Source organism: Xyrauchen texanus, chromosome 32, assembly GCF_025860055.1.
Source record: "Xyrauchen texanus isolate HMW12.3.18 chromosome 32, RBS_HiC_50CHRs, whole genome shotgun sequence".
Taxonomy (NCBI): domain Eukaryota; kingdom Metazoa; phylum Chordata; class Actinopteri; order Cypriniformes; family Catostomidae; genus Xyrauchen; species Xyrauchen texanus.
In genome coordinates this window covers 18,677,396-18,932,138 of record NC_068307.1, presented here as the reverse complement: position 1 = coordinate 18,932,138, position 254,743 = coordinate 18,677,396, and the positions used below count along the sequence as shown (strand labels likewise).

Below are 254,743 nucleotides of genomic sequence, written 5' to 3'. Positions count from 1 at the left end.
TTACATGTACAACACGTTTTTGTTAGTAATAAGAATCAAGTACTTTATAATATGCACATTGGGGTGTTTTATATTATATTTTATTTTGTTTATATAATGTCATTCTGAGATCCTATTTTTCTCACCACAATTGTACAGAGCGGTTATCTGAGTTACTGTAGACTTTGTCAGTTCGAAACAGTCTGGCCATTCTCTGTTGACCTCTCTCATCAACAAGGCGTTTCCATCCACGGAACTACTACTCACTGGATGTTTTATTTATTTTTTTGGCACCTTTCAGAGTCAGATGGGCTGGTTTGAGTATTTCTCTGACTGCTGATGTCCAGGGATTTTCATGCACAACAGTCTCTAGAATTTACTCAGAATGGGCCAAAAACAAAAAACATCCAGTGAACAGCAGTTCTGTGAACATAAATGCCTTGTTGATGAAAGAGGTCAACAGAGAATGGCCAGACTGGTTCGAACTGACAAATTTTACGGATAACCGCTCCATACTATTGTAGTGAGAAGAATATCATCTAAGAATTTTTGGCAGCATGATGGGGCCTACACAATATTAGGCAGGTGGTTTTAATGTTGTGGGTGATCACTGTATGCCTGTCTCACTGGAAATCAGTTGTGTTCATCTGTGATTTTAAAAGAAATTAAGAGCTTTTCAGATAATTAGCATTTTCAAGCCATGGGTTCCCTCAGGACTTTTCTATGGTTTAGGGGTTATGTTAGGGTATTTGCCCATTTTGGATTTGTCAGTAAAAAAAAAAAAAAAGGTCTGTAGTAAACATTACTTGGACGTTTTGTTCTACAACATAAATTACACACAATCATACCCCAACCGTGAATTTTGAGGCCGATATGTTTTTAAAAAAGTATTGCTAACAAGTTGCTAGATAAAAACTATGGTTTTCCGTTTCATAGTGTTTTTTCTTCGCTTCCTTTACACTAATTAGATCCTGTTGATACTCCAGTTGACAGATCTGTTTAACGCAAGGTATTCAGACCATTTTTCAGAAAGATATATCGCCTCTAGTCCAGCTGTGTTAAACTTGTGGAATAGTCAAGTTGATGGTCTTATTCAGAAGAACATTTGGAATTTACCCCAGAAATATCCAAATTAGTATAGCTGCAAGATCTCCGAATGGAGAGGAATCTCCAAAAGAGAGCAGGGTTACTCTTGAAAGGGGCGGGGTTAATCCAAAAGGGGGTTGCGTCAACTCCAAAAGGTCGTGTCACTTCCACATACGGTTAGGGTAAGGGTTAGGTATGGGACTCCCGCCTCTTTTTGGAGCTCTGCCTGCAGCTATATCCTTCTCTAAATATCAAATTACAAACAAAAGTTAAAGAAATTTCCTTTAAGATTATTAATAAATATTATCCCTGTGATTATTACCTAATATCTGTGATATTCATTTATCTTGTACATTTTGTGGATTGCATTTGGATTGTGTTTTAGTCAAAATTCTGCTCATTAGTTATGGATTATATTATGTCTAATTTGCAATTTTGCTTTGAAAACATTTTGTTTGGTTTCTTTAATTATGATATATCATATTGTAAAGAATATTATTTGATTAATCTGTTAATCCTTTTAGGTAAATTTTGAGTACATAAATCTAAGTATGCACAACAAATCGCTATTCTTAATTTTTCAAACAGAAGTCCAAAAAAGCTCGTAAACAATATTGAACTTGCTATGTATTGAAAATGCGTCAGTGTATGTAACTATTTTAATATCTTTAATTTATCCCCTGTCTGTATCATGTTTAATTGTTTCTTTTTTTATGCTTTATTTTTGTCTGTTTTGTTTTTATCATATGTTGTTTTGTTTATACAGCAAAATAAAGAAATAGTATGTATTTTGAAAGCACCAAATCTAGGTTTGGTGCAATAAAATAAATCTTGTTCAATCATTAGTAGATGCGCTCAGCACTGAAAACGGCACTGTTTTCAATTATGCTCAACATATAGCCTACATATTGTAATGTTCTTACATTAATACACCACTAGATGGCAATCAGTTCCTGGTGGTAGTTATGTAATGAGGGAGGAGAAGAGAAGAGAAGAGTGAGAGTGCTGCACATGTGCATGTTTAGTTGTCCTGTTGGTTCTGAGCATTTTTGATCAAATTTCCTGAAGGAATATCTTTTTAGTCTTTCTTGTCTACATAAGACATAACACATATCTGTTAAATGGATCTAATAATTTACTCATCCTCAAGCCATGCAAGATGTGTGCAACTTACTTTCTTCAACAGAACACATGCAAAGATTTTTTGAATAATATTTCAGCTCTGAAAGTCATGCAATGCAAGTGAATGGCTCCAAAATGCATATAAAGGCTGCATTAAGGTAATCCATACAACTCCAGTGTTTTAATCCACATCTTCAAAAGTGATATGTGAGAAACAGATAATCATTTAAGTCCTTTTTTACTATAAAGCTCCACTTTCAAAATTTTCTTACGTTTTTGACGATTCGCATTCTTCGTGCATATTGCCACCTACTGGGCAGGGAGGTGAATTGATGGTAAAAAAAAAGGATTTAATATTGATCTTTTTCACACCCACAGCCATCATTTAGCTTTTGAAGGTATACATCGATCAGTCTTTTTCAGGGGTATTTTGGCGACCATCTTTGGAATGCTCTTGGGCAGACTTGGCAGCTATTTTTCTATATACATGCGGCATACAAGAGCAGCTCTATCAACTTGAATGGGGAAAGATTGAAATCTCCAAAACGATTGGTCAAGATTACGATCAAAGATCATATTTCAAATCAGCAGTAAAATCTGACAACACTTGTATCATAAACGTCTGTACGATGTCTGTATCTAAAAGGTGATTCAATTGCTCTTTTACCTAAGGCGGGACTTCCTTTCTACATCCGTGTGACTATTGGTCGTTACAATTTCTCCCTATCATTTTAATAGAAGTGGCCCCTTTTTTGCCAAATTGTCTCTGGATTAACCACTGGATTGCTCTTATGCTTACTTTATGCACTTTTTGGAGCTTCAAAGTTTTGATCACTATTCACTTGAATTGTTTTGACCCTCAGAGCTCAAATATTCTTATATAAATCTTTGTGTTCAGCAAATGAGACCAGACATGAAGGTGAGTAAATAAAAAGAGAATTTTCATGTTTGGGTGAATTCCCTTGCGTTGGGGGTTTCATTACCCTTTTCATTACCCAAAAGTTGCCTGTAAAATTAATCTGACAAAAAGCAAACTTATTTTGTAAAAACTTTTGATTTGTAGGGTGTTTTCCCATACTTCCGCAGCGTCCCGGAAGGCAGGACTGTTGATGCGGAACTAATGAAGAGAGTAAATATAACAACATTTGCAACTTGCGTCTCTCAACGCGGGATATAGAAGCTCTGAACATGACAAACGGTGTGTTGAAAAAATAGCGTGTTGTGAGATAAACTGTTAGAAAGAGGAATCGCGTTAAATAATTAAGAAATGTTGACAGTCCGCTGGGCTTGTGTGTGTGGACGTGGCTCTTGAAGGGCCGCGGCTGGTTTCACCTTCTCAACATCAGCAAGCTTTCATTAGGATAAACGAGCCGGATATCCTAATTTAATCTAAGTAAACGTGCTGATTTCAGTTACCTTTATAGTTCAAAAGGTTTAGCATAGGCAGCAATGAGTCAGGGGGGTATAAAAGTGACAGGAGACAGCACTCATTCTGTTTTAAATTGTGTACTGCTATTTCAGGTTAAATTCTAAGATGCCAAACTGGTTTTACATCTATTTCTCTAAGAAGATAGCCATAAGGGGACTCAAATCATTAAGGGATCTGCAGATATGCCCATATCACTTTAAATGTGTTGTGTTTGTTTACAGTATACTCTTTCGACGGCATTCTTGTATTTGGTATACTTTTCATTTGCACATGTGCATACCTGAAGAAGGTCCCTCGCCTTAATAACTGGCTATTGTCTGAGAAAAAAGGTGTTTGGGGAGTATTTTACAAAGGTAAGTAATCCGTTCATTCATCAGACTATGTCTGTAATGATTCGTAATATTAGAAGATAACAGGATCAGTTTTATTCCCTGCAGTGATGTTATTGCATGTTTAGAATGTACTTGTTTTGATGCATTTTGTGTCTGCATGTTCTTGATGTCCCTGTAGCTGCAGTAATAGGCACACGGCTCCATATTGCGGTGGCAGCTTCCTGTGTGTTTATGGCATTTTACCTGATTTTTCTGAAATGACCAGGAAGGAACGGATCAGTCTTATGGACACTGGACTATGGAATGCCAATAGAAATGTAGTACTGGCAAGTTTTGCCAACTTCATGTGAAGATGCACAGAGACCCTATTCCACCTGGGCCAATGTTGGTAATAAGCTGCAGTTTAGCACTTATGTAAGACCTGATTTTGTTAAATGTAGTTTGAAGTTAAAATTAGATTGAGGGGAATTCAGTCATAGATCAGGGCTAAATGGTAATTGCTGCTGTGAATGGTTAAATGATGAGGAAAATACTTTCCAAGTTAAGGACCTCCTAGTTTGCGATTCAGACTTCGCTTGTGTACAAATTACTATCTTTTTGTTATGTTTTTCTCTCAAACATGCAAAATTGGGCTAATAGGTGTGTAGTGAAGAAGGTAGAAACAATGTTATCTGTACAAGTTGTTTTCTAATTTTTTACCTAAATTTGCCATATTTACAAAAATCATAATTTTTGTACAGAAGGGTTACCATTGGTTGCAACATGGAAAATTGACAAAAACATTTGACAGTTTCACGGACATAAACACTTGCGAATTGAAAATGAAGCTCAAAAGTGATTCAGCCTGGTAATGCTAATGTTCTAACACAACATTCTTTTGATAGCACAAATGTACCTATGTACTTACATTTTATAAAGCACACCATCTTGACATTCACCGAATGATATCATTGTGAAGGCATGCTTTTACTTTGTTTGATTTAATAATCATTATGAAAATACACCACTCTGTCACAGACCCAGCTGGACTTAGAGATAAACCACAATAAACATAGACATAGATGTCAGCTCTCTCAATGGATATGCATTTATAGTAAATATGGAATATATGATATTATTGACCAGTAAATTACACTACATTTTCTTTAAACCTTCACCATCATTATCTGAGGGTTTCAGTTTCAGAATGTTTATTTTTTCTTGTTTTGGTGCAGTTTTATCCATTACATAAAACAAAGATGTATATGCCGAGATGTTCTTTTGTAAAATAAAATCAACAATTGATCTATTCTCTATGCTCTTACCATTAAAACTTTCTTTTCACTGTGTAAATGTACAAAGCCTTACTCTAAAACTGCTCATACTGTATACGGGATGATAGATCATAATAAATATTTGATAGAAAACCCCATGCACCTTCATACTGATTTTGGGGAAGAGGGTTATTTATTTATTTTAAAGCAATAGTTTTTAAGAACTGAGCTTAAAATGTACATTCCTCATACAGAGTCTTGTGTCATGAAAAAGATACTGTCCTTAATATTCTAAAATTGGTATGATATAACTTGAAATGGTTGAAATGTTTTAAGGATTGACGAGGCTAATAAAAGCGCAAGGAAAAAGAATTACATTAAATATACTTTGTTCGCAACATATGTTTATTTAAAAAATAAGTAAATAATCTTGGGGTTTTATAAACTGAACTGGGGCCAAATTGTTTTTCTGTATCTTGCTTAACACTTTTATTGTAACTAACATAAACTGTTAATAATGTGTCTATAAAAAAAAAAGTATTTAACTGCATTAAAAGAGGTATTTAACTTACATTTTCAAGGTCTAGCTGTAAATTTCTTCTTACGATCTGGCTGAAGAACAAATATGACCTCACCCTCAACTAACAAATAATTTATTAACTTTACTTTGAAAATAAAAACCTACAATGTAGGGTTATTGTTTATGATAACTGAGAAACAATATTTAGACCTGCTAAATTCTGTATCTTTTTTCAATATCAACACACATAAAAGAACATTGGCAATCTAATGTAGAACTGCCTTTTTACACAAAATAAATGTAGACAAACTAAATAAAATAGCATTATGTCTGTTTTTCCTTTTTCAAAGTTTTAGGGAAACATCTGCCTTCCTTGTCCTGCACACATTCATTTGCACACAGGAGCCATATCATTGTGCAGGTCAAAAATAAACATAAGAAACGATGAACAAACCGGTTTGAGGATGTTCAGGATTGAGAAATGTATGTAGAACCAAACACTCAGGATTTATGCATAGGCACGTTCAGTGAAAATTCACATCATCTTTTTACAAGCACTTCAGAAAATAATGGAGAATAAAAAGCTCATTTTCCAATGATCCATCCTTAATTTGACTTTTGTGAAAAAAGGTTGCGCATGTGAGCTGACATCGCTTCTGTAACAGTTTTTTTTTTTTTTTGTAGTTTAGACCCATCAGCCAAGCAATTTGCATAAATACATTTGGGTGAATAAGACGCAATATGATGTGCTCACCCAAAAGTACCTGGTTCATGTTTTGGAAAAGAGTGTAACTGAACTAAACTCAGCAAAAAAAAGGAAAAAAATAAAAGAAATGCCCTCTCACTGTCAACTGCTTTTATTTTCAGCAAACTTAACATGTGTAAATATTTGTATGACCATAAAAACTTTCAACAACTAAGACAAACTGAACAAGTTTCACAGACATGTGACTAACAGAAATGGAAAAAACGCATCCTTGAACAAGGGGGGGCACAGCTGCAGTAATTACTGCTGTGCATCTTCTACTTATGGATTGCACTAGATTTGCTCGTTCTTGCTGCAAGATGTTACCTCACTCACCGAGGCACTTGCAAGTTCCCAGACATTTCTGGGGGGAATGGCACTAGCCTTCACCCTCTGATCAAACAGGTCCCAGACGTCCTCAATGGGATTGAGATCTGGGCTCTTCACTGGCCATGGCAGAACACTGACATTCCTTTTTAGCAGGAAATCAAGCACTGAACGAGCAGTGTGGCTGGTGCCATTGTCATGCTGCAGGGTCATGTCAGGATGAGCCTGCAGGAAGGGTACCGCATGAAGGAGGAGGATGTCTTCCTTGTTATGCACAGCATTGAGATTGCCTGCTGTGACAACAAGTTCAATCCGATGATGCTGTGACACACCGCCCCAGACCATGACGGACCTTGCACCTCCAAACTGATCCCGCTCCAGAGTACAGGCCACGATGTAATGCTCATTCCCTCGACGAGAGTCTGACCATCACCTCTGGTGAGACAAAACCGTGACTTGTCAGTGAAGAGCACTTTTTGCCAGTCCTGTCTGGTCCAGCGAAGGTGGGTTTGTTGTGATGTCTAGTACGGACCTGCCTTACAACAGGCCTACAAGCCCTCAGTCCAGCCTCTCTTAGTCTATTGCAGACAGTCTGAGCGCTGTTGGAGGGATTGTGCATTCCTGGTGTAACTCGGGCAGTTGTTGTTTCCATCCTGTACCCGTCCCGCAGGTGTAATATTCGGATGTACCGATAGTGTGCAGTTGTTGTTACACATGATCTTCCACTGCGAGGATGATCAGCTGTCCTTCCTGTCTCCCTGTAGAGCTGTCTTAGGCGTCTCACTGTACAGAAATGGCAATTTCTTGCCCTGGCCACATGCCTAAGGCACGTACACGCAGATGAGCAGGGACCCTAGGCATCTTTCTTTTGGTGTTTTTCAGAGTCAGTAGAAAGGTCTCTTTATGGGGCTTTTCCACTGCATGGTACAACTCTACTCAGCTCACTATTTTGGGGTTTTCCACTGTGGCTAGTACCTGGTACCTGCTACTTTATTTAGTACCATCTCGGTCGAGGATTCCAGCGAGCCGAGCCGATACTAAATGTGATGTCAAAATCCTGCAGATCACTGATTGGACAGGGAGAATCGACACTACCAGCGTCACTGGATTTCCAACACGTGACATAAACCTGCTAGTTTTAAAGTTAGTAACAGCGATAGCAGCATGTTCACGTGACTTTCGAAATGTGAAAAAATAAATGGCTGTACACAAAACCACGCCGTGGTCAATAAACGAGGTGCAGACCGTCCACTTGTTAGCGATGAGCAAAACGATTAAGTCTCTCATCTGTTGGCCACACACGGCTACCACCGAACCTACCAACAGTGTAGGGAAAAGCTAAACATTTTTTTAAAGTGACTACAGAACCATCAAGGAAAAGTGGATTAGTGTTAGAGGACGCTATCAAAACCGGCGAGCAATGGGAAGGAGAGTTCTCTGGATGCAGCCATGATGGCAGGATGGTAACGTTTTGTTACATTAACGCTATACTCTGCTTGAAAGTTTCACTTTATTTAGTTGACCAGCTACTGAAAGCTTGCATCTAAAACAACCAGGCCAATTTAACTGTTACATTTTTGTAAAAAAAAAAACATCACCATGCAACAATGGCTTTATGCAGCACAATGAGCTAGTAGCTAACAGCTAGCGGATGTGTTCTTGTTTTGGTCAGTTTGTGTCGTTTAAGATGATTTCACGGCAGTAGAGGCGGTGCAACTATGACGACCAGACTATAATCCTACCCACGTTGTAGCGGCACTAAACTGCAGTGAAAATGCAAGCACTGAAAAGTAAAGCGAGTATAGTTGAGGCGAGTTGAACGGTAACATGCAGTGGAAGTGCCTGAATTGTGTTTTTCAGAGTCAATAGAAAGGTATCTTTAGTGTCCTAAGTTTTTATAACTGTGACCTTAATTGCCTACTGTCTCTAAGCTGTTAGTGTCTTAACGACCTTTCCACGGGTGCATGTTCATTAATTGTTTATGGTTCATTGAACAAGCATGGAAAACTTTAAACCTTTACAATAAAGAACTGTAAAGTTATTTGGATTTTTACGAAATTATCTTTAAAATACAGTGTCCTGAAAAAGAGACGTTTCATTTTTGCTGAGTTTATGTCCAGACAAGCTTAAACACAGGCTCCTCCGGAACTGAACCACGGATAGCTTGATGAGCGCCGATGCTGTTGCATGTGTTGAGTGTTGTTAAACTCACCGGTGAGTTTTGTTCAGAAAGCATTCGGATATTTACCATTTACCATTTCAAAACCATTTGAAAGTTCAGATAAAAGTGTGATTGGTGGGCCGCATCAAATCACTGACTTACATTAAATAAAGACATTACATCGTACCAGGACACTAAGAAGTGGTGGTACGCAAGAAAAACTGTATTCTGTAGAATAAATTTGAGCGCATGTACTGCGTACCCGCCCACTTCAACTATGCTGTATGTCTGCTGCCTTCTGGTGAAAGTTTAAATGCTCTTCTGGAAGTACACGCCTTCTTATTGATGCACATGTCTTTTTGCTGCGAAATCTGTGCTAATTTTATTAAAAACAACATTGTTTAAATTGTTTCTTGATTGAACTTGTGCTTTCCTAATATTTTGTCTATTATTGTATAGAAAAAAATGCATGTATCAACTTTGCTACAGCAGTTGCTCTCCATCATTGCATTCAGTTCCATTTACATTATGCCTGCCACACACACAAAAATATCTTTCTCACAATAACCTCCAGAGACTCAGAAAATAAGTGTTTATAATTTCGCTTTTTTTTGTTGTCTAAATACTATTTGGTGCAAAATATATAACACATTATTTGTTTGACATTCTGAATTGTAATGTCATACATTTCTGAAGACCAAGGAGAGGAAATTTGTTGTATATACAACTATACTGTTATGGCACACCTTGGTCTAGAGAAGGTGGTAACAAATGATTTGGAGAAAGTGCAAGAATGATCCTGTCTCCAGGATCACATGACTGAGCAAAAATATAAAAAAATGTATTAAAGAATTTAGTGGGATAAACAGATAAACTTCAAGAGTGGAACTGGCCAAAATAACAAAACAAAAGACATTCTTCCTAAAGGGGTTTTGAGAGTGACTTATCTATCGAAAAGGAAAACACAAATCAACTTCCCCAACTCCCTCTATAAATAACCAAGAGAAAACAGAATCGTTCAAAGTAAATGGCATCCACCTCCCTACTAAAGGATCACACAACACAAACAACTTAGATTCAATAGATTCACAAAGTAAAGTTGGGGTAATATCGTAGAAGTTGCACATTCAACAATAAGGTATTACCACAAGAGTATAAACCACAAATGACAATTTTGTTAATCTACTCACTCTTAAAGACATCTGTCAAGACTGTTATCCTACTCACATTATCACATCAACAATTGTAAAGCTGGGACCAAGCGATAGACCAACGACTGCAGGAAGAAAATAATCTCTGTGTATCTCTCTCCCTGGTAGTGGAAGATAGTTGTGGGCCTCTTGTACTCTCCATTCCTGGGCTGAGATAACCACATTTAAATATCAGTATCACAATGATATAATATACGTCCCTTGGGACGTAACAATATATATATATAAAAATGCCAAACATTAACTTGACAGCACAAGTGAATTATGGAAAGAGAATGACCGATACATGTATACATATAAATGAAAAAAAATCAATAATAATAATTCCAGGGGAATGCTCCCAGATCCCTTTAATAATAGGCCTGTTCTCTGCCACAAGGCTATTGCAGGCCGAAAACAAAATTTTTATATCTGTATTTACATTTTTATTTGTAATAATTCACATATCTGCAATGCAATTTTTAGTAATAATTATATTTTATCTATTCTATTCTTTTATCTAATCTATTTTATTCTATAGACTTACATTGGTTTTTAATTTTAGAGATCTACAATTGAGGTTTTACTAGTAATAATTGTAATTAAAGAGCTCTACAGCTAAATGTTTCTAGTAAAAAGTATAATTCAGTAGCTATCTGGAGTTTTTACTCTTGATAGTTGTAATTAAAGAGCTTTACAATTGAGTTCTTAAAACTCTAACTCGAGAGCTCTTTAGTGGAATTATGACTAGTAAAATGTTTAATTCAAGATATGTTTAATTTGAGATATCTAAAATTAACTTTTAGATAACTGTAATTAAATTATGACTAGTCAAAATTAGATTGTTGATCTATGTAATTAGAATTTACTGTAAAAATAAATAAATACAACAATAAAAATTAAAAACTTAAGTATAACAGGTCCCTTAAAGTTTTATGTAAAATCTAGTTTGCTTTACAAATCATTTTAACACAACTTCAACTTTACATCTAGTCTTGTTTAAATGGCCCTCTATAAGTTGATATAACTTGCTGTTTTAACATAGCATAGCAAGTACAAAAAAATAAATGAATTACTAACATGCATGCTGTTCACTTGTCCTGATAAGTGAAATGTATAACTTACTTATTTTTCATAGTTAAAATAACAATAAACATTGTCTCAATTTTCTTATTCTTCTTGAAAAGTTACATACAATTCTGTGAGTGCCAGTCTGAGCATTTCTTCTAATTTAATATTAACTATTCCATGCATGTAGTCTAACTCATCATTGTATACAGTTGAATTCAGAAGTTTACATACACCTTAGCCAAATACATTTAAATTAAAAGTTTTTCACAATTCCTGACATTTAATTGTAGAAAACATTCCCTTTCTTAGGTCAGTTAGGATCACTACTTTATTTTAAGAATGTGAAATGACAGAATAATAGTAGAGAGAATTATTTATTTCAGCTTTTATTTATTTAATCACTTTCCCAGTGGGTCAGAAGTTTACATACACTTTATTAGTATTTGGTATCATTACATTTAAATTGTTTAACTTGGGTCAAACGTTTTAGAGTAATGAAGGGTAGCTTTCCACAAGCTTCTCACAATAAGTTGCTGGAATTTTGGCCCATTTCTCCAGACAAAACTGGTGTAACTGGGTCATGTTTGTTGCTCCCAAGGATGAACCAGACTTGTGGTGGACCACAATTTTTTTCTGAGGTCTTGGTTGATTTCTTGTGATTTTCCCATGATGTCAAGCAAAGAGTTACTGAGTTTGAAGGTAGGCCTTAAAATTCATCCACAGGTACACCGCCAATTCAGGACACCTCCTATCAGAAGCAAATTGGCTAATTGTCTAAAGGCTTGACATCATTTTCTGGAATAGAAAAGGCACAGTTAACTTAGTGTATGTAAATTTCTAACCCACTGGAATTGTGATAGTCAAACAATCTGTCTGTAAATAATTGTTGAAAAATTACTTGTGTCATGCACAAAGTAGATGTCATAAACGACTTTATAGTTTGCTAATATGAAATCTGTGGAGTGGTTCAAAAATTATTTTTATTTACTTCAACAGTGTGTGTGTGTGTGTGTGCGTGTAAATTTATTCTATAAGGCCAATTGAAAGCCCTCATAATAGTAGACTGTAATTAGATCTCCAATCTATTCTCCAATGAGTTAATTGGAAAGGCCAACTAACTTATTTCCTGTACATAATGATGCTGACTTTGTAGAAAACAAAATTTCAAAAGGTTCGAATTCTCTCATGTTACACAGGTCACATATGACAAAACGTTTAAGTTTAATAAATAGTTATGTGGATTGAGCAAGTAAGGAATTAAGAAAGGAAAAAGTGCCAACTTCAGTGGTGAATGGGCTTTCGTTGATGATAAAGAGATCCATGTGCCGTCTGCTGTGATAGAATTTCTTATTAGATTTGTTGGTCTAAAAATACATTTCATTTGTAAGATACCCATCGTGTGTTACAATTTAAAGTCTACATTATAGTCACTTTTGTGTTAAGTCTTTCTTTTCTTTCAATCCTAGAGAAAATCTATAAAATAATTGCGGATTAGGTTTCATTCAGGAAACGCATGTATGTTCATCAGATGCTGATGCAACACTTTGGAAGAATCAGTGGGGAAAGATTTGGTTTTCGTTTGGTTGCAACTAGTCAGCAGGGGTCGCTATTTTGCTAGATACATTTATGAGACAGATGATTGTTGAAGAGAGTATTATTACTGGTAATACTGTGAAAAAAAGATAATAAACAAGTTGTATTAGCCAATATATATATATATATATATATATATATATATATATATATATATATATATATATTTATGCTACCAATAAAAACAACAACAAAGTACTTTTTCCACATACTGAATCCAGATATCAGAGGATTCGGATCTCTCAGCCATCAAGCGCTCTTTGCAGAAACGTCTCAAAGGAAACAGTGAAAGCTAAATGTGAAAGTGAAAGTGGAGATTTATAGTAAAAAGGACTTAAATATTGATCTGTTTCTCACCCACACCTATCGTATCACTTCTGAAAATATCAATTTAACCACTGGAGTCATATGGATTAATTTTATGCTGCTTTTATGTGCATTTTGGACCTTCAAAGTTTTGGTCCCTGTTTACTTGCATTGTATGGACCTACAGAGCTAAGATATTCTGCTAAATATCTTTGTGACATTTAAAAACAACTTCAAACTTATAAGAAACAAGTTACATTTATTAGTAAGCAAAATTTGCCACCTCACATATATATTTTTATATTTACTTTAATCTTTTCTGCTTTGGGGTTGTGTTGGTCTACCTATCATTATGAGGACTTTCCATAGACATAATTATTTTTATACTGTACAAACTATATATTCTATCCCCTAAACCTAACACAACCCCTAAACCTAACCCTCACAGAAAACTTTCTGCATTTTTATATTTTCAATAAAACATTGTTTAAAATGTTTTTTAAGCTATTTAAATTATGGGGACACTAGAAATGTCCTCATAAACCACATTTATAGCACAATACCCTTGTAATTACCAGTTTATAACCTAAACAATTGTCCTCGTAAAACACACACACACACACACACACACACACACACACACACACACACACACACACACAGGAATAGTCATACTTGCATGTGATAGTTTCGCCTTGTCTACTGTTAACCAATTAAAATTTGCATTGCACTTAGAACTTGGTGGGTGTTTGTTGTTCTGCAACTTATCCAATATGATGTCCCTCTGTTTACTATGGTTACTAAGGCCAGATGAACGACTTCTCAACTGGCTAATCGCAAACCGCTTGTAAGTAGCTCTTAGTAGCCAATCCGAACGCAGGAGGCGGGACCTAACAGAATACGGGTGGAGGGAAAAATCACGCGAGTAGAACCTGTTAAAGGAAAAAAACCAACCGAACAAAAACGAAAAATCCGCACAAGATATATCACGCTTCCTCACCCAGCGACTCCACAAGGATCAGAGTTTGACCGTGTGCATGATCTTCAGCCATTGCACCTATGCATTTTTTCACCGATGTTGTTTGAAGGGGATAAGTTTGTGAACCTGGAGGCTACGCTTTTGTTTTGCGAGTTTGTTTAGTTCATATCAAAGCACTGTGATCAAGAACAGCGCAGAAGTTTTCACTCTTCTACAGGAATGTCCCAGAAGGAAAGACCCACTTTTTACCGACAGGAGCTCAATAAGACCATATGGGAGGTGCCGGATCGGTACCAGAATTTATCACCAGTGGGTTCTGGAGCTTATGGATCCGTATGGTAAATATCTGTGCTGGTTTCCATGTCTTGCATAACATGATCTGGCTTCTTAAACGTTCGGGCCTCTCGCGTTTGCTCAGCAATTGGTTTCTAGATCTATTTGTAGAGAGTCATGTTGCAGCCCTGCTTGCAAAAGATTTGACCCTAAATATATTATTAGCGAAGCGCGATTGGTTTTGTACCAGAGGCAGAAAACGTCAAATAATGTATGTTTAGGTCACTGATATGCTCGAGACCTAGTGAGCTGCCTAGTAGACAGCATTTTGTGCGTGCACCACTGTACATGCATAAGCACAATGAACTGAAACTGTAATTAATACATGCATTGGCACAATTGACTGAAACTTTATTTAATCTGAAAATGAAAGGGGATTTCTCACTAGAACACCGCGTGGACCACGCACGCAGTAGCCTAATAAAAAGTCCACGTTATGTTTCAGATTCAAGTTTCAATGCCTGGGGACTCGTGTATGTAGAGTAATCTCATCTGAAATGCACAGAATGAAGGCCATACACATTGTGTATGCTACAGTAGTCTAACCATGAGGACAAAATGATGTCATTCTCTGCTCCTGACTCATAATTCCATGATTAGGTGTTTGTCTCACCACTGAGCTGGTTAGTCATGTTTGTCCGGATTCAAATTTGTTGTAAATATTACATAAACTACTCAAAAAGATCTTTTAAGATATTGTGCGTGCAGATTTTCTTTGTTGATGGTTGGGTAATATTGCACAGAACTATACAAAAACCTTTGGCATGTGGCTTGGGGATTTTCATGGAGGAAAAACCCACATTGCTTTGAATGTTGACATCAGGGATGAACCATGAAGAACAAGCTTGGTTGTAATTGTCTGGAGAGTTTATACCATAATTTCCCCAGACAGTTTCTAACAGTGTCCTCTGGTTGGGATATAAATAGAAAGTCCTTTTGTGTTTGTTCCTAGGGCATATCAGCTTGGTAAATCAAGTGCTTCAAGTGTGTTCACTGTCAAACATTCCCACTCCTGATATGCCATGCTAGGCATGCATGGTGCACTTTGTCTATCAAGCTAAATAAAATAAAAAACATGCTACCTATAACCCTGCACATAGCATTGCCAAATTACAGTCCTCCTACAGTGCATTGGCATATTGCAGTGTTTTATGTTCAGATCAATTCAATATATAATGTAGCCACTTGCACCACAGTAATGTTGTTCAGTTGACATGTTTAAACTGGTTTGGACTGTTAGAGATGTTTTCTGTTGGAGCAGTTGAGGGATTTCTCTGTGAGACGCCCAGAAACTTCATGAAACTCCAGACTGAATGTGTGCAAACATCCCATATGTCATGCTGTTGATTTCACACAGGTCCTGTTGTTGGAAAGAATAGATCTGAACTCTGCTGGAAGGCTCTAACTCTAGCACCACTGGCTTTTCAAGGGTCAAAGAGAAAACCTGTATGTAAAACACATAATTAGACCGTGCATAAACTTAATTTTATTTAGTTAGGTGAAAAAAGAAACGTGTTTATCATTCAGTACATCTGTCAAGAATATGAAGTACAATCAAAACAGCACATCCAAAGAACATTGTTTACTGTAGTCAGGTTTTTTTTCATTGTTTTTTTTACTGATTTAATCCAAGCTATTTGTGATCTGACACAGGGTACAGGGTGTGCAGTGATTGACTGATTGGAAACTCCTTTGGCCTACTTTGGTCTTGTTGCTGGGGTTTATTTTGCTTTCTTGGGTACAGGTTGTTTATGATCTAGCCAAGGTTGAACTAAAGCCACAACTGTGCCTCCCTTGCCCATTGTCTTATAGATAAAGGAATGTTCTGGGTTAAAAACAAGGTAAGCTCTATGGACAGCATCTGTGACATTCTGCTGATTATTTTGGCAGAATTTCTGACTCACCTCTCAGTTTGTAAAAACAAGCAAAAAAATGTATTAACAGTAATGTATTTACAATAGAAGTCTATGGAGAAATGCATTCTTGAGGGTTTAAAAATATATATATGCTAAATGGAAAATATAACAGAAATTATAAAGAGTTTGTGAATGGAAATCTGAGTTGGGAAATCTGTATCAATACCCAGCCCTACTTTCTGGTATCCTTGTTCTTATCATGCAAATAGTTTCCGGGTTTACATGGTCATGTCAGGAGTTGAATGTAACTTTGCCCAGATAAGGTTAGTAAGTGATTTTAGCACACTTGTCTTATGCTAACGCATAGTCTTATGGCTTTACTATTGAAACAGTATGTATTTCAATTTTTATTGTGCTGTAATAACTTGCCCCACAGACTTCCATTGTAAGTGTGCTACTGTTCAAATTATTTTTGCTTATTTTTACAGACTGAGAGGTGAATCAATATTATTTTCTATAAACGGCATACTTTCACTGAGCACTTTATTAGAAATACCTGTACACCTACTTATTCATGCAATTATCTAATCAGCCAATCGTGTGGCAGCAATGCATAAAATAATTCAGATACGGGTTAGGAGCTTCATTAAATGTTCACATCAACCTTCAGAATGGTGAAAAATGTTATCTCAGTGATTTAGACATTTGCATGATTCTTGGTTCCAGACAGGCTGGTTTGAGTATTTCTGTAACTGTTGATTTAACATTGTGTGTTGAACACCGGTCAGTCTATTATTGTAGTAACATGATGGCTTGTAACAAAACGAACTGTGCCTGGTCGTTTACATTTCTCAGTCGCTTGACATGCAAGCAGGCGATTATTGGCGCCCTTAAGAAATAAATTGGCCAAACGGGAAAATTTTATTCTGAATATCGGTCGATTTATCTACCTCTGCAATGTATCAGTCGACCACTAGTAACCACTCCGATAACCCCTCTGTACAATTGTGGTGAGCAAAATAGAATCTTAGAATGCACAACACATCGAACCTTGAGACTGATGGGCTACAACAGCAGAAGACCACGTCAGGTTCCACTTGTGTAAGCCAAGAACAGAAAGCTGCAGTGGGCACAGGGTCACCAAACTTGACTGATGAAGACTAGAAATACGTAGCCAGGTCTGATGACTCTCGATTTCTGTTGAGGCACACAGATGGTAGGGTTAATTTGACAACAACAGCATGATTCCGTGGACCTAACCACCTTGTTGCGGTGGTGTAATGGTGTGGGGAATGTTTTATTGGCACACTTTGGGCCCGTTAATACCAATCCAATCATCGCTTGAATGCCACAGCTATTTGAGGATCAGCAACAATAATGTACATTCCTTCATGGCCACAATTTACCCATCTTCTAATGGCTACTTACAGTGTGATAATGCACCATTTCACAAAGCAAAAGTCCCAGTGTGCAGACTGACTTACTATTGGTGAGATTTATCAATCTATCCACTGGGAACTTACTACAACCTTTGGAATGCAAAATAACATTTTGGTGATTTTGTTTTTTTCTCTTTTGAAAATAATCGAATACTGTATTCATTATTCGATTTACTGTAAATATCTCATCTGAAGTATGTCAATCTATCCACTGGAAACTTACTACAACATTTGTAATGTGAAAATGACATTTTGGTGAATTATTTATTTATTTTAAATAATCTAATGCTATATTAATATTATTGGACTTACTGTTAAAATCTCACGTGTAATAGCTCAGTCTTTTAACTGGCAATCTACTACAACATTTGGAACGTAAAATGTACTTTTTTGTGATTAACATTTTTTATTACATTAAACAAAGAAAAACAAAACATGTATACACAGGGTCAATATGTAACCTCCCCCACTATTAACCCTCCAAATCCTCAACCCCACCCTGACCCTCAACAAACATCATGTGGTCACATATGTGTAACACACAAACACACAAAAAAAGAAATATATATATATATATATATATATATATATATTGAGTCCAAGATGGACTCAAGATGGCTCCGAGTGTGGCTGCTGCGTTGTGAGCTCCGACACAACGCGGATCTCTTTCCAATGAGAGACGAGGGACTGCTGCGTTATCTGCCTTACGGAAACTTGGATGTCTGCGGAGATTCCAGACTCGGCCAAAACGTGCACCGAGCGGACAGAGTGAAAGACCTCTCAGGTAAAAGCAGAGGTGGTGGTGTATGTTTTACGATCAACAAATCATGGTGTGATCAGAGGAATGTACATTTTATCAAGTCTTTCTGCTCTCCTGATCTGAAATTTCTCATGTTTCTGTGACGATTATTCTGGCTACCGAGGGAATTCACAGCGGTCACTATCACAGCTGTGTACACCCCCCCCCCCCCCCACAAGCCAACACAGACCGGGCTCTCAAGAAACTGTATGGGAATATAAGTGAGCAGGAAACCGTGCACCCTGAGGCCTCATTCATTGTTACCGGGGACTTTAACAAAGCCAATTTTTAAAACAATCGCACCAAAATACCACCAACACATCAGCTTCAACACATGAGGGGACCGGGATTTGGACCATTGCTATTCTCCTTTCCGGGATAGCTACAAATCCCTCCCCCGCTCACCATTTGGCAAATCAGACCACTCTTCCATTCTGATTCGGCCCATTTACAGGCAGAAACTGAAACAGGAAGCACCCACCCTCAGAACGATCCAGTGCTGGTCAGACCAATCAGACTCTATGCTACAAGACGTTTTGATCACGCGACTGGGAGATGTTCCGGTCCACCTCTGATGACAACATCAAGGTTTACGCTGATAGCGTAATGTGTCCATAGTGCCCTCCAAGCTTGATGTGAAACTCCGGGCTCTGGGCTTAAACAGCTTGCTGTGCAGCTGGATCCTGGATTCCTGTCAGACAGACGTCAGGTGATTAGAATTGGCAGCAACATCTCCTCATCACTGACCCTCAACACTGGAGCTTCTGGTGTGGCAACACATAGCTCCAATGCCATCATTAAATTTGCTGACGATACGACGGTGGTATGTCTGACCACTGACAATGATGAAACAGCCTACAGTGAGGAGGTGCACACTCTGACACGCTGGTATCAGAAGCACAACCTCTCCCTCAACGTCAGTAAGACCAATGAGCTTGAGAATGAGCAGAGAACACAGCCCCATCACCATTAATGGAGCACCGGTGGAGAGAGTCAGCAGCTTCAAGTTCCTCGGTGTCCACATCACTGAGGAACTCACATGGTCCATCCACACTGAGGCCGTTGTGAAGAAGGCTCACGAGAGCCTCTTCTTCCTGAGACGGCTGATGAAGTTTGGAATGAAACACCACATCCTCACACAGTTCTACACCAGCACTGTAGAGAGCATCCTGACTGGCTGCATCACCGCCTGGTACGGCAATAGCACCGCCCACAACCGGAAAGCCCGGCGAAGGGTTGTGCGAACTGCCAGACACATCATCGGAGGTGAGCTTCCCTCCCTCCAGGACATATATAACAGGCGGTGTGAAAAAAGCTTGGAGGATCATCGGAGACTCCAGCTACTCGAGTCATGGGCTGCTCTCCCTGCTACCATCAGTCAGGCGATATCGCAGCATCAAGACACGCACCAGCCGACTACATGACAGCTTCTTCCCCCAAGCAATCAGACTTTTGATCACTTGATCTCTCACGATCGACATACATCAGCACTGCACTTTATTAATCTTATATCTCACACTGGACTGTCATAATTATATTCTCCACAATACAACAACTATTTATTGTATGTGTATTCTATATTTTGTGTATTGTTTACTGTACATTGTATATTATTATTGTGTTGTGTAATAGGTGTACATTTGTATGTAAATTGTGTTGTGTAAATATGTTGTTTATTGTAATTGGTATGTCTCGTCACTGTCATGACTGCTATGTTGCTCGGAACTGCACACAAGACTTTTACTGCTGCGCTTGTGCATATGGTCGTGTGACAATAAAGTGATTTGATTTGATTTGAGAGTCCTCCAAAAACGCCAAATAGTTGCCCCATTTCCCCACAAACAAGTCCAAATTCCCCAGTCTTCTAGATGACTCTTCTTAGAAAGCCACCACCTCCCCATCTCCAAGCACCACTCCTGAAATGGGGGTGCTCCTGCTGACTTCCATCCCCTTAAAACAATTAGCCTGGCTGTTGTGACACTGGTTAGGACCCAATTTTTACGTGTTTATACCCTATATTAATGACTGCCCCATTGCCTAAAATACAGAGTCTGAGGCAAAATAAAATTTGTATGCCCAAGACCTCATACATAAAACTCTGAACCTTCAACCAAAATTCTTGGGTCTTAACACACCACCAAAACACATCAATAGCAGAACCACCAGCAGGTGGTTGTGTCTTTAAGACCAAGCCTATACAATCTAGAGGGAGTCCAACAGAATTACTGTAAAATCTTGAATTGCATAAGGCGCACCCTTGAATCTCTAGATACAAACTTGATGTTTTTTAGATTCCAAGACCACACTCCCTACTCCAATACCAAGTTTAAATCTTTGTCCCATAATGTCTTGTTAGAAGTTAAAGCTCCGTCCCCCGACTCTGAATTAGCTGGAAGTAATACACTGATGACTCAAGACCTTTTCAGAAAGCAATCACCACTCCCAGAGTGTCTGCCGCTTTGGGGGGGTAAAATAATCTGAAATTAATCCATTCCTTTGTACCACCGCTACCGGGTGTCTATAAAATTCATTAATCCAACCAATAAAAGTATTCCCGTACATATCCAAAATCGTAAAATTATAATCCCATTCTATCATATCAAGTGCCTTTTCGCCATCAAGTGAGATGTCAGCGACTGGATTCTGATCATTCATCACTGAATACATGATATTGATGAAACGCCTAATGTTATCAGAAGAGCTACAGCCCTGAATAAACACCACCTGATCTATATGTATAAAATATATCATAACTTAATCAGTCAGCCAAAGTTTTTGACAATATTTTTACGTCTAGCTGGATCAGGGAAATTGGACAGTAACTCTTACACTCGCTTGGATCTTTGTTTACTTTTAAGAATGAGACTGATCCGGGCTTGCGTCATGGTTGGCGGAAGCTTTCCATTCTTTAATGATTCTGTATAAACATCTAGCAAATGTGGAGCCAATTCTGTAGATGGTAAAGCCATCTGGCCCCGGAGCCTTGCCTGTTGGCAAGGCCTTAATTACCTCGCCAAGCTCCTCCAAGGCTATCTCAGAATCAAGAGATTTTTTTTGCTCCGTGAACCCAGTGAGCTCGCTCAATATCTATCTTATGGCCTGTTATGTTGAGCAGACTCGGAAAGAACCCTTCCAGGAATTTCACCATATCCTGACTGCTCCCTCAGGAATTCCAACAATATAGATGCTATTCCACCGGCTACAGTTCTCCATATCTTCCAACTTCTCCCAGACATGCTCCAAATCCACCTTGGTTGTCAGCGGATTAGCAAATAATTCAGTCTCCGATGACTCCAGATAATCAATCCATTTCTCGACATCCCCCACTCTTGTAACCACCTTAGTAAATTTCGTCTCCATGGCAGTGGTCGATCGACGTATTACAACAAGATCCTCCAAGTCGTTAATGACCTTCATCAGCAGTGCCTTTTCTCTCATTGCAGTAGAGGGTTGCACATAAAGTAAAATATTGATCTTTGGATTTAAGAATCGATATTGAATGAAGATGCTGATGCATCGGATTTAGAAAATCCATATTTTTTCCCAGCCATGATATACAGTATATTATATATACTCACCGGCAACTTTATTAGGTACACCTGTTCATCTTCTGTGATTATCTAATTAACCAATCATGTGGCAGCAGTCTAATGTATAAAATCATCAGCAGATGGGTTGTTTGAGGATTTCTGTAACTGCTGATCTCCTGGGATTTTCACACACAACAGTCTTTAGAGTGTAAAGAGAATGGTGCGAAAAAACTGAAAATATCCAACAAGTTGCAGTTCTGTGTGCAAAAATGGCTTAAGGAGAATGGTCAGACTGGTCCAAGCTGACAGGAAGGTGACAGTAAACACCCATTACAAAAGTGCTTTGCTGAAAAGCATTTCTGTACAACACGTCGAACAATGAGGCAGAAATACAGAAATACTCAAACCAGCCTGTCTGGCACCAACAATCATGCAACGGTCTAAATCACTGCGATCACATTTTCTCCCCATTCTGATGGTTGTTGTGAACATTAACAAAAGCTCCTGACCCATATTTGCATGATTTTATACATTCCACTGCTGCCACACAGTTGGCTGATTAGATAATCCCGAGATGTACAGGTGCACCTAATAAAGTGGCCTGTGAGCGAGTAAGTGTGTGTATTTTTATTAATTTAATTCCGTTAAAGATTAAACAATTAATTTTGATGTAAAGTTAATGGTGCCCAGTCACTGTGTTTAAATGCCGAGTGCAGCTCTTAACAGACCGGTTTCTTCCCCATTTCCTGCACAATGGTGTCTTCGCTGGTCCATGAATGAAGCGAGTAATTGCGCACGTCAAATGTCACACTTATGTCTTCATGCCATTGATTCAAAAATTGGTTGTGAAATTAAATTACACCTTCACATGTAATCACCATTTCTTCAAAGATTATATAGTATTTATCATAGTTATGCCTGGTTTCATCTGATTATTGGCACATAAAGAGTGTGAGAACAGTGCTATTTACACTTGGGGTAAATGGTCAATCAGCAATACTGAATCTGTTGTAGGGGGCCATCAGGTGGTTGCGGGCCCCTATGCATCCACTTATGTTGCTTATTATTTAAGGCCAGCACTGGTTTAGCTTAGGTTTGAAGCTTTACCTTACACTAACCTCTGTATCCAGTGCAAGCTACAACACTGTGTCCTGGTTTGATAGAGAAATGGAACTTTTACTGGTGGTTTCCCATGTTTCACAATCAGCACAGCGTCACTGGCTTGGCTCTCCCTACTACATCTCTTTTCACTGTTCTTTTCCAACAAGTGTTTATATAACAGAAAACATCTACCATCTATCTGTTCTGTCTGTAATGTCTTCTGTTTAAACAATGCACAGCCATCGTATATCACCCTACTGAACGTAAAGCTCAGTTTGTAGCCATCTGCGCACAGTGCTTGTAAGCAGATATCTAAACACCACACCCATAAGAGACTGCAGCATAGAGACTTCAACTATGCCTTCCCCCTGTCGGGCTGCTTTGAGTCACGCACGTGTTGTTATATAAGGCGAAGGGCAACATTTCTGCAAGACTCAACAATAAACACTTAAATTCAACAGTTTGCACAACTGTTGACCCCACTGTTGGCATTGTGTCTCTATCAAAACTGTGTATGTGTGAGCGTGATTTATCTAAATAAGTCTTATCAAGCGTCAGGAAAAGCTAAAATTTGCATATGTTCAAATGTGGCTCCACATTTTCTTTTCAAGAGAGCAATGATACAATACGTTCAGGAAATTACATGTGACATCATTTAAAAAGATGATGCATGTCTGGATTTGTCGTGGCACTAGGTTGAATTTACACATTTGAATGTAGTTTCATGTTATCCAATTATGTTAGTTGTTATTTCAGTTAAGGGAAAAAAAATGTCTTCACTTTTTAGATTCTATTAACATTAACGCTGGTATAGTACAGATCTAGTGTTTCAAGATCCAGGTAGAAAGTACTGTCTGTTATCAAAGTTGATTATTTTAGTGGCTTGTGTTTTTGTCTGCGGTAGTGTGTTATTTGTCTGGGACTGCAGATGCTTTGGCTAGGTGTGTTCTTGGGAGAATGCTAATAGTGCACAAAACTTTGTCTCCCTTCATGAACGAGACTGGCCTACTTGCACTTCCTGGAAAGCCAATTATCTTTTGACCACACCAGTCCAGGCTGCTATGCACTTCTGTTGTTCCAAAGATCATTTGGAAAATAAAATTGGGGATGGGAAATATGGGTAGGAACGTTTTCTTGTTAATGGAGCAGAACTTTGCATTGTGAGTGCCTTTAAATTTTTAAGAATTATTGGTGGTGTTTGCTAAGGCAAGCAGCATTTACTATTGTTGATACTTATGTTAGAGTTATTTCCACACTGTTTGGAGAGGTCACTTTTTTTTTTTTTTTTAAACAATTACACTACTGATTTTTGCTCTGTGGATGATAAAACGAGCAAAGAAATGCCATTGCCTTACATTAAAGGAGGCACCAGAGCCATGTCTGTGGACCAAGAACATCCCAACAACTGCATATCAATGCGCTAAAACCCTTTCAGAACACCTGAGCAACCATTTAGCAACGCTCTGACAACCGCCAAACACCCTACAGGGCTGTACTATTGCTTCGTTAAAGGGGTCATGACTTGAGGAATAAAAGTTTCCATGATCCTTTGACATATAAGAGGTATCTTTACTATAAAAACATATTGTAAGTTTCAGAACACAAAACATTCTTCTCACTGCAAAAAGACCATTTGTTGAAACCAAACTGCCAAACTACTCATTCTTCACTTCCTCACCATTGTGTAGTCACACTGTGGTAGACATTTCCATATGACCACCTTCACAACGAAACATCAAAGCTTGATTTACCTTATTACTACTTCTGTCTCCTGCCAAGTATTGGTGTGCTGTGAGATGACATATAGAGAGCTGGCCAGTCAAATGCAGAGAGCCAATCATAACAGTGAGCGTTTACGTTCAAGTCTTAGAGAAGCACCACCAAAACCGTTTTTGACAGGCTAAGAATAAGGGTGGAGAATGATCATGTTTTACAAATATAGTGTATATATATATATATGTGTGTGTGTGTGTGTGTGTGTGTGTGTGTGTGTGTATATACACACACACACACACACACACACACACAGTGCATCCGGAAAGTATTCACATCGCTTCACTTTTTCCACATTTTGTTATGTTACAGCCTTATTCCAAAATTGATTAAATTAATTATTTTCCTCAAAATTCTACAAACAATACCCCCATGATCTTTGCAAATTTATTAAAAATAAAAAACGAGAGAGCAAAAAAAAAAAAAAATCACATGTACATAAGTATTTACAGCATTTGCTCAATACTTTGTCGAAGCACCTTTGGTACCAATTACAGCCTCAAGTCTTTTTGTGTAGGATGCTATAAGCTTGGCACACCTATTTTTGGGCAGTTTCTCTTTCCATTCTTCTTTGCAGGACCTCTCAAGCTCCATCAGGTTGGATGGGGAGTGTCGGTGCACAGCTATTTTCAGATCTCTCCAGAGATGTTCAATCAGGTTCAAGTCTGGGTTCTGGCTGGGCCACTCAAGGACATTGACAGAGTTGTCCCGTAGCCACTCCTTTGTTATCTTGGCTGTGTGCTTAGGGTCGTTGTCCTGTTGGAAGATGAACCTTCGCCCCAATCAGAGCGCTCTGGAGCAGGTTTTCATCAAGGATGTCTCTGTACATTGCTGCATTCATCATTCCCTCGATCCTGACTTGTCTCCCAGTTCCTGCTGCTGAAAAACATCCCCACAGCATGATGCTGCCACCACTATGCTTCACTATACGGATGGTATTGGCCAGGTGATGAGGTTTCCTCCAGAAATGACACTTGCCATTCAGGTCAAAGAGATCAATCTTTGTTTCATCAGACCAGATCATTTTCTTTCTCATGGTCTGAGAGTCCTTCAGGTGCCTTTTGAAAAACTTCAGGTGGGCTGTCATGTTCCTTTTACTGAGGAGTGGCTTCTGTCTGGCCACTCTACCTTACAGGCCTGATTGGTGGAGTGCTGCAGAGATGGTTGTTCTTCTAGAAGTTTCTTCTCTCTCAACAGAGAAACGCTGGAGCTCTGTCAGAGTGACCATCGGGTTCTTGGTCACCTCCCTGACTAAGGCCTTTCTCCCCCGATCACGGTGGTTCCAAACTTCCATTTACGGATGATGGAGTCACTGTGCTCATTGGGACCTTCAATGCTGCAGACATTTTTCTGTACCCTTCCCCAGATCTGTGCCTCGATACAATCCTGTCTCGTAGGTCTACAGACAATTCCTTGGACATCATGGCTTGGTTTGTGCTCTGACATGCACTGTTAACTGTGGGACCTTATATAGACAGGTGTGTGCCTTTCCAAATCATGTCCAACCAACTGAATTTACCACAGGTGGACTCAAAACAAGTTGTAGAAACATCTCAAGGATGATCAGTGGAAACAGGATGCACCTGAGCTCAATTTTGAGTGTCATGGCAAAGGCTGTGAATACTTATGTACATGTGATTTATTTTACATTTTTAATAAATTTGCAAAGATTTCAAATAAACTACTTTCAAGTTGTCATTATGGGTTATTGTTTGTAGAATTTTGAGGAAAATAATGAATTTAATCCATTTTGGAATAAGGATGAAACATAACAAAATGTGGAAAAAGTGAAGCGCTGTGAATACTTTCCGGATGCACTGTATATATGTGCACAAAACTTTACTAATGTTGTAAGTTAACCTCAAGGAACATCAAGATAAAAAAGGCATGCCATGACCCCTTTTAGTGTTCGAAATTTTTTAGCACACAGAAGAGTCTAAAAACAGTTAGATTGTTATTTTTTTAATTAGTCTATTTATTTGGCTTACTATTTTTTTTATATACCACTACAATTTACTACTAGGCCAACTTCAAGTTTGATATGATTTCGACAATACAATTTTAACAACATATTTGATAAAATGATACAATAAATATGAATCAAAACATAAGTCATGATACAACACCATCGTAATTTCCATTATTGGACATTTTCCCCAATAATACAATTATTGTACAAAAAATATTTTTTTATGAACATATTAATTGTGGTAGACCACTGAAAATCTCATATCCATTGAATACTACTCTAAACAGCGTCAGGGGATTACATCCCACTATGATATTTCCCTGAATTTCAGAAACATGCTGAATTCAGAGTTTCTGAGTCAAAAGTAGGGATGGTACTGATCCGATACCTGGATCAGGTCCTATACTGACCACATGTTGGTCATTGACAATGACAAAAGTAACCTTTAAATCACCATTAAAGTAGTCCATGTAACTCATGCATTGTATTCAGGCACTTACAGTCATCCAAAAGCTTTGTGATTTGCAAAAGGCTGTGTTTAGTAATAAATATACAGTCCATGCTTTACTGAATGAACACCGCACTGCCAACACAAACACGCGCAGAGGTTTGTGCTGCTCAGCGCAATATTTGGTCGCTCCACACAAACGTCATCTCAGATGTAGATGATCAATAGTTTAGTAGCAATCCGCTATTAAAAATGCATCGAGAACAGCACTGGCCAAACATTTTACCAGATGTTGAATGAGAAGCGTATTACACTACTGTGAATAAGCCTGCAAACAAACACTCGAACAAAGACTTCCTGGAGCGCTCAGCACCAGACGTTCAAAATAAAAGAATTAAGATTTTACAACTGAAATTTATTACCAATGTATAATAATAATATAATTATTATTAGAAATTACAATAAAAACGAATTGGGTTCCAAAAATTACTGTGTGATTGAAAAGAGGATTGATATACTAATAAAACTAAAATTAAATATATAAATGAGAGAGAGAGAGAGAGAGAGAGAGAGAGATCTGAAACCATGTGCAAGTCCAGATACAAGTAAAAATGTGTAAAGAGAACTGGCTTCTTTTCTACTGAAGACTTTCACTGGAATTACTGTTATTTTTGCTGCTGCATCCTGCAGACTAGTTAAACATAAAGTATGCACATGCTCTTATATAATTAATTTTTGTTTTCCTATTTTATAATGAAATAATGTATTGTTACATTTTAGAGGCTTTAGTTTCTTTACACCAAGAGTACTCCTAATCAGTTCTAAACTGATTAAGAGCAACACTGGGATCAGATCTGTATCCGCCAATACTGATAGTTCAGGTATCAGAATTGGATCAGAAGAGAATTTATTTATTGTTACATCCCTAGTCAAAAGCACCATTGTTTAAGCTCATCCTCAACTAAATACTCACAGAGGGCAAACAGAATAATATCTTGAATTTTCTGACACTCTTTTTTTCATGTACACTATAGCAATGAACCACAGATTTTAATCTGTAGCACTTCCATCCATCCATCCATCCATCGTCAACCGCTTATCCTGTGTACAGGGTCGCGGGGGGCTGGAGCCTATCCCAGCTAACATTGGGCGAAAGGCGGGGGACACCCTGGACAGGTCGCCAGTCCATCGCAGGGCCACACATAGACAGACATACACTCACACTCACCTCCACATCCACATCCACACCTAGGGCAATTTTTTGGAGACACCAATTAACCTAGCCTGCATGTCTTTTGGATGGTGGGAGGAAGCCGGAGTACCCGGAGAGAACCCACACAGACACGGGGAGAACATGCAAACTCCACACAGAAAGGCCGGGGCAACCAGGGTTTGAACCCACGACCTTCTTGCTGTGAGGCGACAGTGCTAACCGAATTTCTAACATTGCTTTTTAAAACAGAAATGTTCTTGTTTCTTTTAACCAAATGATTCTTCCCATTTCACCCTGGCATGCTCATGGAACTTGCAGCTTAACCTGAAAATCTCCAGCAATCTTGTGGCCTGCGGTATTGATCAAATCCGTAACATGCTGTTCTTTTTCCACAGCTCGGCGTATGACGCAAAGTCAGGCCTGAAGATCGCGGTGAAGAAGCTGTCACGGCCGTTCCAGTCCATCATACACGCCAAACGCACGTACAGAGAACTGCGTCTGCTCAAACACATGAAACACGAGAATGTAAGGAAAAGTACCTGCACAATTGCTGCAATTGCTCCCCCACACTCCTATATGATTTAAACATGGTAAAATATGTTCAATGGAGCTGACTGTATTGCACTCTTATTGGTAACTGGACACATCAAATTAGCCAAAATGATTAATAAATAAAAAGGGTCTGGGAAATAGAATTTAAAAAATGACAGATGTTCCAATTCTTCGAGCGAATATTTGACCCTGCTTTCTATTAAACCAGTAAACTGTCTGAGCCATGCCACAATTTTTAGCTTACTTTCTCCTGATGCATTTATATGTGGACCTCATATGGGTAACACAGGTTCGAGTCTAGCCTGCAACATATCCCATCCCTCTTCTCTTTCCCCACTAATTTCTTGTTCCCTTTCAATTATATCTAGTAAATAAAAAAGTGGTTACTTCACCAAGTCAAAACTGACCCTTCCAATAGAACCTGCATGATGCCCTTTTCTATTTCTCATGATCTGATACTTCCTCTCCTTCCTCTTTCATAACTAATATAGAACACACACATCCTCTACCAGCACAAATGCCATTAGGGGATTTGTCTGAGCCTTATGAAGCTCTATTGATCGCTGTCTGTGAGCTAATGAGAGTGTGGGGAAAGATGGTGCATGGTTATTTCATAATGTGTTCCTTGTTTTTTTTTAAATATTTATTTCTCTTTTTGAGTAGCTCTATGATAGATGATATGAGATAATTATCTGGCCCTTTTTTTAAATGGTCTGCATAGGTTTGGATAACACTGACATGACCTTTTTTTACAAGGTCAAAACAGAATGAAAGGGCTGGCTGTTATTTTTGAGGCTGGCATACGGCAGATGATCTTAATTGCCTGTTGTTGTTGTCAAGACACTCAATGTGTTTTTGCATAGAAGAAAAGAAGCCCCTATATTTTTTGCCTCATGGCCAGAGTCCACCCATCTGTGCAGCCTCTGTTTGAGTGTGGGACGTGGTGAAACTCTAAGCTGGATTAGAGCCACCCACTCCTCACTCTCTCTCTCTCTCACCCACACAGAATTCTTTCCTGGATGCTTGCACACTCACAGTCCCTGGCATTTTGCATTTCTTACAGATGATAGCATTTAAAAACCTCAAATCTTAGAACAGATTGGCTGGTCAGAAATTGATCGTCCCTATTCATTTTACAAACTGAGGGACAAGTCAAAATTATTAGTTTTGCTCATTGGCAGAATTCCACCGATGCTTTCCTTAGAGCTCATGTTGTATTGGACCCAGAAGATTCCCATAACCATAGGTTGCCACAGGTCAACTCTACCTGCAGTGTGTATACATCATGTCACTTTGAATAAATCTTTGTTAACCATGGTTAAACATGTAGAACAATGTTACTCATAGCACTAGTGCATTGACAGTAGAACTAATACAAAATCCACCTAGTTTAATTGCAGAGCAAGCGATAAAGGTGATACCCACACAAAATCGTATGAGAGTTTCACAGAGGATGTACACCAGTGGAAGCATCAAATTTCACATTGTGTGATCAGTTTCCTCCGAGAGGAACCACATTGGGCCACATAGTTACCAACATCAAGAAAACACTGATAGTCATCACAAATGAAGCTTATTTCCTTGCACTGTAGCCTGCATTGATAGTAGCTGAGCTTTAGTTTAATGCATAATATGTAATAATGACTGTTTTGTTTCAGGTAATTGGCCTCCTCGATGCTTTCACAACTGCCACCAGCCTAGAAGAATTCAATGACGTGTGAGTATTTGCCATTACGATGCTTTTGTAACAAATATAGTGATGCACATTTATACTGAATATAGTGAACTAAACACACACTTAGCACTTTATTAGGAACACCTGTACACCTACTTATTCATGCAAATATCTAATCAGCCAATCGTGTGGCAGCAGTGCAATGCCTAAAATCATGTAGATACAGGTCAGGAGCATCAGTTAATTTTCATATCAACTATCAGAATAGGGAAAATATGTATCTATGTGATTTTTAACACAACATGATTGTTGGTGCCAGATGAGCTGATTTGAGTATTTCTGTTACTGCTGATCTCCTGGAATTTTAATGCAAATCAGTTTCTAGAGAATTCTCAGAATAGTGCCAGAAACAAAAGATATCTAGTGAGCGGCAGTTCTGCGGATGGAAACGCCTTGTTGATGAAAGAGGTCAACAGAGAATGGCCAGGCTGGTTTGAGCTGACAGAAAGGCTACGGCAACTCAGATTACCACTCTGTACAATTGTAGTGAGCAGAATAACGTCTCAGAATACACAACACGTCGAACCTTGAGGCGGATTGGCTACAACAGCATAAGACCACGTCAGGCACTTTATTTAGAACATTGCTCCTAATAAAGTGCTCAGTTAGTGTATATAGTTCATATAGTATACATGTTTATTGTTTTTATTCATAGTTTGTACTGTTTACATTGCTATGTAGAACAAGTCCTAAAACTTTACTGTCACTTTAAGAATGGCGGCAGTTCAGCAAGAATCACAGAAGTGTTTTGGTTGAGCGCATGTTAAAGAGAGTGAGGTTGCACAGCTTATTTTCTGCATTCGTACTCTGTGTGATTTTTTTTTGTTTTGTTTTGTTTTTGATCAACAACTGACTAAAGAACAGAAAGGATATTAAGAGGCATTATTCAGTGACAAATGGATTGTGAGGATCTTTGGACACAGATTAGAAATACACATTCTAACCAAACCTTTACTCTCATGACACAGTGAAAGGATCTCTTTTCTTTACTTAATCATTTGCCAGTGACATCTGAAAATTCACCAGCTAGTGGCTATTCACAGAAATCTTTTGTTTCATAAAGTGATTTACTCGCATTGCAGAGGGTTGTGCAGAGTAAAATATTGATCTTGGGATTTTAGAATTGACATAGGGATCATTCAAATGAAGACCATGATTAATCAGAAAATCAATATTTTTACCCAGCCCCATCTGACAAATTTCTTACAGTGTCAGAAATTTTTATTTGCAGTCCTGCAGTGTGACTGCTCCTTTGACAGCCTTCTGAAGAGAACCTATACGAGCATATCTGGTCAAATCATGCAATCTGACATGCAGTAAAAAACACTGATTGGAAAAACAAAAAGCTATATGTGCAGTTGCCACACCTAAGTGAGTGTTCCCATCTAACTGAGTGTTTTCGTGTCTCAATTGACCTAGCCTGCATTGCTCAGCTTAAAGCATAAAGGAAAAGTTCATGCAAAAATTAAAATTGTGTCATAATGTACTCGCCCTAACGTCATTTCAAACCCGTTCCAAACCTGTTTTGAAGGCATATGGTAGGTTTTGGTAAGAAACAACCTGGAATTGAAGTCAGTTTCAAGTGAAAATCTTGACGTGAATGGCATCTTGAAAAATTTTTATATCACATTGACATAAATGTTGAGACCCTTTGCTATGACACTTGCAATTTAGCTCATGTGCATCCCATTTCTCTGGATCATCTTTGAGATGTTTCTACACTTTGATTGGATTCCACTTGTGGCAAATTCAATTGATTGGACATGATTTGGAAAGGCACACATGTGTCTATATAAGGTCTCACAGCTAAACATGCATATCAGAGCAAAAACTAAGCCATGAGGTCAAAGGAACTGCCTGCAGAGCTCAGAGACAGGATTGTGTTGAGGCACAGATCTGGGGAAGGCTACAAAAAATTTTTGGCTGCTTTGATGGTTCCCAAGAGCACAGTGTCCTCCATAATTCTTAAATGGAAGAAGTTTGGAACAACTAGGACTCTTCCTAGAGCTGGACACACAGCCAAACTGAGCAATCAGGGAAGAAGGGCCTTGGTAAGAGAGGTGACCAAGAACCTGATGGTCACTTTGGTTGAGCTCCAGAGATCATATGTGGAGATGGGAGAAACTTGCAGAAGGACAACCATCAGGACAGAACATCCACCGATCTGGGGCTGGATTCACGAAACTTTCTTAAGAAGAAATTTCTTCTTAACTACCATTTTCTTAATTTTTAACTTAAGAAAAAAGTTAAGAATATTCTGTATTCCTGAATAAACTTCGGAAGAACTTATGATTGTTCTTAAGAAAAAAAACATAAGAAGCCTTCAAATTCTCAAAAAAAGTTTTTCTTAAAAATTGTCATAAATAGCATCTTAAAAGTTAGGATAACCTCACAGTTATCTTAAATTATAAAAGGTAAGATGTTTAATGAATTTACTGGGATTTTCATGTTTCAATTATAACATTAGAAAGCTGAGACTTTCTTCCACAAATCCACATCTTTATCGAAGTTGGGTACAGCAGAGACTACTTTTGCCACCTTTTCCCATTTACCCGCCTCATATTTTCTGAAGCGATATTAATGTCAAGCTTCCCAAGGAGAACTTTTTGCTGTAATGTCCTCAGCTCTTGTCTGCTGAAGTTTTTGTTTCTTTTCTATTCTTCCATGTCATATTAAAAGTTATCAAATGGTTAGCAGCAAGTAAAATCTCCTTTGATGGTTAATGTTATTAAACTGACATTAAAATGTCATCCCAAACAGATCTCACGCACTTGACATTCATACATAAAAAAAAGGTTAATAGATACATTTATAGTTACAAATTACCAATGTATTGAATTTTTTGTAGGCTATTAGACAAGGCAACTCCGTTAGCAGGCTGATCAGACAACATCAAAGCCTATTTATTCTTAAGAAAAAAAAGGTGTTCTTAAGAATATATTTGAGAACTTAAAGGGGTCATGACATGGGTTTTTTTATTGTATTATTATGTTCCCTTAGGTGCAATTATAGTATTAATATAATTTTTTTTAAGAAAAACTTTTAAAATCTAGTGATTTGTGACCTTTTCCCACCCTGTTTCTCATCCTCTGATTCAAACAGTCTGTTTTGGGGGCGTTTTCCATTTAAGACTTCAGTGTTAACGCCCACTGTTATGATTGGCTAACGTCAGTGCCTATGTATCAATTATTGACGCCCCCAGCCAGAACAATATGCAAGTAAACTACGTAAAAACACTGTGATTATTCATAATGAATGAAATTGCGCTTTAAAAAGTAGTTTAAAGTTTAAAATAGATTACTTACAGTTTGCGTCGTCGTTGTTCCCAGAATAGTCGGCACGGACTTATCTTTGAGCAACAGTTTTCTGGCAAAGCCAGCATCATATTGAGATTTGTTCTCAAAACAGTCATCCTTAAAATGTACAGAACAAACGCTTAAGTTAACACTGCCGTGACTGGGACGTCCGCAAAAAATAAACTGCATCCATTTTTCCCTGACGTCTGGATCTTTCGGCAGCTTATTCAGAGGTTTTGTTTGACCACAGCCAGGAACAGCACATCTGTGTGGCATCGTAATTTTCCTGTGCACAAGTAGTCTCTGTCAGAGCTCGCTGTCCATCGACTGAACACTTGTGAGGCGCACGGCGATACTGAAATGAGCGTAGTTGTCTTGCGCTTAAAGCGTAGTTATCTTGTGCTGGAGGCGGTCATATGCAAACGCTGGTACGTCACTTCTAACCGTCACGTCACTTCTAACCATGAATCCAGAACGAGCTGTATTTTGAGCTTGATTAAATAAATGATTCGTTTAGAATGGGGAGGACGTCTTAAAATATTAAACATGCAGGACGTTTTAATGATACAAAGACCTCTTATATGCCAAAAGATCAAGGCAAATTTGGTTTCTCATGTCATGACCCCTTTAAGAATTTTTCAAGAATTGCACTTAGGAACGCTCTTATGAACTTCTTATAATTTATCTTAAGAAACTTTTATGGATCCGGCCCCTGGGTTTTAAGGCAGAGTGGCCAGGCGGAAGCCTCTCCTCAGTTGCAAGACACATAAAAAAGCACCTAAAGGACTCTCTGACTGTGAGAAACAAGATTCTCTGGTCTGATGAAACAAAGATGGAACAGTTTGGCCTCAGTTCCAAGCACCATGTATGGAGGAAACCAGACACCTCTCATCACCTGTGCAATACCATTCTAATGGTGAAGCATGGTGGTGGTAGCATCATGCCTGGGGGTGTTTTTCAGTGGCAGGGACAGGGGGACTGGTCAGGGTTCAAGGAAAGCAAATGCAGCAATATACAGAGATACAGTATCCTTAATGAAAACCTGGTCCAGAGTGCTCAGGACCTCAGACTGGGCCGAAGGCTCACCTTCCAACAGGACAATGACTCTAAGCACACAGCCAAGACAACACGTGGCTTAGTGACAACTCTGTGAATGTCCTTGAGTGGCCCAGCCAGAGCCCGGACTTAAACCCAATCGAACATCTCTGGAGAGACCTGAATATGGCTGTCCACCGATGGTACCCATCCAACCTAACAGAGCTTGAGAACATCTGAAGTTCTGCAGAGAATAATGGCAGAAAATACCCAAATCCAGGTGTGCAAAGCTTGTCGTTTAATACCCAAAAAGACTTGAGGGTGTAATCGCTGCCAAAGGTTAAGGGTCTGAATACTTATGTCAATGTGATATTTCCGTATAAATATATCCCGTATAATATCTAATAAATAAATTAGCAAAGTTATCAAAAATCCGTTTTTTGCTTTGTTATTATGGGGTATGGAGTGTAGATTGATAAATATTAAAAAATAAATATTAAAAAATATTTAAAGCATTTTAGCATAAGGCTGCAACATAACAAAATGTGAAAAAAAATGAAGGGGTCTGAATACTTTCTGAATGCACTGTGCATCATAGTTTTTGGTCCATTACTTGAATAAATGTAATGGCAAATCAGATGTGTTTCAATTATTCTAAAGGCATTATCATTAATGCTCACTTTCTGTGTATAATTTATAAAAAAGTTGAAAAACATGCATTAAAATAATAAAGCAATTAGGGAACACCGTTCACAACTTTTTGGATGTGTAGCCTACATAAAGAATATGGAATGCAGTTGCCCCACACAAGAGAAGTATTTTAATGTAAACTCTATTCATCAAAATGAATAATCGCAATTATAGAATCAAGGGAAATGATCAACAATTGTGATCGTTTTTCATTATTATCATGCATAATCTCATGGACTGCTTTAAAGAGATAGTTCACCCCAAAATTAAAATTCTTTCATCATTTACTCACCCTCATGCCATCCCAGATGTGTATGACTTTCTTTTGCTGAACACAAGCAAATATTTTTAGAAGAATACGACTCCAGTGTTTAAATCCATATCTTTAGCGGCAATATGAGAGGTGTGGGTGAGAAACAGATCAATATTTAAGTAAATTTTTCCCATAATTTGTCCTTTCTGACCAATAGGTGGCGATATTCACAACGAATGTGAATCGGCAAAAACAAAAGGAGACATGGAGATTTATAGTAAATAAATGACTTTGATATTGGTCTGTTCTCACTCACACCTGTCATATAACTTCAGAAGATATGAATTTAACCACTGTATTTCATGGGTTACTTTTATGCTGCTTGATTTGCTTTTTCAACCTTCAAAATTCTGGCCGCCATTCACTTGCATTGTATGGACCTACAGAGCTGAGATATTCTTCTAAAAATGTTTGTTAGTGTTTTGTATAAGAAAAGACATGTTTGGAACGACAAAAGATGAGTCAAATCTAACAGAATGTTCATTTTGGGGTGAACTAGTCCTTTAACACAGATGATTTGCCCACTGTGTGTTGAAGGACATGTTAAATCTGGTAGCATTCAAATGCCTTGTATCCAGTTGTCAGAGCGATAGTTGAAAAGCAGCCATGGTTACTTCCAGGCACATTTCTTTTGCTACAGAAGGGGGAGAAAGAACATCGTGGTCATGCACGTGTTGGGAATATCCATAGTTACCATGGCAACAGGGCTTTATCCACTCAGCATAATTTCCTTATATTGCATGTGCAGTAATCTACAAACTATTATTGTCTCATAAAACCAACTCTTAAAACATTCAACACATTAAAAAAGAGTGAATTATAGATCATTATTGATATGTTTGCCTTTTTAAGGCTTTTGACACTAAACTTAACCCCTGGTCTAGCATCGCTTTTAACTGCCTTTTGAAGCCATTCCCTACTCTTCCTATATATTTAGTTGTTGGCATCAAAGAATGTGTGTCAAATCAAACTCTATGGTATTTTTGTGCAAATTCATCACTTAGTCACTATGGAGGAGCTAGCCAATTGGGCAGGCATGGACAACAGTCCAATTTAGACAATGTAGAATCAGGGTCCTGAAGCAAATCTAGTTGAGACCCACTGATCTAAGCACGTAGTCATGCCCTTAGGGGCTGCTGTTATTTGCTGCTGTCTCGTATACTGCCTAAATGTTGAGCCCAGTCTCAGTATAGCTCATTTCAGTTGGGTGAGAGAGCCGTCTGAGGTCACAACTGCAGGGAGAGAGAGGAAGAGAGACAGAGAGCGAGTTTCCCTCGAACAACAGCCCCAGTGTGGAATTGGGTTTGGCGTATGGAGAGTGGAAATGGGAGCTGGTAGTTTTACATACATGCACACTCACACACACACACACATACACAGGATGAAGGGCAGCACTATTATGCATGTCTGTGTCAACCTCTTGCAAAAGCACTGCAAGATGCATGGAAACTAGAGCTAAAAATACTATAATACTCCTATAAATACCCCAGGCTCCAAAATCGCTTAAAGAATAAGAGGAGGGGCACATTTGGCAAGAGATATTTCTGAACAGCATATATCCATATAGTTGCACAGTACACACTAAGTGTCTACTATGCAAACCTTTATGACCTCTGCACAAGTGCTCACATTTATTGGAAAGCATTTTCACCATCATTAAGTTGTTGTACCCAGAGTGTTTGCCTCAAGTGTTACGAGAGTGCAGCGCAACAAGGCGTTCATGCTTGTTAAGGTTAATGATCGTGCTCATGGCTGGTTCAAAGGGGAGCTGTTTGGATTCCTTTCACAGTTCAGAAAAGCTTTCAGCAGGCAACATTGTACCCAGTTGGCCCCACACCACACACATTCCAGTGTTCCCATTTGTGGGGCTTCAGGCTGATTGGTTGTGCTGGATGCTACTCGGGACTAATAGCTGCCCCTTTTTCCATTTTGATTGGTTGTTCTGAGTTAGTGCACTATGCATGTATTATCCAGTGGTCTGCTAGAGTGATGGTTTAAGTGTGAAAAATAAGAATTATTTCAGCACCAAAACTATATTAAAGGCCTATTTGAAATTTAACTGCTGTTTACTTTACAAAGCTGAATGAGTTGATTTGCACTCCCATTAACTGAAGCTGCTGTGTCATAATGACTTGCTTTGTTGAACAGGTACCTGGTGACTCACTTGATGGGTGCAGACCTCAACAATATCGTGAAGTGTCAGAAGTTGACAGATGATCACGTCCAGTTCCTCATTTACCAGATCCTACGGGGATTGAAGGTTAGGCCCCGCCCACTGTTACCTTATTTACTGGCTTGATTTAATTTGATTTAAAGGATAGTTAATCCAAAAATGAAAATTCTGCCATCATTTACGCACCCTCATGTAGTTTCTAACCCATATGACTCTTTCGTCTGCGGATCAAAAAAAGGAGATGTATTAAAGAATGTTGTGATTTCCTGATTTCCATACAAGGGCAGTTGATAGTGACTCACTTTTAAGCTTCCTTTCAGGCTGATGTTTATCATTCTGCTATACAAATACACTGTAAACCCGAATAAGTTAGCAGAACTAAAAAATATTTTTTAAAATGTATAAGTAAGCAGAACTGTCAGATTTTTATTTAGTACTACTCATGCGAGTTAATTAAAGGAATGCTCCGGGCTCTATACAAGTTAAGGTCAATCAAAAGCATTTGTGGCATAATGTTGATTACCACAAAAATTTATTTTGACTCACTCCTCCTCTTTTTTCTTTTTTTCTTTAAAAAAAAAAAAAAAAAAAAACTGGGTTCCAATGATGCACTTACATTGGAAGTGAATTTTTTTACGGTAAAATACTTACTTTTCAAAAGTATAACCACAAGACATAAAGGATATGTGTGTAAACATGATTTTAGTACATTTTATAAAATGTATAAGATTAATCTTTTATAATTGTAAAGTTATAGCCAATTTTACAACTTTGTTACCATAATGATGTAATGTCAACAAAATTATAACCCTAAAATGACTGTAAAAATGACCATTTAAACAACGTTAAAGCTCAAATAATACACATTAATTGTATTAATTAACAAGAATTAATGCAAATGCTTTTATAAAATTATAAGCGTCACATTTCTGTGTTTAAACCCCCAAAAATTGTCCACATTCACTTTTATTGTCCCCATTCACTCCTGTTGTAAGGGCCTCACTGTAACCTCGATTTTTGCTATTTTTAAGAGGAGGGATGAGTCAAAATAATCTTCGTGGAAATCAACATTATGCCACTAATGCTGTCGATTTAGCTTAACTTGTATTAAACCCGGAACATTCCTTTAACTTGAAGTATTGAGTAAGATAACACATACATTTTGATGGCACCTAACTTAAAGTTGATCTCTTTGGCTGAACTTAAAATGAACAAGTAATCTCTTAGAATTAGCTAGTATAGTAAATGCTAGCATATAACACTGTTAAGTACCATACAAAGAATGCCGGGGAAAAGAAATCCCCTGCCCAGTTTAAGTTAAATCTAGTGCATTTAACTAAAAAAAGTGCATTTAACTAACAAAAAAATATAAAAAATTTAGGTTACGTAAATGGTGTCAGTGTCATGAACTCAAAATAAAGAGAAAGTTCTAAATACTCATCAAGGTTAATTTATTTTAAATATTTGGGTGATAAAATGCTTCCCTCCTCAAAATAATTAATTATTTTAAGTATTAGGGTTTACAGTGTACAGTAATTCAGTCTTTCTGATGTATTTTAAGAGATAACCTTCTATTCTTAATACTGCTTTATAAAGTAGTTCAGTTCTTCTGTTTAGTGTGGTTCATTTAGATGTTCTTTTTCATTGATCTTTGTGTTTGATTAAATTGAGTTCATCCTTTTTTCTCTTCCCACAGTACATTCACTCAGCAGACATCATCCACAGGGTGAGTGCATCATGCTTTCTCTCCATTAGATTTAGATTTTATCATTAATGTGGTGTATTACTTGTAAATATTCTCTTGTGCTGTTTCAAGGCAGGCAGTTTTATGATTTGGAAGCTAACAATAATTTTTTTTTAAATTGCGATGTTGTTGTTAATGCCTCAGTTATTGTGTCTGGGGTAATATTCAAGGGTAAAGAGTCACTGGGAAGACTTGCCTTTATCGTCATTACAAACTACAGAGCTCCTAGTTTAGTCATTAAGTTTAAAGGAGATTTATTTATTTCCTTATCAAGATTAGTCTGGGGATGCGAAAACAGCACACCACCGATGTTGGAAAAACTAATTTGATTCAGACTTACAGAGCTATTCGTCAGTGCGGAAATTAGTTTTCTCATTAGTAAGGAGCGTGAGTTTTATTGCTGGTTTGACACAGGTAAACATATTTGGTTGAAGGATTTCATCTGCACCACTGCTTGTGTAAACAGGCCTATACTCTTTCTAATCAAGTTTATTTCAGTGGTGACCTCAATTTGGCTGTCTGGATGACTTTTTGTTAGTGCTTCCAAAAGGGATTTGTTGTCAAATGTGATGCATACTTAATGCGTACCACTCATTTTGTCTGTCTTTTCATCTTTTCCTATTGTGTAGGATCTTAAACCCAGTAACTTGGCTGTAAATGAAGACTGTGAACTTAAGGTGAGGACATGTTTATCAGCGTGCACTGTTTACCAAGATCATCTGATGCTTTTTCCACTGTCACATCTGTTATAATTATCCTCTGTTGACCAACACTTGGTTTATAGTCGGGAAAACACTAAGGCACACACAAGGTAATAGGAGTGCTGATAAGTCTCATCTATTTTATGACTAATTGTTGGCTCTGAATCTATAAATGTGCAGATTTTGGACTTCGGGCTGGCACGACTTACAGACGATGAGATGACGGGATACGTAGCCACCAGATGGTACCGTGCCCCAGAGATCATGCTCAACTGGATGCACTACAACATGACAGGTCAGGATTACCCAGAATCCTCACTTGGCAATTCATAAATAAACTAGCTTTTGCATTCCATTACTGCCTTTAGTTGAACCTTAAAGCTACACTGTTATTTTTGGCTCTTGAGAGGTTGAAACATAAAACTGCAAGCTACTTGCGGAGGAACACTTTGTGTCAGTTGTAATTAGGCACTGCTCTTCTGAGGGATGAATCTCATGGTTTGAGGACTCTGAGATGACCTGCAGAGCGGAGTCATGACGAGCTATTTTCATGTTGATATGTTATTCGCTAAAAAATGAAACAATATATTGAAAAGGATAAACAACACTCTTAATTATATCTTAATATGATTATTAAAGCATTTTATTCTCTACGCAATACACATTAATGTTTGTATTGTATTACTCATATCATTTTAAGAGGTGAATCTTGTGAAATGCAAAACGAGGATTTAATGATGAAATACTTTATTGTACGTGAAAATAATATGGAGAAATATGCTAAATAATGATTGCAATAATACATTTTTAGTCCTCTATTTGGAAGTAAAGTTACAACAGAGAGATGGTTACACACTGAACAAATTAATAAACATTACTGTGCTATGAAATATGAAAACTTGAGATAGGCATAAATTCATGGGGAACCACCTTGTACCTATAGTGGCTTTTAGATCTGTTTAAACATCTGCTAAAAGGATAAAATGGCAAGTGTCCATACACAGATTTATTGCTCCAAATATTTATTGGCCTACACTTGCTTGCATTTAAAAATGTTCTGCTACAAGGACAGTAAAGTGACTACAACTTTCAGTGAATTTCTGTGACTGAGGTAAAAAAAGATTTAGCCTAAGACAACAGCGGCACAAACATTTAGTGTCTCACAATTTAGGAATTTTGAAACTGCGGCAATGTTATAAAATACTCAGAAGTCATGAATATTAGTAAGATTGTAACAGCAACTTCACTGAAAGAAACGAAACTTACAAACACATTGCAATCGGTACACATAAGTAATGTTCGATTCATTAAAACATGACAAACAATATAAGCTTCAACAGCAGTGGTGGTTCTAAATGGGGGGCCTGGGGGGGACAATGTTGTGGCCGCATTACCACCATATTCAATTATCTATCGCCAGTTCCTTACTTCAATATTTATGAATTTTTATTTAGAATAATCTGCACTGATTAAAAGAAAGTAAATGCCATTTTTTTTTATTTAGTTTCCATGAATCAGAACATGTTTTTTGTTTTGTGTTGTAGTGGACATCTGGTCGGTGGGCTGCATAATGGCTGAGCTCCTCACAGGACGGACCCTGTTTCCCGGCACTGATCGTATCCTTTGCCCCCTCCATTCAAACGGTGCCCAAAATCTCTCTTTCTGGAAATACCCTTTGGTGATCTGACATTGTGGCATGTATTGCCCAATCGTGAAAAAAGACACCTACGCTTGTCAACCAGATCGAATGCATATAGCGGCAGTGATCCCGAGGGGAGTGAGTCAGTTAGTGTCAGGCCCGCAGCCTTCCTATGAGTCACCCAGCCTTCTGGTGCTATAGGCAAAAACATGAACTTTGCTCAGTCTTAGAGCACAAAGATTGAGGCCCTTGTGTGCACTGCTCTTGGAATCTTAATGTATTGCTGCTTCTGTTCTAATGGACGGGGACGTTGAATAAAACCCCCTATGAAAAAAAAACACTCGCACCACATTAAATAGGGTGAAGGCCGTTTGAGAGAGGGAATAAGACATGTGGTCCAAAGGAAGCCTCTGCAGAAGAATAGATTAGGATGAATTAGCTGTTTTGCTTCCAAAATGTGCAGATTAATCTGCTTTTTGTTTGCTTTTTGTCTTATCTGCTTATCTGTGCATGCGTATAGCATGGCCTCAAACTCAATTTGGGAGTTTGACATGTTAAGGATGAAATATTTGTTAAAGCTGTGAGTGTGGTAGGTGGCACATTCTCAAATGCTCAGTGTGTTCCCACTACACATCTGTTAAAGCAATAGTCACCCAAAAATAGAAATGGTCAAAATTAGGGATGTGCGATGTGGGTCAAAAATATGATCACAATTTTTTTCGTTCAATATCAGTATTTATCGTGATATACATAAGGAAATGCATTCCACATATTTGTTAGACCTCAAGAATGAATGGAAACAACTTGCTTGTTTACACGTTATCTCCACAGAGTAAGCTACCTTTTAATTTGAAGTTCAAGAAATATACTCCGTTTGGGTTTTAATACTACATAAGGTGTGTGGCCTCTTTTCGATAAAATTTCGCCAATTTCATCGTCTTCAGCTGACGTTTGACTCCACTGAAAGAGTTTCTTGTGAAGCTCCACACTTCAGCTCAGTAGGTGGTGGTAATGCACCATATACTGGATTGCCAACCGCCTATAAGCATCATTAGAAGAATAAATACTTTGGAAGAGCTATGGAAAAAACATTTGTCTAAATAGTAATTAAATAAACAGATATGGTGTTGATGTCGGATTTGTTGTTGTGTTCTGTCAATAGCTATATTGCCTTGTCATTGCTGGCTTGTTTGATACACAACGATATAGTATTAGCCGGGTTGCTAGCTAGTGGCTACCAAGCCTCAATACTGGTTTATATGACAACAGGACGAGGTAGCCGCTAGTCTGCTAATAATTCCCAAATGGCTAATTTCATGATTTCAGCCGGCGTTGCTAGGAAGACGTACCCGATTTGATCGTTTAGATGTACAAAATGACAAAATTTAAAAAAAGTTTATTATCGAGGAATTATTTTGTTGTCGTTTTATCGCCCAGCCCCAGTCAAAATAATACATGAATACAAAAGAGTTTGACATGAGGATGGGTAAACTTTTTTATGTATGTATTTTTTGCTTTCAAGTTTGAATATGTCGAAAGGCCAATGAGATTTGAGGGCATAATTTTCAATAAATTACTTACATTTTGGTCTGTTCTTCACAAAAAGCTAGCATAAGACTTCAAAAGACACAAAGGTAGTCATATGGACTACTTTATGATGCTTTTTTGGAGCTTGATAAAGTCCCCATTCACTTTCACAGCGTAAAATTGTTCACAATTACGCCTTTTGTGTTCCATGGAAGAAAGAAAATTATTTAACTTTTGGGTGTACTATTCCTTTAAATGCACAAACTCTTCAGTTTCTCTGATTTTAAAGCATACGACACTGAAAGACATTCAGACATACCTTATGTCATGTTCTGTGCTTCTGTTCTGTGGCTTGCTCCACTGAAGCTTGCCTGTTAATTTTATATGTTGGCTTGCCACATTTTTGGATGTTTCTAAAGGGACTGCATGTCTGAATTTCTGTCGTCTCACCTTTGAATCTTCTAATAGTGATGCACCTGTACCATCCTCAATCCACTTCTAACCTTGACTTGATTATTTGTACTTGTTAACAACACACACATGTGCCAGATCTAGATAGAACTTATTTGAGTATCTGGCCTGAAAAAAAAAATCACTCACTGACTATATTGCTGATCGCACCTGCCATTTACATGCGCTTGTTAAACGTAATTGCAAGTAGTTTCACTGCTAGGGTTTTGTGTAATGGTCCATAAGGCTTCTTGATTGCATCCTTGACTGATTACAGTCACATTTGTATGTCCTAGTGTGCAGGGTGACTGTGCCCGTGTCACAAATCTTATCTGCCTGACACACTATTGTATTCACTTACTTTTTGTGTGCTGATCCATGCTAGTGTACTCCAGTCAGGTAAGTCTGTTAACTTTAGACTGCTGTACTAACCTGTTGCCTGTTTTCCTCAATATGACAATATACAGCTCTCCAAGTCTTATTAGCCAGAAATAATTCATAAATCTGTGATCTTTTGTGGCCATTTTCTCTATACAAGACCCCCTGAAATGGCTTGATGCATTCAAGTTTTTTTTCCTGTGTTGACTTATTGTCTTTTGAAGCAGCAAGTTTGGGAGGGAAAAATCATACCTAATCATTGTACAAAGTGATGTCACTTTATACAGAATCTGTGAATGGCTTGTTCTGAGACAGTTCTTATGATTAATGAAGATTAAAAAAAAAGAACTGGGTGGATTTTTATCATTATAGGGTGGTTGTGTCACACACGGCCAACACACATTTATGTTCAAACACAATGTAAAAGTACATTTTGCATAATAGTTCCCCTTTAAAGGGATAGTTCACCCAAACAATTAATTTCTCTCATAATTTACTCACCCTCATGCCATCCCAGATGTGTATGACTTTCTTTTTGTTCTTCAGAACACAAACAAAGATTTTAAGGATATCTCAGCTCTGTAGGTCCATACTATTCAAGTGAATGGTGACCAGACCTTTGAAGCTCCAAAAATCACAAAGATGGCATATAAGTAATCCATATGACTCCAGTGGTTAAATCCATGTCTTCAGAATATAATATAATATAATATGGGTGTGAGAAACAGATAAATATTTAATTCCTTTTTTTTTTTACTATAAATCTAATGAGATTTATTGGAACAAATATGGAAATATTGATCTGTTTCTCACCCAAAATGATTGCATCGCTTCAGAAGACATATATTTAACCACTGGAGTCATCCCGAACTTCAAAGGTCTGGTCACCATTCACTTGCATAGTATGTACCTACAGAGCTGAGGTGTTTTTCTAAGATCTTCATTGTGTTCTGAAGAACAAAAATAAAGTCATACACATGTGGGATGGCATTATGGTGAGTAAATGATGAGATAAATGTCATTTTTGTTTGAACTATCCCTTTAACGTTACAGTTTGCATGTATTTTGGCTTTGTTCCATCTCATGTCTTCCTTGATTACATTTTGCCATGCTGTTTTTCTTTTGTGCAATAGAGGAACTTTATCATTGGTTCTGTTTTTCCCCTCTCCAGCCCCTGCTTTCATAGTCACCCCATTTTTTGCATTTTCCTTTATTTTGGACCTAAAGATATTGATCAGTTGAAGCTTATCATGATGCTCGTCGGAACCCCAGGTCCAGAGCTCTTGATGAAAATATCTTCTGAGTCTGTGAGTCTTCTGTTTTGCCTGAGTTTGACTTCCTCAACGACGGCCTGGTGATCTGTTCTGCTTGCTTTAGTCATTCCGATCACGTATCATATTCATGTTGCATCTTTTTTTCCTTTTTCACTGGCATGAACTACTTGTGTTTGCTAGTTATGCAATCAGCATTTTAATGTAGTCAAATAGCTGGCAGATGGTTTTGCCAGGTTGTGCTGAAGATCGACCCACGCATATTGAGTGCAGAACGAATGGCTTTCACAATCCTTTTGCCTTCCAAAGGTCTCCTGTGTCTTCCTACACTTCCTGTTGCATTTCCTGTTGTTTCTGTCCTAAAGGTATAGTTTACCCAAAAATTTAAATTCATTTTCCCCATCATTATTGGGGACCAGGGACAGCCAGGAATGTTTCATTTTTGGTTGAACTGTCACTTTAACCCTTGATTGATTAACCTGGCTCTTGTCTGATCTAGCATTTGGTGCATCTTTGTCCCCTTCCTTGCCCCCCCCCCCTCCTTTTTTTTCCTTCTCAAATGGTTGGTGCATTCTCTGCACCAAGCCACAGCGTTAAACTAAAGCAATTCCGAAGATGTTACAGCAGCTGTATGGTAAAGTGTCTTTTGTTGATACACTCAATGCCAGTGTATTATTTTGATTGTAAGGCCCTTGACCTGGGTTCCCCAAGATATAAACCAGCTTCAGCAGATAATGAGACTCACAGGGACCCCACCAGCCTCTCTAATAAGCAGGATGCCAAGCCACGAGGTGAGCAAGGATCTGTCCAAAACCATCCACGCATGGCCGTCTGGGGCACTCTGGAATAAGGCGGCCAAATTTCCCAAAATGGTTATTTGTCCTGGGACGTTCCTAATTTTCCAATCCCTCCCACCCCCTCTCCGAAGTATTGCCTGCTTTTTGTTTGCGACATATCTTTGACATAATTTCTTCCAACCACAATTTCTTAGTACACTGCAAGGCTTTTAGAAGAATGCCACCACTCATTTTAAGCACAGGCATGGACTGTTTAATCTCTAACATAAAATATAAAATTTGTTTGTTTAACATGCAGTAGTGCTTGTCAGAGGTCCACTAGTAAACACACAATACTGATTGCAGAACATGAACTATGAATAAACATCAGGTATTATTGACCTTTATAGATGTAAGGAACAGAAGTTTACTGTATCCCTAAAAAGTATTTTGACACTATAGCCACACTTAAAATGTATGAATGTCATTGCATTACAGAATTTTAAACCAAATGTCATTTGCAAAGGAGTTATGCTAGATCTTTTCACATAACTATCTTAATTTGTTTAGCCATATTTGCAATACAATTTAACCAAGGTCAATGTTAATAAGATTTATGAAGTCGGTTCCTCTCAAGTTCACTCAGGTGTCTTAAAAGAGTGATATCTTAAGTTCCTCACATTAACTATGGGTATGTTCCACTAAGTAATGTGGAAAGAAAAAGTATTTGAACCCTTTGGAATTAGCTGGTTTTCTGCATTAATTGGTCATAAAATGTGATCTCATCAAAGTCACAAGTATAGACAAACGCAATGTGCTTAAGCTAACAACTCACATACAATTATAATCTTTCATGTCTTTATTGAACACTTCCAATTAAACATTCACAGTGCTGTGGAAGAAATTAACCCTTGGATTTAATAACTGGTCGATCCTCCTTTGGCAGCAATAACCTCAACCAAGAATTTCTGGTTGCTGCAGGTTAGACCTGTACAACGTTCAGAAGGAATTTTGCACAATTCTTCCTCACAGAACTGCTTCAGCTCCGCCATATTGTTAGCATGTCTGGTGTGAACGGCTCTCCTGTGGTAATCCCACAGCATCTCTATTCGGTTAAGGTCTGGGTAGCTCCAAATGTGGATTTTCTTTTTTAGAAGACATTCTGTAGTGTATTTACTTCAATGTTTAAGGTCATTGTCCTGCTGCATCACCCAATTACCATTACCCTGTTGGAAATCTTGATAAACTTGTGGTCCAGGACCTGAAACAGCAATGCAGCCCCAAATCATGATGCTCTCTCCACCGTACTTCAGCATTGGGATGATGTTTTCATGTTGGTATGCAGTGCCCTTTTTATGCCACATGTAGTTCAACCTTAGTTTCATCAATCCACAAAAGATTTTCCCAATAGCATTGTTGAGTGTTAAGGTGGTATTTGGCAAATTTGAGGCACACATCATTGTTTTTGTTTGTAAGCAGCTGGTTCATTCATGGTGTCCTGCAATGGATACCATACCTGTTTAATGTTTTCCGTATAGTAGACTCATGAACAGAGATATTAACCAGTTCCAGTGATTCCTTCAATTCTTCAGCTGTCACTCTAGGGTTCTGGTTTTACCTCATTGAGCATTCTGCGTTGTGCCCTTTGAGTCATGGCTGGACAGCCACTTCTAGGGAGAGTAGCCAGAGTACTAAATCGTCTCCATTTATAGGCAATTTGTTTAAATGTGGACAGATGAATATCTATGCTCTTAGAGATAACTTTGTAACCCTTTCGAGCTTTATTCAAAGCAACAATTCTTGATCGTAGGTGCTCCACATCAGTGGATGCTTCTTGTGAATAGCAGACTCAAAATGTTTGAGCTTTTTATAAGTCATAGTAGCTCTAACCTGCACATGCAATCTCGTTTCATTAATTGGATGCCAACTCCTGACTCTAATTAGCTATTTAGCTTATTAACCTAGGGGTTCACATACTTTTTCAAACCTAAATTGTAAATGTTTGAATGATGTATTTTACAATACAATAATGTGTGTTATTAGTTAAAAAAGATTGTGTTGGTACGTATTGTAACATAGATGATCAAAAACGATTTTAAGATAAATGTATACATACACCAATCGGCCACAACATTCACTGACAGGTGAAGTGAATAACATTGATTATATTATTACAATGGCAACTGACAAGGGGTAGGATATATTAGGCAGCAAGTGAACAGTCAGTTGTGTTGGAAGCAAGAAAAATAGACTTTGAAATGTGCCAAATTGTGATGGCTAGACAACTGGGTCAGAGTATCTCCAAAACAGCAGGTCTTGTGGGGAGTTCCTCATATGCAGTGGTTATTACCTACCAAATGTGGTCCAAGGAAGGACAACCGGTGAACTGGCAACAGGGTCATGGGCGCCCAAGGCTCATTGATGTGCATGGGAAGCGAAAGCTAGCCCGTCTGGTCCGATCCCACAGAAGAGCTGCTGTTGCACAAATTGCTGAAAAACGTAATGCTGGCCATGATAGAAAGGTGTATCGCAGCTGGCTGTGTAGCCGCAGACCGTTAGTGCCCATGCTGACCCCTGTCCACCGCCTACAATGGGCATGTGAGTGTCAGAACAGGACCATGGAGCAATAGAAGAAGGTGGCCTAGTCTGATGAATCACATTTTCTTGTAGATCATGTGGACAGCCGGGTTTGTGTGCATCCTGGCAATGTTCTGCTGGGAAAACTTGGGTCCTGGCATTCATGTTAATGTTACTTTGACATGTACCAACTTCCTAAAGATTGTTGCAGACCACGTACACCACTTCATGGCAATGGTATTCCCTGATGGCAGTGGCCACTTTCAGCAGGATAATGCGCCCATCCACACTGCAAAAACTTTTCAGGAATGGTTTTAAGAACATGACAAAGAGTTCAAGTTGTTGACTTGGCCTCAAAATTCCCCAGATCTCAATATGATTGAACATCTATGGGATGTGCTGGACCAACAATGGAGGCCCCACCTCACAACTTACAGGACTTAAAGGATCTGCTGCTAACACCTTGGTGCCAGATACCACAGGACACTTTCAGAGGCCTTGTGGAGTCAATGCCTCGACGGGTCAGAGCCGTTTTGGCTGCACAAGGGGGACCTACACGATATTAGGCAGGAGGTTTTAATGTTGTGGCTGATCAGTGTAAATGGAGGTAATTCCAAAGGGGTTTCTTGCCATTGTGTATATACTTCATTTTGAACAGTATATCTATTGTTTTTATAATGTAAGTGTTGTTTAAAGTTTTCTTGTGCTGTCAGTCCTAAAATATTTTGTTATATAATGCCATGACATGCATCCAAATAATTTTTGGTGCCACTCTATCCATATATTTTCTTTACCTCAATGATTTGGTGCTTTTGCCATTTCATTTTACTAGATTCTGTCCCAGGGTTGATGTGCAGTCAGAGAAATTAAAGCTCATCTCTTTAATCATATATGCAAACCTTCAATATTGTTTTTCTTTTAAAAGGCAAGGAACTACATCAACTCCCTGGCACATATGCCCAAGAGGAACTTTGCAGATGTGTTTATTGGTGCAAACCCATTAGGTAACAATATTGTCTGTTTCTGATGAAACCTACTGCCACTGATGTCAACTTTTTATGTGACTTTTTAAAAGTGCTTGCTTTTAAAAATGTACCTCATTGATTGTGGATCTGTGTGATCTCTTCAGCTGTGGACCTGCTGGAGAAGATGCTGGTTCTGGACACAGATAAACGGATCACTGCGTCAGAGGCCCTTGCACACCCGTACTTCGCCCAGTATCACGACCCAGATGACGAGCCAGAGGCAGAACCCTACGATCAGAGCTTTGAGAGTCGTGATCTAGAGATAGAAGAATGGAAACGTAAGCCTACACATTGAAGCATGCATAGAGAAATCAATGCATTTACTTGCCACTCATGTGATCTGCTTGAGAACTTTGAGATAGACTTGTAGACTTTTAGTTCACCTAAATCTGAAAATAACCCCATATTACTTTTTTCTTTTTCTTAACACAAAGGGATAAATTGTGGAAAAAAATTTCTCAGTGATGTCAAGTTATGGTGACCAATTCATCAACCTTGGATGCAAATGTATAATTCAAAAAGTATTGTATGCGAGTGACTCATGCCTTGTTCTGAAGGAATACGATAAGGTTTGGTGAGAAACAAACAGACATCTAATGTATTAAGTGAAACTCTTGCGCAACCGTTGCTATCCTGTGCAAGTTTATGAGTGAACGAGAGCAGCAGTTACACTGCTCACTCTCAAGAGCTGTGCATCTCGTTGAGAAATGCATCTATTCTTGGACTACAAGAGAGGGTGCAGCATAACTGCTGCTCTTGTGCACTCTCATGAATGCGCATAGGACAGCAACGGTCGGTCAAGTGTTTCACATAATAATAATTGAAAAAAATCACCAAACCTTATCAAAGTATTTATTAGGCTTCCGAATTATAAGTTTGTGTCCTTTATGAAGCTTAAAAAGGTGTTCACCATAATCGGCGACTTTATCATCACTGAACACAACTTTTTTTCACAACTTCTCCATAAGTCATATTAGGTTATAACAACACAGGGGTGAGGATTCAGTGACTACATTTTAATCGATTTTCGAGTGAAATATCCCTTTAAGACCACTACAGACTGTACAAATTTGGCAAAGAATTTTCCTTTATCTTCAGGAATTGAAAAAGATTTATTTTTAATAGCGCAAAATCAGCAGTCTTATATTGAGTCTGATCGCTTAGTGTGACATGCTCGCAGATGACTGATAAATTGCCTCTGATGAAGTTCTAACAATGTCAGAAAAGCACAGCAATTGATGACGTGTCTTTATGAGAGGTTTCATTTTCGAGAGACGTTCATTTAAAAAATATTTTATTCGCTGTATAATTTGCTATTTAAATATCATGTTATTTAGCGTTCCTTCTACATTATGAGCATACTATCGAAATGACCAAGTTTGCTCTGAAACATTTGCCAGGTTCAGGAACTCCAACGTGATTTTTTCCTTTTCCGGGGAAAATATTTAATGCATTAGCGCAAGTGTTTGCTTTGCTTTGTATGGTACCATTTAAATGTTTTGTTTCTTTAAGAATATCAGAACATGACACGATTGCCCACTTAAAGCTGTCATTCGTGAGAATGTAGTGCCCTTTGCAAGTTGCATGTGTTGTTCATTGGAATATTTCCTGACAACTTTCATAATGCTGTCTCTAAATTCCTTCTATTACATAAACTACAAAATAATCACAGGTAACTCACAAGGCAGGTCTCGTTTGATAATTAAGTTTGCTTTTAACAATGAGTGTCTGTGTCAGCAGAGCTCACATACGAGGAGGTGATCAGCTTCGAGCCTCCCGTGTTTGATGGAAACGAGATGGAGTCATGAGGAGCCACTCTTCCTGGTCGACCAGCTGGATCTTCATTAATACAGGAAAATGACATTCAAGTGCCTGCCATTATGAAGTGCTGGCTTCAATGTGTTCTCTGAGACAGCTTATTCACTCTGCCTTTATATACTCTGTTAAATGAGGAAAACAAACTTGCAAAGTTCTCCATTTGAATTTCGAAAAGGACACTGAATATATTGTTCTTTATATCATTGCTTTCTTCCCCAAAATTAACTACTCTTATGGCCAGACCACTTTTAAATAAAATTTAAATATGTATTCTCACATATCAGTCAGATGAATATCTGCATTTTAAGCTTGCAGTTCCAGTTTTTATATTCTTTTTGGGGAAGTAAAACATGTACCTCGATTCCAAACTCTGCTTGTAGCCTATAATGCAAATGGACCGACAAGCTCAAATGCTGTCAAAATGCTACGATTAAGACATGTAAATAAAATGGCACTGCTGTAAATAAAGAATGATGTGTGCCAACAGTTTTATTTAGGATTTGCTGTAAAGTGCACCATTAACATCTAGTCTCAGAATTTGACCTGAAATTTTAGTAGCAAAAATTATCTAAAAAGTGAATCCAATCAGCTAAAGAGAATGTTATTTCTATGAAGTGCTCTGTGTAGAATGTAAACAGAAGAGTATGTCAGTGCAGTGTTCTTTTCCCAGCTGAGTCTCTGTCCTAGACAATGGTAGATGATAGGATCAGTAATAAATGCTGATTGTATGACTGCAGCCATGCTTGCTTTTGACATGAAAATGATATGAGTGAATCTCAGAAAATTGTTGAGGTCAGATTTCACCCTAAAATCACAAATTATATCTTAAATAGTGAAAATAAATCTATTTTTAGGAGTATTAATATTTGGACTTTATATATTATGGAGGTATTTATACGTCATTGTAGTACTTGATGCACAGCCTTTAATGTATTTATAATTGTATAAAGGTATTACAATAATGAGAATTATCATTGGGAATATTGGGACATCCGTATACATTAGGGTAACAAGAATTTTTTAAGGGGAATTTGTGCTTGATTGTAATGAGATTATAATTTAAATATAATGTGGGGTGAAATGTGGCCTGGCCAGACATGTTCCTGGCCAGTTTCGTGAGATTCACACTTTTGTCTTTCTGAAATACAGAGTTATTGGCCTGTATTTCTAATGAGTTCACCCCTTGTTATGAGCAGCTGGTAATCTAGCTAGACCGAAGTGTGGTTTCTTTCTTTTCACATTTTTCCCCTTAATTTATTATTTATGAAAATTTTGAGAAATTGGGTTAAAATGGAGATCAAGGTTTTAACAGGAAGCTTGTGTCATCAGGACAAATCTTTGAGCATGACCGCACAATAGTCCACAATACAACAGTCCTCCGAACTGAAAGTTTATGCATGTAAAAATAAAAGTAACTGAGCAAGTGCTCTGTTATTCAATAATCTTAAAGGGATAGTTCACCCAAAAAGAAAATTCTGTCATCTTTTACTCCCCCTCATGCCATCCCAGATGTGTATGACTTTCTTCTGCTGAACACAACTGATTTTCACAAACTAATATTTCAGCTTTGAAGGGTCTCAGTAAGTGAATGTGTACCAAAACTTTGAAGCTCCAAAATGCATATAAAGGCTGTATTTAAAGTAATCCATATGGCTCCAGTGTTAAATCCGTATCTTCAGAAGCGATTTGATAGGTGTGTGTGAGAAACGGATCAATATTTAAGTCCTTTTTTACTCTTAAAATTTTCTCCCTGCCCAGTAGGTGGCGATATGCACAAAGAATGCGAATAGCTAAAAACAAAAGAAGAACGTGAAAGTGGAGATTGTTAAAAAAATAACTTAAATATTGATCCATTTCTCACCCACACTTATATCAATTTTGAAGATATGGATTTAACCACTGGAGTCTTATGGATTACTTTTAAGATCACTTTATGCCACTGGAGCTTCAAAGTTCTGGTCACCATTCACTTCCAATGTGAAGAGCTGTACAGAGATGAAATATTCTTCAAAAAATCTTTGTTTTTGTTTAGCAGAAGAAAGTGCTACACATCTGGGATAGCATGTGGGTGAGTAAATGATGAGAGAATTTTCATTTTTAAATGAACTGTCACTTTAATTGAACATCCCAGCCTAAAAGACTTGCAAGGAATTTGTTTTCTCAATTGGAATCAGCATCTAACTTTCTGTATCGGTTCAGTTATTTTAAGAATTGTTAGTTTAAGTGTTCACTTTTCTGCTGTATATAATCACTTAATTTTATTCAGAAATATTTGTGCATGTATTTTACGTAAGGCACTGTGTTTCTGTTTGTTTGCACATTTACAGGGAAACCGTGTCAGTCTGCAGAAAGATAATGTAGTGCATCCAGCAGTAAAATCCATTTGTGGTTTTTGTTTTATTTTTAATGGAAAAGAGGTTGTCTCTCTTTTATGCAAAACAGGTTTTTCTCAGTCATCCATGATAAGCAGCTACAGTAGGCCTATGTGGTCTGTAAACAACTCCTATACAGGAATAAATGCAGTTACTTTCGCAACATTCACTCTATGATATAACTCCAGTATTTGGATGCATGTCATGGCAAAACAAATGAATAACTGTTTTTTATTCCATTCTGAACAATAAAATGTTTGAAAGACGAAGACGTGATGCATTATTTCATACTACATCTTAAATAATGCTGCCCTCAAGTGGTTATTCTTCTCAAACATTGAAAGATTTGTGAAACGTATTTCGTAATGGTTGTGAAAATAAATTCACTGTATGTTATTACAACTCACTATTATTCTTTATTGAAATTTCTGAATTATGGCTTGTTGCCAAATTTTACTACAGCAAAACGTTATCAGGGTATGTTTATTTTTGAATGTCAATTTATGTAGAGGCACTGTGAAGTCCTGGCTACAAAGAAGCAACATCTTTACCTTTATTGCCCAATAGCAGTAATATACAAAAATTGTATATTGATTTGGCCAAGAAATGCTATAGTGAATTTATTGACCCATGTGACAACTTGCCCCCACCTCAGATGAAAAATTCCCTTGTCCTGAAAACAGAGATTAGTTCAAACATTCCATTAAAATCTTGCATCATTATATAGTTGACCCTTGCCTGAATGTAACGCCAGTGTGGTTTTAGTGTGATCACTTGTTTACCAAATATCAACTTTATCCACTGCTCTGCTCTGAGAGTCATCATCAGAATATGGTGACAAACATGTACATTTCAGTGATGGAAAAATTATTAAAACAGTCAAGAACCCCCATTTAAAAGGCATCACTCTGTAACCCTAAACTTTTATTTAATAATTTTGAAATGGTTTGACTATATTGTTTTAAACTTTTTTTTATTTTTTAGAAAATATATTTTAATTTGTCAATTGCCTGAAAAAACACTTGTCCTCTTTTTCTGGGATACCACTTATATGACATTAACAGTTATTTATGTGTTATTTTTTTTTTAATAACAAGTGTGCAAAAAACAAAACAAAAATGATTTAACAAAAAATAAGTAATTAATAATTGAAATAATTTTAAAATATTTTTTAAACCTTGATTACATATGGGTGTTATCAATGTCAAAAACTTATATTTTTGAAAATGCAGAAAGTTGTGGAAAATAACTTTTTTTTTCAGAGGAAGAAGAGGCTTAATCAAATGTTTATACTGTGATTTTTCCCACTTTGTTGAAAAAGTTATTAATTTACATTTTAACTGTAATTTTTCAAATGGTCATTGGTGTTACATTGTTTAATGCTCACGTGAAAGATTTGGATTTTTTTTATTTTTTTTTTTATTGGTTGATTTTAGTCTGATAAGTACGTTTTGTGATTCTATTGACACCGGCTTAGAAATGTTATCTTTTAAGATAATTTGTCACTGGTGTTATTTGCGTCACTGGTCTTACAACCCTTTTTTGAACAATATAATAAAGAACAGCAGGCAAGTTTTCTTTTATGGATAAAAAATTAAGTCGATATGTTTAAAATAAATGTTTACCCTGAGCTTTTATGGACAAAAACTGAACTGAATAAAAAAAACTAATATATATTTTTTAAATTACTCGACTGAGAATGATTCAGGGAACGTGCGTCAGGATGAATCACACTGAATCACGAATCAATTCAGTTTTGCCAACCCAATTAACTAATTCACTGAAAAGAACCGCTTCAAACGAATGATTAATTCGCGAAACGGGCTGCGTCCGAAAACTGGAAAAAATGCCTTCGGTGCATGTATACCGAGGAACGATGAAAATAATTTGCTTTTCAAACTGTTCGGAGACCAGTTTCCTTAAGCGTTCCAGTCATTCAAAAACGCTGTCGGTTAAGACAATAACTGGTAAGACAGCAAGTGAGCTACCTTCGTTTTCGGATGCAAAAGCCGATAGCCGAAAGAAACATGGGACAGACGTCACGATTGCTAAAATGTCTGCGGTAAAACGTTTCTCAGGTCAGTCGAGCACTAATGATAGCCGCACAGCTGTGCAGGCGCCACCGTTCAGTTATGGGAAGTTTTGTGCGCAGTTCTGCTCATGCGCGGAACGTTGCGCGCATGTGAGTGAATGTGATCGCTTAGCCGGTGCAGCATGGAAAGGAAAGGTGAGCATCAAAACGACATAATTACAGTCCTCCACAACAACATATTAAAAAGCACTCATATAGATACTAATAAGCATTCCAGCTAGCTTACATCTCATCCTTAATGTCAGACGTAGGCGTTTTAAGATGCGCCAGTGTTTGAAAAAAGAAACAAAGCGCATGTGTTTAGCTGCTGCTAATATATCGCGGTACAGAAGCTTTACTCGAACATTTACTCATATTGCACTTTGTTTTATATACACGGAACTTTTCTTGCCTATGACGCTTTTGGCGTGTTTCTGGTTGTAATTTTAGTTTGTTGTGGTCATTATTGTTTATTTTTTCCCTTAGTTTTGTATGAGTTTCTGCTAGCTAAACTTCCATTTAATTTGGTACATCTTTAACAGTAAAGTTGATAGGAATGAAGGTAAATCTGTGCTCTAGTTAAATCGTTCTCCTTTTAATGTTGTCTGTGCAAAATGTGTAAGCTGCCAAGAAATTACCACGAAGGGAAATTAATCAAATGTATATTTCACGTTCCTTACAAAAATGTACCGTTGTTACCATCATTTATGCTGAAATGTTGTTACTTCTGCAGTTATATTATAACGGTAAACTCGTTAAATTAATATGGAATATCCGTTTTACATAAGACACCCTTTGCAGTATCGGATCCTGGCATAGGCGTTATATGCAGGCGCCTATGGCGGCAACGCTCTCTGGGGCGGCACAACAGAGCGCGCAAGATCGCGATGGAAGAAAGGTTCCCCAAATTGTGCCGCCCCGAGCTCGCAAGAGCGCGATGGGAGAGTGGTGCCCCAAATCATGCCACCCCGCCTCCCACACAGTTATCGCAGGATCGCTTTGGGGGAAAGGTGCCCCGAGTTGTTCCTGACAGGTTCTAAATGGTTAGGATCAGTGGTGTAGTGGTACCTGGAGAAGTGGCTATACTCTTAATTTATGCCCCCATTTTTTTAAAGTGGCCCAGCAAAGGATGAACGCCCTGTTTTATAAACAGTGACATGTAAGACTAGTCTTGCATAATTAGTTCACCCCAAAATGGGCCAATAGTATTTGCACACTGTCACTTAACTTCTGCTGGTTGACTTCGTGGAGTAAGGATCGTTATGAAATTAATATTAGCCACTGAAGAGGTGCAGATTTTGCAATCAATACTGGCCCAAAGACTATAGGAAGAGACAACTACATAATTACGAATTTTGCATGAACTATTCCTTATTCCTTAGTCCAGCCACACATGAAAATTGGACAACTATTCTCTAACCTACGGCAGTCTTTATAGGGTGTTTTTAGGGTATATTTACATTTATTCACATGCGATTGCAATGTTTCCCACTGGATTTTGTGAGACTATGGGGGTGGACCTCCGACCCTCTAGGGGGGTTGGGGGTAGGGCTGCACAATTAATCGAAATAAAATCGTACCACGATATTTTATTATATTATGCGATTATTAAACTGGAAGGGCTGCGATTAAATAGATATTCTGCTCTCTTCAAAGTTTATTTGCGCTGCAGTCTATATATTAAATTAGAGCATTGTTGGTGTTTTCAGAGCGGCTCCGTGCTCCACAACTCCCTCTCATGCTTAGAGTAACAGAAGTGCTCTGAGTTTGGTTCTGTTTGCTTACGTGCGCTAAACGCTTTATTTACACTAATTATTATCTGCGGTAGCAGCATCTCAGTCTCCGCAAGGCACGTGTATCATAATAATATCGCAGAATACAAGATGGGGTATAATTCAAACATCTTTATTAAATGATTGCTGAGCAAACACATTAACAGTAACACATGCAGAGTCCAGCAACATCTCTTTCTCCATTCTCCGGTCATTTGTTTACTTCACGAGAGCGCGTGTCGCCCTTATTACACTCCCCATGGAAACAAGTGAAAGCGGAACTAATATTACCAACATCCAACAAAATAAAAAAGGAAGGAACGTACATATAATAAATCTATATTAAATATTTAGTTACTGTACTATAATGCATTACTAAATTAAATATAATAAAATAAAATAATGAATAAAATAATTAAATTAAATGGTGACAAACTAACCAAAATTTTAACTTCTAATTTAATTACACCATTGAGATATCAGTTCAACTTCAGTTTGACATTAAGCCTCATTCTTTAGGACTATCTTGTATACAGTAAAGAATAATTTATATAAGCCAACTAGTTTTTAAGGCCTAGAATAAAGAGTAACTTTTATTGTTAAAAAATTATATTTTGTTTATTGCATTATTCATTCAACCAGCATTATTTCTGACAGCAAAAACTAGGCAACAACTATGGTTTTACAAACAGGGAAATTTAGTTAACAGTGACATTGAGCAGAAAGCTTACATATAACCAGTTTTGACAGAGCTGCGGATAAAAAGTTAAATGATCAGCATCGATTGATGAGATGAAAAGAAAATTGGAGATCGTACCGGATGTTAAAATCCTGATTGGAGCATCCCTAATATTCAAGTTGACTGTGTTTCAAAAACTAATGTTGATGATTAGTGGGCTGAGATCCTGTCACAAAATGGACAAAAACAGGTACATGGTGGATGGTAACATTTGAATATGAAGAAGAATTCGTTTCACTGTTTATATATTTATTTGTTTGTGGTTGAACTGAAAAAATGTCTCAGTTTGGTTCTTTTTAAGAGGGTTCATGTGTGAAAACCCCCGCAGCCTTTTTCCAGTTGAACATGTGGAAAACATTACCATCATAATCGCAGTTCAAATCGCAATATTTTTCAAAATAATCGCAATATGACTTTTTGTCCAAATCTTGCATCCCTAGTTGGGGGGCATGCTCCCCCGTATGTTGTTCATTTTAAAGTTAAATAATTCCATCTGGTGCACTTTGAGAGCAAAATAAAGAGGCTAGTGTTGTGCTCTTGTAAAACTGTGTTGTGCTCTTAAAGCTGCAGTAGGCAACTTTTAAATAAATAGAATTGAGAAACAGCACCCCCCCAATTCTTCCCCATATACATGATGCTCTTCACCCCCAGACAGGGTTTAATTGACAGCTGTTCACAAACAGAGCCAAGGCCTGCCTTGCCAAAAGCGATTGGCTAAAATTTGCTGGATTGACACTACAACCCACATTTTTCACTCAGGGCTAGAGTCTGTGGTGCTAACTAATCTCTCACAGGGCCTCATTTAACAAACACCATGTTTATATAGAAAACAATTTTTTCAATGAATAAATACTACCTACTGTAACTTTAACAATTTCATGCTCTAACCATTCTGAAAAGCAGGGTACAAACTAGGGATGTCAGTTTCAGGTCTTTACCTTTTAACGTTACCTGAGACGGCTAACGATATCTAGCTAGTGAAGGTGTAAGCAGTGTAACCCAATTAACCTAGTAACGCTAACGTTAATTTATGATTGTAACTTCCGCAGTATTCGGCTGTTTGATCTTGTAAACTGATAATAATAAATTGTGTGTCAAGTAGTGTATAAATGCAGTGGATACATTTACTGTTAGTTAACAACCCTCTATGATCATGTTGGAGAAAAAAATCGTCATTGGATAGTACATTTTTGTTTTTACTCGCCAGACATTTGACCTCTTGTAAGAACAATGTAACTAAAAAATATATTAAGCAAACCGAGAGAGGGATCCTCTTCATATATATTCACACAATTAGGGCTGGGCGATAAAACAATATCAATATCGCGATATTGTGTTCTACATCTAGACATGCATGTTGCTAAAAACACTAGCAGTTTGGCTTTCTTGTCGTATGTTTCCACTGGTGCGTAGTGAGCGAATGTGAGCGAGCGCTTTCAATTCCTACCTATGGAAGCCGAGCGTCAAGCTTGCAAGGTGGATTGTAAAATTGACAGCAGCATGGGTCAAGTGCTCCTTAGCGTTGGGAGTGGCTTTGTGAGGATTTCTTCCACTTCAGTGGAAACGCAGCCTCAGACTGTATGAAGTTGCTATTGCCCCTGGTCACCGTGTTCCGGATCCGGACCCCAGATTGATTCCATCTTGACTGCAAGACATCATGACGACGGTTACGCCCTCTCATCATCTCTAGTGAGCAGCGCGAAAAAATAACAGTACCGGTTACATCATATCTGATCTTTCTGCACTGTATTCTTGAATATTCTTTATTCTTGAATAAATATATATATATTAGGGCTGTCAATCGATTACAATTTTTAATCAAATTAATTACATGGTGTTAATTAATCGCATATACAAATATATGCTGAGAAAGCCCCTCATATAACAACAATTCAATGTATAATGAGGAAATAATTATAGAAAGTTATCTTTAAATATATATATATATTTAAAAAATATTCAGATAATTCAAATGCATTACATTCTTGTGGAAGAAGAGTTAATTATAAGACAATACAAAAAGCGACTTTAGAATACAATGTATTGTTTACTACCATATTATTGAACATAAGCCAATCATTGGCATACAGTTCACAGAAATCCATTTCGCAAGTGAATTTGTCAATCGGTTTGAGATTTATTATGAGGGCTTGTTTAAGGACCCCTCAATGTACACCTGCATCAGACATGCTTGTGTAGCGTCTCGGGTCTGTTGCATCATAAACATGAAATATTTAGGTCACTGTGTAGAGTTAAATATAGTTTAATACTTAGAACACATCTTGAGATCCCTTAGTTCGAATTTGCGCTCCAAGTGTTTTGAACGCAAGAATGTAACGAATGTCTGTTTTGTGTGTCTGCTGAAGGTTGTTTTCTTCACTGTATAAACTGCACGTTACCACACAGTTGAAGTTTCACTTTCTGCCTTCTGGAGTAAACAGGTGGTACTACAAACTTGCATTTCTCAGGAGTCTTATTATGGTCCTGGGGGGCATTGCGATTAATTGCGTAAATTTTTTAACGCATTATTTTTTATAAAATTAATTGAACTGAATTAATGTGTTAAATCGACAGCCCTAATATATTATGCGCGCGACAGAGAGAGAGAGAGAGCACGCAAAACACAGCCTTTTATTTGATGTTATTGTAAGAGAAGTTCAAAAATATTTTAGATAAGTGTAAAAATGTTTTCGGTTAATTATGAGACCGTGGCGGGGCAAATTAGACTAGTCAATTAATGGGAAACACTGCGATTGGATTAGCTACTCATGTGCTGTACTGTCATGTTTTTGGCTAATGCAGGACACTACTGAATGATGCACATCAGAGGGGATTTAGAAGTGGGTATACGCAATGCAGACTTATAAAGAAGTGGGTATACGCTGCACTACATCACTGGTTAGGATTATAGATGTTCATAATGCATTCTTATATTCTGAACAAACAAGATAAGCATAATCAACATTATAGGTACATCGTAACACAGGATTTTCTCTGTGGTCTTGAAGTATCAATCATGTGATTGCTGGGCTGATTTGACAGTCATTGATGATTTTGCATCAATGAAAACTAGCAGTGGAGGGTTTAATTTGAAATCAGGAATTATGTGTAATGGCTCAAGCAGCAATCTTTTATTCTTTATTTATATATTTATTTATTAGTTACTTAATTTCAATATTCATTGTCTAGTTGGGGGGGTGCCATGTCGGATCTCTGATGTGGCACCAAGTAAGCCAGAACCGCCTCTGACCCTTTAAATCTTTTTCATGACTGTTTTTAAAGCTTTTATTGCAGAATGAACGAATTAATTTGACACTTATATCGCTTTTACTTACACTACACGCAACACGCTTTCCATACAGAAATAAAAATGAAAATGTGGTTCTGATTCTAGTTTACAAGTAAAAGGTTACAGAAATATAGTAATAATTAGGTAAATAATTAGTGGAAAACGTGCCAAAATTAAACACATTTGTTGTTCTCTGACAGTACTTGCGCTTCAGGCGAGGAAGAAAAGGACCAAACCCAAGAAACCTGGCAAAAAGTGAGTATTTTTTAAGTTTAAGCTTGAACTCAAGGTATGTTGACAGAGGAGAGATGTGATTAACTGTTTCTATTACATGCATTTAGAGTTTTATCAGACTGGATTTTATCATCAGATATAATTTTGTTTTATACTATTTCAGTATCTAAATCTCCAGACAGTTTATCTTCTGAAGACAGGACAGGAGTTATTATAACATGAATTGTAATTTGATAACAATTCATTTGTACTTCGCTCCTCACCTAATAAGGTGAGTCACACAGATATTGAATGATGTGTGTAAAATGATTTTTAGAGTCCTCTTTTCAGACCTATCAACACCGAGCCTCACACCTTACACAGAAGTGCATGCAGGCTGCTCCAGTTATCCTTCGTGTAACAGTAAACATGGGGAGGGCAAGAGCATTTGCCCTAGAAATTAACTGGCATTTGGGTCTTTGGAAATTCTGGGCACACTAAAAGTGAACTTGGGGGGGAGGGGGGGTTCTGTGTGTCTGATCTCACCCTGCAGTTGAGGTTTATTTATTTAGCAGTGACCATTTGGTGTGTAACATACTTTGCTCAAAATGTGATGTAATATTGTAGGTCAGGGTATGACAATTCAGTGTACAATATTATTAGAAAAACACTCTTCACTGAATGCATAGCTGTCTGAAATGCTTGATATTGAATGATTAATCATTCAGCAATATTAATTATTTCGGAATATTAAAAGTTGTCCTTTGCAACACGGTATAAACGCCTGCTTAAACCTATTGTACCTAGCTCAGTGTGTGTTGAGTGACTTCAGCCTGGCTCTCAAAGCAACCAATTGGCCCGGTGTCTAGGAAGGGTTTTTTGGATACAGTAAACACCACTAATCATGGAGAAAACATTGGCTATGCAACTTTGTTGTGAAGTTAGCTGAGCTGAATTTTTGGGAAGTTTTTGCTAGTTCTCGGTTCATGAATGAGGTGTGCATTAGTACAGGAGTTTTTAACCTGTGGGTGCCTGTCAAGGGAGGCGCAACATAAAAATAAATGGACAAAATAATTGGAAGAACTGCTGTGAATTAAATAGGTCCATTTCAAGACATTGTACAGTTGAACCTTATCCAAATTCATTTAAATTCAGTTTTTCACAATTCCTGACATTTAATCATAGAAAAAATTCCCTGTCATAAGTCAGTAAGGATCACTATTTTAAGAATGTGAAATGTCAGAATAATAGTAGAGAGAGAATTATTTATTTTAGCTCTTATTTCTTTCATCACATTCCCAGTGGGTTAGTATTTGGTAGCATTCCCTTTAAATTGTTTAACTTTGGTCAAATGTTTTGGATAGACTTTCACAAGCTTCTCACAATAAGTTTCTGGAATTTTGACCCATTCCACCAGACAGAACTGGTGGAACTGATTCAGGTTTGTAGGCCTCCTTGCTTGCACATGCTTTTTCAGTTCAGACTGAGGTCAGGGCGTTGTGATGGCCACTCCAATACCTTGACTTTGTTGTCCTTAAGCCATTTTCCACAACTTTGGAGGTATGCTTGGGGTCATTGTCCATTTGGAAGACCCATTTGTGACTATATTTAACTTTCTGGCTGATGCATTGAGATGTTGCTTCAATATATCCAGATAATTTTCCTTACCCCCACAACATGATGCTGCCACCCCCATGCTTCATGGTTGGGATGGTGTTTTTCGGCTCGCAAGCCTCACTCTTTTTCCTCCAAAAATAATGATGGTTTTTATAGCCAAACAGTTTGAATTTTATTTCATCAGACCAGAGGAAATTTCTCCAAAATGTAAGATCTTTGTCCCATGTGCATTTGCACACTGTAGTCTGGATTTTTATGGTGGTTTTGGAGCAGTGGCTTCTTCCTCGCTGAGCAACCTTTCAGGTTTATGTCGATATAGGACTTGTTTTGTGACAAGTCCTATATTGTTTTAGACCACTAGACTAGTGGTCTAAGCACATAACTGGTAATCTGGTAATCAGAAAGACGCTGGTTCGAGCCCCACAGCCACCATCATTGTGTCGTTGAGCAAGACACTTAACTCCAGGTTGCTCCGGGGGGATTGTCCCTGTAATAAGGGCTCTGTAAGTCGCTTTGGATAAAAGCGTCTGCAAATGCATAAATGTAAATGTTTTACTGTGGATATAGATACTTGTCTACCTATTTTCTACAGCATCACACCAAAAGCGTGTGGCAGAGGACTCAATGCGTTGAAGCAATGCATTCTGCGCATTCTTTCAGAGTTGGGCAGCAAATCTTCATATAATGACAAAATATGATGCGTTATATTTTGATTATGCAAATTTTTTACATTTTGTAACATTTTATAACAGCCTATAATAATGAATAGATGATACACTGAAACAACAAGACACAATTCAGTAGCTATAGACGTTTGCCAGACATGTTATTAGATACAGTATACAATCATGAACATGTAATTGCCCCGGAGTACTCGAGTAGACAAAATTGATCTCTATCCCCTTTATCTTGCTATCCTGCTGATCAGCTGATTCAGCACCGGCCGTGGATCATCGCGGTCCAGCCACGCCACGCCCTCCTCCTTGTCACATAGGTCATCCGGCTTACTGTTTTATGAACACAGAGGTTTTGGACATACTACTCAAATTATATACTGTTTTTGGTGTACTGTAATGTAGGGAACTATGCATATTCCTACTCTGCTATAGTTATGCATGTCACATCTATTGCTGTTATTTTGTCTTGTGGACATATTTGATATGTTAAACAAACCATCGTAGTTAGCAGATATGCTCCAGACACACTGAGCTGTGGTGCTTATGTCGGTTATGCAGATTTGAGTCCGGCCTGCCATGTGTCTCGATTCCATTCTTCCCTGTCGTCTTCGGATATTTTCTTGTCTCACCTTTACAATGTCTTATAAAGAAGCAAAAACTAAAAAATTACATCCCTTTTATAAAAATAGTCCTTAGAATTAGGGTTGTTCCGATACAATATTTGTATTTTTTTAACTCAATATCGGGTATTTATTTCAATTTAATCAAAAATGTTTAAATAAATACATGAATTAAAACTTTAAACAAATGAAAGTATAACAATTAATTTTCAACATAATATTGTGTTCTTTTTTTATCAATTGAAGTGCTTGGATACAGAACCTCACAGCAAAATCCAAAATACAACATTGGAGTTATTTTTGTCAAATAAAGTGCTGCATAATAGAGCATCACAGATGTGAGAGATTGCTTAAAAATAATAGTTACTATTAATTTATTATTATTATTATTATTATTTATTGTAGTAGTAGTAGTACTATTTAGTAGTGATCTATTTCTGTCATTTTTCTTTTAATTGAGCTTTTATTTTGGCAGTGCTTTTATTTTGAGCTCTGTCATCTGCTACAAACAGAGCATGCAACACTCATAATAGTGTTGTCCGTGTATGAGCCAAGAATCTCCAAAGGTGTGAGTAGTTTGTGTCTCTATGCCTGCACAACACAGGCTCCACATATTCACAAGCACTCACATTTAAAACGCTGCACGTGCAAACAATTTATATCTCATTATATCGCAGCTTTTGCTTTTGAGTAATCTGACTAGGACATGTGATTTTAATCTGTGCGCTGAATGATTCTGTAATGACATTCGTACGTTAGATGGTATCGGTTTTTGGTGTCTGAACATTTGTACAAATACATGAGCACTGTATCGGACCCAATTCCGATACCAGTATCGGTGCATCCCTACTTAGAATCAAAAGCAGAAAATTTGTGACCAATGGCAAAAATACAAAATCGTCAGTCATTATCAAAGTACGAAATCCATTATAAAAACCTCACTATTATAGCTTCTAGGATCTGTGTGTGTGCGGCGTGCTTGTTTCCCTGGGTCTTTTTTGAAAACTAGACGACTGATTGTCTGCCCTGAAGAGAGTTGTTATGAAAGAGTGCTTTGTGACAGCCATCAAGCCTGATGCATTTTATTCTCTCATGCACACACACATTTTTATGTACAGAATGTTCAAGTGAAAGGCTTCCATAAGGGAACATGCCCTATGGATTCTGCCTGTGTCCTTGAAATGTGACATGACAGGCCTGAATCTTTACCTCTGCCCCCTCTGCAGGAGATATGGGGGGTAATATCCATCAGATAAGTTTTATTCTCTCTAAACATCTTCATAGGCAGTCAGCCACTTCCCCTCCCGCGATCCATTTATGTCACACCGTATTTGGCATAAGTGAGTGCTAACTCACTTATCAGCCTCCTACAATGCTATTGTTTCTCTTGCCCTTCCCTTCCCTCTTGTGCTGCCTTGTTTTCCGACTCACTAGTGTTCCTTCAGTTGTGTTGGGGCGACCAGTGAGAGGAGAGCAGGCAGACGCTCTTTGGGAGATATAGAGAGAAAAAAGTCTGCGCTGCGGTTGAACTCTGGCTCGTACTGTGCCATTCTGCCCCTTATCTCCTCCTCTGCCATGTGGCTACTGGACTGGATTGCCTCGCTCAACACAGCCGTGGTTAAACTCGCCAGTGGTCTAAGGTGCAAGTGAGTGCCTCTGGGGGGTGTGTGTGTGTGTGTGTGTGTGTGTGTGTGTGTGTGTGTGTGTGTGTGTGTGTGTGCGCTCGCGCGCGCAAACAGCAATTTGAAGCTGAGGTGGGACTACTGACTTATTGATGTTTGATTAATTTTGAATCGGGCCACTGATGCGTTTGTTCAGGGTGCATGTTAGATTGTCCTTTGGGAGGTTTTGTAGTGTGTGAATCCAATGAGAGATATGTGTTTGCCCTGAGGAGTTTCTTCTGCAGGACAAAAAGAGATGATTTGTCCTGTATAGACCCCACACTGTTAGTGTATTGATGCAAGAAAAGAAGTGCATGCATGCAACTTTGTTGACTATGCGTTTCTGTCATGCACACTGCAGAGTTGGGGGAGTCCTTTACCCAGGTGCATACGCCTTGTCCATCACTGCATGCAACTCCAAGTGCAGTGCTGAAAACTAAAGGGCTCCTCGCTGTTATCGCAGTTCTGGGTGCAGTGTTTTTGTCTAGTTGTGAGGGTGCTTGTTATGTAAGCTGCATTTTACATGATTCCAGCACTGAGTGTGTGGCTCTGCACCTGCTGCATGAAACCAAATCAGGTCACAGAGTTTTGGGCAGCTGAACACCATGCAGATGCTGCACTAGCCTGTTTAGTAGTGGCGGGGTGGTTCCCGTCTTGAGTTACTTGGTCAATAAACTACAGATTTGTAAGATTTTCTATAGTTTTTGAAGGCATTTCTGACAAGATCGGAGTAATTATTATTCAGTGTAATTATCATAAAAGCTTTGGGGTGGGCTCTTTTTACTTGGATCATTAAGCAACCACTGGGAACACCCAGCAACTCACCACCATCCACTCAGAACACCTTAGCAACCACATATCAATCACATTGTTATTGTGGGTTTTGTACTACAAGCACCACTCACAATTTCTTAACTGAATGTAAAAATGTAGCCTAGTTGTTTTAGAGCTGTTATCTTTGGCAGGACTTTTACAATAGTGATGTAAACTTAAAGAGCTGTTCACCCACGATGTGTTCTATCTTTCAACAATTGCTAGACACAGCACAGTGGAATGGACAGAACACAGGGGTCTCAAAGATTAACTATCTTGACAGCGTCTTAAAGCAATGTTCACGTTTCAAAACACTGATGAAAAGAGTGAGACGTGATGCAAAATACAACACATTTCACGAATGTTTTAATAGAACAACAATTAAAAAATAACTTTGAATATTCTGGCCATTTGAGTTATGAAATGCATGCGCTCCTGTGAAACCCTCACATATATGCACATAATCAACAGAGACTGATGTGCTGTCATCATGCCCTCGGATTTCCTCTCTTTTCTCTCTCGCTGGTTGGCACACATTGCATAATGGAGCAAGTTTAATCTAGTGGGCCCCATGATACTTGCAGTAAATGCCAGCTCTCAGTCAGCAAGCTAATTCAGCAGCATCAGTCTTAATGTCACCCTCACATTCATATTCACAAAAAGAGGCTTTACTAGTTAAGCATACAGCAGAGTAGCACAGACAGAGTGCAGTAGAGTAAGCTGTTCTGTATTGGGTTATGCATTGCAGTAAGAATTTATACTGTTTGAGCAGAGCTCAACAGCAAGGATTTTTCCTGCTGGCTCGATCGGTGCTTTATTTTTAGTAATATAATTTTATGTGTGCCAGAATTTTTATATTACACCTTTTTTTTAATTAAATGTTTTCTTAACCAAAAAAAAATAATATATATATATATATATATAATATTGTATTATTATTTTCAAATTAAGTGCTTTTATACAGAACCTCAGCACAAATCAAAACAGAACATTGGAATTTGTTTTTAGTCAAATGAAATGCTGCATTACAGAGATATTGCTTAAGTATAATTACAATTGATTTATTCCTCTGTCATATTCTAGTATTAAAGTGAATTTTACATAACTATACAGTAGTGATCTATTTCTGTCACACTTTTTTTTCCATTTATATTTAGCTTTTATTTTGGCTGAACCTTTATTTTGAAGTGTGTGTGTGTTATGACGCTAGCTTCACAATCTGGAAAAAAGCTGATCATTACATGGTTCCGTGATTATTAAACCGCACAAGGCATTGAACAAGCACTACAGAGATGCCTTTAACGGTTGCGCACTGTCGCCATTTCAACAACCGCGTGTCCCACCAAAGTGTTTAAGCACGCTCCTCCTGCTGGGCCCCATTGGAGTTGTAGGCCTCTGGGCTTCAGCCCGTATAAGACTGTGCGTTAATGCGGCCCTGCATGCAAACAATATATTTATCATTAAATTGCAGCTAGGGCTGCACAATTTGGGGAAAATGTCACATTGCAATTATTGAGGTTAATATTGCAATTTGCGATATAATAAACAAATGGTATCATGAGTCAACTTGCTTGGTTATCAAGGAAAATGTACAAATAGATTAGATACTGATAGATACTGATAATGCTGAAATGTGTATTTCTCAACTCAAACATACAAACTAGCAACAACAACAACTATAAATGCAGTGTTTTCAAATGAAAATATTTTTACAAAATTAAATAATATCTTTGCATTACTGCAAACTTGTTATTTTCTCAATATTACACCTAAATAAATTGGAACAATAAATCAGAACATACACATTTTCACGAAAATAAGATTGTCCAAACAAACAGGAACATTTAAGCAGGATGTAACATGTATTTTGTAGAAAATCTTTTGAAAAGGAAACTGGATATAAAAGTGTGGTTCACTCAATCAAACCACTAAAACTTGGTGTGTGTGTCTGTGTATGTATGTATGTGTATATATATATATATATATATATATATTTCACACACATTTTATTGTTGTTGTAATTTTAATGTTATATTTTACATAAGATTGATCTTATCATGATGATCTCATCAATGATGCTACACGTTCCAAGCTGCAGACAGCGGGCGTGAGAGACGAGCGTATCGGTGTTAGAGTGCGCATCACCCAGCGGAACTTATATCTCTCCCGTCTCGACTCCCGCTCAGATTTGGTCTCTTCCGCGACTTGTTGAAGCAGCTCTGACTGCACAGAGAATGACAATTTTGGAGTTTGTGCTTATTTACATGTCACGCTCCCGTATTCAATTCAATTCAATTTTATTTGTATAGCGCCTTTCACAACACACATCGTTTCAAAGCAGCTTTACAGAATATCAGCATTAACAGACGATAAAACTGTAATGTCTATAAAGTCGATTAATCATCATTGTGTAATTTAGATAAAATACGATTTTTAATAGTGTTTAAAAATAATTAAATGATAATTGTATTAATAATCCCAGTGAGCAAGCTGTAGGCGACTGTGGCAAGGAACACAAAACTCCATAAGATGTAGATTAATGGAGAAAAATAACCTTGGGAGAACCAGACTCACTGTGGGGGCCAGTTCCCCTCTGGCTAACATTATGAATGTAATGTAAATATTAATTATGTATAGGTAAAATCATGGTTTAAAATTATTAAACTAAGTGTTAAGGGTCAGTGATTAAACGTCGATTGTGTTTGAACTGTAAGATTAATGACCAAAGTCTTTGAAGTCCATCTTGATTAATTGCAGAAGTTCACATAGATGCAATTGTCCTTGTTAATTGGCTGATGAAGTCTATGCATTCCATTTCAAGATCGTAGTCCATCAATAGACCGAGGTGATGCAGGTTGGAGTTGGCATCATTTCATCCTCTGAAGTCCGTCATAATAGATTAAAGTGATGTTTGGCTGGCACCGGCTGCATTTAGTCATCATCATTCTGCGACATGTAGCAGTGGAGTCCAACATGAAGCAGGAATGGCGCTGGATCCAGCCGGTTTTGGTGACCTCAGGATAGGAGTCCTGAGGTTGATACAGGGAAACAAATAAAAAGATGTAAGCATAGATGCCATTAAATTTATTGCAGAGTTAGAGATCATGCTCAATATTTCTGGTTTCTGGTTCCGGCAGACCCAACTAAAGCAGCCTAATTGTGGGTTGGAGGATAAATTAGGTGTATGCCTGGCTAAATAGATGAGTCTTTAGTCTAGACTTAAACTGAGAGAGTGTGTCTGCATCTCGAACAGGGTTTGGGAGACTATTCCATAGTTTAGGAGCCAAATATGAAAAGGATCTTCCTCCTTTAGTGGATTTTGATATTCTAGGAACTATTAATAGGCCAGAATTTTGCGATCTTAATGAACATGTTGGAATATAGCGTGGTAGAAGATCACTTAAGTACTGCGGAGCTAGACCATTCAAAGCTTTGTACGTAGTTAACAGAATTTTAAAATCAATAGGGAATTTAACAGGTAACCAATGTAACGATGATAAAATGGGGCTAATATGATCATATTTCTTGGTTCTCGTCAGCACTCTGGCTGCTGCAATTTGAACCAATTGAAGTTTATTTATTGATCTTGCTGGACATCCTCCCAGTAATGCATTACAATAATCTAGTCTTGAGGTCATGAACGCATGAATTAGTCTTTCGGCATCAGCAACCGATAGCATATGCCTTAATTTAGCAATATTTCTTAGGTGGATGAATGCTGTTCTACAAACATTTGTAATTTGATTTTCAAAGGACAGATTGGTATCAAATATAACACCTAAGTTCTTCGCTGTTGAAGATGATGTAACAGTACATCCATCTAGAGTCAAATTATATTTTAGTGGCTTATTTTTAGAGTTTTTTGGTCCAATAAAACTGATCCCTGTGGCACTCCATATTTTACTTTTGTTTGGTTTGACAATTCCTCATTTACATAGACAAAGTGGTAGCGGTCTGCTAAATATGACCTAAACCATGCTAATGCCACTCCATAAATTCCAACATAATTCTCTAGCCTATTCAAGAGAATGTCGTGATCTATCATGTCGAATGCAGCACTAAGATCTAAAAGCACTAGAAGAGAAATGCAGCCGCGATCAGATGATAAGAGCAAGTCATTTGTAACTCTGATAAGTGCAGTCTCTGTACTGTGATGAGGCCTAAATCCTGATTGAAATTCTACATATATACTATTTCTCTGTAGAAATGAACATATTTGGGAGGATACTACCTTTTCTAGTATTTTTGACATAAACGGGAGATTTGAAATCTGTCTGTAATTAGCAAGTTCTCCAGGATCAAGTTGTGGCTTCATAATTAGCGGTTTGATAATTGCCATTTTAAAGTTTCTTGGGACATGTCCTAAGCATAGCGAGGAGTTAATGATATTAAGAAGAGGTTCTGATATTACAGGAGATACCTCTTTTAAGAGCTTAGTTGGTATAGGATCTAACAAACAAGTTGTGGCTTTTGATGTTTCGATAAGTTTTGTTAGCTCTTCATGACCTATGATAGCGAAGGATTGAAGTTGCACATGAGGGAAATTATTCGACACTGTTTTCTGAGGTGCTATGACAGATGATTGCATAATTCCAATTTTATTTCTGATTATTTCAATTTTATCTGTGAAGAAATTCATGAAGTCATTACTCTTGAGCTGTGACGTAATATCTGGTTCGGTTGAGGCTTTATTCCTAACCAATTTAGCCACAGTACTGAATAAACATCTAGGATTGTTGTGGTTATTTTCTATGAGTTTACTAAAATATGCTGACCTGGCAGCTTTGAGTGCGTGTTTGTAGCTACAGACACTATCCTTCCATGCACCCTGAAATATTTCTAATTTTGTATTTTTCCACATGCGCTCCATTTTCCGAGCTGCTCTCTTGAGAGCATGAGTGTGATCATTGTACCATGGTGCAGGGCTTATTTCTTTAATTTTCTTTAATCGAAGTGGGGCGACAACAATAAGGGTGCTAGAGAAGACTGCATTAAAATTTTTTGTTATTTCATCAAGTTCTTCTGGGCTTTGGGGTTTATTGAGTATATGAGATGGATCTGGAAGAGTATTAGTGAAGCTATCTTTAGTGGTCGAAAGAATAGTTCTACCTGAACGATAGCGTGGTGTAGATTGAGTAACATTAGCTGATTGCAGCATGCAAGAGACGAGGTAATGATCCGAGATGTCATCGCTCTGCTGCAGAATTTCTATATTATCAACATCAACTCCATATGAAAGAATTAAATCTAGCGTATGATTATGGCGATGAGTTGGTCCTGTTACGTTTTGTCTGACTCCCAAGAGAGTTGAGAATATCGATAAATGCTAATCCCAATGTATCATTTTCATTATCTATGTGAATGTTGAAGTCACCAACAATTAAGGCTCTATCTACAGTAACTACAAGATCTGATAAAAAATTAGCAAATTCACTAAGGAAATCTGAATAAGGCCCGGGTGATCTATACACTGTAGCAAGGGTAAAGGACGACAGAGTATTTTTATTTATGTTTGTATTTGACGGTGTCACCTTAAGCATTATTAGTTCAAAAGACTTACATTTATATCCTGTCCTCTGAGTAACACCAAAAACTTCACTGTAAATTATAGCAACACCTCCTCCTCGACCCTTCAGACGAGGCTCATGTTTATAACAATAACCTGGGGGAGTAGATTCATTTAAACTAATATATTCATCCAGTTTAAGCCAGGTTTCAGTCAAACAGAGCGCATCCAATCTATGATCTGTAATCATTTCATTGACAATTAGTGCTTTGGTAGAAAGAGATCTAATGTTTAGTAGCCCTATTTTTATATGATGTACATTTTTAATTTGTTTGTTTTGTTCAAGTTTGACCTTAATCAAATTTTTTCTAAATTATTTAGTGAGGGTATTGTGTTTCGTAGTTCGTAGAACAGACACAGTCTCTATGAGATATATAGGTGATACAGTCTCTATGTGTTGTAGTTTATGTGACCTGTGTGACGTCTCAAGGCAGCTAGCAGACATTCGGATTAACCAGTTTGTCTGCTTCCTGACCTGGGCCCCATTTAGTCAATTAATGACTATATATTAACTTTAATTTTTGATTAAATAAATACATATCGCCAAGCTATGATCTGTGTTATTTTTGTCTGGCCACCAGTTCAGTGACGGTCTGCTCGGCATCCATCTTCACCTGATTTCCACGCTGAACACCGGAAACTCACCTGACATGACTACACGTGCCACTCCCTAAACTGAGACTGACTGGTCATCTTTATTAGCAATGTAGAAAATGGGCAAACAGCTCTCAGAGAGAATGGGCTGTCACGTCCACACATCACATGCACTTATTTAATAAAATCGCAGCATTTGCCGTCATATAATCGCACAGGCTGACATTGCGATATGATTAATCGTGGAGCACTAACGGAATGTGGCTGTTATACATGGTTGAATATAGCCCATTCAAATAAGGTTGATACGAATCAGATTTTTTTTTTTTTTAGTTCACCGAACTTGAGCTTTAATATGCACCAGAAAACAAAATATTTTCTTGTGCTTGTTTTTTCCACATGTTTATGAAGTAACAGTTTGTGCTCCATGACCGGACCGCTCCTTTAGGCATGATGCACTGCTGTTCTTCTGTTAAAATATATATTCCCAGACATTCAATAGGCTTTTAAAATGTTAATAGTTGGCCTCAATGGGTGTAACAGTAATTAGGTGAGATTAACAGATGTTTCATGTCATGGCTGTTTATATATTGTGTGTTTTTGCACGGGTAGGATTCGGTATTGGCTAATTAGCATTCAGGACCGTAACTATCTGTTGTATTCACCTTATGCACCAGAGGAACTAGCATGTAGCCATCTTGAAAATTTTGTCTCGGAACTTCTGTTCTATCAGTTCTAATATAGATATATCTGTGGTGTTGCTGTCAAAGTGTAATTAGCTAGCGAAGTGGATTTACAGGATATAGTGTTGTCAAACGCTATTATGAGTATTTTAAATTGTTCAGGGGATGTCATAAGTTGAAGCAGAGTGGGGAGATTTTAAAACAAGTGTAGCTTCATTTATAAATGCACAAGATCCTACCTTCAAGCTGTGGATGTACTGATGTGCCTCAGTGCTAATTAAACTCCAAGATACAACACAAAGTCATTAAATGTATCTCTGTTCAACACCTCTGACCATCTTCTCATGTCATTCACCCATCACATTATAGTTAATGTAAGCAGATTCTTTTAAGCTTTAAACTGGGACGTGGGGAGGGGTGCAACCATGTTTATATACACTCACACACGTGAAAGTGTATGTTTTAATTTATATTCTGTTTATAACTATTTTAATCACATTTAAGCCTCTTAAAAATTTATGTTGAAAACTTTAATTTAAAAAAATAAATATTCTTCAATGTTGAACTTGCATGTGTAATAAAACGAGCTGTCACTGTTGGAAATTTCATATTAAATACACATTTTAACACAAATTATTAACAATTTGAAACCTAAAAATGAAGGTGAATTATGCACATAACAATTAAATGCTTATATTATGAACAAGTGCAGTGTGTCATAGCTGTCTGAATGTGATCTGAGGGTCCAATTTACCTTGAAAAAACCAAACATTTAGAGTGACAAAAAACGCATCATTAGCATTTTCACGTAGTAATGTAGTAAAGGGGTAGACACTTCACCTCAATGTTATACATTGAATTTGCCAGATGTAATGTGACAACCAGAAACATTTTGGAAGAGAAATGTTTCTCATGAGAATAAGAACAGCTAGAATAGTTGGGCTTTTGGGTCTGAAAGCAAACTTGGCAAATTGAGATGTTTAGCACAAACTAAATCCAGCATTACAATATTATTTTCAACAAAATTAAAATCTGTTTCATTTGCTGTGTTAATTTTAGTTTAGAGAAATATTTTGTCTAAAAAATTTGGTAAACATAATTCCAATTCAAATCCATGCCCTGTGGACAATTGTGGACAATTTCATTAAAATTTCAACTCACGAGTTGAAAGGAATCAAATTCTGAATTGTGCACAACCCTACTGAGCAGCAACACTGCTCAATGTATCAGAGCTTCTAAACTAACCACTAGGCCACAGTTCCATTTTGCCACTATTTGAAGTAAGAAATGTTGGTCTTATGCTTTGATTTTGAAGTAATTGAAGCTTTTGCTTTATAAATATGTTGTTTGATTGACATGTTTTCCTGCTCAAATTGTACGATTTTGATGTAACGGGAACAAAATGTGAAATTCAAGGGAGCAAACACTTCCTGAAGTATTAAACATGCAAATGCTTATAAAAATTCATAAATTCATAAATCAACAGTATGAAAGGCTTATTAATTACATAATAATAAATTATGCAAGACATGTGGTTAAGTGTTTTCTAGTCTTGTGTTTTCAGTCTACTATTGCCAAATTTTTCATGGTTGCTAAGAAACTGGTAGACCATTGAATGCTTGGTATTTTACTGTAGGACTAGGGGCATATTTTATTAAAGGGTAAAACATGCTGTTAAGTTTTTTCTGCCTTTTTTGTTTGTGTGTTTGCATGAGGCATTTTCCTCTTTCTCATCTCTTGTTTGTAACTAATAGCTTCAGATCAGTCTGAGGTTGTGTCTCAAGTGATTTGTGATTAATTTAGAGTCCAGGATTTTTTCCTTCTCATTTCGACTCTTCTGTTTCTCTTTAGCTGCATTCTCCCACATATCTCCATTTTCTAGAAAGCCCTTGACAACTTTGTTTCAAATTAATAAGTGGAGAGAGAAAGTATATCATGCTCTCTAGTTTAGTACCAGTCTAGACCTCTTCATATGGCGATAACACTTTTACACTGAAATGCTGGTGCTAAATTACTACAAACATATAACATATTTTCTTGAAGGTGAAGTGTTTAATTTCTGCACCACTAGCATCACCAAACAAAATTGAAAAATTATGCTTCCTCGTCTTCCATTGGTCAAAGTAATGTATACTACTCCAGTGGTTAAATCCATATGTTCATAAGTGATGTTGACATGCAGGGAAGATTGGTGGTTTAGTAGTTTAATATCACCACTTTCCCATTTAATTACAAAACATTTGACATTTAACACACATTTTACTTTGTTTATTAGAGACTTCTTTGTCTTTTTCTTTTTTTTTTCTTTTTGTAGCATTGGTAAGCATGTGGGTTGTTCCAGAAATTTCCCTCTTGCTGTTATCTCCTTTTGTATGTGTGTTTGTGTGTATGAACAAGAGTTCACTGCTGCAAGTTTCCATGAATTGTTAAAGGGATAGATCACACAATAATGAAAATTCTCTTATCATTTACTCACCCTAATGCCATCCCAAATGTGTAACACTTTCTTCTGCTGTACACAAACATAGGTTTTTAGAAAGAAATCTCAGCTCTGTTGGTCCTTACAATGCAAATGAATGGTGATCAGATATTTGTATCCCCAGAAATCACATAAAGGAAAAAATAATCAATATGACTCCAGCATTTAAGTCCATATCTTCAGAAGCCATATAATTGGTCTGGGTGAGAAACGGAACAATATTTAAGTTTTTTTTTTCCTCCAAATCTCCACCTTCAAATGTGAAAGTGAAACTAAACATGCACCACATGTGACTCGGATGTAAAAGTGTAAGTGGATATTTATAGTAAAAAAAGGACTTAAATATTTATGTTTCTCACACACACCTATCATATCGCTTCTGTAGATATGGATATAACCACTGGAGACATATTCAGGGATGTAAAAAAATATATTGTATCTTACAATATGATGCGCAATATACAATACCATGTGTATTGTACGATATATAAACGAACGAATTATAGTGTTCGAAAAATTATAAACCAAGCAGCACAATATTGAGAGCTGCGGAACGGTCTCCTCCCCGTAAAGGCGGCGCAGAGCACTCACAAGAAAACAGAGCAACAAACTTTCAGTACATAAGCAAGAAGATCGATGCAAAAAGCAAGAAGATTGTACTGTAGCGGTACAGCTTGTCGAATTTTCCATACAATGGTGTCATCTTCTGGTGCTACATCCAACATGTCATTTTATTTACGCTGTCATCACTGCTCAAATCGGTGGATTTGTAAGGCAGAAACGGCAGCAGTAATTTTAACAGCCGACATGGAGCATGATGCGCACAACAAGACACTCATAAGTTATGAGTCATAACTATCAAAAAACAGCTTATTCAAAAAACCAACAACATAGGAAACCTGCGATTACACGAGACTTCTAATTATCTGCTTTTGACTTCAAATTATAAACCGCTTTGCGAACAACACTTGCGCACATGTTATAAGCCGGTAGTAACGGCGGTAAAGTTTACATGCAAAATGAAATGGGGAAGAGGGCATATAAAAATTACATGTACCGATCGGTTTTTGCTCAAGGCACTAAATAATATGGGATTATGTACATATATCATAAAACCAGAGGTTAGGTTCAAGTTTTTTTTTTTTTTTCCCCCACCTCTAAATAACATTGAAGGATGTTTTTTCCTTGCTACAGTCACTTCAGCTTGTTCACAGGGGGCTTTCAGACAACAAGGCATGATTTCCTATAAAATTGCTAAGTACTGAAACTATGTGTATTGTGAAAAGTGCTATACAAATATAAATGTACAGTAGACAAACTTATTTTCTCAAGAAAAACATGCAGTGCTGTTGTTACCTAGAGGTCTGTTTTTTTTGTTCCCACTGGCAGACACTTTTGTGGCATTTATGATTTAAAAGACATTTATGTCAAATCCTTGAATAAGATAAAACATTTGTTGGTGCTCGTGTCGCATTGTATTGTATTGTGAGGCTATGCATTGTATCTTGAAATTTGTGTATCGTTCCATGCCTAGTCTTATGAATTAATTTTGCCTTTGTGATTTTTGGAGCTTCAATGGTCTGGTCACCATTCAATTGCATTATTAAGACCAACAGATCTGATATATTCTTCTAAAAATCTTAGTTTGTGTTCTGCCAAAGAAAGGAAGTAAAAAATTAGGGTGAGTAATTAAATGTGAGAATAAATTTTTTTGGTGAACTATCCCTTTAAAGGTGCAATATGTAAGATTCAGAAACCCTTGTAATGATGATACCTGTGACCATTAAGTGAACAGCAGCCAACTACCTGTTGCTCGTGCACACACCCCATTGGGACGAGAGCAAGCATCGACCAAAACAATGACGTAACGTACAAGGAGACTGAATGTGATTCACCGACATCATGCTGACAGATGAGGTAGCATAATTAAAATTACACAGTTAAGATTGTTTTACTACAAACTTTGAGATTGTATGTTATATTTGACTCTCCAGTGCTGGAACAGGGCTAAAACGAAGTGTGGATATAGGTCTGACTATGCAAAACTGTAGTTTGAAGTAATCACTTTTCTTTGCATGATACATTTACTGCATTTATACTATAGCATATGTTGGCGTTAGCTAGCTAGCCAGCTTTATCAATAGCTGTTATCTAAATTTGGTTGATGATGACGGTATCTGTTTATAAAATAGACCGTTCATTATAACTATGTTGACACAGTTTAGTATTGATGTGATTCCATCACAACTAACATTTTGATATATTGATGCACTATTGTTTTATAATAATAGAATGTATATATTTTCTGTATTACCAAGTTATGTTACACTAATGAATGGGTCTTTTTGAATTATGTTGAATATTGTCTAGCATTCATTTCATGTGCTATTGTAATTTACCTTGCTGAATAATTACAGATTAACATTGCTGTCAGTTACTGTGAATCAGCATACCTGACTTGTAGTGTAAAGAGAAGATTGTTACGAAGTTATGAAGCAAGGTAGCTTGCAATTCGTCAGCGTTAGCAGGCATGATCAAGTTAGCTAAAATTACTTGTGGCACTATGTTTCACATGTTTTGCAATTATGTCAGCTTACTTGTCCAATAAGAAGAATACCAAGTCAGGGTCTGTTTTGATCCCCAAAACCGAAAGAAGATCCCTCCAGGAATCAGATTCCCTGACTATGTTCACTCTAGTTTTCGCTCGACCACGATCATGTTCCCGCTTAGCAAGACGGGATTCAGTAAATACATTTTTGCTCAGAGTCTGTGTAGGAGTCAGTGTTGTGCTGGGAGCCAGCAGTTTGCTGGATTCCATCTCAAAAATAACATTACCTAGTGTTGTAGACCATTGTCGCTGTTGAATAGCGGAAGAGAAGCACTAAGGCAAGGCTCTTGGGAGCACGCATAAACATCACATCCTTTGGATTTTCCCGGCAAAAGCGACCTGCTCTCTTCACGTGAAAATCAGTCTACAGGCTTTAATAGGTAACTTAGGAAGTCCGGGAAGGGCTCTTTGTTTTAAGTTGCGTTACAAGCCGTTCGCACATTGGTGAATAGTACATGAAAAGTGTTTCATATTGCACCTTTAAAGTTGTCTCTGCATATGAAGCTGGAATAGGAGCAGGTACTTGAACACTAAAAAATTCACACTCTTCTGCTTCAACTCGACCTTGAGTCTCCTTATATTTCAGCTTAATTATTCTTGAGCTTCCCTCAAGTTTATTCCCTCTTCTGAAAGCTGTTTGTGCTCAAGTTTCAGGAGAGAGTGTAAAACCACTGACATGTCAAATTGAGTGCTTTCATTTTAGATTTTGCTCAGTCAAGTACAGTTGATGTCAAAAGTTTGCGTATAATTTAGCCAAATATATTTAAACTCAGTTTTCACAATTGCTGACATTTAATCGTGGAAAACATTCCCTGTCTTGTGTCAGTTAGGATCAATACTTTTAATTTATTATTTGAATTATAGTAGAAAGAATGATTTATTTCAGATTTTATTTGTTTCATCACATTCCTATTTGGTCAGAAGTTTACAGACACCTTGTTAGTATTTAGCAGCATTGCCTTTAAATTGTTAACTTAAGTCAAACGTTTTGGATAGCCTTCCACAAGCTTCTCACAATAAGTTGCTGGAATTTTGGCCCATTCCAATAGACAGAACTGGTGTAACTGAATCAGGTTTGTAGGTCTGCTTGCTTGCACACACCTTTTGAGTTCTGCCCACACATTTTCTAGTGGATTGAGGTCAGGGCTTTGTGATGGCCGCTCAATACCTTGACTTTGTTGTCCTTAAGCCATTTTGCAACAACTTTGGAGGTATGCTTGTGGTCATTGTCCATTTGGAAGACCCATTTGCGACCAAGCTTTAACTTCCTGGCTGATGTCTTGATGTTGCTTCAATATATCCACACAATTTTCCTTCCTTATGATGCAATCTATTTTGTGAAGCGCACCAGTCCCTCCTGCAGCAAAGCACCCCCACAAAATGATGCTGCCACCCCCATGCTTCACGGTTGGGATGGTGATCTTTGGCTGTCAAGCCTTAACCTTTTTCCTCCAAACATAACAATGGTTACATTTTTGTTTCATCAGACAAGAGGACATTTCTCAAAGTTAAATCTTTGTCCCCATGTGCACTTGAACTGTAGTCTGGCTTTTTTATTGAGCATTGGCTTCTTCCTTGCTGAGCAGCCTTTCAGGTTACGTCAATATAGGACTCATTTTTACTGTGGATATAGATACTTGTCTATCTGTTTCCTCCAGAATCTTGGATTGATTTGCACTTTTCACAACTTAGTTTTGTTAAAAATTAGTTTTAATTACTTCAACCTAAGTGTATATAAACTTCTGATTTCAACTGTAGCTCTTATGTAGCAATGTTTGTCTTAGAGGGATGTTAGAGATAAGAGTAATTGATTTAGCTGAGTACTCTCTTACACAGACTCTCCTTGCCGTGACTCCGTGCTGCTTACCTGCCATCACTAATAAGGTTGAAAAGATGCTTGATTTGAGTGCAGAAACACAGATCTGATGAGCAAGACAGCGTCAACTTGCCTTGTGAACTGGCTGCCTTTTCCTTTTGTAATTAGAGAAAGGAATAGTGGATGGGATTCGAGAGAGTGTGGCGGCAGAATGTAGTGTGATGGTGAAATGAGGAGGCGGCAGTGTTTTTCACCTGCAATGCAGTGTTGGCTTTCCCTAGCCAATCGGAGCGCTTGGCTCTGAGGAAAAGGGCGGGCTGTTGTTGCTGACGGCAGCAGAGGGAGAGAGACACAGAGAGAGTGAGTGAGTGAGTGGACCGCTCCAGCTTCTCAGCATTCAGCATCGGTGTGCATGTGTGTGCGCACTGATGTGGCCTTCCTGTGCCTCTGGTACATGGCTCTGTCTCTGGCCTGCCAGCCCCTGTTGCCTTCATTAGCACTGTCTCTCATGGGCATCCGAGCATCCTGTAGGTAAGAGACAAACTTATACCACTGTGTGTGTGCATTGTATATCTTTGCTGTGTGTTTATAAGCATGTGCCATGCCATGAGAAGAGATTGATTTGGGTATGATCGTTAGGTTGAACTTGTTCATGTAGATCAGATTTGTTGTATTTTCTTTTTGTTCTCTCTCTCTCTCTCTTTTTTTTTTTTTTTTTTTGCAACTCTGGTTTATAAACTACGTTAGTGTTCCCTAATCGGTGCACCCTGAAAGCGACGTACAATATATTTACAGAATGCAAACCAAATTTGAGCCATTGCACCCATAGTGTTAGATTTATTGTGCAAATATCAGTGTTGCAGGTATGCATGCAACTCACTGAGCTGATCAAACCCATCTCATGCCAGCAACACCAAGGTCATTGTTTAGTTTTTAAGCAAACATACTGATTAAAATGTCTTGCCTACCTTGAATACACTCAAGTTGCTTTGGATAAAAGCATCTGCAAAATGCACAAATTTAAATGTTGACGTAAATCTTAGTGCAGTTGAGAGGAGACATTCTAGTTGAAGTTTTCAGATTAATAACAGCCTTTTCCAAAGCTTAAATTATAAGGGGCGATGAAAGAGAGCAAGATGTGTTGAATGCATGCAGTGCTGCAGGCTTCTGGGTGGGAGCCCTGAGATGTTGACGGCACTCAGCCCCTTTTTTGCACCTTTCCCTTCATCTAGGTTTGTAAGCGGTCAAGATGGGCTTTTCCTCACAAGCACAATTTAATCAGTGCTGGATTGGTTAGCGTGTAGTTCTTCTGCACTTTAATTGAAAGCCTCTGCAATGGTAGTGTTTGAAGGTGGCTAGTTCCTCTACTGTGCACATGCACAACCTCCATGCCATCAGGACATTGTTATCCAAACCACAGGTGGGAGAGGCCACACAGTTAATGAAATAGGTACTAAATGAAATCGATGTAAACAACCTTACTCCGCATTGCTGTCTGCATGCCAGTGAAATTTTGCATTTGCATTTGATTTTCACACATTTCTTGGTGTTACTGGAAGAGGACATTGTTTTGATGCATGCGTGAGTACTCTGACACAAGAGTGAAGAGAATGTCAGCCGTGTTGTGGTTGGTTTGTGTGGGTTGAAGAAGTTCTAAAGGCTAAGCTCTGTATTAAGATTGAATTTAACCCTCTGTGTGCCAAATTTTTCTCCCTACTCACAACGCTCATGCAGATTTACACTCATGCACAGATGCACACATCCCCCTTGTTTTCTCTCGCTGAATGTTTTAAATGATGTCTTGCGTCAAGGGTTTGGGGAGGGGAATTTCTGGTTTAGTTAATAGACCAGGCTGGATGCTATGGATTGATGCTTTTATTAGAATCCTCCTTCACTGAAAAATAATGTAAAATATTAGAGGGAATTATGGAAATGCGATTCATAGTCTGGATGGCATGATAAGGAAGAGTCTTTTCTGCAACCTTTCTGTTCATCGATCACGAGAAGCCTTATTTTATAGTATTTAAAACAGATTAAAAAATTGTGTACGAGAAATCTTGCAAACTTTTGACTGGTTCTTCTATGGAACTGTTACCAGCCTGATACCTTATAAAACACAACATTGTTTCCTTGAAGAATAATAAAATTCTCTGCACTCTAAATGCCCAAAATTTCATAAAGCCAGCCAGTCAGATAACAGGTCATATACAGTATATATACACCAATCAGCCATAACATTAAAACCACCTGACTAGGGTTGCAACGGTATGAGATTTTCACGGTATGATAACAGTCTCGGAAAATATCACCGTATCACGGTATTACACAATTACTATTATTAGTGAAAACAGAAGGGTTATTTTATTAATTTATTTATTTTTGAGCAAACACTTTTATTATAATTGAAACTTGAAACCATTTATTTTATTGAAGTATGTGTAAAAAAACGTTCTCCCTTTTGAAAATAAATAAATAAATAGAAAAAACAAGAAAGCTAACAGAATTATAATAAACAGAATTATAAACATGATCAAAAATAGCATGTAACTATAACATGTTATAATACTAAAGCATGTAAGTTTACATGTTAGCATAGTATGTTAAATTAACTACTAAATGAAAAATAACATCAGCTGTGTGAGCTTTTGAGGTAATGTCCTATGATTATTAACAGTTAACATATACTGTAGGTGCGTGACAGTGAGACCAGACTGCTCCTGTCTGTACCTTTAACTCAGTGCTTCTCAACTGGTTTTGCTTCAGGACGCAGATTTTACATTGGAAATCAAGTGTCGACCTGTCATAGATTAAATATAACCTGTATTTAATGTATCCTGGGTTGCATTTCCTTTTATGTTGTATAGTTTTGTTTGTGGTTTTCCAGTACAAGGACATGCATCAAGTGACATTATTTTTGTTGTTGATGTCAAAATCTACAGGAAGTTTTCTCTCCCCCTTTTAAAAATTGAAGAGCATATTTACTTATATGGGCCCATTATTATCCCATTTGTTACCTTATATTAAATATTTATATGCATATTACACAGAAGGAAAGGCTCCTCATTACCATGGTTAGGTCAGTGTGCTAGTCTTAAATAATAGTAATAATAATAATAAATTAATGTATTTATGAAAAATAAATACTAGCTGAAACACATCTTGAAACTTTAATTACAACTGCCACTGTTGATATAAAATGAGGTCTAATAGATTCTACCTTTTTAGATTATTTGATATTAAACTATAACATTTTGTCAAAATATAACATATATTACTATATTATAATATATTACTCATGTAAAATCCTGAAACAAATTTGTAAAGGTGATGGTGTGTAATATTTTTATTTTTTTGGGCGCATTGCATAGTGTTGCTCACAGTGCTGTTTGGCATGTCAGGGCTGCTACTGTCTGAGAGGTTTGAATTGACAATCTACATAACACTTTAAACTAGAATTGAAATTGGTCACAGTTTTGATGTCTGTGCTCCGCATTATCGAGGGAAGCCCAGTTGTTGAACGCGCACGCCAGAGAGAAGAGCAGATCATTAGCGTGAGCTCGTTTCACTCGCGAAAGTGCAGATGAGTAGTCTTTAGCTGTTTGCGAGATTATCATTAAATCTGCATCAGCAGTCCGAAATAGTAGATCACTTGGGCGGCCGTCGAAATTTCTTCAATGGGAGAAGTTACCATGGCATTGATATTTCCCTGCTGTCCGCAACCCAGTCCGAATATACCAGTTGAGAAACACTGCTTTAACTCACACACTCAAGTCAGACCCCCTCGCTTCACTCTGACATCTGCTGCATGTGTGTGTTTGTGGCACAAGTTGACGAGTCTGACAGACAGTCGAGAAGGAAAGGAGATGCGCACGCGCATGTGAGAATCTCTGACCGGTTGCATTTCTTCCTCAATACCGTAGATAAGCAAATGTACATGGAGTGATAACCGTTAATTTTCAAACCGTGGTATACCGTGAAACCGGTATACCTCTGCAACCCTACACCTGACTAATATTGTGTAGGTCCCCCTTCGTCCCAATCTGCATCTCAGAATCGCATTCTGAGGTTCTATTCTTCCAACCACAATTGTACAGAGTGATTATCTGAGTTAACGTAGACTTCAATTCGAGTCTGGAAATTCTCTGTTGGTCTCTCTTATCAACAAGGCATTTCTGTCCACAGAACTGCCACTCACTGGATGTTTTTGTCACCATTCAGAGTAATTTCTAGAAAATTATTACATTCCTGTGGATCTCCCAGGAGATCAGCAGTAATACTCAACAGAAATACTCAAACCAGCCCATCTGGCACCAATGATCATGCCACGGTCCAAATCACTGAGATCACATTTGTTCCCCATTCTGATGGTTGCTGTGTACATTAACTGAAGCTCCTGACCCATAACAGCATGATTTTATGTACAACTGCCACACGATTGGCTGATTAGATAATCGTATGAATGATTGTTGGTGCCAGATGGGCTGGTTTGATTATTTCTGTAACTGCTGGTCTCCTGGGATTTTCACGCACAACAGTCTCTAACATTTACTCAGAATGGTGCCAAAAACAAACAAAAAAAAACATCCTGTATTCTGCGGATGGAAACGCCCTGTTGATGAGAGTTTAATAGAGAAAGGCCAGACTGGTTCGAACTGACAAAGTCTATGGGAACATGGATAAGCAGACAAGTCTGACAAATAAATAAACGGTGGCCCACCCTAAAGTCCAAAATGCCCTCCAAAGATCACTTCGTACCGCCCCTGGTATTCATACAGAAAAATTGTATATTTTACACATACAAATCAAAAGTATATGTACAGTTGAAGTCAGAAGTTTACACACACTTGGGTCTAATTTTTTAACAACAACACAGATTTCATATTAGCAAACTATAGTTTTGGCAAGTCGTTTAGGATATCTACTTGGTGCATGACACAAGTAATATTTCCAACAATTGTTTACAGACAGATTGTTTAATATATCACAATTCCAGTGGGTCAGAAGTTTACATAGCAGCTTGGAAAATTCCAGAAAATGGTCAAGCCTTTAGGCAATTAGCTTCTGATAGGCTAATTGGAGTCAACTGGAGGTGTACTTGTGGATGTGTTTTAAGGCCTACCTTCAAACTCAGTGCATCTTTGCCTGACATCATGGGAAAATCAAAAGAAATCAGCCAAAACCTCAGAAATCATACCGCTCAGGAAGATATGCATTCTGTCTCCTAGAGATGAACGTAGTTTGGTGCAAAAAGTGCAAATTAATCCCAGAACAACAGCAAAGGACCTTGTGAAGATGCTGGAGGAAACAGGTAGACAAGTATCTATATCCACAGTTAAACAAGTCCTATATCGACATAACCTGAAAGGCTGCTGAGCAAGGAAGAAGCCACTGCCCCAAAACTGCCATAAAAAAGCCAGACAACAGTTTGCAAGTGCACATCAGGACAAAGATCTTACTATTTGGAGAAATGTCCTCTGGTCTGATGAAACAAAAAATTGAACTGTTTGGCCATAATGACCATCGTTATATTGGGAGGAAAAATGGTGAGGCTTGCAAGCCGAAGAACACCATCCCAACCGTAAAGCATAGGCATGGCAGCATCATGTTGTGGGGGTGCTTTGCTGCAGGAGGGACTGGTGCACTTCACAAAATGGATGGCATCATGAGGAAGGAAAATTATATGGATATATTTTAGCAACATTTAAGACATCAGCCAGGAAGTTAAAGCTTGGTTGCAAATGTGTCTTCCAAATGGACATTGACCACAAGCATACCTCCCAAAGTTGTGGCAAAATAGCTTAAGGACAACAAAGTCAAGGTATTGGAGTGACCATTAAAAGCCCTGACTTTTAAGCCAATAGAACATTTGTGGTATTAACTGAAAAAGCACGTGTGAGTAAGGTGGCCTGCAAACCTGTCTCAGTAACACCAGTTCTGTCTGAGGGAATGGGCCAAAATTCCAGAAACTTATTGTGAGAAGCTTTTGGAAGGCTACCCAAAATATTTGACCCAAGTTAAACAAAATAAAGGCAATGCTACCAAATACTAACAAGGTGTATGTAAACTTCTGTCCAACTGGGAATGTGATGAAATGAATAAAAGCTGAAATATGTAATTCTTTCTATTATTATTCTGACATTTTACATTCTTAAAATGTAGTGATCCTAACTGACCTAAGACAGGGAATGTTTTCTATGATTAAATGTCAGGAATTGTGAAAAACTGAGTTTAAATGTATTTGGCTAAGGTATGTAAACTTCTAAACTGTAAATGTATATGTACAAAGCCTACTGTAGGAATAGGAAATATGCTGCTTGAATATCCAAACAGGAGCTGCCACAGGCTGAACAAACCTTGACATGGCTTGGGGTTTGCAATCTACATTCAAGACCACAGACACTGCAGAGATTTCTGCAACCTCTATGACCATCCATCATGAAGAGACTCTGCAGTTCAATGAGGCTTTTACCAAGTTATAAATGGTCTGCTGGTGACTGACCTTGTTTATTGATACTTTTAGAAAGCTGTTCCATCAGGATTTGAAATCTATGAGAATTAATCAGAGAGAAGTTAGAGAGTTGCCCAATGGGGTTGTTTTGTGATTCATCTGGGTGCCTTCATCAGTTCTTCATCATTGAGAGTTTTCAGAGCATAACTTTGGATTGATTAACTATAATGCTGACATGTGCATGAGCATCCATGTTCAGCAAATGCATGTGTGATAAATGAATACATCTTATATTATATTATATATAATATATATTATACCTTCATTATGATTCAAAATGAACAGATCATCTTATAACATTCATATCCAACTACACTCAATTGATATAAACTATAAAATATTGTAATATTTTCATAGAAGAAACCTCAGACACGACTGCATTGGCTGTGTCTGGGCCCCAAATGCGGTTTGTAAAGACTGTTTAGACTATTTATTTTTTTTTTTTTTTTTTTGGGGAAATTCAAAAAAATGTGCAATGTGATTGAATATCATGATAAATATCAAATGATACGAAAAAGAATATCGTGATAATATTTTTTGCCATATCGCCCAGCCCTGGTAAACATCTGTGGTTTTGTGTCGAAGAAGTGCTTGAGCCTTACTGATGGTGCTGTGGGATTACTTTAAGGCAGTTTTCCCAACCTTTTTTCCCGTTAAGGATCAGGGCTGGCAGCCCAAAGGTTGTTTGAGAGTTGCAGAGAGCTTGAGTAGGACCTTGAGTAAGTCATCTGTTAAATTATGAAATAACCAAAACCCTATCCACATAGAATTAAAAGGGCTATTGACCTATTAGACTGACACAACAGAAATGCTAGCAATTCTGGTATGTTGACTGGTTTGTGCTGTCTGAGTTGGCAACTGTAGAAAGTAGGAGCTCCCACAATCTCTCCAGACTTGGATTTCACAACATTTTATCAGGCAGAGTTTTGTCATTTTGTCAATCCTTCCCACAGCAGAGTGTTGTAATCTAAAGAGAAAATGTGCTGTCCTCTTCTGTTAATACTGAACTGCACATCTTCCCAAAGTTTTCAGGAAAAAAGATAAATCATCACAATGTTTTTTACATCTGGTTGTTCTTAATACATTACCATAGTGCATATTTGGGGAGAACAGATTTGGGTGTTGTAATATCTGGGCAATAAAGAAGTTGCATACTCGAATATTTCGTTGGGCCCCATTTAGCTTTGATTATATGGAGCCAGAAATATGCCAAAACAATTTTAATTATAGACTTTTGAATTATAAGTGTGATTTTTGCCAAATGTAATATTACGTTGTATTTTAATATGGTATGAATTTGAATTTTTTTAAACTCCAAATACCAGAGAACACTTAGACAAATGTCTCATGTGCTGAGAATGTGCTAACCATAAAAATATAAATCATTCAAGTTTAAGAACTTGTGCCAGAGAATTATGCTCGTGCCAGAGAATTATTGCACCTCGAGCTGTAATTGGCCAAAATGCTCAGTTCGACTTTTCCGAGACTTGGGCAAGCTATTTTCCGAGACTTTTTCTGTAGATCTGAATTTCTGTGGTTTGAATTGTAGAATATTGAATTTGGTGTTCTGAATTTGTTCTTCATCTTAAACTTGAAGCTGTATTTTTTTAAAACGGGATATTTACAGTGTAAGAATTCAGAACCAAAAATTTGCTGTTTGAAAATATTTATAAAATTGTGCCATTTAAAAAAATTAAATCAATTTGGTTAAATATGAAATGTCCTGGATTGGAGTTTAAAAAAATTATAATTCAAACCTATTTAAAATACAACGTAATATTACATTTGGCAAAAATCACACTTATAATTCAAATTCAAAAGTCTATAATTCAAATTTACACAATTCAAATTGTTTTGGCATATTTCTGGCTCCATATGATTACAGCATGCATTTGATGTGGCATGTTTTTCGACAACCTTATGCAACGGCACAACATTTGTTTCCATCCAGATTTGCATTCATTTTTGGCCGTGATCTTTGATGATGGTAAAATGTAACCACTCCGTAAAGTCTTCCTGCACATCCCAAACACTTCCAATGGGGTTAAGGTCAGGACTCTGGTGGCCAATTCATGTGTGAAAATTATTTCTCATGCTCCCTGAACCACTCTTTCACAATTTTAGCCTGACAAATCTTGGCATTGTCATCCTGGAATATGCCTGTGCCATCATGGAAGAAAAAATCAATTTGATGGGATATTCTGGTCATTCAGTATGTTCAGGTAGTCAGCTAACTTTATTTTATTGCTGCATAACATTGCTGAGCCTAGACATGACCAATTAAAGCAACCCCAGATCATAACACTGCCTGCTTGTACCTTGGGCACTATGCACGACGAGTGCATCGCTTCATGCGCTTCCCTTCTTACCCTGACATGCCCATTGTTTGGAATGGGGGGAAATCTGGACTCATCAGACCACATTACCATTTTCCATTGCTCCACAGTCCAATCTTTATGCTCCATAGCAATTTTAAGTAATTTTTTCTGATTAGCCTTGCTAGCAAGTGGCTTTCTTGTGGCCACACAGCTGTTTAGTCCCAATCCTGAAAATTTGTGTTGCATTGCGCACGTGGAAATGTTTACTTTCACTATTAAACATAGCTGTGAGTTCACTGTCAATTTGTGATGTGACTTCAAGCATTTAGTGATCTCAGATCATGATCATTCCAAAAAAAAAATCCGACCACATTCTTCCGTGAAGTTGATGGTTCACCACTATCCTTCCAGGTTTTGATAATGCGTTGAACAGTTCTTAGCCCAATTCCAGTGATTTCAGCAATCTCCTTAGTTGTTTTCTTGATGCAGGCCAGTAATTTCCCCCTTCTGAAACACAGTAACATCTTTTCCACGACCGTGGGTTATGACTTCCGTTGTGGTCATTTAAGAAATGAGAAGCTACACACCGCATCAGTTAGGGTTAAAAGAATTGTTACCAGCTGAAACATATTAAACACTGCAATAATGCTCCAATCATAGGCTCTTAAGTATCTGCTTGTTTAAATCCAAATGGTGAATTTCTTTTGGCCAGGCAGTGTAGTGTGGCATGAGTGAAGGTTAATGGGATAGATCACCCAAATTTTTAATTCTGTTGTGATTAACTCACACTCATGTTGTTCCAAACCCATAAGACTTTCTACAGTGGAACACAAAATGAGATGGTAGGCAAAATGTTGGCCTCAGTCACCATTCACTATCATTGTATGGGGAAAAAATTATGCCATGCAAGGGAATGGTGATGAGGCTGCAAGTCCCTCTCTAAAATTCTGCCTTAAAGAAAGTCATATGGGTTTGGAACAACATGAGGGTGAGAAAATTATTACAGAATTTTTATTTTTGATGAAAGCCATCCCTTCAAGTTTTTTTTTTTCCATTACCAATTGGATTTTGCAAAAATAATGGTTTTCAAACAGGTTTCCCTAATCCTTTTTGCAGTGCCCTTTCCGCTCTCCCTTGAAGAAAACAGGTTGTCCAGCCCCGAACTTGCACCATTGGTTGAGCCAGAAGTTAACATGTCTGACTGCCCAACCAAACAGAGCAATGTTTAAAGGAATCACAGTCAAAATGGCTACATTCACAATCTTTAGGTCCATACAAAGCAAGTGAAGGATGGCTAGAACTTAGAAGGTCCATAAACCATATAAAGGCTGCATAAAAGTAATGCATAAGACTCCAGTGCTTAAAGCCATATCTTCAGGAGCAATATGATGTGTGTGAGAAACAGAATATTATTCAAATAATTTTTCACTATAAATCTCCACTTTAACATTCACATTCTTTAGTTTTTGGCGATTTGCTTTGTGCATATCGCCACCTACTAGGCAGGGAGGCGAATTTATAAATTGCAGGTTTGGGTGCATATGAATGGAGTGTGAAATTTAGTGTGTCCATGGTGTTAGTAGAGGTTTGATTACTGTTGATTAGAGACAGTGAAGTAAAGACAGTGACTTTCATTGCTTTTTAGCATAGAGCGTGTCTATTAAACTGATGGAAGCAGCTCCGGCTGAAGACAGCGACTGGATCTGTACATCTGGACACACATCTTCGTGAGATAACCGAAAACACGAGACGCTCATGTGAAAAGAGCTGTGTAGCTGTCTCATTATGTAACATGACTGACAACTAGTTGTCGGGTCCGGTCCCATTCACACAGCACAGGTTTACCAAAAATATCGTTATAAGTCCTGAATATTTAAGGGTGTCAGTTCAGTTACAGAATGCAATTGTCACACACTTTTTCAAACAGAACTGATAACTGTATTCTGCTTCTGTGTGAATGTGGCCAATGATTACACTGTTCTGTAAATTACTTTTTAGGGGTTCAAGCCCGAAGACTGAAACCCTGTTGTAATTGTAATGATTTTTATTTTTATTATTCTGCCCTTGAACTGATTGTGCAGACTAAAAAGTAAGTCGTAGAGAGCTGAAACTTTCAGGAAAGGTAGTCTCCTACTACAGCGTATCACATTTTTGGCCCTTATGTCCGATTCGCACGTAAATTGCCATGTGTCTACTATGATAACTTTTTGTCAGGAGTTTTCAAAGGAATTTTGATTTGTCAAAGTATTGCAAAGATATAAGACAAAAAATTGGTCAGGTGTCATCCATTTTGGTATGTATTGACCAATATCTTCCAAACGAAAAAGCTAAATGTTACGAAACTTGCCATCTGACAACAGGACATTCTGAGGAAGCACGCAAATTCACGAAAAACTTCGCCTATAGGGGGCACTACAACTAAAAAAATGCCCATAACTCTGCAAATGTAGTATTAATGAAGTTGAAAGTTGGTATGCTTCTTTTAGGGTCCAAATGCTTACATATTCTACAATATGACTCAGACAATTAAATGGCTGCCAGCAGCGAATCATATTTCAGCAAAATGGCTGTATAAATGGTGTGTAAATTATTGTATATTATCCAATGTTACCTGCTATTGTGAATTACATGTAGGACTCCCTAGGACCTAGGTCAATAATTATCAAAGAAAAGTTTAACTTTATTTATTTATTTATTTAGGGGTTGCATTTATCATGTGGGTTTGACTAAGTGTATCCAAAAGCCTATATTCCTAAAATAAATATTCAAACTTCTAAAATCTTTTCGGGTGCTTTGTGGTTTTATAACAGTTAAAAAGTAAAAATAAAAATGACCACCATAACAATTATCCTGTTTCAAGATCGTTGAACACAGTCATATTTAATACCAGTTTGCAAATTCAGCAACTTACAAAGTAAATATACATATACAAATACATTACTTTTTTGCATACTTTGAAAGCTCTTAAAAGGCTTGAACCCTGTTAATTTCTGCTTGTGGCTATATTTTATAGTTGTTATTCATGTTATTTAGCATGTCTCTGCAGCTGACCCTAACATGTACCCATTTATTACATGGCAGCTTACCAGAGATTTAAATAAATGGACAAAATATTAAGTTGAAATTATTTTATTATATTAGAAGAGATTGTGATAGTGGAGTGATACTAGATACCAAATAAACACAGAAATGCTGGAAATCGGTTTCTAGGACAACGGTCGATTTATACAGTTTGGCTGTCATCTGTCATGTTACAAAAATATTTCACTGCAGAAACATGCGTTTGACCAGTCAGAATCAAGTATTCTAGAAAGCCATGAAATACACTGGGATGGAAGAAAGTGTTTTTACATATTGAACTGCCTGTGTGCTCTTTGAAAAGCTGAAAATGTAAAACCACGATGTTGTTGTGGTTAAGTCTTAAACTTGCACTTTAGTTCAGTGCCTTGTCTCTTTAATTATGTCTTTGAGGTTGAATCTCCTGAGTTATATACCATCTACTTTCAGATTGCATTTCTCATAGTTATCTTTTAATAAATGTTTCCATTTTTTTAATTGTACTAAAACTTATTTTATGGTAATATAGGAACTTTATATAAGAAGTTAATCTTGTTGTCCTTTTCAACCAAAGAAGATGTTCAAGGCACAGACTCAAAGGAATAGTTCACACAAAAAGGACAGTTCTGTCATCTACTCACCTTCATGTTGCTCCAAACCTGCATGATTTTGTATCTTCTTTTGGAACACAAAAGTAGCCCTTTTCCACCGACACTGTACAGGTGGAGGTTCCTGGGCTGGTGTGAATTCTCGAACTGTTCCTCGGATTTGCACTGCAGAAAAAACTGTTCTGGACCCAATTTGCTTGTCTCCACGCAGGAACCAATTACGTCGGGGGGTGGAGGGCATGATAATGTTTCATCACCAGGAAAAGTTTTCAAAAACAAAAACTCTAGTTTCCAACTGCAGTAAGGTGTACTTCATTATAACAACAATAAAAAAAAAAAAAAAAAAAAAGGTAGACATCAAAAGCTTTTGCCGAAAAAGCTTGTCTTCTACGGAGATCCAAGATAAATAGAGAAACCGCAAAGGGGAAAAATGTCTACGAGGATATACTGCAAGAAATAATGCTTGCCGGTATTTAGTGTCCTCTGCAGCTGACCTCAGTAAGTTATTAGATTTGCCAACCTTGTTAGCTTTCCGTAAACTCTTCTCATCTTATTTTTTGCATGGTTTTGTTTAGTAAGGGGATTTTTGACCAGCTAGTCACTTATTTAGGAAGATCACGCTATCTGTTAAGTAAACCGTTGGGATTATCAATCAAGACGCATATTATATATGACATAATATTATATGCTATGACAAAAATCCAAATTATAACCATCTGCTACACCAATTTTAATAACGATTACACTTTATAGTACTTCGCAAGTTAAGCCCCATTAAAAAGTTCGTATAAAATGTAATTTCGTTACCTGTCTTGCAATGTAATAATGTTGGATTGCATTTATCTGTATGTTTAAAGCTGTCCACAAAGACAGAAGGAAAAGCTGTACATAAACACTGTGAAATGCCATGTTTGTTTATGTTTGAGGTATCGTAGAACTACCAAGTAGCCACTTAACCCATGACGTCACAGTTCGGATTTCAAGTCAGTGGAAATGTGCTGCCAATTTTCGATAGGCTCCAGATTCCCCAGCCATTAACCAGCCGAGCACAAGCTCGAACCATCGTAATTTCGGTAGAAAAGGGCTAAAGTAGATCTTGGCTGCCATTTCAATTTCATTTTATTTCTTTCATTTGTTTTTTTTAAGCAATGAAAATTAATGGTGACTGAGGCTAACATTCTGTCTAACATATTATTTTGTGTTCCATGGAAAAAAGAAAGAAATACGAGTTTGGAGCAAGATGATTGTACATGAGATTTTTATTAGGTTCTAGTATTATAGAGAGGACTGTTGGAAGAGTTGTTCAACATCTGCTCTGCTCTGAGCCGTGGGTGTGTGTGTGTGGGTGTGTGTGTGTGTGTGTGTGTGAGTGAGTGAGTGAGTGAGTGCATGTACAGTACATACAGCTCTCTCTCCCAAACCCCCCAGACCAGTGTAGCGTTCAGGCGTACCTTCGCTAATTATCTCCCATTTGCACGGCCTCTTATTATCTGGGATCTAGCTAAATTAATTATTCTCTGGTGTAACAACCACAATGTTCATCCCTTAGTACACATACAATCATTTTAGACAGGCAGACTCACTAATTACATTTTAGATAAAAATACACATCCTGTATTGGTGGCATAGTTGATTTGCTTCAAATAAAAAATGAATCAACTTATGATAGCAGAATTTGTAAATCCCAGGGATGTGAAGTAGATGTTTGCCATGTGGCTATATTTATCACTGATGGCACCTTCTTTATTGAAATGCTCACTGATGCACAAAATTGAAACAAAGATAATAGTTCTGCAATTAAAAGGTTTAATATTAATGAGAACTGTCTGTCTTATGTGATGTTGCCACTGTAAGTTGGTGTAATATTCACCTGAGAGCTCTGATTTGTGGGAAATAACTGGGCATTTTTCTGCTGCAGTGTTCTTTGCAAAGTGCCAGACTGTTCTGTTTAACAGCATTTATTATTCATAATTCTTGCAGATGCACAATATAACTTTCCCCTCAGTCTATTTAGTTTGGTCAGATCTTGTCATGTGATCCTAAATAAAAAATGAAGACTGGTTGGATGTTGTGAGACACTTAACTGTAAACAAGCCCAGAAGACACAAGGAACTTGAAATTACAGAGACTATTATTCAGAAGATATGAAGTTGATGGCACGATGTAGGCTATGTGCCGATGGGAGCGGTTTCATATACAGTAGTCACATATTTCTTTGCCTGCCCTCGCTTCAATTTAGAAGACATGATTAATCAAAATGATAAAATATGCATTGAAGTGAAGATAAAAATATGAATATTGTCAATGATGAAAGATTTAGATACAGCAAATCCCCACATGATTTTTAAAAACAAATAATAATAAAAACTATCTGTAACTATCATACCGATTAATCGGTAAAACCGATAATATCGGTCTACCTCTACTAAATGATACTGATTATGCATTCATGTAACATTGTTAAAGTCATATTCATGCTGTGTTCTGGTAATGCGGTATCTTATGATAAGCTCATCATCCACATCTGGAGTCCACGATGGAGGATGGTACATTATCTCTATATTCTGATTGAAAGCTTCACTTTATTTAGTTGACCAGCTATTGGAAAACTTGCTTCTAAAACAAACAGGCCAATATAACTGTTACACTTGTGTAAAATTACCATGCAACAACTGCTTTATGCAGCACAATGAGCTAGAAGCTAACAGATAGTTGTCGTGTTATTGTTGTGTTTAAGATGTCACGGCAGTAGAGGTGGCGCAACTATGATGATCAACCTATAATCTCACCCACGTTGAGGCGGCACTAAACACCAGTGGAAAAGCAAGCTGAGAAAAGTGAAGCGAGTAGAGTCGAGTCGAACTGTAATGTGCAGTGGAAAATTGCAATCTCCAACTCTGCAACATCACTGCATTCCCTTTAGATTAGCATCTGCACTAATGTATGTGTTTCATAAATATCTGATCCTACATTATTGGAGCCCAGTGGATATCCATTGAGTTATGATGCAATCTCAAGATAATGATGGTAATGGTATACATAGCAAACCTTCCAAAGGATTTTCAATTATCGACGTAGGTTGTTATGCAGCTGCTGTTTCATCTGTTTTCTAAAGATAAGCTTTCTTCCTCCAGGCCTGAGCCCCACCCGAGGGGAGCCACACAGCAGCCTGATTCCTCTCTACAGGAGCAAGATGAGGAGATCTTGGGCTCTGATGATGAGGAGCAGGAGGACCCTAATGATTACTGCAAGGGTAGGAGTCCTGTGCTAATAACAATTTCAGTCAGACACAGATATGATTCATGGGTGCAATAAAAGCTAGTCTCTCTCTATGTGAAACTGTACCTGTTAAAAACCGTCCTTTTCCACCATCGTGCCAGTTGATTTTGAGCACGGTGAGTAACAGTTCCAGTACCATTTCCACTTGAGCACGATTCGATATGGTAAGATCACAAACCGTTCCTGCCCCGGATTTATCAGCACAGTTAAACCGGTGTCACACTAGCCGATTTTCCCTGTGATTTTCAGGTGAGCTTCATTAACATAATTGCCGGCCAGTAGGTGAGAGATGGGATGCACATTAGCGTTTGCCAGTGGGAGGTTATTTTTTCCATGGCTGTTTGTGATTTAATGGTTCCAGCAATAGAAAAAAAGGATCCAACTTGTTAGAAAAAAATGTATGTCCTTGGGCGAGCTCTAGTGTTCTCTTCAATTGACCAATGAGCTTCTTTTACTGAAGAGCTGACAAGACATCAAGCTGATCTGTACGTCTTCATCACATTCAGCTTCATTTCATCACAAACGCTGATTGCAATCCATAGTGATTCTCTCTCCAACAGTTTTCCCTGTGCTTTTTTTACACAAAAAATTACCAATGAAACCAGAAGGTGGAGGCACAACTGTCTGTTTTTATAAAACGTAATTTCTTTACTCTGTGAAAACTGCATATGGAAATATGTGTTCTATGGCAAGCCTTGAGGGGATAAATACACACGCACTTACACAAGGTAGAATCACATCCTTGTCCAGTCTTTTATCATTGTTTATGCTCATGTGGCACTCCTGTTATTTCAGCGTGCTTCGTGTGACAGGGAATCTGAGAGAGAGTGTTTTGGTGAGTTGGTATGTTTGTTACCTCCACCATTTTTAATTGGCATGTGTGTCATACCTATGACTGAAGAGAGCAAGATCTCGGCAAAACAGTCTGCATGTGTGACACTCTTTGCCAAAATCGAGTTGCCAAAATTGAGATGGAGTCTGCTAGTGTGTCGCCAGCTTTAGCTAACTGTGCTCCGGAGGCCAAAGAACTGTGCTGTGGAACACCCTTAGTGAAGTGGCGACTCGAGATTGGCCACTTGCTTAGTCAGGCCATTTTAATGTTGATACCGCAGTGGACACCAAAACCAACAGGGTCAACGAGCCCGGATTGTTATGGAACAGCACAATTTGATGGTGGAAAAGTGCCTATAAATTTGTCACTGAAGAGCCATTGTGATTTTGTATCTCATAGTTTTGTTTTGATGATTTAATGTGAGAAATAACCCAGATACGTGCTGTCACATGGAGATTCGGAGAACAAAAAACTTTAGGAATTCTAGGTAAACTGATGGTAAAATTTTCCACCAAGGAAAACAGACATATGGATTTGACTTCAATCAATTACATGACTTATTTCTGCAGGGGTCAGCTCATCAGTCTTAAAATTCATTTTTATTTAATTCCATTATTTACCTCAGCCAATTTCTACTCTCATATGGTGCTTGTCGAATGTTTATTTTGGACCCCTTTTATCAGGTCTTTTTGCTGAGTTTTCTAATGACCAAAACATTTTTTGTAGGGGGTTATCACCACGTGAAAATAGGCGACCTGTTCAATGGACGTTACCACGTAATCCGCAAGCTGGGATGGGGTCATTTTTCCACGGTTTGGCTTGCTTGGGATACACAGTATGTTTACCATGTTCACCTTGTTTTACCAAGATCATCTTTCTACAGTATCATTGTTGTTTTAAATGTGTTTTAAGAATGTGAACAGAGCTTATGTATTGTTTTGCTTGCAGGGGGAAACGCTTTGTGGCAATGAAAGTGGTTAAGAGTGCAGAGCACTACACTGAAACAGCACTTGACGAGATCAAGCTCTTGAGAGCGGTGAGCTACCCCAGACCAGCGCTGCCATAGATACCATTATGATAAATTATTCGCAAAACAATTTAGTGTCACATGAATTTGAGAACATGAAACTCAGGTTTACCACATGGCCGGGGGAAAGCAATTTCCTCGAATTAGAGTGCTGTCAAGGTTTATTTTGTAATAAACCAAAGAAAATAGTTTTAAAGTGTTGATTGTCTCGTCTGTAAAACTGTCCAAGTTCTGAGAGTTATTTTTTTTTTTGTTATCCCCATCTGGTCTATTCAGGTCAGAAACACAGACCAGAATGATCCCAGCAGGGAGAAAGTGGTGCAGTTATTGGACGACTTCAAGATCTCTGGAGTCAACGGAACTCGTATCCTTGTCATCGCAAACATGCCTGTTTTTTTCTACTACTGTACAGTGTATCGTAGTGTTTCCTGGGAGTTTAGGGTATTTATAGGATGGGATATTTCACAGAGTTGTGATGAATTTAAAGGGCCAGGTAACTCAAAATAATACAGACAAAAGCATCTTTCCATTAGATTGCCTGTGCTGGCTTCACATATTGAACAAACAGAGTGAGGCCAGTGCAGTCCTTTTCATGAACGGTTTCTTTTAAGACTCATACTCACAGGTTTGAGCTTCTAATGAATTTACCACAGAATCCGCCTGTGAGGTTACTGCTTTAACATATGACTCACTCACTGAACTGCAGTCATAAGAATTTTCTTTAATGTCGGACTCAAAATGAACTGAGAACTGTATTATGCATACATAAGGTTCGTGAGACAAAGGAATAGTTCACCTAAACATTTTAATTTTGTCATTATTTACTCACCCTAATGTTGCTCCAAGCGCATATGACTTGTTTTCACAAAAATTAAGTAAAACCATTCATTTGCACTTAAACCGAATTATGGTGGTGACATAGTTAACAGGAAACCTTATGGGTTCTTGTCGCATCTTGTGACCAAACGTCATGATGTCATGTTGCATGTTTGGTAACAGAATTCGATGAAAACCAATGAGATTTCATTTGAGTGTAAAACAGACTCTCTGTTCATCACACAACACAATGATTAGATTCTTTCAGAAGACTGGGAATATAGTGCATGAGTGGTTTTGAAGACATTTACTATGTTTTTATGGTGTTTTTGTGCTTTTTTGAGCTTGACGGACTGGAGTCGCTATTCATTTGCATCATAGCAAATAAACCCTAGCTTTGTCCCAATAGACACACTATACACTATGCATTATAAAAATACTATGCACTCAGCCATGTAGTGTATAAATTTTCAAAATATAGTATAATCCCAAATGGAACACTTAAGATTTTTTTACTACACAGAAGCATTTGTAGTTTAACAGCTGACGGATGTTTTGCCGCTAGTTTTCTCGCTTGCCAACCTCAGTTTAACACTTGTATCTTAAACAGTGTACATATTCACACAGCTTGGGTTGATGTGAAAGCATTCAACTCACATTTGTAAAGTGCTGTATTCACTGAAGTTTCACCAGCTGCTACATTCTTCATTATTTACAATTGTTTTGTCAGATCAGCAGCACAGCCAGGTAACTCCACCCTTACGCTATGTATGCCGAGTGCATGAAGTGTCCAATATTCCACACTCCGTTTTGACTGTTGAAAAAGTGCATCGTCCAGATACTTAAAGGATTAGTTCACCATTATTTACTCACTTTTATACCCAGAGGTCTTTCCTTCTTCAGTAGAACCAAAATGAAGATTTTTATAAGCAAATTTCAGCTCTGTTTGTCCATACAATGAAAGCGAATGGGTGCCATGACACTGCTGGCTGTTTGACACTCCAAAAGGCATATTTAGGCAGCATAAAAGTACTCCACATGACTCCAGTCATACACTTTAAAAAAAAAAAAAATGCTTCCTGCTACCAGTCGATGCATCACAGAGCTGAGTTAGATGATTTCAAACAGAAATACGGCGGTGGGCGGAAGCAACATTTAAAGTTTAAAACGTTTTAATTAGCGATTTATTTTTAACACAAACCTATCGATTTGCTTCAGAAGAAATTCATTGATCAACTGGAGTCATGTGGAGTACTTTTATGCTGCCTAAATATGCCTTTTGGAGTGTCAAACTGCCAGCAGTGTCATGGCACCCATTCGCTTTTTATGGTTCGTAAAACCCGTTTGCTTTCATTGTATGGACAAACCGATGTGAAATGTGCTCATAAAAATCATCATTTTGGTTCTGCTGAAGAACGAAAGACATACACATCTGGGATGGCTTTAAGGTGAGAGAATCATGAGAATTATTATTTTTGGGTGAATTAACCTTTAAAGTACACACTTTTTTTTGCTACATTTTCAGTGTAAACATACTACTCGCACTACTTGCACTATAAAGTGATGTAGAATAGTGCAGAAGTATGTGGTTTCGGGGGGGACCTCCTGTGAAGACTTTTTAAAAATTAATCTTCTGTGTCACACAGAAGAATGAAAGTCATATAGGTTTGGGTAAGTAGATAATGACAGAATTTCCATTTTTGGTCAATAATCCCTTTAAATCAGTATAGTTACTGACTAGTTCTTCATAACAACTTAATTCAAAGTAACATGTATCTAGTTAAAATTACAAATTCACTTTTTGACATACACTGATGAGCCAAAACATTTTGTCCACTCAGGTGAAGTGAATAACATTGATCATCGCCTTACAAAGGCCACATGTAAAGGTCTGGTTAGTTTAGCTGGTAAGTGAACAATCAGTTCTTGTTGTCATTGTGTTGAATGCAGAAGTTAAAGACCTGAGCAACTTTGACAAGGGCCAAATTGTTATGGCCATGCGACTGGGTTAGAGCATCTCTGAAAAGGCTAGGCTTGTGGGTTGCTCCCAGTCGGAAGTGGTGAATACCTACCCACAGTGGTCCAAGAAGGGACAAACCACAAACCGGCGACAGGGTATAGGGCGCCCAAAGCTCATAGATGCGTGTGTGCAACGAATGCTATCCTGTCTGGTCCAAACCGATAGAAGGTGGCAAAAGTCTCAAATTATAATGATAGTTACGGTAGGAATGTGTCACAACACAGTGTATCGCACCCTGCTATTTACGAGGCTGCGTAGCCACTGACGGGTCAGTGTGCCCATGACAACTTCTGTCCACCGTCAAAAGCACCTACAATGGGCACGCGAGCAATGGAACTGGACCTTGGAGCAGTGGAAGAATGTCGCCTGGTCCGATGATTCCGTTTTCTTTTACCTCACGTGGACGGCTGTTTATGTGTGCACCTATTACCCTGGGTAAGTGATGACACCAGGATGCGCTGTGGGAAGACTGCAAGTTGGTGGAGGGAGTGTGATGCTCTAGACATTGTTCTGCTGGGAAAACATGGGTCTAGCCATTCATGTGGATGTCAATTTGACACATGCCACCTACCTAAACATTGTTGCAGACCAGGTATACCCCTTTATGAAAATGGTTTACACTGATGGCAGTGGCCTCTTTCAGCAGGATAATGTGCCCTGGCACACTGCATACATTGTTCGGGAAAGGTTTGAGGAACATGATGAGTTCATGGTATTGCCCTGGCCTTCAAATTCCCCAGAGCTCAATCCGATTGAGCATCTGTGGGATATGTTGGCCAGCAAATCTGATCCACAGCGGCTCCACCTTGCAACTTACAGGACTTGAAAGATTTGCTGCAAATGTCTTTGTGCCAGATACCACAGGACACCTTCAGGGGTCTTGTAGAGTCCATGTCTCGGTGGTTCTGCACTGTTTTGGTGGCACACGGAGGACCAATGTCAAATTAGGAAGGTGGTGATAATGTTATGGCACATCGGTGTAAATGGAGAAAAAAATGACATACATTTTTTTTCTGATGTATTGAACAGATGGCCTTTTGCAAATAATGCCTCCATACTTGTCTACGTAGATTATTTTACTAGACATCCACAGGTGTTCTAGTAAATTCAACATCCGCTTCTGTGCAGACACAAATCTCAGCTTTGCCACTCAATCTTTCAATGCACAGTTGTGGGTCTAGTCTCTTTGCCCAGATTCAGCCCAACTCTTTTATTTGAAGAGAACTGTTCATAATGAGCAGGAGTTCTTGGCTCATGTTCCTGAAGGATCTGGACGTTTATTCTTCTGGGACCAAATGTTTCCTTTACTCTGTTCTGTCAGATGTGTGCATGGTGTTTGAAGTTCTTGGTCACCATCTGCTGAAGTGGATTATTAAATCTAACTACCAGGGCTTACCGTTGCCATGTGTCAAGAGCATTATTCGACAGGTAAGCTTCTATATACAGAGGATAGGATTTATTTATCTCTATAGTTTGGTTACTTTCTTTTGTTTATATTACCTTAAATTGCTTACTTTAATACTACACACAGATACACTACCAGTCAAAAGTTTGGAAACGCCTACTTATACTTTCTTATTCCTATTTTCTACATTTAGGAATATTAAGTTAAGTCATCTAAGCTATGATGTAACACACAATTACATATTTGAATTATGCAGTGACAAAAGGTTCAACAAGATTACAGCTCCACCTGGGATGCTTTTTAAACAGTATTGAAGGAGTTCCCATGTATGCTGGTCAGTTGTTGGCTGCTGCTTTTCCTTCACAATCTGGTCCAACAAAGGCATAAATTAATTCAAGTGTGTACAAATGTTTGACTGGCACTGTATTTTTCAATATTTAGGTGTATGGTCAAATCTACTTCCCATCAAATTTTTTTCTCTACACAGGTCTTGCAAGGCCTGGACTACCTGCACACCAAGTGTAAAATCATCCACACAGATATAAAGCCAGAAAATATCCTGATGGATGTGAATGAGGCATATGTTAAGAGACTGGCCGCGGAGGCCACAGAGTGGCAGAAATCTGGAGCCCCGCCCCCTTCTGGCTCTGCAGGTGATATAATATGGAAACTCCCATGTTCTCATGGTCATGGAAATATCAGGGAATTTTAAAAATGTGATTTCCAAGCAAAGTATTGCACATTAATTAAATCTTAGTCGCTGAAATTTCTATTTGTACTCTTAAAATATTTAATCTAGAAGATCCTTTTTGTTAGTGCAGTCTCTATAAAATACAATACTATTTAACAGTCTGTGGATTTGTTTTGTATTTAAACATGCATTAAGGCTGGGTTCAGAAAGATAATGAATATTCTAAAATGTACAGTATCTCATATTTGTTGTTTTACTTGGTTTGAAAATAAACTATGAACAAGAAGAGTGGTAAATAGTATGTCTATATTTTACATAAAACATTACGATACTGTTATTAATGACTATGTGCTATATCTAGGCTGACAAGCGTATAAAACTGTAACTTAGTGACTTGATGAATTTGCCATTATAAGTAGAGCCATTCACATCCACTGACAGCTCAGCATAGAACTTATCCATTGATGCATTATGTAGGGTGACAAGTCTGCAGGATGTTTCTAAATGGAGAGCAATGACTCATAGTCTTCTAAACAAGTGAAGGATGATAAATTCCCACAGTTTGAATCTCTCTAGAGAACCTCATGTGCACTGCCTATGAACTCTCTCTGCTCCTGTGATGTTGATATTGCATAAGAGGATACTGACTTTGTTATTCTTTTTTCTTTTTATCTTTCCCTCATTGCAGTGAGTACTGCTCCAGCCCCAAAACAAGTAAGTTTTCTTTTAATATTTTTGAAATATATTTAGTTAAATTAGCTTTTTAACAATGATTTTTTCCTTTTTTTTTTTTTTTTTTGTAAATGTGTGACCGTACTTAGTGAGGTGTTTTCTTTGTGTGAATCTGCATTTTGTGAGCAGCATTTTTCATTCATGCCAATGTTTAAAATGCTGGATGTTTGTTATTGTCACACTGGATGGTCCTTAAAGGGATTGTTCACCCAAAAATAAAAATTCTCTCATAATTTACTCAACATCATGCCATCCTAGATGTATCTGACTTATTCTTCTGCTGAACACAAACAGATTTTTAGAAGAATATTTGAGCTCTGTGGGTCCATACGATGCAAGTGAATAGTGGCCATAACTTTGAAGGTCCAAAAATCACAAAGGCAGCATAAAAGTATTCCACATGACTCCAGTGGTTAAAATCCATACCTTCATAAGCAATATGATAGTTGCGGGTGACAAACAGATCAATATTTGAGTCTACACATTTTTTACTACAAATTCTCATCCCTGCCCAGTAGGTGGCGATTTACGCAAATAATGCGAATTGCCTAAAACAAAAGAAGAATGTAGAAGATAGACTGGGGATTAATAGTTAAAAAAAAAAAAAAAAAAAAGGACTTAAATATTTATCTGTTTCTCTCCCACACCTATCATATGGCTTCTGAAGATATGGATTTAACCACTGGAGGTTACTTTTATGCTGCCTTTCTGTTTTTTTTGTTTTTGTTTTGTTTCAATGTTCTGGCCACCATTCACTTGCTTTTTATAGACCTATTGTACAGAGTTGAGATATTCTTCTAAAAATCTTCATACGTGTTCAGCAGAAGAAAGTAAGTCATACACATCTGGGATGGCGTGATGTAAGTAATGGCGTGATTAATTTTTTGGATGAAATATCCTTGGCCATAAGACAGAAAGAGAATAGTCAATAGATTGGTACTTCTATCTCCTTCAGATGGCAAAAATGTCAAAGAACAAGAAGAAAAAGATGAAGAAGAAACAGAAGCGTCAAGCTCTACTCCTGGAGAAGAGGATCCTGGAGATAGAGGGACTGGAGAATGGCCCAGAGGCAGGAGGAGGAGAAGAGGAGGATGATGACGAAACAGAGACCCCAGACAGCACCCCTTCAATCCCCACCACCGAGACAATTCATGACATCACAGCTGAGGCCACACTGGGTGAGCAGTGATTTAATGATTACTTTATATTAAACCCAAACACTTGATTATTAGTGGTGTTTGCTAAGGCAAGATTCACTAGGACGTTGCTTATCCATTGGTGTTAGGGATTTGAATAAACCACCTAACCCAAAGTACAACATTTCTGCATGTACATTTTTTTTGTGCAACGGGCATCAATGGTGCCTCACATTGTGTGGCTTGTTGAGAGGAGGTATGCTATTATTATTCGACTACTGGATGAAACTGGTGAAGAAAATCCCAAAGACCTTAAAGGATGGACCTGAACCCTATGTAGGGGCCAGGGCCCAGTTGCGAGAAACGGCTTGTAATGGGTAAACACCATTCACATGTCAGTCTAGTTGAGTAATCGGTTGTAAATGGTATTTTTATTGTTGCTTAATTAGATTATTCTGCCAGTTCTTTTTATTAACAAAAGATATCTTGAATATTGCAGTATCCCTGCTGTTCTGCACTGGGCATAATGTGCACCCAAATCTCATTTGTTTAAAAAAAAAAAAAAAACATGCTTCAAGCTACTGTCTTCATCAATTATGACTGGTGTGGCAGTGCCTACAGAGTCTACGACGTCACTATATATTATCAAGTGTTTTAACTCCGAGAATGAATCGAAGTCAAAACTTTTTCACTGACCCTGTTTCAACCACAGATGGCATCGCAGACAGTTGGTCTCAGCTTAGAGGCGGCATCAATGGTCACAGCCAGGACCCTGAGGATGAGCAGACTCCAGATCTTCAGCTGCAGTTGAAGGACGAAACCCCAGTGAACCCATACGACAGTAGCACCGAGGGGTCCGAGCCTCCTAACCCTTACCCAGCATGCAATGGCACAGAAGAAAAAGACTCCAGTCCTCCATCTCCTGCCGCCACAGACGGTAATGGACCTTTGAATTGTGGCATGATTCAGTCACAGTGTCCTAGAGTGCAGGATCCAGAAGGCCCCACGGCAGAGCTGAACGGTTCTAGCTCTGCTGAGGGCCCCAGAGTGGAGCTGGGCCTCACCATGGAGGTGGACCCCAGCGCACAGGCAGCCACAGTGGAGGAGAGCCTGAAGGACGGTCAGTGTGGAGCCCTTGCGATAGGAGTGAACCCTCACTCTGATCTTCTGTGTGATCCTTATTAACCTCCACCCACCTCTGTCCGGCTCTTTCTCTCTCTTTCTTTGTGTTATCACTACAGAGTCACTATTGGTGAAACAGTAATCTCTAACACAAATGGCACAGCTTGATTTTGTGATGTTGAATAATGTACCAGAAAGGGATAGTTCAAATAAAAGTGTCTAACAAATAATAATAATACTGTTGGAATTGACAGGGTTCATACAGATTTTTTGGCTTGGAAACTTTCGGCATGGAGATTTCAATATTAAATATGCCTTTCTCTAGTTTTTCTCAGCTGCAAAATATTTCATTGGCTAGAAATTGTTCTTTGTGAGCGCAATCTCTATAAAATGATCCTTATTCAGTTATATCAATATATTCCTTCATTTATATTTAATGATCTTGAACGACTGGATAATTTCATAATAAAAATCATGGAATTTCATTGTTCTAAAGATGTTTGAACCCTGAATTAAAAAAAACAACAACAGGAAACTGTCCCTTTCTGTGTAATGGTGACATCCATTAAAATCTAATTAAATAGTTTCCTGTCACACAATGTCCTAATCAGCCGAAACATGATAAAAGCTGTCTTGTAAATTAGAGATTTTGTAGTAAATAGCTGTGATGAGCGACCTGAAATGTTTGGTTTTGTATTTCGGTGTCATTGCACTTTTTAGCCCCACCCACTATGAAATCTCATTGGTCTTGAATCCCATCCACATAGCTGTATATTAAACGTCATATATGTTTTGAATGGTTTGGACATGGTGTAATAAGTTACTAATACTTACGGATCTAGTAATTGTTGGTTCCTGAAATAACCGTTCTGTTGGTCTGGATACGTTTCTTTATTCCTGGAAAGCGTAATTCCCAAGGGTTTGAACGCCTTGTCGTGGGATTAATTTTTCTTATGTTAATTCAATAAGACTGTTTTTTCAAGTACTAATGCCCAAAGTATACTTTGGTAAGACAAGAACGTGTGACAGAAATCTCGTCATCGGCAGAGTACTGCAGCACTGAACGTGCACAGCCCTATTTTTGAACACGCAGAATGCGCATGCGCTTCTAATTATTTGCACTAATTAGTGGGCCCACAATTGGCAATTTATATTTGAGCCATTGCTGTCACTTAAGAAACGCTAGAAGATACAATCGCTACTAAACATCAGGTGAGGATGTGCAAGTGTGTGTGTCTGTGTGTGTGTGTGGGTGTGTGTGTGGGTGTGTGTGGAGGTCAGGAGAAACCTGCATTTGTATGTCTAGTCTAAAGCAATATAAAATACTTATTTATAAATCTTATCTCCTGAAGAGAAATCGTCCGATGTCATAGCATGCATGCGCCCAACCACCTGTATATGCGTGCACAGTAATATGGAGTATACTTTGACGGGCTCATGTGTGACTGTAAAGCAGACGCTGAGCATTCACATCAAAATCAAAGTATACTTCGGACAGGGGTGTTTATCTGATGTCAGTGTTCTGGCATCCTTGTTCTAATAGGCGCATTTGTCATGGCAGATATTGATTATTAGAGAGCTTCTGCATGAAACACAATGCCCTACAACGCTTTAGAAGTCAGAAGAATCAACACCAGCACACACTTTGTACTTTACAAGAGCCAATCCAGGATTTGAGTTGTGTTATTGATTTAAAAACCCATCTCTCTCTTCTTCAACATTGACCTGTTGTACTGCAGCTAAGATTGCAGCGGGGAATCTGCTGGTGAATCCCCTGGAGCCTCTAAACGCTGACAAGATCCAGGTGAAAATCGCTGACCTGGGCAACGCCTGCTGGGTGGTGAGTGTGACATTGCCTTGCACTTCCAACATACATAAATCAACACCTAGAAGTGTTTGCTTCTGCACATTTTAGGCTAATTGTACATTAGACATTCAGTACAATGACGTGTGGTTAGATTCAGATGAGGAACTACATTTAGGAAATCAATGCATTTAAGATATGAGTAGATTTATTAGTGGTGATCAGTTTAATACCTACAATATGAGGATATTGTCAGCATGTGTCAATCTTTTATCAGCATTTGTTTCTGCTTTATGTAACTCTTGTTCATTCTGCTCAGCACAAACACTTCACAGATGATATTCAGACACGGCAGTATCGCTCTCTGGAGGTGTTGATTGGGGCAGGATACGGCACCCCAGCAGACATCTGGAGCACAGCATGCATGGTGCGTTTAAAGACTGGAACTGTATTTTCTTTTTTTTTTTTTTAGTAATGGTAGCGATTTTACATTATTTTGGTGGAAGAAAGCACCCCACCAATTAAGTGTGCAGTCCCAAAATATCACAGTTTCGAGTCAGTATCTCGGTTCCAAAACCTGCGTAGGCAGCTGCATTCTGAAGAATATAGGGATTACTTTATTTTTCAATGTGCCTTTCCTTCTCACGCACCGTCTAGCGCTCAGCCTTTTAACCGAAACACTTTTTTTTACGGATACTGATCAACAGTTCTCTCGCCTTTGTAACCATTTGGATTTATTTTTTCACTGAGCTCGGCACAATGCATTCTGGGATTACATTCACTGCATAGAAAATGTGATGCAGCCTTCCAATTTGGCCAAAAGAAGTCTATTTGACCTTTTCGAACACCCTTCGCATTGAGAGTGCACCTCTAATGTTGTCTAGGTATGCAGCTCACTAGGTTTTGTAACAGAGCTTATGTTTTCAGACAGAAGTCACATGTCTTAGATTATTTCACATGGATAAGACTCATCTACTGGCAGCTTTCCTCAAACATTTAACTGCAAGTTTGGCTGACACTGGTCCCTTGGTCCATGTCCTACTCTGCAATGCACAGACTTTGCACTTTTCTTTAACAGTGGGTCCTGACCCACAGAAAGAGTTTAAACTGTCTGTATCAGCATTTCAAGCTCACTACATAACAAAAGAGTCTTGCCAGCTGCGCTCTGTCCCCTAAAGCAGGCTTTAGTTTGGTTAATGGTAAGAAGGTTGGTTTGGCCTTTCAGATCGATGCCTGTCACCTAGGGAATTTTAATGATATTAGGATTGTTTAACACACACACACAAACATCCATTTTCTGAGTCAAAGTTTGTCTTTCCGCAGGTATTTGAGCTGGCGACGGGAGATTACCTGTTTGAGCCTCACACTGGAGAGGATTATTCCAGAGATGAAGGTAATTATTCTTCCACAGGCTGTGATTCTGGCTTTGTCTGAAACCTAAGGCAGCTGCCCAGTCACTTGATGACTTTGCTGGCAGCGTTTTCCCTTTGTGGGATGCATTTTAAGTAAACTGGCAGGCTGCTGTCCAAGGTTAGCATAGCTTGATCTCTAATGATCTAAAACAAATTACAAGGTAACACTGTAATGTGATGATCTATAACAAACTCCATTTAGTTTCTTAGTGCTGTTGATAGCCCTAAAACAAATATCCTCTAGAAAGGACAAAAATGAATTGGTGGATCCCAGGAGGCTAGATATAATGATTTTAGTTGGCCAGTTGAAGTCAATGGTTTCAATGTTTCCATCTTGTTGCTCAAGCAAGTGACAGAAGTTTTCTTGATATTTCTCTGTTTTTTCCTTTCGTGAACAGATCACATTGCGTTGATTATTGAGCTGCTGGGGAAGATTCCTCGTAAACTCATCCTGAACGGCAAATATTCAAAGGAATTCTTCACCAAGAAAGGTACAGCATGAGTAATTGCTCAGCTAATGTTCATTTCACTTACTTGATAAACTTGCTTGCAGTCTTCAATAGGCTTGTGTGAATGTTATAGTTTGATTAATGAGGTATGTCAGCCGCTCCCATGGTTGGTATGGCTATTACACTTTTCAGCGCGTGTGCCTGTAACACATATAGCCTCTCCCCTTTTTTCGCTGGCTGTCCATTTTAACCTCCTGAAGCCCGAGTGTTACTGCTGTGTGCATTTCCCCATTTCTCTTTTTGATTTGTAGCACCTAATAAACAAGCAAAAAACGTTACAGACCATTTATAAGAAATTGGCATAATTCATTTTAATTTAAAATAATGGCCAGTATCATCCAATCAATGCCAACCATGTTACAATACAATTTTGCATTATACATTCTGAATCTATGTACTGATTACCATTGTCCCATGTCTGCCGAACATGTTGAGTGGTTTCAAACATCATCTGCAGCTTGAATCTGAACTTGTGTTCTGATTTTAGGAGTGAGTGCACTTAGCTGCATAGATAGCTCTAGGATGCTCCCTTGCTTCCTATTTAGTGATTGACTTAACCTCCAGTGTGCTGTCTGTCTGTGAAATACACCTCATTTCCATCATAACTCCATAGGATTGTAGGATGCACCTATTGATTTTTAATGTGAAAGTGCAGTGAATATAGGAATGCAGTTACTAATGTTAATGAATAGAACAATATTGTACAGGGATAACAAAATAAAATATAACAAAAATAAAGCAAAATAACCTACAGATGTGTTAATGTTTAAAGTTATTCAAAATAAAGTTTTTTTTTTTTTTTTTTCACTTTTGATGGAATAATGTCCCAAAATCCACGGATGTAGCGTCCATCTAGAGATGCTACTCTTTACACCCAGAGAGGTTTCCTACCAGAGGCACTTTTGTCATGGAAATCGACATCATGTTGTTGTGTCACTTAACTGTGTCCCAGAATTCTAACACTTAAACAACAGTCTTGAGTGTTGTGAACAGTATTCAGTCGGTTTAATTTATACATTACATAGTGAAGTCAAAATACAATGTAATTCATGTGTATGTGGGGTTACACAAGGTTAAAATGGATCTATCTGCCTCTAAAATCACTGTAACATTCAGCCTTGTGCATCTGACTGTTTTTTTTAGAAGTGAAATGTGTCATTTCAGCGGTACCAAATAGAAATTTAAACATTGACATGTTACCCAAACACACCCCATTACAAACAGCTGCACATTAAACTGGGATCTTGTGTATTTTTTGTGTATTAGGTGACCTGAGGCACATCACTAAGCTTAAACCGTGGGGTTTGATCGATGTTCTGGTAGAGAAATACGAATGGGCACAAGAGGAGGCCCAGAATTTCACTGACTTCCTCCTTCCAATGTTGGACCTCATCCCAGAGAAAAGAGCCACCGCTGCCGAGTGCCTCCGTCATTCCTGGATCACCTCCTAGTGGCCAAACACCTCTAACACACACACTCACACACAATGTTCTTTGGAACTCATGAATGCTCACAGATCCTGTCTTAAAGAGCCATGCCTGGTATCATGGCAAATGTTAGCTGCAAGTTGCGAGAAGGTCCAGTCAAGCAGATCTAATCTGAATCCAGTTCTTATATTGTTGTTCTTTATGTAATTTGTATAATTTCTGTGTGGTGTTCTCAATGGTTTAATTATCTAATTATCACTTTTGCATAAATTCCAGCATATCATGATTGTTTGAAACCATTTCAGGATTGCTTTCAAAATCTTCCCAAATATCTATGATTCCACTATCCATTTTCATAGAGCAACAGTGTTCAGTTTGAAATAATAAGGACTCAACAGCTGATTGTAGTGTTTCTTCACCGTATTAAGAAACCATAAAAACGATTGTTGATCTTTCATATTGCCACAAGATGGTTATAGATCAGATGTCTAAATGAAACGGGGATCATGAAGTATTCCCACACATGATTGGACATTATTGGAGTTCTTAATCTGTTTTTATTTTCAGAATTCTACTTATTGAATGTGCGTTACTATACAAGAGAAACATATCCATGCATTTTTACCACGAAAGACTAAAGTAAATAAAAGGAAAGAAATGCTAATTTTACATCAATGTTTCCATACAGTATATTTTGCAAAATATCTATTAAGGACTATTAAAGGTTGAATAACCCATTTTGTAACATTAATCAGTATGTTTAATAGAGGAAAAATGAATGCCAGGGAGGATTCATTTTGGTATCATTGTTTCCTTTACAAAATCTAAAATGGTGAGAGCATTTCAAATATTGTACATACTCATACCAAAGAGTTGGTTCTTCACTGGATCTTTGTTGTACAGTCTTAAGTACCAGTATTTGTGTACAGTTTTGCCAAGGCTTTCTGAATGAATCTGCAATGATATTGGGCATCTTTTTGAGCTTTCACAGTGTTGCTTTAGGCAAAATCATATGATTTGTTTTTATTTTCACAGACATTTGAGCAAAAACCATTCTAGTTTCATTTTGACGGGCCTCTTCTCTGTTTTAGATAAGGTAGCTTAATTTGACCTTTTATGGTAGCCTAATACAAACACATCCTCTGCTTCTCTGCTCTTTATCTCTCTCTCTCACTCCTTTTTCAAGATTTTTCTCTTGATTGTTCAGCACTGAACTAAAATGTTTTCTGTAGTAACTTAAATAAAGGTTTGAAAATGGCATCTGGCTTGTGTATCTCATATTTATACTTGCCTTCATCTTAACACTCTAACCATTTGCAAGATATTTCTACAGTTATACATTATCTAGCTCGGTTTTAACATATGTAATTGGTTAGATATTGCCCCTTGTAAGTATATGTGTAGAGTAAGACTTGACCACTAGCTAGTGTGATGGCATCAGTCAGTCCATTAAAGGTCTTATTGGAGACATTTCTACACTGTTAACAGAGCAACACGTTGTCCTACTGCCACGTGAATCGGCTTGCAGTTTATTCTTGCTCTATTAATTTCGGGTAACAAGAACACCGTAAAACCCTTAAGTTAGCAGAACGCAAAAATTTGAGGAAATCGGTTACATAAGTTAATAAAACTTTTAAGATTCTGATTTTGTACATTTATATGCATGTTAATTGCTCATTTATGAAATACTGAGTAAGCAAACTCATATTTTATGGCACCTAACTTTATATTTAAATCTTTGGATGAATTTAAAATGACCATGTAAGCTAAATTTAAATATCTCCAGTAGAGGGAACCTTACTAGCCAGTGAATGCTAACATACGGAATGCACGCTAATTTGAAGATTAGCATAGCAATTACTCAATGAGTAAAGCAATATACTTTACTATAAAACAAACTAAATTTGTACCTGTCCTCAACCTCCACTATTCACAATAATGGTAACCCCCAAAAACTTTAGCACAACGGAAACTCTTCTAAATAACACAACAAACATAAGTTCCCCCTTTATATTCATCTTGCACTTATGTTCCTGTAATTTAAAATGACAAGTTAATGAATCTCAAAACAATAAAACAATTCAGGTTACTTCAAAGGTGTCCGTTTTGTGAATGTAAAAGAAAGAGTTATCATACTCATTAATATTAATTCATTTGGATTATTTATTTTTTCTGCACTCAAAACAATTATTTTAAGCATTAGGGCTTACAGTGAATGCATTGTACACAAAGGTGATTCCTCAAATTACATTAATTTGGCCACAATTTCACAAAGTATAAAATTATCAGATGTATGCACTTTGCTAGAGTAATCTCTTAGGTGGCAATTACTTTTACAGGTGTTGTGGTGAATTTAAATGATTATTTTCCTGCATATTTCAGTTGGTCTGAAAGTGGCCTGTATCCCATAGGGTCCATTGTGTTGTTCATGTGTCTTCATGCTTCCTCTAAAGAGAAAGAGATCCATCAATCCATATTCGTTTTTTAACATTGCATTTTTTTTGGCATTGCATTAGGAATATAAGAACAAGAATAACATGATTAATACGGTTTTCACATTTGTTGTGAATAAGCATGCTAAAGAAAGACTCAAATACTAGTGTTATCCCTGATGTTGTTTTAACCCAAATAAATTAGGTACAATTAATACAAGTCCCAGTATTTTCGGCTAGGTGGATGATTTGAAAGATTTCTATCATTCAACTGGATTTTTTTTTTGTTAAATTTGTCCCAACACCCTTTGCTCGTGATAAATATCACTTGTGAGCCGAATATTTCATTAGGCGTCATTTCCAATCAAACTGTAAATGTTCGAAATTATGCAAAATATTTAAGAAATCATGAGCACTCACATTAAAATAAAGACTCCAGTCATATCAGTAACATTATAAAAGTTGTTGTATTCTACATGGAGAGGGTCCGCACATGGGGGCTGCCATGTTAGATTCACATGACTAGCCAAATACTACTCGCTTAATCTCAGTAATCATCCTGTAATTTGACTCTTTCACTCATTGATTAAAGTAAGCATGGCTGACTGTGAATGCTAAATTTCTACAATGGCATCTGAAACTGAAAACTGTAAACTATTGATTTTAAATGATGCTGCATCCAAGCCACTAGGTGTCAGTGTAAGTTCAAGATGACACTAAAAAAAACAAGTTACTGAGTGCACCTTTAAAGATTTAAAGAATTCATTTCAATCTCCCTCATTTCCATCACAGAATTACATTAAATACAATACAGAATTTTAGATGTGATATAAATTACTTTTATAGAAACAATTGACACAAATCTCATGTAATGCATATACATATAAATGGACATCTCTCACCTTTCTTGTTCTCCGTCTGGAAGTCCTCTGGCAGCAGTTTGTCTTGCCGGTTGCCCAGCACAAAGGCCAGGAAAGAGAGGATGAGGGAGTCCATTATGCTGATGATGGCCAAGATGTATGCCCAGCGTACTGTGCAGTTACCCAGTGTGTACTTATCCGTCCGCTGGCCACACATCCGCTTCACCTCTTCTGAGTCCCAGCCATCTGGATAGATCATGCATCCTATGACCATGCAAGTTGCTGAGGATAGAAAATAAATATGGTATACTGGAATGTAAAGAAGACCTTTGTCAGCTAAATATAACAAGAAACATTGCAGCCTATAAAATAGTGCAAAATGAACTATATCTTGCAAGCAGACTCATATATGCTCAACTAAGGGAGTTTAGTTTTGTTGCATTAATCATACATTACTATAGTGGTGAGCTTTACTTTTTGTGAATTCTATCCCACAAAATAATTCCATATATCATCATATTTTTGTAATAGATGTTGGGTAAACAAGGGAACATAATAAGTCACCAGTACAATTTTAGAAATGTCAGGCTGGTGTAAGTCTTTATTATATGTATTTTATATTTTATTTATTGTGGTACAGTGTGACAACTAGCCCAACTCTATCCTACATCATTGTCAAAATGGTCTTCGACTACCAGAAATACTTTGCATTGGGACTGTTGCCTGTCAATGCCAGCCACACTTATCTCATCATTTATTATTCATATGATAATATACTCTGTGCAGGGCAGCTGTGCGGGTATAGCTTTACACGCACACACTCTCACTTTCATCCTCTCTTTCTTTTAATGAATAAGTGTAATTATTTAAATGCACTGTTATGTAAGACAGTGTGATGACCGATGGTTATCTGTGTCATCATTGATAAATGCAATAGATCAGGTAACACTAAAAGGCATTAGGCCTATATATTTTTTTATGTAATTCATTTTAATTACTAATTCAGAAAACAAACATAGTTCATGTACTTTACATTGAAATAAGTAGCCCACAAAAGTATTTGTAATCTTCAGTCACATTTTAAAATGTATGAAGGTTGTTGCATTAGCTAATGAAACATCAAACAATGTCGCATTTACTTGAAAGAAAGATAGCAAAAGCGCACTTTTCATGCTAAATATTTCACAATTATATAGACAATAAATATACATTTAAAGTTAAGGTTAAAATATAATTCAGCACTTTTAGACTTGTCAAACATTAGTGAAACATGTCCATAGTTAATGTGATGACTCTGTTAGGAACATCAGGGAAACTGACTTTATAAATCTAAATGACCTTGAAGACCAGTTGGTTACATGTAATGGCAAAAATGGCTCAGAAAAGTGAAGTTTGGAGTAAAGGTCTGTTAGGTTTATAATCTTTGTTATAGCAATAATATGGCTTCAATTCAAGTTAAGCTCAATCGAGAGCATTTGTAGAATAATATTAATTACCACAAAAATGAACTGACTTGTCACTCCTTTTCTTTAAAAAAGCAAAAATCTGGGTTTCAATGAGGCACTTAAAATGAAAGTGAATGGGCCCAATCAGTAAACATTAAAATACTGATTCAAATGTACAGCCACAAGACATACATGATTTAGTATGAGAAAATTGCTTAGTAATCTTTTCTGTGTAAATTAATCTCCAATGTTACACATTTGATGCCATGACGACACAACGCCATAAACCCTAAAGTCCTAAACCGACCAGTTTAAACTACTTTACAGCTCAAATAATACACATGTTTTAACAGAGTAATTAATTTAAGTGCTTTTATCGAATTATAAGCTTCATATTTCTGCCTTTAAACCCTCCCGTAAATGGCCCCAATCATTTCAATTTTAAGTGCCTCATTGCAACCTCGATTTTTGCTTTTTTTTTAAAGAAGAAATGAATCGAAAAGTAATCAACATTATGCCACCAATGCTGTCCATTGATCTTAACTTGTATTGAACCCAGAATATTCCTTTAAGGTTTAAGTGGCATTAGTATGGTGTCACTTACCAGCTGCCAGCTGCATCCACGCACAGATCTTATACACGCTGCCTGAATTGCAGAAGAAGAATAAACTAAAGCAAACAATAGTTCCCACGATCAACAGCAAAGAAATCCCAACGAAGAACATGGCAGTTTTGAAAGCACCAGAAGGAATGGATCCAAAGTCCAGCGCACTGCCCTTACACACCAGCTCCCCTGTGATGGGATTCCCAATGCAGTAGTGAAAAAGCCCAAAGTAACCAGACTGAGGTGTATCGACACTGTCTCCAATCCAGTAGGGCTGAATAAAAACCACCACACAGATGATGGCGAAGCAAATAGTGAAGATTGTCCACAGCACACCAACGGCCCTCGAGTTTCTCACATAGTTTGTGTGATAGATCTTGGAGGCTTCTTGGGCAGATAACATTTTAGTCATGTTTGCTGGAGATGATGGTCCACCCGAGGGTGAGTATTCAAGAAATTAATGATCAGAAAGAAGCCAACTGACAACTATTGGGAGAAACGTAGTAAACTTCAAACCCTATTTAGTCAAAACATGCCAAATTGGTTATCAAACTGCCAAATGTCTTCCATGAATCTAACCACTACTCAAAACAAAGATCAGATTATGTCTGTTTGTTCATAAAAGAAAAAAGTAGGCACCCAGATAGCAATCTTCTCCTTATTTCTTCAGGATCTGTACTCCGAATGGTCAGATCTGTATCCCGAGTAAAATAATCGAAGCCAGAATTAATGTAACTTGTGTCTCACACATTATATCCGACCAATGAGAAAGTTTGAAAGCTAATGAAAGTGGTAACTTCATTCTTACAGACATGCACTAGTGCTGTGAGATCATGGGATTATTTATTAATGTGGGTGCACAGTTACTCCCTGGCAGTGCCTCAAAACTTAGAGAGCTAACTTGCCTGAAAAAGGATCTATCTTCTGTTGTGTTAATGGTTTGTGCTACAAATAGGGGAGACTATCCATCTATCTATCTATCTATCTATCTATCTATCTATCTATCTATCTATCTATCTATCTATCTATCTATCTATCTATCTATCTATCTGTCTGTCTGTCTGTCTGTCTATCTGTCTGTCTGTCAGTTTATCTTACAGTGCCTATAGAATGTCATCATACCTTGTTAAAATCCTCAACATTATTATTTAAATAAATTCTATCTAATCTTTTCCAGCTGTATTTACACATTATAACCTTCAAAATCAAAGGGAAAATAACATGTAACAAAATTATCTGAAAAAATATTCAAAATGAATTACTAAAATACCTGGTTTAGACACAGTAAGTGATCATCCCCCTAAGAATAATCATTACAAACTTGCTCAGGTGTAACCAATCAGCTTTCAGATCACATACCTGGCTAATTGGCCCCCACCTGACATCAATTGTAGTAGTTTTGATTACTTTAAATAAATACTTAAAGTTCCATGAGGATTCCATTACTAGTAGTGGATGGTAATGAATTGAAATATTCACCACAGTTGGAAAGGCACTTTTAAAGGGCTCTGTGGTAAAAACTGTGTGTGGCACAGGTTAGGAAAAGGGTACAAAAAATTTCAAAGGATTTAACTGTCCCTCTGAGTACCGTTCAGAGCATTATAAAGAAGTGGAAAGTGCATGGCACCACCAAAACCTTTCCTAGATTGGGCTGTCCCTCCAAACTGATTATTTCTTTCTGTTATTTTGTTTATTCAGTAATGCTGTTGACCGTGTTTGTCAACTGCAATTTCGTGTGAGACTGACGATGAACTGCAAATAAACACCACCTGTGTAATGCCAGCCATGTTATGAGTCTCTGTCTAACCCTGCTCTGCTTCCATTGTCAGACATTGTATCATTGTGTTATGCTCTGGCTATATATATATATATATATATATATATATATATATATATATATATATATATATATACTTGCCACTTGATGGTTCATGAGATGCACCTTCATTAGAGAAAGTCAAGATTCACCTGGGAGCAATTTACCAATTCAGGACAGATTTAGAAAAAAAGTCCAATGGAAATGTATAGAAATATGCTTGACATATTATGACAACTTGTTCAACCATTTTTGCATGTAAAGACTTATGCTATGAACTAATGCCTAAATGTTGTGGGGGGTGAGACTATTCAACAGAGATCCATTATAATACATTTTGATCAACATGACATAAGCAATTGATAATGTAGGAAACAGCAGAGAATTGTACATAATCATTTGCCTGGATGTACCAAAGCATTTGCAACTTGTTCAAAGAAATGAGAAACTGCTTTTTTGATGTGCACAAGTGACACAATGATGTGAAGATTGAACAGGTAGTTTTGAGAATTTCAATTCTGATCTGAGAAATGTACCAAAGCGACTGAGAAAAACTGTAATCACAAAAAATTCATTTAATAGAAGTATCGGTATTGGTATCGACGATATTGAACTTTAAATGATTGGTCTCGGATCGAAAAGAACCCACCCCTAATCTACAGCTGCTGTTCAAGAAATTACATGTGATTTGATTTGATGGATCACAGATTCTCCCTAGCCAATCATGTTGATAGATAAAAATAAAATCAGGAGAGGGAAGTAGGGAAACACAGACGGTGGGAAAATAGCGCATTAAAAGTACTGTTACAGCACTTAAAATGTACTCAAGGAAAAGTTTATAAACATTAAGCTACTTAAAAAAGTAAAATTTCTGGGGGAAACTACTTAATTACAGTAATGTGCGTATTTATAATTTGTTACTTTCCTTTGAGTCTCTACAAACTGAAGTTACAGTGATGCGAAACGCATAAGGGAAATTCAAAGGAAGGATGTTTCACAGAGGCAATCTCCCTCCAGAAGATAAATATGCCACAACCTCCTCTTGTCCTCCTCAGGCTCACACCTGAGCCACTTGACCTGGGTCATGTGGGGAATCCAACGTCTCCATCATTTTGGAACACACCATTAATCATCAAAGTCAAACTTTACAACGGTTCAAACAAATATGATTTTGGAAGTCCTGGAACACTAAGAAAAAGTTCAGCCTTGGACATCACCCCCAATTCAAATAGCCAACAATGCAGCTTGCAGTCCAACTGGCATTATCTGACAGAATATTGGATTTCAAGGAAAACGCTTCTACCACCGGTTTGTCATTATTCCTGATCTTTCTTCACCACTCATCTTAGGGATGGATTTCATGTTTAGAGCATCAGTTAGTTTTCATATTCCATCCAGGACTGTAACAATCAGTGAAACAACCCCCTTCTATGTGAGTTAGAGAGTGAGTGGATAGAGGAGCCAGAGGATGGAAGCTTAATGTTTCTGGATGTCCATCCATCTACTTTGTGTGAAAAAGTCAGGGAGGCACACCTGAAAAAGGAGCAAAAAGCACAATTACTAGATCTTCTTGAGGACTTTGGGAGCTTGTTATCCTATCAACCTCCCACCCTATACCGTACGTTCCCAGCTGAGAAACAAGTCAAAGAAGACCAGATTCAAAAGATGTTGGAGGAGAACATTACTGAACCATCTTCAGGACCATGGGCTGCCCCAGTCATGATAGTTAAAGCCAGGTTTTGCATCTACTACAGGGGTCAAGTCAACTCGCACTGAAAGATTTGTACCCTCTACCTCGAGTTGACGAATCTTTGGACTTCTTAGTTCGTGGGAAATTCCCTACAACTCTGGATCTAGCTCGAGGGTACTGGCAAGTGTCCGTTGAGGAGACGTCAAGACCAAAAACAGCTTTTATATCACATTGTGGCCTCTTTCAGTTCAAAGTTATTTCCTTTGGGCTTAGCAATGCCCCCCGCTACATTTCAAAAGGGTCATGAACACTTTACTCGCTGGCCTGATCTATGAATGCTGCACAGTCTACTTGGATGACATTGTCATCGCCTTGCCGACCTTTGAACAACACCTGGAAGACCTTCAGGAAGTCCTGCTAAGACTGCAGTCAGTGGGTCTATCTCTGAAGCTGGACAAGTATCATTTCTAAATATTCCTTGGCTATCGTGTCACACAAGAGTGAATATCACCAGACCCGGTGAAAGTGAAAGCAGTGACTGAGTTCAAAACACCAATAGATGTGAAACAAGTCAGAGGATTCCTTGGCCTCAAAGGCTAGAAATATTTAGCTCTCACCAGGAGAGAGATTCCGTTCAGCTGGACTGAGAGTCAAGCTTCCATGGATTTTTTTGAAAGAGTGCCTCACATCAGCATCAATCTTGTGCTTCCCGGACTTCAACCAACCATTCCTCATTCACACAGATGCCTGCAACTTAGGTCTTGAGGCAGCCTTAATATAAAAACATTACTTATTATTGCTTATTTGAGTGGCATGTCAATGCTGTTATTATAGCAAAAGGAAGCTCTAGGGGTATTATCACTTTTTAAACCCTGTTATTTTGGAACTGTTGCCTTTTTTGTTACATGAATGTTGTAAGGGACATATTATTGAATGGGTTTTGTTTTCAGGCTGTAAGTCAAAAAATCAAAAGTGACTATTCCAAAGGGGTATGATTATTTTCTATAGGAAACTTAGGAGACAGACAGACAGACAGACAGACAGACAGACAGAGAGACAGACAGACATCTTTCTGTCTGTCTGTCTATCTCAAATCTTTACAAGCACTGCCAGCAAGGGCATTATTTATCCAATAGGAGGCGCTGTGACATAATGAAAACAGCAACTCTGCAAGCGACATGAAGAAATGAGAGGACATTTACGTGGACATAGTCCTATATATCATGCATTTTCGGTTTAATCACCGATGTAATAATTAGCCCTATTATTCTATTACAGTCATCTCCTGTGTTCAGAGCTCAGAAATATTTTTTATGAATGCCAATCTTTTAACAGCCTAATCTGACGCAAATCAGATTAGGGCTACTTCAATGAAATGATAGATGCAAGGTACTAAATAATCACCCTGTCAGTTTTAACAATTGTTGGCGTACAATTTATTTAAAACGACAGAAGGGGACAAATAACATTGACATTTAAGAGGGAATAATGTCACTATCCCCATCACCTGTCCCTGTGGTGCATAATTGCACAATAATTCATGATTAAAATATGTGAATCAAAGGTGCTGGGACAATAGCACAATACAGTGGCCCCCTGGGGTTGAATGAGAAAATCAATTAAATGTTCAACTGCCCAATTCAGCCGTCCCCTGCCTTTGTCATGAATAGCCACCAGACACACATCAAGTGCTGGATGGAACGTGCCATCTGCTGCTCTTGATAGCATTTTTATTTTTTTTAGAACAGAGAAAGGTCACTTATTTGATTATATTTTTCTGCTGAGTGTCAGACCAGCGGAAGGATTGATTAATCATTTTGAAAAACACAACAAAATTAGTAAAGTTAGCATCCTAATGAGAAGTGACTGCTGTAATAAAAATGTAATTTTAATGGAATGGTGGCCAGAAATGTGAAGGTCCAAAAAGCATATAAAGGCAGCATAAAAAAAATCCATAAGACTCCAGGGGTTTAATCCATGTCTTCAGAAGATAGGTGTGGGTGAGAAACAGATCTTTATTTAAGATATTTTTTGCTATAAATAAACAGGCAGGGAAAAAAAATGGTATACTTGCATTGAAGAAGGAACCTGAGTCATTTCTAAAAGGGACCAGAATATCATAGACCTGGGGGTGAGCTCTTTCTGACTTAAGCTAATAATTAACCGTCATGCAACCACCCAGAACACTCATAGAAACCATATAGCAACATGCTAAAAGCACTCAGAACACCTTTGCAACTGCACAGCAATGCCTTGGCAACCACCCAGAAAACCTCTAGCATTGTAAAAATCTACTTCATAGATTGCACTGCAACCCTATGGGCATTAAAGCCCACATCAGCCAATCAGGAGGTTTTAAATCACCCTGTGGTCATTCCTGGTGTAGCCTTTATACAATGTGGCCCAACAGCTGGTGACCACGAGTGAGATGTACTTACAGTACTGGGCCCTGCACTTCACCAGCAGTGTTCTATAATGATTTGGTTGCTTTGAGGTCCCTAAGAGCTTTGTCAGTGTGTCCTTAAATAAGCCAAATTAAGTCTATTAATAAATCTTAGTTTTTTCTTTAAGAATCAGGTATGTGAGAGAAGAGATCACAGGCAGTTATTCAGAGTGTTTTACCCGTGGCTAAAAGCAGATTCTCATCCCATGATGTTGTTCGCCTAAGGTGGAAGTGAGGCTGGTCTATTCACACTACACCACTTTGTGGCCAACATGAATGATAGACTATAAAAAGTATTTTTGTTGTTGTGAGGACATGGGCTCCACTTATCTATTTGTTGCCGGGCTAACAGCTTGCTGTCAGAGGAATGAAAGGTCCAAAACACAGGCAAACTTAACTCAGGGTCTTTTATTTCCGACTGTGACCGTAGAGGCACAGCATTAAGAAAATAGCTTTGGCTTTTCGGGGTTGAAAATGTTTTAGGAAACATAAAATCCAGGAATTTACAAAAGTACAAAACAAAACCTAAATGTGGCTTTTCTGTAACTATAACACCAAAAGATAACGGCAGTGGCCTTTACACTCTTTTCGGTATTGACGAACACAATCTGGGTCTCACAGAGGGCCTATTCAGCACTATTTCTCCCCTGCTCTTCGATGGATCAATGAACAGTATTTTTGGACACAAAGAGAAACACTTCACATGGCTCACGATCAGTTGTCATCACCTCAGTTTACTTCCCACTGATTCAATATCGAGCTAATACAAGTGGATATCGTTCACCCTTTTGGTTTTTTTATCGAGTTATCGCTTGTACATCTCAACACACGGATAAAGCAACATATACTCTGCTGATCGCGCTGCTCACACTCTGCTACCCGCGCAGCTTCGACACTAACTCTCGCAATACTGACTTCCAGACGAGAGCTCAGCAACCAAAGTTTTAAAGGGCCAGCGTCATAATTTAACAGAATTGAATCAGTATCTGTATACATCATTCATGCATTACTAGTACTATATGACATCAGTTCCAATTACACATTTATATGTAAGATCTTTTCACTTCCACTGGTTACATATTTAACAACATTTCCATAGAAACATGGCACAAGATACATGTAAAAATAAGCTGTTATGTATCTGTTGCAAATAGGGATGGAACGATACAATTTTTTCTCTTCGATTCCGATACCTGAAATATAAGTAATCCCAATCTGATACCAGTGATGTTTTTTCTTAATGAGTTTAGAACATCTATAATTCACTGTGTGGAACTGATTGGGAGTACTCTTTGTGTAAAGAAACAAAAACATCTAACAATACATTATTTCATTGTAAAATAGGAGAAAAGAAAAACAATGATATAAGAGCATGTGCATACTTTATGTTTAACTAGTCTGCAGGATGCAGCATCAAAAATAACAGTAATTCCAGTGAAAGTCTTCAGTAGAAAAGAAGCCAGTTCTCTTTACACATTTGTACCTGTATCTGGACTTGCACATGGTTGCACATGGTCTCTCTCTCTCTCTCTCTCTCTCTCTCTCTCTCTCTCTCTCTCTCTCTCTCTCTCATTAATTTTAGTTTATTTTTAAGAGTTTATCAATCCACTTTTTAATCACACAGTCATTTTTGGAACCCGATTTGTTTTATTGTAATCCCTAATAATAATAGTAATAATAATAATGATAATTATTATTATTATGTTAAAGGGGGACCGAACTATTAGGATTGGGCTCATCAGACTGATACCCGATCAGGGTAAAAACGTCAGTATCGGACCCAATCCAGGAATCGGATCGGTGCCATCCCTATTTGCAAAACGGTTGATCAATAGGCCCAAGCTCAATAATGTATTTTACAGTGACACTTGTAAATTGTGTGTTAAATATACAACTGTATGGAGCCTGCGTAGCTCAGTGGGGCTGGACTGGTAATCTGGCATACCAGCATTTTCCCGGTGGGCCGACGCTCTTTGGGGCTGATCAGGGCAGGACTGGCCATCGGGAAAACCGAGGGGTCCGGTGGGTTGGCCGCGAAATGGACCGAATGAAGCTAAAATGAGCCGCTGCATTATGCAGAACGGACCTCAAAACGGCGCCGCGATATGCAGAATAGGATAAGGAGAATGTATATAATATATATATAGTACTGTACACCTTTAAAATTAGTTTTATGTCTTGTGGATTTACTTTTGAAACAGTGAGTATTTTAACCTTTACGGATTGGCCCCATTCACATCCATAATGTGTATCTCACTGTAACCCAGATTTGTGTTTTTTATTTTTTATTTGGAATGCCCAATTCCCAATGCGTTCTAAGTCCTCGTGGTGGAGTAGTGACTCACCTCAATCCGGGTGGCGGAGGACGAATCTCAATTTCCTCCGCTTCTGAGACCGTCAATCCACGCATCTTATCACATGGCTTGTTGAGCGTTACCGCGGAGACCAAGCGTGTGTGGAGGCTTCACGCTATTCTCCACGGCATCCATGCACAACTCACTGAGAGCGAGAACCACATTATAGCGACCACAAGGAGGTTACCCCATGTGACTCTATGCACCCTAGCAACCGGGCCAATTTGGTTGCTCAGGAGATCTGGCTGGAGTCACTCAGCATGCCCTGGATTTGAACTTGCGACTAGGGGAGATTTGTGCTTTTTTTTAAAGAAAAGTCAAAATAAAGTTTTGTTGTAATCAACATTATGCCCCAAATGGAGTTGATTGAACTTAATTTGTACTGAAACTGGATTATTCGTATACAGTATATAAATTCAGACAGGGTGATCAGGGTCTCGTATTACTTATTACATGGCCACTTACCAAATAAAAAAATAAATGCCTTATTATTCTTTAATAAAATAAATAATTATAATAATAAACGGAAATACTGATACGAGTCAAATCATTTTAATGAGAAGAATGAGAAGCGTGGAGTGATACAACAAAGATAAAACTAGTACAGTATGAAATGGGTTCCCTGGGACAACGGTCGCAGAAGGTCACGATTTACCAATCAGAATGAAGTATTCCAGAGAGCCATGTAATGTTAATGATTATTATATGATCTAACCACAGTTATAATTACCATTATAGGGTTACCATAAACATTAAAGTGATTATAAAGCATTATGAATGCATAGAAAGGATAGTAAATATTAAAATAATGAAAATCATTTACTCACCCTCACTGTACCTTGTGTACAAAGCATTATAAAAATAGAAGTTGGGTTAGGGAGTCCATTAGGAATATACTTGTAGGTAAATATATGTGCAAATAAATATGCAACAGCGCTCTTTACTCATCTCACTCGCATAAAACACAGAATATATACTCCTCAAAAATGCATCAACAACATGGAAATAACAGTTATGCCAAATTAGGTAAATAAATGCTTTAACAGTGTTCATTAATCTCTAGCATTGACAGCTGATTGCTAGAAACAAGTATAAATATGTTTGTAGAACAGCAACAGGGGTGAAATAATTTTTCGTTTAATTTTTATGGCCTCAGTGTGAAAATAATTTTTGTCTGAAGTCCGTCTTGCAAAATCGTCACAGACTTGGTGTGAATAGGCCTTTATGTTGTTAGACTCATGTCACTATTCACTTTCATTGCATTTTTTTTTTTTCCATAAAATGAAAGTAAATGGTGACTAAGGTTAAAATTCTGCCTTACATTTCCTGTTGTGTTACACAGAAGAAAGAAAATCATACAGGTTTAGAACAACAAGAGTGAGAGAGCACATTAATACAGATATTTCTATTTGATCCTGTTAAGAATACTTTTGTAATGCTTCATACATACTGGTTTCACAGAAAGTGTTACTGAATATGCCCAAAAATGTTTCTTGTCATGTGCACTCATGTGGTTCCAAATGATCCAGTTTAGGCTTGTCTGCTCTTTTAACCCCTCCAAGACAAAATAACCCCCCCACACACACACTGTGACCTCACTGTCATCCCTTCTGCACATCAGGTCTCTCTGCCCATCATGTGGCACTAACACTATCAATAAACGTGTCACTGGGGCAAGTCCCACAGGCGACGCTCAACCCCATTACCTCGGCCCAAAGCAGGCCCAGTGTGAAATTCACAAGCCTGCGTGGAAAGAGGTGGGGTGAAACAGCACAAGACACAGAATGGAGGCCCCCCTAAGAGGCACGCTTTTGACCGCCCCGGCCATTGAGTTCTTCTTCACCCAACTGTGCACTCATCAAACTCTTTGCTTTAGTGACAGTCTTTGCCTTTGTCAATGTAAGATGGGGTAATTATTTGCCTCCTTTATAAAATCCTGACACCATTTGTCTCCTTCACAAACCAGTGATTAGCAGTGCTAGCAAATAAAAATACAGCTAATTCTTACATGTTACAATAATCCTGAAGGTTTTGAAAATCCCCCTAAAGGGTGACCAGTAGTAAAATTGATGCTTGCTTTAGATAACACCACTAATTACTGTAGAAATGCACACAATCAGCATGTCAAGTGTTGCAAGCACTTTTCACACAACACCAGATCAAGCACGCATTAGTATTAGACTCTAACCTGGGCTGTTTGGTAAGCCCCTTTCCACACAGATGGTGATGTTGCTAGGGGGAGGATGGATATAATTTGGGGATGGATGAGGGAGTCTGTATGTTAACGTGTGTGGGTGGATGTCTGTGTTCTGTAGCCTAAAGGCACAGACACACACACACACACACACATAGCAGACTGACCTAGATGAAGTCAGAGCTGTCAGCTGACCCTGTGCCTCGCCGTTCCTTCTTTCTACCCAAATTTGTGGCTGCTGTATATACTAACCCCCCCACCCATACACAGACTCAACCAAACCCCTCCTGGTTATTGTATGGAGGCTTTTGTTTGGCGGTTCAGACTATGGTGTGGGTTGACCATTAGAGTGAAGTGTGACAGGACACCTCTAACTAGTGCTAATGTAAACACACTGCAACCTTGTAACAATCTGTCTGGAAAATTAACAAAATAACAGCTAAAAATGAGGGAAAATACATAATTGTTTTAGCCCATGGGCAAATATGAGTTAGCAAAAGACTGCATAATGATATTCAATTGCAGATAATGAAAACGTTTTATTAAAGAATGTGAAATTGAAATTGAAAGTATAGCAAACTGTGCAAAGGGGATTATAGAAACATCAAAAAAATTAAAATGTGTTTCACGCTCTCTGTCACACAGCTGTATGCCTATCAACTTCTCCTTCTTGCTAAGCTGAAATGCTCTGATTGTATATTATTTAAATGTTGTCTTATTGTCTTTGATCTGTTATGTCATTTTAGAGAATTTCCCAATGGTTTGGTGTACATGTAGGTTTGGCTTATGAACTGAATAATTATGCCATTTTTAAAGGTTTCAAAATCTAAAAGGCTGTGCTGAGGGTTCTCATTTTTTCAAATACATAAGCTTACCCAAGCCGAGATTAACACAAAAACAATCACGTCGTTTCAAAAATAGCATCATGTGATGTTCCATTCCTCAAAGCATTTACATACCCCAAATAACTCTTACGTGAGCAAATAATCGTTTTGATGTCAAATTGAGGATATTCTTAAACATTCATCACTTTCAAGATGTTATTTATCATGGAACAGTATGTGAATGATCTAATATGTTTTTTCTGCAATCCTATAAAACTGTTTAGACATCTGTTTTTAATAGGGCTTACAATGCATCTTATATACTTTGGACTGGGGGTGGCTGCCATGCATTATGCAACACGCTTTAACTTATATGACACAGCTCCTTTATTCTTTAAGTGTTATTTGTACAGGACTGCAACTGATCCTTCCACAGTCAAACTAATCCTCATGGGAATCTGGCGGTCTTGTGAAATTATTTAGTGGTGATGTACAAAGTGCAGTCCCCTCATCTTAGAAAAAGTTCTAAATGTGCTCCCATGACAGCTCTTTCATTGCTCTGAGCTCTTGTGAAGTGAAGATTGAAGGACAAAGGCATACAATGCTTTTTACGTTTCTAGTCTTATAAAAAAAGTCAAAATATAAATCACACTCTCTATTTTCCTGACAATGTTCACAGTTCCACTTAAAATGCGGAAGTCAAGTTAGGAAAGTTTTCTCTGTGTTTCCCAATATTTCATCAACATTCTGCTTAAAAGGATAGTTCACCCAAATATAAAAATTATCTCAGCATTTACTCACCTTCATGCCACCCCAGATGTGTATGGCTTTCTTTTTTTCTGCAAAATATCTCAGCTCTGTGGGTCCATACAATGCAAGTGAATGGTGAACAAAATTTTAGATAATGTCAGCATAAAATAAATCCATAAGAATCCAGTGGTTGAATCCATGTCTTCTGAAGTGATCCAATCGTTTTTGGGTCGTTTACACTTCCTAGTGCTTGTCACATTAAACCACTGGATTCTTATGAATTACGGTACTTTTATGCTGCCTTTATGTTCTTTTTGGAGCTCCAACTTTTTAGTCAACATTCACTTGCATTGTGTGGACCTACAGAGCTGAGATATTATTCTAAAAATCTTTGTTTGTGTTCTGCACAAGAAATGGAGTCATACACATCTTGGACGACATGAGGGTGAGTAAATGATGCGAGGATTTTCTTGTTTGGGTGAACTATCCCTTTAAGTCATAATGGCTTTAGACATCCAATATATTACTGCTTTTTGTTTTGCTTCTGGTCGTCTTGTGCACAGGACGTGTTGTAAACCATGACCCTTGAACCTATTTTTCACCCCACAGACATTTTGGAGCAGTTAAATGCGTTATTTTGAGCCGGTTCTTTTTTTAATGATTCATTCGAACCGATTTGCAAAGCGTTCGTTTTTAATACCGTAATGTGGATGACATGTTGCAACTGAACATCACAATTTTTGACACATATTTTTCTATATATCTTTTTTTGAACATACAGGAAAATGTATTTCGCAAGAGTGACTGCATCAAATCGAAACGCATAATTTGACATTAAATACAACTAAAAACAACCTAATGTACACAGCTTAACAGTCATAACAGCATTATTTAACAACATGTTTATTTAACTACAAAAATAACAAAAAAATGACATCTAAGAACACTTCTTCAGAAATTGCTCAAACGAATCACTGAATTGTTTTTGAAAGGGGTTCATTGGCATGGACCGTTCGGGCGAACCAATTCATTCAAATTAATCGGACTTTACAACGCCTCAGATGTGTTGGCTGGAGTGCGGAGTCCGGTTTTAAATGGTAAACCGCTGCTGAACTCTAATTGGTCAATTAAATGCATATGTGGGCGGTTGCAGCAGGTATGTATGGTCAGGAGGCGTGCCAATCAGCTTCATATGTACACGCCCAAGTGCTGCACATTCAAAGTGCGAGGACGCGCTGTGTGTGGTTTCGGATGTACCACACATACACATGACAGGATACAGGCTCGGAGCCAGTCGAAAAAAAAAAAAAGTCAATTTTTAGTCATGTTTTACGCGCCGAGAATATTACTGTAATTATTTCAGCAGTATAATAGAGGTGAGTTGCAATGTCTGGCTGCGTACGTTGATTGACGGACCGGAGCGGCTGCGCGCTTATGTTAACGCACAAGATTATTTTTAGTTCGCGCTTAAACTTTGTGAGAACTTCGCGGCATCACTTCTCATTTTGACTGGCGAGGTGAGACAGCACGAATCATGGCGACACAAAACGACTGCTGTGTCAAGGTCTCTTTAAGGTAAGCCTGACTGTGAGAATCTGCTGACTGTGGCAACATGTAACCAGCATTTCCCATTGCTTGTATTGTTAGATACGGTTTATAGTGTTATTCATGGTTTATTTACCATGGAATAAATAACTGCATGTACAACAGAGAGTTTTGCGGACAGGACCGTTGCAATCCCTGGGTGTGTGCTGCGCAAGGTAAACCAGGGTGGACACATACACGTTGTTCAGACATAGAAACTACTCACAGAATGTGTAGCATACTAGGTGATCGTCAAGTGTGCTTCAAAACACAGACTCATGTGCAAGAACTATTACACTAAAGGGGTATGCTTAAGATAATGATCTCAAAATGCATACATTTTGGTTTTGCTTGTCTCTTGGTTATGCAATGTAGATGAGTCTGGAGAAGTGTGCATTCAATTGCTTCATCTTGAGTTTTGCATAACTGATGAAGGACATCAAGTAATGCAGGAATGTCTGCAAGGTGATAATGACATAAGGCAAGCACGCGCGCGCTCTCTGTTCTTTTATTTCCTTTGTTAATAGTTCGCATAGCATAGATTAATATCGGTATGGGTCAGTATTTGATGGAGGCTGCATAACGTCGCCTGTCTTCACCTCCATCTGCAATAAGCATGATAATTGATAATTACATTAGGGTTATTATATTGTTCACGTGCGGGCGAGCTTGTACAACTGATTCGCGTGTCAGCATTCAGGAGCAGCGACGGGCTGCAGCATGACTCGAGGCGGTGGTCTGTCTGAGCATTGTCTGGCACCCTCCTTAAATGAGTCTGATGGGAAAAAGTAGAACAGTGTAGAGAAGAAAATCTAGAGTCTTTGTGTATTGTATCCATATTGTCACAGTTCCATGCTGTAAGCCCCTCCGGGAAGCTTGGATGCAGTTCCCTTTGTGTTGATTGCAGAAATGCAAACATTAAAGGCGCTCTTTTGCGTTTTCTGATATTAGGAGCTAAGGCTGCAGGTGCATGCTATTGATTTCTGATACAAGGGTTAAACCGTACACCGAGTGAGCTTCACTGTGACTGCTGCTCACTCAGGGTCACACCTGCAGATGGGAGGGGGAGCATTACATCAATGAATGAAGTGTAACCACGTGTTCTGTTAAGCATCATATAGGCAAACTGTTATTTAAAGCATACATGATCTACACATCCAGTGTTGCGTGAATTTAGTTACAGTACTTGTAAGGCAGCACTGTAATGATATACATCAAACAAATATCACTATTATATTGCTCATTATGTTTATGACTGAAAAACAAACCCCTAACCCCCAAAATTACAGTTCGGCATATAAATGGGCATTCACGCTGACAGCGATTTTAGTAAATCGCTGTCAGTGTGAATGCACATTTATAAATCGGATTTACAGCAAGAGATCAACCGGAAGTCATTCATGTGCACTGAATGATTCACAGTGACCATTGGCAATGCAACAAAGTTGAGCAGAGTTCAAAATGCAAATGAGCAGCAATGCGGTGGGTACCAATCGAAGTGCACACAGTGATTCGCTGCCTAGTACAGTTGGATACTGTATTTTAGTAGGAACTCCTATTAGTATTACATAGACTTATCAAGCAGTCAGTATCTATGTTTCAATTGAAGTGTTTCAAATTTTTAAGTGCATTTCTAAAAATGAGACTAAAGAAAATATGAATCGTTGCATGTTTCCATCCACTATGTCATGTGCATTACCTTAAAGGAGCCCCCCTTGCCTTGATGGTGCAGCTGAATGTCCTACTTGCTTCGGGGGAGAGTTTTATTTAAACGATTGGAGCAATTGTTCCTCATTTTATTAAATACTGCCAGGAGATGGCACAGAACAAGTGTAATCTCTGATATTATGAAGGCTGAAATGCCTCCGCATACCTGGGAGCGCCGGCGCTCAAAACCGTTGTGGTGGATTGTGAGGACCCATTTTAAAGACCAGCTGCGGGTTAAACACTTCTGAATGTCAAGAGCTATGTACGAAGAATTGTGTGCCAAGGTCGGACCTTTAGTTGGGCCAGTTACATCATGCTATCACACACTCATAACATGTGCACGAATGGTCAAAACACGTCATCGTTTTGCGAAAATGTACATATAAATATAAGGTTTTCATAACCTTAATGCACAGTTTAACTAATGCAAAAGTCACATTCAATTTTAAGTGAATTTTGAGTTTATTTGCATATCAAGCATTTCTATTCAGGATTTCTTATGCGCAATTTCAAAATGTGCATAAAAATAGTTGGATGGAAACCCATTAAGGCACCTCGTCAGACTGTTTGGCCAAATTGTATGAATAGTACCTCAAATTGTATGGCTTGTTTGTTCTTTATTTTGATTTGATAAACTATATACTATTTTTTAAGAAATAAAAGATTTAAGTCTGAAAATCTCCCATTGAAATGCATTGTTAAAATGTGCGCCATTGCAGACCTTGCCAAATTTTTGGTCTTTTCTCTGTTGTCTGCACATGTATCAGTTCTATGCATAGTATGCATCCGTATGGGCCCATGGTCAATGGTATATACTTTTGAAAGTCTAGAATGCTTGACCTCGATGTACAGACGAGCAACAGATTGTTAGCGCTATAAAATCAGAAATTGGAAGCATAGAAATCCTCAGGAAATGGCATCTATTGCATAATCAGAAACTTGAATTGGAATGTCCCATCAGAGCCAGAAGATTAGGGCAGGAAGGGTATGATTTGGCTTGGTCATGGAGAAATGGAAGACATCTGCCAATCATATTGTCCATATTACCGACCCAGGAATTTGCTGATGCCCCCTTACTGTAAAAGACACACAAGATGGTAAGCAATTGGTTTCCAGACCTGTAAAACAAGTCCACGTGCCTCTTTAACAAGGTATTGCGAATATAAATTACATTTAGAGTATGTCACAACATTGCTTTAATTTGTGAAAGAACGACTTCTCCATTACTACTAAGAGACTAAATGTCCTTGTCACAATGCGACTGTGTGACCAAATGTCCTCCGCTTCTAAGTAGCAAGCTTAGCTACACATGAGTTGACCCTTTTTCTACCTCATTTCCTCTTAATCATCATCAAAGCCTGTGGTTGATAGATGGATTGTGTTTGTCCCTCTGTGGGTGGAAGTTTGCATCTGTATGTGTGTGTCATCCCCTGGGTTGTATGTTATCTGTAGGCCATCTTTCTTTGCCTTCATCTTCCTGGTGTAGACAAGCGAGAAGTTCACCAGAAGTGTTGATTCAACAGCGCTGTTAAAATTAGACACAAAGCAAATATTTGTTTGCTGATGATTTTCTTGAATGATAAAGGAAGTTTATCCATTTTATATGGCAGCAGGCTGTCTGTAAATGTAGGGGTCTGTCAGGAATGACTTCAGGTCTTGAGATAGGCTAATGCATGTCTCATAATTTCATTGAGAATCTTCTAAAATCTCGAATAGGTTTGAACCAAATTAGTGATGCACCAAAGTGAAAATTCTTAGCTGAAACCGAAAATTCATGACATTCTAGGCTTAAATGCTAATTTAAATCAGCAAGATCTCAACTTTAGCCAGCTTTACATTTAATATACATTCACTCAGCACATATTCATGTAATTATCTAATCAGCCAATCATGTGACAGCAGTGCAATGCATAAAATCATGCAGATACTTGTCAGGAGCATCAATTAATGTTCACATCAACCATCAGATATCGGATGTGATCGCAGTGATTTCAAACATGACATGATTATTGGTGCCAGAGGCTGGTTTGAGTATTTTTGTAACTTCTGATCTCCTGGGATTTTCACGTACAACAGTCTATAGAGTGCCAAAAACATCCAGTGAGCAGCAGTTCTGCGGACAGAAGCACCTTGTTGATGAGAGAGGTCAACAGAGAATGGCCAGACTGGTTTGAGCTGACAAAAAGGCTATGGTAACTCCGATAACCACTCTGTAGTTAGCAGAATAGCATCTCAGAATACACAACATGTCGAAGCTTGTGGTGGATGGGCTACAGCAGTAGAAGACCATGTCTGGCACATTATTAAAACCATAAATACAAATGCTCACAGCATTTTCACCATGTTTTCTTTTCATATTTTTGGTTAAAGATTTTGGTGTATTCCTAATCCAAACTCAAGCATAGTGGCTGCTACCTAAGTGAAATGACTGAACTTATCTGTGGCTTTGTTTGACAATTTGAGTAGTGCATGACCTGTTTTTGTGTCCAGTCTGTTTCCTTTTGCCAGGGCTTGATCTTTTCTCAAGGGTCTGGCTGCGAATGCAGAGGGTTTGAGGGGGTCTTGCTATAACAGTTGAGCTCTCTGGGTGCCAGACTCATAATTGCCTCATTTATGGGACAAGCTTCCCCCTTTAAGACTTTTGAGCAAAACGTTTTGGACCTTTTAAGAACAATGGTGTCCTCAAGAAATACATGGTGGTCATAGCTGTGACATTCTCATTGGGTTTATTTAATGTTTTCTGACCTTTAGAAAGGCATAGTAGTTGCATTACTCCTAGTAGAGATTGTACATTATTTTTGATCCAGCCATTTATCCATTCATTAAACTATGCTAAAGAAGAAAGAGGAACTGTAAATTTTGCACATTGCAGTGTCCTTTGTAAAAGTGAACTTATAACTGCCTGTTTTGTTTCCGTCATGTTATATAGACTTGTTTTGTACCCAAATGTAGCTTTCCCTTTGTTTTCAATAAGAATATGAAGAAATTGTTTATCTACTGTAGATGGGTCTTATTTAGTTGAATGGTTTGGTTAAATTGCATTTTAATTAATCTTGCAGAAGACATAAATTAAGTTGACCAGTTTAGGATTAATTTAGAAACTCAGTGATGCACACAAATCTGAAACAAGCTATACCATGTTGCCAATGCGGTGCTCATTTTTTAATCTTCAAGATTTTATCTGGTTTCAGGGAACAGCGTCTTGTTGAGGCTGCACTTTAAACATTAGTTATTATGGATAGTGCTTACAAATACAATAACTTCCTCCACAGCCACATGGGCTGTAGCTTTTTTTGATCTGTCTCTGTTTCTCTACTTCCTGTTCAGAAATGTTTAGGCCCGTCTTGCTCCCTGTGGGAGGAAGGGTGGGGTCCCATGAGTCTTAATTTCTCATAGTTTGCCCCAAACAACAATATATTGTCATACACCGACAATAATGTCTCGCATACTTAAATTTAAGTTGTCAAGAAGTAATTGCATGCTATTTTAAGAAAATGTCACACTGTGTGTCTTTATAGTAGGGCTGCACAATTATGACAACAATGATTTGCCGATTATTTCCGTTTATATTGTAATGTGGATTCATTTCTTGAATTAACATTAGAATTCTTATTTTGTGTGAGACATCTGTATGCCATCAAAGTCTTTCTTGCAAGTCACTTCAATGGTGGCCGTCTTTGGAATGCTCTCTGGGAGCTATTTGTATGTAAACAAGCAACATATATGAGCAGCTCCTATCTTCTTCAATGAAGTAAGGACCGAAATCCCCAAGACGGTTGGTCAAGATTACAATCAAATAACATATTTCAAATTAGCAGTAAAATCTGACAACAGTGGTATCATAAATTGTGCTGCTTTACCTCATTTTCCCATCTAGTATAGCTAACACACATGCACATTCTCGAATTGATTGACAGGCGATGTTTGTTTCTAAAAGGTGATTAAAAGGTCCCACCTTACAGGTCACTTTTACCTGTAAGGTGGGACTTTCTACATCCATTGACCGTTGGGCATTCCAATTGCTCCCATTCATTTTAAAAGAAGTGGCCCATCTCTGCTAAAGTCTCTGATGCCACATCCTTATATAGGCTACATGTAGAAAAACTGTTTATGAATTACTTTATTGCTATTCTATACATCAAGACAATGCCTAAATTGGCAACTTCACATTTGGTTGCTGTTAAGTCTGTTGAAGAAATGTTAAAGAAAATAAACTCAGAAATCAAGCAATGGACAAATGCACCTTTATTTATTTATTTATTTATATATACACACACACACACACACACAGGGTTTTTCCTGCAAAGGGAACTACTAGGCGGCTGCCTCCGTCAAATTTTGTGCCGCCTCCGGCTGTCTACAAAACTCTGGCGGGTGTCTTCATGGAAAACGCTAACAAACATGGCACTTGGTGGATTGTAATTTGTAACTGCAAATCTCAGTGATAATAATAAAAAAAAAATCCATTGTCGAATAGTCGCTTGATGTCATTTAACGTAACATGAGATCATATAAAACTAAAATGATGACAGGCGAGAGGAGCGCTGCAGCTCGAGTGTCAGATAGTAACACATATCACAGCTTGGCGATATATCTTCAATTCATCCTTAATTATAGATCATAAAATACGGGAGCATGACATGTAAATAAGCACAAACTTCAAAACTGTCATTCTCTGTGCGGTCAGAGCCGCTTCAACCAGTCGCGGAAGTGTGTGACCCAATCTGAGAGGTAGTCGAGACCGGGAGAGATTTAAAGTTCTGCCAGGTGATGCGCACTCTAACACTGAGACGCTCATCTCTCACCCCCGCTATCTGCAGCTCGCAACAAGTTGCATCATTCAGATCATCACAATAAGATAAATTGTATGTGAAAAATAACACATATATATTAGTTTTGGATAGACTAGATTGACAAATGCTTATCAATAATACTCTTATGGCTAAAAATGTCAACAGTTTTCATTGACTAAAACTACATTAAAATTGCCAGACTTTGTCAATTAAAACTTATAACTAAATATGATAAACTATTTGACACAGGACTAAGACTAAATAAAAAAACAGCTGACAAAACTAACACTAGTATTCAGTTGCCAGGTCATTACGATTGTATTAATGCAAAGCCAAAATTTACATGGTTTTTAACATCACATTTTTGATCAGTATAGTTCCACCTCATTTGGAGCCAGATAAAAAATATATATATATATATATGTATATGTATGTATGTTGTAACTGATTCCGGTTTGTAGGCCTCCTTGCTCGCACACACTTTTTCAGTTTTGCCCACAAATTGTCTATCAGATTGAGGTCAGGGCTTTGTGATGGTCTCTCCAATACCTTTGCTTTGTTGCCCTTAAGCCATTTTGCCACAACTTTGGAGGTGTGCTTGTGGTCATTGTCCATTTGGAAGACCCATTTGCGACCCAAGCTTTAGCTTCCTGGCTGATGTCTTGAGATGTTGCTTTAGTATATACACATAATATTCCTTCCTCATGATGCCGTTTATTATGTGAAGTGCACCAGTCCCTCATGCAGCAAAGCACCCCCACATCATGATGCTTCCTCCCCCATGCTTCACAGTTGGGATGGTGATCTTCGGCTTGCAAGTCTCAAACTTTTTCCTCCAACCGTAATGCTGGTCATTGTGGCCAAACATTTTGTTTCATCAAACCAGAGGAAATTTCTCCAAAAAGTAAGATCTTTATCCCCATGTGCACTTGCAAAATGTAGCCTGGCTTTTTTATGGTGGTTTTGGAGCAGTGGCTTCTTCCTTGCTGAGCAGCAATCAGGTTGTTGATTATAGGTTTTTGATACCGATTGTTTTTTTTTTCTTTTTAGTTTTACTGTCGATATAGATACTTGTCGACCTGTTTCCTCCAGCATCTTCACAAGGTCCTTTGCTATTGTTCTGGGATTGATTTGCACTTTTCACATATCTAGGAGACCGAATGAGTCTACTTCCTGAGAGGTGATGGCTGTGTGGTCCCATGGTGTTTATACTTGAGTACTATTGTTTGTACAGTTGAACGTGGTGCCTTCAGGCATTTGGAAATTGCTCCCAAAGATGAACCAGACTTGTTGAGGGCCACAATTTTTTTCTGAGGTCTTTGCTGATTTCTTTTGATTTTCTCATGATGTCAAGCAAAGCGGCACTGAGTTTGTAGGTAGGCCTTAAAATACAATCCATAGGAACACCTCCAACTGGCTAATTGCCTAAAGGCTTAACATAATTTTCTGGAAATTTCCAAGCTGCTTAAAGGCACAGTTAACTTGGTTTATGTAAAATTCTGACCCACTGGAATTGTGAAAAAATTGAAACAATCTGTCTGTAAATAATTGTTGGAAACATTACTTGTGTCATGCACAAAGTAGATGTCCTAAACGACTTGCCAAAACTTTGGTTTGCTAATATAAAATCTGTGTAATGGTTACATTTGTTTTAATGACTTCAACCTAAGTGTATGTAAAAGTCAGACTTTAACTGTAAGTGGAAAAACCTGTTTATTTCAAATCTCATGTTATCATAGTTTTCTTGCAATCATTTTTTTATTTGTGCTGATTTTTAATAGTTATCAATGTTTTGTTGTTCGTGTGAATGCACAAAAAAAATCCTATAGCTTGACAAGCTATCAATGCTAAGGTCACAGGTTTGATCCATGCTGTACATGTATATGTACAAAAATAAATTTCTGTATGTTTGAGACTACGTGTGACTGCGTTAAGTTCAATGTAGTACACAGGAAGTGATAACTGAGGGGGTCAGAGGTATGTTTCTTTGACCTAGTTGTGACCCTTGTCTCCATTTCTTGCAGGCAGGAAGATGTGGGATTAAATGCACCCAGTAGCCAACTCGGCACAAAACACCAGCGGCCAGTGAAACTGCCTTTCATGTTTGCTCGAGGTTGTCCCTTTTAAAAGTAATCTACCCTGTTTCACTAAAATGAGGGAGAGACAGTCAGTGAAAGAATGAAGGAGAGAGCGAGAGAGCGAGAGATAGTCAATTGATAATGCCTCTCTGGTTGATAATTTAAACATCGTCCTCTAGTCAGAAGAAAAGCCTGGTTGTGTGTCAGATGAAAAAGGGGAAGAGACTTAGAGGGAGATGGAGGAGGGTAAAAGAGAAAGGGAGGGTGAGAGAGCAAGAGAAAGCAGGAAGTGTCTTTTTCTCTATAAATGTCTAAGGGATGCATAGGAAAATCAACATTAGCTCTCAGTGGAAGCACACAAAGAGACCCATTTATTAATTATTAGTGTGTGAGAAGTTGTTGTGCTGTGTGTGTGTGTGTCTTGAGGGCACTGATAAAGAGTTATGTGTGTCACAGTCTCTCACACAATGCAATGTCATTGGGTTGTAGAGGAAAGCCATTACAAAACCACAGGATCTTAAACACATCAGACATTAGATGCTCTCAGACAGAGCATGCATGAATAAAGAGGACAAAATTATCTTTTAAAAATATCTCTAAATGACATTCACTGAATTCTAAGGAAAAAAAAACTTTTTTTTTATTAAGTTTAATTCAGTAAATTCACTGCAAAAAAAACAAACAACTATTGTAGTAGTTTTTTCCTTTTCCCATTTGTTTCCCCATATTCTCTAAATGCAAGTCTAAATATCTTATGTTGCTTTTTAGATATTTAAATATTGTATAGCCTACAACATTCTCCAATAACAATTGTTTCTTCTGCAGCATAACTACTAATGTAAATGTACATTTTTTTTTGGAGTAGATATTATTTTTGGGAAAACAAGCCAAAAAAGACTGATCAAAAACTTACACTTCGATCCATCTTTAACTCACAAAAACGAATCTTTTTAATAGAGATGCGTATCGCCGATTTACTTCACAATCAGATACACACAGGCTACAGTATATTATGATTCAATACGTTACAATCCATCACGTTATTAATCTAGCTACAGCAAATGCGCATGAGTGACTGGCATCCCCGTGCCACGCGACTCATAGACGTGGTGCTGACCGCACAGAGAAATTTTTGTAGTTTGTTTATGATTGCTGGTTTACTTCCTTATTATTGATCCTTTTAATGAAGGATGCATTAAAGATATAATGCAAGGTTGTTTGCATTTTAGATGCTCTGATATGCAGGTTTTGCTTAAGTGGAATGCCAGATCTCTGCTTATTTCATGATGACAGTGCTTTTGTATTTCCTTATTTTGAATTTTTTTTCATTAAAATTCCGTTATATTTTTTTGACTGGAAAGTTTAAAGTGCACCTGGACATGTGTTTTCTTCCTCTCCTCAGTCAGGCGTGAGCTGCAGTGCTGCTATCTTGCGTCATCATTAGTTTAATGTGATCTCATGTTACGGTAAATGATATCAAACTACTATTCGATAACGAATTTTTTTTATTGTCGATAACATCGACTAAACGTTTCAGCCCTACTTGGAACACACAAAGGAGATGTTTTGAAGAATGTTTGTGCTGCTCTTTTCCACTGAGAGCATAGTTGCTTTCAATTTTAGTTTGCGCTTGTGAACAATCATACTTGGCAAGTGAAGATGATTTTCATCAGGTTTGATATCAGTGATGACAAACTCAATTGCTTTTAATTGTTTCGTGTAACCAACTGCGATGCACTATTTTTTTAATAGGCTTTGTAGAAGTGTGAATAAGACTTGAGATCTGCGACAGAGGGGAAGTTTTCAGTGCATAATTAATTAAATCGAGATCTATTAATCACACAAAGCTATTGTATGGCTTCAGAAGACTTTGAATATAGAAAAAAAATCATATAGACTGCTTTTATGTATTTATTTATTATTTTGTTGGGGATTTTTGCCTTTTTTGGATGTTAACAGCCATTGGTCACTATATGCTTTACCAGTTGGCTTTGGATCGATGCCTTTTTCATGCACCGATAATGAGATTTTCCCCATGATTTTATTTATATATATATATATTAGAGAGATGGATAGATAATCATAGGGAAAACCTTCTCATTATCAGACGTATACCAATTTTAGTGGGGGGGGGGAAATTCACAGATAACTGATATGGTGTCCAATATAGTACATTTTTGAGCCGGAATGAAAACAATCCTTTTCAATGTGGATTTTGCACCGATATGACTATGCAAATGTACTCCAGAAAGATGCTTTCTTAAACAAATTTTTTTTTATCAAAGAATATCTGACATTGTCAACAAATTCTAGAAATGAACAAAGAATAAATAAAAATCAGTACTTTTTATGTTTAGTATCAGTAAAATGCAGACTGTTTCAATACTGCCATCAATTAGAAGGTTGTAAAACAAGAAGCGTTTACACCGTATTCTGCTATACAAGTTCAGGGGAAACTTTCAACAGTGGAAAACCAGACTTTTAAATATTAAATTTTATAAATGCAATGACTGGAATTGTTCAGTATAAGGGGGTACCGAACTGCGAATCCTGAACAAAACAGTTTTTTGAATACATGTTTACCCATTAGCTTCCACTCAGCTGACAAGCAATGAAAGTAGCTACGTGGTTAGCTAGTTAGCTATAAGCTCATTGCCACGGAGAGTAAAAGATGGACGTTGTTTATTTTAACTTCCGGCGTTGTGTCTCACCAACTAGGTAACAACGTTGCATGAAATCAACATTAGACTGACACGATCCACCACCGTACCGTTGTCTGCTGAGATGCAAAAAGATGCTCTGACAAACTATACTGGCTAACATGGCAAACAGATGTGATAAACATGAGTGACATGGTTGTCAGGGACCGGGTTAACGTTATATTAGTTATATTGAAAAGGCAAAATGATGGGGTCATTGTTTATTAACTTTCCAGTATGTATTTCACAAACTAGTTAGCAACTTGCAGAGAAGACACCGCTTAACTCTGCACTGTCTGCAGAGCTTCTGTCAGCTCAGCTCTGTAAACATTGGAGTCGTAGCATGCTCTGCTGCACAAACTACGTTATGACACCAATTCAAGCACTGTTTTCTGCATTTAATGTGTGAGATATATATAATATTGATGTTATATATTTTAATTATAAATTGAACTGCTTTTCAAATGTTTCTCAGCACAACTTTGACAGAGTAAATTAAAATGGGGTCAGGCACCGGACATGCCTGGTGGACCACATGGCACGTTAGAATATAATGTCAAATTTTAGATAAAGGTACGCACATTCCACCAACGCTCGGTGTCAAAATTTGCCAGTGCCATGGAGCGCAACTTGCATAGTTTTCCATTAAATTGAGGACAAAGATTATTTACTCTAGCCACCGCTGGATGTTATATTGTGTATACGTGTCTTTCATATAGCCTACACAATGTATTTTCAGTTACAAGTATGTTTTTTTGGGGGGGGTTTAACAGCTTGAATGAAAGGCCTATTCCAAGGCTACGTTCAGAGAAATTGCATAATAAATGCCACCATTTCTAATCATTCAGTTTGCTCCGTTACACCAGTTTCATACAATAATCTGTAAACTCTTCACTCGCCATACTGTTAAACCGAGTCCTACTGAGTAAATCGGAAACCACGCAAATTAGATTTCAAATTTAAATGTCTGCTTATTTTAATATATTGATGCCTTAAAAAAATACATTGATAAAATAATAATGAATTAGTAGTGAGCGATCTATTTGGAATGTGTAAACCGAAAGCAGAGGGATATGTGTGTGGTAAAGAATTTTAATTGGGATCAATGGAGTGTTGCATATGTGATTCCCAGCTTACCCTCACTCGTCAAGTTTAATCTTATCACAATTGTACAATAATTAACCTAGAGGACTTCATCATTTTTGCAATATCTACACTACGGTCACTACGCCACCATGAGGACTTCAAGCGCATTGGGAATTGGGCATTCCAAATTGAATAAAACAAAAGTGTTAATTTTCCCAGCTGATGAAAACAAGCTGCGTTATCACGAAGGATTACATCAAAATGTAGATTGGAATGCAGGTGCAAAAATCATCATAAATAAAATGGTCTTTCTCCTCTCTCCTTTTTGTGAATACCCCTCTGCGTAATTTTGAAAAATGTATGACAGATATATACTGATAATATCATTTGTAATGGAAAAATAAACAATTAAACTAGAAAAATGCAAAATAGAAAAATTCACACGTAGAATGAAATTTTGGAAATCATATGCTTGCGCATGTTTTATTTAATTGACCAGGAAAATAAATAACACCATGTCAAAAAGGTTGCTGACCCCTGCAATAGAACTTTTCTTTTGTGAAATTGAAATACACAAATATGGGCTATTTGTCCTTCAAGCTCTGCTGGAGTCTCTTAGCTCCCTGCCGGACTGTCCAAGAGCCGTGAAGGAAGCGCAGAGGCTGCAGAGCGCGGCCCCCTCCCTCAGATACTGGACCACATTTAGGACAAGCTCGTACTCTGGCCTTTGAATTCAAACTGACCCCCTACTCCTCTGTCCAACCACCAACCCCCACCATTGCACCTCTTTTCTCCTGTGAATTCAGGAGGTGGGATTGTGGGACAAAGAAGTTAATTGATTGCTGGTTTTGTAAACTTTGCGCTAGGCCCACCTTAAACCCTCATTCTGTGCTTTTCACAACAGAACCAGGGCCTGGAACAATCACATGGGCTTACTACGCCCAGGTTCTGGAGCGCCCAGCGAGCACGCCCACTTTGTTCAAAGGGACCTGCTGTGCATTGCCCAGCTTGTAAACAACAAAAAAAGATGTTTTAAGGGATCCAAGTGACCAGCTGGTGATTAGGTGCCTTAATCGTTAAGGAGCTTAAACAGGGTCTGGGCATGGGGTTGGAGATGAAATGGATCTGTTTTTCTGCCTTATTAGCTGTCATTATCATTATTGCTTGTTAAACTTCGTATTTTACTTGGAGTTATTCATAAATTATCAGAAAATAATTATAATAATGTAAATGTTTAAAATTTTTATTTGAAATGCAATTTATCATGCCTCCTGTCTGAAAAAAATTCCATAAGGAATTTTCCTTCCAACGGAGTAATTCAAGTCTTGTAATTACCATCTTCATGTTTTTGCAAGTCACAGGGGACAGGTAGCACAAAATGAGTAAAGGAACGTCACATTGTAGGAGACTTCATTTTGCTCAAACCGCTGGATAGAGCACAACGCTGAAAGCAGGTGTTTCGAGATGGGTTTTTAAAAGTTGTCTATCAATCGACTGCTACAAAAATTTTATGTCTTTTGAATTATCTGAAAAAGTTATATATTTATTTTTAGAATTATTTTGATTATTGTTTATTAAATTGTCTTTTATTTTGGGGCCTTTCTTAGCAAATATACAGTATGTGATTTAATTCAATTAATTAATCATTATATTATGTAATTAAAACATTTTCATCTATTGACCGCCCTTCTGAACATCTATAATAGAGCTGTTCAGCCATGATGACAATTTGTTGGTGAACCCTGAACGCTAATTCACCATAGGTTCCCTATGAAATTTCGTATGGTTTTTCATAATATGGTTTTTCAATTCAACATAAATGACATGCAGTCGCACATCAAATGTGAATTTTTAAGCCAGCAATAAAAAAAAAGCATGTTGCTTACAAGTTGTTAAATATTGACTACAATTATGTGAGTGTGCATTCCTGACAAATCTAGGAATGCTCCGATGTATCGGCTGCCGATATTTATCAAATGAAATCTATCGGCATATAGGTTGAATAGGCATAAAAATACAGTTAATTCAAATGCACAATTCTGAAATAATAATGGACAAAATATGTAGAAGGATTGGTGTAAAGGGATTTAGATGGGCAAGGAGGAGGCGAGAGCCGGCTTGACAATATAAATAAGTTTAATGAGAAACTTGAATAAAAGACACAAACACACATGACGGATATGCCTGTAAACAATCTCTCTCTCCAGCACCACCTTCCGCAATTGGCCTTTATCCCTCTCGGAGGCTTGATTAGCATGATAAGGGACCGGGTTTGTAGAATCACCACCTGGCCCTGCCCTCCACCCTGCCACAGTTAGCACTTCTAAAAACATGTAATATTTATTTTGATTCTTTAAAATTTCCATGTAAATGCAGAAAAAATGCCACATGGACATGACAGTTGTGAAAGCAGCACTTACCTATAGGCTACATGATGAGGGAAACCATCCAAAATGCTTTGAAACCAGCAGACTTTGACTTCTGAGACATCAAATATCCATTAATGCTATGTGATTGAGTTAAGATTGAAATCGCAATATTGTGTGATTTTACTAAACTTTTAAAAGGCTGCGTTTAGCACTTCAGTCAACACCGTGTGAGCAAGCGGCAACCTCTAGCAGTCTGGTCAGTATTATTTATTATCAGTTATGCCACTATAGACCTTCACAACAGCGCCATCTTTAGAATCTTCAGAAATTACAACGAGGCTGTGAAGGATAGACGTACACTCTTCAATGTGTTGAACAGTTGTTTAAAGTGTTTTTGGATCGTTCTGCTATCGAAACATTGAAAAAACATCTTTCCAAAACATTTCAGCAGACAAAAAAACTCCAGACAGTATGAAAATAATTTTTTGACCGCTTGTCATTGAAGAGACCGTTATCATGTCTGTCAAAAATCAAAGATGGTGCCACTGTGAATAATGTATAATAATGCAGAATGAAAATACATATATTTTTTTTTTCCTTTTTGGTTAACTTTTTATTTTTCTGTGATGTGAGTTGGCATTCCTGTGGAATTGCCAAACATTTACACAGTAATAATTTGTAATGTACTATCATATACAGTACATTAGGGGGTCGACCGATTATCGGCCTGTCTGATAATCGGGTTCGATATTCATACTTTTTCTAATTATTGGAATAGTTATTTTGTCTGATCTGGTTACCGATAAATGTTAAAATGCGTTCCGTTGTCTCTGATGCCTCTGCCTCTCTCTGAAATCTTTCTGCTTGTATTCTGGCTCTATGTCCCGCCCACAGTATTTTCAGACTGTTTATATGTCACAAGTAAATGGCCAATCAACACTGTACTCCAGATTCGTGGAGGAGAGGTGGGATAGAGGAAACCAGTGAGAGAAAGATGCATCACTGAGAGGACAAGCTGTTTTCAAAGGTAAGAATTAAGATGTTGAAGTCCGGGTCCGGACCTGGGTTTTGTTCCATCTGAACTGTGAGATACCATGGCAACGGTTGCCCCATCTCACCGTTTCTACACTTTATGCTACAAAACAACTGAGCTGTGTAAACTTCAAGTGCTCTGGGGTGTAGATGGCACTAATCTTTCAGCGCTATATCCTTGGATATTGTTCTCTAGCACCGTAGATCAGGGGTCCCCAAACTTTTTTCTATGAGGGCCACATCATTTTTCCTTGCTATAATGGAGGGCCGTAGTCTAACAGAAAATGGCATGGGCCAGAGTGATTTATTGTGGAGATTTTATTATGATTTTAAATGGATTTACAGTATTATGCCTCCTAATGCTAGATTAATTTATTATTTATGCACCATACATATCAAGTGATATATAGCCTATTAAAAGAGCATTATTACTATCGTAATGACATTTTTTCATATTCATTGCTATTGAAATCAAATTATTTACTTACTCATGTGTATTAGGCTAATCAGTGTGAACTATAGGCTTGTTTCTGGCTGGTGAGAAGTCCAATGTCAGGTTCCATTCCTGTCACAGCCAGTCTCAAAGACTGATGCAAATGTTCATCAGTGAGTCTTGATCTTATCGGATTTTTCATCAGTTTCATGCGTGAAAAGGTTTGCTCACAGATATATGTGCCAAAAAGTGTGGACATCTTTATTGCATTCCTTCTGATGTTTGGGTAGGTCTCGTTAGGGATGGCAGTATAGAATTCAATGAGACTGTTGGGCTTAAACGCGTCTTTCAGAACATCACAGTTCTGTAACTCAGCCAACTCAAACTGATAAGAAGGCAGGGCTTCGTCAATGTCAGCAGCAAAAGGGTTCTGAAAAAGGCGGATTTCTTTAGCGTGGACATGTAGCTCACGGAATCGCACATCAAACGCCGCCTTCAGCATTTCCAGCGCTTCCACTGACTTTTCAGCTGGGAATGGGACCACTGGTTTCTCAGCTGAGAGGCTTTGGGTAACAGGGAGATGGGTGAAGTCTTGCTTTTGCACTTGTCCCACAAGCAGTGCTAGTTTCACCTCAAATGCTTTTATGTGGGAATACATGTCACATATTAGTTTCCCTTGCCTTGGAGCTGCACGTTGAGGCCATTCAACATTTCTGTCACATCTGTTAAAAAGACGAGGTCCCATTTCCATTTTGTGTCGATCAGTTCTGGGACAGTTTTGCCCTTTGTCAGAAGAAAAACATTGATTTTGGGTAGCAGCTCGTAAAACGCCTCAAAACTCTGCCCGGCTTAACCATCGGACTTCTGTGTGGTAAAGCACATCTCCGTGAGAATACTCTAGCTCGGACAGAAAGACTTGGAACTGCCTGTGTTTAAGTCTGTTTGCTCTGATGAAGTTTATACATGACACCACCACTTTCATAATCGATTCCCACTTCAGAACTTTGCAGCACAGTGCTTGCTGGTGAATTAGGCAGTGTACTTGTAAAGGGGGCATGAGACCTCTTTCCTCCATTTCTCTATTCATGCGTCCTATCAGTCCCCTTGACGCGCCAACCATACTAGGAGCTCCGTCAGTCGTGATGCTGGCCAGCTTAGACCAGTCTAGATCCAACTCTTCTATCCTTTGGCACACTTTACCAAAAATGTCCTCCCCTGTCGTAGTACCTTTGAGACTTTTTAGGGCTGCCAGCTCCTCGGACACTTCAAAGTTTGAGCTAACTCCGCGAAGAAAAATGAGCAGCTGTGCCGTGTTCTGCACGTCATTACTTTCATCCAGCGCTAATGCAAAAAAAAATCAAATTCTTTCACTTTTTCCTTCAGCTGGGCATATACATTATACCCCATTTCTTCAATTCGTCTGGTGATTGTACTTGCGGACAGACTCACCGCATTTAAGACGTCTTTCTTATCGAGGCACACCTCCTCCGCAACAGCATTCATACATTTCTTTACGAACTCACTATCACTGAATGGCCTACCGCAGGTTGCAGTCAGTTTAGCTACCTGAAAGCTAGCTCGAATGGATGACTGGTTCAACTGGGTTTGCCGTACAAACGTATTTTGCTGAGCAGATAGTCCACGTTTTAACTTCGACACTTTGTCTGCTCTCATTTGGCCTTGTAAACTCGCATACTTGTCTCTGTGGCGGGTTTCATAGTGTCGGCGCAGATTGTATTCTTTGAACACGGAGACTGTTTCTTGACAGATGAGGCAAACAGCCATTTCTTTGCATTGAACAAAAAAATAATCACTTGTCCACTTTTGGTTAAATACCCTGCATTCTGAATCAACTTTTCTCTTTCCCTACCGTTTGGCCATTTTGTTGTCACTTTAAAGTTTCTTGCTGGATCGCGTGCACCCGCTCAATCACGATGGAACGTTAATCCGGGTGAATCTAACAAATAATTTGGCTACTTTAATAATTATAACAAAGGGAAATTTTATTTTGAAAGCCAATATGTTTATCAAACACAAATATGATATGATTAAAACATATTTAAAATTAAATTGTAAAAATATTTCTCTGCATGGCATTGTTCAGAGGGCCGGTCCAAATGTGGGGGCGGGCTGTATTCGGCCCGCGGGCCGTAGTTTGGGGACCCCTGCCGTAGATGATTCATTAATGCCCTTTCGCGATCTGCACATGTTGCCTCTCTCCAACTGCCCGTGACATGTGAAGCCACATAGTAGAGCTGCAGATGCGTTTTTCAACAACCGAAGACTATAGCAGAGAAATACAGTGAGCAGCAATATAGATGGATACCGGCACTGTTTGCTAAAATACACTGTAGAAATAATCTTCATGTGTCTGATATGACTCCGAGCCTATTGATAATAAACTGAGTTTTAAATGTTGTGAAAATTAATCCGAGATTACATCATATTTGGCATGGATTGCAAGAAAGACAACCAAAACATTGAAATTATGAGTTCTCTGCTTTATGATGAAAAACATTTCCATTATTTAATAATCAGCCCATTTATACTTGCCTATTGCAAATAGCATTTTTATGATGCACTATTTAGATGTACATTTTTTGGTAGATTTGCATTTGAAGGAAAATGTAAAAAATTGTTCATTAAGATTTTACACACATTTTATCTCCGTGGTTACCGCTGAACCCCCATACAGTATCTGTCCTATGTATAAAATGGTAGAAGATCCACCATAGTCCACAATTTTGGTTGTTCATGGTTAAATCTGTATAGTCAAATGTTTTATAGCAGTACATACCTAGACAAAACGAAAAACATTGTGGCCCTTATCTAGAAACTTGTTAGCAACATTTCTAAAAACACGGCAGCTTCAAAATCCATGTTTTGGTTATGACGGAGTAATTTATGTTGTAGAACAAAACTGTGACGAGAAGGAGGGCATGGCCGGGCCATGAGGATTCACGCCTGGCACTGAGTTGCCCTAATCCGCGAGAGAGAGCGATGAGGAGCCGGAGATGCCAGAGAGGGAGACACACGGAGCTGTGTGTGTGTGTGTTGATGTGTGTTTTGGTTATTAAAAGTCTTTTTGATTGATAACTCTGTTCCCGCTTCCTCCTTTCCGATGCGCAAGAGTTTTGTCTACCACAATTTTTATTTTTTTTACCATAGACCATATTTTACACACAAACACTAAACAGCCATTTTTAAAACCCATAGGAAAATCCAGAGGGACCCCATAGAGCGAAAATACTTGTTCTTGGACTACAACCTGAACAGATCTATCGAGTGTGCGTTAGAGTCTGGGCCATCTGTATGTTCCTGGATTGATTGCACCTTCGTAGGGCAGGTTTTCTGCTCTTTGACATCCTATTTGTACAGAACATGGATCATGTTTCTATTCTTCACCTGTGCTTATGGTTACAGAAGTGCGTGTGTGCATTTAACCCTGTCTGACACAGACAGAGACACACACACACACACACACACACACACACACACACACACACACACACACACACACACACACCTGCAGAGAATGTATTGGATGGCATGTAGCTTTGTCACCTCCGTGAAAAGCTCCGGTCTGACTCGGAGATGCATGCCATTCGGGCTGGGTCACACTGGGTCGTACACTGCTGTCTGGCACCCACAGCTGGGCTCCAGGTTTACTGATGTCTGCTGCTCATTTAATTCAGACAGGGCATATACCAATATCAACAGATTAATATTACACCTATTCAGAGGTTATGGTTAACTGCAGTGTTGGTCATTATTTTGTTTAAAGGTAATAAACTGACCTATACAATTAGTTAGTGATTTTTGACATGGGGCCTTTGACATGGGAAAAAAAACTGGTCTACAGCTTCACAGAATATAGTTATTTATATCACACCATAAACATTCACACGCACACTCACTGTCACACCCAGGTGCAGTCGTATGGGCCATCTGACCTTGAAACGGGCATTGAGTGAAGAGAGACCGGTCTCTGAGGGATTTTGGCATATCTGTGGATTCCCAATTAAAACCCCAACATGTACTTCTGTGTGAATATGAGGAATTGTGTTCTCAATGGAATACTAGCATACTGTGCAGTGTATACTGCTGACTATTTTGTTTCAATAGTACTTAGTATGTATTGGCTAATGCAATGATATCAATTTCAAACAGTAGCATTCTACAGTGTCACCACATTACATTGGACTTCTAATTCAGCGAGTGCCATCCAAGTTATTGTCTTGGCAAATAAAAGCACATTTTGGTGCATTTTAATCCAGTTTTGTATAAAAAAAAAAAAAAAATTACTATTTTGAATAAATAATGCGTCACCGAAAAGATGTTAAAGTGGCCGGTATAACTCACTATTTTTCACTGGAAATGGAAGGCTGTTTTAAACCTTCTCATTCTTAGAGCTGTGATGCCAAAACCCACAGATTTCATGACCTGTCTAAAGCTCATCTTGTCTTTTTCACCTTTTTGTTTATTCAGTAGGCCATTATTCTGCTTTTTCAAAGTTGCTCTTCCATTGCATGTGACTATATTGAGTGCAAAGCTCTCCTCAGATCTCGGTAATGGGGTAATCCCATCCTAAAGGGCTCACAGATCGCTGAAAGGCCCTCTGGGAATCGCAGTCCAGACAAGAATGGAAGTTTTGGTATCGGAGCTCTGAGTCTCTGTTAACTGTTAATTGGGTCTGTTGTAGAGGGTTTAGAGAGTCTGTTTAACTCATTGGACTAGAAGTTATCAGGTGCCAAATTGGGCTCTGTGACTTGTTCTAATTAAGCCACTAGCTCAGTTCAAAACCAAGTGGTATGCGTTATGCATAAAATAAACAGCATTTTTTTAAAGCTGATTTGTGTTATTTTATTTTTTCCCTTCCTTTTTGTACCCAATTTGGAATACCCAATTCCTCAATCTGGGTGGTGGAGGATGAATCTCCGTTGGCTCCACGTCTGAGTCCGTCAATCAGTGCGTCTCATAATGTGGCTTGTTGAGTGGCATCCACGCACAACTCGCCACATGCCTCACCGAGAGCGAGAACCACATTATAGCGATCACGAGGAGGTTACCCCGTGTGACTCTACCCTCTCTAGCAACCGGGCCAATTTGGGTCACTCGGCATGCCCTGGATTCTAACTCGCAACTCAAGGGGTGATCGTCCGCGTCTTGTGTGTAAATATTTTTCATGTTAACATATTCTCTCTTATTCCTGCTTAAGTAGAAATGATTAAGAAAGCCATTCATATAGGCTTATATCCCTACAAAGTGTAAGATCTTTGGCTCAGTGAAGCTTTCAAACCATTGCCAGACACAATCATTGGCTCAACCAATGGCTTGAGATTGGGGTAGGACAATTTTTTTTTTTACGACCAATGGCAGATGGGAGGGAATGTTCAGGAAACTTGTTTGGGAAACTAATTGACACATTTCATGTGAAAAGTGCTATTTGTGTGGTGTGCAGAGTTGCTATCTGATAACAGCGTTTCAAATCAGTCATTTGTAAGGATCCATTTCAGTTAGGGGCCCGTTCATACATGGTGTTTTTACATTCAGTAGCAGAGAAATGAAACGCAGCACAGGGGAATTGTATAGAACACGTGTCTCCTGATTGGTTTTAAAAGTTTTACCTGACACAGTGCCTTAAAATGTGGTCATATGATTCCTCCTGTAGTGCATGTTTACCTAGAACAACAACTAAATACAAAGCACAGACAGATGCAAGAATGCGTTCTGTGTGAGCGGCCCCTTAGGATTCTGCCTTAGAGTGCAGTTACCCATGTGGATGGTAGACAGCAAGACAGCTCACTAGGCTTTGGAACAGCAGCTGTCTGTGTTGGATATTATGTTGGAGTTAACATGGAAAATGTTTTAGGATGTGATGTGTTGCTCTGTGGTTCTGTCTTTTTGTGTGTGTTTGCATGCATGTATTTTTAAATGTGTTGTATTTGCATGCATGTGCATTTGCTTGTTATCTACCTTGAGGACAGGGGAGTGGCTGGTGTCTAAAAGCACTAGTTGGATGTAGAGTTATGGAGATTGAGCGTTGCAATCTAACAAAGTGACGAGAGAGGGGGAGAGAGAGGGAGATCTACCTCAAGCTTTTCAATTACAATCTCAAGCTGGCCTTTGAACTGACCATGTGTTTGTGAGACACATTAATGTACTGAGAAGCTAGAGTGCATTGCAGCACAGTAAAGCCAACTTTAATAGAGCAGGGCACTATATTGTATATTCAATATGATAAGTTTGTGATGATTTTGCTGGTGATATAAAATTAAGCAACATATATGTCACAATCATTTTAATGCACTTTGTTTGCCCATTATGTGTCCTCAAGACTGTGTTTGGTAGTTAAAGCATGTAAACATGCTCAATGTTTTTGTCAGAATGTGTATATAGGTACTTAAAAAAAGCTATTTATTCGTATGCACTGTTGTTGCATATAAATAAAAATGTAATACATATTCGTGGCTATACTTTTGAAACTGGCCCCATTCACTTCTATTGTAATTGGCTCAATGCAACCCATATTTTTGCTTAAGAAAAGGAGGGACAAGTCTAAATAAATTTGTGGTAATCAATATTATGCCACAAATGCTGTAGATTGAGGTTAACTTGTATTGGACCCGGAATATTCCTTTAAGCCATTTGAGATGCATACATATCTAGAAATACAGGTATATCAAATATTATAAATGCAGACAAATATTGAGATATAACTTGTTAGCCATATCACCCATCCCTATAGATATAACCCCCCACCCCCTCAGTGCTGCCTGCTTTTTGCTCTTTCATTTGATACTTGGCATATAATATCTTGAAATTGGCATTGCTGGCAAACCTATTCTCGTCTGTAGTTTAGGTAAGCCAATACACAGGCCCACATAGAATCTGTGCCTGCAGAACTTTACAGAAACCTCCTGAGATTTCTGCATGGTTGTCATTCAAAGTTTTGTACATCCACCCCTGCATGCTCATTTAATTCATATTTTGGCCAATTTTATTGTGTTATTAATTAGGGATGTAAATATGTACACATTTTTTCCATGCTAAAATACTGTAATCTGCAGAAAGTATATCACAAATTCAGTGCAGAAAATGCAGGAAATAAAAGAGAAAAATAAATCCTCTGATTTTACCGAGCCTGGTTTTCAAGGTATTTTAGTCATTGTGGTTTTGTACTATGCACTCAAAAAAAATCTAATTTTACCACTATTTTATCAAAAAAGTCATTACCCTTAATTGAATTTGAGAAAGTTTTACAAGAAGTTTAATTTTATTCAGCCAAAATAATTTTGTTTTAAATTTAGTAGGTCAACTCCACTTTATAAGGTTTGTCAAACAAAATTTCTTAATGTTTAATTTATTGAAATTACTTATGTTAAATAAATTCCCAAAACATCTACTTTTCTCATCTTGCTCAAAAATGCATAAAATAACATTTTGGTTTCAACGTTTGTTCACCTCATGTAAAGCATGCTGGGAAATGGAAATTACCTGCCGTTTCATCAATGCTACAAAAAGTATTAATGTAGTCCAAACTCAAATGGATTAGGTAAACTTAAATTTTACAAATGTAATTTAGATGGAATGCAATATGTACATTTTCTAGATTTGTGTTGCTTTTAATTCATTTTAATGAAGTAAAACGGAACAACCTGAGTGCGATTTAGTGCTAGTCTTCCTCATGTCTGTCCATGAAACACTGTCTCTATCTCTATTACTATGTGTTCATAAAGAGAGTATCAAGAGGAATTCATTATTCTGTAATAAACAATGTGATCCAGAAAGGGTTGCACTCATTGGAAAATGACATACACACAGACAAATACAGATGCTCAAAGCATTCAATGACCATTTGGAGAATAATTTTTAAAACCTTGTTATTAGGGTTTAGTGCCCTAATGACTATAACTTACTGTTCTATAACGGATACATTTTTTTATTAGCTGCCGAATAACAGCATAACTACTTTTATAACACAATAATTTGTTATTAATGTAATAAATTCCATTGTAATCATGGTCCAAATCACTGTGGTGAAGACACTTTTTATATGATAATAATAAAAAAATTTTTAATTTCTTTTTTTAGCAGGTTAAATTTGCAAAAATGGTGTAGTAAGCAAGCACACTACCCTGGATACCATATTCCAAATGGCAATGTGCTTGACTTTTTCCAGTGTGACGAATGACTCATCACCACAACTTTTAATGTCTCGTTTAAACATTTTTACACAAACTGAAATTAAAAATCAAAACAGCTGTATTTCTAAGGTGGACTCCTTTGCTGAATTAATGTGCAGTAAACTGTATACTAGTATTCATAGCTGTTCTGAGATTAATGGACCATATCCATTCTTTCCTCCAGATTCTATGGACTTCAAAGTCTTTGTTGTCATCCTGTTTTGGTCTATTATTTGCAGCGCTCAAAGCTCTGGTTACGGTTGCTGTGAATGGACCCATTCCCATCAGGACAGTATCACATTTACTCTCTTGTGTACCCGCCCTTAATGAACTCAACAACATTTCTCTCATTCTGTCACATCAAAGACAATCTCATCAATGCAGTGTCACTTCAGTGCTGGTGTGTCAGATTCAAACACAAAACTCCTTTTCATGGGGCAACATTTTACACTCACATGTTTGCATTGTTCTCTGGGCAGTGAAAACACCTTGGTGACTAAACACCATAGACCGGAAGTACCATGACAGAATAGTCCCCTGCTTTCTATACATTACCTGTCTGAAAAAAACAAGGGCTTTTTTGACCCATTTGGAAAAAATTTTAATGGCATTTAGGAGCAGTTCCTTAGACTTAGAGATATGTCGATGAAACAATTCTTGAGCCATGACACAATCGGTACCCTTTGATGTGAATACTTTATAAATGTATATATCTAACAACTGAAACCTTTAGGATGGGATAAATAAATGTTTTCTTCTGTTGACTTAAAGGGAATATTCAGGGTTATTTTCAACTCTGTTAATGGACTATGACCTTCTGTTGACCATGTAGTAACCTCCCAGATCACACAAACAACCACCTAGTAACACTCTAGCAACCACCCAAAACACCTTAGCAACTGCATAGCAACAACTTGGCAACCAACTGCATCATGGCAGTTTTTCACGGGCAAGCACCACTTACATTTTCTTCAGAGAAATTCATCAGAAAATTCTAAAATGTATTGTTAAGGGATATGTTTACTTCTAAAACCGTGTGAGAGTTGGGAAGGTCTGCTAACATGCTAAACTTGCATTGTAAGCTTACTTGGTGTAAACACGTATCACGTTCATTCATACACTCAGAGGGACAAGCAGGGCCAGTTGTATTCATTAATATTGGTTAGTAGAGCTGTTGGAAAAAATTGTTTAAGTGATGCATCGTGATTCATACTCAAACGATTCTGAATCGATTCTCAAAAGAATCGGAATCGATTCTGAGTTCAGTTTAAATCACGGCCTGGCAGTGGTGCATGCTAAAGACAGATGTGGAATCAAAGATGCGAGTTAAGTGGATACACTAAAGTCAAGTGCACAAACACAACTGTTTGCAGACCAGCTGTATCAAACACATGACCATTTGTGCCCAAATGAATCTACGATCCCGACATTCTTTCACAAACCCTCGCACATTGCAATGGGAGAGTTTATTAGAGTTAAGAAGCCAACAAACAACATGAAATACGAGCTTGCCCCCAAAATTGCACTGATTTGCACACAACGGGGGGTGAAACACAGAAGAAAATAATGAGGCAGCTGCATTTTTTTTTCTTCCCTCCCCCCATAGCCTTTCTCTACCCTTGCATGCTCTCCATTTCATTGGCTCTTGTCATTGCCGGTCACTCGTTTGTCAGGATAGTGCGCACACTTGATGATAAAGGTTTTATCTTCTACTCGCAGAGAAAACAGATGGTACAGTGTATACGGGACACTTGATAAATTTCTTAAGCAACAACTGTGCTATTTAAATCGCTTTACCATCACCTGTGCAGGTGAGGAGAAGAGAAGCTGACAGCTGCACTCTCATAGAAGCAGATACATCTCTCATCCTGGACCAGCAACGTCCATTTGTGCTTAAAAATGAAAATTAATAGCATGGCATAGATTAATTTACCATTTATTTAATCTTGATGTTCCATGTTTTGTTCACAGCTCATACTGAATGTAAAAGGCCAGTTTATGTAATATGACTCTGATTTCTAAAACAGCTGTTAAATAAAAAGCTGAAAGGGAAAAAATAGAGTAAAAAAATCTATTTGAAAGAAACTGAAAAAGAAAGATATAAGGACAAAGATGCATTGTGATGCATCAAGAATCGTTTTATAATCGAATCGTTACCCTTAGAATCGTAATCGAATCTTGAGGCCAGGGAAGATTCACACCTCTATTGGTTAGACATTTTTTGGTAGATTTGTATTTACTTATTATTACTGTGGTGTGACATTCAAAAAATCACAAAATCTGCTTCAAACAGTATAAATTGCTTTTAACGATTCCATGCTGTACACTTTGCAAGCTTTGACAAATCTAATTAAAAATCAAATTCTTCTAGTTCTTCAAAGGTTCTCATTGTAGCTGTCTTGTAACTTCTAAACGAAAACTTTGCTACCTGATGAACTGATAACAATCTGTACACCCCTGCCAATCAGAATGGTATGGCATGCTCTTGACATTTTTGCTGTAATTGGCATCATACTTGCTGTGATTGGTCTGTGGGTATTCCATAGGCATGCTGTCCAAGACTGTTTTGTGTTTTACAAGTACAGCAACTAAACATGAGTGCAAAATAAATCAACCCCTTATCATAACACATTTTAATGTAATTACATACTTTATTACTATTATTATTCCTGTTAAGATAAATTCTAGCCATTTCTAAAACTCCAACACACTGAAGAATATACATTTTCTAATTTTCTGCTTCGTATAAGCATTAATAATAAATTAAATGTTGTTTTTTTTAACACTGTTAACAGTACTTTTATACTGGTTTAAGAATAGACCACTGAAAGCCCCTTGTCTGTCGACCATTAAATGCATCATGCTTTCTCCAAGAAAAATTCTGTGTTTAAGTCAAAAGCTCACCATCTTGAACATCGTCCTCTAAGTCAAGCATCTAGATACTCGCAGACCTGCAGGCAAACAGAATAATATCTTGATTTCTATTTGATCGTATCTGTTTCTGCTGCTCTTGTTGTTTTGCGTGCAGCACATACAATTGTCATTTGCGGCTCTTGAGCACGGCCACACACATTGCCCAGATGAAACATTACCTAAAAAAAGTGTCCATTAACAGGTGCCAAAGTTTGAGGGCGGGAGATGTAGCGATAGCGAAGTTTGTTGCAACGCTGATAATATGCGTCAATTATGGATTTTCAAGCGCTAGAATGAAAACTTATCGCATTTGTTTATTTTCGCATGTTATAATTTGTTTTTGTACAAATTATACGCAAAACTGTGGATTGTACTGCCCTGGCTAACTACCAAGTTCACATGTCTTTTGGAGGCCCCTCGTAAATGTGGAGGTCCTAGCTATAGCTTTCGCCATCCCTGGGGATGAGTAATCTGAAAATACCACGGAAAATTATTTTACCACTGAAAAGAGTTGCAACATTTAACAAGCTTTTATCACCACACAGTGGATGTTTCATCTCAAACTGCCGCAATGCATGTCATGAAGCATGTAACATAATTTAGCAAAAATGACCGACATGCTGTGTTTGCACATCTGCTGTTCGACTACCATAGTACTGTCAGATAATTTTGGAATATTTGATCGATATAAATATTTTCACTAGTAAATTTGGTCTTCAAGGTTGCATAAATCTACATGCGTTCATTTGCTTCTCTTGCTGAAGTCACGTGCCCTCAACTCACTGCTTGGTAAGCACATAAAAACATTTGAAATATGACCGTGACGTGATTTCATAACACGTGGATAGTTTTCCTGCAGTATATTGATCAGCCATAGTCTCTCCACTATGTTGTAAGCTGACAGATCAGCACAGACTCACTTTGTGAGTGAGAGCTTGAGTAAATTTTCTGTTTGGTTAAATTCAGTGGTCTAATGATCTCTCTAAAGGTTAAGCTCCAGACATTGTCCTCTTCCTTTAGAGGACTAAGAAACTCATACAAACAGTCTTAGTCATTCTTTTTATCAATCAATTTTATTCTCAAACTGACATTTTATTGTTGTACTGTTTACATTTTCTTGCTCTGTGTTATTAATTTTCATAATTTTTTAGAACGTCAAACTTATGTATTTTGCCCTAGTTGAATGAAAAACTGTGGATCTCTGTTTATGCATGTGCATCTTAACTATACTTTGGGGATGAAATTGTCCCTATAAATGTGCTAAATCTGCTTTTGGGGATTTCCTTAAAGTTAAAAATAATTTAAATGTACTGTATATTTTATACAAAAAAATGCTAAATGTTTTCTGTTAGGGCTAGATTTTTGGTCGGGCACAGTTCGTAGTTATTCGCTTTATATAAAATCAATAGAAGGGGTGTGTGTGTGTGTGTGTGTGTGTGTGTGTGTGTGTGTGTGTGTGTGTGTGTGTGTGTGTGTGTGTGTGTGTGTGTGTGTGTGTGTGTGTGTGTGTGTGTGTTTTGTGGAGATATAATCAGGACACACAGGATTTTGGCAGCAGCTGTTTGTGCTCCTCACCAGGTGTGTGTTTATGCGCATGTGCATGACAGAACAAGATAATCCTAATCTCTAAAACACGTTTGCGTCATCCGCCCGTATCTGGAGGACAACAGCACGACTTGAGGGGGTGAGAGAGAAGATATAGAGATGGAAGGGACTCAATTTGGAGGATTGTGTGGGAGAAATGGAGCAGAGGACAGTGATGTAGTTTAGAAGTTATTGGAAGGATTAGTGAAAAAGGAGCTGAAAAAGTGTGATGTGACTGAGGACAGGATGCTCAGAAAGGGTGGCTGGTGGTGGCAAATTTGTGTGGGTGGTGCTGGTTTAAGTTGGGAAAACCGGACTGTTTGAAGGAGATTTGGCATCTGGAAACATTCTACACTTGAAGTCTCTTTCTCACACATGAGTGCACACACATTAGTTTCACTATATTAATGAGGACATCTCATAGACTTAATAGTTTTTATACAGTGGTAATGAAAGTTGCTAAACCTTAACCCTACCCCTAAACCTAACCCTTACACTGAACGGTTAAAGCAGTAGATGTGAAGCAGAACATAATTTGGACCACTGAAAATGTCCTCACTTTTTTTTTTTAATCCTGTTTTACTACATTACGAGGGATATTTTTGAAAATGATTACCCTCACAAGTAAAGTTAAACAAGCAGGTGCACATACTCCGCTTGCTCCATGTGATACTATGGTTCTTCTCCAGCTCAAAGGCTCTTATTTGTGGTTCAAGATGCAAAAAACCATGTCACTTTCAGGTCCTTGGGGTCAACAGAAGTCATTTGATGGTCTCCAAAAGAGACTGATAGGACCCATTTAGACCTTGCTTTAACATGAGTTTTATATTCGGAGAGTAAAGGATATTCTTTAGCTGGATTGCGTTTACACCTTGCAGTAAAGTACATCTCCACATACTGTTATTGTGCAAAATGAAAAACGCTACTTGCCTATTATATCAGAGGCTGTGATAACTGAAAATTCTCCATCTTTCAGCAAATTTTAGAAACATTGATGGATAATTTAAATGTTTTCCATCATTTTAACAGTCGGGATTTTCTTTCATTGAACAGATTTTGACAGCCGCCAAAGCAAAATTTTGGGTGGACGAAGCAAAGTTATTGATATTCATCTTGTGTCCACGCTTTGCTTATGCTAAATATGCTTCTCATCTAAAGTGTGCAAGTGAAGACTGGTTTCGCGTGAGCCATAGAGTGATAAGAAAACAGGAGAGAGACGCAAGCAAGTGGGAATTTGAGGAGAGAGACAAGATATTCTCAGTGTATTCCAATTATTTTGTATTCATGGGATATTGTTCAGCTGACAAGATTGCAAGACGGCAATGTCTGTAGTGTTCTTCACATTGCAATGACAAAATAATCAGAAAAAGATTCTGCACTGGAGTATTCCTGGATTCGTCTTAACGTTATTTGGTTGAGGAGGATGACACATTTTTGAGGTAACATTAACCAGCCATCTACATTGCGAGTACATTTCGCTTTGTGACCAAAAAAAAGTCTGTTATTAGCCTCTGGCAACAAGTTAATCAGAGAGCCTTAAAATAACGTGTGAAAGTGAAGAATTTAAGGCAGAAATATTTTACTTTTGCATAATAATATTTAATACAATATAATGTAATGTAATAGAATATTTATACAGGTTGGCTATGTTACAAAAGAAAAAAGTTACAGTCATTATGAGTGCGTGCGGATCTGTATGCTTGAATGTGTCAAGTCTTCCTGTAGAAAGCCCAGTTTTTGTATCTGCTAGTAGTGTTCTTTTATAAAATTCATAGCCCTATTTGAACGGTGATAATGCCTTCAGACTGAAATACTGCCATGATCGCTGTCTGTACTCTCATTTATGTGACTGAGCCAGGAGTTACTGTCCTTTTTATTGTTGTGTTCTGAGGAGTCATGAGAATTGATTAGCTCACAGACAGTGCTGACATGATTCAGATGTCTTAAGTTATGTGTGTGTGTGGCAGAAAGGTTGAGGCAGATGACAAGACTCACTCACACACTTCACACACTGTAATCAGAATCAAATTCTTTTCGTGTGTGTGTGAGCGTGTGTGTGTGAGCGTGTGTGTGTGAGCGTGTGTGTGTGAGCGTGTGTGTGTGAGCGTGTATTTATCACTTTGTGGGGACCAAATGTCCCCATAAGGATAGTAAAACCCGAAATGTTTGACCTTGTGGGGACATTTTGTCGGACCCCATGAGGAAAACAGCTTATAAATCATACTAAATGATGCTTTTTGAAAATGTAAAAATGCAGAATGTTTTCTGTGAGGGTTAGGTTTAGGGGTAGGGTTAGGTTTAGGGGATAGAATATAAAGTTTGTACAGTATAAAAACCATTATGTCTATGGAAAGTCCCCATAAAACATGGAAACACAACTGTGTGTGTGTGTGTGTGTGTGTGTGTGTGTGTGATGCTGCACATTGTGCCTGGCACTACAGAGAGGGTGTGTATCAGTGTAATTTTTTAAAGATTATTTTAAGTTGACAGACGCATAAATTGTGCAGTATTATTCATGCACATTCTGAGATGAGGGCCAAATTTCCATTGCTGATATTTTGGTCAGAACATTTCCTTTTTTATATTCTCTACACAAAACAATTATTACATGACAATCTTTTAAATATGCATTAAGGGCTTGTTTCATGAAAACTAAACATTTTTTTTTGATCTTTTGAATTAAATGTGATCTTGTATTTGACAACCTATATCAACCCAGCCTACTTGATGTTCAGAAACTTAGCCTGTCTTGTCAAGATGAGGTAATAAAGAAGTGGCATACTGTATTTTCTGTCAAATTAAGTCACATCTGAGTCACACCTGGTCAAAATTGTGTTGTTGAGAGAAAAACACATTAGTACACTGTTGTGCTCTATACTAATAAGCTAATGACAACCATCTCTAAGAATGAGGGTTTCATCTGTTTGTGTGTAGGCATAGCCCATGTGTGCGGTGTGTTTGAATGGCCGGCATCAGTTATGTTATATAAGACGCTTTAAACTATAAGTCCCTGGACTATTTGGATGAAAACAAAAATTGCCACTCACTTTCTGGAAAGTATGGTAGATACTTTTCTATACTATATTATTAGAAGGTATTCCTAATCACCAGAATAATTATATATATATGTCAAATGTGTGAAAGTCCACAAAACCTTGTGGTGTTCCTGGCTGTGTGGCACCTTTGGGATATATGGTTGTCAGATGTGACAAATATGAGAAATCTTTTATAAATCTAGTTTAAATCATGTGTCAAGTTCATAGAAATTTTATCTTTTGTGTCCAATTTGTTTCATAAATATTTGAAAAATATTTTTAGCATTTTCCACACATTAAAGTACTTTTCTTGCAGCTTGATTACAAAGGTAATCTAAAGGTAATTCACTAATTTCAAAAAAAGTTTTTAAACACGTTATTCAAAGTCAAAAACATGTTTTGCAAAATAGAAAAAGTTATTACACCACATGACCTGAACCAAATGTGCCTTTTCATAAAAATGTAAAAAAAAAAAAAAATATATTAAAGGCTTCACACTCAGTCTTGTGGTTCTGAAGGGGTCTTAAGAGGTTGACCTATATATCCCGAGAACAAGGTAGCCGATATTATGCAGATATCACACTATTTAATAAAATGGTAAATTACATGTACATTTAAAAAACATTTCTCAATTATTTGCTCAATATTTGCTCAACATATTTACTCAAACTTTCACACAATAATATTATAAAAAATTATAATAAAACTTTAAGATTTTGTGCATTTTAGATGGTAGATGGCAGTTTCTGCTAAGTTTTTTAATTTCAGTATGGGTTTGCGCACAGAAATTCTAATAAATTAGGAAGGAGAAAATGCAACCGTGCAGACAGTAGTCCAGCAACCATGGACGGTATGTGCGCATTAGCTATCGCATTTTTTCACAAAAAGACAGAATCAAACAAATTCACATACAGTGCATACAGTGCACAGTGAATATCACATTTACTTATAGTGCACATGAAGCGCTTTGACGTTGTTCTGTTGCTCTCATGAGATCAAGTGTCCGCAGCAATCTAATGACCGCTTCCAGTTTATTCTGCACAGATTGGCTGCTTGTAGTGTCACTGAATGATCATCATGCAAAATTTGTGTGTCAGAGGGACACAGTTTTGATCCAGGCCATTATAAAACTCGCTTAAGAGGAATGCTCAACGTGAGCTCTCATAAATTCATGAGGTTTTTAAATTAAATCTGTTTAAATGAGATGTATGCCTATTTGCAGATGATCTATGATATATGATAGAAGTTTTATTGGACTTTTTGTCATTAGAAAAGACCATTATTAACAGTTCCATGGAACTGTCAAGAGAGTGAAACACCCGGGTACTTTACACAGCATACAGGTCTGTTGCGGTTCTGATATGCAGGACCATATAAGCATGTTGCACCCTGGTCTATTATTGTGGTAACACAATTTCATGTAACAACAAAACAAACTGCAATTGGTCATTTACATGTCTCAGACGGCTCCTTCACATTCAAGCAGGTGATTATCAGCACAGTCGCGGCTTAAGAAACAAATCAGCCAAACAGGAAAAATGTACCGGCTGCTGCGACCAAAAAAAAAAAAAAAAAAAATACCAAATACTGCCCATTTTTTTGGCTTCACCAATATATATCATGTTGGTTAAACCATTGGAATTTTTGGGGGAATTGGGCATTCCAAATTGGGATGAAAAGGGGAGAAAAAAACCCGCCACATTGATTTGGTCTAGAAAAGAAAATTGTTTTATGAAACACATGTATGATTATTTTTTTTAACCCCTTTTAATGGTGGTAGTTGCTATGTGTTGTCCATGATGAATATTATTTGAATAGTGTATTTAAATCCACTGCAAGAGGACCGCACAGGAAATTAGCTTTTTTTTTTTTTAAATGTATTTTATTTAGATCGGAATGATTTCATGAACCACGGGTCCCTGAGGGTGAAGGCTTGGACATTTGTGTGCAAATCTTCCTCATACCCGGGCAAATTATGGTTTAGAGATAGACTGAGTAAAATTTGTAGAGACAGCTCTCGAAACCCCTCTTGAGTTTATATTTTCCTGTTCTTGCCGTAATCATTACACAGGCGCATTCCAAATGTAGGAAAACAGGTACTGTGTAGCATATATGACTTCTTTTGAATATAATTACTAGGTTTATTCAGAAGTATTTTGCGGATTATCATATCCATCTGTTGGAAGCTGAGGGAAATTCTGGACCTGTTGCTGGGCCATCTATGAGAAGATTGTGAGGTGTGTGCCATGTTATCAAAATCAATTGCCCTCATGCAAACAGAGAAAAGGAGATCAAACTAACATGCATTTAAGGAGTAAAGGCCTTGATGGAGTGGAATCAGTTAAACATATCAGCCAGACGGCTTCCGTATGGCACTGGAGTTCTGTCAACGGCACACAATCAAAAGCCTAAGCGTTTGTTTTGTAGAAGAACTGGAACTGCTGATTAATGAATTTGACCGTGTTTTAGTCACCCACACTGCAGGGTGTTTTCTGATGTCATCACCCATTGTGTCGAGCTTTGGTTGATGTGAGTTCAGTGTGTGTGTGTGTGTGAGATACATGTCCAGAGATGGTGTATGCAATAAAAGAGCTGATGAGAGTTATTGTAATTTTGTTGAGTACTCTAGCACACAATATACCAGTAATTTAATACAATGTAGTTTTATCTACTATAAGTAAATCTTTTGAAGGTTGATTTGATCTAAAAGTGTAACTCTGTGGAACTATCAAAACATTCTGCTTTGTTTGAGCGGCCCATGCAGCCAGATACCGCAACATTGGTTTGACCAAGTGTGCGAGTTTGGGGCAGGATGGTTTGTTTGTACAACTAATGGAAGATAGGGAATTTTCTGTAATCTGTTTGAAAACAATTATTACTTTTAATTCTGTTTAGTGACCATGTTGGTGGTTTCACGTATGTCAAACTCATTATTTTAATTTATTCAAAAACTCAGAGCGAAAGAGAAGCATATTAAACTTAAAGCAGATTAAAGACCTTGTGTGGGTTTGTTTACATTTGAATATTTGACAAATGGAGTTTGAATTAATAAGCATTTTGTGGTTCCATTGTGGTTCCATCCATATTTATTTATTTATTATCATCTGCTGTGTGAAAACCTTAAAGCAGGGTTCCCCAATAAATCTTTACCAAGGGCCAAATTCTGTCAACAATACAAAGTCATGGGCCACGGTCATCTATGTAATGGCAATTTTATTTGTGCTTCTGTTGTTGTTTTTATTATTAATAGTGTCACGCATAAATATTCTTAATTTTTGTAGTTATTTATCTCTGTATTAGTAGCCGGTTTTATTTATATAAACAATTATGAACATTTTGTTTGTATACAGATGAACAAATTTTGCCTGCTGAAAAAAGAAAAAAAAATCTTTAATGAACAATCTAGATCTCCAAGTCCTCCATGCAAGTCAACTGTTCCTGCTCATCTCTAAACGGGACCTACTCCATGCACTTTCCCTAATTGCAGATTCAATTATTAGACATATTAGCATTAATGTTGTTACTGTTCTTTACAATAATATAACAAATATTGCAATGATTTCAATAAAGAAAGGACCGTTTTCTTATAAATTATTTTTAATATTAGGATTTGCATCATATACATTTTTTTTTTCTGTACAATGTTATTCTTATTGTGCACTATTCAATGTGTATTTGTACCATGTTACCTTGTGTTATATATTGTACATGCATTATAAAAAAGTAGTTGGCTTCAGGAGTCCATTTGGAATATACTCGTAACAAAATCTAAATGTGTATATATTTATGCAACAGTGCTGTTTACTCCTCTCACTCTCATAAAAACACAGATTATCAAAATGCATCAACACAATGGAATTAACATAATGAAACATTTATGCCAAATTAGGTAAATTAATGCTTTAACCAGTGTTCAATATATTAATCTTTGACAGCTGAAGGTGTGGGCATGAGACTGGTATTAATAGAACCACAACAGCACTGCCAACTGTACAGGGGTGAAATTGTTTTACAGTTTTATTTTTTACACACTGTGTGTATATAGACCTTTCATTGGACGTTTGTCTCACATAATCGTCATGGATTTGGCAAATGTAGACCGCAGGCCGCCTATTGAGGAACGCTGCCTTAAAGGGATAGTTAACCCAAAAATGTTCTCTCATAATTTTCTCACCCTGATGTGTACAACTTACAAATATTTTTTTAGAAGAACATTTCAGCTCTGTGGGTCCATACAATGCAAATGAATGGGTACCAACATCTTTAAGCTCTAAAATGCACATAATGGCTGCATAAAAGTAATCCATAAGACTCCAGGGGCTCATCCATATCTTCAGAAGCAATATCAATTCAGAATAATATGTGGAAACGGATCAATATTTAAGTCCTTTTCTACTGCAATGGACTCCATCGGCCTTCCCAAAAAGACCATTTTGACACCTCATTCAGAATGCTGCTGCCAGAATTCTCACCCGAACCAAAGAATATGAACACATTACTCCATTCCTCATTTATTTACTATGTCTTCCAGTTACATTTAGAATGTATTTTAAATACCATTACTTGTTCATAAATCACTCAATAGCCTAGTACCTAAATACATTTCAGATATGCTTGTTGAATATAAACTTAACAAACCTCTCAGGTGATTAGGATCAAGTCAGTTAGAAATTCCATAGGTTTACTCAAAACAAGGTGAGACAGCGTTTAGCTATTATGCCACCCGCAGCTGGAACCAGCTTCCAGATGAGGTTAGATGTGTCCCAACAGTAGCCACATTTAAATCCAGACTGAAAACACATCAGTTTAGCCATGCATTTATTCATCTAGCACTGTGCTGCACTTACTGATTGCACTGCATTTTATTTTCTGTATTTGTTTTTATTATTTTATTACTTTTTGTTCTTTATTGGTTTTAAAATGTATTTGATCTTGTATTTTCTTCATCATTTTTATGGGAAGCACTTAGAAATGCCAATGTGTATGAAATGTGCTATATAAATAAACTTGCCTTGCCTTTTTTACTTTCAGTCTCCACTTTCACATTCTTCATTTATTTTTGGCAATTTGCATTCTGTGCATATCGCCACCTACTGGGCAGGGAGGAGAATGTTTGGTATAAACAGACTTGTATAATGATCTGTTTCCCACCCACACCTATCATATCGCTTCTGAAGGTATAGTTTTAACCACTGGAGTCTTATGGATTACTTTTATGATGCCTTTATGTCCCTTTTGGACCTTCAGAATTTTGGTACCCATTTATTTGCATTTTGAAGACAAAAAGCTTTGTGTTCAGCAGAAAAAAGTTAGTCATACACATCTAGGATGGCATGAGGGTGAAATGATGAGGAATACAATTTTTGGGTGAATTATCCCTTTAAGATTGATCAGTTAGAAAAGACAGGTCTGTGTCTAGTTTGGTGGATGTAGCTTGAAAGCTCTGAGATGTTAGTGTTAGAAATTTTGAAAAAACCCTAAACATAGTTTATAGAACAACAGTATGTATAACATTATACATCAACAACCTATGCAGTATGCATAAATGAAAACTAAGATAAAATTGCGTTCACCCAAAGAGTACACAAAAACCAATTTGAAAAGTAGACTGCTGCCTGCAATGCACACACAAAAACTGTCTAAATGAAGGCTTCTGCATTTTTATAATTGTACATGTTTTTATTCAAGAAAAAAAGTGGTGAAAGTCTTTGCCCGCTAACAACAGTGTTTCTCATAGCACTTTCTTTCCATCGTAAAAGCATATACTCATCCGATGGGGTGATTGACTCTTACCCAAAAATATAAAAAAGAATCAAAATATTGCTACACTGGAATGAATCTGAAAGCACACACTATCATCTACCAATGCATTCATTTGTAGCAATGAGATTTATATGAGAGATTGAGTGGTAAATTACATTTCATTATTGCCTATGGCAAAAGTGCAAAGGTTATTCTAGTCGACTAGTTGGTGCAGAACTTGTACTTGAGTCGATTACTTGCTCACATCCCTTGTTGAGTGTTTGGCACCAAGATACAAAGTACGTCTGAAATGTCCTGATGCCCAGGATGGAGCACTAGCCTTTACGTCTCGGACAGAGAGAGACAAAAAGTGATGATGTGGACAAGCAGTCATTAAACTCTTCAAGCATCTGATTATGTGCAAGGGAGTGTGGGGGCGATTTTTGTGTGTTAGTGTGTCTGTTCTTATATACGGGTGCAGGCAATCATGTATGTGATCTGACTGTTAAAGGGTCTGTCATGAGAGAGGAAATGGAGATCTGTTTCCTGCGCTGCTGCCCCTCCCTCGTGACCCACTGATCTGTTTTTCTAGGCACCGGTCAGAGAAAGGCATGGAAGGAGGAGTTTACTTTGAAAAAGGAGGGGGAGGTGATTATATCAAAACAAATACAGCTCCTTGTGCTTTCCTACATGCATATATGCTACTCAACATCTCTTTTACTCACTTAACTCTTATGAATATGAGGCCTTTTAGTGCCACTAGACTTGAAAGACTTTGTTATAACAAAGAGTTTATTGCCAGTTAAATGGGTCTTGGCTTGGAATAGCAAGAGCCCTTTGGACCGGGGCCCAGATGAAAATACCCATCAATAAACTCTGGCTATAATTGCCGGTACTCAACTGCCCTTTTGTGTGTGCGGCTTTGACTTCCAATAAGAGATATTGCATGGAATATTTCCCTAAAGTTGATAGTGGTCAAATTGCAAGTCATGTGTGTTTAAGCACTAGCACTTGTGGTCATAGATACGCCGCCCAATTGATCTTTTGACTGGGGCGAAAGTTCTGGCTGAAGAAGAGAGAAGTACGTGTGCCCGTGTGCACTCATGTGCCACCCTTGTGTTTCCTCTCTCTCCAGTGAATTGTCATGTGATTGGACATGCATCCCTGCCTTTCAGATCCTGATTTCATCTAGTTGAAATCAGGCTTGTTTTTGAAACCTGCTTGTTGATCGTTCAATGCCCTCTTCAATTTCCTGAAAACAAAGCCCAGGAATGTGGCCGTTCATATATATATATATACAGTGAGGAAAATAAGTATTTGAACACCCTGCTATTTTGCAAGTTCTCCCACTTGGAAATCATGGAGGGGTCTGAAATTGTCATCGTAGGTGCATGTCCACTGTGAAGAGACATAATCTAAAAAAAAAAATCCAGAAATCACAATGTATGATTCTTTAACTATTTATTTGTATGATACAGCTGCAAATAAGTATTTGAACACCTGTCTATCAGCTAGAATTCTGAACCTCAAAGACCTGTTAGTCTGCCTTTAAAATGTCCACCTCCACTCCATTTATTATGCTAAATTAGATGCACCTGTTTGAGGTCGTTAGCTGCATAAAGACACCTGTCCACCCCATACAATCAGTAAGAATCCAACTACTAACATGGCCAAGACCAAAGAGCTGTCCAAAGACACTAGAGACAAAATTGTACACCTCCACAAGGCTGGAAAGGGCTACAGGGAAATTGCCAAGCAGCTTGGTGAAAAAAGGTCCACTGTTGGAGCAATCATTAGAAAATGGAAGAAGCTAAACATGACTGTCAATCTCCCTCGGACTGGGGCTCCATGCAAGATCTCACCTCGTGGGGTCTCAATGATCCTAAGAAAGGTGAGAAATCAGCCCAGAACTACACGGGAGGAGCTGGTCAATGACCTGAAAAGAGCTGGGACCACCGCTTCCAAGGTTACTGTTGGTAATACACTAAGACGCCATGGTTTGAAATCATGCATGGCACGGAAGGTTCCCCTGCTTAAACCAGCACATGTCAAGGCCCGTCTTAAGTTTGCCAATGACCATTTGGATGATCCAGAGGAGTCATGGGAGAAAGTCATGTGGTCAGATGAGACCAAAATAGAACTTTTTGGTCATAATTCCACTAACCGTGTTTTGAGGAAGAAGAATGATGAGTACCATCCCAAGAACACCATCCCTACTGTGAAGCATGGGGGTGGTAGCATCATGCTTTGGGGGTGTTTTTCTGCACATGGGACAGGGCGACTGCACTGTATTAAGGAGAGGATGACAGTGGCCATGTATTGCAAGATTTTGGGGAACAACCTCCTTCCCTCAGTTAGAGCATTGAAGATGGGTCGAGGCTGGTTCTTCCAACATGACAATGACCAAGCACACAGCCAGGATAACCAAGGAGTGGCTCTGTAAGAAGCATATCAAGGTTCTGGCGTGGCCTAGCCAGTCTCCAGACCTAAACCCAATAGAGAATCTTTGGAGGGAGCTCAAACTCCGTGTTTCTCAGCAACAGCCCAGAAACCTGACTGATCTAGAGAAGATCTGTGTGGAGGAGTGGGCCAAAATCCCTCCTGCAGTGTGTGCAAACCTGGTGAAAAACTACAGGAAACGTTTGACCTCTGTAATTGCAAACAGAGGCTACTGTACCAAATATTAACATTGATTTTCTCAGGTGTTCAAATACTTATTTGCAGCTGTATCATACAAATAAATAGTAAAAAAATCATACATTGTGATTTCTGGATTTTTTTTTAGATTATGTCTCTCACAGTGGACATGCACCTACGATGACAATTTCAGACCCCTCCATGATTTCTAAGTGGGAGAGCTTGCAAAATAGCAGGGTGTTCAAATACTTATTTTCCTCACTGTATATATATATATAATGCATAGAAATAAATTTTTCACTTGGCCCAACAAAGGAATTGATCTATTATGAAGTCATTTAGAAGCATTGTTAATATAGTCTGAAACAGAGTATTTATGATTAATTTGTTCTTCAAAGGAATGTTCTGGGTTGCGATTTACACTCTATTAACTATCATAGACCATTGCTTTGTACCTCAAAACTCATGGGTAATGTAATTTGGTATTAATGGAAGTCTATGGGGCAAGAACTACCAGTGTGTTTAACAGCAAAAATGTGTAGCTCAGATTTTTCTTTTAAAAAGTCTGCATTATTTCAGCTGTGAAGTTCTAAATAAACCTGTTAGGAGACTAAAAGTATGCAGACAACCTTTTTGGACTACTGTACTTCTGGCACTTCTGGTTTTCCATTTAACAATGACATTTCTGTGGGTAGAGTTTGCTGCAAGTAAACAGTACTTTGCAGATTATGTCACGTCCCTTTATGTCAGGAATTAAATTGGGGCAGCACGGCATTCCGGCACCTCTGATTCCATAAAACCTGTTCCGCTATATTCACTGTTTTAAGCACAAACGCACTTCGGTCCGCTGCCTGGTTCAAGCTGTTCAACCAGTCAGAAGAACCATGTGACGCCAAACCCTACCCACATTTTTCCCAATAGAGTTCTATTGTAAGTGCATTACAGTAAACACAGGGGTTTTCCTGTATAGAGGAAAACACTAACAAACGTGACACTCGGTGGATTGTCATTTGTAACTACAGATCTCGGCAATAATAATAAAATAATTCCATTGTTGAATAGTCGCTTGATTTCATTTAACATAACTTGAGATCATATAAAACTATAATGATGACACACGAGACAAGAGGAGTGGTCAAATTGCAAGATAGTAACACAGATCTCAGCTTGGCGATATATCTTCAATTCATCCTTAAAGTTCAAATAATACGGGACATGTAAATAAGCACAAACTCCAAAACTGTCATTCTCTGTGTGGTCAGAGCCGTTTCAGCCAGTTGCAGAAGTGACCCCAATCTGAGCGGGAGTCGAGACCGGGAGAGATTTAAAGTTCCGCCAGGTGATGCGCACTCTAACACTGAGACGCTCGTCTCTCACCCCCGCTATCTGCAGCTCGCAACAAGTTGCATCATTGAGATCATCACAATAAGATAAATTGTATGTGAAAAATAACACTAAAATGTGTGTGTGTGTGTGTGTGTGTGTGTATAGATTAGGTTTTGATAGACTAGATTGACAAATGCTTATCAATAATACTCTTATGGCTAAAATGTTTACAGCATTCAGTGACTAAAATGTCTAAAATGAAAATGTTACTAAAAAATGACTAATGTCAACAGTTTTCATTGACTAAAACTAAATTAAAAAGCCCAGACTTTGACAACTAAAACTTGACAAAAAATAACACAAAAAATAGGATAAGGTTGAGTGAATATGATAAAAACTAAAAAGGACATTTGACACAGGATTAAGACTAAATTAAAAAACAGCTGACAAAATTAACACTTATTCAGTTGCCAGGTCATTAGGATTGTATTGATGCAAAGCCAAAATTTACATGATTTTAATATCACTTTTTTGATCAGTATGGTACCACCTCTGCCTCATATTGACCAAGGAAAAACCCTGAAACGCATTATTTTTGTTAATACAAGCCAAAATTACCACTGATGCTGTAGGTAGAGCTTGTATTGAACTTCTAATGAACCCTAAAAATTCCTTTTTTAAAGTCACCACATTTTGGGAAGGTGATTTTATTGTTATGTACAAAAGTTCTTTTTGTTAGTATTTAAGCAGAAAACAAAACGTTTGTGGTTGAGCCCTCAGAGTGCTCCTATACAGCTCCAACTGAGGCATATGGCCAGAACTTCCCTCTTCAGACCAGAAAGTGCTGTCAGAGCAGACTGATGAGACACTTCCTTTTGCTTCTCATACACAAATAAACAAACACATGCACACACAAAGGCAGCAGGCAGACAGATGTCTCCCGCTGTCATGTGTGAGAAGTGCTTCTGTCATGTGTGGGTGTTGTAACTGTTGGCTATAAATGATGGATTGCTACAGATATTAAAATGACTTTAGTGGGCGGGACAACATGATCTCTTGATTCTGAATGTAATTTTGGGCTCTAGAGACTATGAGAGTGTATGAAAAAGAGACCTGTATAAAGAGCTGTTTGTTAGGCCAGAAACATACACACTAGCACAGATGCTTGGCCAACCTGTTGCAAACGTGCTGTCCCTTTGTACATGCTTAAAAAATCCCTTTAAGTCCATTAGCTTAAATTAAATGTTAGCTTTGAGGTCCTTTTGTCTGCTAGTGCTCTCCTAAAAGTTTACAAAATAAACTAAGCAGATATACGCTTTTAAATTGACTTTTAATTTTGACTTGCAAATCATGGGATCTTAAGCTCATGGCCTATTTTTTTTTTTTTAAAGGGGATTAGCCCCTAGATATATCCTGTCAAAACTTCCGGTTTCATCAACACCGAAAAGAAAACTGTGCTTGTCTTTAAAACTGGATGTGTTATTGCGGGGCCTGGGTAGATCAGCAAGTAAAGACACTGACTACAACACCTGAAGTCCCAAGTTCGAATCCAGGGCATGATGAGGGGGACTCCATTCAGGCTTCATAAGCAACCAATTGGGTAGAGTCACGTTGTGTTAACCTCCACCGTGGTCTCTATAATGTGGTTCTCGCACTCGGTGGGGCACATAATGAGTTGTGCGTGGATGCTGCTGAGAATAGTGTTAGCCTCCACACGCGCTAGGTCTCTGCGGTAACGTGCTCAACAAGCCATGTGATAAGATGCGTGGATTGACTATCTCGGATGCGGAGGCAATTGAGATTCGTCCTCCGCCACTCGGATTGAGGCATTGAGTCACTATGCCACCACGAGGACCTAGAGTGCATTGGGCATTCCAAATTGGGGAAGTGAATAGATTTGACTAAATATTTAAGTTGACTTTTACTTTTAAATCAGATGTACAGTTAGTACAGTTCTAAAAGAACATTTTATTGGAACACTTTACATTTTCAACTTTCCTTATATACCTGTTTAATAATGTACCACATGACACACCCTTCTGCAGGGAAGATTGCATTACAGGCATTTAAAACAAGATATAGGTTTGCACACGCAGACTTCAACTTTTGGTGTGCGAAACACGATGACGTTTTTTTTTTTTATCATGAACAGGTAATTTTAAGTAGAAATAACATTTTTCACAAAGTTACCAAACGTAAATTCAAAATCAACAAGAAAAAAGGTTTAATAAACATTGCAAAGTGTGAAACCATGCAAGCTCATTAATTATTCAGGCCATGTGTTTGTGGAGAACTCCAGCTTTGAAAAGTTAAGTAACTAACTTCAATGTAGAAGTATTTAATCTTTTTAGCTATATTTACTTCACCAAAAATATATATTTTTTCAGTGTATAAACATGTCTACAGTTGAACTAATTTTAACTAAACTCAGTTAGCTTAGTTGTTAGTATGTGCAATTGCTCACTTTGGCGATTTTTGCGGCAATGCTGAGAATACAATGCGTACTTTCATTACGTTATCAATTCTGTTCTGACACATTTCGGGATGCAACAGTGTGTGAAATCAAGTTAGAGTCTTTTGATGCGTTTGTCTTCACGCACTTGCATAGAGTATTCCGTTTCGAGTCTTAGTCTCTGACTGATCCAAATATTTAGTTTTGTTTATCAATAATCCTTTTAATCCATAATTAAAAATTGATAATGACACAGTTAGCGGCAGCAGTCCTTGTGTGGAGCAACCAACTCCATTAAAATTCCAGGCCCTGTGGGAATTGAGTTGTTGTGTAGAATATCAACAAAGATATTTAGCAAGAATTAAAAACCTCCCTGAGACATATGGCATATTATCTCACAGGAAATTGCAAATTTATCAGCTCTTTAAGATAAGAGTCAAGCCAATAAGGAGGTGTCTTTTCACACACTGATCTGAGAACAGTTTTATTAGTGTATTACAGGGTTTCAGCGCTGGAAGCCGGCTTAGGATCAGTGTTTAATGGCAGGTACAGAAGCGGTCGTTCATTCACACTGATTAAAAGGATTCAGGATAGGATGTGTAATCCTCCAGTGTGTGAGTTATTTTTAGCGTGTGATCCTCTCAAGAGAGCACCTCATGTGTTGTGTTTGTCCTCCTGATCAATGTGCAATAGATTTTTGTTCCCCCTGACTGTGAAACGGGTTAAAAGAGAGGGAGAGAAGCCCAGCTGAGGCCAGAGAGATAGACAGATGGGATATATGCGTGTACAGCAGAAGGGACTCTTAGTTCTGTTGTGTGCATGTGTGTGTGTGTGTGTGTGTGTGTGTGTGTGTGTGTGCGTGTGCGCGCATGTTTGTTAATTGATTATTCATGGTTCTCATTTCCTACCATAATCAGACATTTGTGCATCCCTCACAGCTGTAGACAGGAATGATCAATGTATCACTCACAATTTAAAGAAGTGACCAGCATGTGCAGTCAAATGTCTGAACTGGTGTCTTACAAAAGTATTTGTGGTGGATATCAAAACATAAGGGCCATTAGCAGTTTTCTCTGTAGACTGTTTGTGTGTACAGTTTGTATGTGGGTTTAGATCACAGGGCATTTGGGAATGTCTTCAAAGGTAAAAATGAAAAAGGGTTAAGGTTTGGTTAATGTTGATAATGTTAGTCTATAATAATTAATTATTAGCTTTATATAAAATAATAGAAGCCTATGGAATGTCCTCATTTAGATGACAAGGTGTACAGTATCTGAAAGGGAAGGTGGTCAGTCCACATGTTTTTGTAGTGTTTCCATGCCTTTCCAAGCCTCTTTATGCAACTGTGTTGTTGGGGCAAATGTGTGTGTGTTTGTGTTATGAGCCAGTGTGTATCAGTGAGGGAGGACAATAGAGCTGCTGTGCTCAATATGAGGGATGGGGATCAGCAAGCAGTAATGGTGTCTAATTCAACAATTTACTAGCTGAAAATTTGCATCTGAGATTTTTTAAGTTTATCGAATTTGAAAAATATAAAGAGTTTAAGGCTCAAAACACAACTTGATTGTAATCAAAAAGGTTGGTCTACTTTGATTTCTTTTATGTGAGTCTTGTTAATGGTTAAAGATCTTGCCAATTCACTTTAAGTCAGTTGGAATGAGCTTAAATGTGTATCAGCCATTCAGAGATGACCTGAGCAAAAGGCAATTAACTTGATTATCTTTAATTGATTAATGAATGTGGCAGATCTCAGGCTTCCCTACGGAGGAGGAAGCGGGACCCTAGTGAACAGTTCACGGAAGACTTTTATTTCACACATTTTCAAGTGAAACAGAAAATAAAACTGCTTTTCAACACACACACACTCGCCGGCGCACACACTGTTGGCCTTCCCGGATGCATGTATCTCTCTCTCAGCTGCATCTAATTTCTGATTGGAGTAATTCAGTGCCAGGCATCCATCCTGAATTTGAGTTTTTTTTTTGCCTGAAGTCATAATTAAAATTTTTATATGATCTTTACAAACTCCCTTATCTTTAATGAAAGTGGTTTGACCTGTCCCTTCAGCCCAGCAGAAAATATATGGTTCACATTGTATAATAGTGTTGAGTACAACAGGTCTATGTCCTTGTTACTTGGTACATTCATGTCATGTCCAAATTAACTTATTTATGTTGAAGACACAATGTGTGGGGTATGAAAAGTATTGGATTTTGCAATGTTGAACCTAACAAAATGGATGGCTTAAAATAAAAATAATAGGGATTAGGAATAGGTAGAAGTATCTCTATTTCTTCATTTGAAAAATCCAGATGTCAGTCTGTTACTCTATGCAAAGTTTGGCACTGAGATCTTTTCACTGCTTGTTGAGTAATAATTTGGTTTTACTCATTCCGGGTAATGGTGTCCACATATGAACGGTTTCAGCACGTACGAGGTCAGGACGCGCTGACGTAAGCAGTCTGCTTTGGGCCAATCACAAAGTTCTGATTCAATTACTCAGGAGTCAAAAAAAAATGTTGTTAAATTGGACAGTGTGAAATGATTCCATCTAGCTGGAGGACACCAAATATATCTGATATTTTAGATCAGCGGTCACCAATTAGCACTCCGCGAGACATGACAACTGTTGCCCTATCTCACAGTTTCTACACTTTGTGTGTAGCGCAACAAAACAACAACAGAGCTGTGTACACCGCAAGTGCTCTTTCAGTGCTATGTCCTCCAATAATTTCTCTAGCACCGAACATGCTTCATATGTGGTTTTTCGCGGTCCACACGCATTCCCTCACCCCCCAGCTCGCAACACGAGGCACCGCATAGTAGAGTGTGCAGCAATATAGTATAAGCAATTGCAAGACATCACATTCATTAACTGAATACAGTAGAATTTGTACACACACACACACACACACACACACACACACACACACACACACACACACACACACACACACACACACACACACACACACACACACAGATATATATATATCCATATCAATGAAGGGGTACTTGAACCTTAATGATGGTAAGGCATACAATCTGTTGCCATAGAAGCTAATAATTTCTGGGGATGTGAACAGCTTAGAGGAAAATTTAAGAGTAGCCATTTTGTTACTCTTGTAATTCAGACACTATGTAAATGCAGCATATAGCTGTTTTTGTACTCCTACTTCCTTCATCTAATTATATTTGTTTTTATGTTTTCAACAGGATCCGGCCACAGATGGCAAAGGAAAAGATTGAGGGATGTCACATCTGCACCTACGTGGCTCCCGGCGAGCCTCAAGTGCTCCTGGGAAAAGACAAGGCCTTCACATATGACTTTGTATTTGATATAGATGCCCAACAACAACAAATCTACAGTGCCTGTGTCCATAAGCTCATCGAAGGCTGCTTTGAGGGATATAATGCTACTGTCTTTGCTTATGGACAAGTGAGGTCTACCACACACACTTTCACCAATACATTGATAAACTGATACACAAATCTGCATGTTTACAAACCAATAGTAATCCAGTATAGTGTGGTTTGTGATGCTGAATAGTAGCTCCTCAATTGTTCCAAGGATCAACCACATAATTTTATTTTTTTAACTCTACATGTACGATAACCAATATGCAGAACCAATTTTTATTGTTTTATTTCTGCTTTTTTACACAATAATATATAGCCCATTGATTACACTACAACATTAGAAACATAATATGCATTACAAATCTATTAAGTGGTTTTGTGATCTAAATGATCGCAAGTTTATTTTTCATGTTTGAATTTGGCTATATGTAATTGTTAAAGTAATAGTTTGTTGAAAATTCTCATTATCAAAGACTCAAATGCCACTCCAAACCAGTTAGGTTTTCTGTCTTACATGGAACACAAATAAAATATAGTGCAATTGTTTCTTACAATCTCTACAAAAAGCACACCCCAATTAACGTGGATCATATCGGGATATTTTTTTGTGCTTGTTACACACATATCTTCAGCTCATTTAGTTTCTGTAAATGTGACTACTCTTTGTCAGACTGCTTTGACCCTGTGACCTTTTCTCTCTGAGCTGTACGTGATGCGACAGCTGTGCCGAACGTCTTTGTATTTTGAATACGGGCCTCTCGGTTCCACACATCACACACCCTCTTTACGCTTAGAGTGGCTATTGTACAGCGGTCAGGGATAATCGCCCAACTGTACTTCTGTGTCAGTGTGATATGAGCCAAATAAAACATCATTGGACACTTGTACACCTGAGAAGAATATTCAGCTAGTGTGCAACTCTTATCCTCAAAGCAAGAGACAGAGAAGCTTGATTTACAAAGGACACAGTAGTTTAATTTACTATTTATACCGAGAATTTGTCTTTTGAAGGTTCATGGTTGTAAGTAGTGGTCCACCAATATGGGTTTATAGGTCAGTAACTAGTTTTAGTGCACATCTTGGTTTCAGCATTTGTATGTTCTGTGTTCTATAAATTGTATGTTTTTGTTGAATTCAAGTTTCATTGGGTATTTTTGTGTATTTTGTGAATGTTCTGATGTTAAACTCCCTGTTCTCTCGTTCAGACTGGTTCAGGAAAGACCTACACCATGGGCACTGGCTTTGACATAACCTTGGCAGAAGAAGAACAGGGCATCATTCCTCGAGCAGTGAGACACCTCTTCCAGGGGATCCAGAAACGCAGACTAGAGGCACAGAGTGCAGACATGCCCCTTCCAGAATTCAAAGTCAGCGCCCAGTTCCTTGAGGTGAGACTTCAGCAAGGTTGAATGGAAACTCAAGTGGATTATGACTCAAAAGAGCGCAAAAGTGCCCAACCCCTTTTTCAGCTGCCCTGGTTCTGGAAGTATTTTTCCCATTCATTTCTTCCATAGGCTTTTCATTAAAGTCTTCATAAAAGTGTTTGAAGCCATGAACTAACCAGCTCTGAGGTGAATGATAACATTATAAACTTTGATTTGGAGTGAAAAAGTATTTAAAATCTGACAAAAAGACCAAGTAAGAAGACTGGGTACTAGATGTATTTAATTAATACATGAACTACAATCCCATGAAGCACTGCGAATGACATAATCAAATAAAAAATTATGGAAACGTCTAAAACTATTGACCTCTTGATGCTATTTGATGTACAAAACAAGCCCAGATGGGACTTGTGACAGAAAGCAATTACTTTACAGCCTCCGTAAGGTGCATTTTAATTACCACAGAAGCAGGTCAAGTCTTAACTATTAGGAAAACCCAGAATGAGAGACTTTATCTTCAGTGCTATTCATGTAGAGTTCAAAGTGCCGCTTGACACTGGCGCTGATGCCCTGGCACGAATTATGAACATGGCTTCACGATTGCTGTTGCAAAGTGGATAATCACAGTCTGCAGGGTCATTAATATTATGGAGGATGTGTTTAAGAGATTTAAAGCCCATTGCAATGAATATGCAACCTATGTGATGACTAGTTCTTTTAATTAGTCAAACTCCCTCTTAGGGCCTGTTTACACTTGACCACTTAATGCGTTTTCACAAAGACCAGGTGTAAATGCCCTCAAACACGTTCGAGACTGATTGCAATCTGATCGCTTGAACCACTTCAGGAGGTGGTTTGAGATGCATTCCAGATGAAACTGGTCAAGCCTAAATGCACCTGGCTGTTCAAGTCACATATGTGAACTTTACCCCGCCCAAAAAGTGCTACGTCAGCATTAGAAAAATGTGAAACATTACAGCTGTCACCGAATATTTGCGTTGTGCTTGCATCGCAAATAATATAAATAATAACAAAGAAAGAGACTAATGCATGTTGTAGGAGAATAACAAAGAAAGAGATGAATGCATGTTGTAGGAGAGACAGAAATTATTTCTCATTTATTTAATGCAGATCGCTGATGAAACCGAAAATGAACACTGTCATGTGGTGCTTCTCATTTCCTAAATTGTGCATCCTCATTTCCTTGCTCCTCCGTCATCGAGCCTGTGACCCGGAAACCGATCAAAGTCTGCCATCATAAAGGATGTGTCAATTCAGTATATGCACCATGAGGAGGCAAGAACAGAGGATGAAGGAAGCTTACCGAGGATGCTTGAGTGAGAAAACAGGAGCATTCTATGCAAAAGACTTTTTGGTCAAAGCACCTGGCACACATATTAATTCTCTTCCCCCTTCACACTTGATGCAATAGTTTTAATTCATGCATCACCTTTGTAGTTTAAATAAACCATTATTGACATACTTCAACAGTGCATCTTGAATTATTTGGATTTATAATGAATATATTAATAAAGTTTCAATAACACAATGATAAGTGCACCGAGGGACTCCAGGTGGATGCTGCACACTGGTGGTGGTTGAGGAGATTCCCACTATTACTATGTAAAGCGTTTTGAGTGCCTAGAAAAGCGCTATATAAATTTAAGGAATTATTATCATTACATTTTTGGCTGAGATCTTGTATCGATGACAGTAGAGTATAACCATGAAGTAAAGTCTTCTCCAGCACATCCCAAAACTTTCAATTGGGTTAAGGTCAGGAATCTGTGGTGTTGGCCACCACAGATTCCTGACCTTAACCCCATTGAAAGTTTTGGGATGTGCTGGAGAAGACTTTCATGTGTGAAAATGGTTCTTCATGCTCCCTGAACCACTCTTTCTCAATTTGAGCCAGATGAATCTAGGCATTGTTGTCCTGGAATATGCCCGTGCTGTCAGGGAAGAAAAATAATTTGATTGGATAACCTGGTCATTCAGTATGTTCAGGTAGTCAGCTGACTTCATTTTATTGCCGCATAACTTTGCTGAGCCTAGACCTGACCAATTGAAGCAACCCCAGATCATAACACTGCCTCCAGAGGCTTTGCATGATGGACAATGCATGATGCATGCATGATGGGTGCATCGCTATGCATGATGGGTGCATCGCTTCATGCTCTTCCCTTATTACACTGACGCGCTGATCACTCCAAACGGCAACACTTTTTTGGGTTAGGCAGTGTATAATATCATAAATATTGTAATGTTGACATTGACCTTTAAAAAAGGTACTGCCTGAATCGTGAGGGTGGTTTCATTATTGTAAACCTGGTTAAAGATGCAGTTACCTCTCCCACAAAATTAAATAAATAAATTACACCGGAGATAAAGGTTTTGTCTACTCTGCGCTTCCTGGACACATCTAAATGTAACTGTGTAGCGGATGAATTGGGAATTTCTGTCATCCGTCAGCAGAATAATCTTATCAAATTATATATGCACATTGTCCGACATTTCATAGCAGTTTTTTCCCTGTGGATGTATTCTCGCTGCAGATAAAAAACTGGGCATTCACGGGGAATCACTGCAATCGTGGGGCTAGCCGGTGTTTTGATACAGTTGACTGGATGCATGCTCATCTCATTAAATCAACACAGGATGAAGAAATGTTCATAAATTGGAAAAAACATTGATCTATCGATCGTAACTTTGTATGTATATATACACAATTATATAGATCATTGTCAAGTCAAGTGGTTTTTGTCTGTCTTAGCTGACAAATAATAGTTCCCTGTCCACTGAGAAAGATTTAAAAGGGCACGATAATAAAACGTGATGTCATCCAAAGCAACAAAATCAACTCCGCCTTAATCTTAAGATTACCTTACTAAAACTTGCTCTTAGCAGTTTTGTGAATTGGTTTTAAGCAAAAACTCCTAGCTAGGAATTCTTTGGAGAACTTGTAGTGGTAAGATAAAAATCTTTGTAAATACGGGCCTGGATTTAAATCCTTTGGTGGAGACACATCATGTGGTCCAGTGTGAATAAGCTTTTTCAATCGGATAGTAATCCGATCAGTAAAAATGCATATAGTAGCCAAGTGTAAATAGGCCCTTACAATTTGGGAAACATTTAATGTTACTGTATTGGTGCTATATGTTTAGGGGAAAAAAAATCTTTAAGGTTAAAAAATAAAAAGGCCCCTGAGAATTTGAGACACTGCTACGTATGTAAGGTTAGGACCATTTATTCTCCTCTTTATTAGTTTGGTCATATATATTGAACTGTGGTGTTTAATAGTTTTACTGCCTTTTATATACAGTCTCAGCATGGTCTTCATTATGATTATGTGGAATGGTATTAATTATGTGCAGATATAATAAAGTAAAACCGGTACAGGAGCTGACCAAGGCAGATGGCTGGAGTCCCACTGTCCTCACTCAATTTATCTGGGCCATAATGGCACTGTCAAGCAGACTTGACTTGAATCACATCAAGTTTAGGATGGAGGGAGAGAAAGTGAGTGTGATGAGTGAGCAAGAGAGAGAACTGGCTGTGATGACTTGGAGAAAACCCCTCGGAAGTCCATATTTATTCTATATCAGTCATTAAAGGTGACATTAAGCGAGGAGGAGGCGGCGCTCTGCTGCCAGGGCATGCAGACAGCAGTGTAACTGTAAACTGATTACCTCCTGACTTGTGTAAAGTCCTGGCTTAGGTAATGAGTTTAAACCTGTAACAGGGCGTTTTAACGATCCGTGCTGCTCGCTGTCTGGCACTGGCTGCTGTTTGTTCAGCAGAATCGCGGCTTGCCGTTGGGAATAACTGGGCAGATTTGTCTTCATCTCTGCGGTTGTGAATGGAGGCCCTCCCCCGGGGTGGCTTTAATAGACCATTAAAATGCCCTTGTTTCATTAGTCTTGTCTTTCCCAGAACTCCTCTGTGCACTTTAAACATTTCTTTCTATGTTAGCATTTTGATTTATTGTTTTAAACCCTAAATTGATTTAATCAGCCCCCTCTCTGTCTCTCACTTTCCCCTTTATTCGTTTTTTTTATTCCCCTACCTCTTCCATGGAGCACTGCAGTCGGGTTCCAGAATCCCATTCTTTTTCTCCTTAGTGAAATTCAACTTATCCTTTCAATTGTTATAGGGTTAGTTCAGACAAAATGAAAATTCTGTCTTCATTTACTGATCCTCATGTTGTTTTAAACCTGTATTACTTTCTTTGTTCTGTGGAACTAAAGAGGTGAAATTTTGACTAATGTTGACGCTGGTGACTGAGGCTGTCAGTCCTTAACATTCTACCTAACATTTCCTTTAGATTTCCATGGAAGAAACTCATTCAAGTTTAGGAACAAAATTATGGTGAATATGATCACATAATTTTTTGCTTTTGGTGAAATTAAAATTAGGTGATGGTAAGTGCTCCTGTACAAGCCATAAGTCATGTGAGTTCAACTAAATGTTTTGAATTCCTGATGAATAACTACACTTCCCACAATCCTAAAGAGATCTCCACCAATCATGGAAGTCACTGCTACAGTTAAAACTGAAATTGTGGCAAAAGCTTTGCAGTGACCGCCCAATCCATTAAGCATTGCGAATGACGTAACTAAGGGGGTATTTACTAGAGCTGTCAAAAATAAGGCTTTAACACAAGAGGTTTTTCTTGAACTATCACCAAAGCGCTAAATTTAGATTTTTTTTTTGTCTGCGAGCACTTAATATGTAGTTCAAAGCGCCACTGACACCCTGATGCATATCAGTAATGCGGATTCCTGATTGCTGTAACAAAGCAAATAGTCACAATCTACCAGCAGATTAATAGCACTTTTCCACTGCACGTTACGGTTTGACTCTGCTTCCTTTACTTTTCTGAGCTTGCTTTTCCACTGTAGTTTAGTGCCACCTCGACGTGGATAGGATTGTAGGTTGATCGTCATAGTTGCGCCGCCTCTACTGCCATGACATTATCTTAAACGTGACACAAACATTACTGACTATAAACAATAACACAACGCTAGCTGTTAGCAAATAGTTCATTGTGCTGCATAAAGCTGTTGTTGCATGGTGATTTTACACATTCCGGTGGTAGCCGTGTGCGGCCAACAGCTGAGACACTTCCTGAAAGACTTTTTCTTTACGTTTGTCACTAACAAGAGGAACATCTGCACCTTGTTTATTAACCACGGTAAGTCGCGTGAGCAAATTATACTGCTATCGCTGTTGCTAACTTTAAAACTAGCAGGTTGATTACCAGTGTCACTGGATTAGCGACACGGGACGTGTCAATTCTCTCTGACCAATCAGTGATCTGCAGGGTTTTGACATTACATGTAGTATCGGCTCTGCTCGCTTGGAACCTTGACCGAGGTGGTACTAAAAAAAGTACCATGTACTATCAACAGTGGAAAACCCCCCAAAAGTGAGCAGAGTCTAGTCGAGCTGTGATATTGTGTGGAATCAGAGTTTGAGAGATTTAATGCCTATTGAATAAGCAACCTATGTGGGGACTATAGTTCTTTCAATTAGTCAAACTCCCACTTAGACTTTGGGAAACGTTTAATGTTACTTCAATTGTACTATTTTAGTGCATTTCTATCTATATTAATATTTTACAAACAAATCCTTCCACAGGATAAATCATTATATTGTTACATATGGTATTTTTTTCTTTCCTGAGAAAGAACGGGAAAAGAAGTATATGTAGAGTCAAATGTCAGCACTTAGGAAAAAACTAGGGGATTAATTGTGATAAGAAATTTTAATCGACTGACAGCACTATGGTTTACAATTGGTCATTTCATACGTTTCTACTGATTGGATTGCTCTCCGATTGAATAAGCACATTCCATTTACACTTGGCCACTTCAGAGTTTCTCCACCAAATGGATATAAATCCGATCTTCAATTCCCATGCAGTAATGCCAGGCAGCGAATTTAAAAGATGTGGTTTACTTTTTGATTCCAAGCGTCTTTTCCCCCATGCACGGATATGTGTGTGCACATGTATTTTTCCCCTCGGGCTAGTCATAGATCAGAACTTGTCAGTGTTTAGTTTATTCAGAGATCAGCATCAAATAAATGAAGAAAAGATTTATTTCTCTCCTACAACGTGCATCCATTTGTCCTCCAGAAGTCATTTGAGTGATGAGATTGATAGTCGTCACAAATCTTTTTTTGACGCATCTACACTTGGTTTTGTTATGATCGGATATCAATTAGATCAGCAAAAACATATGACGTGACTAAGTGTAAATACCCACTAAATCTTGCCACTTTTAAACTGCTTAAATATTTGTATCAGATCTGATTGTATGTCAATATACAACTATCAGCCACAACATTAAATCCACCTTCTTAATATTGTGTAGGTCCCCTCATGCCTCCAAAACAGTGCCAACCCGCATCACGGAATAGCATTCTGACATGATATTCTTCTCACTACTTTTGTACAGTGCAGTAATCAGAGTTATCGTAGACTTTGTCAGTTCGAACCAGTCTGGCCATTCTCTGTTGACCTCTCTCATCAACAAGGCATTTCTGTCCACAGAACTGCCGCTCACTGGAGGTTTTTGGCACCATTCTGAGTCAACTCTAGACTGTTGTGCGTGAAAATCTCAGGAGATCAGCAGTTACCGAAATACTCAAACCAGCCCATCTAGCACCAACAATCAATCACCCATGCAATTATCTAATCAGCCAATCGTGTGGTAGCAGTGAAATGCATAAAATCATTCAGCTAAGAGCTACGAGCTTCAGTTAATGTTCAAATAAACCATCAGAATGAGGAAAAAAAAAAATTTATCTCAGTGATTTGGACCATGGCATGATTGTTGGTGCCTGATGGGCTGGTTTGATTATTTCTGAAACTCCTGATCTCCTGGGATTTTCACACACAACAGTCTCTAGAATTTCTTTGAATGGTGCCAAAAAAGAAAAACATCAAGTGAGCGGCAGTTCTGTGGACTGAAATGCCATGTTGATGAGAGAGGTTAACATAGAATGGCCAGACTGGTTCGAACTGACAAAGTCTACAGTAACTCCGAGGTAACTCAATAATTGTACAGAGTGTTAACCGCTCTGTACAATTATGGTGAGAAGAATATCATGTCAGAATCCTTTTCTGAGATGCGGGTTGGCACTGTTTTGACGGCACGAGGGGGACCTACACAATATTAGGCAGGTGGTTTTAATGTTGTGGCTGATCAATGTATTTATATTGTACTGGATTTTTTTTTTTTTTTTTTTTTTTCAATTTCATCATTCAAGCATTATGAATGCGATTGTAGTTCAAAAAAGTACACAGTCGTGAACCTTTTGTCGTTTTTTTTAATTTTCATATAATTTTCTTTGCTTCAAATGATTCAAGGATTCAATGGTCCTGTTGTTGATTTGGTTCATGGCTTAGAATTATTTATTGAAGGGCTTTTTTTTTTTAAATCGCAATGGAGAAAATAATCGGAAACAATACTTCAGGAGGCAGTTAAAAAGTGGGTGCTCTCAGTTGTGCTCTATCCTAGTTTTACTTATTGTTTTATTTTTATTTTTTTTCTAAGGTTTTCATTGTTTATCACTGCCCAGAGCTTGTCCGTCAGCTTGTTGTGGTCTTTGGCTTCTTGAGGTCAAACACACTAAATTCTCTCTCTCTGGCCTTTTGACCTCCTTGACCTTTTGTATGTGTATTTGTCTTTCAGCTCTATAACGAGGAGATCCTGGACCTGTTTGACAGCAATCGTGACCCTGAGGCTCGAAACAGGAAGTCCAACATTAAGATCCATGAGGATGGGAGCGGGGAAATCTACACCACAGGAGTGACCTCACGGCTAGTCAGCTCCGAAGAGGAGGTCAGATTTCTGTCTGGCTGGTCTATCTATGGGAATCATTTACATTTTTTTCTTAAAAGAGGCTTATGGGAATTAGACATGTCTTGTCCCATTTTAGTGTAATCAAAGACTAACCTCTCTGTTATGTTTTCATCCCTTTGCTGGAAAACAAGTAACACAAATTTGATCTATAAATGGGTAGTTGATGCATAATGTTTGAGCTTTTTTTTCCCACATCAAGATTTGGTCAAAATTAAGTGAAACTATCTATTTTAGGTGCTGTGACCATTTTATCCAAAATTTTTCACCATTTTTAATCACCTTTTTTGCCACCTTCATTTTTTATTTAAAATGGTTAATTATAAATGGTTCTGTGGTGACAAATACATTTTCAAACAGGATTCCATGTAGTGTCTTAATGAGGTTAAAAAGTAATGCATGAATAATAATAATTAATAATACATTTAACTTATAAATTACTATTAAATCATTTTAAAATATAAAATAGCAACATGCTTCAAATAGTATTTGATGCAGTACTGCATGTCACACTGCAGGACACTGCTGATTCACTTCCCAAAATTGTTGATGTTAACTACACTAACATAAAAACATATCACAATGACCAATACATGCTCACATACATACAAACTTGGTCACATTGTCTGTACTCTCTCCTCAGCTCCTGCAGTGTTTAAAACTGGGCGCTCTGTCCCGCACCACTGCCAGCACACAGATGAATGCCCAGAGTTCCCGCTCTCATGCCATCTTCACCATCCACGTCTGCCAGATGAGGGTGTGCCCACAGCCACACTTGGTACGGCCCTGCCAGACACATCAGCACAAGAATAATGAGCCTACACTTGGTTTAGCAGCTTGCCAATATTTGCCAAGAAGATCTGTCAACAGATGTGAATATTTATTAAAACTGCATACATAATGTTAAGAGCTGTAGTATCGATCTTAGCTGGGTTACAACCATTAACTAGTTCAGTCATATAATTAGTTTCGTTCTGAATTATTAAAAACCATAGAGTTGACACTGCTTATATATTGAGAGTAATTATAAAAGTAATTATATTAAACCACTGAAATTAGAAATATCAGCACTAAACGTGTGTACACACAGAAAATGGAAGATTGCATTCGTAATTTACGATAATTTTGCACATGGAATGTAAGACATGCTGTAATTCCAAAAAAGTATTTGGGCACTTAAGCCACGCTTAAAAATGGCTTTGCATTAAATAACAAAATATCAAACCAAGTGACATTTATTTTCTAGAAACATAGCACAAACACACTTTTCAAGCAAAACCTTTCACCACAATAAGTTTGTTAAAAGTTTGTTTTTGAGACAAATTAGTTAGTACTGAAAGAAGATCGAGCAACATTTGTTTGCAGTTGTAACAAAAAAACAAAAAACTAAACGAAAAACTAAATGTATATATTTTTTTTAAAATTGTATTATTTTTTTTTATTAGGGCTGTCAATAGATTAAATTTTTTAATCGAATTAATTACATGGTGTCCCGATTAATGAATCGTGATTAATCACATATACAAATATTTGCTGAGTAAGCCCCTCATATAACAATAATTCAGTATATAATTATGAAAAAATTATACATAGTTATCTTTAAATATTACATTTTTATATATATATATATATATATATATATATATATATATATATATATATTTATATTTATTCAGATAATTAAAATGCATTACATTCTTGTGGCAGAAGAGTTCATCACTGATAAGACCATTCAAAAAGTGGCTTTAGAATACAATGTATTGTTTACTAGCATATTTTTAATCATAAGTCAGTCATTGACATACAGTTCAAAGCAATCCATTTCACAAGTGAATTTGTCAATCAGTTTGAGATTTATTATGAGGGCTTGTTTAAGGACCCGTCAGTGTACACCTGTATCAGACATTTTTTTATTTTTTTTTAAGCAAGCCAAGGGTATGTATACATGGTACACAATACTACATATATATATTTTACAATAATGCCAAGACATTATATTCATTACATCGTGCAATGGTTTTCAATGCTTTGGAGATGTTGGAGGTACAAAGAGTATTTAAATAATATTTCAAGTCTTTACAAAAAAAGTGCAAATAGGGGCTTTATAGACATAAATTTTCACTTATGTATAAAAAAACTTGGCAAGAAAAATAAACAGATTAATCAGAAAATATTAACATAAGTTAATAACTTAAGTAAAACTGTGAAAACCAAATAAAACATCTTTATAAAGCAAAGAAAACTAGTTAAAATAGAGGTACGTACAAACAAACAAAATTTTCTCCAAAATACTACAGCTTGGACACATTCCCAAAAACGGTGACGGGCAGATTAATCTACAGCATTACTGAAGGAGCAAAGTGGATCTATTTCAGGGAGCATGTTTAAATAGCTTAAATAAAGCTTAAATAAAGAATAACTGGGTAAAAACGGTGTAACAGATTAAAGGACACCTCCTTAACCTTGTTGGTAATTAAATATTTGTGAGGTAAAGACCATACGACATGCGTCAGACATGCTAAGCATGAAATCCATACATTAAGTGTGACTTAAGTGTCGAAATACTTTTAGGGGCCACAGCATTTTGTGTTAGTAGCTTCCAGTTGTCATGTTTTTAAATTTTTTGCCCGTGTCCCTCATCTATTCCAGGAAAATGGAGAGATAAACGGCATATCTGATTGCTCCATCTCTCAATCGGAGTACGAGACGCTCACTGCTAAGTTTCACTTTGTGGATCTGGCAGGCTCCGAGAGACTCAAACGCACAGGAGCCACTGGAGAGAGAGCGAGAGAGGGCATCTCTATCAACTGTGGCCTGGTACGTGGAAAAGTTCATTCTTAAACACTGAGCTAAAACCGGCCTTTCATATCCTTAGTTCAAAGGGATAGATCACCTAAAAATGATCATAATCTATTCATTCGCAACATGTTTGTTGTTTTTTTTTTTTTTGTTTTGTTTTTTTTCATGGAACACAAAAGGCTAGCTAAATATCTTGGCTGCTTTTTTATTTTTTTTTAAATTGTATTTATTTTATTTTTTTATATACAATGAAAGTGGATGGTGACTACTGCTGGTTTTTTCAGTGAATAACAACATACATTTTGATCCGTTTACTCACATAAAGCTATCACATGGCATTTGAAGATATGAGGCACAAGTTGCATCATATGATTTCCTGGTGCTTTTGCATTGTTTGGAATTTGACCACTTTAGTCCCCATCCACTTTCATTATATGGAAAAAGCAGCCTATACATTCCATTAGCCAACTGCTTTTGTGTTCCGTGAGAAAAGTCATCATACAGCGATGAGCCACAACATTAAAACCACCTGCCTAATATTGTGTAGGTCCACCACGTGCTGCCAAAACAGTGCCAACCCGCATCTCAGAATAACATTCTGACATGATATTCTTCTCACCACAATTGTACAGAGCGGTTATCGAAGTTACCGTACCAGTCTCGTCATTATCTGTTGACCTCTCTCATCAGCAAGGCATTTTCATCCGCAGAACTGCAACTCGCTGGATGTTTTTTGTTTTTGGCACCATTGAGTAAATTCTAGAGACGGTTGTGCGTTAAAATCCCAGGAGATCAGCATTTACAGAAATACTCAAACCAGCCCGTCTGGCACCAACAATCACCCATTATTATCTTGGTGATTATCTAATCGGCCAATCATGTGGCAGCAGTGCAGTGCATATAATCATTAAAATACGGGTCAGGAGCTTCAGTTAAACTTCACATCAACCATCAGAATGGGGAAAAATGTGATCTAGGTGATTTGGACTGTGGCATGATTGTTGGTGCCAGATGGGCTGGTTTGATTATTTCTGAAACTCCTGATGGCCTTGGATTTTCACACACTACCGTCTCTAGAATTTACTCAGAATGGTGCCAAAAACAAAAAAACATCCAGCGAGTTGCAGTTCTGCGGATGAAAATGCCTTGCTGATGAGAGAGGTCAATAGATAATGACGAGACTGGTACGGTAACTCCGATAACCGCTCTGTACAATTGTGGTGAGAAGAATATCATGTCAGAATGTTATTCTGAGATGCGGGTTGGCACTGTTTTGGCAGCACGTGGTGGACCTACACAATAGTGTGGTAGCAGGTGGTTTTAATGTTGTGGCTGATCAGTGTACGTGATTTGAGGTACATGAGTGAATAGACCGTGACCAAATTAGATTTTTTTGTTTGTTTATTGTCTCTTTAACCTTTCCTAGAGGTATCACAAGCAGACATCTCTATCACTTTTCTTTTCTTCAAATTTTCATGTTGAAATTCCGCCTTTACTCGCCCTCATACCATCACAGATGTGTGTACCTTTTTTCTTTTTTCTACTGAACACAAATGAAGATTTTAGAAGAACATCTCAGCTCTGTAGGTCCATACAATGCAAGTGAATGGTGGCCAGAACTTTGAAGGTCCAAAAACCATATAAAGGCTGCATAAAAGTAATCCACACTAATAAAGCGGTTAAATCCATGTCTTCTGAAGATGGTCTTTTAAAGTTAACTAGGATGATGATATTCCATTTACTATAGTTACTTCTGCATTCTAGATTAATTACTGCAGCCTGTGTAAAATTGTCAGAGTAGTAAAAAGTAAAGGTAAATGTATTGGTAGAGTTCTGAAGAAGAACTGAAACAAAGCCAAGAAAAGCTATTGTTTTGAGAGCTTTGAGCCAAGCCAAATAGAGCATTATTGTTTAGTAACTCTGTCTAGTTACTCTATTGTAAGAGGGCCCATTTAAAAGCTTTTAATCTTAGATGGTAGTGTTCAATGGAGCATGTGTGTGTGTGTTTGGCAGCTGGCCCTGGGTAATGTGATCAGTGCATTGGGAGATCAGTGTAAGAAAGCGGGCCATGTGCCTTACAGAGATTCCAAACTCACACGCCTGCTGCAGGACTCGCTGGGAGGAAACAGGTAACATCAAATTCAATGTACATGTCCACAATTTTACACATATCTCTCATTCTCTTGAACTGTCTTTCTCTTTTGCTACCCTGCTAGTAGAAATAAAAATGTGTTGCATAAAACACATAAACGGTGATCTTCCTTGACGACATTTGTTTGTGATACACAAGCTGTTCTATAAAGTAGGCAGCATAATTTTAAGTTTTAAGATGTATAAATTGTAAGATGTATTGTGTCTTTTAGGAGTGAGGTAATCCCAAAGATGTTCCAAGTTTAGTGAAAACAATTATTTAAAATAAAAGATTTCGAGAGGAATTCTGATTAAGAGTATTTTTATCTTGATGGGGACTTCACGTTGATTTCCATCGTTCTTAAATTAAGCCAATTGTAATTACTATAGACTAACCCTAATCCAAGCCCTAATTCCTAGCATATTAGGAGTGAAACAACACATGATTAAGTAACTTTTATGATGCTGTTGTGTACAGTGTAGTTACCCGCAAGGCAAGTTAGTCAATACAAGTTTTACATGTTTCTATTGTTCTGAAAACATGCTAATTATAATTTCTATAGACCAACCCTAACCCTACCCAATACGCATTATGAAGAAAAACTATGAGTATTGCCCACGCAAAACTTTCCTCCATGATACTAGAGTGCTATGAGTGGTTGCCAGGGTGTTTCTGTGTGGTTGCTAGGGTGCGATTGTTAGATGATTGGTGGTTGCTTACTGGCCCAAGTCAAAATAGCCCAACCCCAAGTCTCTATGATATTCTGCTCTCTAGATATGGCTCTGGTCCTTCCTTTTTTATGTGGGATTCACCCATTTTTAAATAATAAGTCTGATCTGAATATTTTGATATGGCATTCATGTCAGTTGCACAAACAGTGCGGGACAAGTTACATGCTGAAGTTTAATACTTAAGGTTAGGGGTTTGTTCAGATTCCCAACCATAAGTGTGAGCAATAGGAATAGTGATGCTTGCCTTGTTTGATTATTTAGTGTCTTTATGAAGCTCTTCAATCTGGGTGCCCGCAGTTAAGGTTTCTTGGGTTTCACTATCATTGTACTGACATTTGGTCTCATACACCCTTGTATACATATTTGTTTACAAGTTTCAGATGGTCCAGCTGAAATTCACAGGCTTACAAATGCTACTGTGTACAGTGCAGTCATTGTCTCTTGAAGGTTAATGCATGCTAATAGTGCATTGCATCAGTGTGTGTGAACGCGCAGTGTTGGGTCACCCAACCTACAGTAAATGCCACTGACTTGTCATATATGCTCATGATGTGGGATCACAGGGGGAGTTGATTAAATTAAACATGAGCGGCTGTAGACAGTGGCATTCCTTAAAGACATTCAGTATCTGCCGCATCCACCAAAATATGTGGGCACATTGTGTGTGTGTGGAGCGTGATTTGTTTCCCCTACACGTATTCTGATAGGTCCCGCCTCCTGTGTTCGGATTGCCAACGGATTCCCATGCATCTTCTTCCAACTGTTTTCGTTCTTAACTGCGTAAGATAACCACCCTAACAGAAGACGTCGTAAAGCTGGTGATGCATAGACCGCTTTTGTCCAATCATTTGACGTCTAATTATATCAATAGCGGGAGATGCAGGAATACGGGTGGGAAAAATTTACTTGTGTGTGGAGTCCATGAGAGCATGTGGGTATTTATCTCTCGTGTGTGTGTGTGTGTGTGTGTGTGTGTGTGTGTGTGTGTGTGTGTGTTTGTTTTAGAAGTTGTTTTGTTTCTGAGAATGATCCCCCAGACCAATTCAAATTCTTACACTACCAGAAAGGTCATGGTTAAAATTCTTTGGGCTCAAAATCTTTATGGGTGGTCACTGGGCACCCTCTCCCCAGGCCTAATGCTTAGAATATTCTGAAGAGGACCTTAGAGGGCCCCACTCATTACAGGACTTGGGAAAATGTTCCCGGTTGTTTCTTCTCTGACAACGACCCTGACTATCAGTCAAAAGTTTGACATGATCTTAAAAAGCTGTTGATCTAAAGGCTTAAATGTTTTAAATAAGTTTTGTAGACATATACATTGTACCAATATATGAATGCCTTTCCAAAACTGAATATTGATTGAAAAGCTGCCAACAAGTGGTCAGCATAAATGGGAATGGCTTCAATATGGTTTAAAAAGCATTCCAGGTGGCACCTCATAAAGTTGGTTGAGAGAATACACAGAATGTGCAGAACTGTAATCAAGGCAAAGGGTAGCTACTTTGAAGAAGCCTAAGCATAAGATAATTGAAAAATGTTCAGTCTTTACATAATTCATATACTTTTTCTTTTGTTAAATTGGATGGCTTTACTGTTATTTTAAGTTGTGGAAAATGGTAAAAATAAAGAATGAGTATGTGTCCCATCTTTTGACTGGTAGTATACAGTATATTCTAATTTCTTTTCCTCTACAAATCTCTCTCTGTTAAGTCGGACAGTGATGATTGCCTGTGTGAGTCCCTCTGACCGGGATTTCATGGAAACCCTGAACACTCTGAAGTATGCTAACCGGGCTCGAAACATCAAGAACAAAGTGATCGTGAACCAGGACAAAACCAGTCAGCAGATCAGTGCCTTACGAGCAGAGATTGCACGCCTGCAGATGGAGATCATGGAGTACAAAGCGGTGAGGAGGAGGAACATTTAGGTTACATGATTCTGGGAAGAGTCATTTAAATTCCCAAGCTGAAGTACCTCAGTAGATGGGAGTAAAATGTATCATATGTAAAATGGTGTGGTGGCGGCATAGTGGGCTAAAGCACATAACTGTTAAACAGAATGTCGCTGGTTCGATCCCCACAGCCTCCACCATTGTGTCCTTGAGCAAGGCACTTAACTCCAGGTTGCTCTGGGGGGATTGTCCCTGTAATAAGTGCACTGAAAGTCGCTTTGGATAAAAGCGTCTGCCAAATGCATAAATGTAAATGTAAAATTCTAATAATATATAACGTAAAATAATGTATTATGAAGTAAATATAAAATGCAACGCATGCTGTTATTGGAACCACGATACATTCAGTTGCCGTTTGTCCTATGAAGGCTGTCTCGTTTAAACAAATTTGAGGCTGCTCTGTATACCGCTGCCTACAAAGGACGTGTCCAACTTGGTACCAGCCTTCATAACGAGACACAATAAAAGTTAAATTGCAAAATGTATTGCTGAGGACTGTAGGCCAACGATAGGCTTATGTTCAAGGATATGGAAGGAAACAATATATTGCTTTACATCCATCATCATTTCCCCATTCATTATTTAATCTGCCCTTTCATTCCTACTCCATCAACCATCAATCCATTATTTATCTGCCATTCCATCCGTCTGTCTGTCCGTCCATCCATCCCTACCCCATACATCCATTCATCCGCCATTTCATTCCTACCCCATCCGTCCATCTATCCATCCATCCATTCTTTTATCTGCCCTTTCAATCCTACCCTGTCCGTCCGTTCGCCATTCATCCTTAGCCCATCTGTCCATCCATCCGCAATTTAATTCCTACCCCATCCATCCATTCTTTTATCTGCCCTTTCATTCCTACCCTGTCCGTCAGTCCATCCATCCATTATTTTATCTGCCCTTTCATCCCTACCCCATCATCCATCCATTCTTTCATCTGCCCTGTCATTCTTGCCCAACCCATCTGTCCGTCCATCCATCCCTACCTCATCCGACCATCCAACCGCCATTACATTCCTACCCCATCCGTCCGTCCATCCATCCATCCATTCTTTTATCTGCCCTTTCCATTCCTACCCCATTCATCCATCCATCCATGCCCTGTCCATCCGTCCATCCATTCTTTTATCCGCCCTTTCATTCCTACTCCATCCATCCATTCTTTTATACACCCTTTCATTCCTACCCTGTCCATCTGTCCATCCATCCTTTTATCTGCCCTTTCATTCCTACCCCATCTGTCCATGCATCCATCGGATCATTTCGCTTGATCCATGTTTTCCATGATGATTTATCAGTATAGCAGACATATGCCATGACAGGATGTTGAACACCGTGGGAACCAGTTTTAGACTAGTAGAGCTGACTGAAAACAAGAAGCAATTTTATTACTTGTGTACTAGAGAGGAAACAATTTGAGATGATATTGAAACATCATCAAGCAGCTCAACAATTACTTCCTCTGTTAAATCACCAAAAACAGAACTTAACAGATTTACATTAGATAGTGAGTCTGCTGTAAATGGAAGGTGACCCTCTTTTAGCCCATCACTCATTCATTTTCCTCCCCCTTAGTAGAAACTCTAGCTTTTTGCTTATGTAATAACTTGATGAGACTAAGAAGGCTGTGAAGTGTGGTTGGCTTGTGGGGCATGATAATTTGTTTAGGAATGGGTCGGCTCACGGGAACTTGCTACACACATTTAATGGGGCATAGCAGTAGCTTATCGCCTGACCCGAATGCTAAATGACTGCCAATAGTAGAGAGAGTTTATGTATGATGACATTTAGAGAGATGAGTCTCCCTGACAGATAAGAGGGGGGGTTGACACTCTTTACTCTTTGTGTTTCTTTCAGGGAAAGCGAGTGGCCTGTGAAGATGGAGCCGAGGGCTTTAGCGATTTGTTTCATGAGAACTCGATGCTCCAGAAAGAGAACGATACCCTGCGTATGCGGGTCAAAGCCATGCAAGAAACCATCGACCACCTCAATACCAGAGTAACCCAGCTACTCACCAATGGAGTCAATCTGCTGCTCACTAAGACAGGTGAGAGACCCTTAGTGGTTGGAGAGGATATTTGTCATTGGATTGTGTAGTTAGTAGGGTAGGGCAAAATATTGAATATTTTCAATATATTCAATGTTATTGTAGATATAAATGTATCACAACGATTTTAATAAACTTTCTATTTGGCATTTGGCTAATTTGTTTATTTATAACTAATGAGTATGAAACCATTAATAAATTAATTAATAAACTTCTTGCTAAAATGCTGAAAGATTTGGGAAGTTCGGTCCTATTCCAAATATCAGTTCTTTTGAACTGCCCATTTATTGAATCAAATCTATGATTCAATCAAAAATGTTCATGGGTGTGTGTGTGTATATGTTTATATAATATGCTTTAAATAGTTTGAGGAAAAAAAAAGATATGCAGTCGTCACAGTTTATTGCTATTTATTGTTTTATTGGTGCATATATTGCAAATAAAATGTATGTAAAAAAAAAAAACTGAAAGATGCCTTGATTATGTTTGCTAATATTTTTACTTAATTTCATAAACATTTTGAATCGATTTCACAGCAACGATTGGTGAAATTATGGTTCCTTTGTTTGGGGGAAAAAACAATCCACATTTGTAAGCCATTTCAGAGCAAATAAATAAATAATAATATTTATATTGAATATTGTCAAAAAGGCTGGAAAAAAAATCTAGACTTTATTTTTTTTAATCATCTCCTAGCACTAGTAGTCAGATGGCAGAATAGCCCACTAGTTGGTTGGTCTTTTGTGGACTTTTTTCATTTATTCTGTTTAAATCTGTTATTCATTTCTCAGGTGAAACAAACGAGGAGATAGGAAATCTAATTCAAAACTACATTAGAGAGATTGAAGAGCTCAGGTAACATGTTTGCTCTACTCATGAAGTGACGTTCTATTTAGACTTATCATAGCGATTGAAATCAATGACTCAACGCTCTTGCTGTCTCTCTCTCTCTCTCTCTCTCTCTCTCTCTCTCAGGTCTAAGCTATTGGAGAGTGAGTCCATGAATGAGTCTCTGAGGCGCAGTTTGTCTCGACTCTCTTCCCGCTCTCTGTACCCTGCCTCCCACCCCACTCCAGCACTCTCTCTTGGCTCCTCCCCTTCTGTTTCCATGGATGCAGAGATGACTGATGTGATTTGTCAAGCCAAATTGGATGTGGAGAGGCTAAAGAAGAAGGAGAGAAATCAAATCAGGAAAAGGTAAGGTCTGTAGGTGGTGCCAGAACATCTCCAAAAATCGTAAAAGTCCAAAAAAGTTTTTTTAAGTACTTATGGATTAGAATTATCTAGACACTGTTTCTTAGAGATCGATAGGAAAATTGACAAATATTCAACAAATAAGCAAGCTAAATAGATATAACTTTTTATTACACTCCGCTATTGTCCTCACAAAGAATGGAGACCTACAGATTATGCGCAATAAACAGATTTTAACATGCAATTTGAAATCTGACATTTAATGGTCTTAAATTTTTTATAGGCCATTGAATTTGTTACAAAAGCAGAGATTTGATGGCTGTAGCAGCAGTGTTTTAAAGGGGATACATTTAGAGAGGGTTAGCTGTTAGTGTGTCGGCATACTAAAGCCCTCTCCAAGAAGTTTTACGATATATTTTGAAGACAAATTTGAATAAAGTGCTTTTTAAAGAAGCACTGCTAAAGAATATAAAAAACCCAAAGAAAAAACAAAACCAACATGCTAGAGACCGTTGTGTGCAAATTCCAGGAGATCAGCAGTTACCACCCCGTCTGGCACCAACAATCATCCATGCGATTATCTAATCAGCCAATCGTGTGTCAACAGCGCATAAAATAATTCAGATACGGGTCTGGATCTTCAGTTAATGTTCACATCAACAATCAGAATGGGGACAAATGTGATCTCATGACTGTGATTTGGACTGTGGCATGATTGTTGGTGCCAGACGGGCTGGTTTGAGTATTTCTGTTACTGCTGATCTACTGGGATTTTCACACACAACAGTCTCTAGAATTGACTCAGAATGGTGCCAAAAAACATCCAGCGAGCAGCTGTTCTGCGTATGGATATACCTTGTTGATAAGAGAGGTCAACAGAGAATGGCCAGACTGGTTCAAATTGACAAAGTGTACGGTAACTCAGAAAACCGCTCTGTACAATTGTGGCGAGAAGAATAGCATCTCTGAATGCTATTCTGAGATGCAGGTGGCATGAGGGGGAGCTACACAATATTAGGCAGGTGGTTTTAATGCTGTGGCTGATCGGTGTATACAAATACACATAAATACAGTGGCAAGAAAAAGTATGTGGAGCCCTTCGGAATTTGCTGGTTTTCTGTATTAGTTGGTCATGAAATGTGATCTCATCTTCATCAAAGTCACAAGTATAGACAAACACAATGTGTTTAAGCTAACAACAGTCTAACAATGTCTTCATTGAACACTTCCAATTAATATTCACAATACTGTGGAAACAGTAAGTGAACCCTTGGATTTAATAACTGGTCAATCCTCCTTTGGCAGCAGTAAAATTAACCAAGTGTTTCCGGTAACTGCAGATTAGACCTGCACAAAGTTCAGAAGGAATTTTGGACCATTCTATCTTACATAACTGTTTCAGCTCAGACATTCTTGGGATGTCTGGTGTGAACGGCTTTCTTTAAGTCATTCCACAGCATCTCTATTGGGTTAAAATCTGGGTTCTGACTGGGCCACTCCAAAAGGTGGATTTTTTGTTATTTTTTTTTAATCATTCTGTAGTGTATTTACTTCTGTTTATGGTCATTGTCCTGCTGCATCTCCCAACTTCTACTGAGCTTCAGCTGGCGCACAGCCACCCAGGCATTATCCTGTAGGATATATTGATCAAATGTTTGATGAATAATTTTTCCCTCTGATGGCAAGCGGTCTAGGCCCTGAAGCAGCAAAGCAGCCCCAAATCATGATGTTGAAATCACCATACTTCACCATTGGGATGATGTTTTGATGTTGGTATGCAGTGGCTTTTTTTTACGCCATACATGGTTTTGGTTGTTCTTCCTAAACTATTCAACCTTTGTTTCATCAGTCAACAAAACATTTTCCCTGGAGCATTGGAGTGTCAAGGTGGTCTTTAGCAAACCTGCCAGGCAGCAATGTTTTTGCTGGAAAGCAGCAGGTTCCTTCGTGGTGTCCTGCCATGGACGCCATGCCTATTTAATGTTTTCCATATAGTAGATTAATGTACAGAGAACTTAACCAACTCCAATGATTCCTTCAAGTCTTCAGCTGTCACTCTAGGGTTCGTTTTTACCTAATTGAGCATTCTGAGTTGTGCCCTTTGAGTCATCTTTGCTGGACAGCCACTTCTAGGGAAAGTAGCCACAGTAATAAATCGTCTCAATTTGTCTAACCGTGGACAGATGAAAACCTAAGCTTTTGAGATAACTTTGTAACCCATTCCAGCTTTATGCAAATCAACAATACATGATCATAGGTGTTCTGAGATCTCTGTGATTAGCAGACTCAAAATGTTTGAGTCAAAGTAGCTAACCCACACCTCCAATCTCAATTCATTAATTCAATTCCAGGTTTTCCAACTCCTGACTATAATTAGCTTTCGTTGACATCATTAGCCTAGGGGTTCACATGTTTGAATGATGTATTCAGTAATAAAGAACAATACAATAATTGATGTGCTATTAGTTAAAACAGATTGTGCTTGTTCATTATTGTAACTTAGATGAAGATCAAAACATTGTGCATAAATGCTGGTAATTCCAAAGGGTTCACACAATTTTTCTTGCCACTGTATATATTTAGCTCCATCTGAACTGATGGTGTTAAATGTTATTTTGAAAGTGGGTGTAACATTTTAAAGTTAAATGTCATAACACTAGAAAATCCATAGCAAATATAAATGTATTAATAATGTTACATAAGTCATCCAAGCACATATTCCATAAAGTTTCTCTTTTTAAGACAGCCCAATTTGTCATAACACTTGTACCTGGCACTGTCTCCTGGCATAAGCATAGGTTTTGTAACATTACCCTGACTGGATCTTGAAGACTTTAATAGGCTTGTCCTCTCCTATTTTTCTGTCAAATATGCCAGAATTAGATTTACCCGTGTTTGTGTGTGTGCCAGTACGTCCTGAGCGACACAAACTAAGGACAGCGAGCTGGCACAGATACAAGTATCTCTCAGTAAATTGTGCAGTTTAATGAGTATGACTGGAGGAACGTCTGCTCTTCAGAATGGCTTTAATGCTGGCGTAATGGGAGAGAGGGCATGTGTAATTTCTGAACCTTAGAAGGAAGAAGTCTGATCCCAGCATAAATCTCTGCTCCATGAGTCCCTGTGATACGATTATATGACGATTAAATAACTTGCTTCTGATGTTGGTGGAATTGTCAGAAATAATGTGCCGATCCCTTCTTTTTTGTACAGTATTGTGAACTGGCTGTGCGATTGCATGATGTTTGCTGTATCGATTACTCAAAAGCTCTATGCATGTCTTCATTTTATTGTCATGTTAATAATATTCTACCTATGTTTTTGTCCCTTTGTAGTCCTGAGAAAGAAAAAGGTTTGAAGAAGAGAGCCAAACTTCATTCTCAGGAAAACGGAGATAAGCGAGAGAATGGGCTTAGCAGAGAAAACGAAGAGAGACGAGAAAATGGAGATGGGGACTCTGATAATGAACCTGAAGAGGTGAGGGGATACTGCTGAATAAACATAAATGTATTTTTATGCTGCTTGTTAAGGCACTAGGCTCTCACAATTAATATATCACATACTACATGTTATGGATTTGAACAGCCTAACTCATCCTTCACCATTTGTACTACGGATATGAATGATGCCTCAATCATGTGGCTTATTGAAGGGAGGTGTGATATTACTTTAAAGAGATGCTTGACCAAGAAATTCATATTTTTGTCTTTATTTGCTCACCCTCATTCTAAACCCACATGACTTTCTTCTGTTGAACACAATATTTAGCATAATGTTTATGCTGCTGTATCCCTGGTCATTATTCACTTTCATTTTATGGAAAAAAAACAAAAAAGGAAAGTGACCAGGGACCGAGCACGAAGGACATTCTGATAAATATCTCTTTGTGTTCCACAGAAAAAAAAGAAAGTCATAGAGGTTTGGGACTACATGAGGGTGACTTGATGTTGTTGGTCAACTATCCCTTTAAGTGATTAGTCTTAAGATTTTGGCCTGGTGGATGATGATAAAAAGTGCAAAAAAATCCCATAGACTCACATTGAACTTGAGACTTGATCAGAGACTTGCGGATGGGTTCTTTTGACTTAGGCTAGTAAGCCACCACTCAAAACACTAGAAATCTGGTCTGCTGGGTACCACAGTGTCTCAGACATGCTATTTAAAAAATGTAAGTTGGATTATAATAAAAAGGGGAAAAAAATGAAGTCATAATATGTCAAGACAACACTTTTAAGGCTGTGTTTGATGAGAAGATAGCCATATTGTTACAACTATTACAAAGTAGTTACACTTTGAGATAAAAGTCATAAGGCATATCTTTATGAGAAAAAACTTTTTATCAAAGGAATAGTTCATCCAGTTTTTTTTTAATTCTCTCATACTTTACTAGAAAAAATCTATTGTGCGTTCATGAGCGCACGAGAGAAGCTTGTTCACAGTGGCTTGTATTCCTGCGAGAACTGGAGTTGTTTAATGCTAACAACAACGCTAGTTCTCGCATGAACGTGTGCTCACTGTGGCACTGTAATGAGGGTGAACTATTCCTTAAAGCACAAACCCTAATCTCTCTTTGTAGCTGGGGGTTTTAAATGTGTGAAAAGATAAAAAAAAAATAAAAATCTTTGCTTGGTCTCATTTACTTCTGTCAAGGATGGCATGTATCCTCTTCAGGAGGACAATCAAGGTGAGAGTTGCTGTGATGAGGAGGAGGAGGAGGAGGAAGAGGAGACCAGGGAGGAGGAAGAGTTTGACAGTGACGAGAGCCTAGTAGACTCTGACTCTGACTCAGAGGAAAAAGGTGTTTTCTGGCATGGATTTGTTACTAACGTCCTGTGTATACAATTTTTCTCTTGGAAGTTAGCCTATTCTTACACCTGTAAACTTGTGACTTTTGTTTACAGTGAACTTGCAGGCAGATCTTGCGGATCTGACGTGTGAGATCGAGATCAAACAGAGACTGATCGATGAGCTGGAGAACAGCCAGCGGCGGCTGCTTACCCTGAAGAATCAGTATGAGGAGAAACTCATTCTGCTTCAGAACAAGATCAGAGACACACAGCTGGAGAGAGACCGTGTGCTGCACAACCTCAGTGAGCATCTATCTATCATGTTTGTTTTCAAAGTGTTTTCTTTTTGTGTCTCGGCTAAATTTGTTTTGATTCTTTTTTGTCAGTGTAAAATAAAGTAATATGCCACAATAAGCTGTGGGTTACATTTATTTCACTGTTGTAAAGGCATGTTGTTAGGTGTTTAAAATATTAAAGGTGCCTAAAACCATACACTTATCTTGGTTGTGCTAAAACTAAGACTCTATTGTTTGCTTTTATATATTTTTTAAATAGTGTCCATGGAGAACTACACTGAAGAGAAGGCTAGTAAGATTAAATCAGAGTACGAGAAGCGGCTGAAAGAGATGAACAGAGATCTGATGAAGCTGCAGGCCGCTCAGAAGGAACACGCTCGCCTGCTGAAGAACCAGAGCCGCTACGAGAGAGAGCTGAAGAAGCTACAGTCTGAGGTTGCCGAGATGAAGAAAGCCAAGGTGAGAGCTTTATTTCTAAAGATATGTCACCCCCTAGAGGCTTGTCAGGCAAAATGGATGCAGAAAATTTCTATAGTTCCTCAAAGAGTTGAGATATTTGATTGTAAATTAAATGTGTGTAGCTGAGAATGAAGACATTCACAGCACCAGTTTTCTATTTTAAGATAGTCATTAAATCAGTATTGATTTTTTGTTGTTGCTGAAAGGAGTTAATTCCTTAAATCATTTGCATCCCCCAATTATACTAAAAATAATTTACTTCACTTGTGATGGGAAAGTACATGCTTTTGAATGTAAGAAGATGATGCATCAGTATTGGGAAATAATATAATGTAATTAAACTGTGTCATGATACCACAGACCTTTTTGTCATGTACTATTTAGTTTTGCATTGCAAGCGTAAAGTTGGATTTATACATATATAAATTGCTTTGGGAGCTCCAGACTTGCAAATTACTTCCTTGTCAATTTTGACAGGTCACAAACTCCATCCATTGCACAAGGTGTTGTACATGATACTAGTCAAAAAGCAGGCATGTTTATCAGAAATAGTTTACCATCCGGGCATCTTTGACTTACTATTTTAAAAATATGATGATTTGGCACACTCTAATTATAATCTTGCAAAATATAGTAATAGAAATAGTATTGCAATAGTATGTTCATTCAGATGCATGGCTGATCTTTGTGTTTGCTCTTATTGTATTTTTGGCCATCCTACTACTAATAGGTGGCGCTGATGAAACAGATGAAGGAGGAGCAACAGAGGAGGAGGACGATTGAAGCCAAGAGAAACCGAGAAATTGCACAACTGAAGAAAGAGCAGCGACGACAAGAGGTTAACATGATCGTAACAAATAAAAGGGCTGAACAATTTTTTTTGGTCTTGCCTAGTTAGGCCAGTAGTACTTGTTAAATATTTTCAGCAACATATTGTGTAATATATATATATATATATATATATATATACTGTATATATTCACAGCGCTTTTTCCACATTTTTTGTTACAGCCTTATTCCAAAATGGATTAAATGTATAATTTTCCTCAAAATTGTACAAACAATACCCCATAATGACAACGTAAAAGAAGTTTGTTGAAATCTTTGCAAATTTATTAAAAATAAATAACTAATAAAAATCACATCATCTGATTCACAGCATTTGCTCAATACTTTGTTGAAGCACCTTTGGTACCAATTACAGCCTCAAGTTTTTTGAGTATGCTACAAGCTTGGCACACCTATTTTTGGGCAGTTTCTCCCATTCTTCTTTGCAGGACCTCTCAAGCTCCATCAGGTTGGATGGGGAGCGTCGTCGCACAGACATTTTCAGATCTCTCCAGAGATCTTCAATCTGGTTCAAGTCTGGGTTCTGGCTGGGCCACTCAAGGACATTCACAGAGTTGTCCCGTAGCCACTCCTTTGTTATCTTGGCTGTGTGCTTAGGGTTGTTGTCCTGTTGGAAGATGAACCTTCGCCCCAGTCTGAGGTCTAGAGCGCTCTGGAGCAGGTTTTCATCAAGGGTGTATACATTGCTGCATTCATCTTTCCCTCGTTCCTGACTAGTCTCCCAGTCCCTGCCGCTGAATAAATCCCCACAGCATGATGCTGCCACCACCATGCTTCACTGTAGGTATGGTATTGTCCAGGTGATGAGCGGTGCCTGGTTTCCTCCAGACATGGCGCTTGCCATTCAGGTCAAAGAGATCAATCTTTGTTTCATCAGACCAGATCATTTTTTTTCTCATGGTCTGAGAGTCCTTCAGGTGCCTTTTGGTAAACTCAGGCAGGCTGTCATGATCCTTTTACTGAGGAGTGGCTTCTGTCTGGCCACTCTACCTTACAGGCCTGATTGGGGGAGTGCTGCAGAGATGGTTGTTCTTCTGGAAGGTTCTTCTCTCTCCACAGAGAAACGCTGGAGCTCTGTCAGAGTGACCATCGGGTTCTTGGTCACCTCCCTGACTAAAGCCCTTCTCCCCCGATCACTCAGTTTGGCCGGGCGGCCAGCTCTAGGAAGAGTCCTGGTGGTTCCAAACTTCCATTTATGGATGATGGAGGCCACTGTGCTCATTTGGATCTTCAATGCTGCAGAAATGTTTGTTCCCTTCCCCGAGAGCTGTGCCTCAATACAATCCTCTCTTGGAGGTCTACAGACAATTCCTTGGACTTCATGGCTTGGTTTGTGCTCTGACATGCACTGTTAACTGTGGGACCTTATATAGACAGGTGTGTGCCTTTCCAAATCATGTCCAATCAGGTTACCACAGGTGGACTCCAATCAAGTTGCAGAAACATCTCAAGGATGATCAGTGGAAACAGGATGCACCTGAGCTCAATTTTGAGTGTCATGGCAAAGGCTGTGATTACTTGCGTACATGTGATTTTCTTTTTTTATTTATTTTTATTTATTTATTTCCCCAAAGATTTCAAACAAACTTCTTTCAAGTTGTCATTATGGGGTATTGTTTGTAGAATTTTGAGGAAAATAATGAATTTAATCCATTTTGGAATAAGGCTGTAACATAACAAAATGTGGAAAAAGTGAAGCGATGTGAATACTTTCCGGATGCACTGTATACTTGTAAAAATCTAATTAAGAAATATAAAAATTAGGGCTGGGAAATTGAACGTGTTAATATCTGCGAATAATAGTTGATTGATTAAGGTACTAAAAAAATTAACAAGGTTAAAGTGATGGTTCACCTAAATATGAAAATTAAATTTTCTCCAATTTGTTAAATTCTTTGCATATCCCAGCTTAATATGCAGAGCTTGCTATAAGTAAGCCATTTGTAGGCATGTTTAGGATTTCACCTAAATGTGCATTGCCGTCTCTCTGTGGTGCTATGAAAACATTGCTCTGTTTGTTTGAGTGACCTGTCCAGCCTGACATTACATAATATGCTTGACAAGTCATGTGATTTTAGGAAAAGCTGTCTGTTTGTACAACCATTAGAAGACAGAGTTAGTTTTCTAGAAATGCAAAAAACTTTTTCAAACCACTTTTGAATACACCCTCTTTGCCTTCCATTGGTTGATCAAACGGAAAGTCCCTCACCCAACTCATGGCATGGGTGCAGCCTGGACGGCCACTCAGAACAAACCACAATTTTACAGCACCACAGGTACAGTGTTTACAGTTTTTGTTTTTTGAAAGCGAACCTACGAATGGCTTACTTATACTCTCCGCATATTAAGGTAGGATAGCAGAAAGCATTTTAAAAAGTTGTGCTTTAAGGGGTCATTATCTTGTATTATCATACACTTTTAAAGCATATTAAACCTTCTCTCTGCGTGCTCCATCAGTATCAGATCCGGGCTTTGGAGTCTCAAAAGCACCAGCAGGAGATCATATTGAGGAGGAAGACGCAGGAAGTGACGGCCCTGAGACGTATGGCTAAACCCATGTCAGATCGTGTGGCTGGACGTGTGGTCCGCAGACTCGCCAGTGTGGACTCTGGAGCTGAGCTCTCCGCCAGTATGACCGCCACCTCCTCTGAACCGGAGTCGACTCGCTCAGTGTCCAGCATCATACAGCATTGGAACACCAAACTGAATAGATACCTTGGAGTGAATGAGAGTCATGGGAGTGGAGGAAGTCTGGCCAGGTCAGTGAGGGACTATGCAAATTTAACACTATTTTCATTCTTAATAATTGTGCCCTGTCTTATTGTGCACAATTGATGTCATTTTGTGATGCCTAAATTCACATTTAGCAAACCAATCTGTTTTATTTGTATTTTTTTGGACAAAGTATGGATATATGTATGGGCCATGTATCAGTTATCAGCTGAAAAATGTAAATAATTATCTTAATTATGATGAAATAATTATAACTTGTCTGCACATCATTAACTTAGAGATACAACAACACATTAGAGAAGTTAAATAAATTGCAATCAAATTTATTTATGCAATGTTGAATTCATTAAAAATGTATGTTCACAATTACTTATGAAGTGTAGTTCACTTTCTTTGATGCTGGTTTTCAGTAGCAGAAAGAAGTTCCAACGGAAGGGTACAAGCACGGGTTTCTCAAAGGCGGCCCGTCAGAAGTGGCAAGCGTTGGAGAGGAGAATCATGGATATTGTGATGCAGAGAATGACCATCACCAATGTTGAAGCTGATATGGATCGCCTCATTAAGGTATCAGGTGCATTTATTTATTTTTCGTGAAGATTAAATTTGATAAACAGTGGGATCCAAAAGCCAGAGATTACATTTAAATCAGGGATAAAAGTTCTAATATAAACATATAAATATTTTAGTATTTAGGATTAAAGGTGTAATTTTTCCTTCATTAAAAAGTTTAACTCCAAAAGACATGAATTGTAATTTTGCAATATATGTAGGAAATCATGAGCACTCACATTAAAATAAAGACTCCAATCATATCAGTAACCTTATAAAGATGTTTGATTCTACGTGGAGAGGGTCCACACATGGGGGCTGCCATGTTAGAATCACATGACCAGATGAATACTACTCGTTTAATCTCATCCTGTTATTTGACTCTTTCACTCATTGATTAAAATAATCATGGCTGACTGTAAATACTAAATTTGTACAATGGCATCTGAAACTGAAAACTTTTAAATGCGATGACACAAAGATGAAAGTTACTGAGTGCAAGTTTAAGGGTTTAAAATAAATTAAAACAAATAAACATTATGACAAAAAAAGTGTAAGAATTTTCACTATTTCTATGTCAATAACCAAATGTAAGCAAATTTGTTTTTATTGATCATGTACATTCCTTTGTACAAAATATCAGATTTTAGATGCTCTTTAGAACATTCTCAAATCATGCTGGGATAACATGAATCATTAGGTTTTTGCCGTCCATGCCAGCTCGAGTGCATGCTGTCATTACAGGTAAATAATGGAAATATATAAGGAATTCTGAATATAGTATGATTGTGAGTGTTATATTGCTTGTATACAACAGCTCAAAAAAATATCATAAAATATGCATTTGTGCATGAATGTACTTTCTTGACAAGTTTTTGCTGATCTTTCCTAACGGGATGGGGGCCCTCTCGAAGTCTGGGGCTCCATGCTATTGCATGATTTGCGTGGTGGTATAAACTGCTACTGCGAATATTACGCCCGCGGGACAGGTACAGGATGGCAATAACAACTGACACCAGGAATGCACAATTCCTCCATCAGTGCTCAGAATGTCTGTAATAGGCTGAGAGAGGCTGGACTGAGGGCTTGTTGGCCTGTTGAAAGGCAGGTCCTTACCAGACATCACCGGCAACAATGTCACCTATGGACACAAACCCACCTTCTCTGGACCAGACAGTTTATTTGATAAAACACTGTTATCATTTAGTGCATCATTTGTTTTAACTTTTGTGGTCCAGAAACGTGAGGAGCTGTCCATGCAGCAGGAGGCGCTGTTGCGTAAGAGGGAGAATTTACTGAGCGAGGGCTTTAGAGAGGAGGAGGAGAGAGTACTTCAGGAGATTAATGAGGAGATTGAAGTTCTCAATGCAAACATCGACTACATCAATGACAGCCTGGCAGACTGCCAGGCCACCATTGTACAGATAGAGGAGTCCAAGGTAAACACCCTCTCTCACTGGCTTATGAAGAAGGAATTGTCATATGATAACTCTGCTTTGTTATTATTTTGATAATATTTATGTAAGGTTTGAAATCATGTGTGTCCTGTAGGATGAGCTTGACTCTGTGGACACCTCAGTGGTCATCAGCTCCTGCTCACTGGCTGAAGCTCGTTCTCTCCTGGACTACTTCCTTAAAGCCTCTATTGACAAAGTGAGTATAACCAGCAAATCCATCAAAATTGCTTAAAGGAATATTCCAGGTTCTAAACAAGATAAACTTAATCGACAGCTTTTGTGAAATAATATTAACACAAAAATGTATTTTGACTTGCCCCTCCTTTTCTTTGAAAAAAGCAAAAATCTGGGTTACAGACACTTACAATGGATGTGAATGGGGCCAATTCATAAATGTTAAAATAGTATAATGTAAAATGTTTCAAATGTATAGCCTCAAGACATAAACAATATGCGTGTTACCATGATTTTAGTGTGATAAAATCACTTACTAACTTTTTCTATGTAAAGTTCTGACCAATTTTAAAACTTGTTTGCCATATCGATGTAATGTCAACAAATCCTAAAACTCTAAAATGACTAAATATGATGATTTAAACAACTTTTTAAACCAAAATTGGCCCCATGCACTTCCATGGTAAGTGCCTCACTGTAACTTTTACATATTTAAAATAACTTTTATATATATTTTTTTTATATAAAAACATTTTCTATAGATGCCCTGCATATATTTATAACATTAATTGTCTATATACTGTAAATGTACTGATGAGATCATTAAAAGTTGATTCGTAACTACAATGAAGTGATATGTGTGTGTATAGGGCTTGCAAGTTGCTCAGAAAGCGGCTCAGATTCGACTGCTGGAGGGTCAGCTGCGGCAGACAGATGTGATTGGCTCTTCCCAAAATCACGTAATCCTGGATGCTCTGAAGGAAAAGGCAGAGTGTATCCCTGAGTTACAGGCTCTAATCCACAATGTCCAGCAGGGTGAAAATTCACTTTAAACAATATAGTAACTTTTAAAAAGATTACTTCTTTGAGCTCTTAAAATATAAGGTTTGAATTTAAATCATTAATATTCATCCCATTTAATATCCCTAAAGATCTTTACTGATGACACAACCACATGTACCAGACAGCCTGTTTATGACTAGATCTTTCTTACTGAAAATACACTTAGTTAATTGCGTTAAATAGTCCCTATTCTTGTAAATTCTTCAGAGAATGGTTACGCAAGCACAGATGAAGAGGCATCAGAGTTCAGTCAGGCATCAGAGAGTAGGTATGACTGCATTCCACACTGACATAATCTGATTGATTAGTTCAGTTTGATTTAAGAGTCTGAGATTGAACATCACTGTTGTTTTGCTGTAGCTTTTGCCAAATGAAGTTGTCTGCGAGTCAAGATGACTTTAAGATGAAGGTAAAGATAAAAATGTCTTTAATCAAGTAGCTTTTTAGTACTATGTTACATGGTTCTTATAGATTTACATAATGCATAAGTTAGAGAAAATAATAATAATTATTATTATGTTATCAGCTTTGGAATAAATCACTGCCTCATATCTGTGCTAAATGAATGACCAGCAGGTGGTGATGTAGTACTTGTTTAAATTTGTACTGCGTGTTCTCTCGCAGGTTGAACCTCGGCTCTCAGCACAAATGAAGGCAGTGTCAGCTGAGTACTTGGGCCCCATACTGGACTCCACCTCTAAGAACATCACAAAGTCCTTAGCTTCACTGTCAGAGATCCATGAGATCGGCCGGATACTCAAAGAGCCCTATTCAAGAGAGCTAGTGTCTCGAACCATTAGCCTACCTATCAGAGGACACACCTTGTAAGTTAAACTATGGCATGCACGGACCTCTGATACAACCATGATAACCATTTTCTTTTTATGATTTTGACAGGGTTCGTACAAGGTGCTTGAATTTTCCTTTTTTTATTGAAGTCCTGGAAAATACTTGTAGAGCCATTTTTACAAAGAGGTGCTCAAAAAGTGCTTGAATTATAGAAAATCGTTAAATATGTTTCTTAAATCATTTAGTAATTTACATCTATTTATTTATTTTCGGATAAACACAGAAAGACAACATGCCCACCGCTGCTACAGCCAAACTGCAGATCTCCCTCTTCCCATTTCTTGCTCTCACATGCGGCTCGTGAATCATGCAGAATAAGGGATTTATTTGAATGCTTTTTCGGATATCGGATGATTTTTATGAATGTCGGTTCCGTTAACGGTACTCAAACATACTGTACATTCTTCTGCTGGTGCAGACCGTACTAAAGTACACCGTACTTTCGAGAAGCTCTATTAAGTTGCGTGTGCAGTGAGAAACACACAACGCGACTATTAGACAAATTGATGAACCAATTACTCTTATGAGCTGGTTCTTTTTAATCATATGGGCAGAGGTCCAGACCACTGCTGAAGCAGTGCATAGACGGCACTGTCACGTGGCACATATTACTTTTGGCAGTGCTGTTAAGAATGGGCCAATCACAATCATATGTTTTTAGTTGAGGATTTAAAAAAGTGTTTTATAGATTCTGCTGTGGCAGATTTCACAATCCTTGCATCTATCAGTTTAATTACAAATTATTCTCCAGAGTGAAAAAGTTCTCAAATGAGGATCAGTGGAGGATTCAGTTTTGCGAAGCTCTCCCTTGTGTAAAGAAAGCTTTGTGTCTCACAAAAGAGGTTTCTGACAACATTTGGTTCAATATTAAAATATGTGGACAAACATGTCCCTTGAATGTTTAATCATGAAAAAGCTTTCAAATAGCCGAAAGGAGAAAAAAAAAAAGTTAAAGGTATAATTTTATAATGTAACCTTCAATAATATAAAATGGCTTGACTCTGTTTTGCAAGTCTTTTTAGAAAATATATTTGAATTGGTCAATTGCCTGAAAAACATCCTTGTTGTAATAAGTGGTGTTTTATAAAAATAAATAAATAGAATATTTTTATTTAAAATGAACAAATAAAGAATTTGTTTTAATGACATCTTGAGCATAGTCCTTGAAAACAAATAGAAATGTGCTTGTTAAGTCCTTGAATTTCACTTTGAAGCATCTGTACAAACCCTGTTGAACACGGGAGTTTAACTGGACCAAGGCGTTTTGTGTTTCGGTGTCTGCCCCTATTAATTCGAAATTAACAGATTTTATGTGTGTATGATTCAGCCCAAGACAATCCAGGGGATCAGACACCTCCCCATTAACAAGGAGGCCGTCATATGACCGAGGACAGCCATACAGGTAACCTTGTGACATGAAACTTCCCATGTTTAACTATTGCTATATTTAGAAAAGAATACTATAGTACTGCTTACTGTATACTTTGTAGTAAACACCGAAACTCTACTACTAAAATGTATGCAATAATAAACATAATAACAAAATAGTATGCTACGTTGTTTACGTAACCTCATTACGTACGCACTAAATGCAGCATGTGCCACCCAGTTATTATATTGGAAATAAGGCAATATTTGCATGTTTAATCTAATTTTGTGTTGAAAATGTCATAATTCTAAATTGTCGACCAAATAAGATGTTAAAAATCTCTGCTGATATTGCTTCCTTTTGTGTACAGTAAATTTGGACAAATGTAGGTTATCCCGGTATTCTGTGCATAGACAATTTTCTTATTGTGCACAGTAAACACACATACTGTAGAAGTAGTCGTTGTGGTTTGGTAGTAGGCTATTCAGAACATATTCATCATATAAGCTAAGATATTATCATATTTTGAAAGCATTGTAATAATTAGTATACAGTAGGTTATAATCTTTCCTCCCTTCAAACATTTTGTTGTATTATGTTGGTTGTTTACCTCAGAAGTCTGGATATAGGCTACACCCCGCCCTCTTCCCCTCCTCTCCGAACACGCAATGACCGCAATGTCTTTTCCCGCCTGACCAGCAACCAAAGTCAGGGCTCTGCACTCGACAAGTGAGTTGAACACACACATGGCATGAACTTTGATAACATTTTCTTATGTAACAAGATAAGACATTTCCGGGTTTGGAACTATTGTGTGGTAAATTTCTATAGAAGTGAATGGGAGACCACCGCAACTATTATGTTTGATTTCACATTTGATCCAGCAGAAAATTTAAAAATCCACTATTGCTTTTACACAACTTGTTCAAAGAGGAAACAGAATATAGAGCAGTGGATTATGGCAGTCAGAAGAGAGAAAGATGCCAAATTTTCTGTAACTCCCTTTGCAGCGGTATTTAAAAACCCATCTATATATATATATATATATATATACATGCATACATACGGGGCGACCTGTTAGACATCTCTGTGTGATATTTGACAAGAAATTAGACACAAAGATGTACGTTTGACAAAACATGTGATTTTATATTTTGAAGAACCAAATGCAGGTATTTCTTGCACGGGTAATCATCTACTCGTGCATTCTTCAGAGAAATACCCTACCTCATCTGCCCGCAACAAGCGGGTGACCTGTAAGAAGTCTCGTTGTGACACATGATGTTAGACACAAGACATGCGTTTTGAAGAAACTTTATTATATTTTATCAGACAATAGAAAAGCCGTCATTGCTTGTGTCTGATTCGCTGTTTGTTCAGAGGCATGCAGCGGGACCCTGTCTCATGGAACAGGTGCATGTAAAGGGTTATCAGTCCTTTTTCTCTTTTTCATTCATCTGAAAACTGTTTGCAAGAATAATGTCATCAATGAGAATGCAGCAAATCATCTCAAATTATCTCAGGAGGTGCTGTGAGTTTAGTTCGCTTTATTTCCCGTAGCAGTTCACTCTTGCACATTGTGAATGCAACTATGCTGGTTCAGTATTATATATCTTTCTATCACATGGGGTAACCTCATCGTGGTTGCTATAATGTGGTTCTTACTCTCGGGGCGCATGGTGAGTTGTGCATGGATGCTGCAGAAAATGGCATGAAGCCTCCACACGCGCTATGGTAACGTGCTCAACAAGCCATGTGATATGATGCGCAGATTGACGGTCTCAGACGCAGAGGCAACTGAGATTCGTCCTCCATCACCCGGATTGAGGCGAGTCACTACACCACCATGAGGACTTAGTGTGCATTGGGAATTGGGCATTCTAAATTGGGGAGAAAAAGGGAGGAAACAAATTGACTCCTTAGTGAAAAAAGGTTCCCGACCCCTGCTCTAAAGTGTAAAGAGAAAGGTGTGAAAAACCAAAACGGCCAGTGTACGGCAGTTCTGGATGAAAACACCTTGTTGATAAGAGGTCAAAGTTGACAAAGGCTACGGTAACTCAGACAACAAGTTATAAAAACTTAGAAGACTAGCAATCGTTATGTCTAATGTTAGCGAACGTTGCCTAATTTTTGTAATGTAATTTATTTCAAAACATCAATGTTTCCAATAAGTCAAAACAACAGCATAAGATATGGCACTTACCTGCTCAGATGGCATGTTTTCAGATATATTTTCCTTTCTGCCCATTTGCTCTGATAAGATGTCCTGTATCCATTGTACACTGGTGCCTCCAACCGCATTCATCCATGCAGAGGAGCAAAGCCAAAGCACCACTTACGTCATTACCAAAACAATGATCTTCTACAAGACGCATGCAATTTTCTTTTTAACCACTAGAGGACCAAAAGTTACACTGTGTAGATTAAAAAAAGTAATACATTTAAAAAATGTTGTAAGTCAATTAACACACTTAAATAAGGTGGAAACATGTAATCACAGTCTGTGAAAAGGGTCCATTTACCATTATGACTAGGCAAAGTTTTACTTTGCACAGCCTCATATGTTCTCAAGTTCACATTTCCAACCAACTAGTTATTTTCCTCCATCTATAAAATGATGATTTTGCTTTCTATCAGGTTCTGTGTAACTTTTTTTTTTTTATAGTATTATAAACCAAGTAGTTCAGTAGCTCAGCTTTAACCCTGTGCTTGCTGTAGGAGTATTGATCTCTAATTGCACTAGAATCGTTAGTATAAGTCAAATCCGACAGCAGAAGCTGTAGTGAGTTCTCCATCTCCCATGAATTCTCATTATAACACCACAAGTGGGCACATTAGGGAAGGATAACCAATTATTCCACTCTCTGAAGATGGGTTTTGTTTGCACTTTCCTTCTATAATTGAATCATTAGTGTCTGATATTGCCATAGAGAATTAAATTGGTCATTTGATGTGCCTGTCAGGGATTTATCTCATTATTTTTCCAACCCCTTGAATATTGTGCTTTCTGAGAGAGAGCGTGTGAGTGTGTAGAGGAAGCTACACATAGCATAGCAGACTGTAGATTACTCTTAATATCTTCCAGGCCTTGCCATTCCATAGTTTTCTTTGCAGCATTTGGGTTTGGTATCTCGTAATTATTTGACCAGCTTCAGAAGAGTAATTTTGTGTTCCATAATTAATCACCATAATTAGTTGTTTTTGCTATTACAATTGCTCGTACTTGGGATTAGAGATTTGAACAAAACACTGACCCCAATTATTCAATTTCAGCGCATAATTCATCCTGCACTGTTTGTGCTAAGGACAAGAGTCATAGCTCAAATCCTGCAGCTAAGCAATCAGACTTGTTGACTGTTATTTACTCACCCTGATGTCGGTGCAAACCCACATTTCTGTCTTCCGTGGAACACAAAATGTAAATCTTTTATAAAGTTTTTGTTCAAAGCTTAATTACATCCTTTCACATACTAGTCTTACTAATCTGCTAATATGCATTTCAACAAATATGTCTGTATCAGTATGCTTTCTATTGTCTGAGGTAGATTATTTTGGCCTGTGAGACTTGTCTCCACTTCATTACTGATTGAGCCCAAATGGGAGACTTGATGAGGCTGGAATCCTGACAACCTTTCAGCCTTTGCTTGGGTTAACACAGAATAACATAGCCAGACAGCAAACACGAGACATCCATGCAGGCCAAGATTAATAACCCTTCATCAACATTCAAATCACTGTTAGTTTCAGAGGGACAGAGAATCAATGTGTCCTGTCAATTGGTCACACACTCATTAATCTTTTTCTTAAAGGAGTGTTTGTGTGTCTTTAAGGAATAGCTTGCCTAAAAATGTAAACGTCATCATTTGCTCAACCTCATTTTGTTCCAAACATGCCTTATTTCTTTTTTCTGTGGAACATAAAGTGAGATGTTAAGCAGAATGACGGCCTCATAATATGGAAAACAGATGCAATGAAAGTGATTGGGTCCGTGTATGTTGCATTCACAAATTTTTATAAAAAATTGATTTAGCAGTAAAATGCAACTTTTACTGTATATTGTATTATAATGTTTGAGATTAAAGGAATGTTCTAGGTTCAATATGATAAGCTCTAGTGACGGCACCTATGAACTGCTGTCAATTACCATAGAAAATAATTTTGACTCATCTTTCAGTGTAAAAACAAACAAAATAGTGTTTATAGTAAGGCACTAACAATGGAAGTCTATGGGGGCAAGGCATTCTGGTTGGTTTACAAGCAGATATATGAAAAGCACATATAAGTGTTTTTATCACTATCATTGAGCTGTGAAGTTGTCTAAATTCTGCGTTAAGTGTCCATGACTAATGTTCTAGTTGCACTTCTTGTTATGCCTTACCAATGTAATTTGTGTAAATGGAGAACAGCACTTTATGGATAGTTTGTGGATACTGCATTCATATGGTTGTGACAGACAAGGTAAGTAAGCTTATAACACTAGTCTCATGTTAACTCTTATAACCATTATTGTGTCTATCCTTGTCATATAGACATCTACTAAATGCAATACTGTGAATGTGATTTGAAGTCAACATTATTATATGTAATAAGAGGGATTTTCTGTCACTTAAGCTGTCAGTAGAGCTTAACTTGTATTGAACCTGGGACACATTTTAAATATTTTTTCACAGTAAAACCAAAGTATATAATTCTATCTTTATTTAACCTCTATATTAAAAAATAATCACGCATAAGTAAAACTAGGTATTTATTTATTTATGAACCGTTAATATTGATGACCATTGATGAACATTTGTGTATGTTTCTCTTGCGTTTCTTTTTTTCCTCATATCTCTGCATCCTGAGAAAACCGTGAAAGCTAATGTAAAAGCACTTAAGTCACATTTTCACATAATGTTTGACTCATGTCTGCAGCCTCTGTTTGTAGCTTTAGATTTCTCATGTACTTATAAATTGTCTCTGAGTAGTTAGAGCCATTTAGTTGAGAGCGCTATAGTCTTGTCGTTATTTCAATAGAAGCTACAACATGAATGAAATTATGAATTGGTAATGCTTCTGGCATTTTTTTTTAAAGGTATGCTTTATACCTTAGATAATCACAATAAAAACAGCTCAGATCAAAATTACAGGAGAGTGAAGTGAGACATTTAAGCATTCATTAAAAGAACAACAACAAACTGTGACGCTTAAGTTTGGAGTGGGATCTTCCTGTTAACTTTGGCCCCGTTTCCACCTGGTGGTCAGTTGAGACACATCGTTGTTTATACCTGGTCATTTGAATGCATCTCCTTTGACCACTTGTGTTCGGATTTGGTGGGGGAGGGTCTCTGTTTCATGACAACATAATCAATCACTATGTCAGTGTGTTACTGCATGATAATAAAATAAAATAAAAGACAAAAAGCATGAAAAAACTCTGCGCTGTTTCTCTCAGATGTGGTTACATTTTGATCTAAGCACAAATGCAACATGTCAAGCAGAATTTTCTGTTATTTTAGTGTATTACCTGTATTAAAGGAGCTTCAGGTGTTCGTGCTTGTTATCTGTGTTGATATCAGACATACTAAAGAAGGAGCTCTTGTGATTGTGTGTCCTCTTTTAAAAATTTCCAATTTGATGGTTATTTCCTTTAAAGCTGCTCTTAAACGGCAAAGCTGAAACTCTGTTCATTGACAGGTGAGGGGTGGCGCTTCACTGCTGCCGAGACACATACAGGACAAATTAGTGTTTACACCACAAATGTGATGGTCATATGCGTTTTTGACCACATTTGTATGTGTTTTTTGTGATCCGATCACAAAACTGTTTAGACCCCATTTAGACCTGTATTTAGTGCTGACCACATGTGATCGGATCACCTGAAATGCCATGGAAATGGGGCCGTTCAGTCTTTTACCAGTAACCCTCTTAATGAACTCTACATAACCCCTCCTGCTAACCCCTCCCCCTATGCTCTAGCCCCACCCCTGTTCCTGCCTGCTTCCTGATGCTCCTCCCCTTCCAAACCCCTCACTCTCTGTTTTCTACTGACGTTTCCTACCTTCCCCTAACCCAACTGCTGTTCTGCCCTATAGGTCGGATGACAGCGACTCCTCTCTCTCGGAGGTGCTCAGGTAGAGATCTCTGTCTGTCATCCCGTCGGGTGTGGTCATGGCGTGAGCTATGCATGTCCCCTTTCCATTTTAGTTCTGTGCTGTGAAAACTGAATGAACCTTATGGACTTGTTTAAATAGCTTTAATGATTTAACAGTTCAGAGGAAGGAAAACAAGGTTTCAAAATTGAACTTTTGATCTGAATGTACTTTGTTAAATGTCAGCTTATGACACAAAATCTGTGGATTGATTGTTTCTTGCTGGGCTGTTTGGAAGGCCTTATTAAAAACCCTATTTGACTCTTGTCAACAGCTCTGGATTTTTATCTAAAGGCGGCGTCCCACTAGCTGACTCAAAACAACACTTTGGTCGAGATTGTCGCATCTACCAACTTTTATTTTCTGAAATCTTGTCCTTTTCTGTTGGAAGTCTGTTACTAACTGATTAATAATAAATTAAGTGGATTGCTGAAATAAGAACAGGAGAACTGCTCGAACAACTATATTAAACTGAATTAGGATGTGACATTACCCTTTGAATGGGTGTCTGTTTGGGGTTTGAAAATAAGATTTACATTCAATAAACAGAAACTGTTCTACCTCATGCATTTATTTTTAATACATAAATGCTTAATAATCCAATAAAACAGTCAATTAGACAATTGCCTGATCTTCTGTTTGCTAAATAAAGTCTAGATCAGATTTGAGCAGTATAATGCATGGTCAGTTCTGCTAAGGCCACAAAAATATATGCCCCAGTGAGTGAAAGACATTTTCAAGTAAGTCGGCTGTTGTTTGAGTTTGTACATACATTAACTGATTACACGCCCCTGCTTAGAAACGTAGCCATGCGCGCACCGACTTTGGACATTACGCTTATGATTGAGAGTCTGCTGAAATCAGACGGTTGGACGCTGGCTTAACATGATAAAGGGATAGTTCGTCCAAAAATGAAAATTCTCTCATCATTTACTCAGTCCCATACCATCCCAGATGTGTATGACTTTTTCTTCTGCTGAACACAAATGAAGATTTTTGAAGAATACTGCAGCTCTTTATGGTAATACAATGCAATTGAATTATGTCAAGAACATTTCAAGCTCCAACAAAAATCACATCATGGCAACAAAAAATGTGGTTTAATCCATGTCTTCAGAAGCGATAATAGGTGTAGGTGAGAGAGTCCTTTTTTACTGCAAATATCTGTTTTCACTTTCAGAATGTGAAAGTGGGTATTTGCCGTAAAAAAGGACTGAAATATTGATCTGTTTCTCACCCAATGTGATTGCATTGCTTCAGAAAACATGGATTAATCCACTGGAGTCGTATGGATTAATTTCATGCTGCCTTGATGTGATTTTTTGAGCATGAAAGGTCTGGTCACCATTCACTTGCATTGATGGATCTACAGAGCTGAAATATTCTTCTAAAAATCTTTGTGTGTGTTCAGCAGAAGAAGGAAAGATAGTAAACTATACCTTTAACATACCTAACAAGTTTTACATATTTTTGTCTTTTTTGAACCACCAATGATCTAAATAATTTTCGCAAGAACTGTTTCTTCCGGATTATTTTGAAAATTAAAAATATTGGCTTAAAGAAACCCCAGCTGTTTAATTTCAAACGTTGCTCAGTATAGTGACACTGTGATTTCTCTTCACCTCACTGTCCCCATTATTCTGACAGCATGATTGCATTTTTCTCATTTCTTTCAAGTTGTTCTCGTTATCCCATTAGAATCTAGTGGATCTGTGATAGAACATGGAGTGCTTGTTGTGTCCCAAATTTCCTTTGAGAGATAAATCTGTTTAATGGGTGAAATCACAGACAGCTGGCCTAACTTGTTCACCACACGAGGCGATAATAAACTATTCCTGAATTTAACAAAGCAGCATGCACATGATAGACTTCACACTATGATATCTTAGTTTTTCGGCAAAATTCTTATCTTGAGGCAGTTGAACGGGGCAGTTTGGATGCTTGTTTTTAAATGCATTTTTAAAGATTAACACCCTCCTTTGATCTGCATAGTCCTGAATGAGCCAGTAGGGAAAACGTATTCTCTGAACAGTGGCAGGTCTGCTCTATATCCCACTATGGGGACAGTCCAGTAAGGTTCATTCATAACAACTGTTTATTCATGAAATGCACAAAACCTCCATATCCTGGGCTCCTCATCCTCCTCTTCTCCGCTGAGGAGACTTGGAGAAGAGGCAACAGGATACACCTTCCTTCCCCCTTACACACCTTCATGTTTTTTCCTACTGCATCTGATTTATTTGCATCCGACCCAGTGAAAGGGTCCAAAACCACAAGCTTACGTTATGTGCTTAGGTTATGTGCTGCATGAAGATTTAGATTTTTAAGAACACTATTTCTTTGTTTTTCAAATTTGCTGTTGTCATTTGTTGTGATTTTTGCACTTTTGTGGTTTTCGCTCTTGTGTGAAAATGAGTTTGTAATTTGTTTCTGCCTTTTTAAGTATTTCAGGACTTGCATGTTCAGTTTTTGGCTGTGTGCACATACTATGAATTTTGGTACTGTTCGTAAGGCTGCATGGCACTACAGCTGTATTGAGTTTGATTGGCACTCTGCAAAGATAAAATTGCAAGCATTTAGTAATTCCTTTTTTAAAAAAAATAATTAATCTCTAGTCTATAGTCTCTTGTTCCTAATTTATCAACTTAAATGAGTAAAACCTTTTACTGCATGCTGTGTTTGTGTAATTATGTGGTGTTTATTAGTGGAGCTTGCTAAGGCAAGCATCACAATTACTATTGCTCATACTAGTCCCATATCTACTGTAGAGACTTGGTGGTGTCCTTTTTCTTTACTTGGGCTGTATGTAAACACCTAGAACACCTTGCATTATGATGGGAGTTTTGTACAGATAAGCACCCAATAAATAATATATACAAATATATAGCTTGCATATTTGTATATATTACAAAGTTTTCAAGTTATGCAACTTAAAATGTTAATGATATTCTATTACAGTTTTAGTAAGATCTTCCTTTATCGTAGCTTGTAAGTCGGAATTCTTTATTCAAATTTCATACAGACATAAGCAAGATAAAATACTTGCATATAAACACCTTCAACAGTGTTTCTCCTGAACCTTAACACCATTGGTTCCTATTTGCTGGACTACCGTAGAGTTCCAACCACTCCAAACACACGTGACAACAGCAGCCTCTCGCGTTTCATCCGTCCTCAGAGAGCCGAGGTGTCCCAGTTTCCTCTTTAATCAGCCATCCTCTTGTCACCTCTGTGCGACTGAGCCAGCACAGAGGCTTTGACGGCTCCACCATCATTAGGACTTCACAGGCACTGAGCCGGACAGGGGCAGATCTAGGCCCACAGGAGACCAATTTCCCTTCATCCCAAACTCTAGTTCATTTCCGTCTCGCTCGCCGGCAGGAAATATTGCTTGGAGACCAGTCTGGTTAGGAATGCTGTCAGCCTGAAGGGAAGAGCCTCATTATTTTTTTAGGGGAGGGAAGGCTTGTTTTGCCCTGCCAGATTGCCAATGTATGTGGGCTAATTGGCAGCCACAACTGAAGTTGCAAAGCTTCTTTGGCAGTAAAAACTGACACCAAAAGTAGGAAGGTGATTTTATAAAAATATTTTTAGAAAGTGATGGGTAATTTATTTGTTTGTTTTTTCTTCCGACATGATTTCTTTTTTTAGATTCACACATTTACGCTTTCTGAAGCCTCATAACAACACACCTTTGCCAAAGGCCTCCCGTGAGATATCGTCATAGTTAAGAATATATACATTTTGGCTGAAGGATGATATGGGAAAAGCTGCAACGATTCCTAACATAGCCATCGGTCATTACCTTTGGGACCTTTAGAGATAAACGTTATACATTGCAGCAAGTCAACATCTTGTGTGACACTGCAAAGTCAGCAATGACCAACTAAACAACTTTGAAATGTGGATTTAAGATTCTGAACCCAAGTCCATGCTTCAGTGTGCAGTTTGCATCAATCAAGAAGGTAGGCAAAATTATTTCAGACTTTGCAAATAATATGGGCAACAAGATATAAAGTCATGTTTTAGAGTTTTTGATTTGCATAAATAATAACAATACTTTCAAAATGCTGAAATACCGTTGCACCATAAAGTACTGTATTTGGACATTTTGGCAACACTTAAAGTATGTCATTACAGTATATAACAAAATATTAAAACAAGTGACATTTATTTTAAAGGAATAGTTCACCCAAAAATGAAAATTCAATCAGCCTCATATCTTTCGAACCAACATAGTTATTTTTCTGTGGAACACAAAAGGAGTTCTATAGCAGATTGTCCAAACTGCTCTTTTCCATACAGTGAAAGTGAATGGTAACCATGGCTGTAAAGCAATATTTTGAATAACAGTGAATAACAAACCTAAAATTAAATCTGTTCCTTACACAAAGTTATCATATGACTTCAGAAGACTTGAAATATAGTGTTTTATGGTCCTTTTTATAGCTTGGTAAGAGATCATTGTGAACATTCTTCAGAACTTCTCCACCGAAGAAAGGGAATCATGCGTTTTTGGGTTGGAATGACATGAGTAGATTACAGAATTTTCATTTTTGGGTAAAATATCCCTGTGAAGAACCACACTTTTCAAGAAATATTCTCCTTAAGGGTTACTTCCACCTGTTTACTGAAAGAAATTCCTTTTCTTTTCCAAGAGGGGTCAGTACTGAGTTGAAAACACCTTCGCTGTTATAACATATTGCAAAAACATATTGCATCCTCTGCTCTGCGCAAGGGGGAGCATGTGAAAATGAGTCCAAGATGAGACAAACAGATGATAGGATAACCCTGCAGTTACTTTACTTCTCTCAGTCCCTCAAGTGCAAGTCCTTGAGACCTTTTTGCAAGTTTTATTTCTCATTTTGCAAAGTTCTGGCGTGGTATATAGAACGGATCCATCAAAACAACATGTGTATTCAACATTTCTCTTGTGATTGTCTTAGCCTGTGGCAGCGGCCCATCATAAATCTAACTAGATATGCAGCTTGCCAGCTGTCAGTGCATGTTACATCCATTCACAGTGGGCTCTGTGGTGCTTATACGATGGATGTGGAGATTTTTCAATCGCACACCAGCTTGTCTGTGCTATTGTTGGGGGAATATGCAAAAAAAGCTAGTGGATGGTATCCAAGACTAGTCATTGTTTGCTCACCATTGTGATAAGAACGACCATGACAGGTGTCATGTGAAGGTTACATCGAGTTTGTCAGGCATTAGACAATAGATAGGTGGTGGGGGAGTATTTCAAGATTTTGCGAAATTATACCTCAAAATGCTGTATCAATATTTTAATGCCAAAAATCGATATATTTAGCTGAATTTTTAACACTAATATTTTGGGGAAAAACAAATCGAGCATGACACAAGTGTGTGAAAAGACGAAACATACTATGGCAGTAGGCCAACAAGTACTCGGAGCGATCTAAGAATATGGTACTGAGGTATGCTTAATTCACAGATGTAAATTATTTGAACACTGACATGCCTATGTTCTACACTTCTGTGGCTCTAAGATGACCTTCAGCAGGTATCTTCACTTTTTGCGCGAAGCACATTTCAAGACAAATGAGAAACATGTGAGTAAAATATTGCATTCGTAATACACTAAACTTTAGGAATCACATTATTAACATATTGCAAACAGATATCAATATAATATCATATTGCCAGGTTCCTGCTGATTCTCACCATAAAGTAGCGATTATAACATGAGTTGGACAACATGTTCCATTCCTGGCTCGCCTCTGTCTCGCTGCGGTCTCTATGATTGATGGGTTGTATGACGTGACATGTGGTTTGATGGTGTTCATAGTATAGAGGAGGTTTGAAGTGTCTTTTGGGAGCTCCTTGCAAACTCTATGGTTCCTAATTGGGAGTATCTGGCTCACAAACAGCCTGTCAAGTGGAGGAAGTGTTGCTAGTCTCCAGCGAATGGTCTTTTAAACAATTTATATGGATATAGACAAGCTTAAAAAGCCCTGAGTCACTCTTCATTCTCAAACGCTGAGGGTTCCTCCTTTTCATCCCTACTGGAGTGCAATGGCTTGAGTAGAAAACCAAAAAATTTGTGCTGCATCAGCAAGTATGTGCAAGCACAACTCACAAAGATGTGCATACTTATTCCTATCGTACGCCCACAGACTGCATATTGACTTTTATGGTATAAGAATGCTATCAGGCATTTACGCAAAAATGAGCATATACGGACATTCCTTTACCAGCTTTTCCAGAGGTATTTAAATAATAATGAAAGGCGAAGTATGTCATTTCTGCACCAATAGCATGACCAAACGGAACTATAAAAATAATGACTGTTTTCAAATATGTTTAACTGACACACCACCCATTTGCCATTTTTCAGCCAACTGATCGTTCAAACCCAAACTCAAGCCATTGCAGTGTCGGCCTGGCTGGGATACGTAAACAAAGGGCAATAGTTTGCTAGCAACACATAGCACAGTGTTTACACTTTTCGGGAAATCAGCATACAAATGGCTAATGTATAATTATCTGAGCATATTAGGATGGAATAAGAGAAAGTATTTTAACATGGAAAATTGTGTACCCTTCACCTTTTACATTCATACATTCATTTTGGCTGGGATAAATGGGAAACGCTGGAAACACAAGATTGCTAACATAGCCATCAGTCATGGTCTTTGGTGACATTAGAGATAAATGTTAAACCTTGTAGCAAGAAAGAGCTGATAATATTTTTACTGAACAGACATGTGGACACTGAAGATGTCTTAATTACTGGCCCAAGACTTCTCACACTGCATAGTCAGCAACAACCAACCAAACTGCTTTGAAATATGGATAAAAGCCTATGAGCCAATACGTGTCCAACAGAGGACTTGGCTTGGCTTAGATTGCATCAATCAAGGTTTCCTTTAAAGTATGCTTTCATTCTGACTTTACAGATACAGACACCACATGTATTGGTCCCCTGTTGCTTGGAAGAGGTATGCTACGACAGGATGTAATTAGCACTTGCTCCATAAATGGAGTGTGTTCTATTGTTTTCACTAAATTTATCTGCCTGGCTGATGGTGGTATCCTGGGTGAGCTGTTGAGCTCTGAGAGGAAGATGCTGTGGTGATGGAGTGTTGGCCTGTGCACAGGTGCTGTAAATTACAGCCAGAGTCTGATAAAGCTAATTAGATATCAGTATATGGATAATCAACTCCAGGCAGAGCGGGCAGTGGTTGGGACCTGAAGTGTGCGGTTTCGATAACAGGACCTCACCCAGGGGCCTTCACTCAGGGATGTGATTTTAAATCCTTTTCAAATATTAAAGGCACAGTTAACTTGAGCCCAAAGTATACTTCACCTGTCTGCGTTCCACGAAGGTCCACGCACAGTCCGCATGACATTGTCCACATGCAGCCAGATTTTCTGTCCGCGCGGACTGTGTACAGACAAATGTGCATGCGCAAGTTTGACTCTTGAGATTGAAGAGTCCACTAGATGGCAGTATACACAGTTGGGCTGTACTCCCAATCAGTAGTCAAAGAACATATCCTTCTCCATCGTTTTGTTGTTGTTGTTCTTGCTTCCTCTAATGGCGGATCCTCAGTTTTTCTTCTTTATCCTTCAGAATGGATGTCCTGTATATGACATGACTCTGTGCTGCCCTCTAACGTCTGATAGCATTTAACAAAGCAATTGTACTGCGTATGTGTTGAACGCGTCTATTTGCGCTCATCCGCTTGAAGTATATTTTCAGAACTGTGTGCGAGATGGAACAGAACACTCAAAGTTGAGTATACCTGGGCCTTTAGTGCATGTAAACTTCTGACTCTTCTGACGATATTGTCAATTAAAAGTGAAACAATCTGTCTGTAAACAATTGTTGGAAAAATGACTCATCTCATGCACAAAGTAGATGTCCTAAAAGACTTGCCAAAACTATAGTTTGTTGATATGAAATGTGTGTAGTTGTTAAAATGACTTCAACCTAAGTGTATGTAAACTTCTGACTTCAACTGTATGTATAGCCACATACATAAAGTCTTGGCTAGAAAAAAAAAGCAATTTTTACCGTTATTGCCCATGAAAAAAAGATAAAGTTCACTGAACACACATTGTCGTACACATGTTTCGTTGACCTTTTGTCCATAAGGAGTTATTAAAACAGTGGCATAGGTTTAATGTGATCATACTTGGAGACTAAACCTAACCCTCACAAAAAAAAAACTTTCTGCAGTTTTACATTTTCAATAAAACATTGTTTAATATGTTTTTAAAGCTATTTTAATTATGGGGACACATGAAATGTTCTCATAAACCACATTTATAGCTTAATACCCTTGTAATTACCAGTTTGTAACCTAAAAAATTGTCCACATAAACATGCCCACAGACGCAAACGTGCGCGCACACACACACACACACACACACAAATCTTCCCCATTTGACAATTAGCCCTGGTCTCTTTGTATCAAAATAATCTTGCTTAAATTTTTCAAACATAATACAAATATTTCACAAAAGATCTGGCAATCTAAAGTCAATGAATATTGTAGATCACACTTATTAAGCATCATGGGTGTAGGGGCTGAAAAAGGCAGAAACACGGGATGAAAAGGGAAACTTTGTGATTTAATAATAACAGGTAATGTACAGTAGCAAGGGTTTAAAACTCATTTTAAATTGAGGGCCGGTTTGGACAGTCACCTAATGCAGGCACATTTTTTTTATTTTGGACTAACTTGATGTACCCATGGATGGAGAGTGCATGCACTGACCATGTTAATCAAGCTAACAAAATCACCTTTGTCAGAGCTGTAAAAAAAAATATAAAAAAAAACATCTGAAAGCAAACATAACACAAAGTAAGGCCTAAATAAAAATTAACGGGACTGATAATTTTAATTACTTGTCAACTCTGACATCGTATCTGTATAAATGCATCATATCTAATAATCATTCAGTGAACACCTGGAAACAACTGGGAAATTCACATTTACCTCTATTTTTCCATGTATCTGTCCATGTTGTCATTATTCTTGTGTTTGAGGAAACATTAACTGGGCTCCCTTGTGACCGTTGCGCCTCACATCTAATTTCAGATGGAAAAAACGTGAGTCTGCGCATACAGTAAGCAAGACCATGAGTGCGAGGGCCGTGTGTTTTTCAATTGTTATCACTTCGTTAAAGATTATATTATATTTTATGACAAATTTCCAGGTAAATCTAAATGGTTCTCACACTGCAAACACAAACACTCACATTGATGGTTTAAAAAAGGCTTCTTTGTCAGTGCGCGTGTAACAGATGGTGTGCATTGTGTTTAGACGCACAAGCATAAACATGCTTTGTTGCAACATCCATATTTCCTCCTACTCACTTTTTGCTTAGAGTTTGTACCATACCTCACAAAGACCCTCGATTCACAATCAGGTTTTAAAATACTGAATATCTTTGTGCAGGGGTGTGATCACTCCCACAGGTGGGCTCAAGGGGGGCAGGACGGCCCCTCTGCAGTGTGTGGCAATGGCCGAGGGCCACACCAAACCTGTGCTCTGCTTGGATGCTACAGACGAGCTGCTTTTGACCGGATCCAAAGGTACAACTCCCACCATTACCCTCAATTCATCTGCGTATATGGGTGTGTGAACCTGGTACAAGCAAACACACACTGATAAGCATGAGCACATGAGGCAATTTGAATTACATTCTCTCTTTACTCGAAGGTCAGCCTCTCAGCATCCTTTATTGAGCTGTTCAACAGCCCACTGATGTAAACAAGGCTAACCGGGGGCAGCTTGAATTAAATATCTTAGTGTGTCTTTAGATATTGCTCATAATGCTGCAGTCATTTTTTTTTTAATAATATGTGAGCGTTATGTTACATTAGGGAACTAGAACCATAATTGCAATGCATTTTTCATTAAATAATGCTTGTTTGCATTGGCTAGAGTTTTGGGTAAAAAGCACAACAACTCTCTCTCACTCACGATATACAGGTAGATGGCTGAATATTAAAATGTTAGAGGAAACAAAAGCAAAAGAATTTTGTGGCACTTTGCTGTATATCAGTCAGGTGAAAAAAGTATGAATTTGTGAAGTGTAGATGATTAGAACAGTTTGCGAATCAAAGATTTTGATATTTTGTTCAAACTTTTGAGAATGAAGTGAAATCGGGTATTGCCAACAAAACCAGCACTGCTTGAGACCTAAAATAAACTAAATGTAAAGATATTTATTTATTCTCACAAGGAATGTTTCAGGATTAGTACAAGTTAAACTATATTGACTGTGCGTGCGCGTGTGTGTAACAGATAAGGGACGGGCGAGGAGGAGGTGGGAATCTGCTGAAAATTATAACGTTTAATAAGAAACTCAACATATAACAATCAAAAATAAACAGACACGCATGCAACATGGCCGTGTGCGTCTGTCTCTCTCGAACTGGCTCCTCCGGCTCTCCTATATCTCGCTCTCCCGCTGATCAGTTGATTCAGCTACTGGTCTGACCAACAATCCAACCCACCTTCTGTGAACCACTGTAACAGATAAAGAATGGGCAAGGAGGTGGCGGGAACTGGCTGAACTGGCAACTGGCAACACTGCTGCATGCATCTCTCTCTCTCGAACTGGTCCCTCCAGCTCCCCTTTATCTCGCTCTTCCTCTGATCGGCTGATTCAGCGCCATCTGAACATCGTCGCCCAACCACGCCCTCCTTCTCGTCACAGTGTGCTATAATGTTGCGTGTTCAAATTTACCTTTGCAAAGCAAAATTTCATGGGCGACGGTGTGGGCTGATTTTTAACGTGTGAAACCAGCAATAACTTATTGTCGAGAAACCTCTTTTTATGCTGCACTTAAAACTCTGGAAGAGTGAAGTTAAAAAGAAACTCACCGCTAAAATTATATCTTTGTCCAATTTGAATAGTGTGGCTGTGTACGAAGAACTGCCCACACAGAGGCCACTGCCAAACCAAGCAACGCAGCAAATTCCACTGTCAAAGTGACCAAACTTGAACTCCACGTGAAATTTGCAAGGGGAAATTCTTCGCTACCTAAAGTTCATTGTGCAAAATTCAAAGATGTGAGGATTCGTATTGAGATTACTATATTTCGTCTGCAGAATTTCATCGTGCTACGTAAATGTGAACATGCCTTTTACCTTATCTGTGTTAAGTTATCCAGTATTTCAGATTTGTTGTCATGACAACGGAGTGCCGAAATCTCAGTGACTTTCGCACAGTGTAAAATGTTTTATAAAATGACCATAAAGAGTCAGGACCACAGTTTAATGTCTCATCCGATGGATGGTGCATTTTTACAGTGTAGTGTTCCCGTCACTATACTGGGGCATTAGGACCCACACAGACCACAGGGAGAGCACCCCCTGCTGGCCTCCCTAATACCTCTTCCAACAGCAACCTTAGTTTTCCCAGGCCGCTTGGCAAATGTAATGATAATCTTGAGTTCAGCACTTCTTAAGTGATAAATATGCTTCTCATCTGCAACACAATATTTTTGCTCTGTGTATCTCTGGAGTGCAGGCATCTGGTGCCTGGGGTTCCCTCAATATTGCAGGGCAAGACCACAAAACTGTTGCAATCCATTTGTATTCTTGTGAGGTTTTTTTTTAGTTTTAAGCACTATAAAGTAAATCAAACCTCTCAAACAGTAGATAGCCCCGACACGCTAAATGACACTGAGAAGAGCAACACTGCTATGCAACAAAATAAAGTGTTTTTTCAAATTACACGTCATCCTTACTAAAAAAGTAGTAACAGTGATATTTTGACAAAGATTCTACATAATAGATTATTTAATATGCAACTATTAGACCTAATTTGTATTACAGCTGTGGAAGTTGTAGTTAAAATAGTTTAAGCTACTTTTTTCATAACGAATACTTGAATTTATTATTCAAATTTTTATTCTTATTTTAGAAAGACTAGCTACAATGAGGTCTTACCTGTGCTTATGAAATTGCACTGTAAACTCTGCATAAGAGCTTGTTTATAAATGCCCTAAAAGTCTGAACCTCCAAGACTTATGGACAAATTACGCTTTTGGCTTTCCATACAGGTTGTTACTAAAGAACACGGGCTGCATGACTATGAAGAGCGATTTCAACAAGTGGTTTTCATGCTGATGTGATTGACTTTTAAATGAAAATAGTCACAAGAGGCAGTGCATTACAGTGATTTTACCACAGGTAAGGGGTAGTGCTTCCCTTACCCATGGTAAAATCACTGTGACTCGAGTGGTTTGTTGATTTTATTTAATGACACTGACAGCACTGTGATAAAAGACACTAATGTACAATTTATTGTTAATAATTATCTGAATAAACAATTATTTTGCCAAGTAATATAGTTCATTATTCTAACTGTTGGTTGTTTGTGGATGCATTGCATTAACACAGAATGTGAAGTCACAGTATAATTTATGTATACTGTAGTCATTGTACAATAGCTCTGAATGTGGCTCATCCAGTCCGAATTTAGAGTCGTAACAATCCGATTTTATGAAACGAAATACAATTTTAAGCATACATATTCTTTGGCATCCTCTCTGTCATTCGTTTTGTAATATTTGTAATGTAAATAAGGTAAAATTTGCATGTGTCCTTAGGTTTTTGACACTGGCCTTGATGAACGTAACAATCTAGTTGTTATCTAAATACTGGTCACTTGTTATTTTTGGTGTTCAGATCGAACCTGCAAGATGTGGAATCTGGTAACTGGACAGGAAATAGTGACACTGAGGGGGCACCCTAATAACGTTGTGTCCGTCAAATACTGCAGCAACTCCAGCCTGGTCTTTACCGTTTCTACATCATTTATCAAAGTATGGGACATTCGTGACTCTGCCAAGTGCATCCGAACATTCACGTGAGTATCTTTTCACTTTAAGAAATTTTGCCAAAGAAAAAAGTAGAGAAGTTAAAATATTTAACTCATATTTCCATCAACATGAACATACTAGAATTTCATGTAGCACAGAAATCGTTTAACTTTGCCCATCCATTTTAAGGTCATCGGGTCAGGTGGTCTCAGGTGACGCCTGCGCTGGAACAACCACCCGCACCATCACCACAGCCCAGGGCGAGCACCAGATTAACCAGATCGCCCTCAATCCCTCTGGATCGGTTCTGTACGCTGCTGCAGGCAACACTGTCCGCACCTGGGACCTCAACAGGTGCATAGTTCATTGCTTGGCCTGAGTTCATTTGATCTCAAAACAGATACAGAGGTGGTATTGGCATTTATTGATGGTCATTTATGAACGATTTCAAAAATCCACACGGCAAGTGGGGTGTAAGGACTGTTTTTCCCATGTTTGGGATTCCATCACCATGTACATGTTCTGTTCTAAAAAATATTTGGAATGATAAAAACTTTGCAAAATTACTTTTAAATATGTAATATTTGCAAAACATTGTAGTTTTGTGAGTTTTGTTACTGATTATAATGTTTTTATGCAGAATGCAGGCCACAGGGAAGCTGACAGGACACATTGGCTCAGTCATGTGTCTAACAGTGGGTTATTCAGGTGGGGGCAAAGACCAGGTCATCACTGGTTCCAAAGACCACTATGTGAAGGTGCGTTGCAGCTTCTTTTGTCATGTGCGTGTCTCTATTTTCTGAAACCCTGTGTAGTCTTTCCGAAATGGCATCCCATCTACATAAACGGCAACAAACCAAAACAAATACCATTTCCAAATTTTTCATATAATGGTGATAGACTTGGACATTTAGAGTTGGGCAGTAACCAACTAAAAGTAGTGATGCTACTTAACTACATTTTTCAGTAGTGTAACAGTAGTTCAGATATTTTCAAAATAGTGTAGCTTTTCCAATAATAAATACTTTTTCCGACAAGTGGCCTTTTGAATTTTGTATTCTTTTTTTATAGTGACATTTTTATTTAAATAATGCTGTTTATCACTATGTTACCTACATTTAATAAGCTGTATTTATCTGTAATTAATGTACATTTATCCTGTTTAATGCTGTTGTCCTAATTTATTAATTTAAAAAATAAATATCAATTAAATTGATATTTTTTGCCAGAAGAATGCTGCTTTTATTAAATTCTAAATTAAATCATCTAATGGTTACATATTTAAAAATAAATTGCCTCCATATTGTATCCATTGTATCCTCCATATCCAAATTGTAGTTTGCTCTTTGTTAGTAGCTTGTATTGTAGCAAACTACTTTTTCAAAAAAGGTAACTTGACTGTAGTTGAACTACTTTAAATGATTAGTAGTTTGTGGCTTGCACTGAATCTATTAAAGAGCAAATATGTTAGATGGCCAAATGTCTCTTTGCAAAGCTGCTTTGTATACATTTTCAAGCCAGTATTCACGATATACAAGAGTAAGATGTTGTTTTTAATGTAATGCAGATATTTGATGTTGCGGAAGGCGCTCAGGGCAATATTGGACCAGCTCATAACTTTGAGCCCCCTCATTACGACGGTATTGAATGCCTTGCCATACACGGCGACATCTTGTTCAGTGGTTCCCGTGACAACGGCATTAAGAAATGGGATCTGGGACAGCAGGAACTGATTCAGGTACAGGTTAAAAGATTATTATTGCATGTAGAAACATTTGACTCCATAAGTCCTTCAATACTATTTAAATAGCATTCCAGGTGACAGCTCATGAAGTTGATTGAAAGAATACCCAAATTGCACAGAGCTGTAATCTAGGCAAAGGGTGGTTACTTTGAAGAAACTAAAATATAAGAGTTTTTATTTATCATTCATTGTCACTACATAATTCAAATACTTCTATTTAAGAGATTTCAGAGTTTTTCTGACTTGATTATTTATTTTTGAAAATGCGGACATAGTAATAATAAAGAAATATAGCTGCAAGCAGCAATGCGGATTCCTCCTCAAAATGGCAAATCATTTAAAATTTATCAGTAGAGGGTTGGGGTTAAACCCTCTCAATGGATGAATCCAAAAAAACACGTATTTCTGTCTGAATCCTAAACTAAACATTTTTAGTGTACAGGAAAATCCATCATACCGGACCTTATGGATCATTGAGGCTTTTTTGTTCCCAATGAGAAATGAGGCATGTACACCAAGTTTCAGAAGAATTGGACAAATGGCGTGGAAATGGTATCACTTTGAAAATATTGTTTTGGGGCGTGGCCTGTAGCGCCACCTATGGGCGAATGTGGGCCATTCTTGGTTTGTGGGTTCCTGTTGGCCTGTTGTATCAATGTACAAAATTAGAAAATTGTTGACCAGAAAATTGGAATTTTGGGAATTACCTGTAGTGCCCCCTAGGGGCGAATGTTGGCCATTCTTGGTTTGTGAGTTCCTGTTGGCATGTAGTATCAGTGTACCAAATTAGAAAATTTTTTACCAGAAAATGGGAATTTCGAAGTGGCCTGTAGCGCCCCCTAAGGGTGAATGTGGGCCATTCTTGATTTGTGGGTTCCTGTTGGCCTGTAGTATCAAAGTAGCAATTTAGAACATTTTTGAACAGAAAATGAGACTTTTGGGCATGGTCTGTAGTGCCCCCTAAAGGGCGAATGTGGGCCATTCTTGGTTTGTGTGTTCCTGTTGGCCTGTACTATCAATGTACCAAATTAGAAAATGTTTGACCAGAAAATGGGAATTTTGGCGTGGCCTGTAGCGCCCCCTAGGGGCGAATGTTGGCCATTCTTGGTTTGTGGGTTCCTGTTGGCCTGTAGTATCAATGTACGAAATTAGCATTCATTTTATGCATTGTAAAAATAAGTAAATGTTAAAGGGATATTTGATCATTTCCTAACCCTCATTCAGTTCCAGATGTGTATGACTTTCTTCAGAAATTGAATGAAGATGTTTAGAAGAATACATCAGCTCTGTTGGTCCTTTCAATGTAAGTAAATGAGAAGTGGTGAGAAACAGATCAATAATTAAGTCATTTTTTACTATAAATCTCTACTTTCACTTTCACAAGCGCTCTTCTCTCTTAAGAGTTCTTTTTCTGTTTTTTTTTTTTTTTTGTGTGATTTACATAAGCATATCACCCCTCCTGAGCAGGGTGGACAATTTATAGTAAAAAAAATAAAAATACTCTATATACTACATATATTGATCTTTTTCACACCCACACCTATAATATCCCTTCTGAAAGTATGGATTAAACCACTGGAGTGTTATGGGTTACTTTTTATGTTGCATTTATGTGATTTTTGTTGATGTGAGTTCTGATCACCATTCAAGTGCATTGAAAGCACCAACAGGGCAGAGAAAGAAAGAAATACACATCTGGGATAGAAAGAGGGTGAGTAAATGATGAGAGAAATATCTATTTGGGGTAAACTAATTTTATCTGAAAGACTATCTAGGCACATAACAACACTGCATAGCTGTGACTGTTTATAACTATTTCAAAATGTAAAGGCTCACACTTTAAATGGTCAGTGCTTTGATTTTTAAATCATTAAAATAGCAACAGATCCAGTGAAAAAAATGGAGATTGAGTGATTTTTACATGCCATTCAAAAAAGTGGCATTCTACCACGTAAGAGAGAAATAAAAAAAACTTAAAATAATACCATTTGTACTTTTCAATTACTTCGGATGTCAATGCACTGGGCGAAGTCTAAATTGTTACTGTCTCTTTAAGAGGCTTTTATCGCATGATACGATATTCAAGGCACAGTCCAGTTTAATCTTTTGAGAACTGTGAAGTATCATTATTTTCGTTCTGTGCAATGCTTTTTGCATCTGTATTCATTTCAGAGATTATGGGTGTGAGGTGATAAAATACAGACTGCGTGAATGGTTGATGGTTCACTTGAATTTTGTGACGTGTTTCAGAAAGATTATCGCGAAGACAGACTGAGCACCCAGATTATTTCCTTTATTTTACAAAAGCACAAGGTTTTGTTGTTATTGTAATTGTACACAAATAAAAGGACACATTTCATAGTTCGTAATGATGTCTCGCATGTTTCTGTATGGGCAAAAATGACGCAATATTTTATTTAAGTTATTTCCGCTGTTTCGAGAGAAAAATATAGCAGGACGTCACATGGAATAATGCCAGAATTCAATATCATTATACCAGATTTCTTTCTCAACTGTTTGTTCACTTGAGACATAACAGACTCCTCAATATATCATGTATTTTGACAGTTTATTCTATGAAATTGTCCGTTCAGACGCAAGAAGCAGCGAAAGCGAAATCTCATAGGAGTGCGAGCGTTTTAGACGCGACGTGGCTCGCTGTGTCACACAATCTGCTCGCAAACATGTATTTTAGTTGTTTTCACATTTGTTGTGTTGATTAGTGTAAAATCGCTTGAATGTTCAAACAGGCAAACATTGTATACAACCGACAAACCTTCGTGAAGATGCGAGCAAAAATGATCTCGCCTCGCGGATTGCGTGTTGTCAGAGACAATTAAACAACATCATACTCTGAAGTTTTGATACGTTAGGTTAACGCTGTCTCGATAGAGAAAAATCTAACAGGACATCACAGCGGCATCACTAGACCCCTTCAATAATTCATAATTCAATATATTGATACCCGATTTTTTTATCAACTGTTTGTTCACTTGAGACATAGCAGACACCCCAATATATCATGTATTTTGGTGTATGAAATTGTCCGTTCAAACACGAGGCGAAAGAGAACTCTCATCGGCGTGCGAACGTTAGACGCGACGCGGCTCGCTCACTGTGTCACACAAACTGCACGCAAACATTTATTTGAGTTGTTTTGCCTTTGTTGAGTTGAATAGTGTAAAATCGCTTGAATGTTCAAACTGGAAAGCATTAAAACACACAATTGACTTACCTTCGTGAAGACACAAGTAAAATGTCATTTGGCTTCTAAGTCTGGAGCTCCACCGAAATGCTTCATTAGAGAGATTGCTACAGAAGAGCTGAATGTGGTAGACAGAGTTACTCCAGTAGAGGGAGCCTCTTTGCTCAGCCATTGTAAATCAATGGGATTTTAAAAATTTTTGATCATCTTTTGTGTGTACATTTACATAAACACGTCCATTTCAGCCATTTTGTATTGTATTCATTTTTGCTAAGTAACGTTTGGAAAGACATACATACTACACACGTGTGCCAAATTCCATGTCAATTGGAGCTAAGATTCAGGAGAAGAAGAGTTTTTTAGGTTTTCCAAAATTTTCACTGTACAGGAAAATCCATAATGGCAGAAGTATGGGTCATTGAGGCTTTTTTGTTCCCCATGAGAAATGAGGCATGTTTACCAAGTTTCAGAAGATTTGGACAAATGGCGTGGAGATGGTATCACTTTGAAAATATTTTTTTTGGGCGTGGCCTGTAGCGCCACCTATGGGCGAATGTTGACCATTCTTGGTTTGGGGGTACCCGTTGGCATGGACTATCAATGTGCCAATTTAGAAAATTTTTGACCAGTGACTTTTTGAGCTATTTGGGCTCAAGGAGAATAATAATAATAAATATAGCTGCAAGCAGCAATGCGGATTCCTCCTCAAAATGGCAAATCATTTAAAATTGATCAGGAGAGGGTTGGGGTTAAACCCTCTCAATGGATGAATCCAAAAAACACGTATTTCTGTCTGAATCCTAAACTAAACATTTTCAGTGTACAGGAAAATCCATAATGGCAGAAGTATGGATCCTTGAGGCTTTTTTGTTCCCAATGAGAAATGAGGCATGTACACCAAGTTTCAAAAGAATTGGTTAAATGGCGTGGAAATGGTATCACTTTGAAAATATTTTTTGGGGCGTGGCCTGTAGCACCACCTATGGGCGAATGTGGGTCATTCTTGGTTTGTGGGTTCCTGTTGGCATGTAGTATCAATGTACCAAATTAGAAAATTTTTGACCAGAAAATGGGAATTTCAGCATGGCCTGTAGCACCCCCTAGGGGTGAATGTTGGCCATTCTTGGTTTGAGGGTTCCTGTTGACCTGTAGTATCAATGTAACAAATTAGAACGTTGTTGACCAGAAAATGAAATTTTGGGAGTGGCCTGTAGCGCCCCCTAAGGGCGAATGTGGGCCATACTTGGTATGTGGGTTCCTGTTGGCCTGTAGTATCAAAGTACCAAATTAGAAAAAAATTTACCAGAAAATGGGAATTTTGGCTTGTCCTGTAGTGCCCCCTAGTGGCGAATGTCGTTCATTCTTGGTTTGTGGATTCCTGTTGGCCTGCACTATTAATGTACCAAATTAGAACATTTTTGACCAGAAAATGGGAATTTCAGCATGGCCTGTAGCACCCCCTAGGGGTGAATGTTGGCCATTCTTGGTTTGAGGGTTCCTGTTGACCTGTAGTATCAATGTAACAAATTAGAACGTTGTTGACCAGAAAATGAAATTTTGGGAGTGGCCTGTAGCGCCCCCTAAGGGCGAATGTGGGCCATACTTGGTATGTGGGTTCCTGTTGGCCTGTAGTATCAAAGTACCAAATTAGAAAAAATTTACCAGAAAATGGGAATTTTGGCTTGTCCTGTAGTGTCCCCTAGTGGCGAATGTCGTTCATTCTTGGTTTGTGGATTCCTGTTGGCCTGTACTATTAATGTACCAAATTAGAACATTTTTGACCAGAAAATAGGAATTTTGGCTTGTCCTGTAGTGCCCCTTGTGGCGAATGTCGGTCATTCTTGGTTTGAGGGTTCCTGTTGACCTGTAGTATCAATGTACCAAATTGGAACGTTTTTGACCAGACAACTAAATTTTGGGAGTGGCCTGTAGCGCCCCCTAAGGGCGAATGTGGGCCATACTTGGTATGTGGGTTCCTGTTGGCCTGTAGTATCAAAGTACCAAATTAGAAAATTTTTGACCAGAAAATGGGAATTTTGGCTTGTCCTGTAGTGCCCCCTAGTGGCGTATGTCGGTCATTCTTGGTTTGTGGATTCCTGTTGGCCTGTACTATTAATGTACCAAATTAGAACATTTTTGACCAGAAAATGGGAATTTTGGCATGGCCATTCTTTGTGCAGTACTTCAGAGTGATGTCATCTTTAAGCATATTAGGTTTGAAAAACCATCAGTCAAAATTACATTTGATTTATTGACACGTGTATATATTGTTAAAATTTGGACATTTACATAAACACGCCCCTTTCAGCCATTTTGTATCGTATTCATTTTTCCTAAGTAACGTTTTCAAAGACTTCAATTCTACACGTGTACCAAATTTCAAGTCAATTGGAGCTACGGTTCAGGAGAAGAAGAATTTTGTAGGTTTTCACAAATTTTCAACGTACGGGAAAATCCATCATGGCGGAAGTTATGGGTCCTTGAGGCTTTTTTGTTCCCCATGAGGAATGAGGCATGTACACCAAGTTTCAGAAGATTTGGACAAATGGCGTGGAAATGGTATCACTTTGAAAATATTTTTTTGGGCCTGGCCTATAGCGCCACCTATGGGCGAATGTGGACCATTCTTGGTTTGGGGGTACCCGTTGGCATGGAGTATCAATGTGCCAATTTAGAAAACTTTTGACCAGTGACTTTTTGAGATATTGGGGCTCAAGGAGAAGAAGAATTATTATTATTATTATTATTATTATTATTATAATAATAATAATAATAATAATACTGTCAAATACAATAGATTCCCTCCTTACGGAGGAATCTAATAATAATAATAATAATAAAACTGACAAATACAATAGATTCCCTCCTTATGGAGGAATCTAATAATAATAATAATACTGTCAAATACAATAGATTCCCTCCTTACGGAGGAATCTAATAATAATAATATTAATAATAATAATAATAAAACCGTCAAATACAATAGATTCCCTCCTTACGGAGGAATCTAATAAAACCGTCAAATACAATAGATTCCCTCCTTACGGCGGAATCTAATAATAAAACCGTCAAATACAATAGATTCCCTCCTTACGGAGGAATCTAATGAATTGGTGTGAGCGAACTTTCCACTGATAGTGTATGCACATTTGGATCTTGTATTTATGTATGTCATCATTGTGTCAGATGGCCTTACAGCATTTTGCTCAATTCTTATGTGTACATGAACATTGGACAGCTGTTGGACTGTTCAGAGACCAGAGCATGACTGCTGTGTCAATTTTCCATTTCTCTTTTTGATTTGTAATAGTGATAGTAGCAAGTCTAGCAACTAATAGCAAAAGAAAAATAAGATCTAGAGCAAATAGTTTTCCTAAAAATCTGTGTCCACAAATGTGGACAGCAGGACTAAGTTGTGAAATTTTAAATAATACCAAGCTATAGAAAGTTTAATTTTTTTTTGTTTTTTCTTCATCAATTTGTTTATTATGTTTCCAGTAGTGTTGCTATTCATGTTTTTGAGACATTACATCAGAAATTAGCACAATTAATTCTGATTCAAAGTAATGTCAAACATCATCATATTACTGCCAACCATGATAAATAAAATTATACATTAGAAATTCAGAATATATGAACAGATTGGTCTCAGAAAAGTTCGAAATGCACCTAATTTTTCATCCTAACTCTATATAAAGCTTCTGAAAGCTAAATTTTTCGGCTTTTGGATGAACCCATTGCTTCTCAGTGTGAAAATTCACAATGAATGCAGAAATGCATTACTAATGTTAATGAATAGAACCGTATTGTAGAGTAATAACAAAATAAAATCTAGAACAATTTATATTCAAATGAAATGAAATAACCCACAGATGCCTTAATGTTAGTTATTTTGAATAACTTTCAAAATATTTTTTCAACTTTTGAGGGAATAATGTCCCAAATTCACTTACAGGTGAAACTCGAAAAATTAGAATATCGTGCAAAAGTTCATTAATTTCAGTAATTCAACTTAAAAGGTGAAACTAATATATTATATAGACACATTACAAGCAAAGTAAGATATTTCAAGCCTTTATTTGATATAATTTTGATGATTATGGCTTACAGCTTATGAAAACCCCAAATTCAGAATCTCAGAAAATTAGAATATTGTGAAAAGGTTCAGTATTGTAGGCTCAAAGTGTCACACTCTAATCAGCTAAACACCTGCAAAGGGTTCCTGAGCCTTTAAATGGTCTCTCAGTCTGGTTCAGTTGAATTCACAATCATGGGGAAGACTGCTGACCTGACAGTTGTGCAGAAAACCATCATTGACACCCTCCACAAGGAGGGAAAGCCTCAAAAGGTAATTGCAAAAGAAGTTGGATGTTCTCAAAGTGCTGTATCAAAGCACATTAATAGAAAGTTAAGTGGAAGGGAAAAGTGTGGAAGAAAAAGGTGCACAAGCAGCAGGGATGACCGTAGCCTGGAGAGGATTGTCAGGAAAAGGCCATTCAAATGTGTGGGGAGCTTCACAAGGAGTGGACTGAGGCTGGAGTTACTGCATCAAGAGCCACCACACACAGACGGGTCCTGGACATGGGCTTCAAATGTCAAACGTCTTACCTGGGCTAAAGAAAAAAAGAACTGGTCTGTTGCTCAGTGGTCCAAAGTCCTCTTTTCTGATGAGAGCAAATTTTGCATCTCATTTGGAAACCAAGGTCCCAGAGTCTGGAGGAAGAATGGAGAGGCACACTTGAAGTCCAGTGTGAAGTTTCCACAGTCTGTGTTGGTTTGGGGAGCCATGACATCGGCTGGTGTTGGTCCACTGTGCTTTATTAAGTCCAGAGTCAACGCAGCCGTCTACCGGGACATTTTAGAGCACTTCATGCTTCCTTCAGCAGACAAGCTTTATGGAGATGCTGACTTCATTTTCCAGCAGGACTTGGCACCTGCCCACACTACCAAAAGTACCAAAACCTGGTTCAATGACCATGGTACTACTGTGCTTGATTGGCCAGCAAACTCGCCTGACCTGAACCCCATAGAGAATCTATGGGGCATTGCCAAGAGAAAGATGAGAGACATGAGACCAAACAATGCAGAAGAGCTGAAGGCCGCTATTGAAGCATCTTGGTCTACCATAACACCTCAGCAGTGCCACAGGCTGATCGCATCCATGCCACGCCGCATTGAGGCAGTAATTAATGCAAAAGGGGCCCAAACCAAGCACTGAGTACATATGCATGATTATACTTTTCAGAGGGCTGACATTTCTGTATTTAAAATCCTTTTTTTTTATTGATTTCATGTAATATTCTAATTTTCTGAGATTCTGAATTTGGGGTTTTCATAAGCTGTAAGCCATAATCATCAAAATTATATCAAATAAAGGCTTGAAATATCTTACTTTGCTTGTAATGAGTCTATATAATATATTAGTTTCACCTTTTAAGTTGAATTACTGAAATTAATGAACTTTTGCACGATATTCTAATTTTTCGAGTTTCACCTGTATGTGGACATCATGTTGTCAACTCGCTGACGTGTGAAAAATAAATGCATTTTTTAAAGCAACAACAACTTACATTTATATAGCGCTTTTCTCAAACTCAAAGCACTTTACATAGTATAGGGGGAATCTCCTCAACCACCACCAGTGTGCAGCATCCACCTGGATGATGCAACAGCAGCCATAGTGCGCCAGAACGCACACCACACACCAGCTATTGGTGGAGAGTAGAGTGATGTAGCCAATTCAGGGATGGAGATTATTAGGAGGCCATGATAGATATGAGAAAGTGCCCTAGGGATTTTTTTTTAATGACCACAGAGTCAAGACCTCGGTTTAACGTCCCATCCGAAAGACGGTGCTTTTTTTACAGTATAGTGTCCCCGTCTCTATACTGGGGCATTAGGACCCACACAGACCATAGGGTGAGCACCCCTTGCTGGCCTCTCTAATACCACTTCCAGCAGCAACCTTAGTTTTCCCAGGAGGTCTCCCATCCAGGTACTGGTCAGGCTCAACCCTGCTTAGCTTTAGTGGGCAACCACGCAATAGCCGCAGGGTGATATGGCAGCTGGTGCATGCCACCAAGTGAAACTAGATGCTACCCTTTACAACCAAACAGGTTTCAATGAAAAGAGGTTTCTTACCAGAGGCACTGTTGATTGGTCTGTGCCCATAGAAGGGCTTCACGGAAATCAACGTTATGCTGTTGTCACGCGACTGGGTGTGGAAGAAGTTTAACTCTTAAATGAGAGTTGGAACAGTATTCAGTCAGTTTAAATAATCCGTTGTGTATAGCAAAGCCGAAATACAATGTCCACGTATGTGGACGCAGGGTCGCACGTGGTTAAGTATGTTTAGTTTCATTATTTGTTTACCGTGGCTGTGTAGTTATAATAGCAGGTACTCAAAACAAATGCCTCTTGCCTGGAGATTGTTTTCTCCACATCAAAAGGACTTATCTAGAGATGCACAAATGAAATTTAGGTTAACTTGCATAGGAATATATTTAAGGTAACTATTCATTTAAAGAACCAAAAAAACTAACTATTTTCATCTCTTCTTTGTGAGAGAGAATTTAAAGACTTTTAAGCTGGAAGTGTATTGAAGAGTTTTTTAAAGATGCAAGATGGCGTAGCATGACTGTGTTTAAATAACAAAATCAAATACAATATTCAGTACCAACAATAATATATACGTGCACAGACAAATTATGTTCAGAAGGTAATAGACCAGCATTTATCCATCGTGTCTGTGTCAGTAGATGTAAAATAGCTTTATATGTCAGCGCCCATTGACGTCATCACTGTCTGAAAGTTGAGAAAGCTCTTTGTAAGAATTATGATTTTAATGGTTCATCTAGCTGTTAGCCCATCACCCATTGATTATATCAGACAAGAACACATACCAAAGTTTCCTGTTATCCAGACTGAAAAGGTAAAAAATAATGGGAGATTATTATATGGCAGTGTGAAAATTGTTTTTTTTCTACCTGTCTGAATGATGTATTTAAGGGTTCAATTCTGTTTCATGTTGACTTCAGCACAGTTTGATGTTAAAATCCGTTAGGAAGCACAAATATCTACAGGCAAAATGTTGTGTTAGTTCCACAGGTGCTTCCTATAGAATGAACTCTGCTATAATTGGTCTTAACTACATACTTAAGAAACCAATACTGTTTTTATTTTAATATTATATTACCAAATGGATTCAGTCTGAACAACCTAAAAGAACCGGCTCACAAGTCAGTGGTTTGCTGGCTGCATGCAAAAAAACAAACAAAATAAAAACAGCACAACCAGAGTAGTTCGTTCGCAAAGACAACATAATTAAAAGATGTGATACTATGGTTTTCTCTCTCCTCGCATTCAATTCAGACTGTAACTTGAGTAAAAAATTTTTTTCCTTTGCTGTGGCTCTGTACTGTAGATTCAGTTTTTTTTTTTTTCAGTTTCAACTATGTAGACCCCTCATGTCAATCTATACTTTTTCATTAAAGGGATAGTTCACCCATAAATATAAATTCACTCATCATTTACTCACCCCCATGCCATACCGGATGTGTGACTTGCGTGTATGATTTTTCTTATGCTGAACACAAAGATTTTTTAGAACAAAATTCAGCTGTTTTTGCTCACAATGCAAATAAATGGTTACCACAAGTTTGAAGCTCCAAAATGCACATAAAGGCAGTATAAAAGTATTCCATAAGACTCCAGTGGTTAAATCTATATCTTCAGAAGCAATATGATAGGTGTGGGTGAGAATCAGATTAATATTCAAGTCCTTTTTACTATAAATTCTCCTCCCTGCCCAGTAGGTGGAGATATGCACAAATAATTTGAATCAACAAAAACAAAAGAAGAAGAATGTGAAAGTGAAGCTTGAAAATGAAACAGAAAATCAGTTTCTCACCCACACTTATCATATTGCTTCTGAAGATCTGGATTTAACCACTGGAGTTGTATGGATTACTTATAAGCTGCCTTTATTTCCTTATGGAGCTTCAAAATGTTGGTGCCCATTCACTTGCATTGAGAGGACCAACAGAGCTGAAATGTTCTTCTAGAAATCTTGGTTTGTTTTCAGCAGAAGAAAGTAAGTCATACACATCTGGGGTGACGTGGTTGAGTTAATGATGAGAGAATTTAGATTTTTTTGGTGAACTATCCCTTTAAAGAAATGTATGCAGTGCTTTCTCACTTCTAGCTATGAAACATACACATCTGTTAAATTTGACCACAGCAATGATTGCAGATCCATACAATTTTTTATTGATAGAAAGTTTACACAACCCCTCCTCCGTGCACCACCAAGACATTCGAATCCCGGGAGATTTAACAATGTTTAAGCAGTGTGTTTATCTAAACGCACACTTCACTAACTCGCCTGCCCTTTTTGATAGTGTGGCTGGGTAAATTAGCCCAGATAAATTGCTTTGGTTGTTCTCTTTGAAAATTTCCATCTGATTCCCCATAGATTTGTCTGAGGAACCATTTCGAATTTGCTGTTAAAATGTGCGAAATGCTTCATCCCACAATACCTTAGCATCATAGTGGCGAGTTTTGTATGGGAAAAATTTCATAATTTCATCAGAAAATGTCAAATTCAAGTTTTAAATGTTTCAACCATCCATTCCCACAGCAAATCCCGAACGCCCACAAGGACTGGGTGTGTGCGTTGGCATTTGTTCCAGGGCGGCCCATGCTCCTCAGCGCCTGCAGGGCGGGTATGCTCAAAGTGTGGAATGTGGACAACTTTACCCCTATCGGAGAGATCAAGGGCCATGACAACACCATCAATGCCATCTGCACCAACTCTAAACAGATCTTTACTGCATCCAGGTATGTAAAACAGGCAAGAAAGAGCATCAAGGAAAAGACTAAATTACATTGACTAACTTGTAGGTATGGTTCATTATGGTCGACTTGTTGACCAACAACCGACTAGTCCTTTAGTGAGGTTGACTAGTTTATTTAGACTTTTCTGTATATATATTAAAATTTTAATTATTCTCATTATTGGGACTAATATTAACAGAACTAGTAACATCCTGTGCAAATTAATAGAACAATTATACTAGAACACATTCAGATAGACGTCTTTGGCTGTTGTATCATGTCCCATGCTTTTTTATTTATTGTTTTATTTTGAGCATTCTGAACGCTCAAGAATGCATACTATGTAAACGCCACATAAGAAACCCGTCTGATGAGGGTTATATTTACCCGAAACATAAACCCGTTATTCAGGCAACCCACTGACTAGTCTATTTTGCCTCCTTCCAGACTCTGCTCCCTTGTGATGCCTTTTTCCAGACAGTAAACTACTTAGAAATTGTCAGTCAGACTAACATGTTTTTTAGACCTACTTTTGTGTAATTCTAGAGTTGCTTGTTAAGCAGATGGTATGGGCAAGCAATTTGGGGATTATTTGACTGTTAGAGTCACATTAATGAATAACAAAGCTCTCCTGTTTCCTCAAGTCTCTGTCTCTCTCTTTTTTTTAATTCTTTCCATTTTCGCTCTGGGGCCTAAAACTACAGTGACTGTCGGGTGAAGTTGTGGAGTTATGTCCCCGGGCTCACGCCTTGTCTACCCCGTCGGGTCCTGGCCATCAAAGGCCGGGCCACCAGCCTCCCCTGAGTCTCCACTAACTCTTCCTGCCTCTGGTTCCCTCTGGTACTGTCTTTTCCTCTTTTCTGTTCTTATGTCTCACTGTTTTAGTTATTTTTTCCTTTTTCTTAGTCCCTGTGCCATTATTTGCTGGCTGCTTAGCAACTTCTTGGAGTCAGAGTGAACAGCTTTTCTGTTATACTGCAAGGAAGCAAAATTGTTTACAGGGCAAACTTGTTGCTGGATTTATAAGGTTCAATGAAGGGGTTGGTGATATTAGCAAACATTTATATTGCGATTAAAATCTTAGTGATAGGGTATCAATAATGCCTGTGAAATACTCTGTATTTCTAAAGGACAGGATTTCTGAAGTTAGAAAAGTCTGCACACATTTTCAACTAATTCCTTTGGTGTCCTTGGCAGACACAAAATTGAGATCCATATGCACAACTGAATGTCCACAAACTAGTCAGTACTTATTCTTACTTAAATAATGTACCTCAAAAATGAAAATTATTTCATTATTTACTCACCCTTATGCTCTCCCAAACTTGTGTCTTCTGTGGAACATGAAAGAAGATATTTCAATAGAATATCTCTGCTGTTTTTGTCCATACAAAGTAAGTCAATGGGGTCCAAAATTTTGAAGCCCCAAAAAGGGCAAAAAGGCAGCATAAAGGAAATCCATATGATGAAGTGGTTTAATCCGTGTCTTCTGAAGCTTTCAATGATACAGCACAATACTAGACGTTCTCGCGTGTACATGCAAACGCACACACATCAAATTTGAGCATTTGTGAATGAGCTTCTCTCATGAACATGCATAAGAGTGCAGGGCAGAAGTGAAGATTTTAAGTGAATAAAGACAGAATTTAAAAACTATTTATTTCTTACACAAAACTATCGAATTAATTCGATAGTCTTACATTGCATGGCCAGAAACAGTTGAGATATTTTTCAAAATATATTCTTTTGTGTTTTGCATAAGAAACACATTTTCTTTTTTCTTTAAAAATGTTTCTGTGTTTTCTGAATCACCTTTTGCTGTGCCATTATTTAAATGAATTACCACTTCATAGCATTGCATGCGTCACATTGGTAGCAGATTCTCACAACCCTTAACAATACGTTACAACAATTTGCTTTGGGTTTTCAATTGTCAGTCAGATGTTCTTTCTGTCAAAGTGAGTGGTTTATGACCAGGATAAGCTACAGTGCGGACTACACTTCATGCTAACTTCAAATGTCTTGCTACATGATGCATGTTTACTAGAAGAGGAAAGCTAAGAAAATGATTCAAGCCTTCAGTTTAGATTGTTGTGCTACAACAATTACAAATTACAAAAAGTGGAATAACAAATTGAATTTAAACCTAGAAATAAAGTTTTAGTAACAAAGAAGCATTGATATAAAATGAATGTGAAATATTTAATACTCTGTACTATTTGTAGGTCACTAATCAAACTAGCAGTTTTGTGACATTTAAAATGGTTAACTCCTTTGTGCATAAGTTCATATTTCTTGCTTTCATTGAAGCACACAAAATGCTGTTTGAAACGTTCTCATATCATGCTGGAATAACATGGATTATCAGGTTTTGCACAAAAAAGTGGGGTCCACACCAGTTTAAATACATGTTTTCATTAAAGCAAAAGAGGAACATACCAAAAACTACAAATCATGTTGGTTTTTCAATTCAACTTGAAAATGACTTGTGTGCATTTTCCATTCCCTTTTTGATTTGTAACTTGTAGCCCTTAAGACACATGCAATTATATTTAATATATATATATTAGACCAAATAGTTTTCCTAAAAATGTATGTCAACATAATGTGGACAGTGGAACTAAGTTGTGAAATTTTAAATATATTGCTGAAGAAAGTCAAATTTTTTTTTCATCAAATTGTTTCCTGTAGTGTTGCTATTTATGTTTTTGAGACGTTATAGACATTACATTAGAAATTAGCATTATTAATTCTGATTCAAAGTAATGGCCAACATCTGCCAATTACAATAAAATAAAATTGAATGTGAAAAATTCAGAAACCATTTTGAGTGGTCCAAATATAATCTGCAGCCTGAAGCTGAAATTTTTACTGGATTTTAGAAGTGAATGAACTTTGCTGCATAGGAAAGCTTTAGGATGCTCCCTTGCTCCGTAATTAGGGAATTACTTAATGCCCAGTGTGTCTGGACTGGTCTCGGAACATTGAAATTTGAAATGCTCCTTATTTTCATTCTCTGTATACAGCCTCTGAAAGCAAAATTTTCCAGCTTTGGGATGCATCCATTGGTACTCAGTGTTATAATGCAGGGTGAATATAGGATTTGTTAAGGATAATGAGCCTATAGTCCATGTACATGGTCATTGTGTTTAACAGTGTGCAATTTAGCAATAACAGAATAGTTTCTTAACAGAATAAGTTTTGTTGCCGTTTCTCCCAAAGACAAACTCAGCTGAGATTGGCGCCATGTTGTTTTGTCACGTAACTCAGTGTGTTGAAGGTTTATCCCTTTAATAACTGCTTAGAGTCTCCTGAACTTAGATCAGTCAGTTTAAATTAAATTATGAATAGCCTATAACAAAGCCAAAACGTAATGTCCACACATGTGGATGTGGGATCTCAGACGTTTAAATTAGAGAAATGCTAAATTAAATTTTCACAAGAAGACTTTTGAACCCTCACTGTATGCATATACAGGCATTGTGTGGAGAGGGAGAAAAAGCCAATTGCAGAGCCCATAGATGTGTGTACAGTTTGATGAAGGACTAAGTGATGTGAATGGCCAGGCTGTTTTCAACATTTGTCGGTCAGTAACAGAATTTGATTCTGGCAGCTACGTGCAGCCAGTTTGGAGACTTGAGCAAATGCATGACCATTTCTGAAGGTTAAAGAGGAGTGGAGCAGCAGCATTTCAAATGCACTCAAGGGGACGCGAGCCACAGAATCCCTGAGAACAAACTGCACAGTTCAGCTGTTTCATTGTATTCTTGTCGTGTTGTCAATTATTTCTTGCTTTGTTAGTTATTATATCTCCTCTGTGTATCTTTTGTTTCTTTTTCTTTTCTGTTTCCATGCTCTTTCACTGCACCAGTTTCTTTTCATAAGACAAATTTTTTCCAGATGTTTTATTCTTCACTTGATCCCACAGAACATCCCCTTAGCTCCTTCATTTTCTTTGGGCCAATAAGGAAATCTTACTAATTAGACACTGAACACAAAGCATAATTTTTTCCTTGCCTTAATGTGTTCAAGTCGAATCATCCTTTTAATTGGTTCTTGTTAAGGTCGAGGTACCACCAGATAGCTTCTGCCTCAACGCCCTTTGAGACCCGATGCCCTTTTCCCCATATCCACTGCAATATTGTTGTTTTTAACTGGTTGTATATTTCTGTTAAGCCAAAGTACTTTTCCACCAGTACTTTTTTAGAGAGATCTAGAAAGTTTAAAGTGTTTTTTGTTTTTTTCCCCAAGACAAAAATAATGATTATGGATATAATTTTTTGCAGTGAAGAATTTTTCAGAACCTTTTCCCCAGACCAATGACCCATCCATTTCCATCGTACTGCGATTAAAAATCATCTGATTTTTTATCAGAGATACCGTAGTGTGTTGAAGATGTAAGCATGTGAGTCTAGGGGCTAGGTCTCACAGCAGCGTTTTGATTTTTATTTGGGATAAAAATGTACTTGCACATAATTGGTGAGAGGCAGAGGCAGGCGGCTTCTCTTTGTGAACTCTTGGTTTTGATGTCTTTGCCATCTCTTCAGAGTTAGGAGCTACAACGATGATGTCTGAAGATTCAGACAACCGAGTGTCTCTCTTTCTAATTATTGGCCCTGTGCCTCTCCTCCACCTCTCATTTTATATCTCACTTTTTTCTCCCACAGTGACATGACAGTGAAGATCTGGCATCCGAAGATGGGGAAGAAAAGGTGTCAATCCTGAGTTTGGAATCATTGTTATCACCATCGTATGATGCCTTTTTGTTTTTGAGTTGGCTGCCCATTGGACGTGACGGTTCAACCTTATGGTGCTCAAAGCTGACCATTTGAGTGAAGTCCAGGGTTCGGAGGTCTCATTCCAGTAGGTCGGTTACATGGCTCTGTTCTAAGGAGATGAGATGGCTGTCTGTTTTGAAGTCACAACACTTTTAATGTCTTAAAACCTGATATATCTGGAATATTCAAAGGGGAAGCCAACAATCTGCCTGAGAAACTGCCATTTCCCATCTTATTGATGTTTTAAAGGTGCCATTTTGGTAACACCACATTTGACCCAGAAACTGTAGCATCTGTACTAAAAAGGTGCACTTCCTGTCTAGGAAAAAAGTTCTTGTGAAAACTTAATCTGTAGCTGCTGTTTTTTTTTTGTTTTTTTTTTACCATGTCAGTGACAGAAGTATCTAAGATGAAGAAAGTCCACTTCGGATTCAAGAGGCACGAAACCTTTTAACTTCTAGAGAGGCATATGATTTTGGTCTTTGAAATTGAACTAGACTAGAAACTGAACCATTGGCAGTTAATGTCCAAAACATTTTGTAATATCTCAAGAAGACTAGATGAATATGAGAATTTGCAACACTTTCTATCCCAGTTATGAGACATTGTGCAATAGTACAGACCGCCTCTTATTTCAATGATCTCCTCTACAGGGGTTTCTCTGATCATTTCAAATGACTAATAGCTACCCTAATCTTCCATTCAAACACTGGACACAAACTTGTACAGCCCTTCTGAGAGGCTTCCTTTGCTGTTGAAAACCATTGTCTCCATTGTTTCTCTGTTGCTGTGAATTTTACATTCTCTACCTCAGGTTTAGATTACATTTAGGGAAAACACCCTTCACTGAATCTGGGTTCTAGCTCATGACAGGATCCCAGTTTTATTTTCTGGGAGATGTGTGGATAGAGGTATTAGAATTGTGAAGCAGAATTCAAAGTCTGCTGAGTGGGCATTTTTAGGGTGTGCATGTAATAAGCCAAGTTCTCTAGGGGACGGTCAGGTTAAGTGACTATAGCGGGATGGTTCTCCTTAAGATTGCTGTCTCAGACTCAAGCATCTGATTATAAGGCAGCGTTCCCCTTCTGGACACAAAAAAAGGGATCCGCTGTTTTGTCCTGGTACGTTTGTTGCTGAGGTGATAGCTTTACTGATATTATCTCAAAACAGTTTTCTAAAACTTTTTAGACAATCTGACACTGGATTGTTAGATGAAAATTTGGTCATGTATTACCTCAATTTTGACTACTCTTTAAAATGTTATAAAGCACAAGTGTTGAAGAATTGCATAACAGCTGTAGGTTCAGGTGCAACTTTAAAATTTTTCTTGCTAGTACGCACCATGTCTGGTCCATGAAATATCTTTAAGACACATTGAGAAAAATTTTAACCATGCTAAAGGGTGAATCTCATGACAGAAAATCCAAGTTTTATTTCACCCCAAAATAATAATAATAAAAAATGAATAAATTATATTTTGCCTAAATACAATGCAGATTTTTAGTACCATTTAAGATTAGCACAATTACATTATTTCCATGACAACTAAGCAACCCCCCTCCTCCATACGTATTACCACAATGCAAAGAATTCACATTCTCATGACTGCAATGCTGAGTTGTAAAGTGTTTACAATAATGCAAATTACAAAATTAAAGATCTTAATGTTGAAGTATGTCACAATGTAAACTCTTAATGGTCCTAAAATGGTTTCATTTTCATTTATTCAAAAAATTATTTCATATTCATTTTATCTTTGAGTGAAATGTGACCTGGACACATTACTGTGATATTTACCCTTAAATAACTTAAAATGTACAAGATATACAATAGTTTAAAGTTTTAGTTCACCCAAAATTGAAAATTCTCATCATTTACTCACTCATGCCATCCCAGATGTGTATGCCTTTCTTTCTTCTGTAGAACACAAACAAAGATTTTTAGAAGAATTTCTCAGCTCTGTAGGTCCATACAATGCAAGTGAATGGTGACAAGAACTTTGAAGGTCCAAAAATCACACAAAGGAAACATAAAAGTAATCCATAAGACTCCAATGGTTTATTCAATATCTGCAGAAGCGATATGATAACAGAACAGATAACAGATACATATTTAAGTCCTTCTTTTTACCATAAATCTCCACTTTCACATTTTGAAAGTGAAATTGGAGATTTATAGTATAGACTTAAATATGTATCTGTTTCTGATCTACACCTCTCATATTCTGAAGATATGGACTAAACCACCAGAGTTTTATGGACTTACTTTTATGTGGCCTTTTGGACCTTCAAAGTTCTAGTCACTATTCATTTGCATTGTAGGGACCTACAGAGCTGAGAAATTCTAATAAAATTCTTTGTTTGAGTTCTGCAGAAGAACGAAAGTCATACACATCTGGGAAGGCATGAGGGTGAGTATATGAGAGAATTAACATTTTCGGGTGAAATAGCCCTTTAAATATAATAGACACACAGACACAGATTTATTGAAATGTGTCTTTAATCAGGGTGAGTCTATGTTTCTCTACCAGCTCGCTCAAGATTAAGCATCCAGTGATAGGGAAAATGTCATCGTTAAACTAGGTCAAATAAATCCTGCCCCCCTTTTTTTTTTATTTTTTATAATAAAACAGGAAGCAGCCTCCTCTGCATTGAGGGGCATGGCATGCCTGGTGGGGGTATGTGGGCGTTGGCAAGCTTGTCTTGGTAGAACACATACAACTTTGTTTTTAATCCATCAATCTTGCTGTGCTTCGCGCTGCTCCCTTCCCAGCCATTCCCAGATTCACAGTCTTCTTTAATGAAACTTATCTATCATTCTTATCTGCACATTGTTTCTGGGCGGCCCAACATGTATGAAAATCCACAGGACCCAATGGATATGAAACCTAATTTTGTTTGTGGACCGAGATATTTTAGCAGTAATCATCATAATAGGGAAATATGTAGGCTTGATCTATTTACATACTGTAAAGCTCATATACATGTGTATATATATTCATTAGGAAGAACACATTTGAGGCTTCTTCACCCTTAAGGTTAATTCTTTGGATAATAAATCTGTGGCAATAGATTGCAGCTTATGCAGTTATACCTAGTAGAGAGAGTATGTTCTGCACTCTTATTAAACCAGTATTTCATCCTCAAGACTGTATGTGGGTTACTATACACTACCATAGAAACATTACATTATAGGGTGGTTTTAGACCAAATTACCATATTTGTTTTTTCCTCTTTCCACTACAAATGAGTAATAAACTCATAAAATGAAATTTAATTTTTATCTCTTCTACATATTGCCAGACTTCAGAATGAAGCCAAATTGATTAAATAATGATCAGAGGCTGTACATCAAAGGCCGTTTTTTCAAAACTGAAAAAAGGCTGCTTTCTACCATCATGCATCTCTTTTTATATGTGTCAGTGTATCTTGCTTTTGAAAGATATCAGATAAAACATACAGTGTCAAAATATGTTGCCAAAGTTTGGTTTATATTATCACTTGCACATTTCTATATGTCTTACAATTTCACTGTATTAAAAACCTTGCAATATTTTACGTTTTTTTAATGTTATGCTCAAACAAACCTGATTTGGTTATGCATACTATTCAATTACAGTGTGAGCCCCATTTTTAATAAGTGCCCCTTAATAAGTGAGATTATAGACTCATTAAATTTTAGAAATGAAAATCACTAATTTATAAGCATTTTTATTTATTTCATTTGTATTTTTTTGGTACTATTGTTGTATTCTTGGAATGGAGCTTGTTGCATTTGCCCT

The 254,743-nt window shown here is 37.9% G+C and overlaps 5 protein-coding genes across 10 annotated transcripts; 4 read left to right on the top strand and 1 right to left on the bottom strand.

Moving 5' to 3' along the window:
- The first annotated feature begins 3,252 nt into the window (after positions 1-3,252).
- LOC127625683 (protein kish-B-like) lies at positions 3,253-5,754 on the top strand. Its single transcript, XM_052101017.1, has 3 exons — positions 3,253-3,385; positions 3,838-3,969; positions 4,127-5,754. Exons 1-3 carry the CDS (start codon positions 3,376-3,378, stop codon positions 4,207-4,209), a joined length of 225 nt encoding a protein of 74 aa, XP_051956977.1. The 5' UTR covers positions 3,253-3,375; the 3' UTR covers positions 4,210-5,754.
- An 8,261-nt stretch (positions 5,755-14,015) lies between these two features.
- On the top strand, positions 14,016-54,895 carry LOC127625679 (mitogen-activated protein kinase 14B). 2 transcript variants are annotated; one of them, XM_052101011.1, is made up of 12 exons: positions 14,016-14,431; positions 28,950-29,079; positions 30,765-30,823; positions 38,324-38,435; positions 40,045-40,074; positions 40,722-40,769; positions 40,974-41,088; positions 42,338-42,409; positions 46,770-46,849; positions 50,337-50,415; positions 50,541-50,714; positions 52,177-54,895. In XM_052101011.1, exons 1-12 carry the CDS (start codon positions 14,313-14,315, stop codon positions 52,242-52,244), a joined length of 1,086 nt encoding a protein of 361 aa, XP_051956971.1. In that variant the 5' UTR covers positions 14,016-14,312; the 3' UTR covers positions 52,245-54,895. The 2 variants fall into 2 exon arrangements, with proteins under 2 accessions (XP_051956971.1, XP_051956972.1); XM_052101012.1 differs by lacking the exon at positions 46,770-46,849 and adding an exon at positions 46,015-46,094.
- Positions 54,896-56,794: 1,899 nt separating this feature from the next.
- Positions 56,795-113,801, top strand: srpk1b (SRSF protein kinase 1b). 5 transcript variants are annotated; one of them, XM_052101008.1, is made up of 16 exons: positions 56,795-56,853; positions 62,698-62,752; positions 97,470-97,588; positions 99,173-99,281; positions 99,395-99,482; positions 99,750-99,837; positions 103,631-103,737; positions 104,202-104,367; positions 105,094-105,119; positions 106,093-106,315; positions 106,986-107,393; positions 109,135-109,235; positions 109,519-109,626; positions 110,523-110,592; positions 111,010-111,102; positions 112,387-113,801. In XM_052101008.1, the coding sequence occupies exons 1-16, from the start codon at positions 56,841-56,843 to the stop codon at positions 112,569-112,571; spliced, it is 1,959 nt and encodes a 652-aa protein (XP_051956968.1). In that variant the 5' UTR covers positions 56,795-56,840; the 3' UTR covers positions 112,572-113,801. The 5 variants fall into 5 exon arrangements, with proteins under 5 accessions (XP_051956968.1, XP_051956969.1, XP_051956967.1 ...); XM_052101009.1 differs by lacking the exons at positions 56,795-56,853; positions 62,698-62,752 and adding an exon at positions 67,087-67,264; XM_052101007.1 differs by lacking the exons at positions 56,795-56,853; positions 62,698-62,752 and adding an exon at positions 67,087-67,270.
- Positions 113,802-114,983: 1,182 nt separating this feature from the next.
- On the bottom strand, positions 114,984-118,306 carry lhfpl5a (LHFPL tetraspan subfamily member 5a). The gene is made up of 3 exons (XM_052101134.1): positions 117,889-118,306; positions 115,882-116,121; positions 114,984-114,994 (listed from the first exon to the last, which is right to left on the bottom strand). Exons 1-3 carry the CDS (start codon positions 118,298-118,300, stop codon positions 114,984-114,986), a joined length of 663 nt encoding a protein of 220 aa, XP_051957094.1. The 5' UTR covers positions 118,301-118,306.
- Positions 118,307-131,358: 13,052 nt separating this feature from the next.
- LOC127625937 (kinesin-like protein KIF21B) lies at positions 131,359-252,879 on the top strand. The gene is made up of 34 exons (XM_052101425.1): positions 131,359-131,534; positions 178,832-179,054; positions 180,181-180,363; positions 188,061-188,210; positions 188,872-189,006; positions 190,878-191,045; positions 193,041-193,156; positions 195,600-195,795; positions 197,704-197,893; positions 198,685-198,748; positions 198,869-199,090; positions 202,423-202,564; positions 203,825-203,885; positions 203,989-204,177; positions 204,430-204,629; positions 205,360-205,467; positions 207,936-208,237; positions 208,625-208,775; positions 209,999-210,199; positions 210,312-210,413; positions 211,042-211,207; positions 211,442-211,502; positions 211,595-211,643; positions 211,859-212,058; positions 213,411-213,485; positions 214,068-214,181; positions 219,527-219,565; positions 229,021-229,157; positions 232,267-232,447; positions 232,590-232,754; positions 233,041-233,158; positions 233,968-234,138; positions 245,988-246,187; positions 250,852-252,879. The coding sequence occupies exons 1-34, from the start codon at positions 131,494-131,496 to the stop codon at positions 250,907-250,909; spliced, it is 4,878 nt and encodes a 1,625-aa protein (XP_051957385.1). The 5' UTR covers positions 131,359-131,493; the 3' UTR covers positions 250,910-252,879.
- The last annotated feature ends 1,864 nt before the right edge of the window (positions 252,880-254,743 follow it).

Coding starts and splice junctions, on each gene's coding strand:
- lhfpl5a (XM_052101134.1), bottom strand. CDS start 118,300: ATGACTAAAATGTTATCTGCCCAAGAAGCCTCCAAGATCTATCACACA. Junction 116,122..117,888: donor GTGGATGCAGCTGGCAGCTG/GTAAGTGACACC, acceptor TTCTATCCTCAG/CAACTTGCATGGTCATAGGA.
- srpk1b (XM_052101006.1), top strand. CDS start 82,257: ATGTGTGTGCGCACTGATGTGGCCTTCCTGTGCCTCTGGTACATGGCT. Junction 97,589..99,172: donor CCCTAATGATTACTGCAAGG/GTAGGAGTCCTG, acceptor CATTTTTTGTAG/GGGGTTATCACCACGTGAAA. Junction 99,282..99,394: donor TGGCTTGCTTGGGATACACA/GTATGTTTACCA, acceptor TTTTGCTTGCAG/GGGGAAACGCTTTGTGGCAA.
- LOC127625683 (XM_052101017.1), top strand. Junction 3,970..4,126: donor TTGGGGAGTATTTTACAAAG/GTAAGTAATCCG, acceptor ATGTCCCTGTAG/CTGCAGTAATAGGCACACGG.
- LOC127625679 (XM_052101011.1), top strand. CDS start 14,313: ATGTCCCAGAAGGAAAGACCCACTTTTTACCGACAGGAGCTCAATAAG. Junction 38,436..40,044: donor AGATCCTACGGGGATTGAAG/GTTAGGCCCCGC, acceptor CTCTTCCCACAG/TACATTCACTCAGCAGACAT. Junction 50,715..52,176: donor AGAGATAGAAGAATGGAAAC/GTAAGCCTACAC, acceptor CTGTGTCAGCAG/AGCTCACATACGAGGAGGTG.
- LOC127625937 (XM_052101425.1), top strand. CDS start 131,494: ATGGCGACACAAAACGACTGCTGTGTCAAGGTCTCTTTAAG. Junction 179,055..180,180: donor CTGTCTTTGCTTATGGACAA/GTGAGGTCTACC, acceptor TCTCTCGTTCAG/ACTGGTTCAGGAAAGACCTA. Junction 189,007..190,877: donor TGTGCCCACAGCCACACTTG/GTACGGCCCTGC, acceptor CATCTATTCCAG/GAAAATGGAGAGATAAACGG.